Source organism: Crassostrea angulata, chromosome 7 (assembly GCF_025612915.1).
Source record: "Crassostrea angulata isolate pt1a10 chromosome 7, ASM2561291v2, whole genome shotgun sequence".
NCBI classification, from domain to species: domain Eukaryota; kingdom Metazoa; phylum Mollusca; class Bivalvia; order Ostreida; family Ostreidae; genus Magallana; species Magallana angulata.
Genome location: NC_069117.1, coordinates 40,636,230 through 40,909,520, shown reverse-complemented (window position 1 = coordinate 40,909,520; position 273,291 = coordinate 40,636,230). Strand labels below are relative to the sequence as shown.

The 273,291-nt window shown below is 32.7% G+C and overlaps 15 protein-coding genes and 2 long non-coding RNA genes across 23 annotated transcripts; 7 read left to right on the top strand and 10 right to left on the bottom strand.

The window, feature by feature from the left end:
• The first annotated feature begins 5,192 nt into the window (after positions 1-5,192).
• LOC128191336 (uncharacterized) lies at positions 5,193-5,682 on the top strand. The gene is made up of 2 exons (XM_052863410.1): positions 5,193-5,367; positions 5,488-5,682. The coding sequence occupies exons 1-2, from the start codon at positions 5,257-5,259 to the stop codon at positions 5,680-5,682; spliced, it is 306 nt and encodes a 101-aa protein (XP_052719370.1). The 5' UTR covers positions 5,193-5,256.
• A 2,293-nt stretch (positions 5,683-7,975) lies between these two features.
• On the top strand, positions 7,976-8,795 carry LOC128191935 (uncharacterized). Its single transcript, XM_052864308.1, has 2 exons — positions 7,976-8,098; positions 8,522-8,795. The coding sequence occupies exons 1-2, from the start codon at positions 7,982-7,984 to the stop codon at positions 8,759-8,761; spliced, it is 357 nt and encodes a 118-aa protein (XP_052720268.1). The 5' UTR covers positions 7,976-7,981; the 3' UTR covers positions 8,762-8,795.
• Positions 8,796-16,781: 7,986 nt separating this feature from the next.
• Positions 16,782-25,342, bottom strand: LOC128191933 (sushi, von Willebrand factor type A, EGF and pentraxin domain-containing protein 1-like). The gene is made up of 8 exons (XM_052864307.1): positions 25,207-25,342; positions 22,223-22,305; positions 21,587-22,138; positions 20,277-20,453; positions 19,939-20,049; positions 19,440-19,685; positions 18,283-18,489; positions 16,782-17,880 (listed from the first exon to the last, which is right to left on the bottom strand). The coding sequence occupies exons 2-8, from the start codon at positions 22,287-22,289 to the stop codon at positions 17,708-17,710; spliced, it is 1,533 nt and encodes a 510-aa protein (XP_052720267.1). The 5' UTR covers positions 22,290-22,305; positions 25,207-25,342; the 3' UTR covers positions 16,782-17,707.
• LOC128191936 (uncharacterized) lies at positions 25,337-26,758 on the top strand. Its single transcript, XR_008244482.1, has 3 exons — positions 25,337-25,452; positions 25,539-25,575; positions 26,669-26,758. It is a non-coding gene; the product is annotated as an uncharacterized LOC128191936 (long non-coding RNA).
• Positions 26,759-27,164: 406 nt separating this feature from the next.
• Positions 27,165-29,633, top strand: LOC128191335 (uncharacterized). Its single transcript, XM_052863409.1, has 3 exons — positions 27,165-27,339; positions 27,460-27,639; positions 29,523-29,633. Exons 1-3 carry the CDS (start codon positions 27,229-27,231, stop codon positions 29,631-29,633), a joined length of 402 nt encoding a protein of 133 aa, XP_052719369.1. The 5' UTR covers positions 27,165-27,228.
• A 9,388-nt stretch (positions 29,634-39,021) lies between these two features.
• LOC128191932 (matrilin-2-like) lies at positions 39,022-55,667 on the bottom strand. 2 transcript variants are annotated; one of them, XM_052864305.1, is made up of 8 exons: positions 55,646-55,667; positions 53,830-53,928; positions 53,184-53,741; positions 47,509-47,682; positions 46,062-46,172; positions 43,911-44,156; positions 43,323-43,538; positions 39,022-40,018 (listed from the first exon to the last, which is right to left on the bottom strand). In XM_052864305.1, exons 1-8 carry the CDS (start codon positions 55,650-55,652, stop codon positions 39,846-39,848), a joined length of 1,584 nt encoding a protein of 527 aa, XP_052720265.1. In that variant the 5' UTR covers positions 55,653-55,667; the 3' UTR covers positions 39,022-39,845. The 2 variants fall into 2 exon arrangements, with proteins under 2 accessions (XP_052720265.1, XP_052720266.1); XM_052864306.1 differs by lacking the exon at positions 55,646-55,667 and adding an exon at positions 54,629-54,648.
• Positions 55,668-55,786: 119 nt separating this feature from the next.
• LOC128191929 (sushi, von Willebrand factor type A, EGF and pentraxin domain-containing protein 1-like) lies at positions 55,787-69,542 on the top strand. The gene is made up of 25 exons (XM_052864301.1): positions 55,787-55,919; positions 56,004-56,040; positions 56,692-56,812; positions 57,159-57,277; positions 57,443-57,622; positions 57,710-57,889; positions 59,181-59,435; positions 59,728-59,925; positions 60,508-60,711; positions 61,072-61,253; positions 61,673-61,943; positions 62,586-62,747; positions 62,964-63,125; positions 63,485-63,683; positions 63,812-63,945; positions 64,362-64,535; positions 65,297-65,527; positions 65,637-65,807; positions 66,222-66,428; positions 66,672-66,947; positions 67,125-67,307; positions 67,634-67,789; positions 67,998-68,024; positions 68,175-68,274; positions 68,450-69,542. The coding sequence occupies exons 1-25, from the start codon at positions 55,851-55,853 to the stop codon at positions 68,583-68,585; spliced, it is 4,134 nt and encodes a 1,377-aa protein (XP_052720261.1). The 5' UTR covers positions 55,787-55,850; the 3' UTR covers positions 68,586-69,542.
• A 565-nt stretch (positions 69,543-70,107) lies between these two features.
• LOC128191931 (uncharacterized) lies at positions 70,108-72,213 on the bottom strand. The gene is made up of 3 exons (XM_052864304.1): positions 71,745-72,213; positions 71,185-71,362; positions 70,108-71,072 (listed from the first exon to the last, which is right to left on the bottom strand). The coding sequence occupies exons 2-3, from the start codon at positions 71,246-71,248 to the stop codon at positions 70,126-70,128; spliced, it is 1,011 nt and encodes a 336-aa protein (XP_052720264.1). The 5' UTR covers positions 71,249-71,362; positions 71,745-72,213; the 3' UTR covers positions 70,108-70,125.
• A 316-nt stretch (positions 72,214-72,529) lies between these two features.
• On the bottom strand, positions 72,530-80,048 carry LOC128191930 (uncharacterized). Of its 2 annotated transcripts, none has more exons than XM_052864303.1 (4): positions 79,221-80,048; positions 77,908-78,282; positions 77,173-77,814; positions 72,530-72,986 (listed from the first exon to the last, which is right to left on the bottom strand). In XM_052864303.1, the coding sequence occupies exons 2-4, from the start codon at positions 78,206-78,208 to the stop codon at positions 72,892-72,894; spliced, it is 1,038 nt and encodes a 345-aa protein (XP_052720263.1). In that variant the 5' UTR covers positions 78,209-78,282; positions 79,221-80,048; the 3' UTR covers positions 72,530-72,891. The 2 variants fall into 2 exon arrangements, with proteins under 2 accessions (XP_052720263.1, XP_052720262.1); XM_052864302.1 differs by having other exon boundaries at positions 79,238-80,048.
• A 1,012-nt stretch (positions 80,049-81,060) lies between these two features.
• On the bottom strand, positions 81,061-88,423 carry LOC128155223 (L-proline trans-4-hydroxylase-like). Its single transcript, XM_052816827.1, has 9 exons — positions 88,321-88,423; positions 86,310-86,376; positions 86,145-86,226; positions 85,926-86,036; positions 85,702-85,796; positions 85,479-85,569; positions 85,242-85,371; positions 84,750-84,901; positions 81,061-81,360 (listed from the first exon to the last, which is right to left on the bottom strand). Exons 1-9 carry the CDS (start codon positions 88,421-88,423, stop codon positions 81,262-81,264), a joined length of 930 nt encoding a protein of 309 aa, XP_052672787.1. The 3' UTR covers positions 81,061-81,261.
• Positions 88,424-92,660: 4,237 nt separating this feature from the next.
• LOC128156932 (L-proline trans-4-hydroxylase-like) lies at positions 92,661-129,482 on the bottom strand. Of its 4 annotated transcripts, none has more exons than XM_052819268.1 (9): positions 129,397-129,444; positions 97,094-97,160; positions 96,929-97,010; positions 96,712-96,822; positions 96,485-96,579; positions 96,260-96,350; positions 96,028-96,157; positions 95,442-95,593; positions 92,661-92,981 (listed from the first exon to the last, which is right to left on the bottom strand). In XM_052819268.1, the coding sequence occupies exons 1-9, from the start codon at positions 129,401-129,403 to the stop codon at positions 92,883-92,885; spliced, it is 834 nt and encodes a 277-aa protein (XP_052675228.1). In that variant the 5' UTR covers positions 129,404-129,444; the 3' UTR covers positions 92,661-92,882. The 4 variants fall into 4 exon arrangements, with proteins under 4 accessions (XP_052675228.1, XP_052675231.1, XP_052675230.1 ...); XM_052819271.1 differs by lacking the exons at positions 92,661-92,981; positions 95,442-95,593; positions 96,028-96,157; ... (4 more) ...; positions 97,094-97,160; positions 129,397-129,444 and adding exons at positions 108,514-108,871; positions 111,077-111,228; positions 115,092-115,221; ... (4 more) ...; positions 117,107-117,173; positions 128,623-128,671; XM_052819270.1 differs by lacking the exons at positions 92,661-92,981; positions 95,442-95,593; positions 96,028-96,157; ... (4 more) ...; positions 97,094-97,160; positions 129,397-129,444 and adding exons at positions 108,514-108,871; positions 111,077-111,228; positions 115,092-115,221; ... (4 more) ...; positions 117,107-117,173; positions 128,623-128,670.
• A 2,423-nt stretch (positions 129,483-131,905) lies between these two features.
• Positions 131,906-133,321, top strand: LOC128193251 (uncharacterized). Its single transcript, XM_052866597.1, is given in 4 exon segments — positions 131,906-132,026; positions 132,115-132,263; positions 132,265-132,555; positions 132,652-133,321. Coding segments are annotated over 3 exon segments (1,110 nt in total). The 5' UTR covers positions 131,906-132,026.
• Positions 133,322-133,405: 84 nt separating this feature from the next.
• Positions 133,406-135,433, bottom strand: LOC128193252 (L-proline trans-4-hydroxylase-like). 2 transcript variants are annotated; one of them, XM_052866599.1, is made up of 9 exons: positions 135,331-135,433; positions 135,164-135,245; positions 134,948-135,026; positions 134,748-134,858; positions 134,568-134,659; positions 134,402-134,492; positions 133,975-134,104; positions 133,722-133,873; positions 133,406-133,629 (listed from the first exon to the last, which is right to left on the bottom strand). In XM_052866599.1, the coding sequence occupies exons 1-9, from the start codon at positions 135,341-135,343 to the stop codon at positions 133,528-133,530; spliced, it is 852 nt and encodes a 283-aa protein (XP_052722559.1). In that variant the 5' UTR covers positions 135,344-135,433; the 3' UTR covers positions 133,406-133,527. The 2 variants fall into 2 exon arrangements, with proteins under 2 accessions (XP_052722559.1, XP_052722558.1); XM_052866598.1 differs by having other exon boundaries at positions 133,406-133,873.
• Positions 135,434-136,871: 1,438 nt separating this feature from the next.
• LOC128191334 (proto-oncogene vav-like) lies at positions 136,872-177,088 on the bottom strand. The gene is made up of 9 exons (XM_052863408.1): positions 177,058-177,088; positions 176,341-176,462; positions 157,189-157,251; positions 148,899-149,014; positions 147,268-147,390; positions 142,391-142,481; positions 141,641-141,743; positions 138,875-139,029; positions 136,872-138,754 (listed from the first exon to the last, which is right to left on the bottom strand). Exons 1-9 carry the CDS (start codon positions 177,086-177,088, stop codon positions 138,707-138,709), a joined length of 852 nt encoding a protein of 283 aa, XP_052719368.1. The 3' UTR covers positions 136,872-138,706.
• A 785-nt stretch (positions 177,089-177,873) lies between these two features.
• On the top strand, positions 177,874-180,096 carry LOC128191333 (E3 SUMO-protein ligase ZBED1-like). The gene is made up of 5 exons (XM_052863406.1): positions 177,874-177,913; positions 178,225-178,463; positions 178,664-178,691; positions 178,783-179,562; positions 179,650-180,096. The coding sequence occupies exons 1-5, from the start codon at positions 177,874-177,876 to the stop codon at positions 180,060-180,062; spliced, it is 1,500 nt and encodes a 499-aa protein (XP_052719366.1). The 3' UTR covers positions 180,063-180,096.
• Positions 180,097-185,862: 5,766 nt separating this feature from the next.
• LOC128191332 (guanine nucleotide exchange factor VAV2-like) lies at positions 185,863-219,214 on the bottom strand. Its single transcript, XM_052863405.1, has 10 exons — positions 219,174-219,214; positions 219,024-219,042; positions 215,860-215,951; positions 215,597-215,642; positions 195,465-195,563; positions 192,304-192,413; positions 192,029-192,118; positions 191,665-191,696; positions 188,284-188,349; positions 185,863-185,879 (listed from the first exon to the last, which is right to left on the bottom strand). Exons 2-10 carry the CDS (start codon positions 219,024-219,026, stop codon positions 185,863-185,865), a joined length of 555 nt encoding a protein of 184 aa, XP_052719365.1. The 5' UTR covers positions 219,027-219,042; positions 219,174-219,214.
• A 21,468-nt stretch (positions 219,215-240,682) lies between these two features.
• LOC128192205 (uncharacterized) lies at positions 240,683-268,374 on the bottom strand. Its single transcript, XR_008244518.1, has 4 exons — positions 268,233-268,374; positions 246,036-246,152; positions 245,332-245,387; positions 240,683-240,731 (listed from the first exon to the last, which is right to left on the bottom strand). It is a non-coding gene; the product is annotated as an uncharacterized LOC128192205 (long non-coding RNA).
• Positions 268,375-273,291: the final 4,917 nt, after the last annotated feature.

Below are 273,291 nucleotides of genomic sequence, written 5' to 3'. Positions count from 1 at the left end.
AGTCGTCTGTAGATGTAAATTTCAGACAAAATGATCCCATATCGACCTTTGATCTGTTTATTTTATCTGTTCAGTGTTCTAGATGGATCTCAAGCGGTAAGAAATGTACATCGTACATCTCACATGTACAAATGATTTGCCTTTTATTTACATGTTGTTGACTATAGAAGCTTTCGTTTCAGAATGACCTTTTTAAAAAGGGGCCGCCTACTGGTACATGTAAGTTTATCATTTTAATAACAATTCATAAATCGCTAAATGATCATATTAAAGAGAAAATACATGTAACACTTTTTTGATTGGTGATTTGTTCGTCAAAAATAAAAGTGCCAGATTGTTATCAACGGAGACAACATTTTGAAAATAGTTTCATATTAACTATTTATAGTTGCTAGTCATTTATTAACACAATTAATTTTTCCTGTGTGTGATATTTCGTTTTGTGAATAAAGTTATGTTAATAGTAATTCAGTCATTAACAAAAATATGGCAAGGGCTTTTTCCACATGCAGAACAAATCATTGTGAGCTCTGCGTATCTTGAATGTTATTAATTTACCTGAACCGAAGGTTCAAGGGAGTCTTTCTAATTTGTTCATGTGTCTGCTTGTCCGTCCGTCTGTCTGTAAACTCTCCTCACAAGAACTACTCGGCGAAATTCACCGTAAAATTGGTACAACGAATTTATAATGGATTAATAAGACAACATTCAAACCCTTTTATAACCACAAAACGTGAAATTAGGGTTGATATCTGTAAAAATCTTCCTTAAAAACCTTGACCCCTGCACCTATACTTACGGCCCAAAGAGGGGTCTAACAAAAGAAAAAGAAACAGAAGAAGAGCTTGTTAAAAATCTTCTCCAGAATCATTGTGAAAATTATAAGTATCACCAAACATTTGCAGGACAAAGATGCTTCAAAATGCATTCACCAAAATGTGGTTTACCTCTGGTATTCGAAATCTAGAACCATTTTAACAAGACCTTATGCTTCCGGTAGGACGTCACTATTTCTTGCATCAAGTAATCAAAGTACTGAGAGTACTGAAAGACGGGGTCTTGAAAGTTTGAATTTGTAATTGTCCTGGATTTCCTCGAATATGCATCCAAAATTTATGAGTTTGAATTAGTTGTTACAATCTATGTTTATTCGGCTTTTTTGCAGTTGTCTGAAACTTTGTCTAAATTTTACTCAATCCCGGCCTTCATAATTGTAGAAAATTGACATAACGGTATATTATGTAAAATAAGACCCCAAAATTTTAATAATTACTACTAATTGGGAAAATCAAACAACTATATCAAAGTAGATAATTTTAATCATTAGATTTATTCAGTTTTGTAATCCAAGGGAAAATCCACAAGTCGGACGGTATCCGTAATAAAAGTTTTATGAAAACCCCGAAAACTCTAAAACTGCTGAATTAACAAACATAGTGAACATTTATATACCGATAACAAACACAGGCACCTGACGTTAGAAATATCAATTTTTACAATAAGATTCCAAGAACTTTGACAATAAAAAGATTTGTCACGGTCGCCATTTTGATTTTTAAGACCGACTTATCTGACACGATTTTCTTCATTTGCGAATCATGCAAAATTAAAAGGTAAAAATAAATCCGCTCGCCAATTACTACTTTTTTGTGTAAACTTGTGCATCACCTACACGAATTATGATACAACCGTTCCTTTCATTAAGGTCAGACGACACGTTCCTCAATTTTATATACCTTTTTACAGGAATTTGTTGATGGTTTACTACTATTTTGACAAGCTTTCCTTACCAGGCATTTCTGCATAATACTAGAGTATGCAATTTTCTATATAATCTTCTTAAAAATACACTTGAATTACTGATATAAAAATAAATACATATACAGCACAGTAAAATTCACTATATTGGAACTCTATCTTGGCCGGGGCTGGTTTTTGAACTCACGACCTCTAGAACCTATACGCTTCTGGCAGTGAGTGGCCACGGTTCTAACCACTCGGCCATTTAGACACATAACCACGTTGAATTAAATTTTAATCATTTTTAAAATAATTATAAAATTAATATTTTTTATTGGAACTCTTCATTACGAGAGAAACAAAAAGATTCTCGAGGAACTTGCCGTCTGACCTTAAAAATCATACTCCGAAAATCAGAGACATAAATAACAGAGATTGTCAACTCCGCCATCAGCGTGTAAATGTTACGTGACCAACCTCACTTTGAGAACTACAAGTGCAACAGCAATCTTGTATAAGTCATAAAATTTGAACCTGATAGTGAAAATGAACATAAACCTGTAAATATTTTATCATGTTTTATTTATGAAATATTTACAAAACTCTTTATTTAGTTTTTAAATAACTTTTTTAAAAACTTATTGACTTTTCACAAAGTAATGGTAATGCATTACTTTACTCATGTAATGGTAATGTAATGCATTATTTCAAGAAAATGAAGTAATGATAATGGTTATTTAATGACCTTATTCATGAAGTAATGTTAATATGTAATGCATTATTTTACATTGTAATTCACCCCAAGCCTGATTCCAACTAAGCCGGAAAACATGAACATTAACATTTAACTTGGTTCTTCAATCGATAAGCTTGTATATATTATACCGAGCGCAGCGAGAGGCGGACGAAGCCCGCCTCACGAAGCGAGGATTAATGGTAACACGTATATATAAGAAAATCAGTGAAAAATGAAAGTTGAACCAGGGGTACTAAGGCCCAAAAAAATTCTTCCAGCCCTGGGCGCCGCCATATTGGCAGCCATTTTGTTTTTAAAAAGTTAGCTCAATCATTGATTGACTGGGTCTTATCGATGTTTATTGCCCCTAAAATCGATTAAATAAGTTCCAGTGTTTCAATAAAAGGTATTCTGAATTAAAAGAAATCAAAAAGGAAACCAGATAAGTTTCAGTAAAGCTTCAATCAAGAAACACGATTAGTTCTATGTATGTCTTATCAAATTATCAGATGGAAAATAAAAACATTAACGTCACGGAACTGATCTTTTAGATACTAAATAAAGTACTCAATTTTATTACATTGGCATTCATATGAATTAAATTGATGAACAATGAAAGAAGAAATAAAAAAAAAATCGGAATCACGTAACTCTCTTCGGTTATTTCCGAAGACAAAACTTGAACGTTTTACGTCTGAAATATGACGTCATAATGTAGACTGAGCACGCGACGTTTAGTTTAACTTTGACGAATGATTTGAGTAGGCAACCATGCTGGCGAATCCTACTGTGTGCGTTTTAAATAGGTTTTATTATACAAAAATAAAACTTCACTGTGTTAAATCTGCGCTCGGTCCAACGGTCACACCGTTTATATATTATGATGTATAAGTCTTCCAAAATATATAATCTATTATAGATTTTGCTTACAATGCATTGTTTAAAATTTAAATTCAGTTTAATCAACTAAAGAGCCAACAAACGAGATGGCAAATTCAGACTTGTTTCTATTTTCTTTGTACAAAATTCCTTTAGAGACGAACAGCAGTCATACCGCAAGAAGACTGGAAGCCAATGAAACACCTATTTAATTGTTAAACATCTGTGGATAACACGTCACAATTTTTCAAAAATGGCACATTGCGTTTGGGAACTTTAATTTCGATTCCGCCATCAACCTCTTCTATTGATTAATGAGCTCGTACACCAACTAAATCGTCAACGGCGCTGTGCATTCAGTTACGTAACTCATTCCACATTTGAACTCGAACAAGAATATTTTGATCAATAAAACTATTTGTTTATTTTTTAAATAGAATTTTGTTGATACACAGAGGACTTAAAAAGATTTAATGCGTGTTTTTATAATACATATTTACTGAAATGCATGAAAACTTTCTGCATTATTTTCTTACGCGTAGACTCAATTCATGTGTTCTACGCGTGCCTTCCGGTTTGAGACTTCGGCTGACAGTAAACCAATAGACGGGGTCACGTGACCCCGTCTAAAATGATGTTTGAAGCAAAATATGCATAAATTGTGTAGTTTTAGCTCAAAAGCCAGACAATGCTGGAATAATAGAGATACATAAACTGTATGTCTAGGCGAGCGTTGTTGCCTATGAATGGTCTCTTATTTTATTGTAAAATTATTGTCCCAGTCACACCTTACAGGATGATGTGACGGATGAAAAAAACTAACGGAAAAAGGTAAACATGTTGGTTGGTTTTCTGTTCATAAAAGTCGGTTTGTAGTTTTTGCACGTTCTTGCGATCAAGTTAAAGCCTTAAAGCATATAAACAAATGCCAACTTTTTGATTACATGAAACGTTTAGCTAAATTAACGGTCAAATGACGGATATAAGTTCAAACTAATACATTGTATTATTATACATTATTATACACATTTATGAAACGGTTTTCAAGCGGTTGTCTGACAGTTGAGTCACTTCGGAGCAAGTCTGATTCACCCTTCCTCAGTACCGGTAGTTGTCTAGTTGTGGCTCGAATCCAACGGACAACATCAACTATGTCAAATGTTAAAAAAACTGCATATAAATTAATATACATCGTGCAGTTTCTATGGGATAGAACAGACGTCCATAAAAGTTAGCCTAGGCCTGTAAGGTGTGACTGAGCGTTAATCATGCCTTTGTTAAATTTAAAATTGAAAACAAAAATCAAATATGGCAATGATTATAACTTAAATTTTTTTCATTGCTGCTAGTTCTTAAAGCAAAGCTAAAAAATTGTCCGAGGAATATTGAAGTGCAAGCAGACGAAGGGAAAAAAAGTACAAAGGTTTATTGGACTCCACCTACTGAGATACATCATTACAAGTAAAATATATATGTTTAAGATGTTAAAGGTCATTAAACAATTATATATTTGTTCCCAACGTGTAGAAAAATGTTTTATCTTTTGAATTGTTTGTATAGAGTAACCGCTACCTATTACCCTGGAGATACCTTTGTTGGAAAGACAACGGTCACTTATTCCTCCACTGTTTCAGATGGAATGACCGACAGTTGTTCTTTTGACATCACTGTTTTGGGTAAAATCTATCTATCTATCTATCTACTAGTATCTATTTATCTGGGCTTTTTGTAAAATCAATTTGTTTATGGATAAGTTTGTTTAGTTGGCAATATTTATATTTTTTCTTATATCACCCAATTCATCGTCGATTTTTTTTATTGCGTTAATATAGTTACCAGATGCCAAAAAATTAATCTTAGTTCTAACCGGCTTCTGCTGTGCAACCATCTTGATCTGAGATATGGAACAACTTGTGAATTTAATTGTTATCCCGGCTACTCTCTGGATGGACCTAGACAAATCTATTGTGATAAATATGGAAAATGGAGCAGAGCACTTCCTATATGTAAAGGTATAATATTAAGATAATAATGCACTTTTTTTATTAAGTGCGTTAGTGGTGAATCGACCATATCAAAATTTTAAACATATTAATCTTTACCATGTCTGTTAATTTATGTTTGTGTTGCAGCCTCGCTGTGTCCCTCAATTCATCCGGGAAATTGGAAACACAAATGCACAAAAGGATTTCAATATGGAAGTCTGTGCTACCGTATATGTCCTGTCGGATTTGACAAGCCACCGGGAGAAAGTGGGGTCATGTTATGTCAAGCCAACGGAAAATGGAGGGGGCATTTTCCTGACTGTAAAGGTAGATATCTCATAATCAAGACAGACATATGGTTATTTTAAGTTTTAAAAAATAAATAAAAGGAAAAGCAACGCCTTAATTTGACAGTTCTTATAAAGGTGCTGTCAAAAAGATTAATGCCCGAAATTTCCAACTGAATACCGTAAACTATAAAAGTTTAATTCATTATACCCCACTTTCTAAAGAAAGTTCTGGTATATTGTTGTTACCCGGTCCATCCGTCCGTCTGTTATTTTTACTTTCTCAAACTACATCTTATAAACCTGAAAACTAAAAACTCTTGGAGTTTGGTTTGGGGTGTGGTTTTGTAAAAAGGATTCTCTCGTAGTCTTAGGTGTCAAATAATTGGTAAGAAATGACGTTTTTCCACAAAAACCTGGTTCCTAAAAATCCTATTACATTTTCAACAATAGACAATTCATCTCTTGAAATATGTTTATGGGTGTCCTATAGATGCACAAACAGTATCAGAAACAATTTTGACCTAAAGGTCATTAAGTGGGTAAATAATGACTTTTTTTTTTACATGTATTTCAAAAAGTATCGTTTCAAAACCGTGAACATTTTTGCAGTAGCCAAATGATCTACCAGAATATGATTTAGGGTGTCATTTTGATGTGTGTTCAGGTTTCAGAATTTATTATCACTAGGGTCGGTGGGCAACAAAGTATGACTTTTTTGTTTGTTTGGTTTTTTTTGGCAAAAAAAGTATGGTTCCAGAACTTATCTTACAACCTATAAGTAGCTGTACGTCATATCTTGGGTTAATATATCAGTTGTCCTGTAGATGGGAAATACGGTTTTAAAAATTAAAATTTCATCCAGGGAGTCAAAAAGTAGCAGAAGACTGACGTTTATTATTCCTATAAAAACGTAATTTCCAGAACTCATCTTATGATTTAAAGAGGCATGGTCACGATTTTGGTCAAAAATTATTTTTCCGATTGGAATAATTACAATGCTTCAGTGAGGCATTCTTAATAGGCAAACAAAATTTGAGTGTTATTTGTTGAGTTATAAGCGAGTTATATAGCTTACAATTCTTTGACATGTGAACAAAGCTTTTGTTTTCATTTTGAATGTTGAAGTGAAAATTTCAAATTTAGACCTAAAATGAATGTGATAAACGTAAAATTGGTAAATTGAACCTATGTAAACAAAAACAGGACACGAGCCTTGTTTACATGACACAGATTTGTGAGCTCTGTATCTTGCTTAAAACTTACAGACTGACTCTCAAATTTCATTTGATTATTAGAAATGCATTTCTAAAGCATTGTAAATAAAAATAGAAAAATAGAATTTGACGAAAATCGTGACCATACCCCTTTAATGAATAGCCACATAATATCTAAGGAAATGATAGGAGCTGTCGTTTAGATAGTATGCATTAAGGTTTACAAATTTTAATTTTATTCTGATATTCAAATAATAGCAGAAAATTAACGATTATTCCTTCTGGAACTGTAAATAAAATGTCGGGGTTTTTCTAAGAATAATTTTTTTTAATTTAAAATAAAACAAGCCTTATATTTACACTCTTCATAATTGTCGAATGGTCTATTAAAATCAAAAATATTATCTGGGGTCTATAAAGTTTAATAAACTGGTAAAAAAAATATTTTCTAAAAATATACATTTACACTAAATTGACTAATGATTTATTTCATTTAAAACAACAACAACAACAACAAATAGCATCCTCTTTTCATATTAGGAATTGTTTTAATATATAGTATTTCATAGACGTATCAACGACCCGGATCCACCAACAACTGGCGCCGTAGCCTCCGATACCTGGTTAGATGGGAAATTTTGTCAGGTCCAGTGTCGCAAAGACCACGACTTCAAGCCTGGCTACCCGTTCTATGAAATGCTGGTTTGTGGAGACAGTGGAAAATGGGAGCCAGAAATGGCTCTCCCTATTCCATAATGCTCAAGTAGGTTTTAACCTTAAAAAGTATAAGTATAATGCTTCCCGATTAGATACTTGAAAGTGAAATTAAATATTTATATTTTTCAAAAGGTACAACTCTTACATGAAATGCGCATTTTATCTTAAGTTTATGAGTACTTTGTTTGTGATGATTTCATTTCCACGAGTGGTCTTTTTAGTAATGGACCTTTTGCGTTGTAACTTTTGTTTTTTCCCTAAGATTATAGACACATTACAGTCATTTTCTCTTCCTCTGTTATTATCTCTCTCTCTCTCTCTTTCTCTCACTCTCTCATTTTTAAATTAATTGTAGAAACATACGGAGTCAACAATGCGGTATTCAAGATGTCATCTACATTTTATTTTAATGGAAATTGTATGGATTCAAAAGTTCCAGAACAAATTCAAATGGATTATATCGACTCCCTGTCATATTTCAATTTCAAAGATGCTTGTAAGAAATACAAAAGCCAATGTAAAATGAGAAATGTCAAGGTAATGTTATACTTGATGTAACAACTGGTATTAAAATTTGTTGATAAATCTGTACATACATTTTATATTTGATATAATACGTTTTATATATGGCGGTCTCACTACGATCTTAGAAACGCAGAAAAAGCTTATTTTTGATTTGTTAGAAACGTTGTGAAGATTTGTATTTTATTTACATTTTTATTAAAATACTTGTTACAATTGTTAATAAGACTTTTTCGACTGCGAAAAAAGGGTGTAAATTTCATTCTCTTTGTAACAATGATTATATTTTAATATGTCTTAAAATGTTATTTGGGTTTTTTCGATATTAAAAGGTCTAAATTTACTTATATCAAAGGTTATATTATTTCTACAATGTATAGCTAAATGTTTAAATAAAAAGCTATATTAACTTTTTTTTGCTTGGTACATGGTTTGTAGGTAATATGTGGCGCAGTGACTAGAAAAAGATCAGCCGAAATGAAAATTGAAGTAGAATTTGTTATAGAAGCCGGCGAGTCTGAAACAGAGCAAGGATTTGAAGACATTCAGGATGAAATGCTTGGAGTTCTAACGAACGAGACCGAAAATGGAACTCTCGCGATAGTTCTTGACGGTAACGTGACTTTGATAGCCACTGATATGACTGCAGAGAAGGTTGTTTTCCAGTGTCCAGTTTGAAGTAGAAAAGAGAACAGTGTGATGTGATATCTGACATGTATGTACTCATGCTATTTTAATTGGTAAACCGATCTCTTGTAGAAAAAACACTTCCAAAAGGTTACAACTCTTACATGAAATGCGCATTTTATCTTAAGTTTATAAGTACTTTGTGATGATTTCATTTCCACGAGTGTTCTTTTTAGTGATGGACATTTTGCGTTGTAACTTTTGTTTTCCTAACATTATAGTCACATTACTGTCATTTTTTCTTCCTCTGTTATTACCCCCTCTCTCTCTCTCTCTCTCTCTCTCTCACTCATTTGGAAATTAATTGTAGAAACAAATGGAGTCAACAATGCGGCATTCAAAATGTCATCTACATTTTATTTTGATGGAAATTGTAAGTATCCAAAAGTTCAAGAACAAATTCAAATAAATTATATCGACTCCCTGTCAAATTACAATTTCAAAGATGTTTGTAAGAAATACAAAAGCCAATGTAAAATGGGAAATGACAAGGTAATGTTATATGTTGATGTAACAACTGGTATTATAAATAAGTTGAAATATCTGTACATACATTTTATATTTGATATAATACGCTACATATATGGCGGTCTCACTACGATCTTAGAAACGCAGAAAAGGCTTATTTTTGATTTGTTAGAAACGTTGTTAAGATTTGTATTTTATTTACATTTTTATTAAAATACTTGTTACAATTGTTAATAAGACTTTTTCGACTGCGAAAAAAGGGTGTAAATTTCATTCTCTTTGTAACAACGATTATATTTTAATATATTTTAAAACGTTATTTGGGTTTTTTCTGTATTAAAAGGTCTAAATTTACTTATATCAAAGGTTAAATTATACAGTGTATAGCTAAATGTTTAAATAAAAAGCTATATTAACTTTTTTTTGCTAGGTACATGGTTTGTAGGTAATATGTGGCGCAGTGACTAGAAAAAGATCAGCCGAAATGAAAATTGAAGTAGAATTTGTTATAGAAGCCGGCGAGTCTGAAACAGAGCAAGAATTTGAAGACATTCAGGATGAAATGTTTGGAGTGCTAACGAACGAGACCGAAAATGGAACTCTCGCGATGGTTCTTGAAGGCAACGTGACTTTGATAGCCACTGATATGGCTACAGAGAAGGTTGTTTTCCAGTGTCCAGTTTGAAGTAGAAAAGAGAACCGTGTGATGTGATATCTGACATGTATGTACTCATGCCATTTTAATTGCTAAACCGATCTCTTGTAAAAAAAAAAAACAAAAAAAAAAAAACAAAGAAAAAAACAATTCCTCGTTTATAAAAGCCTAATTATATTCCATAGAGGAGAACTTTTGTACCCTATTACCGTGTATGTTAGAAATGTTCCTCTTGATAAGTTACTCTTATTAAACAACTCTTTGAGATTGACACAGTTTTCCAGACCCGATGTCCTTCGAATCAAAAGTTTTTATTATAGTTGATTTTAAAATCTCAGAAGTTACTTTGAAGTAGTTTTTAGCAAACAAAATTTTCCATTCTATCATCGTAAATGTACTAGTATACGGTTAATATAATAGTTTCAATTGTAGTTGATTGAAATTGTAACCAAAGATAGTATTAACGTCATAATATAACTGATATTGCATTGTAATATTGGATTGTTCATCATTTCGCCCTTGCAGGACTACGCCATTTCCTATTTTGTTTGAAGTTCCATGGTCCGATTTTTTTTTGTAATTACAGTATCAAATAATTTTCCATACAAACCATATATCTTTGAAAGTTATGGACTCTCTCCTATTTACACCAGCAGAATCGGTCTCCTTTCAAAGTTAAAAAATTCAAAGTAAATAAAAATAATTCCCTTTCGGGCAAACGAAAAAAAAAAACCAAAATGCATCATGGGATGTTTAGAAAAGAAAACCGTTTGGTTTCGTCCCCCGAATGATTGGGATTATGAAACTCGCATGCTATGCATCAATTTTAAACAAAGCAAACTTCTGAAATATTAGCGAAGAAAAACATACATAGGTTTATTTGCAACTTGCCTGAACATTACGACCTTTATTTAAAGCGATGTCAAAGTCGTAACACAACCGTACCCGTCTTGCATTGGCTTCAGGGTGAATTTTCATATGAGGCGAAATAACGCGAAACCTTTTTTAGCCCACCTGAGCTGAAAGCTCAAGTGAGCTATTCTGATCGTATTTTGTCCGTCGTCTGTCCGTCCGTCCGTCTGTATGTCCGTCTGTAAACTTTTTACATTTTGAACTTCTTCTCTAAACCTGCTAGGCCAATTTCAACCAAATTTAGCACAAAGCATCCTTATGGCAACGCAAACATAAATTGCAGAAATGAAAGACCGATCTTTATTCAAAGCGGAGAAAACCTTGAAACTGTAGAAAAAGGGGGGTGCATTTTTAAAAATCTTCTTCTAAAGAACTACTTAGTCAAATTCAACGCAATTTAAAATAAATAATCCCTATGGAACGGAAAATATAAAATGCAAAATTTAAGGGCCAATCTTTTTCCGAATTTGAGTTAATACGAAAAAAATATTTGGAAGGAGTGGGCTACTTCGGGTTCGGTATTCCATATCTCAAAAGCCTCTTTGAAGCGGCCATTTTGAACGTATGAGAAATGGGTTAATCTGACAAAGATGAATTTGGTTGTTGTGGAACAGTTTGCGTGCGATAGGAATCTTTGAAACATGCAAGATACATAAATGCCGATTTTGTGAAGTAAATTGAGATTAAATATTCCAATGCGTTGACACTTTCACCTTTGACGGTGGTTTTTGCTTGTTTTGATTTTCGTTTCGTTTTCATGAATTACGGTTTGTAACTTAGGGGAACTATCGCCTGTATTTTGTAATTTTTATGTATCAATCAAATATAGACATCGGTAAATAAGACAGCTGACTGTTACTTGCCGAAAATAAGATACGTTAACAGGTACGATACTTTTACAACTAAAATACAAATTCTAATGGTAATACGGTATGGTCTTTGCGTAATAGTTGATTACTGCAATGTGTTTTAGGCTAGCTGTCAGTATTTTCTGTAGTCTATTCAGTCTAAATTTTGCTAGTTTATGTTTGTACACAAAGCTGAGATCATGCTTTAGTTTGTTTGTATTTTAATTGCAGCTATGCTGAATAGGAAATACCAAGTTTAAAAATCTTAAGTTGAATGTAATAAACTTATGTGAACAAAACATGACTCAAACCAAGCTATGTATCTTGCTTATAATTCTACGATTGGCGCTGAAATTTTGGTTGATAAATAGAAATGTCTTGCTAAAAGGATGATATGCTGTAACTACTTTTGATAGTTTTTCGAACACAAGTAAATGAAAACGACGCCTTTTAAACAGTTTCCATAGTCCTGACACATTATTCTTATGAGGATAAAAGCATTATCGGTGTTCTTAAAAAAAAAATTGCAACGGAAAATCATCTTTGTTTGTACACATTTGTTGCTTTTTAATAAAGATGAAAATAATGGATGGGCCTTGGTACAGTAGAGCGACATGCCTGCCAATACATTAATTTGAATTATACGTCTATAACATATGTGACAACATTTTTCAGTTAGGTTTATTCTTCAATCAAGTGAGTAAGGATATAAAACGTCATACGAAATGAATTCATGTCTGGTAAATGACAATTGTCTATAATGGAGAAGGCCAATTAAATTTTTCAATGTTTTTAATTTGAGGAATCGAGCGCATTCATTCTGGTGCATTGAAGTACACTTTTCTTTTTTCACATATAGGATTTTTAAAAAAATACAATAACTAGTAAGTAATGGAGGGAGAAAATATACCTATATGCTCTCGTGTATTTTAATCGTTTTATAAAGTCATGGGGGGGGCTAAAATAAAGGGAACTGGAAGTTAACCGTGAGCACCAACTGAAAATTTAGTTATTTATATTGCATATGATCTTATTTTCAGTAAAAATGGTATTCCATAAAGGAAATATGTCAAAAATTAAGTATATGCAAAAATAGGTGAACATTTGGATATTCATTTTTGGTTAATCAACCGAGGGGCCACATGGCACAATATCCTTTCAACGCCAATATTCATGTAAAGCCAGTGTTGCTCTGGTGAGCGATCATTGGGCCTCTTGTTTGCCGATTCTTTTGTTAACAAATTTTGTACATACTTTTTTGCATTGAAATTTGGTTTAATTGACTGGGAAAACTATTGCAATGTGTATTATTATACATATACTTAGCAAAACCATCGTTTAGAAACGTGCACAAAATTTTATATAAAATCGGACAAAGGAGCTTTAATACAGATGAATCATTAAGTGTTCAGTACAACAGGACGTGTCACGATAATTCTATTGCCTATTTTTTAGATAAAGGACTTTAACCTATCTGGAGAAAATTATTGATTGCATATTTTTTTTTCACCTTAGTTGAATGCTCAGCGGGAACACATAACAGCACCATCCTTCAATCCTGTCCCCAGTGTCCCCAGTGTCCCAAAGGCCAGTACCAACCGTCTGAGGACAGCCCTACTGCCTAATGTGTCCCGAAGGGAAAACCACTGCACAAAGGGGAGCTAAATCCGAGAGCGAATGTTTAGGTATACATGTCAAAATTTTAATAATCTCTCTCTCTCTCTCTCTCTCTCTCTCTCTCTCTCTCTCTTAAAACCGCTAAGTAGCAATTACTGTATAGCAGTAATGTAAACAAGTTAAAAACTATCAAGTTTTAATTTAGAGGTATATCCGTCATAATATTTATTATAAATATATACACACAAAACGATATTTTTCTTTAAACTGGATTTCCCACATATTTGATTTTTGGAGGCATGTTCGAGAGGACAGTGGTCGGTGCCGCTTGCCCTATATCACAAACAACATTGACTCAGGGTAGCAGTAGCTGGAAGAGGATTAGATATGGTATAATTGTATAGTTTTGAAGTTCTTCTCACATGTATGAGTCGCTTTTACTATTTTCTATTAAGTATGACGATGTCAGATCTAGTATAGTTTGAGTTCATAGCATTAGTTTTCACAAGAAAGAAAAATATAAACAAATAACATTTTTTTTTGCTTTTATTTACTAAAACGCTCAGTCACAACCATTCCTTTTTTTTTTTTTACAGATTTCGACATTTTCTTGAACTCCTCGGAGTCTAAGGCGGTTTCTGATATTGAACTGAACCGGCAAAACACTTCTAGAATTGTCTTAAGTTCTTGGGTTCGGTTTCCCATATCTTTTAATTCCACATCACCGACTTAGTTCTTCCGTGTAAACAGCAATGTAGCAGAAACGCTTCCAATCGGACCAATGAATAATACTGAGTAAGTCACATTTTATTTATATTCGAAAACGATGTGTCTTGATTTATGAAAAACCAATTTGCATGTAATGTATATATATTTACATCTACCAGGTATTTCCTATATTTCTTCCGGAAACTTATAGTTAATTCATAGCTCTATAGAAACAGCCAGACTGAAATCTACACGCCCTGTTAATCGATGTTCGAAGCCTACAGCAACCTAAGAAAAATCACGGACTGCACGAAATAAACATGATGATGTCAGACTCAAAGTCTCGCAAGAGACGATTTGGCTGTTTCTTTTAGCTAACGTACTTATGTACACAAACAGTAATTTAGTGAATTTTACTAACTTTTCATAATCAATTCTTTGATTAGTTAAAAGAAAGATGTTAATAGAAACAATGAAATGTTTTCTTTGATGATTCATGCGGGTTATGAAGGTAACGATCATTGCAGAAAAAATTTACATAACCCGCTAACGCGGGTTATGTATATTTTCTGCAATGTCGCACCAACAATCGCCAAACATTTAACCATATTGTTGGCATTTATTTAGCGTTAATTACTGTGGAATCATTAAATTTCGTGGCAGCCAATTTTCGTGGGAGGCTTAAATTTTACAGGTTCGTAGGGACGTAATTTCGTGTATTCTTTTATATCTACAAAAGGAAATATGACTTTATTACCCTAATTTATCAATTCGTGGAGGATGTTATTTCGTGGATAAGAGGTACCCACGAAATCCATGAAAATTGAGCCACCACGAAATCTAATGATTCCACAGTAATAGTTGATGTATGACAAATGAATAATTATGCATGTACCTTTTTCTCAATAATTGGTTGTATCGTGGACACTAATGATCTCCTTTCTTACCCCCCCCCCCCCATTTTTAAACCTTTAAAATACATGTTTTTTCCACATTTTAAAGTTTTTATTAAAGTAGACCAGTAACTCAAATCACTGCTGTGTATCGGAGTTGAAGAGTTTATAGTTCGAGTTATCGGACCTCGAATTAAACGAAGTCAAAGCATGAAAACTTTTTCACGGTTAACGTTCTTAGTCTAGATGAAAAACAAGTAGCATGTTTTTCGTATTTTGACATAAGAAATTACATAGATGTATAATAAAACTGCATATATGTAAAGTATCTACAATAGAAATTAAGAATTTAGGTAGCATAATAAAATACAATCGTTATGTCTTACATTGTATTTTGAATTTGTTTAACTAAATGCTAATATATGTGCTACATAAAGACACATAAATGAAATTGTTTAGCGAGTTAAGTTTTTTTTTCTTCTACGATTCTAGCTCTATGGACCTTCATAGTCCAAATGAGGCACCAAAAAGTATTTTATTTTTTATATTTACATATACCTTTGATTCATTTTATACAGTCATGCGAAGGTTGCCATGGTAAGTTCTACCATCTACTTGGAATTCTGGGGCCAGTCCTGACAAGTCCGTGGAGGGCGTGCTCTCAATGTAGCTTTAGTTTCGATCGATCAAGAAATTATTCACGTAAATAAGCAGCAACAGTTTTAAGAAGGCATCAATGAACGATGTATTTATACATTAGCTTCTTGAATTATTGTTGATATTTTAAAGCTTAAAGCATCGATAACAGAAGAATATAATTTTACGCCGACAGCAAGGTCGTGTTTTATATCGTATATTTCTGTCTAGTCATACACGTATTATTTACCATCAATTTCCGTAAGAAATAAGGAGAAACATACCTATTTGATGTAAATACAAAAATCTTTTATTCAAAATTAAATGGTTAAATATACATGTACGACAACTGCTAAAATGTGCATTTTAGTGTCAATATTTAATTGAAGAATCATATTTAAATTTCACACTTATTCATCTGAATAGAGTAAATCTACCATGTCCCCCATAACTGAATAAAGCTACATCTAAAAGAATGTAAATTATTCCAATTTCAGCTACAGTAACATATTTCGTTCGTCACTTGTGTTGGATTCTTGAAGTTTGGAGAATTTTAGCGCACAATCTGAGTGATGTTCGTGATAGACTAACATATATGTTGCGGAAGTGTGGCGGAAGTTAAGTCTGTCAGAATTTTCTGAATCGTTTCACAAAAGATAAGATCTTCTAAGTAATCAACATTAACCTTAAGTTATAGCGCTTTGCATTGGCAAGTATATTTTTTAGATATTTGTTCTTTATCTAATAAAACACTACTCTTACAATCGTTGGAATTCCTTTTGTTACAAAACCCCCATAAATTCCCATCGTAATAAATATATATTAATTCAGTTAGAGTTTATTTTGCTTTGAGGTTCCTTCTGTTGTTTTATTTTTCGGTATTTTATCGCCCATGAACTGTTACATAAACGTCATGTTTTTTTTACAAGAACAGCATACTGTAGAATTATTTTAATTGGTTTGATTCAGTGTTGTTCAGTGATTCAGGCTAAGCTCATGTGTCACATTTTAAGAGTTAACTCTCTAGGTTCATTGTCAATTCTACTTTTATCCCATATATTTTTTTTCTTTTATTTCACCCTTCAACGCATTTATTGTAACGATGTATTCTTGTTAATTGGATTTTTCTCAACACTGTAATTTATGCAGTTAAGAGAATAAAGAAATTGTTATTGTTATTGGTAGGTACCATCGTCGGAACCCACGGGTTTTCTATCCGTTACACTGCGTTGAAAGCAGTGTAACGGATAGAAAACCCGTGGGTTCCGACGATGGGTAGATACATGTACATCGAGAAAATAATTGTGTTTCCAGGGGCCTTTATTTGTGAGTTAATGTGATTGGTATAAATGACTGATTGATGAGTTTATCATATGTTGATCATACAATAAAACACAATGTTTGTGTATTTTAGTTTATAGACATACATATATTATTATAATATAAAAGTAATAAGTTGACATTGGTTAATTCTATGACACATCTAAAGCCATATCAAAGATTGACCATAGATTTGGTCTATTCAAATGAAATAACACCAGATAATTAATATTTGTTATGTAATCACATTATGTTGATTTCATACGCAGAATATTTTATATCATATTCTTCCATTCATTGCAGTTGATTTTTCAAAAAAGTGTAGATATTGTAAATGTATAGTCCCTGCCCTTAAATTACAATGCATACACTTGTATGCGTAACAAATGCGCAATTTTCAAAATCTGTCAACATTCAAAATATTTTTAATAACTATTGAACCTTAATCTTTTTATTCTATGATTATTTCAAGATTAAAATTGAAAAGTGAAGAACACAGCGGACCCTGGAAAGATTTCAAAAATAAAAAAACAATTGATTCTATATGTCATGTTAAATAAAAGCTTAATGTTTATAACACATTTCATTGGTAAACAGAACGAAACAATGCAATTCAAACAAAAGTAAAATTGTATGAGTACACATACAATATACATGTACATGTATAGATAATATTAAATAAGTCGTATTTGATAAATCATATACATTTATATACAATACTTATAGATTAATAGATATTATTTGATAAAACCATTATGAAACATGTAGAGGGTTTTTTTCTCAAACTGATAATTATGACATGTAATCGTTTTCCTTACCCTTGTTAATATTCTTGCAAATAGTATATTTTTACAATCATTTTTAAGTACAGTTGGTAAACTCAGCACTGAACATCAACGTTTTCCTTTTTACAGAGGTCTGCATATCTATTGCAAAGTCTTCTTAAGGAAGATTTCTTGAGAACAGCTAGATATTTTCCCCTCATCTTGTCCTTTTCTTCGTCATCACAATGAGGGAAAGAATATTTACTGTCATCTAATGTAAGAACACGCCCTGAAAAAGATGATGTAAGATGATGAGCTTTAACTTCAACATAGTTCTTTTATATAGAATATTTTTTCATGTCTCATGTGTAAATCAAATCAGCATGTTCTGTTATAATGATTAAATGTAGATTTTTTTTCAATCTAAAAACTTTTTTAAGCATTTAAAAGTTACGGAAAATACAGTATTTAATGAATGACGTTTTTGATATGCTGCAAAGAAAATTGTTTTAAAAACAACCCACTTAAGTAACTCAATCTCTGAATACGAACAAAACGGAATACACATGTCGTTTTTATGCACGTAAAATTTACTTCATTGATGAAATGTATTGCACTATACGTTTCAAATTTAATCGAAGTGTTATCACAGACGAAGATATATTTGGCTAGAAAAAACACAAAATTTTACCCCTGAGCGCCCCACAATATGGAAGGGTTTTCGATGGCAGCCACTTTCCACTCCCACCACAAATGTATTTAGTTCGGAAGTCGTGACCTTTTTGTAACTTAGTTCCTCTTCTGCAGAAAACCATGCATACGCGAGTGTATTCTGTCATCCAACCGTTACAGACAAGTGCCCCGTTTATGGGAACGTTAAGATCCGGGCACGGATGTGCTGAGAAAATTGATAGAATAATAATTGATGCTTGAATATTTCATATTTTATATTTTATAATTCAATATTTGATTTTATAAATATATTACATGTAGCTGCAGCAAAAAACGCAAATGCAAAAAAAAAGTACAGAACAAAAAAAAAAGTGTTATATAGATTGCGTATGTGTATATATGCTCATGGAGAAATGTGTAATTGTCTATTGCCAAAGAATAGCCTGCCAGGTCAGAAATATAAATAAAAGGCTACTACTGACCACTGTGCGTCAGATCATTAGTATGCACTTGATTGCATTTACTTATTAGAAAGAGAATGTTTTAGCACAGTGTCCGTGGGTATAAAATGGGGGGGGGGGGAGACACAGCTCTCCAACAGTAATCTGGAAGCTGTCCTTCTGCCACCTCTTTTTATAAAGGTAAGATAATTATAACACTTGCACGCATTCTCAAAATTCAGAGGGTTTAACTAATATTTTATTTTCCGAGATATTTATAATAAATATTAATGTTGATAAATTTCCTTGTAATTGATATTAATATTTATTGTTAAAATATCGTATCAAAATGTTATATCTTAATAAATCAGTAGTCATCTTGAAGCTGTCTTTCTGCCCCCTCTTTTTATACACTGTCAGACTGGGACACGGGCTACTCCACATGTAGAGGAGGAGACTTTCCAGAGGATCTATATTAACTAAATATTATAAAGCTCCACGTGACAAATAAATGGCTTTATGATAAAGTGGTGGAGCGTTATGATACATGAAAACGAAAAGAGGAGATGCGAAAAAGATAGGATTTTCACGTCTACTTATATTGCATCACTGCATTTGCATATAAACCTGATTTGAAGAAGTATGTATTCTCTTTGGCAATATAAAACTATCAAAATGTCAATTTAGGGGGGTTTTAAGTCAGAACAATTAATAAGAAATGAATTAATTTACTTACGCCGCACGCTGATGTTAAAAGTACATACACTTCGGAGACCATTGAACGGCTTCAGAGCAGTATATACAGCAGTGTAGTCCCCCCAGAAAAAGGTGGATCCATTTTCCGGGTAATTCGTTGTCACATCAACATCATGATGAAAGGGATCAGTGAAATTAGGTCCCGTCCAGGTAATGTTTAGGAATCGTAAACTTGAAAACTCTTGTATGTCGGAGGGACAGCGATGAACAACCGGTGGCTGGATATCTACAGCAGGCACGCGAATTTGGAAATATTTCAGCCATGTATGTGAATAATGAAACTGTATGATATGTATAAACATGTATTTATCTCAAATCAGGTAAATGCTTTACTGATACAGTAAAGATTAGTTTTATTACGCATGAAGCTGCAAAAACAGGCTTAAACCCAAAATGATTGCATTTTCATTAATTAAATTAAATTAAACAATACATTATGCGAAATTAAACGATACATTATGTGACTCAAATGTCCATACCGTTTTCACAATTTACTCCACTATATCCAGTTTTACATTGGCACGAGTAGGTGGCACCATTCAAACATGTGCCGTTATGATGACATGGATTACTTCCACATGCGTTGACAACTGAAGCGTGAATTAAAAATCTTTAAGCGTACAATTTACATAACTTCTTGAACATGGGTTGGTGATTTTCTGGTCAAACTCGATATTAATATATCCTGACCCCAAGTTATTTTTTCCTAAATTTCATTTTTTCAAAAAAGTTATACATCTATCAGTATCTTTATAGGAAGAGAGCTGTCTAGTTTTTTCCATGGTACAAAGATGTATACAAAAACGTTAACACTTACATATACATTTAGGAAGACTTCCGGACCAGACAGAATTCTCCTGACATGTCCTCGTGCTCGATCCATGAAGTTGGTAGTCCTTATCACAACTGTAGGTTACCGACTTTCCTTTTGAGAAATTTTCCCCGATACGGACACCATTGGTTGGTTTCCCAGGATCACCACATGAAATCACCACTAGCGAAGAGTACAAAAAGAATCTTAATTTTTTTTTAACTTTTGATGTCTACTACACGTAAAAAAAAAAAAACGGATATAAGAACTGGAATAAATATTTTTCTACCGAAAATCTGACGCCCCCTAGGGAATGAGGGAGTCATGGATGTAACAATAATTGACTGGCTCACGTGACATATAAGTTGGAAAGTGGACAATAGTAACCGCTTTTTTAGTTTGGTCTATAAAAATTGTGTGTTTAAGGTAACACTGATGAAAAATTAGGTTAGATAGGTAGTGATTTTTTTTTTATTTTATCATTTTTTTTTCTGCATGAATCCTGAGAATGTTTGTTTGTGTCGTATTTAAAAACGGATTTTTAAATAGAAATAATATAAAATTCACAATCAGATAAAAACAGACATCTAAAAATGGTACGATCGGGGCATTTTTGTAGGTTAGGTCGGGTTACCTTAAACACACCACTTTTTAGGCCTTACTATCCCACACGTACAATTAATCCATTCATGTGAAAATAGTGGGTAAACATCCAGATTCTGTAATCTTGAAATAGTCCCTTTTATAGGAACAAAAGTGTTCCAAAAATTGGAAGGAAAGTTTACTTTACTTTTGTAAATAACGATTAAATTTTATCTAGGGTGCTTTCCATTTAACCGGCATCGCTGGATTTGCCGGTGTTGCCTTCGTCGCCGAAAGCTGGAACGCGCGTCGCCGGCGAGCAATTTTGGCAACGCGTATCATCATTGCCGATTAGGAAACAAAATGGCGTATAGGTTAGCATTTTTTACAAAACAGAATTTCTCGAACTAAGGTTTGTCATATTACATAGAAAAACATTAAAACTACAAATAGCCAAAATGTCTGGACCAAATTTTGAGATAAGTATCAGTTTTAAGCTGCAATCATCCTCGTTGGAGCATTGTGACGTTGCCAACCGTTCCATTAACGTCACCGTTTCCCGATAACGTCGCCGGCGAAGCAACGTTAATGGAAAGCGCCATAAGTGTTGTTTTGAACAAGATGGTGATTAATTATTAGAAAATTCACAAATATCTTTCACATCAGAGTTACGTATATAACAGTAGGTATGTTAAGATTAAATTGTCAGTACTATATGGAATCAAAAGACCTACCTTCACAAGCTGTTTTAGTAAGTCGTTCTCTAATAGACTCCAGAGCGTTAAACGTTGCTACATCAAACACGTAAGTAGACTTAGAAGCCATCCCTTCAAGTTCAGTTCTATCCACACCAGAACCAACACCTACGGAGAAAATTATGACGCCGCTATTGCGTAATTTTTCGGCTTCGTCCAAAGTTTTAGGTCCGTTATTTGATCGTCCATCAGTTATTACAACGGCAATTTTGGATACACCTGACCTAGCATAGCTAAAGCTTGTTTCCCGGGCATATTGAAGTGCAAGCTGCGTATTGGTTCCACCACTTTTATATGGAATGTTTAAAACTCTATTTCTTAGACTTTCTACAGAGTTGTATTCACTAAATTGAAACGTGTCGCGAACTCTAGTGCTAAATGTCACTGATGCCATTCTCACGTTATTTGGACCGATCTGAAATCCACCGACCATCGTTTTAAAGAACTCCTTTGTTTTCTCAAAATTTCCTTTTCCAACACTTCCACTTGAATCCAATATAAAAACGATATCGGCTTTGGTACCTCCGCAATCTAAAAACATTATAAGAAAATGTCTAGAATCACATGATGCCAACATTTATTTTCAAACTATGATAAATTTTCCTCTAAACTTACCTGAATGAACATCATGCAAAAAACACAATATGACTGCGATAAGGAGTAGTAAATTTGTAAACGCCATGGAACTTTTATTTTACCTGTAAGCATAAAAATTAATGCCATAGTATATAAGGTATTATATATTATATCTTTTACATACATGTATACTTAATGCTGGTCTAGGGCGTTAAACGTAGCAACATCACACATAGGTATGTATGTATATATATATATAAATATATATATATATATATATATATATATATATATATATATATATATATATATATATATATATATATATATATATATATATATATATATATATATATATATCAGACAAAACCTTGCGATCTAAACGTCTAGAGGAATTAAAAGTATTTCTGCAACGACAAAGATACCCGAAAAATTTAATCAACGCTGGAATAAAAAGAGCAACACAAATTCCATTACATGTTCTACGTAATCCTCGTGCCGGTCTTCTAATACTCGGAACAACGACGGGAAACTTGCTTTTGTTGTGACCCACAATCCAAGGAACAGAAATATTCTAACAGACGTAAAACGACTTTACCCTATTTTAGAACAGTCAGAAAATATGAAGAACTTTTTACAATCCGAGGACATAATCAGTAGCCGACGTAAAGCACCGAATCTTAAACACATATTGACCAAGACCCGATTTACAATGCGGGAGGAAGTTCCATCCGTGAACAAATGCGGCGACCCGAGATGTGGTACATGTACCTACATAGAAAAAGGAAATATAATTCTACTAAAATCTGGGATGGAAATTCGTGCCATTTCTTGGATGAATTGTAAATCGGAAAATGTTATTTATTGTGCTATTTGCCCAACATGCAAAAAATTTTATATTGGACAGACGGGGAAACTAAACGCGCGTGTTCGTGTCCACAACCAACAGATTAAAGACTCGAGTGTTCGTAATAGTCCATGTTGTGAGCATTTTGCTGAAAGCAGCCAGGGAGAATTTAAATTATTCCCATTTTATAAACTTCCAAATGAAAATGAAATACTGCGCTTAGCCAAGGAAGACCACTTTATTAAATTATTTAAACCAAAACTTATTCGCATTCAGTGACAAATTTATTATATGCATGTGATATAATTGAATCATTTGTAATATTTGCTATTATTATTTTTGGCGCCGTTTTGCTCTGTGACTTTCCGCTACTTTAACGTTAGTATGACGTCACAATGAACTTTTGCTTATTGACGTTACTACGTTACATATAAGTCATTTGTACACAACTGCCTGAAGAGCCAGGAATGGCGAAAACGTTTGCAGTAAATAGGATCATTTTGTGATTTTATTCTGGATATTTATTATTTTTAAATTATTTAAAACTGTGCCGATTTTTTTTTGTTGCATTGGGAAATTATATATTATACAAATATTGACTGGGGTTGAGGGCAACATTGATTATATTAGCCCCCGAGGGACGTAATATTGCCCGACGCGAAGCGGGGACAATATTTTCGTCCCAAGGGGGCTAATATAATCAATGTTGCCCGAAAACACAGTCAACATTTGTTTTGTTATATGAAGAAACAAACCAAAATTTAAGAAAGTAATTGAAAACAGATCGCCGTAATTTTCTCAGCTCAACAAAGAATTCACGAATTCAATTTTGTGCAAAGTTCATTTCCAAAATATCCTCAGCATCAAACGGCCACTGGTGATATTCAGCCGACCGTAAGAATTGAAATACAGATGTTCTACCTGATTTTAATTCACAGTAATTCGCAAATCCTTATATCCGTTATGATAGCAAACCGTCGCATTGCACTTCCGTTGTTTACTTGCCTTGACTGACTGGCTATTATGACGTCACCTTGTTTTGGAGTCGCGAAGAGTTATTTACGTCATCGTTTACGAATCAACAAATCAGAGGCGATTATTTGAAATAGAGGAAATGTTCTCTAGATATTATTCCTAGCCGGTCAATATCAAAAAAATATTGACCGGTCAATATTTTTTCGGACGATCTAATATTAGAGTTATTGACGATTGTCTATATAGAGTTATATAGTGAGAATATACTACTGAATATAACAAATATATATATATATCCCTTCACTGTAGATACCAACAATATACATACATACAGAATTTCGGCAAAAAGTAAACTCGATAATAAGTGAGATACTTCAGAGATACCGTACCATAGTTAATTCGAAAATGATTGTAGCTTCATCGTAGGAGTTTTATTTGTAATGTCCGGATCTACCTGATTTTAAGGTCGTGGTGATTGTATTAGCAATTTTAGGTTAAAAAAAAAAACATTTTGTCATCACAAACCAAGGCCAATATACGATCCTCCCCAAAAAGGCCACCGGGTAGTAAAGAAAGAGCAATGCTGAGTTTGGACAAGGGCTTTAGACGATAATTTTTCTAAAAAAAAAAAAGATATGTCTTTTAGAGCTTTATTTGTTTGATTTAATTTGCAAAAAATAGCCATGCTCCATAACAAATATGTTGTAAAAACGGGCAAAACATGGCTGCAAGTTGAAAACGTCATTAGAATAAAAGATAAAAGTAATTAAACAATGTATTCTCTAGATAGAATTTTTTTTAAAAAGTATCAAAGTGGATCATACAGTTTTAACAACTCTACAAGGGGGGCAACATTTTCACTTAAGTTCATATCACTTTGTAACTTTCTAATGCAAACCCCTTTTTTTGCTATGATTAAACTTCACATTATTCACCCACACAGTATTTAAAAAAATATTTTACAGTATCTATATTTACATGAATACATGTATTTAATTTCTCAAATTGAACAAACTTGTTTTTATTTTGATGTTTAGTTATTAAACGGTATACTATTCGACAAAATATAATTATCATTTATACATGTACATTATAGTTTACGAATGTTTCACAAACATTTTCCTATACAATTATTTTTTTTCTTCAAAAAATGCAATCAAACTTGCTTCATGCAAGCATGAAAGAGAAAAAAAATACTCACCGCTGAAAATAATAATGAGTAACAGAGTGAATTCACACTTGTATTAACATATTGTTTTATATATGAAAATCTAAAGAGAGCCACTTGACAAAACATAGTTTAGTCCAGTCGCTGCACTGTAGATCAGCATAAATACTCGAAATTTTCTCAAGTCGTCTGTAGTTGTAAATTTCCGACAAAATGATTCCATATAGACCATTGATCTATTTATTTTATCTGTTCGGTGTTCTAGATGGATCTCCAGCGGTAAGAAATGTACATCATACATCTCACATGTACAAATGATTTGCCTTTCATTTACATGTTGTTGACTCTAGAAGCTTTCGTTTCAGAATGACCTTTTTAAAAAGGGGCCGCCTACTGGTACATGTAAGTTTATCATTTTAATAACAATGTATAAAATTCGCTAAATGATCATATTAAAGAGAAAAATACATGTAACACTTTTTTGATGGGTGATTTGTTCGTAAAAAAATAAAAATGCCAGATTGTAATCAACGGAGACAACATTTTAAAAATAGTTTCAAATTAACTATTTATATTTGCTAGTCATTTATTAACACAATTAATTTCTCCTGTGTTTGATATTTCGTTTTGTGAATGAAGTTATGTTAATAGTAATTCAGTCATTAACAAAAAAAATGGCAAGGGCCTTTTCAACAGCACAAATCATTGTGAGCTCTGCGTATCTTAAATGTTATTAACTTACCTGAACCGAAGGTTCAGGTAAGTTAATAACAATAAGGGAGTCTTTCTCATTTGTTCATGTGTCTGCTTGTCCGTCCGTCTGTCTGTAAACTCTCCTCACAAGAACCACTCGGCGAAATTCACCGTAAAATTGGTACAACGAATTTATAATGGATTAATAAGACAAAATTTCAAACCCTTTTATAATTATTGTACCAGTCACACCTTACCGGATGATTTGACGGACGAAAAAAAACTAACGGAAAAAAATAAACATGTTGGTTGGTTTCCTGTTCATAAAAGTCGGAGTGTAGTTTTTGCACGTTCTTGCGATCAAGTTAAAGCCTTAAAGCATACACACAAATGCAAACTCTTTGTTTACATGAAACGTTTAGTTAAATTTACGGTCAAATGACGGATATAAGTTAAAACTAATACATTATATTATTATACATGAACATTTATGAAACGGTTTTCAAGCGGTTGTCTGACAGTTGAGTCACTTCGGAGCAAGTCTGATTCACCCTTCCTCAGTACCGGTAGATGTCTATTTGTGGCTCGAATCCAACGAACAACATCAACTCTGTCAAATGTTGAAAAAAAACTACATATAAATTAATATACATCGTGCAGTTTCTATGGGATAGAACAGACGTCCATAAAAGTTAGCCTGTAAGGTGTGACTGAGCGTTAATCATGCCTTTGTTAAATTTAGAATTGAAAAAAATTCAAATATGGCAATGATAATAACTTAATTCTTTTTCATTGCTGCTAGTTCCTAAAGCAAAGCTAAAAAATTGTCCGAGGAATATTGAAGAGCAAGCAGACAAAAGGGAAAAAAGTACAAAGGTATATTGGACTCTACATCATTACAAGTAAAAAATATATGTTAAAGATGTTAAAGGTCATTAAACAATTATATATTTGTTCCATACGTGTAGAAAATTATATATATCTTTTGAATTGTTTGTATAGAGTAACCGCTACCTATTACCCTGAAGATACCTTTGTTGGAAAGACAACGGTCACTTATTCCTCCACTGTTTCAGATGGAATGGCCGACAGTTGCTCTTTCGACATCACTGTTTTGGGTAAAATCTATCTATCTATCTATCTATCTATCTATCTATCTATCTACTAGTATCTATTTATCTGGACTTTTTGTAAAATCAATTTGTTTATGGATAAGTTTGTTTAGTTGGCAATATTTATATTTTTCTTATATCACCCAATTCATCGTCGATTTTTTTTATTGCGTTAATATAGTTACCACATGCCAAAAAATTAATCTTAGTCCTAACCGGCTTCTGCTGTGCAACCATCTTGATCTGAGATATGGAACAACTTGTGAATTTAATTGTTATCCCGGCTACTCTCTGGATGGACCTAGACAAATCTATTGTGATAAATATGGAAAATGGAGCAGAGCACTTCCTATATGTAAAGGTATAATATTAAGATAATAATGCACTTTTTTTATTAAGTGCGTTAGTGGTGAATCGACCATATCAAAATTTTAAACATATTAATCTTTACCATGTCTGTTAATTTATGTTTGTGTTGCAGCCTCGCTGTGTCCCTCAATTCATCCGGGAAATTGGAAACACAAATGCACAAAAGGATTTCAATATGGAAGTCTGTGCTACCGTATATGTCCTGTCGGATTTGACAAGCCACCGGGAGAAAGTGGGGTCATGTTATGTCAAGCCAACGGAAAATGGAGGGGGCATTTTCCTGACTGTAAAGGTAGATATCTCATAATCAAGACAGACATATGGTTATTTTAAGTTTTAAAAAATAAATAAAAGGAAAAGCAACGCCTTAATTTGACAGTTCTTATAAAGGTGCTGTCAAAAAGATTAATGCCCGAAATTTCCAACTGAATACCGTAAACTATAAAAGTTTAATTCATTATACCCCACTTTCTAAAGAAAGTTCTGGTATATTGTTGTTACCCGGTCCATCCGTCCGTCTGTTATTTTTACTTTCTCAAACTACATCTTATAAACCTGAAAACTAAAAACTCTTGGAGTTTGGTTTGGGGTGTGGTTTTGTAAAAAGGATTCTCTCGTAGTCTTAGGTGTCAAATAATTGGTAAGAAATGACGTTTTTCCACAAAAACCTGGTTCCTAAAAATCCTATTACATTTTCAACAATAGACAATTCATCTCTTGAAATATGTTTATGGGTGTCCTATAGATGCACAAACAGTATCAGAAACAATTTTGACCTAAAGGTCATTAAGTGGGTAAATAATGACTTTTTTTTTTACATGTATTTCAAAAAGTATCGTTTCAAAACCGTGAACATTTTTGCAGTAGCCAAATGATCTACCAGAATATGATTTAGGGTGTCATTTTGATGTGTGTTCAGGTTTCAGAATTTATTATCACTAGGGTCGGTGTGCAACAAAGTATGACGGTTTTTTTGTGGGTTTTTTTTTTGGCAAAAAAAGTATGGTTCTAGAACTTATCTTACAACCTATAAGTAGCTGTACGTCATATCTTGGGTTAATATATGAGTTGTCCTGTAGATGGGAAATACGGTTTTAAAAATTAAAATTTCATCCAGGGAGTCAAAAAGTAGCAGAAGACTAACGTTTATTATTCCTATAAAAACGTAATTTACAGAACTCATCTTATGATTTAAAGAGGCACTGGTCACGATTTTGGTCAAAAATTATTTTTCCGATTGGAATAATTACAATGCTTCAGTGTGGCATTCTTAATAGGCAAACAAAATTTGAGTGTTATTTGTTGAGTTATAAGCGAGTTATAGAGCTTACAATTCTTTGACATGTAAACAAAGCTTTTGTTTACATTTTGAATGTTGAAGTGAAAATTTCAAATTTAGACCTAAAATGAATGTGATAAACGTTAGAAACTGTTTAGCTATGCTTAAAATGAATAAGAATATAGAAAAATTAGCTTGAAAAAGGTTTTTAATTGGTAAACTGAACCTATGAAAACAAAAACAGGACACGAGCCTTGTTTACATGACACAGATTTGTGAGCTCTGTATCTTGCTTAAAACTTACAGACTGACTCTCAAATTTCATTTGATTATTAGAAATGCATTTCTAAAGCATTGTAAATAAAAATAGAAAAATAGAATTTGACGAAAATCGTGACCATACCCCTTTAATGAATAGCCACATAATATCTAAGGAAATGATAAGAGCTGTCGTTTAGATAGTATGCATTAAGGTTTACAAATTTTAATTCTATTCTGATATTCAAATAATAGCAGAAAATTAACGATTATTCCTTCTGGAACTGTAAATAAAATGTCGGGGTTTTTCTAAGAATAATTTTTTTTTATTTAAAATAAAACAAGCCTTATATTTACACTCTTCATAATTGTCGAATGGTCTATTAAAATCAAAAATATTATCTGGGGTCTATAAAGTTTAATAAACTGGTAAAAAAAATATATTCTAAAATATACATTTACACTAAATTGACTAATGATTTATTTCATTTAAAACAACAACAACAAAAAATAGCATCCTCTTTTCATATTAGGAATTGTTTTAATATATAGTAGTTCATAGACGTGTCAACGACCCGGATCCACCAACAACTGGCGCCGTAGCCTCCGATACCTGGTTAGATGGGACATTTTGTCAGGTCCAGTGTCGCAAAGACCACGACTTCAAGCCTGGCTACCCGTTCTATGAAATGCTGGTTTGTGGAGACAGTGGAAAATGGGAGCCAGAAATGGCTCTCCCTATTCCATAATGCTCAAGTAGGTTTTAACCTTAAAAAGTATAAGTATAATGCTTCCTGATTAGATACTTGAAAGTGAAATTAAATATTTATATTTTTCAAAAGGTACAACTCTTACATGAAATGCGCATTTTATCTTAAGTTTATGAGTACTTTGTTTGTGATGATTTCATTTCCACGAGTGGTCTTTTTTAGTGATGGACCTTTTGCGTTGTAACTTTTGTTTTTTTCCTAAGATTATAGACACATTACAGTCATTTTCTCTTCCTCTGTTATTATCTCTCTCTCTCTCTCTCTCTCTCTCTCTCTCTCTCTCTCTCTCTCTCTCTCATTTTGAAATTAATTGTAGAAACATACGGAGTCAACAATGCGGTATTCAAGATGTCATCTACATTTTATTTTAATGGAAATTGTATGGATTCAAAAGTTCAAGAACAAATTCAAATGGATTTTATCGACTCCCTGTCAAATTTCAATTTCAAAGATGCTTGTAAGAAATACAAAAGCCAATGTAAAATGAGAAATGTCAAGGTAATGTTATACTTGATGTAACAACTGGTATTAAAATTTGTTGATATATCTGTACTTACATTTTATTTTTGATATTATACGTTGTATATATGGCGGTCTCACTACGATCTTAGAAACGAAGAAAAAGCTTATTTTTGATTTGTTAGAAACGTTGTTAAGATTTGTATTATTTACTTTTTGATTAAAATACTTGTTACAGTTGTAAAAAGGGTGTAAATTTCATTCTCTTTGTAACAATGATTATATTGTAATATGTCTTAAAACGTTATTTGGGTTTTTTCGATATTAAAAGGTCGAAATTTACTTATATCAAAGGTTATATTATTTCTACAATGTATAGCTAAATGTTTAAATAAAAAGCTATATTAACTTTTTTTTGCTTGGTACATGGTTTGTAGGTAATATGTGGCGCAGTGACTAGAAAAAGATCAGCCGAAATGAAAATTGAAGTAGAATTTGTTATAGAAGCCGGCGAGTCTGAAACAGAGCAAGGATTTGAAGACATTCAGGATGAAATGCTTGGAGTTCTAACGAACGAAACCGAAAATGGAACTCTCGCGATAGTTCTTGACGGTAACGTGACTTTGATAGCCACTGATATGGCTGCAGAGAAGGTTGTTTTCCAGTGTCCAGTTTGAAGTAGAAAAGAGAACCGTGTGATGTGATATCTGACATGTATGTACTCATGCTATTTTAATTGGTAAACCGATCTCTTGTAGAAAAAACACTTCCAAAAGGTTACAACTCTTACATGAAATGCGCATTTTATCTTAAGTTTATAAGTACTTTGTGATGATTTCATTTCCACGAGTGTTCTTTTTAGTGATGGACATTTTGCGTTGTAACTTTTGTTTTTTTCCTAAGATTATAGACACATTACTGTCATTTTCTCTTCCTCTGTTATTACCCCTCTCTCTCTCTCTCTCTCTCACTCATTTTGAAATTAATTGTAGAAACAAACGGAGTCAACAATGCGGCATTCAAAATGTCATCTACATTTTATTTTGATGGAAATTGTAAGTATCCAAAAGTTCAAGAACAAATTCAAATAAATTATATCGACTCCCTGTCAAATTACAATTTCAAAGATGTTTGTAAGAAATACAAAAGCCAATGTAAAATGGGAAATGACAAGGTAATGTTATATGCTGATGTAACAACTGGTATTATAAATAAGTTGAAATATCTGTACATACATTTTATATTTGATATAATACGCTACATATATGGCGGTCTCACTACGATCTTAGAAACGCAGAAAAGGCTTATTTTTGATTTGTTAGAAACGTTGTTAAGATTTGTATTTTATTTACATTTTTATTAAAATACTTGTTACAATTGTTAATAAGACTTTTTCGACTGCGAAAAAAGGGTGTAAATTTCATTCTCTTTGTAACAATGATTATATTTTAATATGTCTTAAAACGTTATTTGGGTTTTTTCAATATTAAAAGGTCGAAATTTACTTATATCAAAGGTTATATTATACAGTGTATAGCTAAATGTTTAAATAAAAAGCTATATTAACTTTTTTTTTGCTTGGTACATGGTTTGTAGGTAATATGTGGCGCAGTGACGAGAAAAAGATCAGCGAAATGAAAATTGAAGTAGAATTTGTTATAGAAGCCGGCGAGTCTGAAACAGAGCAAGGATTTGAAGACATTCAGGATGAAATGCTTGGAGTGCTAACGAACGAGACCGAAAATGGAACTCTCGCGATAGTTCTTGAAGGCAACGTGACTTTGATAGCCACTGATATGGCTACAGAGAAGGTTGTTTTCCAGTGTCCAGTTTGAAGTAGAAAAGAGAACCGTGTGATGTGATATCTGACATGTATGTACTCATGCCATTTTAATTGCTAAACCGATCTCTTGTAAAAAAACAAAAAAAAAAAAACAATTCCTCGTTTATAAAAGCCTAATTATATTCCATAGAGGAGAACTTTTGTACCCTATTACCGTGTATGTTAGAAATGTTCCTCTTGATAAGTTACTCTTATTAAACAACTCTTTGAGATTGACAAAGTTTTCCAGACCCGATGTCCTTCGAATCAAAAGTTTTTATTATAGTTGATTTTAAAATCTCAGAAGTTACTTTGAAGTAGTTTTTAGCAAACAAAATTTTCCATTCTATCATCGTAAATGTACTAGTATACGGTTAATATAATAGTTTCAATTGTAGTTGATTGAAATTGTAACCAAAGATAGTATTAAAGTCATAATATAACTGATATTGCATTGTAATATTGGATTGTTCATCATTTCGTCCTTGCAGGACTACGCCATTTCCTATTTAGTTTAAAGTTCCATGGTCCGATTTTTTTCTGTAATTACAGTATCAAATAATTTTCCATACAAACCATATATCTTTGAAAGTTATGGACTCTCTCCTATTTACACCAGCAGAATCGGTCTCCTTTCAAAGTTAAAAAATTCAAAGTAAATAAAAATAATTCCCTTTCGGGCAAACGAAAAAAAAACCAAAATGCATCATGGGATGTTTAGAAAAGAAAACCGTTTGGTTTCGTCCCCCGAATGATTGGGATTATTAAACTCGCATGCTATGCATCAATTTTAAACAAAGCAAACTTCTGAAATATTAGCGAAGAAAAACATACATAGGTTTATTTGCAACTTGCCTGAACATTACGACCTTTATTTAAAGCGATGTCAAAGTCGTAACACAACCGTACCCGTCTTGCATTGGCTTCAGGGTGAATTTTCATATGAGGCGAAATAACGCGTAACCTTTTTTAGCCCACCTGAGCTGAAAGCTCAAGTGAGCTATTCTGATCGTATTTTGTCCGTCGTCTGTCCGTCCGTCCGTCTGTATGTCCGTCTGTAAACTTTTTACATTTTGATCTTCTTCTCTAAACCTGCTAGGCCAATTTCAACCAAATTTAGCACAAAGCATCCTTATGGCAAGGCAAACATAAATTGCAGAAATGAAAGACCGATCTTTATTCAAAGCGGAGAAAACCTTGAAACTGTAGAAAAAGGGGGGTGCATTTTTAAAAATCTTCTTCTAAAGAACTACTTAGTCAAATTCAACGCAATTTAAAATAAATAATCCCTATGGAAAGGAAAATATAAAATGCAAAATTTAAGGGCCAATCTTTTTCCGAATTTGAGTTATTACGAAAAAAATATTTGGAAGGAGTGGGCTACTTCGGGTTCGGTATTCCATATCTCAAAAGCCTCTTTGAAGCGGCCATTTTGAACGTATGAGAAATGGGTTAATCTGACAAAGATGAATTTGGTTGTTGTGGAACAGTTTGCGTGCGATAGGAATCTTTGAAACATGCAAGATACATAAATGCCGATTTTGTGAAGTAAATTGAGATTAAATATTCCAATGCGTTGACACCTTTGACGGTGGTTTTAGCTTGTTTTGATTTCCGTTTCGTTTTCATGAATTACGGTTTGTAACTTAGGGGAACTATCGCCTGTATTTTGTAATTTTTATGTATCAATCAAATATAGACATCGGTAAATAAGACAGCTGACTGTTACTTGCCGAAAATAAGATACGTTAACAGGTACGATACATTTACAACTAAAATACAAATTCTAATGACAGTAATACGGTATGGTCTTTGCGTAATAGTTGATTACTGCAATGTGTTTTAGGCTAGCTGTCAGTATTTTCTGTAGTCTATTCAGTCTAAACGGAGATTAATTTTGCTAGTTTATGTTTGTACACAAAGCTGATATCATGCTTTAGTTTGTTTGTATTTTAATTGCAGCTATGCTGAATAGGAAATACCAAGTTTAAAATTCTTAAGTTGAATGTAATAAACTTATGTGAACAAAACATGACTCAAACCAAGCTATGTATCTTGCTTATAATTCTACGATTGACGCTGAAATTTTGGTTGATAAATAGAAATGTCTTGCTAAAAGGATGATATGCTGTAACTACTTTCTGGTGTCCCTTCTTCAACGATGAATTGCATAAAATCTACACAAATTTTTGATAGTTTTTCGAACACAAGTAAATGAAAACGACGCCTTTTAAACAGTTTCCATAGTCCTGACACATTATTCTTATGAGGATAAAAGCATTATCGGTGTTCTTAAAAAAAAATTGCAACGGAAAATCATCTTTGTTTGTACACATTTGTTGCTTTTTAATAAAGATGAAAATAATGGATGGGCCTTGGTACAGTAGAGCGACATGCCTGCCAATACATTAATTTGAATTATACCTCTATAACATATGTGACAACATTTTTCAGTTAGGTTTATTCTTCAATCAAGTGAGTAAGGATATAAAACGTCATACGAAATGAATTCATGTCTGGTAAATGACAATTGTCTATAATGGAGAAGGCCAATTAAATTTTTCAATGTTTTTAATTTGAGGAATCGAGCGCATTCATTCTGGTGCATTGAAGTACACTTTTCTTTTTTCACATATAGGATTTTTAAAAAAATACAATAACTAGTAAGTAATGGAGGGAGAAAATGTACCTATATGCTCTCGTGTATTTTAATCGTTTTATAAAGTCATGGGGGGGGGGGGCTAAAATGAAGGGAACTGGAAGTTAACCGTGAGCACCAACTGAAAATTTAGTTATTTATATTGCATATGATCTTATTTTCAGTAAAAATGGTATTCCATAAAGGTAATATGTCAAAAATTAAGTATATGCAAAAATAGGTGAACATTTGGATATTCATTTTTGGTTAATCAACCGAGGGGCCACATGGCACAATATCCTTTCAACGCCAATATTCATGTAAAGCCAGTGTTGCTCTGGTGAGCGATCATTGGGCCTCTTGTTTGCCGATTCTTTTGTTAACAAATTTTGTACATACTTTTTTGCATTGAAATTTGGTTTAATTGACTGGGAAAACTATTGCAATGTGTATTATTATACATATACTTAGCAAAACCATCGTTTAGAAACGTGCACAAAATTTTATATAAAATCGGACAAAGGAGCTTTAATACAGATGAATCATTAAGTGTTCAGTACAACAGGACGTGTCACGATAATTCTATTGCCTATTTTTTAGATAAAGGACTTTAACATATCTGGAGAAAATTATTGATTGCATATTTTTTTTTCACCTTAGTTGAATGCTCAGCGGGAACACAATACAGCACCATCGTTCAATCCTGTCCCCAGTGTCCCAAAGGCCAGTACCAACCGTCTGAGGGACAGCCCTACTGCCTAATGTGTCCCGAAGGGAAAACCACTGCACAAAGGGGAGCTAAATCCGAGAGCGAATGTTTAGGTATACATGTCAAAATTTTAATAATCTCTCTCTCTCTCTCTCTCTCTCTCTCTCTCTCTCTCTCTTAAAACCGCTAAATAGCAATTACTGTATAGCAGTAATGTAAACAAGTTAAAAACTATCAAGTTTTAATTTAGAGGTATATCCGTCATAATATTTATCATAAGTATATACACACAAAACGATATTTTTCTTTAAACTGGATTTCCCACATATTTGATTTTTTGGAGGCATGTTCGAGAGGACAGTGGTCGGTGACAGGTGTTACTTCCTGCTCGCCCTGTCCCTTGGGTTCATATGACGAAGACATCGGCTTAACTGTGTGTGCCGCTTGCCCTATATCACAAACAACATTGACTCAGGGTAGCAGTAGCTGGAAGAGGATTAGATATGGTATAATTGTATAGTTTTGAAGTTCTTCTCACATGTATGAGTCGTTTTTACTATTTTCTATTAAGTATGACGATGTCAGATCTAGTATAGTTTGAGTTCATAGCATTAGTTTTCACAAGAAAGAAAAATATAAACAAATAACATTTTTTTTTTTGCTTTTATTTACTAAAACGCTCAGTCACAACCATTCCTTTTTTTTTTTTTTACAGATTTCGACATTTTCTTGAACTCCTCGGAGTCTAAGGCGGTTTCTGATATTGAACTGAACCGGCAAAACACTTCTAGAATTGTCTTAAGTTCTTGGGTTCGGTTTCCCATATCTTTTAATTCCACATCACCGACTTAGTTCTTCCGTGTAAACAGCAATGTAGCAGAAACGCTTCCAATCGGACCAATGAATAATACTGAGGAAGTCACATTTTATTTATATTCGAAAACGAGGTGTCTTGATTTATGAAAAACCAATTTGCATGTAATGTATATATATTTACATCTACCAGGTATTTTCCTATATTTCTTACGGAAACTTATAGTTAATTCATAGCTCTATAGAAACAGCCAGACTGAAATCTACACGCCCTGTTTATCGATGTTCAAAGCCTACAGCAACCTAAGAAAAATCACGGACTGCACGAAATAAACATGATGATGTCAGACTCAAAGTCTCGCAAGAGACGATTTGGCTGTTTCTTTTAGCTAACGTACTTATGTACACAACCAGTAATTTAGTGAATTTTACTAAGTTTTCATAATCAATTCTTTGATTAGTTAAAAGAAAGATGTTAATAGAAACAATAAAATGTTTTCTTTGATGATTCATGCGGGTTATGAAGGTAACGATCATTGCAGAACAAATTTACATAACCCGCTAACGCAGGTTATGTATATTTTCTGCAATGTCGCACCAACAATCGCCAAACATTTAACCATATTGTTGGCATTTATTTAGCGTTAATTACTGTGGAATCATTAAATTTCGTGGCAGCCAATTTTCGTGGGAGGCTTAAATTTTACAGGTTCGTAGGGACGTAATTTCGTGTATTCTTTTATATCTACAGAAGGAAATATGACTTTATTACCCTAATTTATCAATTCGTGGAGGATGTTATTTCGTGGATAAGGGGTACCCACGAAATCCAGGAAAATTGAGCCACCACGAAATCTAATGATTCCACAGTAATAGTTGATGTATGACAAATGAATAATTATGCATGTACCTTTTTCTCAATAATTGGTTGTATCGTGGACACTAATGATCTCCTTTCTTACCCCCCCCCCCCCCCGATTTTTAAACCTTTAAAATACATGTTTTTTCCACATTTCTAAGTTTTTATTAAAGTAGACCAGTAACTCAAACTGCTGTGTATCGGAGTTGAAGAGTTTATAGTTCGAGTTATCGGACCTCGAATTAAACGAAGTCAAAGCATGAAAACTTTTTCACGGTTAACGTTCTTAGTCTAGATGAAAAACAAGTAGCATGTTTTTCGTATTTTGACATAAAAAAATTACAAAGATGTATAATAAAACTGCATATATGTAAAGCATCTACAATAGAAATTAAGAATTTAGGTAGCATAATAAAATACAATCGTTATGTCTTACATTGTATTTTGAATTTGTTTAACTAAATGCTAATATATGTGCTACATAAAGACACATAAATGAAATTGTTTAGCGAGTTAAGTTTTTTTTCTTCTACGATTCTAGCTCTAAGGACCTTCATAGTCCAAATGAGGCACCAAAAAAGCATTTTATTTTTTATATTTACATATACCTTTGATTCATTTTATACAGTCATGCGAAGGTTGCCATGGTAAGTTCTACCGTCTACTTGGAATTCTGGGGCCAGTCCTGACAAGTCCGTGAAGGGCGTGCTCTCAATGTAGCTTTAGTTTCGATCGATCAAGAAATTATTCACGTAAATAAGCAGCAACAGTTTAAAGAAGGCATCAATGAACGATGTATTTATACATAAGCTTCTTGAATTATTGTTGATATTTTAAAGCTTAAAGCATCGATAACAGAAGAATATAATTTTACGCCGACAGCAAGGTCGTGTTTTATATCGTATATTTCTGTCTAGTCATACACGTATTATTTACCATCAATTTCCGTAAGAAATAAGGAGAATCATACCTATTTGATGTAAATACAAAAATCTTTTATTCAAAATTAAATGGTTAAATATACATGTACGACAACTGCTAAAATGTGCATTTTAGTGTCAATATTTAATTGAAGAATCATATTTAAATTTCACACTTATTCATCTGAATAGAGTAAATCTACCATGTCCCCCCATAACTGAATAAAGCTACATCTAAAAGAATGTAAATTATTCCAATTTCAGCTACAGTAACATATTTCGTTCGTCACTTGTGCTGGATTCTTGAAGTGTGGAGAATTTTAGCGCACAATCTGAGTGATGTTCGTGATAGACTAACATATATGTTGCGGAAGTGTGGCGGAAGTTAAGTCTGTCAGAATTTTCTGAATCGTTTCACAAAAGATAAGATCTTCTAAGTGATCAACATTAACCTTAAGTTATAGCGCTTTGCATTGGCAAGTATATTCTTTAGATATTTGTTCTTTATCTAATAAAACACTACTCTTACAATCGTTGGAATTCCTTTTGTTACAAAACCCCCATAAATTCCCATCGTAATAAATATATATTAATTCAGTTAGAGTTTATTTTGCTTTGAGGTTCCTTCTGTTGTTTTATTTTTCGGTATTTTATCGCCCATAAACTGTTACATAAACGTAATGTTTTTTTACAAGAACAGCATACTGTAGAATTATTTTAATTGGTTTGATTCAGTGTTGTTCAGTGATTCAGGCTAAGCTCATGTGTAACATTTTAAGAGTTAACTCTCTAGGTTCATTGTCAATTCTACTTTTATCCCATATATTTTTTTCTTTTATTTCACCCTTCAACGCATTTATTGTAACGATGTATCCTTGTTAATTGGATTTTTCTCAACACTGTAAATTATGCAGTTAAGAGAATAAAGAAATTGTTATTGTTATTGGTAGATACCATCGTCGGAACCCACGGGTTTTCTATCCGTTACACTGCGTTGAAAGCAGTGTAACGGATAGAAAACCCGTAGGTTCTGACGATGGGTAGATACATGAACATCGAGAAAATAATTGTGTTTCCAGGTGCCTTAATTTGTGAGTTAATGTGATTGGTATAAATTACTGATTGATGAGTTTATCATATGTTGATCATACAATAAAACACAATGTTTGTGTATTTTAGTTTATAGAAATACATATATTATTATAATATAAAAGTAATAAGTTGACATTAGTTAATTCTATGACACATCTAAAGCCATATTAAAGATTGACCATGGATTTGGTCTATTCAAATGAAATAACACCAGATAATTAATATTTGTTATGTAATCACATTATGTTGATTTCATACGCAGAATATTTTATATCATATTCTTCCTTTCATTGCAGTTGATTTTTCAAAAAAAGTGTAGATATTGTAAATGTATAGTCCCTGCCCTTAAATTACAATGCATACACTTGTATGCTTAACAAATGCGCAATTTTCAAAATCTGTCAACATTCAAAATATTTTTAATAACTATTGAACCTTAATCTTTTTATTCTATGATTGTTTCAAGATAATAATTGAAAAGTGAAGAACACAGCGGACAATGATAAAGACCCTGGAAAGGTTTTATAAATAAAAGAACAATTGATTCTATATGTCATGTTAAATAAAAGCTTAATGTTTATAACACATTTCATTGTTAAACAGAACGAAACAATGCAATTCAAACAAAAGTAAAACTGTATGAGTGTACATACAATGTACATGAATAGATAATATTAAATAAGTCTTATTTGATAAAGCATATACATTTATATACAATACTTATAGATTGATAGATATTATTTGATAAAATCATTATGAAACATGAAAAGGGTTTTTTCTCAAACTGATAAATATTACATGTAATCGTTTTCCTTACCCTTGTTAATATTCTTGCAAATAATATATTTTTACAATCATTTTTAAGTACAGTGGGTAAACTCAGCACTGAACATCAACGTTTTCCTTTTTACAGAGGTCTGCATATCTATTGCAGAGTCTTCTTAAGGAAGATTTCTTGAGAACATCTAGATATTTTCCCCTCATCTTGTCCTTTTCTTCGTCGTCACAGCGACGGAAAGTGTAAATTTTGTCATCCGGGGTACGAACATGCTCTGAAAAGATGATGTAAGATGATAAGCTTTCATTTTAACATAGTTCACTTATATAGATTATTTTTTCATGTCTCATGTGTAAATCAAATCAGCATGTTCTTCTATAATGATAAAATGTAGATTTTTTTAAAATCTAAAAATTTACTATAGAACATTTTAAAAAATAGACAAGAGGCCCATGGGCCACATCGCTCACCTGAGGAACAAGAGGTATGATAAAATCAGCTCAATGGAGTCATAATACAAACTATCTGGACAATGTACAATAATTCATGTAAATCCTGTATAAATAAAATCCATTTTCCCCTGGATATTCTTATGTTTATAATCATTAGTCCCTTTTCTAACAGGATGATTTTATAGTCATATCATATGTTGAGTATTGCAGATCTAAAAAAGATCCCTAACAATAGTTTATATATGGGATATAAACGTACATCAAACTCTGAACCTTCGCGTGAGGCCAAAGAATTGTCCTGGGGCCAAAGTCTTAACAATTATAAAGAATCATCTGGCTGATTAGTTTCTGAGAAGATTTTTAAAGATTTACCCTATATATTCCTTTGTTAAACAATGACCCCCCCCCCATTGTGGCCCCACCCTACCCCTGGGGATCATTATTTTCACAACTTTGAATCTACACTACCTGAGGATGCTTTCACACAAGTTTCAGCTTTCCTGGCTGATTAGTTTCTGAGAAGAAGATTTTTAAAGAATAACTCTGTTTATTTCTATGTAAAACATCGACCTCCCATTGTGGCCCAAACCTACCCCCAGGGGTCATGATTTTCACAAATTTGAATCTACACTACCTGAGTATGCTCCCACACAAGTTTTAGCTTTCCTGGCTAATTAGTTTCTGAGAAGATGATTTACTGTATATAATCATATGTTAAACTTTGATCCCCCATTGTGGCCCCAACCTACCCCATGGGGTCATTATTTTCAAAACTTTGAATCTACACTACCTGAGGATGCTTCCACACAAGTTCCAGCTTTGCCGGCGAATTAGTTTCTGAGAAGAAGATTCTTAAAGATTTACTGTATATATTCCCATGTTAAACTTCGATCCCCCATTGTGGCTCCACCCTACCCCCGGGGGTCATGATTTTCACAACTTTAAAATTTACACTACCTTAGGATGCATCCACACAAGTGTCAGCTTTCCTGTCTGATTATTTTCTGAGAAAAAGATTTTTAAAGATTTACTTTTTATATTCATATGTTAAACGTCGATCCCCTATTGTGGCCCCTCCCTACCCTCGGGGGTCATGATTTTCACAAATTTGAATCTTCACTACCTAAGGATGCATCCACACAAGTGTCAGCTTTCCTGGCCGATTAGTTTCTGAGAAGAAGATTTTTAAAGATTTACTTTTTATATTCATATGTTAAACTTCGACCCTCCATTGTGGCCCCACCCTACCCCCAGGGGTCATGATTTTCACATCTTTGAATCTACACTACCTGAAGATGCTTCCACACAAGTTTCAGCTTTCCTGGCCGATTAGTTTCTGAGAAGAAGATTTCTTAAGAGTTACTCTATATATTCATGTTAAACTTCGACCCCCCCATTGTGGTCCCATCCTCAGGTGAGCCTAAAAGGTTAAGTTTACAATTCAATAAGTGGGTTTCTGGAAGAACAGATTTTGAAAATTTTCGTAATAAATATTGACAATTTTTTATACTTTTTTAATCTTTAGCTTTTAAGATCTGTGTACAAACATAGAATTGTGAGCAAATCTCTGTATCTTGCTTATAATTCGAAGCTTAACACTCAAATATGGTTAGTAAATAGAAATTGTAAACAACATGCACTACATGTATAACAAATAAAGAAAACAATTTATTTTTTCGAAATGAATCATATATATATATACATGGATATACCTACATATTTCCGTAAGCGATATCAAACTCTATTTAAACTGAATAAACTAGAGAAAATGCCGAGCATCTCAACAAAACCTATTGCATTAATCTACCATTACGCAAAAGATAATGCCGAATTACCGATAGAATGAATTGTATTATATCAGACTTTGCTTAATATGCGCAGGTAAACAGTTAACGTAACTGTTTGATTTACCGAAGTCTCTGATTGATTTGATACGAAAAATCACGAAATACAGACGATAGTTTCCAGGTTACAAAGCATAAATAATGAAAACGAAACGAAAATCAGAACAAGCTAACACCAACGTCATGTGTGAAAACTGTCAACGCATTGAAATATTTAGCCTCAATTTACTTCACAAAATCGGCACCAATATATTTTTCATGTTTCAAAACTTCCCTTCATACGCGAACTGTTGCACAACAAGCAAATTCATCATAGTCAGATCGACCCTTTTTTGTATAATATCATGGCTGCTTTAAACAAAGAACCTCGTTTTAGAAGTATGGAATACTAGTCTTGGTAAAATGGGTATGCAAACCCGGGCCATGGCAAAATAAATGCCAGGGCAGATCGGCAATCGTCAATTCCAAATACGCATTATTTTGCAGCAATATCTACAGCGAATACAAATATACTAGTCCATCAAATATCCTGAAATTTTAAAGAGATTGGCAGATTAATAACTGCCAATCTTTTGTTTTGCCCAGGCCAAGTCTTGCCTTCCCATTTTACCAGATGCCGAGCCCGATTGAAATACGCCTTTCCTTTATTATTATTTTCGTAATAACTTCGATTTGAAACAAAATTACCCCTTAATTTTTGCAATTTATATTTTCCTTCCCATAAAGATAATTTATGCTAAACTACGTTGAATTTGCCTCGGTAGTTCTTGAGAAGAAGATTTTAAAAAATGCACCCCCCCCTTTTTCTACAGTTTCAAGGTTTTCTCCGCTTTGAATACAGATCGGACTTTAATTTTTGCAATTTATATTTGCCCTCCCATAAGGATGCTTTGTGCCAAATTTGGTTGAAATTGGATAAGCAGTTTTAGAGAAGAAGTTCAAAATGTAAAAAGTTTACAGACGGACAGACGGACAGACGGACGGACGGACAGACGGACAGACGGACGACGGACAAAATGTGATCAGAATAGCTCACTTGAGCTTTCAGCTCAGATGAGCTAAAAATATAGTATTTAATGAATGGCTTTTTTATATGCTGCAAAGGAAATTGGTATAAAAACAACCCACTAAAATAACTCAATTTCTGAATGTACATGTCGTTCTTTAAGCACTAGAAATTTACGTCATTGATAAAAATTGGACTATTCGCAGTATTATCACAGACAGAGACTCTGGCAAATGTAAATATATTAAGCTAGAAAAAAAGCACACAAAAATTTACCCTTTGGCCGCGCACAATATGGAAGGGTTTTCGATGGCAGCCACTTTCCACTCCCACCACAAATGTATTTTGTTCGGAAGTCGTGACCTTTTTGTAACTTAGTTCCTCTTCTGCAGAAAACCATGCATACGCGAGTGTATTCTGTCATCCAACCGTTGCAGACAAGTGCACCTTTTCTGGTAACGTTAGTAATGTTAAGATCCGGGCAAGGATTTGCTGAGAAATTTGATGAAATAGTAATGATGCATGAATACTCTCAATGTTGAATTTTTGAAATATATTAACTGAAGCAAAAAAAAAAGGAATACGCAGTAACAAATGAACTTTGGAAGACAAAAGCTAAAACGTTAGTTTGCTCAACCATATCTTTAATTTGTCAAAGTTTCGATTGCAAAGACAAGACGAGGAGATGAGATGCATAAAAGATAGAATGATCTTCACGTCTACTAATATTGCATCAGTTCATTTGCATATAAACCTGATTTGAAGAAGTTAAGGATTCTCTCTGGCAACATAAAACTACAGAAGTGTCAGTTTAGGGGGATTTTATGTCAGATCAATTAATAAGAAATGAATTAATTTACTTACGCCGCACGCTGATGTTAAAAGTACATACACTTCGGAGACCATTGTACGGCTTCAGAGCAGTATATATAGCAGTGTAGTCCCCCCAGAAAAAGGTGGATCCATTTTTCGGGTAATTCGTTGTTACATCAACATAATGTTCATGGGGATCGTAGAAATAAGGTCCCGTCCAGGAAATGTTTAGGAATCGTGAAACTGAAAACTCTCGTATGTCCGAGGGACAGTTTTTAACAACCGGTGGCTGGATATCTTTAAAAAAGATAGATACATATCAGACAGACAGACAGACAGACAGACAGACAGACAGACAGACAGACAGACAGACAGACAGACAGACAGACAGACAGATAGATAGATAGATAGATAGACTTGCATGATTTCAGTAACTAGAATTTTTGAATGTTCATCACTATTTGATATACAAACTAGATCGTTCTCGTTGCGAGCAACGAGTGGGTCTTCCGTCCGATTTTTGAGTAAATGAGATGAAATCCTTCACTTTTAAGACTAAATTGTTAAACAACGCCAAAAAATTAGGAAAAAAATTTTTTGGCACCCAGGGCTTGAACCCAGGTCGCCTGGGCACATGTCCACCACTGCAACGACTGAGCTAATCGGACTCTCGCTTCAGGAATTTGATGCTTAATATCTCGGGAACGCATCAATCGATTTTAAAAAAAAATTACATATTCTTAATCAGTAAAAGAGTCTCTATCAAGAGGTTAGAAAAATATATATAAAGCAAAAAGTTGAAAAAACCGATTTTTTATCTTTCCTTCCGGTGACGACCGGAAGTGACGGCGGACGATTTTATGACCATGTTGCAACAGGTTAAGTGGATGTCTATCCTCACTGAAAATTTCAGCCTTATATCTTTATTCGTTTTTTAGATCTCTAGCAGACAAAATGGACTTTTAAAAATCGTAAACGGACGATAACTTCCGACCGGAAGTGATTATCAAAAAATTGAAACGGCGGTACAAACTCCAGATACCGACACATCAACCCTCAAAATTTGAAGAAAATCGAATGAGCCATCTTCGAGAAATCGCCTGCACAAAATTTGTAAGACAAAAAAAGAATAAAAAGAATAACTAGATCGTTCTCGTTGCGAGCAACGAGTGGGTCTTCCGTCCGATTTTTGAATAAATGAGATAAAATCCTTCACTTTTAAGACTAAATTGTTAATCAACGCAAAAAAAATTAGGAAAAAAATGGCACCCAAAGCTTGAACCCGGGTCGCTTGGGCACATGTCCACGACTCTATCGACTGAGCTACTCAGACTCTCGCTTCAGGACTTTGATGCTTAATATCTCGGAAACACATCAATCGATTTCAAAACAAATTACATATTCTGAATCGGTAAAAGAGTCTCTATCAACTTATAAGAAAAATATATTCAAAGCAAAAAGTTGAAAAAATCGATTTTTTATCTTTCCTTCCGGTGACGACCGGAAGTGACGGCGGAAGTTTTTATGACCATGTTGCAACAGGTAAAACTGATGTCTATCTTCACTGAAAATTTCAGCCTTATATCTTTATTCGTTTTTTAGATCTCTAGCCGACAAAATGGACTTTTAAAAATCGTAAACGGACGATAACTTCCGACCGGAAGTGATTATCAAAAAATTGAAACAGCGGTACAAACTTCAGATGCCGACACATCAACCCTTAAAATTTGAAGAAAATCGAATGAACCATCTTTGAGAAATCGCCTGCACAAAATTTGTAAGACAAAAAAAGAATAAAAGTAACTAGATTCGATCTCGTTGCGAGCAACGAGTGGGTCTTCCGTCCGATTTTTGAATAGATTAGATTAAACTTATCATTTCAAAGATAAAATCGTAGATCTAAGCGAAAAAAAGAGAAAAATAATTTGTGTCACTCGGGACTCGAACCCGGGTCGCCCGGGCCATGTCCACGACTCTATCGACTGAGTTACTCGGACTCTCGCTTCAGGACTTTGACGCTTAATTTCTCGAGAATGCCTTAATCGATTTTAAAACAAATTACATATTCTGAATCAGTAAGACGGAAGACCCTAAAATGATAAGATATAAAATACTTTTTTATCGACGGTTTTACTTATGACATTTTAACCTTATATGATATATCATAATGCTATTTAGAATGTGTGACTTGACTATTCTTACCTTTTTCACAGTTAAATCCACTATACCCCTGTGCACAGCTACATGTGTATGTTTGGCCATTATTACACGTGGCTTTATTGTGGCATGGATTACTTTTACATGCGTTGTTAACTGAAATGTATAAAAATTGTTTAGGATGTTATTACTTACACAATTTCTTAGATTAGTAATTTAGTACCCGGTGAATTTTAAAAAGTGGCATACGCTTGACTACACGACTGGATCTACTAAGGGTGTGCACTGGACATATGGTTAAAAACAATTTATTTAGTATACATATCACTGGCGTCGGAAGCAAATTGAAAAGGGGGGGGGGGGGCTAGACTGCTTCTCAGAAATATTGAGAGAGAAAAAAAAATAATTCCCAAAATCATGAAAATCCTAATCTGGGGGGGGGGGGGGGGGGGACTATACTTCCAGTCATAACAATTTTTTCCCCAAATCATGAAAATCCTAATCCGTGAGTCTCAATCTCAATCTTTCAAACGTATATTACGGAACAATTATGTTTCCTGCGAAAAAAAAGGGGGGGGGGCTGAATCCTCTATTCTGCTATATGCCTAATGGTAAGGTCTTTTTTAGGCATCCCCCCCTAGCCCCCCCCCCCCCCCCCCCCCCCCCGGTTCCGACGCCTATGCGTATTTTGTTACCCATTCATGGAACAGTCCGCAGTGTGTATTTGTCAAACCACATCCGTCCAAAGTATTAAAGGACAAATAATAAACCTATTTCTAAAAAGTAGCCTTTGATTTTTTTTAATTCATATTTCTTGTGATTTTGTCCTATTTTATTGTATTTTTAAAATCCATATTTTTATTGTTGTAAAATACTGTTAAATAATTGGCTGATATTTCATTTTTTTTTTCATTTTTTTAAAGTTACACATCCTATGTCCATTTTATGTAAAGCGCATAAGAGTGATAATTGTATTACATAGGTCCCTATAAAAAACTTATTTCATATTATATCATAAATCATATTTTGATATACTATTCTTTATTTACTTGTTTTGAATTTGTATGATTACTTAACTATAATTACTAGAAAATCAATCAGCCAGAAAAGCTGTCAATTGTGTGTAAGCATCCTTAGGTAAGGTAGATTCAATTTGTACAAATCTTGATTCTCAGTTACTTAGAATGTGGCCCCTGGATAATTTTTGGGTCCCATCAGGAGTTCAAAGTTTTATATAGGTTTATAATCAATGCTCAATATGTGATGTGACTATGAAATCATCCTGTTACAACAGAGGCTTGATATTCAACATGAAAATATCGGGGGAGGGGGGGGGCTGAAAATCTTTATATACAGATCTATTCTACTACATTATCCAGATATTCCGTATACGATTCCGAATCTTATTTCATTTCGTGAAAAGAAATACTGTTTTTTCTAAAACAAAATAGGAGAAAAATTAAAAGATGTTAACAAGAAGGTTCATACTTACATACGCATCTAGGAAGGGAGCCGGACCAGACAGATGTGCTCTGACACGTCCTTGTGCTTGATCCGACTAGCTTGTAGTCTGAATGACAAGTGTAGCTTACGGACTTCCCTTTAGAAAAATCGCTTCCAGAACGGGCACCGTTGAGTGGGGTTCCAGGGTCACCACACGAAATCACTATCAAAGCAAAAAAAAAAATGAAAACAAGTTGAAGGGAAAAAAACACCTTTTATTTCTTATTACGGTTTTAGTCACACTATTATGATACTTTTTTTCTTGATATATAGAGTTAAAGCTAGGTTCTGGTGGTTTAAATGAACTTTAAGATTTTACAGGTCTCAAAACTTTTCAGTAAAAAAATCCAACTTCTTTTATTCGAATAAACATGTAGGTCGAATCATTACTGTTGCTCAATTTGATGCGTTTTAAAACAATACATGTATATATATATTTCATGTAAGGACTAAGTGTTATTTAGTTGCGAATATTAAGGGACCTGAATCTGCGACTATATTTCTTCGAAAGGAATTTTGTTTCTAAATTATCTATACTACTATATTAAAATAATAGATTCGAATTTTTTGTCTTTAATACCGAGGATTCGTAAGAATACTGTCATTTGTTTTATATATTTTAAACATCATTGGTACTTGAAGATTGCCAATCAGTTTTTATTTTTTCTCAGTTAAGCTTCGCTAATTATTAATCAACGAAAATTCCTTTAAAAAAATCCCGGAAATCATTTGGATTTCTTGGGTTTTACAATCTTGCGCTTGCGCAATACATTCCCGCTAACGGGATCTTTTGTGTATGTTTCCACAATATAACATCTGCATGAATAAACTCAGAAATGATAATACAAATACGGGTAAATTTTCATTGGACTTTTGCTATATATTCTGTTCATATAATATATTATATTTTAAATGATTTCTTATGAGAGAAAGTATAAAATAACAAATACATTTTGTTTACATTTCAACAAAGTACTTACTTTTGTCCTCGTGATGACAAAAAATATTTGATTATATGCAAAAAAGTTACATTATATTTGTTAGGAGAGTGAAGATAGAATATGTTTTATCGTAAAAATGAATAATTTCCTATGGACCCAATTTTACAAAGAAAATATGTTTACATTGGTGAAAATGTGATGAATTCTTCCGTTCTATGGATTAAAATTTTTAGTTGAAAGGTATTTGCAGTCTCAAAAAGGTTTGTTGTGATGAATTTGACTGTTATTTTCAAGGCAACTTCATTAACTTTCTCGAAAAAATCGTTCCGGAGCGATTCTGCAATTTACTGCTACATTACGGGAATAAGGGAGGCATTCTAACTGTGGTGAGGGCCTTTCCCGAGACACAGTTAGATTATTCAAACTAAGGAAAGTTTAGTGACATTATTAGATTTATTGTAGGTTATAGCTTTGTTATGTAAATGTCAATAATAAGGTGTGTCGATCAGGGATGGGGTCAATTACATTTGAAAGTAATTAATTAAATTACAATTACTTAATTACATAAAATCTTCAATCAAATTACCATTACCATTACATGGATTTTCAAATGTAATTAATTGAATTACAATTACTTTGTAAATGTAATTAATTAAATTACAAATTACATTTTAGAAAAATACATTTATTGAATTGACATGACTTTGTACAAATTTTGTCATGGAAAACTATATGATTTAGCTAATGATTTTGCAATGTTAACCCGTGCACGCACGGGTCAAAGTCTAGTTATGATAGAAAACAAGAGGCCCATGGGCCACATCGCTCACCTGAGGAACAATAGGTATGATAAAATCAGCTTAATGGAGTCATAATACAAACTATCTGGACAATGTACAATAATACATGTAGATCCTGTATAAATAAAATCTATTTTTCCCCTGGATATTCTTATTTTTATAATTATTAGTCCCTTTTCTAACAGGATGATTTTATAGTCATATCATATGTTGAGTATTCAGTTCTCAAAAAGATCCTTAACAATAGTTTATATATGGGATATAAACGTACATCAAACTCTGAACCTTCGCGTGAGGCCAAAGAATTGTCCTGGGGCCAAAGTCTTAACAATTATAAAGAATCATCTGGCTGATTAATTTCTGAAAAGAAGATTTTTAAAGATTTACTCTATATATTCCTATGTTAAACTTTGACCCCCCATTGTGGCCCCACCCTACCCCTGGGGATCATGATTTTCACAACTTTGAATCTACACTACCTGAGGATGCTTTCACACAAGTTTCAGCTTTCCTGGCTGATTAGTTTCTGAGAAGAAGATTTTTAAAGATTTACTCTATATATTCCTATGTAAAACTTCGATTCCCCATTGTGGCCACACCCTACCCCCGGGGTCAAGATTTTCACAACTTTAAATCTACACTACATTAGAATGCTTCTACACAAGTTTCAGCTTTCCTGGCTGATTAGTTTCTGAGAAGAAGATTTTTAAAGATTTACTCTATATATTCCTATGTAAAATTTCGACCCCCCTATTGTAGCCCCACCCTACCCCCAGGGGTTAAGATTTTCACAACTTTAAATTGACACTACCTGAGGATGCTTCCACACAAGTTTCAGCTTTCCTGACTGATTAGTTTCTGAGAAGAAGATTTTTAAAGATTTACTCTAAATATTCCTTTGTTAAACTTTGACCCCCCATTGTAGCCCCACCCTACCCCTGGGGATCATGATTTTCACAACTTTGAATCTACACTACCTTAGGATGCTTTCACACAAGTTTCAGCTTTCCTGGCTGATTAGTTTCTGAGAAGAAGATTTTTAAAGATTAACTCTATATATTCCTATGTAAAATTTCGACCCCCCTACTGTAGCCCCACCCTACCCCCAGGGGTTAAGATTTTCACAACTTTAAATTGACACTACCTGAGGATGCTTCCACACAAGTTTCAGCTTTCCTGACTGATTAGTTTCTGAGAAGAAGATTTTTAAAGATTTACTCTAAATATTCCTTTGTTAAACTTTGACCCCCCATTGTAGCCCCACCCTACCCCCAGGGGTCATGATTTTCACAACTTTAAATTGACACTACCTGAGGATGCTTTCACACAAGTTTCAGCTTTCCTGGCAGATTAGTTTCTGAGAAGAAGATTTTTAAAGATTAACTCTATATATTCCTATGTAAAATTTCGACCCCCCTACTGTAGCCCCACCCTACCCCCAGGGGTTAAGATTTTCACAACTTTAAATTGACACTACCTGAGGATGCTTCCACACAAGTTTCAGCTTTCCTGACTGATTAGTTTCTGAGAAGAAGATTTTTAAAGATTTACTCTAAATATTCCTTTGTTAAACTTTGACTCCCCATTGTAGCCCCACCCTACCCCTGGGGATCATGATTTTCACAACTTTGAATCTACACTACCTTAGGATGCTTTCACACAAGTTTCAGCTTTCCTGGCTGATTAGTTTCTGAGAAGAAGATTTTTAAAGATTTACTCTATATATTCCTATGTTAAACTTCGACCCCCCATTGTGGCCCCACCCTACCCCAAGGGGCCATGATTTTCACAGCTTTGAATTTACACTACCTGGGGGTGCTTCCACACAAGTTTCAGCTTTCCTGACTGATTAGTTTCTGAGAAGGAGATTTTTAAAGATTTACTCTATATATTCCTATGTAAAACTTCGATTCCCCATTGTGGCCACACCCTACCCCCGGGGTCAAGATTTTCACAACTTTGAATCTACACTACATTAGAATGCTTCTACACAAGTTTCAGCTTTCCTGGCTGATTAGTTTCTGAGAAGAAGATTTTTAAAGATTTACTCTATATATTCCTATGTAAAATTTCGACCCCCCTTATGAAGCCCCACCCTACCCCCAGGGGTCAAGATTTTCACAACTTTAAATTGACACTACCTGAGGATGCTTCCACACAAGTTTCAGCTTTCCTGGCTGATTAGTTTCTGAGAAGAAGATTTTTAAAGATTTACTCTATATATTCCTATGTAAAACTTCTTCGACCCCCATTGTGGCCCCAACCTACCCCTGGGGGTCATGATTTTCACAACTTTGAATCTACACTACCTGAGAATGCTTCCACACAAGTTTCAGCTTTCCTGGTCGATTAGTTTCTGAGGAAAAGATTTTTAAAGATTTACTCTATAAATTCCTATGGTAAACTTCGACCACCATTGTGGCCCCACCCTACCCCCGGGGGTTATGATTTTCACAACTTTGAATCTACACTACCTGAAAATGCTTTCACACAAGTTTCAGCTTTCCTGGCTGATTAGTTTCTGAGAAGAAGATTTTTAAAGATTTACTCTATATATTCCTATGTTAAACTTTGGCCCCCCATTGTGGCCCCACCCTTCCCCCAGGGGCTATGATTTTCACAACTTTGAATTGACACTACCTAAGGATGATCCACACAAGTTTCAGCTTTCCTGGCTGATTAGTTTCTGAGAAAAAGATTTTTAAAGATTTACTCTATATATTCCTATGTAAAACTTCGATCCCCCATTGTGGCCACACCCTACCCCCGGGGTCAAGATTTTCACAACTTTGAATCTACACTACATTAGAATGCTTCTACACAAGATTCAGCTTTCCTGGCTGATTAGTTTCCGAGAAGAAGATTTTTAAAGATTTACTCTATATATTCCTATGTAAAACTTCGACCCCCCTATTGTAGCCCCACCCTACCCCCAGGGGTCATGATTTTCACAACTTTAAATTGACACTACCTGAGAATGCTTCCACACAAGTTTCAGCTTTCCTGGCTGATTAGTTTCTGAGAAGAAGATTTTTAAAGATTTACTCTATATATTCCTATGTAAAACTTCGATTCCCCATTGTGGCTCCACCCTACCCCCGGGGGTCATGATTTTCACAACTTTGTATCTACACTACCTGAGGATGCTTCCACACAAGTTTCAGCTTTCCTGGCTGATTAGTTTCTGAGAAGAAGATTTTTAAAGATTTACTCTATATATTCATATGTTAAACTTCGACCCCCCATTGTGGCCCCACCCTACCCCCGGGGGTCATGATTTTCACAATTTTGTATCTACACTACCTGAGGATGCTTTCACACAAGTTTCAGCTTTCCTGATCTTATGGTTCATGAGAAGAAGATTTTTGAAAATTTCTCGAAAATTTTCATAAATTCCTAATTATCTCCCTTTGCAAAAGGGCGTGGTCCTTAATTTTCACAACTTTGAATCCCCTTAGGCTAAGAATGCTTTGTGCCAAGTTTGGTTGAAATTGGCCTAGTGGTTCTTGAGAAGATGTTGAAAATGTGAAAAGTTTACAGACGGACAGACAGACAGACGGACGGACGAACAGACAGACGGACTACAGACAAAATGTGATCAGAATAGCTCACTTGAGCTTTCAGCTCATGTGAGCTAAAGATGAGGCCTGAAATAAATTTTTAGCATTAACTTGTCTTATAAAAGTATTTTATGGGTCGATTAGAGAAGATATGTGAATGACTCTGTAATTTCATTTAATAAGCGTAGATGTACCAATTAAGAATTTATATATATGCATTTATAGTTAACTAGAATTTTTTTTTCAATTTCTAAAGAGGTGATTGAAATAAATATGGATATCTTAATCTCATCTTTTTTGGAATCAAACGAAGACTAACCCGGTGATATTAACTTTAGTTATAATATCCAATTAAAGACCAACCTTCACATGCTGTTTTTGTAAGCCTATCTCTGATAGAGTCCAAAGCGCTGAACGTTGCCACATCAAACACATAGCTAGATCTAGACGCCATTCCTCTAAGTTCTGATCGGTCCACGCCATCTCCAACACCTACAGAGAAAATAATGACCCCACTGTTTCGTAGTTTCACAGCCTCTTGAATGGTTTCGGATTTGCTATTTGACTTTCCATCAGTGATGACAACAGCAATTTTGGCAACACCTGACCTGGAATACCAATATGAAAAGCTTGTTTCCCGCGCATATTTAAGTGCAAGGTGTGTATTGGTTCCTCCGTCGTCGTAGGGAATATTTGAAATTCTTTGCTTTAGACTGTATGCAGAGTTGTATTCAGTTAATTGGAATGTATCGTGAATGGAAGTGCTGAATGTTACTGATGCCATTCTCACTTTATTTGAACCGATATGAAATCCACCGACCATTGTTTTAAAAAATTCCTTCGTTTTCTGAAAATCCCCATATCCAACGCTTCCACTTGAATCCAAAATGAAAACAATATCGGCTTTGGAATCTCCACAGTCTAAAATGATTACAATAAAACCAAGATTAGCGAGTTCTTTTTTACAATATTGTATTATCATTATAGTGATTTCTGTTACAGTACTAACCAGATAAAACCCTGTGAAAAGAGCATAAGACGGCCACAATGAAGAGTTGAAAATTGGTCGACGCCATTGACCACACTTTTCTTCTGTCTGTTGGTCTGTCTATATATATATATATATATATATTTATAACTTAGATGAATAAAAACACAAAGTCCGAGGAAAACATGAGCGCTTTCATTTTCATCTTCAGATGTTTTACAACCTCTCTCTCTCTCTCTCTCTCTCTCTCTCTCTCTCTCTCTCTCTCTCTCTCTCTCTATATATATATATATCACATGTTTATTTCAATATACGGTGGATATCACTCATAGGATAAAAAAGAAAGGGCAGTTATTAAGCCTCAATTTTAGGCATAAATTTAAAAACTGTGTAATTTTATTTAATTGTAATTTATATAAAATATATATTATTCCGCCATGTGACGGCATAGTTAAACAATACGTAGGTTGAGGCGGTTGATTGACGTAGAACGAAAAAGTACAAAAATTATTAATTTTAGTTTGAAACGTGTGGAGCTGTACGTATACGTTAAACGGTCACTTTATTTTTTTCATGAAATGATATGTTCGAAAATTAAATTTTGACGTTTCTTTGTCAAATGTTCAAGAAACTTTTTTAGATTCGTAAAGTTGTTGACGTCTTGCAGTAAATGTGTTTTGCGGCTCACGATTATAACTTTTACAGTAAAGCACTTTATTTCATGAATTGAAATAGTTTTAATATAGAGTTCGAATAAATGCAAACGGTAGTTCTATTTAAGAAACTTTTCTCTATGACCGCCTAATATATCATAGCTTACCTTATTTATTTTTTTAGTTCGAGCTATTAGGGAGATACACAGCTATGTAAAACAAAAGCCAGCTTTTGTTTACATTTTAAAAGTTGAAATGATAATTCCAGGTTTTGACCGTAAATGAACGTGACAAACGCCAGGAACCGTTCATTCATTTTAAACCGGTATTAGCAGATAGAAAACTCAGCCTGAAAAAGAACTTTTACCGATGTATTGCAAATTATGGCACAGAGAATTGTCAGCTTTGTACTTCCTTATATCGCAATCTCTGACACTTACATTAGAAATGCTTTACTAAACCATTAAACATTAAAAGTAGAAAAATACAATTTGACCAAAATCGGGACCATGCTCTTTTAAAATTTTAATCAATTATCAAAATTGTTCAATTCGCTTTATATTTTTAAAAAAAATAGTGATCAAAGTATTACAATAGTGGCTTGCTTATTCCCAAATAAAAAAAACCCCAAAAAGTACCCAACGTCAGGTTTAGAATTTTTTCCATGATTATACTGAGTTTTGATCAAATATGTGATAAGATGAATGAAAAAATTCGACTGACTTTCGAATTCTTATTGGTAAAGATTTAAATTAAATCACCTATCATGCGTCTAGGCACTAATTTAATGGTATTTTTAAATCAAATGGCACCAATCTACACTCCTACATTCCTTAAACAGAATATGCAAGTACATGTACATGCAATTACATTTGTTAAGTTTTTATTCTTTGTGAAGAATTGTGTCAAAGTTGGAATTTTTCGCATCGGCAAATAAATGCATTCCCTTTTAATTCTTCGTTTTCATATTCTAATATTTAATATAATCATATGAAGATAACAAACTATTGTGACATATTACTACCAAAGATTTCGCATTTAATTATAATTTCAATTTTGATAATGATTCATAAAAAAGAAAAATTCTACGGAACCTTACAAATAAGATTTTCAACATAACTACATTGCACAAAGCATTACTTATTTAATCTAAAACATTTACCGATAAAAAAAAACACACTCACCATTCATAAGATGAAATGGAAACTGAATCCGAAAATAACAAACCCTTTGCTTTATATATGTAATCCTAGCCAAAAACACTCGACAATACTATATAAGTGGGCCCCTGTCACAGAATATGAAAAGCTCTCTGCTATGTATATAATAAAACGATCTCAACTTTCCACTTAGGCCTTCTGTAGCTGCAACCTTTGAGGTTTATACAAAATGATGCCGTATAGACCCCTTGTGTGTCTTCTCTATCTATGTGGATACGAAGTTGCTTATGGTTTTTATGTAAGAAAAATTAAAAACAATGATTTTGTGAAATTTATCAAAATAGATCTCGTTTAATTACATTAATTTCACTTTATTTTGCAGGTGGATTTGTTTCCAATTCTTTTGTGGTCACAATTAGGTAAGTTTATCTATTTTACACTTTTGCTATTTAAATGTTTTAGTTATGCATTAACTGGTTAGTGCCAATTATATTTGTTAAATAGCAAAGTTAGTCCTGTAACACAAGCTGTAGAATTTATGCGATTAATAAAAAATTAATGTGAAAAAATAATTTAACTTTCACAGAGAGTATTTCTATATTAAATTATGAAATCTTATAAAACCTATGATGATAAAAGTACTTGATGTTATTATATTAGTGTAACAATCTACAGACTTTCAGATAGAGTATCATGTCATACCGAATGACTAACAAAATAAAAGATGTCCTTGTTTTTGTATCACAAAACAGTTCAGTGTATGTTGAAAAAAATGATGTAGTAAAATAATTCAAGCTATTAGTTCTCTTTCCATTCAACAAACTGATCTCACATAAGACACAATGTTCACATGTAAGTTACAACAATGAAGTACCACCAACACGTACAGTATAGTATTTCCCCTTAGATCCACAGTTCATGGGAGGAGATATTGCCATATATATGTATCACATTTTATTTATCATCTTTAGGTTTTATAAAAAAAAAAATGTTCCTGCAATATGCTTACTTTACCTGCTTAGCTGTCTTATTTTATAATCATTAGGAATTTAATTTTTAATACCCATTAGACATGAATTCGCCCCCACCGGTACTCAAAAATTGTCCGAGCAATATTGCAGTTACTGCGGACAAAGGAAAAAGAAGTACGCAGGTGTATTGGACTAAACCGACTGAGATTCATCATTACAGGTAAACCTGCACATCAATCAATGGAAAGTATTTAAAGAATCAAATGCCTTCTTTGCTGATATATATTCCTCGCCACCTTCATATCTCGTATGAATCACCAAAGAAACCATAATATTGTTTAAACACATATATTCTGAATCACACAGCATTTAAAACCTACATGGCCGTGAAGACCTTGTCCTCAACAAGCATTATTTTTTTCGATTGAAAAAATTAATCTGACTTTGGCATAATACAATTTTTTTTCAATTACTAAAGAAAAATAAAACCAACTTTCTTGCTTCCAAAGATATGACAAAGAATAATTTTTTTTCATTTACTCATTGCTTATTTGGTTTGATCACAGAGTCGAACACACCCATCAACCCGGGGAGATATTTTATATTGGTAAGACATGGGTCACACACGTTGCCCGGATTTCGAACGGAGATTATGCCGAATGTTCTTTTTCAATCACTGTTTCAGGTATTTCAATTTTATCTATCTATCTATCTATCTATCTATCTATCTATCTATCTATCTATCTATCTATCTATCTATCTATCTATCTATCTATCTATCTATCTATCAGTACTTTAGTTGCAAACTTTTACTTCTCTTTAAATCACTATCGAGTCTGCTTCCGTTTAGTGACCAGATGTCCAAAAATGTTCTTAAGTCCTAATGTGTTGATGTTATGCAACCATTATGACCAAAGATATGGGACAACTTGTGAATTTGAGTGTCCACCGGGGTATTCCATTCAAGGATACAGCAGGATTTATTGTACTTCTACGGGAAACTGGGTCAAACCACCCCCAGTGTGTAAAGGTATTTGTAATGCTGTCATTTTTTTAATTACTAAGGTCTAACTCCTATGATGTTGACATATGAGTAAGTAAAGTACCCGTATTTCAGTCACCTTCTGTCCCCCACTTGGCTCGGATACATGGGAGTACAGATGCACTAAAGGGTCGGAGTTTGGAAGTCAGTGTTACCGGATCTGTCCTGTTGGATATGATATTCCACCTGGAAAAAGTCGGGTTATTTTATGTCAAGGAAACGGAAGATGGAGAGGAACATTTCCTGACTGTATAGGTAACATTTATGATTAATTATAGAGTACCCAGTGTATACGTTCTTCTTTTTTCTTTTTCTTTTTTTCTTTTTGGACCTGTATTCTTAAGGATTAGATGTGGTTTTACTATTACATACAGTATATACATGTACTGTATATGCTTTGTAATTCATAAACACACGCGCTCGTTCTTTCTGGCTACATGCACGTTAAACACGTGATATACATGGTTATTTCAATAATTTACCATTAAATACTGAATTTAAACCATTGTATTAAATAAAATGACAAGTTTATTTTCCCCCAAGAATACCATATATCTGCTTAAATTCGCGACTATCTATTTTTCGCATTTTTTTCTTTGTTGCTGTTTTTTATAGTTTTTTTTTTTGGGGGGGGGGGGGGGGGGTTGGATGATTTTTAGGAATTTTTTTGTTTGCTATATGATAATTCTTTAGATTGCAAGAAGTCTCTGTTGCAAGTTCAAAGCTTTTAATTAAAACACATCAGACTCTATAAATCATTTCAAAATGTAACCAGTTACATGTATCTATGCTGTGATCCTGATGAGTAAAAAAAAATGTATGTTTCGATTTATGAAGGATAGGATGGGCTGTATGTTTGCTGTGATCTTTAGTACAGTCGCTCCCCAAAACAACAAATCAGTCGCTCCCCAAAACAACATTTGTGCTAATTGTGTAATAGACTGAATAAGCTTGCATATTGAAAGTACCTTTGTCATGTTTCATGCGACCTTGCAATTATTTTTTATTTGCTTGTACATATAATACTTGTATCACCCGCAGCGTGATTGACAGTCTGTACAGTTGTTGCCTGCTGATTTGGAAACAAAAACTGTGATGCTAGATTTCCCTTACCTATCATTAACGTATGGACAAGAACAAGTTATTTAATTGTGCTGTTGTTGAATGTACAATTCCGATGTATATAAACCCATTAATGACTGCTTAGATTTAAGATAAAACTAATTTATATCCTTAAAAAGCATGAAACTTTCACTTGTGTAATAACACTGTTTATATTTTTCAAGGACTAGATACTAGTATGCTTACACATATTACACATATAAAGAGAAATATATTTGTAAATGATATATGAGCAATTCAATATGAAGGGGTGTGAGATTTGAAGTAAAATTTTAAAAAAAAAATTGTATAGAGTTTATGTAAAAATTGCATTTACATTTTTTTAAATTGAAAACTGTTTTGCGAATCAATGTGGCTCAGAGGCCTTTAATTTTATTTTATCTTTATTGTGTATTTACCAAAACTATATTTTTTAAAACATCAGATGTAACAAACCCAATGATGATAAAATGCAAACCGTTCGCAAATGCTGTGGCAGATTCGAATTCTAAGTGGGGAACAATAACGTGGACAGAACCTACAGTAATAGATAACGCAGACAAAGATATAAAATGGACAAGAATTGGAAGTATTGCTCCATGGGATCGCATCGAAGTTGGCACATACCAAGTCACCTATACTGCCCAAGATAAAGCTGGAAACAAGGCTAGACCATGCAAAGTAGAACTATCAATGAAAGGTGTGTCTAAATTCAACATGAATATTTATCAGATTACCTTATCGCTTCGGATACTTACGGAAAACAATTTAATTGTTTCTCTTGTCATAATTATTTTACAATTTATTAAACTAAATAGAACATCCATTTTAGACATCATGGTCGTTTATAATAAGGTACATGTATTATAATAACACAGCTTCATGTAGCTTCCTTATTCCCTGTTTTTGTCAATAAACTTACAATTTTACAATGAATTAACTTTGCAAAAACCGAAATCATAAAAACGATCTAAACATCGTATTTTTTTCAGTTTTAACCTGTCCTAGTCTGTATAACAATAACTTCCTATCGGTGACATGCCCGGACGGATTCCAGAATGGCGGAAAATGTTCCTTCTCGTGCAAGATTGGATCGGAATTAATTGGGCAAAATATAACAACCTGCGGAAAGAGCAAAGATGGAGATTTCGCAATCTGGGACTTTAAAGACAAGTACCCATACTGCGAAGGTACAAACTATAGTAGACTTGCGCAATTCGCTATGTTGTTTTGATATTTTTAATTTCTTACAAAACTTATTTTGATTTTTATTAATATATTCTACTTTGAATAATTTATCAACTAAAAAGTATGTTTCTCATTGAATAGGCTGGTGTTCATTTGTATTGCTAACCATTTTATACTACACTGTCTATGCCAGTCATAACCATAGATACTTTTTTTTTATTTATTTTTTTATTTCACATCTTAAAATCGTGCTAGTTAAGTTGTACTATTTTGTAAACATAAGAAAAAACTAGCTAGAACATGTGAATAATACAAAATATATAAAACAAAAACTTTTTTTTAAATCCAAGAAGAAGGTTTAATTTTCTTTATTTTTACATGAAATATTGAATACATTAATACATGAATACATTAATATTTATTTTGGTATAACGATATTTGGCGTTTATTAAATTATTTTTGTTATATGAAATCAAATTTAGAAATTTCGATTTAAAAAATATCTTCATTTCATTTTAAAACAACAACAACAACAAAAACTAGAATCCTCTTTTCATATTTGGAATTGTTCTAATATATAATAGTTCATAGACGTTGTGTCAATGACCTGGATCCACCAAAAAATGGCGCCGTAGCCTGCGATACCTGGTTAGATGGGAAATTTTGTCAGGTCCAGTGTCACAAAGATTACGACTTCAAGCCTGGCTACCCATTCTATGAAATGCTGGTTTGTGGAGACAGTGGAAAATGGGAGCCGGAAACGGCTATCCCTATTCCAGACTGCTCAAGTAGGTTTTAAGCGCACGGAAGGCCAGTAACTGACAAGTGCATTATTTTATTTAACACTTGCATGTCAGGAAGCCAACATCAAGTTTTAACCTTAAAAAGTATATTGCTTCCCGATTAGATACTTAAAAGTGAAATTAAATATTTATATTTTTCAAAAGGTTACAACTCTTACATGAAATGCGCATTTTATCTTTATAAGTACTTTGTTTGTGATGATTTCATTTCCACGAGTGTTCTTTTTTTAATGGACCTTTTGCATTGTAACTTTTGTTTTTTAGACACATTACAGTCATATTCTCTTCCTCAGTTATCTCTCTCTCTCTCTCTCTCTCTCTCTCATATTTTTAAAATAATTGCAGAAACATACCAAGTCAACACTGCAACATTCAAGATGTCATCTTCATTTTATTTTGATGGGAATTGTATGGATCCAAAGGTTCAAGAACAAATTCAAAAGAATTATATCGATTCTCTGTCAAATTCCAGTTTCAAAGCAGCTTGTGAGAAATACAAAAGCCAATGTAAAATGGGAAATGTCAAGGTAATGTTATACTTGATATAACAAACGGTATTATAAATTAGTTGATATATCTTTACTTACATTTTATATTTGATATAATGCTCTATATATATGGCGGTCTCACTTCGATCTTAGAAACGTAAAAAGTCTTATTTTTGATTTGTTAGAAAGCCTGTAAGATTTGTATTATTTACATTTTGATTAAAATACTTGTTACAATTGTTAATAAGACTATTTTGCCTGCGACAAAAGAATGTAAATTTCCATCTCTTTGTCACAACGATTATATTTTGATAATTTTTTAAAACGTTATTTAGGCTCTTTTCTATATTAAAAGGTCCAAATTTACTTATATCAAAGCTTATATTATTTATACTATGTTTAACTAATTGTTTTTTAAAAAGCTTTATTAACCTTTTTGCTTGGTACATGGTTTGTAGGTAATATGTGGCGCAGTGACGAGGAAAAGATCAGCCGAAATGAAAATTGAAGTAGAATTTGTTATAGAAGCCGACGGGTCTCAAACAGAGCAAGGATTTGAAGACATTCAGGATGAAATGCTTGGAGTTCTAACGAACGAGACAGAAAATGGAACTCTCGCGATAGTTCTTGACGGCAACGTGACTTTGATAGCCACTGATATGGCTGCAGAGAAGGTTGTTTTCCAGTGTCCTAACAACACTTTTGCATCTTACAAAACTTCCTCTTGCGGTAAGAGTCTAATTGAAGTTTGAAGTAGAAATGAGAACCGTGTGATGTGATATCTGACATGCATGTACTCATGCTATTTTAATTGGTAAACCGATCTCTTGTAGAAAAAACACTTCCTCGTTCATAAAAGCCTAATTATATTCCAAAGAGGAGAACTTTTGTACCCTATTACTGTGTGTGTTAGAGATGTTCCTCTTGATAAGTTACTCTCATTAAACAACTCTTTCAGATTGACACAGTTTTCAAAGCCTGATATCCTTCGAATCAGAAGTTTTTATTAAAGTTGATTTTAAAATTTCAGAAGTTACTTTGAAGTAGTTTTTAGCGAACAAAATTCTCCGATCTATCATCGTAAATGTACTAGTATACACTTAATAAAATAGTTTCAATTGTAGTTGATTGAAATTGTAACCAAAGATAGTTAACGTCATAACTGATATTGCATTGTAATATTGGATTGTTCATCATTTCGTCCTTTCAGGACTACGCCACTTCCTATCTTGTTTGATACAGATGAATTATAATATCGTTAAGTGTTCAGTACAACAGGACGTTTCACGATGATTCTATTGCCTATTTTTTAGATAAAGAACTTCAACATATCTGGAGAAAATTATTTATTGCATTTTTTTTTCACCTCAGTTGAATGCTCAGCGGGAACACATTACAGCACCACCCTTCAATCCTGTCCCCAGTGTCCCAAAGGCCAGTACCAACCGTCCGAGGGACAGCCCTACTGTCTAATGTGTCCCGAAGGGAAAACCACTGCACAGAGGGGGGCTAAATCCGAGAGTGAATGTTTAGGTATTCATGTCAAAATTTTAATAAAATCTCTCTCTCTCTCTCTCTCTCTCTCTCTCTTAAAACCCCTAAACAGCTGTATACCAGTAATGTAAACAAGTTAAAAACTATAAGTTTTAATGTAGAGGTATATCCGTCATAATATTTAATATTATAAGTATATACACACAAAACGATATTTTTCTTTCAACTGGATTTCACACGTATTTGATATTTTAGAGGCATGTCCGAGAGGACAGTGGTCGGTGACAGGTGTGACCCCCTGCTCGCCCTGTCCCCTGGGTTCATATGGTGAAGACATCGGCTCAACTGTGTGTGCCGCTTGCCCTATATCGCAAACAACATTGACTCAGGGTAGCAGTAATATCACCGATTGCTCATGTAAGAAACCAGTTCTTATTGAATTAACCAAGTAAACACTTCTCATTACTCCTTTTTATATCTTGCATTCGGATCTAAATAAATGAAAATTTAATATAGTTATTAGTGATAAATGATGTAAAGAAAAAATTCTGGAAAAGGATTAGATATGGTACAAATGTATAGTTTTGTAGTTCTCACATACATGTTGTTTTTACTGTTCTCTATTAAGTACATGTATGACGACGTCAGATCTAGTATAGTTTGAGTTCATAGCATTAGTTTTCACAAGTAAGAAAAATATAAACAAATAACGTTTTTTTGTTTGTTTTTATTTACTAAACCGCTCAGCGACAACCATTCCTTCTGTTTTTGTACAGATTTCGACATTTTCTTGAGTTCCTCGGAGTCAAAGGCGGTTTCTGATATTAAACTGAACTGGCAAAACACTTCTAAAATTGTCTTAAGTTCTTGGGTTCGGTTTCCCGTATCTTTAAATTCCACATCACCGACTTTGTTTTTCCGTGTAAACGGTAATGTAGCAGAAACACTTCCAATCGAACCAATGAATAATACTGAGTAAGTCACATTTTATTTATATTCGAAAACGAGGTATCTTAATTTATGAAAAGCCAATTTGCAGTTAATGTATACTTATCTTAAAGCGGTTTTTAAAAAGAGTCAACATAACAAAAATTTCATTGCAGTCCGGAAAATGATGAAATTGGTAGGATATTAATCGATGAAAAAGAATGGACATTCGTTGTGCGCTCTATTGATATACAGAAGTTCAAACGTTTGGGAGTAAACGAAAATAGCACTTTTGCAATCACAATACAAGGTGAAATCATTATATCTTATTCGGTATATAATCAGTGTTTTGAAGTTTACAATATTCGCTTATGATAAACATTGAAAATGTTGGGGGTTTTTTTAAAGTAAATGAAATATGCAACATCATGTACATTTGTAAACTTACAGATTATTTTCTTAAAGCATCTGAACTTAATACGACACCTGTGAGAAAATGGAAATCAAGACTTAATTTTTATATAATTATATTCTACAAATAAAGACGACTCATTAAACATAATGGTTATCATTTGCTATCTAAAGAAACAACTGTGTCATATCAAGTTACAAATTATTTACATTCTTTTTTTTTAAAGATAATATATATATATATATATATATATATATATATATATATATATATATATATATATATATATATATATATATCTGTATTGATTGTAGGTCCCCTGGTAGTATCTCAGTTTAACATTTGGTCTGCAAGTTATGACGAAGAGAAATTACGTAATGAGTCTAACCGCTGCGTCATCAACGAGACAGGGGACGTCTTCCCATGGAAACAGTGGGAAAATGCTCATCTGGATGGGAGTTGGATACAGATACCCAGCATGTGTGACGGTAACAATGTTAACCATTTGTCTGAAAATTAATACAATTATTCATATTTGAGTAAATACAAAAAAAGCGTCAGACTTAAAGATTTAAACATTGATCTGTATAACCGGTCTGGAATTCCCCGGGTTTTTTCTTCAAGTTTGGCGGAATATTTTGATTAAGCAATGTAATAAGATAATTTTTTTTAGATATTTGTTAATAAATCGGCATGGTTATTGATTGAATGCAATCATAATGAATAAACAAATCTTTATTCATAACTTTATAAAATAACGTTTAATTCCTCTCTACCCACATCTTTGCTTACATGCGAAAAAAAGGAGGCTGCAGAATGCATACACTAAATACTTCACTATCACTTTAAATTACAAAAATTGAATTTTTGTGAAAAAATTACCCCCCCCCCCTTTTAAAAGATAAATAAAAGGTATTTCTTGGTACTTTTAATGAAATCATATGAATAGTTATTTGCTCTTATTTCGATTTATGTAAGAATTCTAGCAACGCTAGCGCTCATAAAGAAAACAAGAGTGTATATTGGACTTGTAGCTGTTGCCATGGTTATTTCAACAATTGTAACTATAATATGTTCCTCCATTTTTGTTTTACACCGGTTTACTTCATTTGCCCCATATTGCCGTTATACGCCGGTCATCTGAACTGCGCATATCGGCGTATACGCCAATATGGGACAAATGAAGTCCGCTATATAATCAAGAGGAATCAGTACATGCAATGTCATAGGATCATTTTCATTTATGCAGATATAAATGAGTGTGATGAGCATCCATGCGGAAATAACACGTGTAATAACGAACTTGGTGGCGTCACATGCGAATGCAATCTGGGATACCGAGGGACCTATTGTGAGGAGAATATAGACGACTGCTTGACCAGCATATGTCAGAACAATAGCACGTGCGTGGATGGCATCAACGAATATTCGTGTATTTGCCCTCCAAACTACAAAGGGGATTTATGTGAAACGCTTTTCTGTGAGCACATTAACAAACATATCACACATGTATATAACTTGTAAAAAAAACACAACAGCATGGTTTCTATAATTAGTACAAGATTTTTGCTTTGCTTTTTGGGTTGCAGTACATGGTAATTGGAGTAAATGGGACGAGTGGTCGCAATGCTCTGAAACATGCGGCAACGGGACAAAATCTAGAAAGAGATATTGCACCAATCCTGCCCCATATAACGGCGGGAAATTTTGCACTGGCAACAACACGGAAGTAACCCACTGCAATGTCAAAGAATGCCCAGGTTGGTTTGAATTCCAAGGTTGGAACTACAAATGTACATTTAGTATTAACATTGGAGCGCAATGTTTCGTGAAGAAAATTTCTCGATATTTTTCTATCGTATAAATCATACAAGCTATCAATGCAGAAGTAGTGTGTTCGTTATTTGAAATCCATTTAGAGCTAGTTCAATCCTTTACACTTATCTGCATGACAAAAATTAAACAAATAATGATAAATAAATCGAAATAACAAAACCTGCTTTATTAAGTAGATTGACTCTTCAGTACTTTGTTGAATTATTAAAAATACCTTGCGTAGTAATTAACAGATTGTTCATTTTTAAATTTCTGTAAGAATATTTATTGCGTAAGAATTCATTCAAAATGCAATATCCAATATCTAAAATCTAATTTATTTAACTTCAATTTTTCAGTATGTAGCGTTCCTGAGGCTCCCGATAATGGTACTTTGAATTGTACTGGTAGCCCACACACCGGATTCAACTGTACAATCGCATGTAATAGCGGTTTTAGTTTCGATAGGGGCGTTAAACCTTACTACGAATGTGGACCAACTACGCTCTTCCTGTGGGACTTCAATTCTGATGACAATCCGAACGGCGACCTACCGACGTGTAACCGTATGTTGATTTCAAAGAAAGTTAACTCTTGAATTGAATTGATATTTCATTAAAAAAGGGCAGATTTCAATAGCCCAGAATTTAAAAAAAAAATTCATGAAAATTCTACCCCCCAAAAAATGAAAATAAAGAAATAAAAATTTCAAAAAGGTTGTGGGTAGTAATAATTCATTACATTTTAATAGATTTTTTAAAAAGAATTGTTAAAACATGTACAATTATGTATTTTTTTTAAAATCTCAGCTGTACAGGAAAGCAAAGAGCTTTCGGCCAACTTCAGAGCTCTGTATGAGGATCTCTACTGTGACGAAGAAAATAATGACATTATCAATGCTAAGATAAATGTGAACGTCGAATTGTTCCTCGAGGAATTGCCTTGTAGACAGAAAATGACGTGCAATACTACCGACTTCGTCATTCTTAATTGCGGCAAAGAACCAACTAGAAAGAAAAGATCTCCTGACCCATCCAAGATGACTGCTGGATTTCAGGTCAAATTCTCGTGCTCAGCGATGACACGTACGTTACCGAACATTGATATTTCTTATAGATTTTATTCATAGAATTTCTCAAAAGACAAAACCCACCACACCAACAATCGCCAAACATTTAACCATATTTTCGGCCTTTATTTAGCGTTAATAAACAGTTGATGTTTGACAAATTAATAATTATGCATTTCAATATGTTTCTTAGTGGGCTCCGAAGTTTGTGCAGAAGAACTAATATGGGCCATAACAAGTTTTGAAGAACCGGCTTCCAGATCCAAACTTGCCGTCAACGTTAGCAACACTATGTATGAAATCGACTCCAAGCAGACGAGTGCCAGTGGGGAGGTGCAGTGTGATCGTGGATACGTCAGCTCAGGGATCAGCTGTGGTAGGTAACTCACCACCCAAACCCCTTTTAAAGGTTTTCAGAGGGATACTCTAAGATTTTGTAGATTTATTTCAGATGTTTAGATAGAAATACTTTCAAATATAAAACATCTAAGTACACCTCTAAGGCACCAACAGATCTAAATCGAACGCATATTCTTATTACATGTGCACGTGCATGCTTAAAATGAATTTATGCTTATCGTGAAGTTAGTTTTAGTACTGTATACTGGTATTGTAAAATGTACACTCTGAGTACAATTATTCGTTTTGTAAAAAAACACTGAAAGTGTAAAATCAAAATATCACGCAGCAGAATAATTTTAGTTCCGTGTGGAGTGGGGAACTTTTTCTTGGATGGACTGTGTAGAAAATGCGAGTACGGATTTTACCAAGACGAGATGGGACAGACAGGGTGTAAACAGTGTCCCTCCGGAACGACAACGCCCGGCCGAGCGTCCAGGGTGGCAGAAAGTTGCTCGGGTAAGGATTTTTTACATATACATTTTTAAGAAAATTCTGAAAAAGAGAGAGAGAGGGAGAGAGAGAGAGAGAGAGAGAGAGAGAGAGAGAGAGAGAGAGAGAGAGAGAGAGATCTCTGTATGTATTCTATGAATAATTTGTTTGAATATTTTTGTTGAAAATTTTTTTATACGTATTTCTTACAGATACATGTACATTTATCTTTCAGTGAAAATGATACTGGAAGAAGATAACAGTAAGTCAAATTCTTTATATGCATTTATTGTAAATTATTTGTCACAATATTTGTTCAGCAACTATATTGATAAGAACTAAAATATTATAATTTCAAATATCGACTTCTGTAAAGGTTTTGAATAATTCCCACTATTTTGATCTTTTGAAGGTGAGTTATACACTGGAATAGGAACGAGTATAGCGACCCTTGTAGTGGTTGTAGCCATAATGACAGCTATCATCTTCAAAGTCAGAAAACTGGAGCTGAAGTAAGTTTAAACCTGACGCTGATTAAGTCGTACATTTTCGTTTCGACCTAAGTTTAATATAAAGTCTTAAATTCATCGTAAATTTATTTTAACATGATGTGTAAAAAAAAATAATCATCTTAATTCATTGATTAATAACTAATAAAAAAAAATTTAAAACGCCATATTTTACTAGGCTCGGAGAAGGTGCTGTGAAACTCCAGAAGAAGGACTGCCAGCCGGATGCCTTTAACTTCCAAGAAGAAGATGCCAACGTTGTCAGTCTGTGTACCATCAGACGCCTGGACGATAATGGCGTCCCTCTCACCTAAACGGTCCCCGGCTCCGACGCCAACAGCATTTTGAAGATTCAGCTCTTAAAACGTCAGTGTATAAAATCAGATCCGATGCTGACACGTTGGCCGGATCTTGTCTTGTGACGTCATTGTTTGCATGCTCAGTTTTTCGTTTGTTTTTTTTTAAATAATTTTAATTTCTGCAAGATTATCCATCATGTGAAATGGAACTTTGGAAAGTTGTTTTTGTGCCCACGCGTTATATATAATGTACATTGAGCATTTAATGATTACATAACTTGTTGTATAATTATGTTTTTACACGTTTGTGATAATGGTTTGTTTGTGGTAATTCTTTATTAATTTTAAGCTGTATAAAAACTCAGCTTATATCCAGTGCATGCGATACAGTATAGACCATTTCCTGATTTTATTGATTATATGGTTATTTTTAAATGGCTCATTCTAGTGTATTGAATATGTATTATTTGACTTTGGAATTGGTGAATAATACATGAAGTACTTCCAAGGTTATTTTCAAAAGATAAAAAAACTTTTCACTAGTATCCTCAACTGTTGTTACAACAGATGGGAAAAGAAAAGAACCGAGAGAACTTTATCTTAAGTCATCAGCTATGTCGCAAATCATAACAATTATCTCCATTTAAAAGGGTGTGCTCCATGTTGAAACCAAAACCTGGTTAATTGGTTTCGTCTTAAATTCTTTTTTGTTTGAAATCTTATCCAAATCCATTCACTAAAATAATACAGTGTTTCTTTTTTAAGGAGAGGTAAACGAGCTAACACCCATAGAACCGCCTTGTTTAAAGTTTTTAAAGGTTTGTTTATCGACTGATTTCTAATCCGCGACTGGTTTTTATCAAATGTCTGTTTTACATTTTAGTTGGATATTTTTTCCGCATTTAAGAAGGAAACTTTTCACGGATGTATTGTTTGTTTGTCATACTACACTAATAAATATTTAAAAAGTAATATTTACTTTCAGGTTTTTTTAAATACCTCGCAATGTATATAACGAGGATATGATTTATTATTAACAACGAAATGGTAGCTCGTTTAACGACTGAAAGACCCATTATAAAATACATTCGGTGAATTGGGAAACTACAATGCCATTTTGATTGTAAATGGAGAGTAACATTTATAAATACTTATAAATATTTCATCAGCAAAAGAATAAGAGCTCCAAAAACCGCATATGACGTAAACACACTGGTGAATTCTGGCCCGGAATACGATTATCAAAGATTATTAAAGATCTGGTTACGACCATAGTCCTTAGGGGTGTGTCGTGGTTTAACATGTACACAGCATGTATGAAGACAGTAAATATTTGATGCCCTTATTTAAATTAAAAATTCTGGGGTTTGCGCAACAACATTTTCTGAACACGATCAATAAATCTGTAATAGATCTAAATGTACTTGTCAATCGTATGAGTTTTAAATTTTGAAGAGTTCAGGCACTTAAAAAAATTGAGCAAAATTTACTGCAAAAAATAGTCAAATTTATGTAAAATAAAAAGTCAATTCCGTGGTAATGATTCAATTCATGGCTATGTGTTTTCTTTATTAGATGAGATTAAATTATCTATCTCGTTATCTCTGGGGCACTCCTCCCCACTGCACTCTAATACTGTATTTAGGGAGAGGGATTTCGAGTTCCTTAATGTAAATGACGAATACCCCATGCTTTGTTGACTCATCTTGTGAGGGGGGCGTCCCGGAATGTTGGGGGGACGAACCACCGGCACAGATCTCGGGAAAGTCGAGTGTATGTTCATATTCCTTTCATGGGCATTCGACACATTTGGCACATATTCTTCCATACGATTCTGGGGCAGAAATAAGTCAAGCTCTGCAGAAAGACATTGTTGCTGCCCCTTTGAGTCTCTGTTCTTAAGATGAACTTTGCTCCGCTTTCTACAGTTAGCTACAGAACACAGACAGACACTTGAGAGTATGACCATCACACTACACACGGCTATCACAGGAAGTATCCAATCCTCTTCTTTATCATTATTCATTTCCTCAGAATCACTTAGAGGTGTTGAAATTTCTATACAACTTAGGGAGGAATTGAGTTGTTCATCATGAAGGTTGCAATAGTTCACGTTTCCATTCACCACACAGAGCGTGTATAATGTTTCTGGGAGTAGGTTTTGAATGGTTAAGAGTTTACCCATTTTCCCGGTGAAAATACTACACGTGAGTTGACTATAGTTTTGCCAGTAATGAACTGTGATGTCCTCGGGAACATATTGCACTGGGTCTGAAATAGGCATCGAAGAACTGATTTGAACATTAAAAGAGACAGAAGTTGTCTTGGCTTTGGGTTCTGAAATGGATAATTTGCCCTCGCAGTTTTTTCCTACGTAACTTCCGATGCACAGGCATTTTGCTCTCGCAATGTAACTCCCATTACTGGAGAGCTCGTTTATGATCATGCATGGACACGAGTGTTGACATTGCAGTAAATCGCACAAGGACTCTGCAGTAGATACTGGAAAGAAAATAAATCGTCTAAACAAACAACTTGTCAACACTTGACAATACTTTCAATTTCTTTTGATAAAAAAAAAACTAGAAATTTAAACCAAAAACAGTGGACATACCTGAGGTATGCGTCTTGAACATTTGAAAGAGCGAGACAAGCATCAGGACACAGGTTGACTTCATTCCAGAGGAATTATGTCACCATGTTATGTGGTTTGTGTAGTTGTTCGCTATACAAGACGGTTCAGGCCATGTTAACAACACACATATATCGATAAATCTTTTATCTGTGGGACACTGCATAAAGATAAAATACACGTACGTGAATAATGACATGTGCATTATGTACGGTATGAAATCATCAATATCTTTGATCTCATAACCGTAAATTTTGTTTATGTAGTTCACAATATTTGTACATGTTCTTCTTAAAATTTTCTTCTTCTTTTTTTCGTCAGAAATCTTTATGAGTTAATTTAATAAGCTTCACATATGGTAAGCAAATCAACTCTCTCGTTCATCAAACATTTCATGTCTAAGTATATTTTTTGTCGTATTGATTTGCTTAATGATTCATCGGTAAATAGTTGAAGCATATTGATTTTCAATCATGCAGAAGAGGTATTAGAACCACTATCAATCTTTAAGAAGAAATAATAAATAAGGTTTTTCCTCTCACCTTGCGTGTATTTCCTTCTCACCTGCGTTTTGACAGGTATGAAGATGTGCTACTATCAGACAACGTTGATTGTTCTGTCCTTGATTAACCCCTTTACTGCTTGTTCGTTTTATGACTAATGTCAATGAGGGAAATAAATACACAAGCCCTGCGCGATCGCTTTACCTGTAGATAAAAATAACTGCATTACAGGTAGAGCACGCCGGTTTAAAATTCTCCGAATTTTCTCACTCTTACATAAGAATAATCTTTTTTCCGAAACTATGCGGAGTGGCTTCGTATTTGACTGTTCGGTTGGTATATTTACCGGTTTATTCGATTGTTAGAAAAAGAAATCAATTACTGTAGCTGTTTTGATGCAACAGGTGTGTAACAATGAAAGATTACTCCATGTCAATACTGCCGTATGTTCATCAAGAATAATTAATAATGCCTAAATGCCGATATATCGACTTTTTATTTTTAAAGTCAATCTAAATATTTCAGTTTTTAGAAACTTAAAGAAACATATGTTTTATTTATTAAATCTACTCCGTACATTACGTTTTATTAAGGTCTAGTTTAAAAACCCTATTCTTGGCCTTCTAATCTACGCAGAACATATAGCACGCCTTAATTTTTCTTTGGTATAGTATTTGATACTGATAGCCTTGCCTCAGTTCATAAACGTAGTTATTTCTCTTTCTCCGTTGTTTTTTTTTAACGCCTTGGCGTTTATATTTACAATTGATAAACACATACATTGTAATATGGGCGGCAAAATAAACTGTGCATTGATCGACAAGTCGATAAAACATGCATTATTAATTTTATTTTTTTTAATTTCAAAATATAGCGGTGTGTTTATTAAACTTTTATGGAAGATAGTGTTTACTTTTAATCAATAATACACTTTTTAAAAAAACAATATGAATCAATATGTAACCATACATGTATACAAAGGGTAGACATGGCAACATGATAAATACATGTACATACGATGTAAAACAGTATGATAAATATGATATATTTTTTTCATACGATAAAAGCTTATACTTGTTTTGCATAAGTCAATAAGAATGACATCAATTATATCACATATGCAGGCATCACATACATTTATATACATCTATAAGATTACGGACGGATAGTTGTCCTTATGGCGGCATCAGATAGGCGTCTGTGGTACATCGCACGTTGACAACCAAAACAGTCTCTCCTGATGGGGCCGCTCAGGCAAACTCCTCCATCGGTCGCCTAGGTCTGTGAAAAAAAATAATGGCTGTTAAAAAAAACACTTAGATTTACAAATACCTAAGATCTATCTAGAATCTAAAGAAAAATGACACGTTTCTGTAATCATCTGTTCATTATCTTTTTTTGTAAGTATAGCGAAAAACCGTGCAGGAATGGCTCCATGTCTAATGTAACAATCATGTAAGGATATTGACACGATAAAGAGGAACTAATGAAGATCAAAAGATAAAAGAATATGTACTGGATGTTTCATTTAGAAAGACAAACAAGATGAACTTCAAAACTCAATCAAATAACACATTTACTGATGGATTTACGAGTGCGAGGTTTAAAAATTGAAAAAAAAGCACTCAACTGAAGTTATAGATAAAACATGAAAGCGAGTTTCAAACTGATTTATTTATTCAAATTATATGATTTTTGTGAGAAAGCGAACGCAACAAATTTCACAGTTGACTACCTTGTAAATTATTTTGTGACCATCATTTATAACATAATTGAACAATTCTTGGGGCTTTTCTCTTGTAAACGATATCAATCTATGAACCCCTTTTCCGCCCAATTTGCTGTTTTGAGATAGCTACCTTAGTAACATGGAGACAATCAATATTATTTTTTCTCTAATTAAACGTTAAATCGATATCTATGCACCGCCTTGATTTACAATTAACACGTCACTTGAAGCTTTGTATGGATTCTTTCATGATCAGTTATCATTGTCAACTGATATGTGCATTTATCTTATTTATAAAAGTTGGCAGTATGATTAATTCATTGAACATTTTTCACAGTCTTCTTTACTACTAACTTCCAAAATGAATAAGTAATCGTAAAAAATTCATTCTCGCGACCAAAAAGTTCCTTCTCGTTTATTCCCCTATGACTGAACAGTCATCAAGATCGATCGTTAGTTACATTTTGATATAACAGTACACAGTATTTTTTCCAACAAAAAAATAAATAATTAATGTAGCTATTCTTTATTATTATTCAACGGAATTTATGCCCACAGAACGAGCTTCAAATGCCATGTACATGTATAAATAGGAACACGTGAAATTAGATGATTCCGTTTCTCAAACTTTTGATAGCAATATTTTCCTCCCATTTTGCAATATGTATATTTCATTCAAATTTTGAACACGTTTGCCTTTAAGATTAAGAATCCATAAACCGCGTAAAGAATGTAAGGGGTTAGCATAATTTAAGAATAAAAGAAACCTTTTCTGCATATCTGTACGAAAGCCGAGAAGGATCATTCGAGATTCGAGATTCAAAATACGAGATTCGAAATACGAGATTCAAGATTCGAATTTCGAATCTCGTATTTTGAATCTCGAATCTCGAAAGATCCTTCTCGGCTTTCGTATATCTGGCCCCGCCGTCACCAAGTTTCCTCAAGTCAATTCTCGGCCTCAAGTCTGAGTATTGACCTCAAGTTTATGCACTTTCCTATAAAGGAATTGAGTTGAGGAATGAGTTGAGGGATTTTAAATTGTTGGTGACGGTGGAGCCTGTGCTATTTACTAATGCTGACAAATTTTTAAAAAGTTGAGTAACCAAATTTGACATTCATCTGATGAATACTCAAGTAATGATATCTCTTGCTGATACAGACAAACCAAATAAAAAGGACATAAGTAAAATTACACTTAACTTCTTTTATTTAAATTGTATTAAAATGTTCTTCAAAACACTGCAGCTAATCTAAATTGAATTCTTCCTATAGTTGACATTCTCTAAACATTTAATTAAATATTCTCTGAAAACTGATTTCTATATATACTTGTACAAACAATTGGCATTTTTTTGCAAAAATTAGATTTGATGCTAAACGCATATTCATATCGACCATATGACATCACATGTATAAGTGTATTTCAGCTATGTTTGAATTCCTAAAATATGGTCTTGCTAATAAAAAAAAATACACATCTTTAAGAGTAAAAAAAATTAGTTCAGTAATAAATACATGTGAGTAATACTTCTAATTAAATAAGTATTTTATTCAAGTATATAAGAATACATTGACTCGGATCGAACAGCAGGCATAATGCCTATATATGTTCTCTCGTGATACTGTTATTGGAATAAACGAACTTATGTAAATATCATCGAATTCATCGCATGTTTATGTACATGTATATATAGGTATTTAAATGTTTTGAAAATTAATGTTTTCGATAGAAAATTTGATATTTGCTTTAGTTCTGAGTGCATGAAAGTTGATCAAACAAACTAGTAACGCAAACTCCTTTCAAACCATTCTATACCCTCGTATCTAGACTATTATACTAGCCCCAATCAATATTTTCTCTAATGTGAAAGAATTGAACAGGCCTTTGGCAAATGAAAAAAAACCCAACTCCTATTCACTCTTTTATCAGATACATTATAAATTCAGATTTTCTGTTAGTTTTAAATTTTTACCTTAATTTGACTGAAATTGAAATATATATTGATTCATTTTTAATTTACATAAAATCGATGGTAATATATTAATCGAGAAATACAACTTGATTGTCCGCGGGGTACAACGAATATAATCCAATGATAATTTTATTTTAAAGACATTGAACTGTACGTGTCAATAAAATACTAAGGATAGAAAAGTATCACGTGTTTCGTTCCTTGCTTTGTGTGAAACTTAATAATTGTAACGGTGCCTTAAAATCTGACTTAGTTCATAGGAAATATTCCTGTATCGTTAATAACAAGAAATCATATTGACGCAAGCGTTAAATGGGCCGCAAAAAATATAATTGTTGTATGAATCATTGGTTCTTTACATAAAAACACACCACAAAGAAGAAAATAAGAGTTGGTTGTACTAATTTTTATGGTAAATTTTAATATACTTTCAGTAACTTGTTTTGAAGTTTAACATTTTACTATTATCATAAAGAATCGATTTCGTTACTGTAAGCATTTCTAACGGAATTTGTATGATCATTGCCACAGTATGAAGTAATGGAGAACACATTGATTTGTACATTACTCTAATACAAAGTTTAACTCATCATTTTTCTCTTGGAGATTATGTATTTCAAACCATTTTGGTTTTTTGGTTGTTGCATTGTATTGAATGAAAACTTAATGCATTAGTTTAATATATGATTTCAAGGGACCTCATAATAAAATAAAAATGGATTAGTTCAAATTTTCCAGTAAATTCAAATTTTCATTTCTGTCATATTCTTGCGTAAATAATCAATATAATGTCATTTGATGATATTTTCTACCACATTTTACATGGAAATATTATAAAACACACGCAAAGTCATTTTATTTGACACGGCACATAGAAATTCAAATATATCATTTATATATGATTTAATGACATTCAGGTCTTTAGTATTTTAGGTCTTTAGTATGTCCCGCATTCCGTTTTGAAAAGAATGAAGAACTCCGAAATTTTCCGAATAGATTAAAGTCTCGATAAAAACGCGCCAAATACGACAATCTACTAAGTATGACCTACTTTTCATTTACAAGTAAAACAAAAAATATGTGATATTTTCTAAAAGGCATAACACATATTTCTACATGCAAATTTACTTTTAACTCATAAAAATATGCATAGTATTAATTCTATTAAAAAGAACTATCCCGCAGAAACGCAGTAACAATATTTAAATGTGTATCAAATAACGGACCGCCTTCCGGCGGCCCGTAATAATATTTCTACTTGGAACCCACGTGCACTTTATTTTCTGACCTAGGAATACTATTCAAAGATTTTAAAAATTTTCAATATTCGGGGTGGATTTTTTTTCACGTATCACAAAACTTTGCGAAAATGTGGTTAATATGTATGATCTTTAATTATAAAGAGATTTTGAAAAAAACGAAAATAAGAACTTTCAATGTGTTTGATTTAAACAATGGTATTAGGCACAAGTTACAAAACTTATATTGCCTTCTTCAGAAGAATTTAAAAAAAAACAAGTTTTTGCATGCATAATGGTTATATATAAATAGATGCAATATATTTATGTTGACTTAATATATAACAGTGAAATATATTACAGCACCTAATAATACAAATGACAGGTGAATCAAATAATTAATCTTTTAAGGTTTTTTCCCATCAAAGTGAACCAGGGAAAACAAGCGCTCATATACAGTGCCATTAAGTGAAATACTGGTTGTTTTAATATAAGTCATGATCAAAATACAATGTCAAACGTACCTGATTTGGCTTTAACCGGCTGTGTTTCGTTTTCATCATAAAGCGGCTTCCTAGCACAACTGTAATACTGATTTGCTGACGGTAAATTTTGATTGTCGATTTTACCGGCCGAATGGCTTGGGTTGATTCCGTGGGTAATAAGTGTTCCTTCGTCTGGTTTACTATCCGACAGACAGTCAATATCTACAGTAAACGCCGGATTTCCTGTTCCTTGGTTCGTATTAAAATGAACTGGACTCAAAGATAATGGCGATCTAATGGCTGAATTTGCAATCTTTAACTCCTTCAAACCAGCATCATTCTCTTTGTCTCTCCGTGTATCAAAACTGAGTATCTTCTTTTTCTTGTGCTTTTTGTGTCTCTTCTCACTTGTTCTCGGTTTTTCGTTAGCAACAGAAAAGCTTTGATCGTAGTAGGGATTTCCCTGTGTTGGGTTATTTTCTTTTGCAATTTCTTCACTAGAAGAGATTTCGTTATGCCCCATATAATGTTGAGATTTATCTTTTTGCAAGTTTTTGGACAATTGGTCATAATATCTATCGTTGTCCAAATGCGCTGGCGGAATGTCATATTTGGCTGGAGAGTAAAATACATCGTTTTCATATCCTGCTGAATTTCTATCGCTTTCCTCTTCAACGGTTTCTAAAATGTAAAACTCTTTTAATATATCAAAGTCTACAGAAAATTTATTCAAGAAAACGAGTTTTCTTTTTGAGGAAATTGCATATGTCTTACCAAAATGCTGTTGATGATCAGCATGATACTCTCTCATTATGTTTCTTATCTGATTGACTGAAAAGCTCTGCATTAACTCTGTCCAATGGTGACCATGAGTGTGGCAGCTAAGGGCGCCAATGCGCGGGCGCTTTGTGGCGAAAGCTAGCTCCAAATAATCCCTCTGGCACTGTCTACCTCGTTCTTTCTTCAAACGGTATCTCAAAAAGGAAAGAATCAGAAAAATTGTCATAATCAGAAATATGGCGAGAGTCGGTATCCAGTAGAGGAAGGCTTTTCCTGGTTGCAGATCGTGCATCATTTATTGATAGGTTTAAAACTCAGCAGATTCCCAAGCTCAGATACGTTTACCCCTCCATTCTGTTTGCCATAAGTCTGTAGAAAAAAAGACATTGCAAGGCGTAAAAATCGATGGAAGTAGAGAAAAAGACATCGATTTTGATAATCGGCTTCTATTGTGATGACCTGCTTAACTATGAAAAGAAAATTGTTTCTTTTGTATGTGTTTAGTAGATTTAGGGGTCTACAAATCAAGCGATGTGAATCAATTGAATTAAAAAGTCACAAACCCGAAAATCACTTGAGCATATTGTAGGCTGATAAATGCCCGTTTACTGCAATGGCGTAGCTAGATAAGCTTCAGATTTTCAATATTGAGTATATGAATTTACAAACGCAATTAATAATGCAAGTGTAAACATGGCGCAGTACTTATGTAGTATACATTGTAGGCTGATCAATGTCCGTTAACTACAGTTACTTGAGTCGTATTGTCGAGATACAGTTTCTAATTGAATTTCATTGGCATATAAGTTAACAAACGCAATTAATAATGCAAGGGTAAACACAAAACTTCGGTTAAGTGGTTAAGTATGTATACGTTGGCATGGTTTTACCATTATAACAACTGGCATTTAGAAATACTAGTTCTAGAAAAGTATAAGAAAAGTCAGCGCTTACCTCTTTCATTTTTAAATATGATAGAGGTTTACTTCTTTCTTTCAGAACAGATGACAAAAATGTAACTTTAACTTTACAAGATGTAATAATGGTAAGCGTTTATATACTTTTCCTTTTTTATGATGCACCGCAAATATCAGATTCACTGCTCAAAAATATTTTTTGTTTTCAAAAAGAATGATTTTTAAGCAAAAAAGTTCACCACATTATATTATAGAAACTGTCATGAGAATCAACATTTACTTTTGACTGGTGAAGCAAAAAATTTAAATTCTATGTTCGGTACATTAACTTACCGCAGTAAAATTGAACAAAAAATGATTTTTAGCCGAAAGTTGACGAAATCTACTAACGTTTTGCTTGTACTCACTTCTTTCACTTCGACAGTTCTTGTTCTGTGAAAATCCAAGTCACCTGCTCCATGTCTAGAATGAAATGTATCGATGGTGACACTGTGAAGTAGAAATCTTTGTTTATAGTAAACCTATTGATTAAATGTTCAGTTTGCGGTCGATTCTTTTTTTTCACAAAGCAGGGGATTATCAAGTTTTAATGACATTCTATGATGCAAGGTAAAAAAAAAACACCAACGGCTTCGTCTTTAATGAAAAAATGTCATCATAGTTTTGTTCTTAATGTTACTTCATTGCGTATCTGTCCTGATAAGGCAGTTTTTTGGTTCTAATTTCTCTTTAATGTACATGGAAAATCGAAACGAAAAGCCTCTGGTAATGAGTTTGTTGTCAAGGAGGCAGTGATCTTTGAGAGAGGGGTTATGTAAGACCACATGCATGTATGGAAGTACTAATTCAAAGATCGCATGTGTTTTACTGAATTCTGACATTTATGTTTAAAAGATATCGTGGATGTTGTCATTATCATAAATGTTCATCTCTAGTCTTCTGCATAAGAAATTCGGCCGTGATAATATATATATTCTTATCATGATATTATTGAACGACAAATTGTTTAACTATTGGGAATAAAATTACTTACTAGTGAATAATTGATTTCCTTATGATATTTTTTCGACCATTTTATGAATTATTTGGCATAAAGTTACTTATTAGTATATAATTGATTTTCAATTGAACACTTTAAAAACGCATGCATGCAATGTGCGTAAATTGATACAAAGTGTAGTGCGCAATACTGCATAACAACAAGACTTGTTTACAAACAAAATTCTCTCTCTCTCTCTCTCTCTCTCTCTCTCTCTCTCTCTCTCTCTCTCTGTTGATAGAGAACTAGCTACATATACAGGTCTGCTGTTATAGACCACCAAAAGGTACTCTTGATCGAAAAACGTAAGAGACACGTTGTTTATAGTTAGATAAACTAGTATTCTTATTAGTGCTAGTTTTATTTCTTAAATCTAATCTTATACACTTATTAGATTTTCTCATTAATTATATTTTACCCTAAAAATAAAAAGGACTTGCCTCTTTTGACAATTGATTTTTATATACAGGACTGTTCACTGATAAATATTTCAAATGGAAAAGTAGCTATTTTAAAATCTAAATTGATGTTTATTCAATGTTTATAAATATCGACGTTTCAAAGTATTCGAGAATCATTTATTATTTTTCCAATAAACAACTTTGAATTACATCATATGACAAAGATATTTTCCATGAATCATATCTTTGAATATTGCAGCATCAATTATTTTTGGTACACATAAAATACTTTGGTCCTTGCAATCCTCTCAATTTTAGATAACATAGTTTAATTTGGTAAACAGTAAAACATACTTCAAACAGATTCTCTTTTCATTTTCAATAATACTATTGGATTTGATAATCGTTGATTCATAACAACATATGAATAAAAAAAAAAAGCCAATTGTAAAGAGCTATAATTATATTACTGAGATACACGGTATCGAGATATGATACAATATCCGATGAGGGTGTGACGTAACTCAGGTCAGCACATATATATATTACAGCGCGAATTGACTCAGATTAATAGGTTTTTTTCCCGAAATCGATAGTTTTCAGCACTTGTTGAAGTTTAAGAGCATATAAGCTATCCGACATCTATCAAAACCCAAAATATAAATGTAAACTTTTAATGAGAAGGAATTGTATACTGTTTGATTTTGGTCGTATGCGGTCCAGAAGGGTGAACTTTAAAATCTTAAAACAAGCTTTTATAATTTTTAAACACAAGTTGCGATGATATGCATTTCGGGAAACAGTTTATCCAATTTTTTAAAGTAAGTTTTCTTAGTTTTACGATACATGTACAAGTAAATTCATTGGCATATATAAAGCATACAGGTAGCGTATGACACGATTAACTTAAATACAGAATATCCACGTCCTTCACGTTTCCTTGATCACATTCTTTTCTAAAAACAACGTCTTTTGTGCATGTTCTTTTTATTTATTTCGCTTTTGAAGTAGAACTTTCTTTCGGATCCATAAATTGCTTTCCCGTAAAGTCAGTGTAGTTCTCACACTCTTTGATGGCGGTATTAGGAACCTGTTAAAATAAATAATGATCAAACTTTTTTTTAAATCGTTAATATATATCATTTTATTGAATTAAGACTAGTATTTAAACAAAATTTAATTATGCTGTTTTAAGGTGGAAGGCTACATTGTCACAATATGTCTGACATCCGTTTGAAACGCCATTTTGTTCCGAATTGATAGCATTATGTCGTGGTACAAAATAGCTATACACTGTTCAATTGAACTCTTCTAACGAGGGAGATGGGATAAGAATGAAATCACCAAAACGCTTAGAAAATATGTCAATTTTCTTCGTGATTCAAGCTTTCAACTAACATTGATTATCAGCTGTTATGTAGGGAAAACGTGAAATCGAAATAATATACTGTTTCCCTGCTAATGGCAATACATATTTGTCATGTCATCCGCAACAGACGATCATAAATATGTGACGGATTATCGATAAAGGTGAGCAGATGATTTTCACTTGAACCCTATATGCATGATTAATAGTACCATCTCTTGTATTAATCGATTCCAACTTCCCAAATTTAAAACATTTGCAGTATAAGACTTGCATTGAAAGTTTGAAACTTAACTAATGTATTTTGATTTAAATAGATATATCTAGGTAGGCTAGCAATAGCAGTGGAAGCCGGATTTGTAAGCCAAATGAGGGAACGACAGAATCTTGAAAAAGAGCATGTTTATAATTACCACACATACATCTGTATCACTATGGACATCTAATGTATGTATAAATATGCTTATGGTTGTTTATAATTTGTATTGTATATAAAAAAGTAAAAGGCAATGTAACTACTAACATTTTGTTTTAAAGAGTAAATATAAATATAATGCATTCATCAAAAATATAATTTTTTCAGATTCAAACATTATCATAAGCACTACTAACCTTATTCCTACATTTTAGCATATACTTTTTAAAGTTTTTCTTTGTGATTTTTTTAAATTAGAAAATTGGTACCAAGATATTTGAGACCAAGTAAAATCAAGAAAGACAACTTTTAAACAGGATCTTTCAAACCAAGATTTTTGAAATAATTCAGTATTTCTTTTAATTTTTCAATTTCATTCAATTTCTTTTTTTCATCTCATTAACCAACGCATATTGTTTCTATTTTCAGATTTTTGCGGGATTTCATCCAGCAGTTTGCCTTTAAAGAATTTTTAAATATTTTAGTTTCATATTTATGTGGATTCCAATAAAAATCATACAAACTTCATTCATGATTATTTTGATTTTCATTTTCAAACTTTATAACATTTCACTTTCATTAGAGTTTTAAAACAGAAATGTTTAAAAATTTGACATATAAGGGGTTATCTGGAAGCAGAATGATATTTTAAAAATTCTCTTAAAAATAGAGTATTATACTTTGAGGTCTGTTATTGTTGAATACTTTGCCTATTATTAGTAACAAATGCATGCAACAAAAATCTCCTACACTTATTTGGTGTAGACATCCCCCTTAAGTGCTATAAGTTTTATCACATATTAAGTAATCATCTTTTAGAGGGAGCATTTTCCAAGACTTGAATTGACTTTAAAATATATTGCTAATTTACGTCTTTAAATTTAAAGAAGAGGCCAGAAGGTAATTTTATCTTCTGTGTAAAAATAGCAAGCTAATATCTGAAATATTTTTTTTTATATTTTTAGCCGACTTTATTTTTCATTGCGCATTTATGTGAGTATTCTAGCAAAATACAGTGTACTTATACCTTTTATTAATTTTTTTCTGTATCATTTATTAAATCAGAAACAATAAACAAAATACAGATAAAAAATATCGAGAGTTTTAAAGGAACATTGTTATGGTTTAAATATCATCCCTTTGAAATTTTACACGCTCTCCTAAGGGTTATTTTTTTTAATTAACCTATTATTCCAATTTACATTTGTAAAACTCTAAATACATAGATATATTTTGTGCATTTTGATATTTTGAGATACTCTCACTAAAAATCAGACTGTAGAATTAAGTATTTTTTTTTACATATAAAGTAGAAAATGATATTACAAATCATATGTTAGATTGCCAGTACTTTAACCAATTTCTATAGAATTTCCGTTATGATAGAAATCGCAGTTGCAGTATTTTGTAATCCGCTTAAGTACGAAAATTGACAATTTCCTATTATATTTCTAAACTTTGTGTACCTGTATTTTGAGATGGTCCGAAAAAGGCTTGATGGTAGATTTTCTTAAACTTTGTAAATAAATTAGAGTTCATGTAAATTACGTATGGATAAAAATGATAATTTTAGCTGTTGTAGTTTAAACGCAAAAATACCAAAATCGGCCTCCTTAACCAAACTCTGTAACTATTATATCCAGTGCCTTGAAAATTATTTTCCAGTTGCATTTTTTATGTTAGATATCAATATATCTGTGCTTAAATGCACTATTGATAAGAAAATACATGATTTAATCGTAAATTTTTAACGTAAGCTGTTTGATATGTATAAATAACCATACCGAAAACTGCATCGCTCTACATTTTTAATCATGCATTATATCGTCTCAATCCCAAGCATGTTATAATAAACTAGTCATAATGTGGCCCCGGGGCCTTAAAAATTAGACGAGCTCACTTTTGATCTCAGTCTCACTTTTCCACTATATGTTTCTTTTGTAAAAGTGAGACTTAGATCGAAAGTAAGCTCGTCTAAGTGTTATGGCCCCGGGGTCTGCTTTCAATTGAATTCAGAAAGAAAGTATAAAAATGAATCTGCTTTCTGACCTTGTTCTGTTTTTGAAAATTGTAATAAAAAGAAAGGGTTTTTAATAATAATTATTTCTTGCCAGTGCTTCGTGTTTATATTATGTATTGAATAGAACTGTGTATAAATTACCGGTATACACAAGAAATGATGAAATAAATGTGACATAACTTCCAACTGTACTGCATATCTACACTTTGATTGTATAGTTCAAAGTTCGCATCAGGATTTTCACTGTTTCAGTAGTATTCTACCATTCATTGAAGTTAAAAAAGGACATGATAACTCTAATATAAGTTATAGAATCAATATCGAAGGTTCCTTCCCATAAATCATTATTTCCTATTTAGCTACAAAGAAATTCTGTTTTGCGATTTAAGAGTAGTTGCATTTTGCATTTAATATATATAAAAGTACTCTCGTAATGCACTAAACACTGATAGATGAAAAGTTTGAAAACAGATTCAAAAAGGTATAGGAATTCATATGTGAGATATCAATACTCGGACTTATTGTGTCTAATTAGTAAGATATACATTACATAGGTTTTGTCAGTACCAAATAAAGTTGGTTTTTTTTATATGAATTATATCCGTGTATACACTGAATTAAACAAAATATCACACACACACTTTAGATAGTCGAACTTTATGGAGAGGTTGACTATACCTTATTTAGCGGGGTATAACACGGGTGGTGATGCACTTTGACCGGGTTATTGTGACGCGTGTTGTAACACATGAGGTACGCCCAGCGCCGCCTGTCGGAGTCGTTTGGTCCACTGCAGTGAAGCAGATTGCAGCTAAAAATGAGGGCATCTCCTGAATAGATCAAAACTCAGTTTGATTAATTTGAACAAGCTACAAGCTGCAATAAACTGACGAAATAAATTTATTTATTCTAGAGCTTATTCATAAAAAATGTATCCGTTTCTAAAAAGTCAAACTTTTTTTCAGAAGATTATTAAGTAAGTAAATTAATTTTGCTTTTATTATAGTATATATGTTATTAAGTACATGTAAGTTTCAATCGATACGTTGTATTGGCAAATAAAAAAGTAATCAAGTTTAAATGTTTTGAAATCTTAAACTGTTGATACGATTTTGAGAATTTCAATAGAGTCAAGAGTAGTATATCTACAATATAATTTTAAAAGAATACCTGGCTCCAGCTCCACATATACCAGCTCGAGTTTCTTTTTAAGCTCTTTCACTCTGTTTATGTCAGCTGCTGTTTGTCCAGCCACCATGCTATGCTCGATGCGACCACATTTGTGGGAGCCTTTCAAAACCTTTTGTAAATTAATATTTTGATAATGTTTTAGATCTCTGATACTTCTGTTTATAAAATATGAAAATTTTTATTTTTTTTTTCATTACCTGTATTTCTTAATCGTACCTTTAAGCACCCGTTGCTTTTATCACATTTGTCTAAAGCAATAAAATACGTAAGCATTTCTGGAAAGAGGCAGCCATTTTTGTACCAATATCTAAAAGTTGCGTTAAACTGCATTTAAATTAAGGTAACAGAAAATTGTTGAACAATGAAGTAGATTCCCTAACTTGAGTTACTGGTATAAAAATGTATAGCAATGCATTTATAGGGATCTTGAAATTGTTACCCGTAGTCTTGGTGCCAAAGGAAAGTTCCACCAGACTTTGCATTCTTCTGAATCAACTTTCCATGGTAGTGATACACCTCTTTTCCTCCAAGCAGCTTATGGTGTTTAATATTTACAATCAAACTGATGTTTATCAACCTAGGGGTTTATTTCAATTTTTACATCTGCTCAAAAGATAATGGATTCGCTTTCTTTATAATTTCTTATTTTTTAATGAATCATACCTTTTCTGCAGCATTGACAATTTTCTCGGATCTAGCTGCCATTCCTGTGACGTCATTTCCTGGGTGACTCCAAACTGTCAAATTTACCTCTCTTCCCAAACTGTCATCCACCTATTTCCAAATTAAAGATTTGTATAAACAAAGTCAATATTCAAATATAAAGTTCAATTAAATAAAGTTTAACTCTGGTTTGAATTGGCCATATACTTAAACACATACTCTCATTTTGTTCTGCACAACTTCTTCAGTATCCTCAAAACACTTCTTTAATTTACGAACTTCCTCTTCATCAAAGAGCTTTCTAAAACGACAATGAGCTGAAATTTACTAAATTATTCCGTTAGGTTTTAACAATCATTCACTTTTGCATTTAGTAAAACTTACTTAACAATGATAAATCCATTGTCTGTATACTCTTTGAGTCTTTCCTCTGTTATCTCAAAATTGTTGCCTAAAATAAAACAATAGAAAATAGCACATGGATGAAGATGTTTATTTTTTTTAGAAATTCAATTTAATGCACAAAAAAATCACCCACATAAATTGACATTTGAATTTTGAAATAGAATTGTCTACGAATAAAAGATATTCTAGGTTCTGGAGTTGGCGGGACTTCTCTTACTTATAAAGACAATATAGTTTGAAATTTAAAGTCTTATTTCCTACTGCCGGACATTGGGCATGCAAAATAACAGTAACTTACCATTTTTCATACTTTGATCTCATTTTAGCCTACCTGGACAAAGTTGAGGAAAGCATATTTCTACACCCTCGGCGTCACTTATTGATTTAAAGTGGTTTATTAATACAGGTCCCATATCTAAGACTCTAATGGTGCTATCTTCACAAAACATTTTTGGATGTGAATTGGGTGGGACTTAGGCACTTTAAAATCTTGAAAACTACATGTTAGCCATAATCATGAAAGACGTTTAAGTCTTTGGAGCATGTAAAAGGTTTTGAAGTGTCCTGCAGTAATAAAGATATTACTGGTTCAATCTTCACAAGACCTGTTAATGAGTGGTTGATGTAGTCTTGACATGCTGATATGCTGAATCTGAACCGTAGATTTAGAATGCTTGAAAATTTAAATGATTTTTAAGCATCATTAATTTATGTTTTTAGAAAAGACCACAGGTCATACAGTAACTACTAGTCCTAATTTGTTGGTTATAAAAGTTTTGTGAATAAAAACTTCATGATCAAAGATTTTCAAACTACATATTGTTTGTTCGCAAATTGAACCTTAATTCATGAGCGACTTTTCGGTATGACTGAGGTTTTGGAGAATGGAGTATGAGTTTGAATACGAAGAACAAGTGCAAAAGTTTAGAATTGCATGATTGATATAAGTGCATATATCTATGTGAAGAACAAGCCTTGCTTTTGATACCGAGGTAAATGGCGATAGACTGAATGAAAGGACAGGTTTAACTTTTTTAAGTAGAACAAACCGAGGCAAAAAACTGCCTGTACTAAATTGCATCATTAGCAATACCTATATTGTAAGTTTATAATATAATGTTATATATATTTGCGATCAAAATTCTTGGATACTGTATTGAACATATTTACAACAAATAAAGATACGTTGCTTCAAAAGTAGCAAACTATTCAATTTTGTAGATTTTTTCACTGTTTTTCCTCACCTATTACTTCATTTCCTCAACCGTTTAGAATTAAAGATATAAATTAATAGATAGACAAAATTCGTTTTGACTCTTATCTATCACATATACTTAGATGTTGACGGAAAACTTTTCCTTACTCGAACTAGCTTAATACGGATAATGCATGTTTTGAATACCTAACCTGTCTTAGCCGATAATAACTAGTTCAGTACCTATATATAAGGATCATTATTTAGAACGTATGAAATGTGATAATGAATAATACTGCTGTGAAAAGATTATCTGCAAGATAGAATGAAAGTGACGGGCACGATCAACAAGCAAAAATAAGTTCACAATTGATCTTTTTTAAATCTGTCAAGCTAAATACTGGAGAATATCATATTGTTTTGCTTTTTTTCTAAATTATTGTAGACGAAGACCAGTTCTTCTAAAAATGCTATAACATAATAGGTAAGATTAAATATTTTACGTGACGATCTTAAATGTTTATCAGCCAATGACTTGGAATGAATTATATTTGTTTTAATCCGTATGGTCACAGGATGAACAGTGTAATGTATGTACATTGTACTGTGTACAACCGTGAATCATATAAATATCAAATTCATCAGAGTCAACACTGAATTGACTATTATAAAAATTTGAAGCTTCTGCTTGTTGAGCAAGGTAGGAAACTGAAATAAAATTTTGCAAAAATTACGGAACGATCCATGATGAAAATAACAACACCAGAAATTTAAAACAAAAATTATACTTCTTACCTGACATGTTGCTGCTGTGGTAAAACGTGTGATTTTGGGCTTCGATAAGGACACACACAGTTATAACCTTAGTATGTACGCTCTGATAAATATTTATCTTCATGTTTACACAAACCAGATAGGTTAATAGCACTTTTCGGGTAAAATATGTATGCTGAATTTTTTATACAGATCGAAATATTTGGTATGAGGTGGGAGTAGTACACGTCCCGCAACTTCCTGATATGCTGTAAAAATTTAAAACGTTTTTCTGAAGTCTTGAAAAAAATGTTGATGAAAATATGTATATTTTTCTTGGGCTCCGGATTTCTATAGATTATAGTATAATAATATTAATCTTTTTATTTATCAAAATAACACCTGTGCAATCAGTTGCTGCTTATTTATTATATTGTATACAGGGAAATATTCGTCCCCATTTTATTTTCGCCCCTTTCGCCCATGTTGTCAAAGGGCGAATTTAAAACTGGGTGAATTCTGTATTACAAATGCATATTAGGCAGCAATCTGGGCGCACAAGGAGAGGGAACAATTCATCAATTATTCTAACACATTTTGATTTATAATGGTTAATTGGTTTTTTTTTAAAACTTGGAATTAGAAGAAAAATATTTAAAATCTAGATGGTTTTATCATAATATGGGTCTCACCGTCTGAATATAGCAACACGACGCAATTGATGCAAACTCTTACTCATTTCTTGGGTTTTTTAAAAGGATTTTATTGTCTCTGGGTCTTATCTCCACGTAGATCAAACGTATATAAAATGTATAAAATATGCGGCTATTTAAAAAAAGATGAACAGACAACCCGTAAACGAATAATTAGGTATTTTTTCAAAATATTTTTGAAAGGAACATTAACAAGTTCAAAGATATTACATCAGTGTTTTAAATACTATTTTATAAAGTTTTGTTTGACTCGCTGGTTTGACTGAGTCGAAAATTTAATTTGCTTTTTAGTTCCTAGACCTTTTTACGAGAAAAAATAATATTATTAGACTGCTTTATTAAACTTTTTTTTAAAAAAAACAAACACAAGAGACCAAGGGGCCACATCGCTCACCTGAGTATCAAAAGCCTTAACTCTGATCAAATCAGAATGGCAGTCTCAGAATCAAAATATCTTGAAAACTAAGTACAGTAGATCTTGAACACAAAAAAATTAAAAACCTTCCGATTTTTACCCACATATTTTAATGGTAAATAGCAAGCCCCTTTTGTTATTTTAGTATTTGAATTTTAATATTTAAACGAAGATTTTTCTCTATTTCTATATACCCCCTATGATCTATGACCTATGATTATGGGTTGGTCAAACGTTAATCTGCACAACCTGTGCTTTTACACAAGTTACTTCTTTTTTGACTGAACTTTTTTCCAGATGAATTGTAAATAATTTATCTTTATATCTTTCTATGTAAAAATCTGACCCCTACCCCCAATGTGGCACCATCATACCCCAGGGTCATGATTTGAACAAACTTGAATCTACACTATCTGAAAATGCTTCTGAACAAATATAAGTTTTTCTGGCCAAATGGTTTTTTAAAGAAGATTTTTAAAGATTTTCTATATATATTCGCATGTAAAAATTCGACCCCCTTATTGTGGCCCCGCCATACCCCCGGGGACCACGATTTTACCAAGCTTCAATCTATGCTATCTGAGAATGCGTCCTCTCAAACATTTTTGGCTTAATAGTGTTTGAGAAGATTTTCAAGGATTTTCTCTATATATTCCTTTGTAAAAATTCATTCACCATTGTGGCCCCTATCTACCACAGGGGACTATTATCTAAACAAAATTGAATCTACAATACCTGAGAATGCTTCCACAAAAGTTTAAGCTTTCTTGGCCAAATAGTTTTTGAGAAGATTTTTTACATATTTTCTCTATATATTCCCATGTAAAACTTCATCCTCCAATTGTGGTCCCATCCTATCCTTGGGGACCGTGATTTGAACAAACTTGAATCTACACTACCGGAAAATGCTTCCATACAAGTTAGCTTTCCTGACAAAATAGTTTTTGAAAAGATTTTTTAAAAATACCAAAAAAAATTGTAATAATTCTAAATTATTTCGCCTTCAAAGAGAGCGTGGCCATTCAAGTGAACAATCTTTAATCCCCATCACCAAGTGATGCTTTGTGCCAAGTTTGGTTGAAATCAGCCCAGTGCTTCTTAAGACGATGAAAATGTGAAAAGTTTACAACAACGACAACGCCATTGACGACAGACAACGGACAAATTTTGATCAGAAAAGCTCACTTTAATAAATTGCAAGTTACAATCAAAATTATTTCAATATCTTTTTTCATCACCATCCATTACTTTTATATGTTACATCACGTAATATGTAGTAAGATCAAGTATGGATGATCAATTAGCAGTTATTATATTGGCAGTTGTCTTGTTTATATCCGATATTATTTTTGTAAAACCGACATCTTTATATTTTCTCTCCAATCATTGCGCACTAGTACTGAATAAGTTGACGATCAGGGTAATCAAAGTTTGCATTTTTACAGGCCATGTCAGCTTTTGACCATTACTTATTTTGCCACGACGTTCATATTTCTTACACAAGAACTGTGTTGCTATTACGTTAAATTTAAGAATTAATGAAAAAGCTCCCAACCCTGATTAAATATATTATAATTCCATATAAGCTAACTTGTTCTTTAAATTGAAATATCGAATGCCCTAAAATATATATCCAAAGGTACGCCGAAAACGATTGTTTGCTTAAAAGAAATTATTGAATTTGTAACCTTTGAACGTTATTTAATGAACACACAGAACACACATTAAACAGAGTATAATGATTCATCAGAGAAGATGCATTATTATATAGAAACCAAATCGTCAAATTTCTTGGTATCATAGTTTACATTATCAAACTATAAGACGACAAACACTGGAAAATAATTTAACAAATAAATGCATCAAGCACTAGCCATCGACATATTAGTTCTCCTTTCTGTCTGTTCATCTGATATATTAAGTATGTTGATTTTTTAAAAGTTTTTTATTTACAATACTTAACAACTATGAATACTCTTGAAGGAAGACCTAAGTGAATTTTGATTTGCATGTGAGACTGAATACAAATACTCAGATTTGACATCCAAAAACCGCCAACATGAATATTCCCTCTTCCAAAAATGATTCAAAATGCGGTATGCTCTCTCTCTCTCTCTCTCTCTCTCTCTCTCTCTCTCTCTCTCTCTCTCTCTCTCTCTGTTGATAGACAACTAGATATATATATACAGGTCCGCTGTTATAGACCACCAGAAGGTAATCTTGATCGACAAACATAAGAGACACATTGTTCGTAGTAAGATAAACTAGTATTCATATTAGTGCTAGTTTAATTTCCCATTTCTAATCCTATATAGATTTTCTCATTGATTTATTTTACCCTGTGGATAAAAAGGCCTCTTTTGACAATTGATTTTAATATACAGGACTGTTCATTGATAAATAATTCAAATTGAAAAGTAGCTATTTTGAAATCTAAATTGATGTTTGTTCACTGTTTATATCGACGTTTCAAAGTATTCGAGAATCATTTATTATTTGTACAATAAACAACTTTGAATTACATCATATGGCAAAGATATTTTCCATGAATCATATCCTTTGAATATTGCAGCATCATTTATTTTTGGTACTCATAAATTACTTTGGTCCTCGCAATCCTCGCAATATTAGATAACATAGTTTAATTTGGTAAACAGTAAAGCATATTTTATAAAGACTCTTATTTCGTTTTCAATAATACTATTAGATTTAATAATCTTTTAATCATAGCAACACATTAATAAAAAAATATATAGGCAATTGTAAAGAGCTATAATTATATTACTGAGAAACACGATATCGAGATATGATACAATATCCGATGACAACAGGAAGTGACGTAACTCAAGAAAGCACATACATGTATATATAACAGCGCAAAGACGTAAATAAATACTTTAGATTTGTAAATGCCCCTAGATATAATAGGTCTAGCTTGGTAGGTAAAATTGACTAAAAATTAGGTTCTTTCACAAGATCGATAGTTTTCAGCACTTGTTGAAGTTTAAGAGAATATAAGCTATCGGAGATCTATGATAATCCACTATACAAATGCAAAATGAAAACGAATTGTATAATGTTCAATTTTGGTCGTATACAATTCAGAAGGGTGAACTTAAAGAAAAAAGAAAAAAAAAAAAAAAAAAAAAAGCTTTCATAATTATCAAACACGAGATGCGAGGACATTTCTGGAAATAGATTATCCAAATTTTGTTATAGTAAGTGCTCTTTAAACAAACTCGCAATATCGCAAGATTGATTTTCACTTTATTTAATATATTTTCTTAATTTTAGAATACAAGTACACTCAGTGACAGCTAAGAAGCTATATAGGCATGCTAATGGCATATTTAATTTAACATACAGAATATCCACGTCCGTAATATTTCCTTGGTAACTTTTCTATTAAAAACACGATGTAATAAAAGCGTTAGAATTGCTGTCTTCTGAGCATTGTCCTCCAAAGAATTTCTGGTTTATTTGGCTATTGTAGTAGAATTTTCTTTAGGATCCATGAATTGCTTTCCCGTGAAGTCCGTGTAGTTCTCGCACTCTTTGATGGCGGTATTGAGAACCTGTTAAATTAAATTAAATGATGATCAAACTTGTTTTTTTAAGTCGTTAATAACATACATCATTTTACTTAATTTAGACTAGGATTTCACAAACTTTAAATCATGCTGCTCAGACTTTTATCACATAATTATAACTCTGTTTAGTAAATAGTCACATGCTTTGAAACAAATCTCTTTCAATGTTTTTTAGCAATTACCAAGACCTGAATTTACTTTAATTTAATTTACGTCCTTTAAAAAATGAAAAAAAGCCTGGCGGTTGTCTCATCTTCTGAGTAACAATAGCAAGCTATGTTCTTAAATATTTAATCATATTTTTAACACATTAAAATTTCACTGTGTCGACTTTAGTTTTCATTGTGTATATTTTTGCGCATTCTAGTAAAAACAGCGTGTTGATGCCTTTTATAATAAAAAAAATTCTATATCATTCATTAAATGAATAACAATAAACAATATACAGATAAAAATATTTAGATTTTAATTAAAGGAACATTATGAAGACCATTTTTCCGTTGTTTGGTATATGACATTGTGCTTCTATGACGTTATGACAGAGTGGAGCTTTGTAGGAGTATGTTTTAAGAAATAACATTGAAGTAAAAGTAAAAATTGTTTTCTTTTAAAATTTTACACACATAATAATAGGGTAATTTTTTCTTAACCTTTTAATGACCCCATTATACCAATCTACATTTGTAATACCTCAAATACAATAGCAATATTATAGCCGTTTTGAGATTTTGAGATTACTCCCTCTGAAATCCAGACGGTAAAATTTAGTTAAAACAATTTTTAGCAAAGAGAGTAGAAAATGATATTATTAATCATATATTAATGGTTGAAGAAAATTGCTATTGCAGTATTTTGTAATCTGCTTCGAAGTGCGACATTCAACATTTTCTATTATATTCCTGTACTTAATATACCTGTATTTTAAGATGGCCCCTAGAAAGGCCAGATAGAAGATTTTCTTGAAACTTCATAAATATATGAGTTGATGTAAATAACATATGGTTAAAAATTAACGAGTTTTGCTAAATTGTAATTTTAACGCCAAAAAAGATACTCAAATTGGTCTTCTTAAGTAAACTCTGTAACTATTATAATAACCAGTGCCTTTAAAATTATGTCCCAGTTGCATTTTTATATTGAATATCAGGCTATCTGAGTGTGCTAAAATGCAAGGTTTATGAGAAAACACAGTATTTAATCGGTATATTTCTACTGTGCGACAGTGTATATATAACATATTAACGTAAGTTGTTTGATAACCTACAGAAGATTTTGCATCGCTTTACATTTTTAATCCTGTGTATAAATTATACACAAGAAATAATTAAAATAAATGTGACATAACTTCAAAATTTACCGCATATCTACACATTAATTAAAGAATTTCAAAGTTCGAATCAGGATTTGCATTGCTTCAGTAGTATTCTACAAATAATCTTAAGAACTATATATGATATCAGTCAAATTTGGCCCCCATAATTCGCTATTTTTAAAATGATTCAGGTACATTAATTTGTTGTGTTATTTTATAAAAGAGTTAACTTGAAATGTGTTTTTCACCTATTCATTTGATTTATATGCACTCAGTGGCAGAATATGACGTCAGCAGTGACGCTATTTTTATAATTCAATCAAAATCAGTCAAAAATGGACATTTTTCTTACCTTTTTTTTCGATTGGGAAATATAGAGCGACTCTTTGAACAACAAACTTTTTGTCACTTAAAAGTATTGGAGAAATATATCTTTGGTGAAAATATTTTCTTTGTTCAAGCAGTCGTTCAATGTTTCCTCAAAGAAAAACTGCTTCAAAACAAGCAGTTTTAAGCTAAAACTGAGAAAATGGCGGGAAAAGGTAAACTTTATGATGTCATATTTAAACTGTGGGCAATAATATTAAAATGAAAATTATGAAAAAACTTCAAATGTATAATTGTACAAATAAAGCAAAGAATTACAGTAAAACGACAATGTTCATTTTAGGGGGCCATTTTAAGCTCAAACCATAGATAGTCCTTTATAAGAGACATAACTCTAATATAAGATATAGAATCACTATCAAAGTTACCTTCCCATAAATCATTATTTTCTCTTCTAGCTACAAAGAAATTCTGTCTTGCGGTTTCAGAGTATTTGCATTTTTCATGATACATATAAAAATACTTAAAAATAAGTTATCTCGTACTGCACTAAACACTGCTAGATGAAACGTTGGAAAAGAGATTCAAAAAGGAATAGGAATTCATATGTAAGATATTAATACTCAGAATTATTGTGTCTAACTAGTAAGATCTACATTACATAGATTTTGTAGGTACCAAATAAAAATACAGACGCTTGTCTATATACATGTAGAACATTTTCTATGGATATAAATCATATCCGTGTATACACTGAATAATAAAAAAGAATACTTTACGTAGGCGGGAATGCAACGGCTCTCTACCTTATTTAGCGGGGTATAACACGGGTGGTGATGAACTTTGACCGGGTTATTGTGACGTGTGTTGTAACACATAAGGTAAGCCCAGCGCCGCCTGTCAGAGTCGTTTGGTCCGCTGCAGTGAAGCAGATTGCAGCTAAAAATGAGGGTATCCCCTAAATAGATCAAAACTCAGTTTGATTAATTTGAGCAAGCAACAAGGTGCAATAAATTTACGACAATTTTTTTTATTCTAGAACCCACTCATTCAATGTATATGTATACTTTTCGAAAAAGTCAAACTGCTTTTTCAAATGAAGCGGCCATATAGTGAAGATTTCAAGCTTAAAGTTCTAGAAAGCATGTAATGAGTTCTCAGTGTATTTACCAATTAACTGCAGTATCCCAGTCAATTAAGGTTCAAACTTTGTTAAAATATACACGACATAAAGTACATGTAAGCGTTACAAGTGAGATAAAAGTCATAAGTTTCAATCCATACGTTGCATTGGCAAATAAAAGAACAATCAAATCTTAATGTTTTGAAATTTAAAGATTTTAAGAATTTCAATAAAGTCAAGAGTAGTATGTACAATAAAATTAAAAATACCTGGCTCCAGCTCCACATATACCAGCTCGAGATTCTTTTTAAGCTCTCTTACTCTGTCTATGTCGGCTGCTGTTTGTCCAGCCACCATGCTATGCTCGATGCGACCACATTTGTGGGAGCCTTTCAAAACCTTTTATAAATTAATATATCCATAAGGTCTCTGATACTTCCATGCATAAAATATGAGAAAATTGCCGGTTGTTTATTCATTACTTGTATTTCATATTCGTACCTTTAAGCACCCGTTGCTTTTATCACATTTGTCTAAAGCAACAAAATACGTAAGCATTTCTGGAAAGAGGCAGCCATTTTTGTACCAATATCTAAAAATTGCATTAAGCTGCATTAATTTTAAGCTTAAAGAAAAATTTTGAACAATGAAGTAAATTCTCCAACTTATGAGTTACTGGTATAAAAATGTATATCATTGCATTTATAGGGATCTTAAAATTGTTACCCATAGTCTTGGTGCCAAAGGAAAGTTCCACCAGACTTTGCATTCTTCTGAACCAACTTTCCATGGTAGTGATACACCTCTTCTCCTCCAAGCAGCTTATGTTGTAAATATTTAAAATCAAACCGATTTAAAAATAATAACTTGGAGGTTTATTTGAATTTTTAATTCTCCTCTAAAGATATTGGATTCGCTTTTATTAAAATTTCTCACTTTTTAATGAATCCTACCTTTTCTGCAGCATTGACAATTTTCTCGGACCTAGCTGCCATTCCTGTTACGTCATTTCCTGGGTGACTCCAAACTGTCAAATCTACCTCTCTTCCCAAACTGTCATCCACCTATTTCCAAGTTGTAAATTTTTTTATACAAAGTCAATATTAAAGTTTTAAGCTCAATTTGATAAAGTTTGATTCTGGTATAAATTGGTCCTTGGTTAACACATACTCTTATTTTGTTTTGTTCAACTTCTTCAGTATCCTCAAAACACTTCTTTAATTTACGAACTTCCTCTTCATCGAAGAGCTTTCTGAAAAGGCAATGAGCTGAAATTTACCAAATTGTTCCGTTAGGTTTTAACAAACATTTACTTTTGCATTTAATGGAACTTACTTAACGATGATAAATCCATTGTCTGTATACTCTTTGAGTCTTTCCTCTGTTATCTCAAAATTGTTGCCTAAAATAAAACAATTAAAAAAAGCACGTGAATGAAGATGTTTATTTTTTAGAAATTCAATTCTATGTTTAAAAAAAAATCACCCATAGATTGACATTTGAATTTTGGAATAATTGTATGAGAATAAAAGATATTCTAAGTTCTTACTAATAAAGACAATTTCGTTTGAAATTTAAAATTTGATATCCTACTTCCGGACCTTGGGCATGCAAAAATAACAGTAACTGACCATTTTTCATACTTTGACCTCATTTTAGCCTACCTGGACAAAGAGAAAGCATATTAATACACCCTTAGCATCTGTAGCTAATTGTTTTCAAGTGTTCTTAAATGCAGATCCCATATCTAAGTTTTTACTGGTCCTATCTTCACAAAACATTCTTGGTAATGATTCTGGTTGGACTTAAGCACTTTAAAATCTTGGATACTACATCTTGGCCATAAATTTATATCAGGAAAGACGTTTAAGTCTTTGGAGCATGTAAAAGGTTTTGAAGTGTCATGTAATAAAGATATTACTATTTCAATCTTCACAAAACTTGTTAATGAGGGGTTGGTGTAGTCTTGACATGCTGAAATGCCGAATCTAAGCCGTAGATTTAAAATGTTTGAAAAGGTTAATGATTTTTTAGCATTATCATAATTTACGAATAGGCCACATGTCATACAGTAACTACTGGTGCTAATTTGCTCAGGCTTATAGGTTATAAATTAAAGTTTTGAGAATAAAAACTTCATGATCAAGGATTTTCAAAGTACATAGTGTTTTTTCGCAATTTCAACCTTTATTTATGTGCAACATTTAGTATGACTGAAGTTTAGGAGAATGTAGTAGAAGTTTAGTGCAGAAGTTTAAAATTGCATGATTGATATATAAGAACTGTATTTATTTGAAGAGTATGCCTTGCTTCTGATACGGGGCTTAATTGCGATGGACTAAATAAAAGAGCAGGTTAACTTTTTTAGTAGTACAAACCGATGCAAAGATCTGCCTGTATCAAATTGCATCATAAGCAATACGTATATTATAAGTTCGTTATATAATGTTATATATAATTGCATTAATCAAATTTCTCGGGTACTGTACTGAACACATTTACAACAGATAAAGATACGTTTCAACAGCTTCAAAAGTACCAAACTAATCAATTTTGTAGATTTTTTCTCTCTGTTTATCCTCTGTTAATATTTCATTTCCTTGACGTTGAAAATTAAAGATGTAAATTAAGAGGTAGACAAAATTCGTTTTGACTCTTATCTACCACATACATGTATACTTATATGTTGATGGAAAACTTTTCCTTATTCGAACTAGTAAAATACGGAAAAGGCATGTTTTAAATGTCTAACCTGCTTTAGCCGATAATAACTAGGTCAGTAATATATATAGGGATCATTATTTAGAACGTATGGAATTTGATAAGGAATAAAAATAGTGTGAAAAGTTCATCTGTAAGATAGAATGGAAATACGGGAACGATCAACAAACAAAAATAAGTTCACAATGGATCTTTTTTTAAATCTGTCAAGCTAAATACTGGAGAATTTCATACAGAAATGACATATTGTTTTGTTCTAAATTATTGTAGACGAAGGCCAGTTTTTCTAAAGTGATATAACATAACAGCTAAGATTTATTATTTTACATGACGACCTTAAATATTTGTAAGTAAATGACCTTCACTGAATTATTTCTGTTCAAATCCCTGGTCAAATGATGAACAGTGTAATGTATGTACAATGTACATCAGTGAAACATATAAATATCAAATTCATCAGAGTCAACACTGAATTGACAATTATAAGTATTTGAAACCTCTGCTCGTCGAGCAAAATAGGAAACTATAAAATAAAATTTTGCAAAAATTATGGATTGACACATGATGATAGCTCAAAGCGCAAAATAAAATATATACAAAAATTTAAAACAATGTTTTAAATTATACTTCTTACCAGACATGTTGTTGCTGTGGTCAGCCGTGTGATTTTGGGCTTTAGTAAGGGCCAGCACAGTGATTACTTTAGTATGTACTTTCTGATAAATATTTATCTAAATGTTTACACAAACCAGAAAATAAATAAAATTGTGTTGGCTAAAATTTTAAGAGCAAGTCTACGAGAAAACCATGCAAATATGGAAAAAGCTGTGGTAGCAAGTCTCAAGAATGAACAGAATTTTTTCATAGATTTAATGGATACCCATCTAGAGTCAGATATATGATGTTTGTTTTTGCACTGGTTGTTTTTATTTATAGTAGAGGCTAGTATTGCATTTTGGTTAATTAGCCTCTAAAATCCAAAAAAGTGAAGAAAAAAAATGTCAGATTCAGTAATTAATTACAAAATGTATAAACAATGTTTGAAACAAACAAGACTATATTCTTAAAGAGGAAGTTCAAACCTTAAATTGTTGCATATTTATTTCATATTTCTATATACAATGAAGTCCCAAGGGTTTAAATGTTGGCAGGATGCCAAGAAATGGTAATTATACATTTTCGTCACTTTTTGAGAAAGAATTTCTAAAAAGGTTGCGGATTGTTTTTTGAAATTTTGTGTTAATAAGGAACTGTCTTATGTTTTTTTTTTACAAATATATAAAATTCATCTTTGGACTCTCAAGGACTAAAAATAATAAATTAACAAAAACATTCCATTTTCAAATAAAATGAAAATTTGTTGGTTCAATATTTGTAATTAAGGTATACATTTACTCAGAATGAAGAAAATTCCACTGATGATAATGAAAAACTATCTATTGTGTGTTAAAGACTAATCATGGTAGTGCTATTTTTCAGTTTGAAAAAGTAGGTCAATGACCTACTTTTTGAGATAATGGCCATTGAATATTTTTTGAAAATTTGGGAAGTCCCAAAAAAATTTTACACTATGACTGAAATTTTCTTAATTGTGAAAATAATACAAATTGCTAAACTCTTTCAAAAATGAAATATAGTTTATGAATGGCAGTGACACTAAACAGACACAAAGAACAACTTTTATAAATATTCAAGTCCGAATTTCCTCTATTATTTTTCAAATTCCTACCCTTTTTTGATTCAATTATACAAAAAACTGAATGACGATTATACTAGAACATTTATAGCATTAAACTAGATATATTGACCTTACTCTGCAGGCATAAAGTTATGAGGTCAATTGTCAACATTTTGAGATATGGTGTCTTTCATCGTTATTAAGCTTTTTTCAATATTTTTGTAGTGGGTGCCATTCGAATATCTAAACGAAAAAGTGAGATTAAAAACAACATAAAATATGCAAAATTATGTTTAGTAACAAATAAAATCTTAACTTTGAATATTACAGTACTACCAAAAATATTTAAGTGAAAAACAAAATCTGAAAATTTTAGTTCAAATTTCCTCTGTTTGGCCAACTTTGTTTGAGCCTAATTCCATAATATAGTTAAAATATCGAATGGTTTTCAATAATAATTTATTTCATAAATAATTTTAGTGTTTAGAACAAATCTTACTTATAACATTGAACTTTATAACAATCCGATTTTGAGAACTCAAACCCTGAGTAAACAACGTCCTTAAAAGTGAAAAAAAAAACCTTATTTTGCTTTTTATTACAACTCTTATTCATTACATTTGCATTTCATTACTACTGTTAGAACTGTTGCGCTCTTTTGCAGAGTAGGAAAACTAGTCAGAATGTTGACGAAGCTATACAAGTTCAAGTTCATGCAAAATATTGAGAAATGTTGTGCTGCTGTTAATATATATTATGATATTAAATGACTGCACAAAAATTGCCCCATCTTGTTAGTGTTATTCAGTATATAACATATCTGAGTTTGAAGGAGACTTGCATCTAGTCTAAACTGCTATTTTCTGTCCCAAGATATTTAAGCACCACATTTTGACGATTTTTAATCAAAATAAACAAACCTATGATAGAAGTGCAATCAAAATAGATTAATGGGAAATTTTTTCATCATAATTTTATCATATTTTACTATAAAAAAAAATCCACAGAAACAAGAACTGATTTCTAACGAAGATTTACAATGGGGAATGTTGACATCATTTCTTCATTCGAAATTCAATAGGAATGCCTCGTGCAATTTTTCATCGTTCTCATTGGAGTCTGTTGCAATAGACATCACATTTCTGTACGTGTATATTGCACCTACCATCTACAAACCACCCTGCAGGAGTTAAGGTTAGACTCCTATAAGCATTAATTTTTACTCTTTGAATTTATTACGTAAACAAATATTTGTAAGTGACTTTACTCTTCTTGCACAAATTTTCAATATGATTCGCATTTAAATTTTAAAATCATAGATCACTTTTATCAATTAAAGCTATACCTGTATGCAGTATCATTGCTAGGAAGAATTTAATGTTAGCTATTATTTAATCGATCCTTCTTTTTACATATTTTTTTTTCGGATCAGACTTTTTTCTAAGTTATAATATTCGTGGAATCTTGAAATGACGGGGAGGGGGCCAGAGTTTTGGGTTTTTGAGAATGTAACACAGTAAGTACATTTGAAATAAATGTAGAGCTCTACTCCTTACCTCTCTATTAGCAGTTTATCTCCTCTTGGAAAAAATTAAAGTTTGTACCTTTTTTTTTGAAATAAAAATTTAGTTGTAAATGAAAAAAATAGGTGTTAGGTTACCCTTTCCCCCGGGGATTTCAGCCTGCAAAAACCGCATATAGATAAACATGAACTATAAAAAAGCTATTCCAAATATAAATATAGACATCATAACTTGTGTATGTGGGATTGTTATTTGGGATGATATTTAATCTAAACCCACCATAAGAAGACCTGGTCCCCAAATTATGAAGCAATCTAATAAAAAAAGTTCAAAATTTCACTTATTGTCTTCTGTTAATTAAAATTGAAAAAATGAAATGCTAAAAAATTGTGTCTGTATATTACGCTGATATTTACAAATTTTAAGCGTAATTTATTATGAACTATATTTTTATTAACGATTTTCAGGCTTGATATCGGGTGCCTCCACCCCTCAAACAATAAAAGTTCAATACTGTCAAAAATAAGTATCAAATCTACATTATTCTATGATTATTAAATGTGATAGACATTTATTGGCAATGGGTTCCACACCACTTCCGTATTTTAAAAAAACATTGTCTGTTAAATTCAACGAATATATAAACATATGTTTGATCATTTTTTCCACGGAGGTGATCTTTTTGGTTTTTGTTTCTTTGCCTTTTGGGTGGAGGGGGCTATGAAATTGGGTCCTACTTCCTGAATCAAAAGATCGCTAGTTTAAGTATCAATAAATATGAAAAGATCAATACATGTATCACTATGTTTATCGAATTAGCACACTCACACACACACACACACGCACAGAGAGAGAGAGAGAGAGAGAGAGAGAGATCGTCAGTCTTTACTAAATAATATGTATAATTACAGACCAAAAGAGCCGCCCGGCTTTAATATATTACTTCAGTACTTTGAATTTTGTAGTTTTGCCCCTGTTATTATTCATTCGTGTATCTAATGGGTACTCTGCCTGCCTTTACGTGTAGCATTGGCAAATAATGGGGTGTGTGGGGTATGTAAGCCTGCTTACTTTTTCTTTCATTAATAGTGAGATATATAAGATTTTTAACAAATAGTTATGTCCACTTCAGCTTATATTCAAATCCCATTTTTCCATGATTAATCGTGTTTTAATGGCATTGATTTAAATAAAAACCTAAAAGGTGATGAAGCAACCCTTCAGTTCATTAAAATATTGTTTGGCTTGCGAATATGTCGGGGTTTTTTTCCTCATAAGATACACCACGTGACAATGTAAAGCTTACGTTAAACTACAGATTCTGGAGAGTTTTAAAAGTAGAAAAATGTCCAACTTTATAGAAATATATATATATATATTTTTTTTTTCAAATTTTTAAAGTATATAGACAGACAGACAGAACACCCCTTTCTCACAGACTCTCACACACAGCAAGTTGGTACAGTGTATTTGTATACACCTATATATATTTAAAGATACATACAGTACAAATTATCTAAAGAAAAAGAAGAAAATTAATATCTACATCATCATTGATGTGTTAATTAAATATTTATACTGGAAAGAGACAACTCCATGGTGACCATCTCTTAATAAAGTCTGAAGTAGTAAATAGTTTCCTTTCAGTATTGTAATAGGTTTGTAAATAGGACATTAACATTTCAAATCATATCTTTATATCTTTTCTCGACCTTTGAAAAAAAAAATTTACCAATATAATTATCAAATTAACTACATGATCCATATCTGGATTACCTAATAGTACACTCTGGATATCAAATGTTATTCTCTTGCCAGATCTATCAAAAATATAGTCTGACAATTCTGTCCAGAGATTCAAGATTAGTGGGCATTGGTAGAATAAGTGCTTAAAAGTTTCAGGTTCCAACATACATATTGCACATAAGTTATTGTTTTTTATCTTAGAAAGATACAAAAATTTGTTTATACCTAAAATTCTATGAACTATTCTGTAATTAAACCATACCAGTTATGTATCTTTTGTGATTCACTTAGAGTTGCGATATATGTGGTTCCAATTAAAGTCTGGTTCAAGATTTAAGTCAATTTCCCACTTAGATTCATATATTGGCCTATGCTGTAGTTTTGAAATAAAAAAGTCATATAATGTTCTTGAGCCTTTTTTATCTTTACACAGAATTTTTATAGATTCTAACTGGTACGGTTTCACTACTAATTCATGTGAAAATTGCCTGATACTGGGCCAGAAGCTTAATATAGCCTTTTTTAAGCCTTCATATTTAGTAAATGGTAGCTTAACTAGGTAATCATTGGTTATTTGTTCATAACTAATAAAATTCCCCTGCTTATCCAGCAGATCATATAAAATATAAAAACCCTTTCCATATAAAGACTTATATAGTTATTTTGCACACTGATCTTCTCATTAAACCACAAAGGTTCTAATAATATATCATGTTCACATTTTGGCTCTATAGAATCCAAAAAATCAACAAAGTAAGAAAGAGTTTCTTTCCAAAATAGATTTGTTGTTGAATAAGCTTTTTGTTTAGAATACTGTGATCCAAATTGTAGGAGATGAGCAGTGTTACAATTAATTACTTCATTGAAAAACATGGACCATTCCGAATTAGAGTGAAGAAGCCTGTATGTATCAATATGAACCATTCTACATCCCCCTTTATCATAGTCCAACTGTAAAGTTTTCCTAGATACTTTATCAATTTTATTACCCCAGATATATCTATAGAAAACTTGCTCTAATTTTTTAATCCACTGAGAGTTTGGTTTAGGTAACCCTGTAAATAAATGGGTAAACTTGGATAAGAATAAGCTTTTCACAACTGTAATTTTGCCAATAGGAGAGATGTTTCTTTTTGACCATTGTGTTATTTCTTTTTGTACCAGATTAAATTTCTCATTAAAATTCAGATGTTCCATGTTTTCCAGATTAGCTGTATAAGTTACACCTAAAACTGTAAAAGGTTCATATGTCCACTGGAGCCCAGTATTTTGATCCATCTAAAAACAAAACTGTGTCATCACCATACTGTTGTAAACAATTTTTTTCTTTTCCTATTTTAATACCTTTAATATTTATATTCTGTCGTATCACGTGTCCCATGATTTCGACACACAGGTTAAAAAGATATGGAGAGACAGGGTCACCCTGTCGACAACCCCTTCCAATTTCAAAAAATTCTGAGAAGATCCCATTCTGAATAACGCATAATTTTGCCTTATTATATAATACTGATATCCATTTGATGAGTTCATGACCAAAATTTAAAAATCTTAAAGTATCATACATAAATCTCCAAGATATGGAGTCAAAAGCTTTTTCGAAGTCAATAAGTAAAATCATTCCTGGAATTTGTTCTTCTTTAGTTATGTGAAGAGCATCATATATAAGCTTAGTATTTTCTCCAATAAACCTATCTTTGAGGAAGCCCTTCTACAAATATAGAAAAGCCCTCTACAAATATATTTGCAATATTATTGAGAGTCCAAAGACAGATTTTTGATAAATTGTAAAGATGAATGTTCTTTTATAACTTAAAACAGATTTAGTGAATTCAAAGTGCCATTTTCTGACTGTTAAGCATTCAAAAAAATGTATATTTTTACAATTTTACAAAAAGTTGGAAACATGCCAGATCCGTGACTTAACAAAAAGAATATTTGGGAATTCTCACAAAATGATTTACTCTACTGTATCTTGTTAGTACTAACTCTAAACGACTTTTTTGAATTTATTTTTAATCTTAACTCAGAACTCTTATCATGAATTTGGTGAATTACGCACAATTTTATTCTTAAAAGGGGTAAAATACTATTTTTAGTAACAGGGCTGCAGAGCCTAGTTTAGACTGACCACATCAAAAAACAACTTGTGGCAAATTATTTCATATAGATGCACACTGTTACACATAAAATATGAAGTTGATCAGAGAACCTTGCTCCAACCACCTTTTGCATGGTTTTCTCGTAGACATGGTCTTAATATTATTTTATACTTAGTAGGCAGATCAGGAAATGCTACAAGAGTAACAGATCGAAAAAGTTCGATAAAAAAAATTAAAGTAGTGCAAGTCCCGCATTTTCCTGATATGCTGTGAGAATTCAACACTTTATTTTAAGTCTTGAAAAAAGGTTGATAAAGAATATGTATATTCCTCTTGGGGTCCGGATTTCTATAGATTATAGTATAGTAATATTTATCTTTTTATTCACCACAATAACACCCTGCTAATGTTACTGTCGGAACGACAAAAACTCGTAAATTCGCAACATGAAATAGTTCGTTAACGGAAAAGGTATGACGATGACGTTTCATTGAAAGCATAATTATCATATCAAAGAATGTTGACGCTTAATGTGTAGATTAGGCAGGAATCTGGGCGCAGGAGGAGAGTGACAATTCATAGATTATTTTAACACTTAAATTATAATGATTATTTGGTTTCTTTAAAACTTGGATTTGGGAGAAAAATGTTTAAAATCCAGAAGAATTTATAATAATAAGGGTCTGAATATAATAACACGACGCGATTGATGCAAAATCCTACTCATTTCATGTTGTTTTTAAAGGATTTTATTGTCTCTGGGTCTTATCTCCACGAAAATCAAACGTGTACAGATGACATGTTTTGACATAAAATATGCGGCGTTTTAAAAAAGGATGAAGAGATAGTCCGGAGATGACGAATTTTTTCAAAATGTTTTGAAAGGAACATAAACAAGTCCAAAGATATAACATTACTGTTTTAAATACTAATTTATAAAGTTTTTCGTGACCTGCTGTTTTGACTGACCGAAAGTTTAGTTCATAGACCTTTTTACGAGAAAAGTAATTTTAAACTGCTTTATTAAAAGTAAAAAACAAAACAAAAGCAAAGAGCACAAGGTGCACAAATAAGATGGAGGTTAAAATAAAAATTACTGCAATAACTTTTTTAATCATTTTCCATTTCTTTGATATATTACAGTGTACATCACGTATTATGTAGTTAGATAGAGTATGGATGATCACAATTAGCAGTTATCATATTGGCAGTTGTCTTGTTTACAACCGATACATATTTTTATACAACCGAAATCTTTGTATTTTTTCTCCAATGATTGCGCACTTAATAAGTTGACGTTCAGGGTAATCAAAGTTTTGTATTTTTTCAGATTTTTAAATTTTCAAAATAAGTCTGTACCTGCACAGTTCGACAGCTGTTCTATGTGATTAAAAAGGCATTGTCCTGTTCTTGTATGCACAATGTGCATACACAACAGTATGTAGACTCTCATATTTATTGCTTTTATGTCTTTTGGCAATATTTTGGGCAGAAACAAGCCAGAACAAAAAAAAATTATATTCTTATCCTCAAATGTACAAGATGGCCGCATTCATTATGATTCCTATAATGTATATATAAAATTTACTGTAGCTGAATTCTCCATTCCTAATTAAACCTGGTTATAATGTGTTTGTTAATTGTATTTTAATCGAGTGTAAAGTATATCATCAAGAGGTAATTTTATAGATGTATATTGTAAACATCGTGTAATAAATAGGAAATTTCTTTTCATTTGCTTGAAACTAAATTATTCTATAAAAAGAATTTTGCTGTTTGTAAGAAAAACTAGTATATACTTCCATTGTAGCAGACCCCAAGTCACCCACCCCGACAACAACCATCCAAATTCTGTATACACATACTGTATACGTAATGCTACGCAGTTCCTCTTATCTACTTACAACGGTTGATAAACAAGTTCTACAACTTATACTAATTTTCTCTCATTGGCACAGATGTTAGCGCGAGGGGGTTATTAATGTGGGAGGAAGCCGAAGTACCCGGAGAAAACCCATGTGTCCAAGCGAGCGACCACCATACCCTGTATATCCAAAGATACGCGGAAAATGATTATTTGCTTAAAAAATATTATTGAATATGTCACCTTTGAACGTTTTTTAATGAACACAAATACGTTGGGACAGAATATAATGATTCATTAGAGAAGACGCATCATTATGTAGAAACCAAATCTTCAAATTTCTTGGTATCATAGTTAACATTATCAAAAAATAAGACGACAAATACATGAAAACAATTTAACAATATAAATGCATCAAGCACGAGCCATCGACAGACACACATCACAGGTTTCGGTTTGATGGGGTGTACTGACAGAAAGTGTTCAGCAGTCATTGGATTGGTATTTGATACACCCAATCAAACCGAAACCTGATTTCTCTTGTAGAAAGACCTAAGTGAATTTTGCTTTGCATACGAGGATGAGTGAAAATACTCAGAGTTGACAACTAAAAACCGCCAATATGAATATTCCTTCTTTCAAAAATTAATTCAAAATGTGGTATGCTCTCTCTCTCTCTCTCTCTCTCTCTCTCTCTCTCTCTCTCTCTCTCTCTCTGTGTTGATAGGGAGCCAGCTATATATAAAAGTCCGCTGTTTTAGACCACCAGAGGTACACTTGTTCAACGAACATGACGGACAAGTTTTTCATAGTTAAGTATCTTGTTCTCATGTGAGTGCTTGTTTTATTTCCAAATCATTTCATTATTTTGTAATTTAAATTGCTGCATGTTTATATTTATATTTGTATTCGAGAATCATGTATCATTTGTGCCATGAAAATCGGATTAATACATCACATAAACAAAAATATTTTCCATAGTAGGAGGTATAATTAGCTATAATAAGGTCATTTTCTGAAAAACGAGACTTAAGCATTGATTAAAACTGAAGAGCATATAAGCAGCAGGACATCCATCAAAGTCAGGTGGTTAGCAACTCTATACAAATGAAACACGAAAAGAAATTGTGAATTGTTTAATTTTGGTCGTATGCCGTCCATAAGAATGAACATTTCGGGAAATAGTATATTTACATTTTGATATAGAAAGTGTTCTTTTAACAAACCCGCCAGATTTCACTTGATTTGTTTCCTATTTTGCAAATTAAAGTAAATTTAGAGATATATATCCATGTCCCTTAACGTTTTCTGGGTCAGAATCCTGGTACAAACAAGGTGTTATAAGAGCGTTAAAATTGAGTCTTCTGTGCATTGTCTTCAATATAATTCCTAATAACTTGGCATTTCTTTTGGATTCATGAATTTCTTTCCCCCGAAGTCGGTGTAGTTCTCACACTCTTTGATGGCGGTATTGGAAACCTGATGAATAATTAATACAAACTTGTTTTTTAACAATAGCTAATCACAGAGGCTACATCATTTAATTACATAAAAACTAGGATTTAACAAAATGTAAAGATGCTTTTCAGAGTTTTATCACAATTATCAATCTGTTAGGTAAAAAGATATAATTATGCCTTTGAAGAATTCTCTATCGGTTGTTTTTGGAGGAAGCAATTTCCAAAACCTGAATTTATTTAAAATTACATTGTTTATTTACGTACATTAAATTATGAAAGAAGAGGCCTGAGGGTAAAATCATCTTCTGAGTAACAGTAGCAAGATATGATCTGAAATATTTTAACCTGTTTTTACCCCTACAAATTTCCTTATTAACCAAATTCTTTAACTAGTATGTCCAGTGTCTTGAGAATTATATCCCAGTTACGTTTTTTATGTTAGATAGTATGTAGTTAGCTACTCCATTTGTGTATTAACTGAAAAAAAAACAGAAACTTTTGCATATTTGTACATTTTGCAATTTGTTTCATGCATTATAGGTGTCCCGAGAGCGATCCTAATCAATTTGAATAATTTAATTCTGGTTGTAACGCTCTTTCTGATTGGCTAAAATTATTTTATATCGAATAAAGAATGTTACCTACGTCATAGTAAGACTAACGTCAAAAATGTATCAATATGCCTGACGTTACATTTGAATTTTGTACAATTTAACGTCATTTTAAGGGTCAAATGACCATTTTATCTACAATGAAGAATAAAAAAAATTAAATTATAAGCAATGAATTAAATATTTATTTGTTTTTACGATATAAACCGCTTCGTGGTTTATAATGCGTAAACTGACCCAAACCATTTTATATCGTATAAAACAAATAAATATTGAATTCATTCCTTAATCAACTTTCCGGACTGTCCTCGTTTGAAATTAGGATGAATTATAATATAATGATATAATAATGAATCTTACTTCACTGACCTTGTTTCTTTTTTTTTTAAATTGTAAGGAAAGTTGGCAAGCTTACATTATATACCACACGCTCGCATTTTTCTATACAACGCTATTTGTTATTGAGATGAATAATAGTGTATTAACTGTATACAAAAAATGATTAAATATAATAAATTTTTCAAACATCCAAAGTTTGTCGCACATCAGCACTTTAAAGAGTGTCATGAAGTTCTAAAAAAAAATTGCACCTACAAACTGTTTAAGTAGTAGTATTGTACTATTCTTTAAAGTTCAAAAGAGACATACCTCTAATTTTAGTCATAAATCAATAACGAAGTTTCCATCAAATTATTATTTAAGTACATCCATTGATCGTAAAGAATACCAATAAAGACTATTCAATAAATAATCTCCTTTTTTAGTTCCATCTATGAGCTGCAGCTTGTTAATTTTTCTCCTTAAAAACGAATAAATAGTCATTGACGAAATATTGTCATTTGTAAATGACGAATCAAAACCAAATAAATAAACTACATTACGAACAGGAAGATCACAGACAAAAACAATACTTAAACTTATTAAACTGACTTATTGAACAGGCACTGTGGAATCTTCCTCATTGGTTAAAATCACATGACCACCAGGTAAAATATGTACAAAAATAGTAAACAGCAATGGAAGGGTGATCTCCCCAATCTAAACATGTAAAAATTAATGTGGTACATACAAAGTTCTATATATTCTTTTCAACTACAAATAAATTGTATGTACTTAAATAAACGTTCCTCGTAATGCACTAAATATAAACGTGTAAATATTAATGTGGAACATACAAAATTCTATATCCTTTTCAACTACAAAGAAATTCTATGTCCTTAAATAAAATGCCCTCGTAATGCACTAAACACATGAAACGTTTGAAGCAGTTACAAAGAGTTCTACAAGAACATAATGTGAAATGTTTAAAATATACTCGGACACATTGTGTTTTATAAAAAATGAAAAGATGGTAAGAACAATGTGTCAACCATCTCAAAAATAAGTAAGATCTACATTTTATAGGTTTTGTCAGTATCAATTTAAAAAAAAATTTAAAAAAAACAAAAACAAAAAAGACAGACGCTTTTGTAAAACCTTTTTTTAGTGGATGTAAATTATGATTAAGCGTGTATATACAAGGATTGAATTAAAAAAAATCACTTTACGTAAACGAAAATGCGATGGGTCTTAAAATTTTGAAATTGCTTTTTATATAGAGAGGATGACTATACCTTATTTAGCGGGGTATAACACGGGTGGTGATGAACTTTGACCGGGTTATTGTGACGTGTGTTGTAACACATGAGGTACGCCCAGCGCCGTCTGTCGGAGTCGTTTGGTCCGCTACAGTGAAGCAGATTGCAGCTATTGATGAGGACATCCCCTGAATAGAAAAAAAACTCATTTCAATTAACGGCAACATTTCATGTGCTCCAAGACACTAACTATTTATTAGTTTTAGAGATATCACAATACTAATTAATTAATCCACACTTTACAAAAGTTATGTCCATTGGCCGCCATCTTTTGGGGAAAACCCGATAGATTTCTCACAGTAGCCTTTGTAGTTTAGAGGTTTATGACTTTGTCATTTGACATTAGAAATCCGTTTCCGTTGTGTATTTTTGATTGCCCAAAGGTGAGCCAACACACATATTGAAGGAAAAAATTAAATTCCAAAAGATTTCATAACAGGACCCCCAAATACTTTGTTGCATAAAGAGAGAAAAAGTTGGTTTTTTCCCTTTTGACCTTTGGGCTGACCCCGCAAAGGGAAACAACTGTTGCAGATGTGGATCGGGCTATTATCTAAGGACGACGGACCCAATTCCATTTGAGCAGATATATCGCAGCTAAAAGGAGTAATTGTTACAAACATGAAATCTCAATATTACGTCACAATCACTAAAAGTCGATGAAAAATCGCTTATGACACATTGTATATCTGTACAACGTCATCAATACACACTTCATGTAGCGCAAGTACGTAGTGGCTGACCTTGCTATAATTTATCATGCTATATTTACATTTTACATATTATTTACTTGTAAAGTGTGTTGAAAGCTATGGCAGTTATAACACTGTCATGCACACTGGGTACTCAAAGGTTAAAATGACGAGTTTTATTATGACGTCATAACATTGAACGCTGTAAACTGCAACGTCACAAGCTAAAATCAAAGTTCACGCTTGCAGCTGATGCTTTGGCTCTTCCATTAATATGAACTTATCCTGAGGATAAGATAGGAATTTTAAGGTATAAATCACATTCGCAGACAAGGCATGAAGTTGAAAAAATGTAAATATAAGCATTAAATCATGATTTTTTTAAAGTATACATTCTCTTAACCACAGCGATGTGTGCATACAAATTTTATTTTAATAATTTTTTTAAATTTAATTAATTTGTATGCACACACCGCTGCAGTTGTGAGATTGTATACTTCAAAAAATCATGATTCAATGCTATAAAAATAAGTTTTTCAACATTATTTAACACGCACAAATATCTTTAAGGAATGTAAAGTACTGTACTGAGTTTGATATTAGTTCAAGTTAATTGTAACCATCTACATAGATTAGTTAACAGAATTTGAGCAAGTGAACAAATCATTTACATTTCGATCCGCTTCACTACTTGCATTGAAAATAGAGTAAAACCGCTACTGTGCTTCAATTTTATCATACACAAATGCAAGCAAACTCTGATAGTTGTTTTGTTTCATACATCAATCCTTAAATAATGTACATAAATTTTTTTAGAGTTTGCGCTGTACTTTTCGTGAAAAATTGGAGAAAAAATTACGACAAACCGTACTTTGGCATGTGGCCCCGTCAAAACGAAGTCAAAATTATCAAATAAGTGTCATATTTTAATTTGGATAGAAAATCTATTGCAGAATTTCTTAAAACTTATTTTTTCTCTCACAAGATCGCTTTTCCCCATTACAGTGTGTGCAATTGAAAAAGAGAAGTAACACGGACATTTTTTGAAATGGTCCCCACTAAAAAACTAATTCTATTTTTACGTTATTTTTTTATTGATTTTTATTAGGGATGTCAAATCGGTTAATTTTTAGTACTCGGTTACTCGGACGTTTTTCCGATCGAGTACCCGGGTACTCGATAAAAGTGTAAATTAATATGAACAAGTACATTGATAACTGTAAAACCTTGTGATTTAACATGTTTGTCGTTACCCCCGTATAGAATAAGTTTACTTCGCACAGCTGACATTTTACGTATTTTAAATCTTCAGTTCTTTTAAAATATTTGCAGACCTTTGAAGTCGGTGGCGGCATTTTAGGTCTGCTCAATTTCTCTACTGTGTGCTATTCAATTTATATAACAGACTATAATTATAAACGATGTTCAGTGAAAAAAAATCATTTAAGTAAGCCAAAAATAGGGTAGAAGACAGCCAAAGGTGAGAAAAGCTAGGTAACAGGTGCTTTGTCACGATAATTACTATATAAACACTGCCACAGGCGATAACGGTCATTTAGCATATTTAGAGGCGTAGGAAATCCTAATTACTGTATGTACAAGTGCAATTGACATTTTAAGTTTTAAAACCGATGTTTTAATGCATTATTAAATAAACTTAGAAATATAAAAAAATATATACAACCGAGTAACCGAGTACTGATTTTAGTATTCGATACTCGGACGTTCGATCGAGTACCCGGTTAACCGGGTACTCGTTGACATCCCTAATTTTTATATATCCTCAGTAACTCTAACTCATATTAAATTTTTATGAAAATCACAAGTGAATTGAGTCCGTCGTCCATAAGAAATAAACAGCAAATTTAAAAAGTTCACCGGGATATGAAGTTAGTTTGTCACGTGATCAAATCCTCTGAATTCCGAGGGGCTTCTCAGTAGATAATCCAAGCGGCAAGCGATAAGCGCGTACTATGATCATTATGACGTCATGAAAAGGTTTTGGTTATTCTATAGGTTCATATAAGGAAACATATTTGCAAATGTAAATATAACACAATTACATCATTAATAAAACGTTAAGAATACTCAGAGGTTACAGTAAGCTATTCAATATAGGTTTAAAAGTTCTTGTAAAATGGGTTTTTTTATCACGCTTTTCAACAGTATTAGAATTGTACATTTTGTAGAACGAAAAAACAATAAATGATTTCTTTCTGCACAGGGCAAAGTGTTTACTGACTTTTAGTTTGCAGTGTTCCGGTTGGTTAATGTGCCGTTTGTGAACCGTAAGGTACTTGCCGTTTCCCCAATAGATAGTTCTCCGCAACCTGAGCACGAGATAACATACAAAAGATTTCTTGTTTGACATGACATGTTGTTGTTAACGGAAAACTGTTTCCCACCAAAACTAAAATGATGTCCTTGTCTATTATAGGGGCAGGTGCCACATCGTCAATCTTGGCATTTGGTAACTTAGAATTCCAATCTTTCTTCAGAACTCGATTTGGATACATTTGGATTTGGATACAATCTTCGGTTGTGTTTTGCTGTTCATATATTTTTGTTTTTCAGATATCTTAGCCATTGTTTCAACAGTCTTCAAGGCGTCGATAATAACGCTGTGAACAATCAGGGCGATGTTACATGTAGTATTTCTGGGATTATGGGTGCCAGTGTCAATATATTCCATTTTTTATTGTTGTTTTGCACGGGATTGAGGAGCTCCCCGGGGGGGGGGGGGTTCGATAGCATCATCAATAATTTAATTCCGATAACTTTGTTTCTTTATATACTTTTTTTTTAATTCTTGTAAATTTCTGTATTCTGTAACTAAGATACATTTTGTCAAACTCTTGATGATTGATATTAAAACTAGTTGAGTTTATTTTGGTGTTGTGATTTTTTTCCTCACATTCATATATATATATATATATATATATATATATATATATATATATATATATATATATATATATATATATATATATATATATATATATATATATATATATAAAGTTAAACTTTTTCAAACGATGTGTTCAAATAGCGAATATCAGGTTTATTACATGAAGATTTCTCTGAAGCCTCAATGGAACCTCAAAAAATGTACCGAACAACCATCCATTCAAGTGAAAAGGAGATGACCCACGGTCAGACACCATGATGTGAAAGATTAAGTAGTGAGTATCGAACGATACATAACAATGGTAAACAAAAGAAACAGTAATACTGAAATTGTTGGTACAATTTTAACAATTTTGACCGGGCCGAATATTGTTTATTAGAAGCAAAAATACCTGGCTCCAGCTCCACATATATCAACTCGAGTTTCTTTTTAAGCTCTCTCACTCTGTCTATGTCGGCTGCTGTTTGTCCAGCCACAATGCTATGCTCGATGCGACCACATTTGTGGGAGCCTTTCAAAACCTTTTATGAATAAATACATCTTTCAGATCTCATAAACATTTGCAGATTTTTTATAAAAAATGAGAAATTTGCCCGGGATTTATTTCATTTAATTATACTATATTTCATTACCTTTAAGCACCCGTTGCCTTTATCACATTTGTCTAAGGCAATAAAAAACGTAAGCATTTCTGGAAAGAGGCAGCCATTTTTGTACCAATATCTAAAAATTGCGTTAAGAGGCATTTAAGCTTGGAGAAAAATTGTGAAAAATTTAGCTGGGTCTCTAAATTATGAGCTATTTGTATAAAAATTCATATTACCCCAAAAAGGGATCTTGAAATCATTACCCATAGTCTTGGTGCCAAAGAAAAGTTCCACCAGACTTAGCATTCTTCTGACTCAATTTTCCATGGTAATGATACACCTCTTTTCCTCCAAGCAGCTACAAGAAATATTGACAATTTTTACGATAGGAGAATAGGAAAAAAATATATGTATGTCGGAATTACGGGAAAATATCTCGTAATTCCGAGGAAAGATCTCGTAATTACGAGAAAAGATCTCGTTATTATGAAATGATTATGTTGTTATTACGGATTAATTATCTCCTTATAACGAGATAAGATCTCGTTTTAACGGGGGGAAAAAAACCTTGTTATTACTTGTTGATTTTCTTATTACGAGAAAAGATCTCGTTATAAAGAGAAAATATATCGTTATAACGAGAAATATCTCTTTATAAGTTAATGATAAAAAGATCTTGTTATTGCAAGAAAGATTCTATACAGAATGGGAATTGCCTCTTTTTTGTTTAAATTTCATCTTTAAAAATGATGGGTCCTGGGTTTTTTTTCGTTTTAATTTTGTAAAAGAAAATAGAATGATAGGGTTTTCACAGGATACGTATATTAAGTTCTCTACATGTACTTATTTATAATGAAATAAAGTTAAAATGTTATATAAATTGTTACAGCTTAAATAATAAAACGCTTATGCATTGCTCTTAAATATAATTTTTTTAAATAAAGCAAATTAAAGTGTAATATGTAAACTTTAGAACTTAGTATTCTAAGTTTAATAAAGAAATCAACTTCCTCTTCACATATTTTTGTTACAAAACTTTCCAAGATAACGGCATATATGTATAAAAAGTTCAAGAATTCGCTTTATTCATAATCTCCACCTTTATAGTAGATTAATACTTAAGAAATCTTTTTAATGAATCGTACCTTTTCCGCAGCATTGACAATTTTCTCGGACCTAGCTGCCATTCCTGTTACGTCATTTCCTGGGTGACTCCACAGTGTCAAATCTACCTCTCTTCCCAAACTGTCATCCATCTATTTCAAAATTATAAACTTTAATCAGCAAAGACAATATTTAAGTTTTAAGGTTAATTTGATAAAGTTTATGAATTGACTTAATATATTATTACACACTTTTATTTTGTTCTGTACAACTTCCTCAGTATCCTCAAAACACTTCTTTAATTTACGAACTTCCTCTTCGTCAAAGAGCTTTCTGAAAAGACAATGAGCTGAAACTCATTATATTATTTTGGTCAGGTTTTAAAGGGGCATGGTCACGATTTTGGTTAAAAAAAATTTCCAAATCTAAGGATTACAATGCTTCAGTAAGGCATTTTTAATAGACAACTAAAATTTGAGTGTCATTCGTTGAATTTTAAGCGAGTTACAGAGCTTACAATTCTTTGCTATGTAAACAAAGCTTTTGTTGTGAGCTCTGTCTCTTACTTATAACTTATCTACTGACTCTCAAATTTCATTTGATCATTAAAAATGCATTCCTAAAGCATTGTGAATCATAAAAACAGAAAAATAGAATTTGACCAAAACCGTTTTCCTTTCACAATTCTCTTCTTTCACACTTAGTAAGAACTTACCTAACAATGATATATCCATTGTCTGCATATTCGTTGAGTTTTTCCTCTGTTATCTCAAAATTGATGCCTAAAAAAAACATATGAATAAATAATTATGTATATGTTTTAAAAGGTTGATTATATGTAAGTTTTTTGTTCGCCACAAATTGACATTTGAATCTTGGAATAATTGTCCACAAATAAAGATATTCTAGGTTCTGGTGTTGTGCGGGGCCTCTTTTACTAATCAAGCCGTATTGTTTTAAAATTAAAAATATCAGTTCCTACTACCGGACATTGAACGTGCAAAAATAACTTACCATTGTTCATATTTTGATCTCATTTTAGCCTACCTGGACAAAGTTGGGGAAAGCATATTGCTATACCCTCGGCCTCTGTATCTGGTTGTTTTTAAGGGGCATGGCCACGATTTTGGTTAAAAATTATTTTTCTGATTTTAATGTATACAATTCTTCAGTAAGGCATTTCGAATAGCCAGCCATTTGAGTATCATTCGTTGAGTTACAAGCGAGTTACAGAGCTTAAAATTCTTTGCTATGTAAACAAAGCGTTTGTTTATATTTTGAATGCTGAAGTGAAATTGCAGTTTTAGACCAAAAATGAATGTGTTAAACATTAGGAACTGTTTATCTATGATTAAAATGAATAAAAAGATAGACAAATCAGCTTAAAAAATATTTTAACTGGTATATTGAACTTATGTAAACAAAAACAGGGCACGAGCCTTGTTTACATGACAAAGAATTGTGAGATCTGTATCTTTCTTATAACTCCATGAATGACTCTCAAATCTTCTATGGTGGCAGGGGGCAGTTTTTTTTTATACAATTCATTGTAGCCAAGGGATGCATGTCTTCGGAACTCCGTGACTAGAATTTCCTCAGTTCCCATTCAGCACAAATACCTTTAATTCACTCTTTATAAGGCCAATCACCAATTTCTGAAGAAAATTACTAATCAAAACCTGTTAAATTCTCTACATACTGGTTTTTATGAGATTTTGACCCTTTCATCTTTTGCTAATTTTTCATGATTTTTCTGATTTTTAGACCTCCCCCAGCTAATTCCCTGCAGAGGGTTGACCTTCCGTACCGCGTGCATGTTGCACTATCACATGTCACAAACTTACCGGTGTTTAGTTTTCAATGTCCCATCCACCTACTTTTCGTCTTATTGCAGAAGGATAAAACGTACGCTCAACTAGGACCTTGGGTCCCCGAAAATAGTTCTCCAAAATGAGTGTATTAATGAGCACTTATGGAACTCTTTTACAAGTGAAGATAAGAATGTAAATCTACTTTCTTTTTTTCTATATCCATAGGGAGACCACAGGTCACCTTACGTCCTAAAACAATGTCGTAATCATTTTGTTAATCAATACGGTTACAAAAGTTACCTAACATCTGCCTAGTGTCAGTTTTACAATATTGAGATTCATCAGAAGTGATCCACTGTAGGGAGACCAGGGGTCACCTTATGTGTAATATCAATGGGGAGATATCATCCGGTTATCTTATGACAATTTACAAGATTAATATTTACTGGAAGTCAGTCATTTTAGAGAGACAGGGGATTAAATTTAGTGGAATGTTCGTTCGAGACCAGAGGTTACCTTAGGTCCTATATATGAAGAGAGAAAAATAATTTTGGTAATCAATAGAGCAGGTGTCATGTTAAGTGAAATATTCATAATATGCCTGGAGGTCATATTATATTAGGACCTATGAATTCTATTAATCTATAGGGAAATTAGAGGCCCAAGCACGTAGCATCGGGAGGGGGGGGGGGGGCTTCCCCCCAGTCCCTCACGGATTAGGATTTTGAAGACTGGGGGATTTTTTTTTTGCTTGTCACGATTTTTGAAGATTTTTTGGATGAGTCTGCCCCCCCCCCCCCCACTTTAAAAAACGATGCTACGTGCCTAAGGTCACCTTTATAGATTTTTAAGGATACAGATTCACCAGAAGCCATTTACTGTAGAGAAACAAGGGATCATTATAAATACAATATCAATAGAGATCACCTTAGGTCCTGAATCAAGTGTTGTTATAATTTTGGTAATATATTGGAAGACCAAGTTCACCAAATGCCATTTTTAAAGATGGATAATCACTAAAAGTTCGCCACTGTAGGAGACTACCTTAACCATAAGTGGAACTTCAGTAAGGAAAGCCAACGTCACCTAAGGTCCTAAATCAATGAAATGAAACTGTTTATTTATGCTTAAAATATAAATTAAAAGATAGACAAATCAGGTTTACAATTTTTTTTACTCGTATATTGAACCTATGTAAACAAAAACTGGGCACGGGCGTTGTTTACATTACAAAGAATTCTCAGCTCTGTATCTTGCTTTCAACTCCACGAATGACTCTCAAATTTATTTCATCATTGGTAATGCATGTCTAAAGCATTCTAAAAAATAAATATAGAAAAATAGAATTTGACGAAAATCGTGACCATCCCCCTTTAATTGAAATATGCCTAGGGGGACCAGAGGTAACCTAGGTTATTTTATTCTCTGTTGTATTAATTCTTTATCTCAAAACGGAGATCTCAGGTCATCTTATGTCATATTACAGGATGGCGAGTCACCAGTTATCCACTACAGGGTGCCCACAGGTCACCTTATATCATTTTACACAATGGAGAGTCACTCACTGGTCCTCCGCTGTAGGGTGACCAGGGGTCCCCGTATGTCGTTTTACACAATGGAGAGTCACTGATCATCCTCAAGAGGATGACCGATGACACTCCATGGCGTAAAATGATATAAGGTGACAACTGGTCACCCTACAGAGGATGACCGGTGACTCTCTATCGTGTACAATGACATAAGGTGACCCCTGTTCACCCTACAGTGGATGACCAGTGTTTCTCCATCGTGTAAAATGACATAAGGTGACACCTGGTCTCCCTGCAGTGGATGACCGGTGACTCTCAATTGTGTGAAATTACATAAGGGGGCACGTGGGCACCCTTCAGTGGATGACTGGTGACTCTCCATCATGCAAAATGACATACGGGGACCCCTGGTCACCCTACAAAGGACGACCGGTGACTCTGCATCGTGTTAAATGACATACGGAGACCCCTGGTCACCCTGCAGTGGACGACCGTTGACTGTTCATTGTGTAAAATGACATAAGGTGACCACTGGTCACCCTGCAATGGACTACCGGTGACTCTCCAAATTGTAAAATGACATGAAGTGACTCCTGGCCACCCTGTATAGGATAACCGATGACTCTCCATCGTGTAAAATAATATAAGGTGACCCCTGGTCATCCTACAGTGAATGGTCGGTGACTCTCCATCATGTAAAATGACATACGGGGACCCCTGGTCACCTTACCAAGGATGAACGGTGACTCTTCATCGTGTAAACTGATATAAGGTTACTCCTGGTCACACTACAGAGGGTGACCGGTGACACTTCATTGTGTAAAATGATATAAGATGACCCCTGGTCACCCTACAGTGAATTACCGGTGACTCTCAAACGTGTAAAATGACATACGGGGACCCCTGGTAACTCTGCAGTGGATGACCGGTGACTCTCCAACGTGTTAAAGGATATAAGGTGACCCCTGGTCACCCTACAGTGGATGACCGGTGACACTCCATTGTGTAAAATGACATACGGGGACCCCTGGTCACCTACAGTAGTTGGGCGGTGACTCTCCATCGTGTAAAATGATAAGGTGACCCCTGCTCATTCTACAGTGGATGACCGGTGACTCTCCAAAATGATATAAGGTGACCTGTGGGCACCCTGCAGTGGATTACTGGTGACTTTACATCCTGTTATATGACATAAGGTGACCCGAGGTCTCCGTATTGATATAAAGAATTAATACAACAGTGATAAAAAAAAACGTAGGTTACCTCTGGTCCCCCTAGGCATATTTCAATTATTCATCGTGTAAAATGACATACGGGGACCCCAGGTCACCCTACAGTGGTTGACCGGTGACTCTCCATTGTGTAAAATGATATAAGGTGACCTGTGGGCACCCTGCAGTGGATAACTGGTGACTCTCCATCCTGTAATATGACATAAGATGACCCGAGATCTCCGTATTCATATAAAGAATTAATACAACAGTGAATAAAACAACCTAGGTTACCTCTGGTCCCCCTAGGCATATTTCAATTATTCATTGTGTAAAATGACATACGGGGACCCCAGGTCACCCTACAGTGGTTGACCGGTGACTCTCCATTGTGTAAAATGATATAAGGTGACCTGTGGGCACCCTGCAGTGGATTACTGGTGACTCTCAATCCAGTAATTTGGCATAAGGTGACCCGAGATCTCCGTATTGATATAAAGAATAATACGACAGTGAAAAAAAACAACTTAGGTTACCTCTGGTCCCCCTAGCCATATTTCATTTATTCATTGTGTAAAATGACATACGGGGACCCCTGGTCACCCTACAGTGGTTGACCGGTGAGTGACTCTCCATTGTGTAAAATGATATAAGGTGACATGTGGGCACCCTGCAGTTGATTACTGATGACTCTCAATCATGCAGTAATATGGCATAAGATGACCCGAGATCTCCGTATTGATATAAAGAATTATACGACAGTGAAAAAAACAACTTAGGTTACCTCTGGTCCCCCTAGCCATATTTCAATTATTCATTGTGTAAAATGACATACGGGGACCCCTAGTCACCCTACAGTGGTTGACCGGTGACTCTCCATTGTGTAAAATGATATAAGGTGACCTGTGGGCACCCTGCAGTGGATAACTGGTGACTCTCCATCCTGTAATATGACATAAGATGACCTGAAATCTCAGTATTCATAAAAAGAATAAATACAACAGTGAATAAAACAACATAGGTTACCTCTGGTCCCCCTAGGCATATTTCAATTATTCATTGTGTAAAATGACATACGGGGACCCCAGGTCACCCTACAGTGGTTGACCGGTGACTCTCCATTGTGTAAAATGATATAAGGTGACCTGTGGGCACCCTGCAGTGGATTACTGACGACTCTCCATCCTGTTATATGACATAAGGTGAGCCGAGATCTCCGTAATGATATAAAGAATTAATACAACAGTGATAAAATAACTTAGGTTACCTCTGGTCCCCCTAGGCATATTTCAATTATTCATTGTGTAAAATGACATACGGGGACCCCTGGTCACCCTACAGTGGTTGACCAGTGAGTGACTCTCCATTGTGTAAAATGATATATGGTAACTCTCCATTGTGCAAAATAACATAAGGTGACCCGTGGGTACCCTTCAATGGATGACTGGTGACTCCCAATTCTGTAAAATGACATAAGGTTACCTCTGGTCACCCTACAGTAAATGACCGGTGACTCTCTTTATTTTGAAATGACATACGGGGACCCCTAGTCACTCTACAATGGATGACCGGTCACTCTCCATCGTGTAAAATAACATAAGGTTCACATAATCATAACGACATTTGTGTGGGAAATACAGGTAAGGAGGCGAATTCTCTTTCTCTCATGATATTTATGTTAAGGTGACCCCCTGGTCACCCTACTGTGGAAGACCGCTAACTCCCCATAGTGTAAAATGACTTAAGGTGATCCCTGGTCACCCTACTGTGGAAACCGGTAACTTTCCATTGTGCAAAATGACATAAGGTGACCCGTGGACACCCTTCAGTGGATGACTAATTAATGACTCGCTATCCTGTAAAGTGACATAAGGTGACCCATGGTCACCCTAGAGTAGATGACCGGTGACTCTCACCTTATGTCATATAACATGATGGTGAGTCACCAGTAATCCACAGTAGGGTGCTCATAGGTCACCTTATATCATTTTGGAGTGTCACCGGTCATCCTCTGTAGGGTGACGACCAGGGGTCCCCGTATATCATTTTACACGATGGACAGTCACCGGTCATTCACTGTAGGATGACCAGGGGTCACCTTTTATTATTTTACACAATGGAGAGGCATCGGTTATCCTCTGCAGGGTGGCCAGGAGTCACTTTATGTCATTTTACAATTTGGAGATTCACCGGCCGTCCACTGCAGGGTGACCAGTGGTCACCTTATGTCATTTTACACAATGGAGAGTCAACGGTCATCCACTGCAGGGTGACAAGGGGTCTCCGTATGTCATTTAACACGATGCAGAGTCACCGGTCATCCTTTGTATGGTGACCAGGGGTCCCCGTATGTCATTTTACAATATAGAGAGTCACCGGTCATTTACTGTAGGATGACCAGGGGTCATCTTATGTCGTTTTACAGGATAGAGAGTCACCAGTCATCCACTGAAGGGTGCCCAGGGGTCACCTTATGTCATTTTACACGATGGAGAGTGAACGGTCATCCACTGTAGGGTGACTAGGGATCCCCTAATGTCATTTTACAATATAGAGAGTCACCAGTCATCCACTGAAAGGTGACCACGGGTCACCTTATGTCAATTTACACTATTAAGAGTCATTGGTCATCCATTGTAGGGTGACCAAGGGTCCCCTTATGTCATTTTACAGGATTGAGAGCTACCGGTCATCCACTGTAGTAATTGAAATATCATGAGAGAAAGAGAAGTCATATCCTTACATGTATTTCCTACTCAAATGTCGTAGTGATTTTGTAAATCAATACGGAAACTGGAGGTCGGCAGATGCATCTTGCAGATGGAGATTAATCAGTCTTTATCCATTCTTTGACTAACTGGTGTTACCTCAGATGATTTTACAAGATGGAGATTCACTAAGGTTATTCACGGTAGGGTGACCAGGGGTCACCTTAAGTAAAAAATCGATATGGGGACCAGAGGTCACCAATAGTTTTAGATTGACGTTGCAATTCTTTGATTCAATATGGAGACCTGAGTTTTAACAAAATATCAATATACAAGGTAAAGATTTACCAAAACCATCTACAGTGGGAAGACCAGGGATCACCCTAAGTGAATATCTTAAAGGTTACCAGACGTCAACCTAGGTCTAAAGACAATGTAGTTTTAATTTTCTTAAAATGACATGAAGTCCAGATGTCAACGTATGTCATTTACAGAAACACCCATAAGGAGACCAGAGGTCATTTCATGTCCCCTATTGATCATTTTCCTTATCTAAAGGGAGACCAGAGGTCACCTTATGTCATTTACATGATAGGTACTCGGCCATGGTAGGGAGATCAGGGGTCACCTGAAGTGAAAATATGCACAAGGAGACCAGATGTCACCTCAGGTCCTTCATCAATAAAATAATTTTAATATAGAAACGATCAGCTTATATCATAACAAGATGGATATCCCTAGAAGCCATCCACTAAAGGTCACCTTTGGAAAGCGATGTCTGTCGTTATAATTTTGTCCATTATTAACGGAAATCAGGGGTCACCTAATGTCATATTACAAGATGTAGATTCAAATAAGTCATTTACTGTAGGGAGAGCAGAGGTCACATTTAGTAAAATATCCATGAGGAGCCCTGAGGTCCCCTTATGTCCTACAACAATGTAGCAATAATTTTGTTTATCAATAGGAGACCAGAGGTCCCCAAATGTCATTAAACAAGATGTATACTCACTAGATGTCATCCATTTGTTAGATCATGGGTCAGCTTGAATGGAATTTCAAGATGATAGGTCCCGATATGTCCTAAATCAATGTAATAGTTTGATGATAAATACGAACACCAGATGTCACCTTCTTTTCCAAGATAGACATTTACCTGAAGTCATTTACTGTAGAGAAACCAAGTGGTAATTATAAGAGGACTATCTAAAAGGAATTTAGAGGTCACCTTAGCTTCAAAAAGGTTTAGATTTAATTCAAAGATTAATACGTTAACCAGAGGTCAGATAATGTCATTTTAAAAGATGGAGATTCCCAACAAGCCATCCACTGTAGGAAAACCAAAGGTCACCTTTGGTATTCGGTCTATGTCGTTATATTTTTGTTAACTAATAACGAAGACCAGAGGTCACTTAATGTCATTTTACAAGATGGAGATTCAAAAAAGTCATCTACTGTAGGGGACCCAAGGGTCACCTTAGGTGAAATATCCAAAAGGAGACCATAGGTCACCTTATGATCTAAATTGATGTAGTAATTATTAATTCTGTAAATTAATACTGTGATCAGAGATCCGTTAATGTTATTTTACAAGATGAGGAATCATAAAATATCATCTATTGTAGGTAAACCAGAGTTCGTTTTAGGTCTTGGATATGTGTCGTAATAATTTTGTTAATTGAGATCAGAGGTCACCTTATTTCATTTTATAAGGTGGAGATACAAAAGTAATCCACTATAGAGAGACCAAAGTAATCCACGGTAGAGAGACTAGGGATAAAATTTTATGAATTATCAATAAGGAGATGAGAGGTCACCATTAGACCTAAATTATTGTAGTAAATTCTTCATCAATACAAAGACCAGATGCCGCCTTCTTTTACAAGATGGAGAATTACCGTGCAGAATTCATCCACTGTAAAGACACCAATGTCTATTAGGAGACCAGAGGTCACCTTAGCTTCTAAATCAATGTAATATTTAGAAAATCAGTACGGATACCAGAGGTTGTCTTATGTCTTTTTAAAAGACGAAAATCATGCACTTTATTTATATTGTTTATTAGGAAGAACATAATTGTTAGAGGGAACAGGTGTCACATAAAGATGATAATAAATACGTAAACCAGAGTTCGCCATATATTGTACATCATTGGGGAGACCAGAGATTGCATAACTTATAAGGAGACAACAGGTTAAAAATGTGGTGTGTGAAAAATTATACTCTGATCTACTGAACAAAAAAGTTCAGACTTTTATTTTATAAATAAGCAAAAACGGTACACGTTTCGATCACATTTATTCCTTATTTTTTGTCGTCAAAGGAAGTTAGGGGGGGGGTTAAAGAGGTGACGATTTGCTCGTCTTCATTTTTTTCTCAGATGCATTTCACAGTAGGTCCGCATTAACTATGTTTATTTTTGCAATTCAAATATATTTTTTTTAATTTGATGAGTAAAAATCAATCCAGTCCAGGGAAGTGGTAGGTGGAGCGGGGAGTGGTGAACTCCAACCCTCATGCAACACCTGTAGACAGGGGAACTTTAGTTAGAACACAAATTTGATGTCATTCCTTTGTTGCAGCAGACTAATTTTAGTGAGCTTCTTAAAATAAGACCGTGACTCGTGGTTAGAGTACTGATATCCTTCAAAATCAGACTGTCTCAGGTAAATCAACAATGAAATTCAATAGCAGTGTTTTAAGTACGATGTATGCCGAAAACAGCTCTGTATGAAAAAAAAATCACACAGTTCTCATCACTAACGGGCTCGAAAATGTCAGATATTTTTTATACAAACCTGTTTTGGCATGCATCCATTACGGAAACCAGTTACATCTAATGTAATTCATTATCAAATCATTTTACCATTATATTAAAGTATCAGTAAAAAGTCTATGGGTTGGTGGCTGGGGGGAGGGGGGGGGGGGGCAAAACTACATCTTTCTACAGATGTAGTACACCTACGTATACAGAGTAAGAAAGTGAAGTACTTTGTTATTTTAATGAGGAGGATTTTGTGTTACATTTAATTTATCCTTAGGGGGACCACAGGTCACCTTATGTCTATATAACGTATATCATATATCTTTCAAATAACAGTCTATGTTGAAATTTTTATCCTCTATAGTGTATTTCCAATACTTAGAGGGTTATTCTTTAAAAAAAAAATACATTTCTGCCTGTTGTATATCATTTCTAAAGGCTAAGTAGTGGTACTAGTTCTTCTACTTTCACTTTGCGGTTGTAATGCACTACATTTTGTAGCGGAGTGCACAGATTTGGTAGTTGTGAATAAGCAGGTGACCTGGGGTCCTAGTTGAGCGTACGTTTTATCCTCCTGCGTTATTTTACCTCCCGTCTGTAACTTGCAATTTCACTGTGTAAAGTCAGCACAACAGTCATAGCCGCAGGTTTCGCATTTTACTTCTGATTCTCATGTACCTAACATAAGGGGCCTACATATTGCATATCAATTTCAACAAGAGACACCCCTCTAACCAATGATAATCATTAAAAATCATTTCATGAATTTTAGCAACACTCATAAGCCTTCAAGTACAGCAACTCTCCATTTTACAAAAATATTGACGGGTACTTTATTCGAAACTGTCCCTTGCTACCTATATCTAAGTTTCTACCGGTCCTTTCTTCGCCAACATTCTTGGTTGTGCATATGGCAAGACTTATGCACTTAAAAAACTTCGATACCAAATCTTAGCCCTAAGTTTTTAGATCAAAGAAGGCGTACATTTTGGAGCATATAAGAGGTTTTGAAGTGTCCTGTCATAAAGATGCTACTGGTCCATTCTTCACAAAACTTGTTATAATTAATGAGTAGTTGATCTAGTCTTGACATGCTGAAATGCTGAATCTGAGCCGTAGATTTAAAATGCTTGAAAAGGTAAATTTTTTTTGAGCATCATTATGTTTTTAGAATGGGCCACATATCACCACATACAGTAGCTACTTGTCCTAATTTCTTCAGGTTTTTAGGTAATAAACGTTTTGTGAATAAAAGTTTCATGATCAAAGATTTTCAAAGTACATAGTGTTTGTTCGTGAATTTAATCTTTATTTATTTGCGACTTTTAGTACGTAAGACTGGGGTTTTTGAGAATGGAGAATAAGTTTGAATACGAAGTACTAGTGCAAAAGTTTAAAATTACATGTTTGATATAAGTACATGTATTGATGTGGAGAACAGGCCTTGCTTCTGGTACAGAGCTTGATTGCGATAGACTAAACGAAGGGGGCATGTTAAACTTTTTTAAGAACTTCAAACAAGGGCAAAGATCTCCCTGCATTAAATTGCATTATAAGCAATGCGTATATTATAAGTTCATAATATAATGTTATATAGAATTGCATCGATAAGATTTCTAGGGTACTGTACTAAACACATTTACAACACATAAAGCTTCAAAAGTACCAAACTAGCAATTTGCGGTTTGGGATGAAACATGAATATGTAAATAATTCAATTCTGCAAGTAACAACAAAAGCCCCTGCGGGATTCGGATGTACGGATCACAATGTCCAACACTTTATCCACTCAGCTATGAAGTAGGTTACTAATGCCGTCATTAAAATTCTTTTTCAGAAACGAAATGCCGTTTCGATAAGAGGTCAGCCATTTTGTGCTGATGCGTTATTTCACCTTAAAGCTGAACACAGCTCGTAGATACGCACTGTCCGCTATATTTCTCTTTCACCACTGCTGCCCATACATGCATGTACATCCCCTATATATAAGGCACAGACCTCTTAACAGTTCTTAGTATTTTGCTGTAGAGGTATCACCTGTGTGGACGTACATCTTGCCTCGCCGTGTTACTCGATCGCTATGAAATTATTAAAATCTACATACTTCTTTACACCAGGAAAATGCTAGCATCAAATAAATTGGTAAATGCATTATTTACAAACAGAATATCATGAATAATAAGAAATAAATGCATAAAATCCAAAGACCACAAAAGGAACACTATACGTCGGCCACGAGTTTTAGGTATGCAGTCGAGTGTAACGAAATTGAGGGGTTTATATGCCAGGTACATTGTTCCTGTGCCTATTTACGAGCGGTGCTGTTCAGCTTTAACGGTGTGAAAAGTACATCTACAAGATGAAATGAAAGTTACAAGTTCACAATTGATCTTTTTAAGCGTGTTAAGCTAAATACCGGGGAATATCATTAGGAAATGATATATTGTTTTTTTTTAAATTATTGTAGATGAAGACCAACCCTTCTAAATCTTAAAAGTTACATTTTCCAGTGTCTTTGCCTGTGATAACACTACGTTTCGATTTTGCACTATATAACCCATTCTTTGAGTATTATGAGGTGATAATTGCGGTCGGGGTGTGATCAAATTTATCATAAAGCCCTTGGATTTGATCACGCCCGACCGAAATTTTCACCTCATAATACTCAAAGAATGATTCGTTATTCCTTAAATATTTTAAGTGAATGGCCTTGACTAAATTTTTTTTTTAAATCCGTGTGTTCACAGGATGAGCAATGTAGTGTAAATGTATGTACAATACAAGAGTGAAACATATAAATGTTAAATTCATCAGAGTCAACACTGATAAGACAATAATAAATATTTGAAGCCTCTGCTTGTTGAGCAAAATTGGAAAATATGAATTTTGTAAAAATTACGAGAGACACATGATGATAATTCAAAGCGCAAAATAAAATATATACAAGAAATTTAAAACAATGTTTTTAATTATACTTCTTACCTGACATGTTGCTGCTGTGGTCAACCGTGTGATTTTGGGCTTTAGTAAAGGCCAACACAGTGATAACTTTATTATCAATTTGATTTATATTCTCGAACTCATGACCTCTAGAACCCACTCTCCTTGCAATGAGCGGCCATCGCGCTTACCTCTCGGCCATCTAGATAAGAAGAAAATCTAGCGCGCTGGTCGCTCACTGCACGGTCTTTTAAGGTACAGGTGGAGTACAGTTAAAAATGCATATAATAAGCACAAACATTGCATTAACTTTCAAATGATATCAATAAATGACAAAAATTCAAAGATTTCATCTCCACTTTTCCATATACTGTAAAGTTTAACTTATATTTGGCGTGTACGATATTTGGCGGAAATTAGTTTTTGAACAAATTGGCGTAGATTTGAATTAGTTTATTCCTGAATGTGACTATTTTTATATTTTTATATATATTACTAGTGCCATGCATATAGTAATGCACTTGATTTAGCGAAAGCCGAATTCTGCCAAAAGCGTTAAATAGAATACACAGCCAAATGTAGTACGTTTACAGTATACCCGGGGAAATTAACACGAACGAAACTTATTCCTTACGAGATTTGTAATGGGGAAGAATCCATTTGAATACTAGTGTGTTCTCAATTATTCCACATTATCCGGGTACTTTACATGTCGTTTGCAATGCTTTGTTTTAGCTGTGTATTATACCCTAAAACGGTAGCGCGGGCGTTTCAGAACAAAATAACTGGATGTGTAAAGAATTAGTGGAAGAAAAGGTATGGGAAAACTTTAGAAGAGAACACATGAAAGATTATCTGGAAATCACTAGAAGTTTTGAATCAAAGAAACGAACAATCAAACCAGACAAAAGTGGAAGCATTCGAATATCAATACCATATGAACTTATAAAATTATGCTTAAAGTCCCATGGAGTGAAATGCTTCAATGAAATAATTCAGAAAAATGAAGATAATGTGACAATATCTGCTGGAAAACTTGTGTGGAAAAATGACTTTTTCAGAGGTTTCTTTAAGATATCTATTAGCGCAATTGTAAAATATATTGACGAAATACTCCAAGAGACCAAGGCAAGAGATATTGAAGTAATATAGGTGGTTGGCGAGTTTTCTGTCTGCTAGTTCAGAATGCCATAAGTGTTTTTGCTAAAAATATTATACTACTTAAAGAAGAACACGACCTTGTCGTCCTTAAAGGCGCTGTTTGTTTGGGTCATTGTCCAAATGCTTTCTCAAGAAGACACTTTCAAACGAAGCCACTTTCAAACGAAGCCAGAGTTCATTCAAAAAAGGTATCTTTTTAAGTGTTATTTTTTTAATGGTAAAATTACTTTAACAGATTATAACAATCTATCTTATACGACTTGTTTTGAACGTTTATGTAACTTTCGTGTTCGTGTAATATGCACGTTGATGATTTAATAGACCCCTGTGTGGTAAGTGTAGTGGTAGTTTATTTACCGGTATTCATATTGACGTGTATAACTTCCCCTACTCAATAATAAAACGAGATTAAAAGCAAATAAGAAAGTCAGCAAGCAGAACATGAATTTTTAGGTCAACAGTGAACACCCAATATATTGAAAAACATGTTCAACATATATATTAGTATGTATATAGCTTCAAGATCAAGTATCCTAATATGCGGATGTAAATTTAGTCTGTACACTTATTTTTTATGACTAGATAAGGATACAAGGTTGTAGCGGTGTACATACAATATATGACAGCATATCCACTTATATCTACATCAACTGTGTAGAACTGTCTTACATACATATATGTACATTGCAATTGACGGAATATATGCATAAATTTTCTCTTTATTAAAGTATGAAATAAAATAAATCATTAACCGCATATATTTTGACAAAATTAAAATTTTCTTCGTTTCATCAAGAAAAGATAATTCTTCAAAAAAGTTTTTAAGGTGCAACATGACAGGCTTTTTATATGTTGTTAGTAAGGTGAATATGATTCATTTCACTTTCATTGTCGTCTAGCAATATATATATTTACATGTAACTAGTTTAATTTAAAATGATTCAAAATTGTTCAATATCCCTTCGTTATACATTGAATACCTATTAGAAGCGCAATGAATAAACCAGAGATGAACACAGCGAAAAGGAAAAAAGAAATACTGATAATGTACAGGTATAAAATTGTCATTTATACCTGTACTTCTACGTATGCACTCTTGTTTTGCATTAAACAATAACTGATATGTTACTGGGTACTTGTACGTTGACAATATATATGTAACTCATTCCAATATCAGACTACTTGCAGTAAAGCACTGTGTATTTGTATACTATATATATGCTGCAGTTTTTATTTGCAAGTATTTTTTTTTATCAAATAACATATGCCTTTTCTCGATCTCATTATCTAAGAAGAGATACAACATGCCATTCAATTATCTAGCATGTTCCATGGTTTAAAAAATATCGCCTCATCGAAACTTATCGTGCCAAATAAACAAATCTGGAGATGGTTGAAGATATTTGGGTCATCTTTATAGCGACAGAACTATTTAAGTTATTGATAGGAATTTTTAAAGTCTGACAGTACATGATATTGGGAGTTTGGAAATATATTGCTGCAAATTTAAGGTGGGGATAAATATGTGGTTCGTCTGCAGTACATGTATTTTAATCACAGTTGACCTTTAACTTTACCATGTGAACGTTTTAATTTCAGATGGCAGAAAGGGTTTTGAAGATAGGATTCACTGGCGCTGGTGCTATCAATTTTGGTCGTCCGCATTTGCCCTGGGACCACGCCTCCCGCCTTGAGCAGACTGGCGGCATCGAAGTCGTAGGCATCGTAGAACTGGATGAAAAGTTAGCAGTCGTCTGCTAAGTATGGCAGTATTTACAAAAATTGTAAAATCTTCAAGAACTACAAGGATCTCATTAAACTGCAGCCAGACGCAGTATTCATCGGAATACCACCTGCCTACAGAGGGTCTTTTGGTGAGGGTAAAGATCTGGAGCTTCAATTTGCACGAGCAGGAATACACGTGTTCGTAGAGAAGCCCCTTTCGGTATTGCCACCAGAGGAGTTCATGTCCTACGCTAAAGCTGTGACGGAGACGTGTACGGAGAAGAATGTTATTGTGTCTGTGGGATACATGTTCAGGTATTGTAAATTAGTTTAAACATATTAATCGTCACGTTTTCACATTTCCAAGTGAAATATTTAAGTATGTATTCATAAATGTATCACATTTTTCAGATACCATGCTGGCATACTCAAGATGAAGGAACTGATAAAGCAACATGGGAGTAAGGTGATGGCACTGAACGCGCGATATTACTTCGCCTACACTCAAGCTGTCAACAAGTACTGGTTCAACGAAGACTTCAGCGGGGGACCAATAGTCGAGCAGGCCACTCACTTCTGCGACTTGGCGCGCTATATTGTAAGTGACGTAGAAATAGACACAATTCATACTCTTCTACTCAAAGATTCAGATCCTAGCGGCGCAGGTCATCTAGACTACGTACCCCAAGAAGCCGAGGACGACATTACACCCGCCAAAAGAATCCCAAGAGTTACAATGAGCCACTGGCGATTCAAAGATGGCGGACTTGGAACACTGATGCATTCAGTTGCCCTTCCAGGAACAAGGTACGAAGCCAATATAGACGTTCAGCTAGACGGCCTCAAACTGTCGCTCATTGAACCGTACGAGAAGGACTGCATTCTACGAGTCCGTAGTATCAATAATGAGGACGCTAACAAGGACCAAGACTTCACTTTTCCTTCTGACGATTCGTACCTGACCGAGCTAGGGACCTTTATAAAGGCCATTCGTACAAACGACCCTTCTTTGGTAAAGAGTCCCTACAGTGACGCGGCTCTTACCTATCAGATGACATGGGCCATTCGGAGGGCGTCATAGAACAAACCATACAATTTGTAGTTGATCATGAATATACCCATGCAGAAAACGATTAATAATAATCATCAATGAAATATACATTGCATTATTCTAATGTTTTTAATCATTGTGTACCACTTTCTTCTAACAAAGAGTAATACTATAGATATATAATTTGCGTAATTCAGTTTATCATATGACACTTAGTTATGATATGTGTAATTCACTCAGTTTTGACATGTCGTATCACGCTTGAGGCTGTTTGCCCAAAAGTCTTTGCCAGAAAAGTCACTGAAGTTTTCGCAACTCGCTATGGCAGAATTCTCAACCTGTAAATGAACACGAAATGAAAAATGTATGCATGCAATTCAGAAATGTTAATATTTTTGTTGGTCTCTATTAATATGTGTGAAATATGTACTGTGTGTTGAGGAGTATATCCTGGATGTTTTTCGTGTGGGCCCGGATCGTTGGAAGCCCTATTGTAAGCTATAACGAGTGCTCGTCTCTGGTTCCCGCTTGTATTGTCACTACTAGTATGAAGCACGTTACAGTGGAAGAATAAAGCATCGCCTAAAACGAGAGGATTATTGTTATCTGTTGAAAATCAATGGTTAGGTAATGGAGATTGTTGCTAGAGAAACGTCCTAATGTATATGGTCTAAGATTATAACCTGCTTTTAATTCCACGTGAATCAGATCACACACTTTCTCTATTTCCTGAACTCTTTCGACGTCAGCTCCTGTTTGTTCAGCCACAATCAAATGGTCAATCCGTCCACATTTGTGTGAGCCTTTCAGGACCTTTCATTTTCAAACATGACGCACATTTAATAGATATACAGTGTGACAGTAGACAGAATGACCATAGTAAACAGATAAAAAAAAGTTGTATAAATTAAGAGGTTGGGTGATCAACAAATTTAACATCAAATCTACTCTAAACTTTGACATATGATAATTTTGGCTATAAACTAACATTTACTAAAGACAAAATCCTAATATATGAACATTTTCCTATATTTTTATACAGAGCTCTTCTTAAGAAGGAGTTAGATAATGTCTAAAAATGGCCAAGACCATCCAGCCTTCTTAATGTACCTGCAAGCAACCGTTCTCCTTGTTGCAGTCATCTAAAGCAACAAATACAGTCATCATGTCAGGAAAGAGACAACCATATTTATACCAGTACCTATAAAATAAAAAGTTAACCTGTTGGCTTAGAAAAATAACAATGGTTGCGTCAATGGTTGTTCTGTCATCTTACCCGTAATCCTGATGCCATTCGAACGTCCCTCCTATGTATGGTTCTTTGGTGATTAACTTTGTGTGGTAATGGTAAACCTCTCCCCCTAACAACTAGAATAAATATGCACCCTAATATTTATCAGAACTAAGTGCTTCTCCGAGTCAAAGAAAAGATGTCTGACATGATTCATTTCTTCACCTGTTGACATGTCTCTGCAACTTTTCTAGAGCGCGCCACCATTCCCGTGACGTCATTTCCTGGATGCTGCCATAAAACCAACTTTGGTTCTTTGCCTTTCTTGTCGGGTCTCTACGATATTAATAATGAAGTTAAGATTGACCGACACACCAGTGCATATTATTCTCTATAAGTGCACATTTATTTCATTATTTTCCTACTCCATACTGATGTTTCACAAGTTCTGGGTTTTCTACAGTCCTGTGAACCTTCTGTAGCTCGGAGTCAGATAACAATCCTCTGAAATCAAAACACCGATTCTGAGAAAGTCAAGAATTCAGTTTTATATAACATACACAGAGCTTTAGAATCCTTTACCAAATGGACAATAGACAATGATCGCAGTCAATGGAATAATTACTAGTAGTTACGGGTACCTTACTATTATGCATCCATCCTCATCAAAATGCCTCTTGGCGTCATCGGTCACTTTAAGCGAATTATCTTTAATTTCGTACTCTAAAATTGTAATCAAAATGTAATTACGCTATTGGTACATGCATCAACTTCGTCGAGCATCTCTTAGAAATCTTATAGAAATTACCTGCAATACCCATCTTCAGGAAGTTGTCACTAGAGGTTTGCTAGACGAATATATCAAGCTTTATAGATACATGTAGATATACGTGGATCATACTACATCTTGACCCTACTATTTGCTACACATATCAGTACTTGTGCTAAAATTAACGTAATGTTCAGTGCATTTCAATACTTTTATCTCAGTGATTTTGGTCAGAATTTATTTTGCCGTTATTGATGTGTACAATGATTTGGAAATGCATTTCTAATAGTCAACCAAAAGAGTGACAATCGTCGTGATATAAGAGCGATACAGAGCTCACTATTCTTTGTTATGTAAACAAAGCTCGGGTTATGGTTTTGTTTACATTTTGAATGCTGAGAACATTCCAGATTTAGACCTAAAATAAATGAGATATACGTAGGAATATAGTTTTTTTCTTTTTTCAAAACGAATTAGCAGATATAAGAATTAGCTAAAAAGAACTTTTACTGATATTTTGAACAAACGTAAACAAAAACATGGCTCGAACCTTCATAGCTTGTTTACATAACAAAGAATTGTGAGCTCTGTGTCGTACTTATAATTCTACGACTGACACTTATATTTTGGTTGATCATTAGAAATGTATTACTGAGCATTGTAAACAATAAAAAAAAACTCTGACCATGCCGCATTAACTCTACATCAGTCATTATTCCGAGAATGAAATATTTGCACATTTTGTTGTTGTTGGATTTCTCCAGTGTAATAGTGAAATACGAGGGTCAATCAAAAAATACGAAGACAATGTGACTGTCTATCAAATATCTTTCATGTAAGTCATACTTAACAGATTCATCTGTGCACCAACACTTATGTTATTGATATGCAAAGTTTTAGTCCATTTGATGAAACGGTATTTTTGTTACCCCTTTTTAAAAAACAACATGTTTTGTCACCACGGCGCATGGTAACGTTCAAAACATGACGTCAAGATTAAACAGTTTATAGATATACCCCATCTTTATATCACGCTTATTCTCTTGTGCCGTTCTCCTTACAATTCAAAATGGCACTGAACCACTTAATATATTATTTGCACACTTTTGTTGGAGAATCATAAATCAGTTCTTTAAATTTTTCATTTTCTAACCGTGTATCTCTGAGTTTACAGTAAGGATAACCCTGAAGGTCGGTTGACGTTACTTATTTTTTGACCAAATATTTACAGATATTTACAGATATTCTACTCTCTTTCGGACTGTTTTATATTCAAAATACAATTACCATCACCCTCACAAAATTTATTACAGTTAAACACAAACTTGCAAATAATTGTTGACTTATTTTTTGAACCATTGAGCATTTTCACAGCTTGTATCCTATGATAAAACATTCATCCCAATAATAATCTGCTTCAACTGAACCTGAAACGTCGTTTTTCATTTTAATACTGTACGAAGATATGCCGTACGTGTAATCTAAACTCTTCAATCATATGCATTATCGATATTAATATTCAAGACACACATCAAAAGTTTTTATAAGTTTTATTAACTAAGTTCATGATAAATACTCTTCAACAAATCATCCCAACTTATCAAGATAACTGATCAGCTATGGTGATAACATATTTTGACTTCTTTGTATACCTGTAGTAATGGGGGGGGGGCTGTTTACAAATACACAAAACAAACTTTGATAGTTAATCAGTACATTGATTTAATACCAACTGTATGGAAGAATCGGATCACACCTTTATTCAATACTATGATTATAATGATAAACAAACCGCTTCAAAGTAAAAACGTTGTACAGTATAGAGACACAACTCCTTCATCAATTAATCATGAATTTTTAATTTAAAATAAATTAGTTTTCATAAAATGAAAACAGAGACATATTGAATTTTATTTCTATAATCAGTAGGTGGTAAATAATAATGTCGTTAACCTTATAATACAAATGAAATATACATATATCTGGTGTCACCATTAATTAATTAATTTCACAAAGGTCTTAGTAGTTACCAGTTTCAACTTTCAAGCTTGTTTCTTATGCCATTATATTAGCCTGGATACAGAAATCAAACTATCAAATACAAACAAATTCTAACAAAATGAAGAAAAAATACACAGAAAATGTATATTTATATAAGCAAATAAATGTACACAGATAAATTTGTTAACATTTTTCTGGACAGATTCCACAATACATATTATATGAGGGAAGGTAAAAGTCTAGAAATGATATAGGTTGTACATATATGAGGGTTTCTTTTAATGCTTTCTGGATGAAAAATTAAATGAAAAAAACCATGTTAACTGGTACTAAGTAATTATAAATGTGTTGTTAATAAATCAGAGCTTTACTTTAAGGTACATCAACTCTCTTTTCTCTCCAATCAACTTCTACTTCACTGGTAATGATTTTCAAAAAAAAAAAATACATGATTTAAATGCACCCTATTCTGGAACACCATGCTGGGCAAATTTTTACAGAAATTTCACTTTATCATCATAATCTCACGAAATTATTTCAGAAATTTCTGCAAATGAGAGTTATATCCATTAGCAGAGGGACAATAAACCCTTAATCAAATACTAACTTTATTGAATTTATCTGTCAGAGGTACAATAGGCTAAAAAAAATTCTTCATTTTCAGGTGGATTTCATACAGAGGCAAGATGAGTGTGCAAATATTAATGCATTAGTTTGCAAATATATATAATTAATATCATTTGTGCAATCTTACTTAGAGCAGCTAAATAACATTTAGACTAGATTTGAGTGAAGTTCAAAATTTCCTTATTCCAAGTAGACGGAAAGCTTCGTTTCTAGAACAGCATCTAAGCTAAAAGAACAGCAAGAGAAGATTGACAAAAGGATTTCCCAGGCATGGAATGGTTGGGGAATGTAATAACAATACATACATGTATATTCCACTACGTAGGGTTATTATGCTTGCTGCTCGTCAATAACAATACTGTCAGTGCGGTGATGATTCATTAACAGAGTTAACTATGTAATTGCTATAAATATCACAGAGTACAGGAGACGTCCCCCGGACGAGAGACTTCACGTTTTACACGGAGTTTCCTAAACAATGTGTCAATCTACAAATCAATGAGAATGGCACATTTTGCAACAAAAAAAAATAATAATAATAATGCAAGGTATGGTGGATACACAGGGTGTAACAAAAGAGTGTTCTCTGGTAGCTCTACTTGGGAAGCTGGTCAATGGGGTACAACAAATCACAGTAGCTGTTGTCGCCAACTTGCACTGTACTTGCTGTAATCGTGTACGGGAAAATAAATCCTTTTGGCCGATATTGCTTGGTCACATGGTTACAAAATTAGCAACACAATGGTGATTGGAGGTCTTGCATACGTCTTTTAGCTTTCATCGCTGATCAATCGTCGTCAAGTTCTCTTACATACGCTAATGGGAAATAACCATTCTGAAAAGACAACACGCAACTAAGTAATGTAATCATGAAAGATAAAAAAAACAAATTTCGATTTTTAATTTTTTTTTTTTTTTTTTAATTTCAGAAGGCACGAATATAATTTTGACAAACCTTCCCCGAAATGCAGTGTTCTCCCTTCCACCAGCCTTTATCATTTCCTGTCTTGCTCAGGATGGCCACCTTGTCCCCGCGACACAGGGATAACTGAGACGTAGCCGTCGCTGCATAGTCGTAGACCGCCTCTGCGTAGCCCAGAATGCGGGTATCTGTAAACCCAAAGTAGTCATCTTTACAAAAGGATTCTTTGTATGTCAAATGTATGGATCTAATTAGTCTACAGATTCTATCTTTTGCTTTTTAAACATCACAATTTTTTTTACTAGCCTTTATAGTAAACTTTTCAAAAAGTAATGGTTGCAAAATTGTATAATATTTTAAATAATTTGTAATGAGCAATCTGACAATTTTCTATCTAAAAAAAAATAGATTGTCTTGATAAAAAAAGAGAAAAAGATTTCATAAGCATTAATCAATTGAATTATTAGAAGAGAAACAAACAACTTATCAAATAAATAAACATTAAATGCTTCATCTAACAAGAGGCCCAGGGGCCACATCGCTCAGCTGAGCAACAATTGCCTTAATTTTGATCAAATAAGCATAACAGTATGAAAATATCTTGACAACTAAGTACAAGATCTTGCTAAAAAAATTGAAAATCTTTCAATTTTTATCCACCTCTTTTTTTGGCAAATACCAAGCCCCTTTTGTTGTTGTACCTGTAAACAGATTTTTCTCTATTCCTATACACCTCCCCCCCCCCCCATTTCGTGGCCCCGCTTTTCTCTAGGGAATCATGGTTTCATCAAACTTAAATCTGCATAACTTGTGCTTTCACCCTAAGTACTGAGTTTTGAACCGAAAACTTTCCCAGAATATTTTTAAAGATTAAAGATTCTCTGTATATTTCTATGTAAAAATTCAAACCGCCACGAGGCCCCGCCCTACCACTAGGGACTGTGATTTTGCAAACTTGAATTTACACTACCCGAGGATGCCTCTACAAAAGTTTAAGCTTTTCTGGCTAAATAGTCTTTAAAAAGAAGATTTTTAAAGATTTTCTCTATATATTCCTATATAAAATTCATCCCCCATTGTGGTCTCATCCTACCCCTGGACTATTATTTAAACAAACTTGAATCTATACGATCTGAGGATGCTTCCACTCAAAACTCAAATTTGAGCTTTCCTGGCCTAAAAGTTTTTGAATATACGATTTTAAAGGATTTTCTCTATATATTCCTATGTAAAACTTGATCCCCCAATTGTGGCCCCACCCTTACCCCGGGGACCATGATTTGAACAAACTTGAATTTACACTATCTGAGGATGCTTCCACTCAAATTTGAGCTTTCCTGGCCTAATAGTTTTTGAGAAGAAGATTTTACCAATATATCCTATGTAAAACTTGATTCCCCCATTGTGGCCCCACCCTACCCACAGGGACTATGATTTGAACAAACTTAAATCTACACTACCTGAGGATGCTTCCATTTTAATTTGAGCTTTTCAGGCCTAATAGTTTTTTAGAAGAAGATTTTTAAAGATTTTCTCTATATATTCCTATGTAAAAATCCATTCCCCCATAGTGGCCCCACCATACCACCAGGGACTATGTTTTGAACAAACTTAAATCTACAATACCTAAGGATGCTTCCACTTTAATTTGAGCTTTTCTGGCCTAATAGTTTTTGAGAAGAAGATTTTTAAAGATATTACCAATATATTCCTATGTAAAACTTGATCCCTCAATTGTGGCCCCACCCTACCCCCGGGGACCATGATTTGAACAAACTTGAATCTACACTATCTGAAAATGCTTCCATTTTAATTTGAGCTTTTTTGGCCTAATAGTTTTTGAGAAGATTTTCAAAGATTTTCTCTATATATTCCTGTGTAAAACTTGATCCCCCTCTTGTGGCCCCTCCCTACCCCCGGGGACCATGATTTGAACAAACTTGAATCTACACTACCTGAGGATGCCTCCACACAAGTTTAAGCTTTTCAGGCCGAATAGTTTTTGAGAAGAAGATTTTTGAAAAATACAAACAAATTTTCAATAATTCTCAATTATCTCCCCTTTAAAGAGAGCGTGGCCCTTCATTTGAACAAGCTTGACTCTCCTTCACTTAGTGGTGCTTTGTGTTAAATTTGGTTGAAATCTGCCCAGTGGTTCTTGAGAAGAAGATAAAAATGTGAAAAGTTTACAACAACGACAGACAACGGACAAATTGCGATCAGAAAAGCTCACTTGAGCCTTTGGCTCAGGTGAGCTAATAATTTAAGCATAAGTTACTGAATTTTTTCTCACTGCAATTTTTTTTCAGGCTTCGAGGCAATAAAAGCAAAATTCTTGATACCTTTTTAAAATGTTTAATTTTTCTGTTTATATCAACTACAGATTTAGTTACCCTTACAATTTTTCTGCTTAAACTGATATTATATTTAGTAATCAATTATAACCAATATAGCATAGTACCCAGTAAATACAGGTAAATCATTTTTTAAAATAATAATCAAAGATCATCTTATCACTACTGCATGAAAATATATGTTAATTTGTAAACTAATTTTTAAATTCATCATTACTTAAAGCAAAGCATGAGAAACAGTTAAAAAACTCAAGGTAAGCATATTTATCAACATAATTACCAGAATTGGGTCCTTTGGAACAAAAGACAGACACCAGTAAAGTCTATACACACTAACATTCATATAAAGTTAATTTCTTAATTCCATTTAATGAGTACATGTGTATCGTGCACAATTCTTGTATGCTACATTAAAATTTATTTTATTACATCTCAATTAACTTACTAGCACCTCCTCCACTTTGATTTTTGAAAGGAAATTTCAGGGTAGTGTCCAGTCCTGGAAAACTGTCTGCCAATGAGTTATCTTGATAGAACTCTACTAATTCCTGAAAATAAAATGCTACAAATTAAAATGGTTTAAATATATTTTAGACAATCAAAATTTTTTCACAATTTTTTTTTTATTATTATCATGAAAATTATGAATGTTTAAAAGGGTAGCCTGTCTACATACAAAGGAAAACGATGCTTCATTCCTGGAAGCACCCTTTCATGTGATTATTCCTCTCACCTTTACAGATTTGAAGTTCTTGTCTACACAAATTTTATAGAATCCATCTTCATCCTTGCGAACTTTAATATGTTGAACACTGTTATTTCTAAAATTCAAATTATACTGACAAATTATAACCCACTTTACCTGAGTTGATCTGGAGTCGGCATGCAGTGACAGTAGACTAGCTTGAGCTGGTTTGAACAGGTTCATGCTTCTCTGCTTAAAAGTACTTACACTTCTATAACAGCAGACGTCAATGATGAGGTAACTATAGAAGAGGAAACTGAGGAAACCCAACAGCATTATGGAACCAAAATGTCTTCTGCTTACCGGTATGTTCCTTTCACTTTATACTTAAACATTTAACTCATTTTGTGGTGGGGGTGGGGGTTTGAAGGGTGTCCTCAGTTTGATGAGCAAGTTTTTTGGGGGGTCTATATGACAGGCTACAAGTCTTGAGCCAGCGAATATACTCACAGGAAGAGAAGAAAAGAATTTAGTATCGGCTAAATAAAACAAGCCTTCCGCATTCTTCTCCACTCGGATGTGACGGACTTGGTTATCATACCTAAAATATACAGGGACATGCAGAAATTGTATCACTGAATGACATTTCATGCAAGAAATAATGCCACAGTTCAAATACAATGTATGTACTATTCGTCTGTAAGAATGACAGCAACAACATGCACAGATATAAGGATAAAAGTTCTGATGTATAGACAGATATTCACCAACATGGAAGTTTTACATATACTACAATGTAAACCGATCTTTCTTATGCATTTAACGAAGAGTATAAAAGCCTAATACTGACTACAAGTATTCTTCATTTTTATATTTGTATGTTTATATACAATATCTTATTTAAATTTAATAGCTGTCATTAGCGGACACTTTATTCATCGTCAATTTGAAAATTATAAGTAAACATAGTTCTTCAATTCATTTAGTTATCAAATAGGATTGCTGTCAATGTACATATATGTGTATAAAAAAATACAATAGTAGAAAGTAAAATATAAACAACAAATAAAAACATGTAACTTCAAAAGGAGACATCTTTCTACAAATGCTGACTACCAGTATTTTTCATTTTTATACATATATGTATGTTTATAGACAAAATCTTAGATTAAATTGAATAGCTGTCATTAGCGGACACTATTCATCATCAGTTTGAAAATTATAAAAAAAAACAAAACAATCCATTTAGTTACCAGACATGGTTGTTTTCAATGTACATGTATGTGTAAAAGAAAAACAATAGTGCAAAGTAAAAAATTGCCATTAAAGAACAAGTAACCTCAAAAAGAGATATCTTTCTCCTTTTTGTTGAAGAAAAAAGGCATAAAAAATAATTTCCCTACAATGAAATTTTTCAATTTAAGAAACAACAGCAAGTCTTTAAAAGTAAAGTCATCGAAAGTAAAATGAAATGCATGCAAGTTGATCTCTAGGACAAAAAGCCCTTGGGTAAAACTGGTATCACTCCCTTGAGAAACAGTTATACAACGTGTATATTTAGTTAACTATGACCAAAGCAGCAAAATATTTTATGCCTTTAAAGATAACTTTGGTGGGTACTTTGCCATAAATTGACATTAAGTAAAATAGCAACAAGTTTCCCATAAAGTCAATGTTTGGCGGTGAGCATAATTTACTTTATCAATTTTCATTGCAAAATGTTGTTCAACTTTCAAAAAAAATTGAACTTGTGGCAGGCAACTGGCACACAAAGACACATTAAATTTCTATTAATTTCATGTATTTAATACTCAATTCTAACAGTATTTTTTGTGTTAAACCATTGTCCCCCTTGTTTATATGTAACCAGTATAGAGATGTCAATAAAAACCAACAACTGAAAACAAATTTTGATTAGAAAAACATATTTGTTAAAACCAATATTACACCTATGAAATAAATAACCAACTTGAAGAATCATATCATGAGTTACCACCTCCTTCACTATTATCTGAACCACTTCAGTCTATTATTTTGAAAAATATTTGGTACGGCGGCGTGGAAGAGACAAATGAAAAAAAAAATCTTATTTGTTCGGACGAATTAGGATTTGTTCGGACAAAATAACTATTTGGTCGGACAAATAAGTTATTTGTTCGGACGATTTAGGATTTGTTCGGACGAAAAAGCTATTTGTTTGGACGAATAATTTACACTACTGGCTCTAAAAACTGCTGTCCTTATGAAAATTTCCTGTCATCCCCTGTACATCGCCTGTACATCCCCTGTGTGCCCCTGTTCAGAGCCCCTGTATACCCTGCCATCCGTTGTGCGCCCCTGTACACATCCCCTGTGTGCCACTGTAAGCCCCTGTCACTCCCTGTACGCCCCTTCATCCCATGTAAGCCACTGTATTTCTCTGTGCATGCCTCTGACATCCCCTGTACGGTCTTTAACTGCTCGCTTCAGTAAATAAATAGCTTTTAATTTATTCGGATTTTTAAAAATTTATATTTAGCATTCATGTTTTTAGACAGTGCTTGTTTTTCTTTGCATTTCAGAGAGGGCAATATTATTACAAATCTGAATAATTTTGACTCAACTAGACATAAATCAAGATATATACTTGTATACCGATAAACCGCATATTTCATTACATGTTACAAACAAATGACCGTGTTCTGTAAAAAAAAAAAAAAAAAAAAAGGAAGAAAAAGAAGTGGAGGAGTGCGTGAAATTTGCAATGTTCTGTGCCACGTTACCTGTCTGAGCTAAAGCGCATAATAACACAACATGATCAGCACGTGCAGATAACCACACACCGATCGAAATGATGAAATGATTGATCAACTATGATTTGACTGTTTTCCCAGTGTAATGATGCATGGAATTGAATAGTCTTTTTGAAGTTCATGTAAATCGCTTTTTTTTTTATAAATCATGAGAGAGACAGAGTGCACTGATTTTTAATTAAAAGTTACTAATAGTTTACCCTGGAATTAATTTCCTAATAAGTAAACATGCAGTCCTAATTAATATTCATAACCAATTCTCTATAATTATTTAGATTTACTTAGAGCTGTCAAATTGAGTTTTGATACATCAATGTTTCATTCCACACCAGATCAATTGATCAAAGAACTTGAAAACACATGATTAACAACTATCTGATTGAATCTACAGTTTTCAAAGGAGAGGATGTTGACATAAATGTTTAATTTTGTAATTCGTTCCACAACAATAGTACCTAAATGTTATACATGTACTAGTCACTGATGTTTCAAGGATGTTAGGACAGGGGCGACAGAGGCAGTCCCCGCCCCAATAATTTTTCCAAAAAATGAACTTAAAAACTTAAAAAGATTAAGACTGAATTGATATCTAATTACGGCGTTTAGACATTCAACAGTGCATTAATTACATAGGTTTAACAAAATACCAGCTTTGATAATCAATTACAAGTTGTTAGTTAGAAACAATTAATCTCATATATTTTATGAGCTATGAAAATATGAAAATATATCTAATATGTAAAGCACACGATTCACGAAAATCTATTTAAGGATTTTTAAACGTCTTTGAAGTTCAACAGAGATTGTTTAGTTGAATCAAATTTACGCACTTATACTGTTATACATGCATATGCGTTGATCTGTTTCGGAAGGGGGGGGGGGGGGGCTCTTAGGGATATTTATGTTTGCAGAGATGGAGATCTTAGACCTATTTCAGGTAACTTTACAATGAAAAATTAAGAAATTTGAATTTTCTTAAGGTTGTGGTTGATGCATATAAACTTCTTTGATATAAATGTGAGTTGCGTTATCTTGATACACATACTCCGTCGTCAAAGGTAAGAAATAAAGATTAAGTACAACTTTGCTTGGTTTTTTTATATAGTGCCATCAAATAAGCGACAACATTAATAATTCATCAAATTCAAGAATAACTTGACACATTGTAGAATATAAACTTAAATCTGTAAATAGACCCCCCCCCCTCCCACTCATCGATCAATTTCGCTGCCACAATATGAAATATCTTTCAATGCCTCTACATTTTTACAATATTTGGGATATTTTGCTGCCAGAATATATTAAGCTCAATTCTCAAAATCTGTCAAAATCTTGCATGTCGATAAATGGCGGGAGTAATATTATATAAATAGTGCCTGTTTGGGAGGGTAACAGTTGAAATTGAAACTCCGAGAAAACCATTGTCAACCGACGCGAAGCGGAGGTTGACAATGGTTTTCGAGGGGTGTCAATTTCAACTGTTATCCTCCCAAACAGGCACTATTTATTTTGTTATACTGAATGTCTTTTTTAAAAAATTTAAGAAAATTTTACTGCTTTTATATAGGAATAACGTGAATTCTAGAGCGAACCGTACGCGCATAATTCTCGCGCATGTAACATTTTTTAATGTTACCCGTTGCCAAGTGCGTTGCTAACGCTGAGGGTAATAGTAAATATTATTAACTGCGTCTTAACCAATCAGATTTCAGTATTTAACATGAAAGTATAACAATATTAGTTATGACATAGTGCAATTTTATTTTTTGTGTTGTTACTAAAGAAAAATCTGCGTTGTCTATAATGGGCAACTGCAGGGGATGCATCTCAAGATCTCAAGGGGAATGGGGGTGGGGAGGGAGGCAAACAAAATTTCCTTTATCCCTTCCCCTAATCGGGAAATATTCCTGGATCTGCGAATGATCTCATAAACTGATTTAGACTTTTCTTTTCTGCGTATCCATAATTATAAATTCTCTCTCTCTCTCTCTCTCTCTCTCTCTCTCTCTCTCTCTCTCTCTCTCTCTCTCTCTCTGTTATAATACTTAAACCAAATATCTTATTCGTCCGAACAAATAACTTATTTGTTCGTACAATTAACTTATTTGTCCGAACAAATCCTAATTCGTCCGAACAAATAGCTAATTTTTCCGGTCAAATAACTAATTCGTCCGAACAAATCGTAATTCATCCCCACAAATAACTTATTTGTCTGAACAAATAAGATTTATTTATTTTTTTCATCTGGCCCTTCCACGCCGCCATAATTTTGGAAATTTTAAAAGTCATTGAAATTCTACATGTCTATATTATTTCAGACTGTCATATCTAGTCCTTCACTTCTTTTCTAGATAAAATGTAATAGAGATTTTCAGAATTCAAGTATATCCTTTATGAAGTATAATCAGCTTAAATATGGAATTTTCAACCCCCCTTACCCTCTCCCATTTTACGAAAGTTTTAGCTACATCAAACTTTTATTAGCTTTAGGTTCCTTTTTCAAGCCACCTTCGGATTGTGTTGAATAGAAATTATGGAAATGATAAAACACGACATCACAGCAATGACAAAACATAACAAAAATATTTAATTTACCGAAAACCCAAGGAGAGCTCGCCTTTCCTTCCTGGATCTTCTGACACTCGTATTAAGAACGTCCCGTCTGGCATGTGTTCCATTCTGTGGTTCGCAGTGTCTCTACTCATTGAACCGCCGAACCTATAATCCAGATTATTATAAAATGCTTTTCAGAATTTGTCGTTTTTGTAAATTACCAAAGAAAGACATTTATTTAATCTTAAGATCAATTCTATGTAAGAATCAAAATTCGGTGGCCACGCATAGTCACGGATTTTCTTCATACTTGACAATTTGATAGACGTTGGTGAATAAAAAAGCCTAACACCATTTGTTTGTTGCTATGTGGTTCCCGTTGCCATGGTAACCGAGGGTAAAGATGAAAAATGGCATTTTAATGCTTATTTGAGAACATATTGTAAGTAATGTGCAGAACTTGGGGTTTCAAAGGTAGAATATATTAATAAAAATAGTTGTCATTTTTAAAAGGAAAGAAAAAAATTCATGGAGAATCGCATGTTTTTAGAGCGTTTCCATGGTTACTAAACATAAATTTTTAAATCTGTTTTCTTCATCTAATTTGAATAAAACGTGCAAATCTTGGATTTTTTGGTAAATATGATTGTGCAATTAGGAATTTAAATATGAAAATTGAGAACCGTTGCTATGGTAACAAGCTTAAAAATAAGGAAAATTATAATATTTTTAGGCATTTTTAAATAGATATTATTCACTTATAATGAATAAATATAAAAATCAAATGGTGAGAAAAACTAAATTATGTCCTTAATTTTAATGAGACTTGAAAAAAATCTGAAATTTTCTAAAAATACCTGCCGTTGCTATGGACTTTTAAAAAAGTAAGAATTTCTTTGTGATTTTTACAACAAAGGTTTTTGTGGTTTATAATGAAGATTTAGAATATTTTTACAAGTTCCAACTAAAACAATTGCAAATAAATTCTAAAATCAGGAATGAAAGCATATCAAAATAATCTTCAATTTCTCAGTTTTTCTTAATTTTTGGCCTTATTGCCATAGCAGCGGATGTCAATTTTCATGATAAAATATATATTGCATGGACATTGATATGGATGTAAGAATTTAACAGTTTCCCATTTGGGCTTATTAAAAAACCGCAGAAAACTGATTTCAAAAATTTGTAACGGGTTCCATGGTAACATTTTAAAATTAGTGGTTTCTCCATCAATTTTCTTATATAATTAAATAATTGAAAATAGGACAAAGGCTGTTTAATGTCTTTGATAGTTAACATTAGTGGGCAAAACCTTTATATATGGCTTTAAAGTAGGTAAGTTTTGCTATTTTCCCATCTTTAGTCTCGGTTACCATGGCAACGGTTACCCCCAGCAACCAACTTTTAGTGTCTTTTTGCGTTTTACACCTAGGTGTGTCCATGTATGAAATATAAAGAAAATTGGTGACTATGCGTGGCCAGACCCTTTTATAAATCATTGATTCTTACATAAAATTGATCTTAAACCTTTTTGTACCATTACACTGAAAATCTCTTAAGTTTGCAAAAATTCGTCATTTTATGAGCAAAAATTTCAGGTTCAAGCCAATTCAAAATAAGGTAAGGTGTATTATATCACTTGTTCAGTACACAACTGTGTCAGCACAACATACCAATTATACACACTGAGCTGATCGGATGAGCGGTCATCGTCCACCACATTACTTGGGGTTCCATTATCAGTTCTAGACCTTATTTTAACATCCAAATAGGAGGGTTTTCTCCGAATCTGGTGACAATAAAAAGCCATGAAGTGTTGATATATTACACATAATAATTTGTAAGCCCATCAAAAGATGATTGTCCTTGGTTTCAAAAGCAGTTACAGACGTCCACATATATCATTCATTAGAGTTTACAAACTTGCGTATTTCTGCACAGAATTTTAGAATAAAAGAGGAATGCAAAACTCTCCATAACAGTTTCAACAACAAACAAACAAAAATTCTGCTATTACAGGATTTCCATATATGTAATCTAACTTGTCTCTCTTAATTTATCCCCATTCAACACCCAAATAAATGAGAAAAAAAATTAGGGTCTGAAGAACATAAAAACAATACTATCGCATATTGGAGCTTGTCTCAGATATGCGCATTTATCTCAGTAACTATTAGCCGGAAATTTTGAGTACGATCGGGTTGGGTTTTATCGGGTATTTTTATATTAGCTACTTCCCATCTAGAATAATCCCCTTTCTAAAACAAAGACGTAGTAAATTTGCTACAATAATTTTTAACATAATCTTGCTTTTTTATCCCACCCACCCACTACCCATACTTGTTAGAATGCACATGGTCTTTGTTCTTACTTGGCATGATTTACTTAGTTACATATTACATGTATTTTATGTTCATGTGAATCTTTTAGAGCGTATACTGCTGTGGTTTTCCTTTTATTATATTGCAGCTGTACACTGGTTCATCAAAACGGCTACACTCGATAACGTCGCGGTGAAAAAATCCATATGGCGTATTTCGACCGCACCTCAACACAAATGGAAGAGTCGACACATATTCTACGCTCATGACGTCATATTGGACAGTTGATCCTAATTCAAATCCATAATGATGGATATGCACATGTGAAAATTCTTGTCCATTTACTTGTCATTCAAGGTTGCTTATATTATGTATATGGCTTAAGTATGGTTAAAATATTTATTAGAACGTTAATGCACTTGCGTTTACCCAGTGCATGCTTACGTCATATTTGCTTATTGATAATTGATAACGTCATATTTGCTTGTTGATGACGTCATAATTACGTCATAGTTGCCTATTGATAACATCATGTTTGCTTAATGCTTGTTGCTTTGCTTTTTGCTTGCTTGCTTTTGTTGGGGGCGGCCCTGCGGTAGCCCCCATAATTTCAACGCGGCAAGAAGCGCCAAAGAAACTATTCTCAGATAACTTGGTTTTCATGTCATCCATAAGGTATCTGGGATAAATGCATAGGGTGAAATTCTTCTAGCAATTTACTTAATTATCACTGCAATTTGGAAGGTTACATTACTTAAATTCATTGGAATTCTTTGGTGTATATATATATAAATATATATATATATATATATATATATATATATATATATATATATATATATATATATATATATATATATATATATATATATATATATATATATATATATATATATATATAATAAAAAATAACAGAAAGCCGATTCAAAACTCTACCGGTTTCATTATAATAATATTATTTATTATTTTTTATTATTTAATACTTGTGTGGATTAACTTTACTCATTTTGGATTTTATATATATATATATATATATATATATATATATATATATATATATATATATATATATATATATATATATATATATATATATACATAACTGCCTGAAGAGCCAGGAATGGCGAAAACGTTTGCGGTTAATAGGATCAATTTGTGATTTTATTCTGGATATTTATCATTTTTAAATTATATATATATATATATATATATATATATATATATATATATATATATATATATATATATATATATATATATATATATATATATATATATATATTTTGACTGAGGTTGAGGGCAACAATTATTATACTAGCCCCCGAGGGACGAAATATTGCCCGACGCGAACCGGAGGGCAATATTTTCGTCCCAAGGGGGCTAATAAATCAATGTTGCCCCCAAACACAGTTAACATTTTTTTGTCATATGAAGAAACAAACCAAAATATACGAAAGCAATTGAAAACAGATCGCCGTAATTTTTTCAGCTCAACATACAATTCACGAATTCAATTTTGCGCAAAGTGCATTTTCGAAATATCCTCGGCATCAATCGATCAGTGGTGATATTCCACCGCCCGTAAGAATTAAGTTACAAATGTTCTATCTGATTTTACTTCAAAGTAACTCGCAAATCTTCATCTCCTTATGATAGCAAACCGTCGCATTGCGCGTCCGTTGTTTGCTTGCCATGACCGATAACCTATTATGACGTCACCTTGTTTTAGAGTCACGAAGAGTTATTAACGTCACCGTTTACGAATCAACAAATCAGAAGCGATAAATTGAAATAGAGGGAATATTCTCTAGATATTATTCCTAGCCGGTCAATATTAAAAAAATATTGACCGGTCAATATTTATCGGACGAGCTTATATTACAATTATTGACTATTCCTCTATATATAGAGTTGTATATAAGAATATACTACTGAATATAATATAATATAATATAATATAATAATATAATATAATATAATATTTATTACTTATTAGGTTAGTTACTGACTCACTACGGAAATATATTGGGTTGATCAATCTTATAGATGGCGAGGCGAAGCCGAGCCGTCTATGAGCTTGATCAACCCAATATATTTCCGTAGTGAGTCAGTAACTAACCTAATATATAACATTTTTGAGTAAGTTTTCCCGTTATGTCACAAATGAGATAATTTAATTACTATGCCCTGAAAATTGCTGAATTACACCGGAAATAGTTATAGTGCCCTCCCGGAAAAAGTTATATTTCACAGGAAACGGTGATATTGCCCTCCCGAAACTCTTATATCACCCTCGCGTGCAATCATTCTGCATATTTATTACGTCGGGTTCGAAATTTAGCTTGGCAAACGTAAACAGTTCCTCGAAAATAAAAATGTCTTAACAGTGTCTGCTATTCAAAGAAACTTACTTTAGTTGTTTAATTCCAATAATAATCTTCTTTTTGACATTTAAGAAGAAAATTGATTTGTAAGATATGAAGATGCATTAATAATTAAAATACACATGTTAATGAGATAAATATATTCTTAAACATATTTTTATTTTTAAAAATGTTATATAACATATATTACATGTCTTCTCGGGCGACAATACCAGGATATTTGTCCCTCGGTGACAGGAAAGCCCTGGAGTGTTATGTCGCCCTCTGCCTTCGGCATCGGGCAACATAACACTCCAGGGCTTTCCTGTCACCTCGGGGCAAATAACTGGTATGTCGCCCAAAAGCCATGTAATATATGTATAAAGTGGGTTTTTTTTCCGAGGACTATCAAGCTACATATTTATTCACAATAGCGATGATCTAACAAAGCCATGTACAAGATCCATTACTTCTCGCCCAATTTAACTCATTTAAACTTTTCAAAATTTTCAATCTCACCTTTCAAATACTCTTTAAAAATCTATGCTTCATCCATGTTTACTTACAATGTTTTGTTGCTATTCAATTTTAAATGATTTCTACCTTTCCTCTGCAGAGAATTGAGCAAATTTCGACGCTGCCATTTTGTTCTGCTTCAGATAAAACAATGTGACGTCAATATTCTAAGGGAAACTACTCTAATTTTAAAGAATTTCAAAGGGCAACTACTCCAATTACTTTAAGAACTTACGGCATGCAGTTTATGTATTAAATACTATGAAATGTCGAAATGAGTAAGCGAAGCGTCGGCCAATGACGGCAATATTGCCTAATATTATTTATCATATACCTAGTAGTGTATCAGCCCTGATACACGTGTTTTGGACAAGGTGAGACAGCAACTGGAAGCTAGGGCTGTATCGCCCTCGGGGCTGATATTTCTCTGTCTCAGCCCGTCGTCAAGGGGGTGTATTGCCCTCAAATTTAAAATCGCTTATTTCCAAATATCTTTGCTTTAAATTAAGACTAGTTTGTAAAATGACGATAGAATAACAAATAAATAATACAAAGCATCACCTTACACGTCTGAATATTTTTATTTATTGCTGAAAATTGAAAATAATAATTCAAAAATAGCGCCAAAGAGTGATATGTATCTAAGCAAGGGGAGGTAACCTACATAACGGTTGTGTATTCAGAACAATAGCACGCTATATTTAAGATCTCAACATTTAAATTATGGAGGATATAGAGAAGGATGGAACGAGACTTAATCTTAGAAAACCAGAGATTAGACTGTAAAAATTAAGTGATTAAAGTAATGGACGCGCTTATGAACGTTCTCAAACAATTTGCTAGGCCCTATAGGTCTAAAAGTATGGATTTTTATGAATGGAATCTGACAGGAAACTTACGAAATCCCAATGAAGGAATTTGAATCATTACGACGTTACGAAGGATGGAAGTTTCTCTCTCGCGAATAGATAGTGCTTCATTTCAGACGATAGACTCTCTTCTACTATATATTTTAAACGACATATAGTTTATCATCAAAGTCCAACAACTCATACAGTTCTTAACACATATAAAAAAGAATAAATCGAACGAGTTTCGTAAATCCGAGAAAAAAATCTATAGCTTCTTCATGATAAATTATGTTCCTTATTTGGAATTTGAATTTGAAAAAAGGTCTTTGATTTTAGATATATGATATAAACAACATCACACTGTTGTTTTGATCTCGGCCCTGGTATCAGCCCGAGCGGTTGGTATCGGCTCAAGCCCAAAATAACAGTGTGATATTCTATATTTCTCACCAAACAAATATAGAGATATATGAGGCAACCACGTGCTATGTTTAAACCAATGAAAGTGTGACATTTCAGTCCAAGGGAAAACATATATATATATATATATATATATATATATATATATATATATATATATATATATATATATATTCTTTATATAAAACCGGACACTGCGATATTTTTTGGATTTAAATATATATAAATATATATATATATATATATATATATATATATATATATATATATATATATATATATATATATATATATATATATATATATATATATATAGTTTTAAAAAATTTAAAAATAATAAATATCAAGAAAAAAATCACAAAATGATCGTATTTACTGCAAACGTTTTCGCCATTCCTAACTTTTCAGGCAGTTATGTACAAATCTTTGCATATCCATTGTTCTTTCCCACTGTAAGCCTATACAGAGGAACTGCAATTATTTTTTTATAATCGCAATTGCTCTGTCTGTATACTATGACGTCATAAAAGATACATTAAAGTCTGATTGCAATACCTAAATGTCTAGGTCTAGGCTAATACAGGGTATTTGCGAGTGGTAAAATGCAAATATAAGTATTAAACAACGATTATTTAGCGAACATGGCAATATGAATAGCAATTGCTCTGCTGGCATATTTTCCATGATGCGCTGTCGCGGATCATGAAATATGCCAACAGAGCAATTGCTATTCATAACGCCATGTTCGCTAAATAACGTTGTTTATTTCTTAAATGACTTATATGTAACGTAGTAACGTCAATAAGCAAAAGTTCATTGTGACGTCATAATAACGTTAAAGTAGCGGAAAGTTAGAGTCACAGAGCAAAAAGGCGCCAAAATAATAATAATAGCAAATATTACAAATGATTCAATGATATCACATGCATATAGTATATTTTTCATTTATATCACATGCATATAATTAATTTTTATTTTGTAAAAATATTATTACATATTACAGCATAATGTAATCGATACAATTTACTTGTCTTCTCTGTTGTTCTAACTTAAGAAAGGACTCTTCTCGTTATTAAAAATACTACGAGGGTTGATCCAAAAGTAATGTCACAGATAAAATCGTGAAAAATCCGCGTAAAAAGACAAAATTTGTGCTTTGAGATATCTGATTATTTCAATTCAGATCTGAAAATTTTAATGCATCATAATAAATATTTCTAAAGATAATATATATTTTGTAAAGCGTGAAGCAAGGATAGTCGCCGCACGCTAGTGACGTCATTTTTAGATCTTTGGAATTTTGGTAGAATTTCATAATTTATTACAGTATAGAAATTTGCCACGATGTTTTTTTTTTATTTACTTTTTTTCATTTTAATTCAGAAAGTAACTAATTACTATTTTTGTAATCGGTGGGTATATATTGGATATTATTCAATGTGCGATCAGTTTGTCGAGGTCTCTTGAAGAAGTCATGAGCGTAGCTTTTTTATATATCTCATGACGTAAGAACCTAGTTTTAACTTTCCTTCAGTGCGTGTATCTTCTGTTTATTTAATTTATTTATTAACATGACATATGCTTTTATTAAATATTAGAACCATGTTAAGGGTACCCTGTTCACTCGCTCTCAATTTTAGGTTGATATATCAATTCCAGTACATTTTTCTATCCTGGTATCATTATTCGCATGTCCAGTCTTTTTATTCTTTGATTTAGAGACAAAAGGCATTGCATAAATATCCGAAATGGACGGTTGCGTTCCATAATTTTTTTAAATAGTTAAAAATGTCTATTATTTATCTGTATCAAAATATTGTGTTGTTTGAGTCTTTTTCAAATTTTGAAATTATGTTATTAATACATAAATACAAACCTTAAAAAAGACGTAAATTCATGACACGGCGATATCACGTATATATCGTGCTATAAATATCAATATCTTGTTACGTATTCAACAAAATTTACTGAGAATTTTTCTTCAAATTAGAATTCTGATAAGGAAAATTTTGATGTATCATTTTATACAACACAACGCCAATGTGAAACGCAGTGCATAGTGTGACATTATTTTTAGATCAACCCTTGTACTTATAATAAGAAGTTCAAGAAATTTTGACACAGTCAAACAGATGATATTACCAACTGATTCTATCAGTTTAATCAAATTTGACGTTTTTGTTTTCGCATAAATGTCAGGTCAAGATCACTACATTTTTCCTCAACTTAAAGGATGATGAAAATAAATGTAGCTCTTTGCAGTTATGTAGACATTGATTTAAGATTTGAAGATTCTATTCTTCAATGAAATGATAAAAAATATCAGAATGTCTATCAGTTTATACTTCTAAAATGGAATAAATATTTATATTAAAATTGATATTGCGTAGCCCGCATTTTCTCTAATTTTCTTAAATTTTGAAGAAATTTTGCTTATTTTTTTATTGCTTCCAATATTAAAATATTTCTGATTTTTGTGTATTATGAAGACTTTATATAAAGATATAAATTGACAGAAAAGCTAATATATTGACCATTTAATAAGAGAGAGAAAATGATTTAAGTGATTTTTTCACACAAATCAGTGTATAGAATGGGCGTTCAAAAAGCTTATAAAAATGTAATTTGATAAGCAAATCATATTTTAAAAACATTCTGAAATCCAGGTATCATATAATTAGTTCACATTTGTAAAAAAAATCTAACATTAATGTTATTTTTTTTAAATGCTAAAACAGACTCATTAATCTGCAGCAATTCTGATTTGCCAAACATGTGATATTTTCCTAGGTCAATATTCCGCCAAAAATATAGCCCTTGTTCGATTCTAGACATTGATTACTTTTTCTATGCCAAGTTGTATGATAGTAAAAAAAAAATATTTTAATTTCTTTCATCTTGATTTAATGAACATTAATCAAATTTACATTTGACAAGTCGAATACCAGAAAATACTCCTTCCTTAAGTGGTAACCTTAAACTTTTTATATTCTTTTAAGTATTTTAAAAAAATGTTCTAAGAACAGTATAAGTGTTTTAATCTCATATTGATCTTATTTAATAACAAAAAAGAGTCCACAGAAACATTCTAGGCTTGGTAAGCTTTATCTTAAGCTGAAAATAATCTTTGTAATACGATTGTTCATTTTGTTGTTTTTTCTACTTTCCTTATTTCCTTAACGATATGTCGTAGCTAAAGATTGAATATTCGCTGATGGATAAACCATACATACAAAAAATCAGTTTTGCAGAGTATGGGCAATTCTGGGTCACGGGTTATTGAAACATAGTTTTACATGCTGCCTGAGGCAAGTATACTTTAGCTTCATACTACAAATAAAATTTTCACAAACCAAAATAACTTATGCCTCTTTTTTAAACAAAAGTCTTTTAGTTTATAGTCAAGACGGAAGCTCAGAAATCAATCCAGTTCAACTTCCTTGTACATTCAATTTCAAAAGGAGAAGCAACGTGTTTAATACATACATGTACCTTGTTTTCTATTTCTTGAACTAGCTGTGAAGGGAACCAGCCTTCGTCTCCATTCAGTAGTCCCTGTAATGTGCAATTATGATTTAGGTCATTGATACGTTCGTTTTTCTATTTTATAAACTCTGTAGTTTGGGAGGGGTGATTGGTTCTGTAAGATAAATTTTGCATTTTATATCCCGGAATTACATGTAGTAAACATATTCATGTTCATTTAATTTTTGGCATTTTCCTCCCTTTTTTGATTAATGATATATACATATATATTTCTTTTGCCATTGATTTTATTTTTGTTTTAAAGGAAACAACAACATTTAGCACCTTAGATAACAAACCAGTTATTTTTTACTTAATATTTCAATATGATATTCGCATATTTTTTCAAATGTCCTACATAACAAAAGGCCCATAAAGCGATATAAAACGATCAAAATATATGAGAGCATATAGGAACATTTTCTCTCTCAACTACTTACTAGGTATTGTATTTTATTTTTAAAAATCAGTAGTACTGTAAACTTTTCTTTTCGCGTGCGACAAATTTATGAGAAGGTTGCGAGCGTCATTGTTGCGAATTTTTCTCGCTGCGGACCAGTATTTGTTGGTAAGTTGAAATAAAAAAAACGGCTCTGGATATGTGAAAGAAAAAAAATGAACCTCATTGCGCTCAATTCCTTAAATTAACAAGAGGCCCATTGGGCCACATCGCTCACCTGAGCAACAAAGACTTTATATCGGCGTTCAAGGGATACTGTACCATATGGCCCCTCGTCAGAATAACAAAAAATTTTATGTAAATAAGTCGAATTTTACACTTATTTTTGCATTCACTTAATGTTTGATATTATACCTTTATGGAATACAACTTTTACCGAAAATAAGAAAATCCAATGCAAGATATAAAACTATTTTATCACATTCATCTTAAGATTTTTTACATGGTATTTCATATTCAGCATTTAAAATGTAAAGAAAAAAAGAATGGCCTCAGTTATGTGTACATTCATAGAATTGTGAGCAAAGCTTTGTATCTTGCTTATAATTCGAAGCTTAACACTCAAATATGGTTAGTAAATAGAAATTGTAAACAATATAACAGAAGAAACATGCACTAAACAAAGAGCACAATTTATTTTTTAAAAAGAATCATATATTTTCCTACATATTTCCGTCAGTGGTATTAAACTCGGTTTAAACTATAAATAAACTCAAACAAATGATGAACATCTCAACATAACACATTGCGTTAGCCAACCATTACGCAAAAAATCATACCGAATTCCCAATGGAATGCATTGTATTTTAGTACTTTGTTAAAACATCAGATTTTGCGTATTTTGCATAGGTAAACAGTCAACTGTCTGTTTTACCGAAGTCTATGTTTGATTTGATACGTAACAATTACAAAAATACAGGCGATAGTTCCCTATGTAACAAAGCATAAATAATGCAAATGAAACGGAAATCAAAACAAGCTAACATATCACCACCGTCAAATGTGAAAACTGTCAACGCATTGAAATAATTAACCTCATTTTACTACCCAAAATCGGCACCAATATATCTTGCATGTTTCAAAGATTTCCTTCGCACGCGAACTGTTGCACAACATTTGTTAGATTGGCCCAATTATCATACGTCCAACATAGCTGCTTTAAACAAAGAACCTCGTTTTAGAAGTATGAAATACTGAACCCAAAGTTATAAATTGGTTAAAACAAACTTTTCTTTCATTATGTTTTTTCGTAAAAACTAAGATTTGAAAAAGAATTAGCCGTAATTTTTGCAACTTATATTTTCCTTTCCATAAGGATTATTTATATTAAATTACTTGAATTTGACCCGGTACTTCTTGAAAAGAATATTTCAAAAAACGAACTCCCTTTTTCTACAGTTTCGATTTTTTTCCGTTTTGAATAAAGATCAGTCTTTCATTTCTGCAATTTATATTTGCCTTCCTATAAGGTTGCTTTGTGCCTAATTTAGCTGAAATTGTCCAATCGGTTTTAGCGAAAAAGTTCAAAATGTAAAAACTTTACAGACGGACGGACAGACGGACGATGGAGAAAATGCGATCAAAATAGCTCACTTGAGCTTTCAGCTCAGGTGAGGTAAAACATTTAATAATTTAGTTGGTCTTAGCCATTGTAAACTGTTGTTGTTTATCTGGTGTGAATTCGTGCGATGCTTTATAACCTTATTTAATTGAACAATGAATATTGATAGGCATCTCACTCTACTGTACTAATGCCCACACATTTTTTTTTATCTTTATTAAAAAATAACAAATGCCTTCAATTAGAGAAAATCTTTTGCTGCAATATTTTCTTAAGAACAGCGACAATACATTTATCCTCATAATAATAATACGTCAGATTTATGAAAACTGTTAAAAAGACGTCATTTTTATTTAATTTTGTTTGAAAAACTATCAAAATATGTTAAGATTTTTTTATAATTCGCTATATAAGATGGGGCCCAAAAAAAAAATTAAGGATATGTGAACTTGACCAAAAAAAGTTCACTGTGCAACGCGAACTGTCGTCTGGCGATAAATGTCGTATTTCCAAAGCGAGACGGTTTAATTGCTTAATTTAAGGTATAAAACAGTGATACAATGTGTGTAAGTTTATGAACTTGCATAAAAATTTCCTTTTTATCAAATGGTTTTACTTTTTTAATCATTTACAAACTTAAGGTTAACGACATATATACTTGCACCGATTTCCGGTAATTTTCAAATCTCGATGTAAACAAGGAGTCGGGATAACGAAAACTGATGGATATTATTAGTGTATTATGCATATTGCAAACAAAATCCGATGTCGGGTGTCATTGAAATGGGAGTGAAAAAAATGACGAGACCATATACCAGTTCTTTGTGATCTAAACCTGCCATTGGCAGTAAGCATGGTAAGTGTGTTATCATGAAATGTGCTATAGTGTTATGTTAACGTTACAGCTTATTATACTCGTAAAGTATCCACGTGAAAAACAATATCGCCCAGCCTATATGCAGAATAGCTAAACAATGATCCTAATTTGTTCAAACATAAAAATAATTCATTGTTAATTTAGTCAGTGTATGTGTAATTAAAATTATCTCAATTTCAATTCGAATTTTCTCAAAGGACGTTAACATGATAAATGGTAGGGTTAACCAGGCGCTTATATGCCCAACATTTAGCATAGAGAGCCCTGAGTTAACTCCACCATATGACATGCTTATTTACCAACATTTATTCACAAAATGATTTTAAGTGTAACACTTTCATGCACATTAGCTTGAACATTATATTTGTAAGAAAATAGGCTATATATTTGTATTGATGATTTTTTTAGCACATATAGTTCGTAACATGAAAAATTTATCTTTTATTCACTATGAATAACTGATTATGTTGATTTTCAGTACTGTGAAACCATTTGAACAGCTGATTGATATTCACCTATTTTGAACTGTAAAAATCAAAGTACTATTGAAAATATATATATATATATATCTTAATTTATCGGTTGATTAAATTGCACACATTATATTTAGATTTCGTGTGATGTGTTCATTATCTATACTGCTATATCAAAATAATAGACTCTAATTTTGGGGCTTTAATACCGAGAAATCGGAAGAGTACTGTCATTTGTTTTATATATTTTTAACATTACTGGTATTTGAAGATTACCAATCTATTATTATTATTTCAAAATCAAGCTTCGTTATTTGATAATCAACGAAAAGTCCTTTAAAAAATCCCGAGATCATCTTGATTTTTTAGATTTTACAATCTTGCGCATTACATTCACGCTCGATCACGGGAGGCTCTTTGTGTGTGAATTTGAAGCGAGTAACAACGTTGGTGAAAAAGGGTTGAATTCTTCAATAATATAGATTTAATTCTTAGATGAAAGGTATTAACAGCCTCAAAATGGTTTGTTATGAATAATTTGACTGTTCAAATACAGCGTCATTAATTTTCTCTTAAAACGTTTCGGAGCGATTCTGCAATTTTTTGCTACATTATTGGTATATGGGAGGCATTTTAACTATGGTGAAGGCCTGTTCCGAGACACAGTTAGATTATTCTAACTAAGCAGAGTGTAGTAAAATTAATAGCATTAGCTTGGTTAAGTAAATGTCAACAATACGGTGTGTCGATGTATCTATTTCGTAGATGTCTGATATCATATACAATTATCAACCCGTGCACACACGGGTCAAAGACTAGTTGTTACAGATTTTTTTTTCATTATCTTAAAATCATGAAAACATATGATTTGTAAATAGACACAGTCATATAAAATTTGAAATTGTCAAGCTAAGTAACATTAATAAAAATGTTCACAAGGTTCACCTGATAACTAATTTTTATATAGAATATTCCATTTATATTAGCCTCTGTCTATGTTTAATACACTTTCATAATATGCCCATATGGATTTTATTTTTTTTACATGGAGCTTCGTAAAATCATGCTTTCATATGAGTCCTTCTTATATGCTTCTTAAAATCATGCTTTCATATGAGTCCTTCTTATATGTTATAAGTAAAATTTCCAGTAATATTATTTTGGGGTTTTTTAATACAGATTTTTTAAACCTCCAAGAGATTTTTTTACATGGAGCTTCTTAAAATCATGCTTCCATATGAGTCCTACTTATATGTTATAAGTATAAGTTCCAGTAATATCATTTAAGGGTTTTTTAATAAAGATTTTTCAAACATCCAAGAGATGAGAACACCACTGGTATGTGTTAACGAGGTCATTCCTAATGCAAGACACAATGCGGAAATATATGACTAACGTAAAGAACAGAAACCATGAGTGATGAAAAGAAAGGTGATTAATGATTCTCTTATATTCATCCTGAGAAAGCCTTTCCCGATTGATGACTTGGATCATTTATTTGGTAATTAAAGGATGAAAATATTTATTTGAACATGTATGATATAATATTAAGACAATTAATAGGCAGCACAACATATTCTTAAATATGAAGCTGGACCAAATCAGTGATAATCTACCATTTATTACATGCACTTGGACTTGAAAACCATTTCTAAAACTCCAATAGTCATGAATATTTGGACATATAATGCATGAAATAAAGAATTATTATTGTAAAAGAATATATATTATGATACATGCATATGCTATAAGAATTCAATTGATAGTTATCAACAGTTGTGTATACTGAACAAGTGCAGTAATGAAGTTTGTTATGGCTATATACTGTTTACTGTTCATGTGGAGTAACTGATTTTTGGGAGTTGATTTTTAATCAACTCATTTATGCAGTCACGCGGACAAACCGAAAGTGAAACAGTGTTTGGACCCAATCACTTAATCAACACCGCTAAAAAGAAATAGTACTTTAAAATAATCAATAATCGATAAATTCGACGAAATATATTCGATTGTCTTATTTCCCTTTAGAATATGTATCTCAAAAGCTTGAAAATATTCGGAATTTGAAATGATACGATGAAATTCGAAAGTTTTAGTAGATGTATATATTCCTACGAAATCAGGTCAATCCAGAGGAAGTCTCGTTCAACCAGACGCTCGGCTGTCTCCGTAAATTTCCGACGAGCAGGGTTTACGGAGACAGCCGAGCGTCTGGTTGAACAAAACTAATATAGAGGCAGCACTAACGATACACTGAACCGAGCGCTTTCCGGGTAATGGAATTCGGCAAATTTCGGCTGATTCCGTAACGTTAACCTACATAAAAATAGGCCGAGATCCGAAAGATAAAATATTCGTTTTTATTAAAATGGTTAATAATTGAAACAAAATGAGTAATTTCGGCAAAAAAAAAATACTGTGTATAGCGTTGATTTTTAGAATGACAAAAGTTTTGGAACTATTTTCATTCGCCCCTATTTGTACGCCCCACGATTTATTTTCCCGCCAAGCTTCGAAGACAAGACGACATTTTCAGAATTGCCAACGTATCGTTCGAGATTTCTCAACGGAAAGGTTTGTGTTTTATGTTTGTTTTAAATACATATGAAACTGATTGTCTTAAAGTTTATTTCGTTACTTTTCTTACATGAAAAGTGAAGTTTGTAACAGTCAACAAGTCTTTCTATATAAAGACATGGTCGCCATTGTTATTGTCATATACCATTTAGCTACAGGCCTAAGAACTGACACAAGAAATATGCACTTACCATGCTCAAGATAAATCTCAATTGAAGGCAAAGTAGTTTTGAATTAATATCTTGTGCAAGAAAAGTAACAAAGTGTGGTTATTAACATGTTTTAGGAACTGAGGTGTTGAAAGTGACCATATATTAATCTTATGGATGTATAGAGACGTGATAATTAATGTCGGGATATTCTCTATTGAGATCTGATTTTCTTAACTTGCACTGACTGATGGTTGATTCCTGTAGATCAATAAAGTGCAGCATATTTATGAGTTCAGCAGGCCATTAATTTATTTCAAAATTATCTTTGTTTGATCAAGATTATTTATTCAAGTTAAAGTTATACTCTTGCGAAAAGAACTGAGGGTTTCACATTGTACTGATATTTCCCCTTAACATTGCACTGATATTTCCCCTTAAGATATATAACAGTTGGGGTTTGTATAAAACGAAAATTCAGATAACTGCTGTTAACTTGGACATAAAGAATATGCATGGAAAGGCAATATTAATATTTTCCTTGTCGTGTGACTTTGCGACTGCTGTGGAATAGTTGGTGGACCTCTGGTTGTTAAACCAATTCAAAGTCGAAAAAAAGCTTAGCTAAAGAAAAAAAAATTCATGTTGTGTTAACAAATAGTTGACAGAAATTGGAATTTAAATAAGTGTTAATGAGAAATAATTAGAAATGAAAAAAGTTGTAACTTGTATCAAAAAAGTCAAACTTAGAAGCTGTTCAATATTCTGAATTAGGATTAACAGATGTTCAAGAACATGGTGTAGAAAGATATGAAGTTGTTGAGTCATCAAATACTTCGCTTGCTCATAATGTCATTTTTGAAAGAAGTGTTTTGGGCAGTTTTCACCAGGGTTCTGATAATTTTTCAGAGACAAGTAGGGGCCGGCAATGTGTTGCAAATGCATTGATAAGCATTCTGTACAGAGTTGCAAGTAAAAACACAGTTTTCTTTTGGGATAAAGAAGTAATTGGTTACCTTTTAGTCGAAGGAGATTCTCTTTATAGGCAAGTGAGGAAATACTGTTCACATTCATATTTGAATCCCGAGGACATTCCTCGAAAAGTGTGTTTTTATTCATGCCTAACAAATTGCTCCATTTCAACAACATTTGCGGGAGATATCGTAAACACATTTTCAAATGAATTTCCCTTTGTTTCATTGGGAACAGCATTAACTCTCTGTTTGAATGAAGCACCTCATGCTTGTATATTTCTTTGTAAGGGCGTTGCTTTAGCAATTCATTATTCTGATACTTTTTTCCACGTTTTTGACTCCCATGCTAGAAACATGCAAGGACAAACTGATAGTGATGAAAATGCTGCCATTTTTACTGTCAAATCGTTACAGGAGTTGCAAAATCTTCTGAGATTTTGGTTTTGGAATAAGAATTCAACACAGTTTGAAGTTAACAAATTCAAGGTGCATATATTGAAGGACAAAAAAGCATACAAGAGAAAAGACCCGATAGTATGTTTGTCTCATAAAAAACACACACCTTGTTTGTAACACTTGTGGTACAACAGAAATTCTGTCACAAGTCAATGATCATTGTGTATCCACAGAAAGTTTGTCAGAAGTTAATGATTGCAGTAGTTCGGCAGAAATTTTGTTCCAAGTTAATGATTATAATGCATCCATTGGTATCTCATCTCAACTTAATGGTTGTGGTAGTTCAACAGAAATGTCATCAGAAATTAGTGATCCTGGTCAACCAGTTGAACAATCAATAATTGTTGATTTCCATAAATCTGTACAAGAAGGACCTACATGTATTCATGTTTGCCAATGCTGTAAACAAACTTGGTTCAAAGAAAGTGTTTCGAAGGCTGCGAACATACCTGATGGCATCCTTCAGCAGTGCCAAGTAAGGTAAGCTGATATAGTTTGTGGTACATGTAAATTGTATTTGAAAACTAATAAAATACCCCCATGTTCAGTTGCTAATGGTATTGCTTTTCTATCAAAACCGAGGGAACTTGAACTGACTGAACTTGAAGAACGACTTGTTTCTCCAAGAATTCCATTTATGCAGCTCAGAGAAAAACCTAGAGGAGGACAGTTAAGCATTCATGGAAATGTTGTTAATGTCAAAGCAGATGTCACTTCAACAGTTAAAAATTGCCCAGGATGATGTCAGAAAATGAAACTATTGCATTAAATTTGAAGCGCAGCTTAAGCTTCAAGCATTCTGTGGCCAGTGAAAGAATAAGGCCAAACAAAGTCTTTGTTGCAGCAAAGTGGCTAGTTGAAAATAGTGCTTTGTATAAAAGTGAAGGAATTGAGGTAAATCAGAGTTGGGTTCATTCATTGAATACTGAGGAAAGCAATATTACAGAAACAAGCTCTCTAGGAAATATTGATTTAAGCACAAGTGTTAATAATTCGGCAGGAGAGTCAAGTCTTCGAAAAAGTCAAAATGAGATAGATTCATGGACTGAAGACCCTGATCTTGATGACAGGCCAAGTGGAAATACTGATACCGTTTTGCAGAGTGTTGATTTTCGTGAGTTTAATGAAGTGTTGAATGTTGCACCTGGTGAACACAACAATCCTTTAACTATGTTTCAGGATATTTTCTCTGAGTTTCTGGCATTTCCTAATATATATTGTGGAGAAGCTAGGCCAGACAACAAGTCTCGTAAAGTACCTTTGCATAACAGTACCATCTGCAAATGTGAATTGAGGAATGTTGACAGAAGATGTGCAAAGTGCATTCCAAATATCTTTTACAAAGCAAAGAAATTACAAATAAAACAAATCCAAAACAAAGTCTCGCTAGCAATTAGAAAATGTAAACTGCAAGGGAAGAAATTCACAGCAGAGGTGTTGGATTCCATTACGGTAGACAAAATGGTTCATTTAAATGAAGGATATCATGTGCTGCGCAACCTTCGAGGTTCCCCACCTTATTGGGAAAAAGCAAAAAAAGATGTTTTTGCTATAATGAGACAGTTTGGCATTCCCACTTGGTTCTGCTCTTTTTCGGCTGCAAAAACGAAATGGATTCCTCTCTTAAAAACACTGGGCAAACTCATTGACAATGTGACATATACAGAAGATGACATAAATAACCTTTCTTGGGATGAAAAATGTAGGCTTATAAAGTCAGACCCATTAACTTGTTCAAGGTACTTTGATTACAGGTTCCAGAGATTTCTTCATGGAGTTTTGTTGCACAAAACACATCCTGTTGGGGAAGTTGTTGACTATTTTTTTCGTGTGGAATTCCAACAACGTGGCTCTCCTCATGTTCATATGCTCTTGTGGGTGAAGAATGCACCAAATGTATCTTCTGATTCTTACGAAAAAATTTCGCAGTTTGTTGATAGATATGTCTCTTGTTCAAAAAGTGGTGCAGATCAAGTTTTGGTTAATTACCAGACTCACAGGCATGCCAAGACGTGTATGAAAAAAACAAACCTATTTGTCGCTTCAATTTCCCAATTCCTCCTATGCCTAAAACCGTTACTTTGTCCCTGATTGTTACTGATATGGACTTCAAAGAATTTTTATCAAAATTAGAAATGGACTTTGAGACATATACATTGGCCATTAGATCATCACTGACACAAAGTAAACTTTTTTTAAAGAGACAGCCATACAAAATTAGAATCAATTCTTATAATTATACCTTGTTGAAAAGTTGGCTTGCAAATATGGATATACAGTTTATCCAATACCCATATGCATGTGCAACATATATTGTTTACTACATCTCTAAGGGTCAGCGAGGGATGTCAAACTTGTTGAATAAAGCATGTGAGGAAGCTCGAAGAGAGGATTCAGACATAAGGCAGCAAGTAAGGCACATAGGGAATCAGTTTTTGTCCCATGTGGAAATTGGAGCTCAAGAGGCAGCTTATCTTGTGTTACAAATGCCTTTTCGCAGAACTTCCAGGTCGTTTGTATTCATCAACACAAGTCCTCCAGATGAACGAGTCATAATGTTAAAGCCTAAACATGTGCTGAAAGACATGAAGGAAGACAGCACTGACATTAAATCAAGCAACATTGTGAAACTCTATCAACAGCGACCAAAAAGTATTGAAAAGTTGTGTCTAGCAGACTTTGTATCTAAATTTTCTGTAAGATACAAAAAAGGGAATCAAATCCTAATTTGATAAGTACAGATGATCTGCCAGAAACAGAATATATAGAAGATACATCAGATGATGTTGAGGATGATTCTGTGGACTTTGAATAACAAAAACGTTAGATGTTTAGAAATGGAACAGAAATAGTTCAAAGGAAAAAACAATGTATTTTAAGATGGGTGCACTTTGATGTAGAAACAGAACCTGAAAAATTTAACAGAGAACTACTGATGTTGTTCACACACTGGAGGAATGAAGTTCAGGACTTGAAAGGAATGTTGATTTTATACTCTGTCTTTTGAAACTATGTATTTAAGCAAAAAAGATAAAATAGATAGCAAAAGGGGAGAATATGAACCAAGTCGTGTTGTTTTTAACAGTATAGAGGAGGCAATCCTGATGGGCAGTTCATTGGAAAATGAGTGTCTTGATTTTGTTGCACCTGAAAATGAGCATAATGAGCATATTGACAGAGATAACGGTGATAGGCTTTGTCAAAAGTATGGGTGCTTCAACCCTGATCAAAATATGCCAAATTACGATATAGGGATAGACCTTGGCATAGCAAGAAAGCAGTTTGAAAATGAACAAATCACCCAGTGGGGAGAAATAAATGATGATGATTACAGACAATTATTGAGAAATTTGAACAAGCAACAAAAAGAGTTTTTATACCATATTTTGCATTGGGTGAAAACAAAACCAGATCCACTCTATGTTCTTTTTACAGGAGGTGCAGGTGTGGGTAAAAGTGTTGTGAAAAGGGCTCTCTACCAATGTTTACTGAATTATTTTTCTCATCAATTACAAAACTCACCAGATAACTTGCATGTCTTACTTTGTGCACCAACAGGAAAGGCTGCTCACAACATAAATGTTGCAACCATACACTCATCATTTTGCTTACCAGTTTGGCAAGGTTTCAAATATAAGCCCTTAGACATGCAGCAGTTGAACATTCTTAGGTCTAAATACACGCACCTTAAAGTTATCTTCATTGATGAAATATCAATGGTTGGACATGGCATGTTTAATTTTATTAATTTAAGATTGCAAGAGATAAAAGGTTGCAAAAAGCTCTTTGGTGGAGTAAGCATTAGAGCAGTCGGTGACCTTTTCTAGCTTAAGCCAGTAATGGATGGTTGGATTTTCTCACAACCATGTCAAAACTATGGACCTTTAGCAACAAACTTATGGAGAGACAATTTTCAGATGTACGAGTTAACAGAAATAATGCGACAAAAAGATTATAAAGAATTCGCTGAGATTTTGAACAGATTGAGAGAAGGAAAGCATACCACAGATTATCTTGCAAAATTAAAAGGTGCTTTGACTACTAATGACAGCAAACTTTCCAACATTCCTCATCTTTTTGCAACAAGGAAGGAAGTCTTTGGTCTTAATGAAAAAATCTTTTCACAGTCCTCATCCTCATCTTCTCTATGAAGTTTCTTTTTATACATTTGTATGTTAATACATTTTGATCAGGTGATCTGTTAATAAATGCTCTTTAATTTTCAAAGGCTTCATTTTGTATTGGGACACAAACAACAAAAACCTAAAGCTTTGTTTAGTATGTAAATGTATTAAAATCAAAGGATCACTAAGCCATATGTTAAAGGTCCTCAACATGTACCAATATACACTACTGGCACTGTACCAGTTATCGGCTAAAATTAAACATTCCTTATTTCTTGATATTTTTGGATAAAACTTGACATACTTTAAAAACTGAATTCCTTATTTATCAATCTGTTTGTTTATATCATTATTTAGAACCCAAAATATCTTGTTTTGTGCTTTTAAGCACGCCCCGAATTTGCCGAGTTTTTACGATTTACTGTACCAGTTATCGGCTTCGTGATAATATCATAGTAAAAATCTGTGTTCATGTTGATTTTATACTCTGCTAAATGTAGTTTGAATTATGCCCCTTGTGAGGTCAGACTAAAGTATTCGGGGTCATGATACATTATAAACAAAACTCATAAAATAATTCGTTTATTATCATACGGTAATACACCAAATCGTATACTATTCAATACATAATTGTGCAATCAGGCGTTCAATTGCGCTACGAATCTCTCGGAAATTCGTGAATTCCTTTTGTTTATACATGTTAAATGTATTGATTTTATATGTCAAATCAAAGAAAGGATATAATAACGTATCACAAAGAGGTAATATTCTATTTTTAACTTATTACGTCACTTCCCCAACTGCTGAAAGTGCAAAGATGTAAAATCAGCGGTAAACAATGATCGTTTAAGCTCATGTATAAAACATATTCACGAAAGTTTTCAAACTTACTTTTCTTTATTGAAAAAGACGACTGAATTAAAAAATCTTGGATTGTCGCGTGCTATAAACCCGAACTCACAGTTTAACCGATAACTGGTCTTAGCCGACAACTGGTACAGTACCAGTATTGTTGTTGCCTTGTTTTTATTTTTGACTCAGAATATGTTATAGTTCAGTGTTTGAATACTTGAGCTGTTGTCTTTTTTGTTTTTTTAAGTGTATTTTTCTTGCACTATTTTTTCAGCATTCCTGAAATTTCTGTTATGATTCTCGATTTCCCAATCATGTTGCTTTAACTGGACATACTTAAACAGATTACTGGTATTTTGCCATGTAATACATGCATTTAAACAAGTTAATAAGTTTTAATTGCAAAAAGTTCTCATTTATGATTATTTGGCTTCTTTATGTAAAAAAAAATATTATTTTGTTTTACATCTGCAGTATATACTAATGTTTTTATACATTGATTTTTTTTTATCCAAATACCATACTAGTCATATCAAAATCTGTCCTTTTGGGTGATTTTTAGTTTTATAATTTATTCTGTTTAATACAGATTGATCATAATTCAAATAGTTTCCACTGAATGCCAACTACAGTTTTATCATGATCTTTTAATTTAAGATACATGTAATATTGCTGACTAATTTGTTTATATTACAGCCAATTGTTTCTGTTTTTGTTCTGATATTATATAATTACCAATGTTCAATTATATTCCTGTTCATTTTTGAAAGCTACACAGAATGTTTTTCAGATGGTCTTTGGTCTTCCATACCTTATACCATCTCTGAATAAATTTGGTTTAACTGTTGATGATTGTTGTCCTACATATTTACTGAAATCATATTTAGCATTTCTCTCAAAATACACACTTTTCTCCTCCAAAAAGTAAAAATCATAAAACCTTTTAATTAGCTTCTCCATTAACTTCCATTAGTACTTTCAGTACTTTGATAAAAACATAGAGTCTTATGTTTATGATTATGTTTAATTTTATGATTGTATAGTAATCAAATCAATGTCTATCTATCACTGTCTATATGTCCATACATTTATCAATCTGAAGTCTGTTTTATTTTATAACCCTGATGAGGTTACTGATGTAGATCAAGTTCAGATCATCATTGTGACACTTATATACAATAATCCTCACAAAAAATACTGTGAAATCATTTAAATTCATGGGGGCCAATTTTCGTTGATTATAACTTTTTTGCTCATTTGTTGGGATGTAATTTCATGGATGCGTAGCCTACTGTTTCAGTAACAAAGATAACTCTTTTTAAAATTGTTTTCGTTGAGGATTTAATTTCGTGGGAGAGGGCTACCCACGAATTCTACGAAAATTGAGCCACAACGAATTTTAATGATTCCACAGTATTAGTCCTCTTAAATGATGGAGTTATTGAATGAGTTATAAATGAATGGCTCAGTAAAAAAATTTATTTTAAATACTTTTTTACATGATTTTTTCAATAAGAATTTTTGTTGTAATAAAGATACCTTATCTATATTTTTTATTATTCTTACATGAAGGAAAATATACATATCCTACTTAGGCCACACCAATATAATTTCTTGCTCGACGGACTTTCAGTGGAAAAGGGTAAGAGCGGGCGAGCGATTAAATAATAAGATTATTTTTTTTGTAGTCTTATTTTTAAGGCGGTACATAATAATATTTATCTATCTAAAATTTTAGGCGGTACATAATAATATTATTTGTCTGTCTTTTTATAGGTCCGTGTTGTTTTGCTTTGAATTTGTATTTCGTTTTATGGATTTTTGAGATGGTTGACAGTTTGTTATTGTCGTTTTTTCATTGTAAATTTTTATTTAAATACGAGCGCGCGGGATCCGATGATAAAGAAATTTTATTGATGTGGCCTTACAAATTTTTTAGTTTAAATTGAGGCTGAACCACTGTAATTTGTTTTCCCTTGAACTGAAATATCACATTTTCATTGTTTTGTCTGGAGCAGAACAAAATGGCGGCGTCGAAATTTGCTCAAATCTCTGCAGAGGAAAGGGGGAAAACATTTAAAATTGAATAGCAACAAAACATTGTAAGTAAACATGGGTGAAGCAAGAATTATTAAGGAGTATTTGAAAGGTGAGATTGAAAATTTTGAAGAGTTTAAATGAGTTAAACTGGACAAGATGTTAGGCATCGTGTACATGGCTTTACGTAGATCATCGCTATTTGTGAATAAATATGTCGCTTGATAGTCCTTGGGAAAACAAAACACTTATTAGGTTAGTTACTGACTCACTACGGAGTAGTGAGTCAGTAACTAACCTAATAAGTAATAATATTATCCTGCATATTCATTCTGATAAAGTCTAAATCATACATTATAAATAGCATCAAGACCGATATGGGGACCAAGGAAGGGTTCAAAGTTCAAAGTTCAGCATATAGAGGAATTATATGAATCGATAAATGTATATAAGAAAAATTATAAATCATCTCAGAATCTGCAATGTTGTCTAGTCAAATCAGATGATATGATTTAAAGAATTGTCTTGATTAAGTATTAAATTTTATTTCATACCTGTAATCATTTTAAAGATTCTTTTATTTTCCAACACACAATACAATACCTTGAAAATCAAACAGAACTTTTAAAGATTGATAAAGGAAATTCAAATTAATTATAGTCAGTATATGATTTTTATGAAACCTCTGTTATTTGTTTAGTTTGATTGTATTTTAGAATCTTTTAACAAAAGCCTATGCACAACTATGACACTCAAGTTGTTAAATTGCCATTAAAAATAAACTCTTTGATATACATAGGAAGTAAAATAATTGTCAAATTTAAGAACCATCTTCTCTTTATATGTTTGGTTTATAGAAATACAATCACTTATGGCAGTATTGACTTTCATGAAGCGGGCAGAGTGATTTTGTAAAAGTCAAACCAGAGGAAATTCGGATTTTCAGCCTTTTTTTATCCAATTTCTAGTAGTATTTGCAACACAACTCGATTAATCTTTTTCTACAAATATTCATGCAGGTTTACAGTATAACTTGTTGAAAGAAATTTCCATTTAGCATTATACATCTTTTCTAACAGATGAGTAGGGTTTATAGCATTTATTTTAATTGAGGTCCGAGGAAATTCAGACATTATCATTTTTTTTCTAATTCACTAACATACCAATTATTTATTAATATGTTTTACGGTGCGACCGTTGGGGCGAGCACAGCATGTGATCAAACAATGAATTATAATAAATTAATAAAATAAAATTAACAACTTGAAATTTGAATGCCCAAAAATAAAACATACCTATTTTTCAGTAAATTTTCATTATTCATAGTTTATAAGATTTGTTATAATTTATTTATTTATATGTTGAACAATAGTTTAATCTCAGATACAATGTTGTTAAATAAAAAAGATTTTAATATATAAATATTCATTGCACTGCATCTCCTCTTTTAAAGTGATTGTGATTATGATTGATTGATTGATTTCCCCCCCCCCTTTTTTTGCAATAGACATTTTTTCTTAAACTTACATATAAAACTTGACTCATCATAGAGCTCCCCCCATGCTGAATTTTTTTTTCATTTTTGTCAATTTATACATAGAAAATCGACTTACCATGGAATAATTAATGTTTAATTTTATTTTTAATTTACGCTTAAAAATATTTGCTTATCATGTTAAAAGAACATGGTGTTGTCCCCCCCCCCCCCCCCCCCCCGCATGTAATAAATGGAAGTGAAAATAAAGAAACCATTGAACTTCTAAAGAGCTGAAGGATTAGAATTTTCATGATTTATTTTTCTTTTTGCTTGCAAAGATTTTTTGGATGAGGCTGCCATCCACCCACCCACCCCCTTTAAAAAAAGGCGCTGCTACGTATAACGTTACGTTTCAGGAAATTACCGTAATTATAGTGAATAAAATATTTGTGAGCATTCATCCAAATTAGTGCAATTTAGAACTGTTTCCTGTATCTGAAGAAATGTCCTTATTCGTCAGCTGTTCTTTATCTTAGCCTTTGCAAGATTTTAAGAGGATTTTGGTCATTTCAGCAGATTTACAATAACTTCAATTAGAGTAATTTCCCCTTATCAGTGCTTATTGTGACGTCAAAGCTGACGTTGGTTAAGTGTCGTCTTACTCTTTAAAACTCCCCTGAGAAATAAAAGTATGCGAAGTATACTGTTTTATTTACTTAAAAAGCATGATGTTCTTAAAATTACACATCTTATAAGCTTTTCAAAGGTTTTACTTTGATTCTCGGGAGAACGTGATGTTGGAACGTGAGGTTGGAAACCATTGGTACTATGAATTGTGGGTCAAAATTTACTGACTCCGAAAAAATATATCGGATCAATGTGTAAACGTTTGTGACGTCACACGATTATTTTTGATTGAAAGTGTACTGAGGTGAACTTTAGAGGTAACATTGACTGTATGTCGCTTACATCGTTATTGTTTTTACTGTCTAAATTTGTCTTGCTGATTCTCGTGAGAGTGTGAAGTGATAAAAATTGCCATGATTACAGGGAACTACTGGGACGATTAAAACGATGCATTACTGGTCCGATTTACTGACGCCAAAAAAATCCGTTGAATGAATGTGCAACTAGTCCGAATTTTCTATTCACACACGCCTTGCCGGTAGAGCTCGCTTCGCGCCGGCGCTGCGCGCCGGCGAGCTGCGCTCGCTATTAATATGTTGCTTTATATCATTTCTTCAAAATATAACATTTGAAAAAAAATGAGAGGAAATAGTGTTTTTTGCAATTTTTCTAGCTCGGGTCACGTCAAAAAATGTCACTTTTTAGTGGTCAGATGAAATCTAAACTAAAATAGCGGATTAAATAAAAGGAATTCCATTAATCCATTTTCAGATAAATAAAGTATTTTATTAACCTTTTTAATATTTTGGTAAAAAAAGTTTTCTAGATAATTGTTAATGTGTCTTTTATGACATTTCTAATTTGCATTTAAGTTTTTTCCCATTCTAATTTTTGAACATGGGTAAGTTTGAAGGTCGTTGCTATCGAAACTTCCTCATTTATATATGCTTAAAATGTCTTTTTTGACAAAGGCGAATCTATTACAGTCTGTTTAAACAATTTTTTCAATTATTCAATTAGTATCATGTCAGGTTCACATATCTTTAAAGCATAACATCCTTTTAATTTTTGGTAAAATTATTTCATGTTAAGGAGGACATTTTTAATGATCAACCAAAATTTTAGCGTCAATTGTAGAATAGTATAGAAATAGAATAGAAAAAAGTATAGAAAAAATAGAAAAGCAAGATACAGGGCAAGGTTTAGTCATGTTTTTACGCACATGAGTTAATTAAATTCAACTTAAGATTCTTTAACTTGGCATTTTCTATTCAGCATCTAAAATGACAACAAACCAAAACTTGACCTCAGCTCTGTGAACACACGTAGAACTGAAAGCAAAGGTCTGCATCTTGCTTATAACTCGAAGCTTGTCAATCAAATACGGTAATTAGTTATTAGAAAATTGTAAACAATTAAACAGAATGAAAATGCACTTAAACAAAGAAAGAGCGTAATTTAATTTTGAAAATGAATTAAAATATATACCTACACTTTTCTATCAGCCAATAAATTCTATTTAGACTGAAAATGCTGTGCATCTAAACAAAACACGTTTCATTTGTGACAAGTGAAAATATCAACTCATTGAAATATTTAACCCCAATTTACTTCACAAAATCGGCAACAATATATTCTGCATGTTTCAAAGATTCCCATCACACATAAACTGTTGCACAACAAAAAAAATCATCTTCGTCAGATTGACTCGTTTACCATGCATTCAATATGACTGCTTCAAACAAAGAACCACATCTTAAAGATATGAAATACCGAACCCGAAATTATAAGCTACTCCCCCCAACTCTTTATCATTCTTTTCGAAAATAACTCGGAAAATAATTTGAAACAGAATTAGCCCTTGATTTCTGTAATTTATATTTTCTTTCAAAAAGGAATATTTATGCTTAATCACGTTGAATTTGACTCAGTGGTTATTGAGAAGATTTTTTAAAATGCGCCCGCTTTTTTTTTTTTTTACAGTTTTGGGATTTTCCCCGCTTTGAATAGATATTGGCCTTTCGTTTCTGACATTTATATTTACGTATCCATGGGGATGCTTTCTGCCAAATCTGTTTAAACTTGACTAAGTGGTTTTAGAGAAGAACATCATAAATTAATGTAAAAGTTCACAGACGGATGTACGGACGGACGGACAGACAGACTGACGACAGACAAAATGTGATCAGAAAAGCTCACTTGAGCTTTTATCTCAGGTTAGCTAAAATATAAAATGTAAATGAAAGACAATACATGTGTATAGACAAAATTTTATCCCATTTCACTGTAATTTATGTGCCCTTATATATTAAAGGAAAATCAAAATTAAGGTTAATAAATTACATTTAACCACAACTGTATTGGTGTGAATTTAAACTGTATGCAAGTGAAGTATAATGAAAATATTTATCAATATAATATGTTAATAATTTGAATATTAACTTGAGTAATTATAAACATTTTGTATTTTCTTACCTTCCACCACTGAGCATCATTGTTTAAGATTTTTATCACATCGTCTTTCTGAAAGCGCAGGGCAGGGCGACCGCCCCCAGGGTTGGGTTTGCCCGTGTAGTTACAGAGAGCCCGCACCTCTACTGTTAAGAAATAAAAGAATTCAATAAAAAAATGAAATAAAATGAATTTGAATATATTACTCGACTTGTTTTTTTTAGTTAATTTTATCATTATTATTTTCCATTCATATTCTATTAAACTTCGTGACTGAAATTTGACTCATTAAATAATAGTGATAGATTATACAAAAAGCTTTGATAATATATAGAAACAAAGGAAATACATATCTAAGGTTATACAATTTATATCACCTGAGCCGAAAGCTCAAGTAAGTTTTTCTAATAAAAATGTGTCTTCTTTTTGTCGTAGTCATCGTCGTTATTGTCGTCGTTGTAAACTGTTCGAATTTACGTCTTTTCCTACAGAATCACTAGGACAATTTCAACCAACTTGGCACAAATCATCTTTAGGCCAAGGAAATTCAAATGTGTACGAAAGAATGATTACACCCTATTTCAAGGGAGATAAATAGGAAATAATGAAACTTATATGCATTTTTGTATTAACATTAAGTCATATCACGACCCTAGGGGTAGGTTGAGGAAACAGATGTGGGGGAGGTAGTCAAACTGTTACATAGTAGAATATCGTGAAAATCTTTGAAAATCTTTTTACCAAGAACCGGTTGAAACTTATGTGTGAACATCTCTAAGTAGTTTTGATTCTAGTTTGTTTAAATCTTGACCACCAAGGGGTAGGATGGGGCAACAATAGGGGATCACTATTTTACATATTTGTAAAGTGTTGCTCAGGTGAGCGATGTGCCCCTTGGGCCTCTAATTTCGGTTTCTTGTGGTGTTTAAAATATGGTGAAAGCTGTCGAAAAAAGTTTGGTTTCTACTATAAAATGTCTTTGAAAACTCAATTTTAGTCAGTAAGTCCATGAAGCACTGGCAAGAACACGAAAATACACTGCCAAATAAAAGCGTTATGTATATCATTCTATTTCAGCACAAAACATGTGTTTTACTTCAAACACCCACCATGGGGATATTTCAAAAATCAATATTTGCCATATTCGTCTACAAATAAGGATGTTTTAAACAAAGTTTAATTGAATTTAATTGAATTTGAATTATTTACTAGGGGTGTGCAATATTATCGATATATCGGTATATTGCAAAATTAAAACCCAACGATAATATATCGCAATAAATTTTTCCAATACCGGTATTTACAATATTCTAACCGGAAGTTCCTAATAGACGCTAAATTTTGGTGTTGAAGCTGAATTCCGAACCCGTAAATATTTAATTTTCTTGTTTGAATTAGTTACAGTGCATAAAAAATCGAGATTGAATAAAAAAGGATTATTATATAACGTAGTATTCACTGCATTCTTAAGTTACGGTCACATACTAAGTTACTATATAACACTTTTCCAGAATACATGTCGAAACATTTTGCGGTGTAGAATAGGTGTTTATCAAAATGGCGGATGAACGCGAACACAACGCAGACCAAAGACAAAGTACTGATATTCCTGAATCCGAGTATACTTATATAAAGAATAATAAAGCAAAAGCCGAAATCTGGTAAGACTTCCTCCTGATTCAAAAGAATGGAACACTTGAACAAAATGTTGCTGCCTGCAAGTTGTGTAAAGTCGAAGTTAAATATTCCGGAGGAACTACAAATTTGTACGCACATAAAAAAGTAAACATCCATCAACGACCACCCCATCAGCTTGTACGAAGATACAACTTGACTCGAATAATTATTCAGTGTCAAATGCAACAGCTGGGGTGAGCACACAGCAAACAATCCCTTATATTTTGGCAGCAAAATATCATGCAAAATCTCAAAAGGCTATTCAAATAACAAACTCTATAGCTACTTTTATTGCAAAAGATCTCAGGCCATATGGTATCGTTGGGTCACAGGAGTTCAGGGCATTGATAAAAACATTGGATCCACGGTATACAGTTCCAAGCAGGAAGCATTTTTCTGATCAGATAATACCTACCATGTACAACAGAGTGACGAATCATGTAAAGAGGTCCCTTATGCAAGCAGAGCAGGTAAAGTTGTCTTTAACTTATGACTCAATGAATTGTAAAGATATAAATAAATATTATAGTTCCTAAGACTAAAGATGATTTATGTGTTTTAGATTGCTATTACTACAGATGGTTGGACCAGTCGAGCAACCGAATCATACATTACTGTCACTTCTACACATATCAATTAAAATTGGGAGCTTGAAAACTATGTTTTACAGACAAGGACTATGCCCGAGAACCATACAGGTATGTATTTCTATTTCAACAACCTACTGGGAAAAGTCATTCAATTTTGTTTACAATATAAAATCAATAAAAATTATTTTCACTTTTTCAGGTGAAAACATTGCACAAGGATTGAAAGCAACAATGGAAGAATTGACTTTTAATCCGAAATCACCAGTATACATAGTTAGTGACAACGCAGCAAACATGCTCAAAGCAGGAGAATTGCTCGGTTGTGATCTTCATTTAGGGTGCTATGCACATACATTGAATATTGCTGCGCAGAAAGCTTTAAAAGTCAAAACTGTCAGTAATATGCTAGCTAAAGTACGTCGGATTGTGGCATTTTTTCACAGGTCAGCTGTTGCAGCAAATGCATTTAAATTACAAGCTGATCTCTTAGGAATTCCAAATAAAAAATTAAAAATAGATGTAGTTACAAGGTGGAATAGTGCCTATGAAATGATAGAAAGATATTTGAAGGTTCAAGTTGCTGTAGTTGGAGCTTTACTTTCAAAGGATGTGAAGAATAAAGACAAAGATCTCAAGTTTTTGCAAGATGAGGAGCTTCAAGTTGCAGAGGATTATGTGAAATGCCTGAAACCTTTGAAGTCAATAACCACAACTCTCTGTACCGAGAAAAATGCATCGATATCTATTATTCTTCCTCTTCACAGAAGATTGTGTGATCAGTTGTTAGAGTCATCAGAAGAAAATTCACATGATGTAAGGGAACTTAAGGCCACAATATTACATGATTTAAAACACAAATATCAAAAGTCTTACAACTTTCTACTGCAGTGCACCTTTATGGATCCACGATTCAAAACTCTTCCATTCTTGGATGAGGTAGAAAAATCCAATGTTCATCATGCCATCATCACAGATCTGTGCAAGTTAGCTGATGGGCCAGTAAAGGTTAAAGTGGAGCCTGGATTTGATGATTCAGCACCTTGACTTCCTACTTTAGAACTTCTAGATGATCCTGAATCTGAGGCTACCCTTGAGCCCCCAGTAAAGAAGGTGAAGAAAGAAAAGTTAGAAAATCCTGAGAAGAATGATAATCTTGATGACTTGTTAGGAGATGTCTTTGTCACCAAAGTTGAAAAACCAAGACCAATACTCCAGAGAATTGAAGATGAAGTCCATAGGTATACAGATCTGGAACCAATTCCATTGATGTTGGATCCACTTCTTTGGTGGAAGTCTCACGAATCAATCCTACCATTATTTTCCAGGAAAGCTCGTCAGCTTTTATGCATTCCTGCAACTAGCGTTCCCTCAAAGAGAGTATTCAGCACAACTGGAGACATTTTATCTGCCCAACGATCTACCTTAAAGTCTAAGCATGTTGACTATCTCATTTTTTTGAAAAAGAACATGAAAGTGTAAATGATATTTTTACATGAAACTTTGTAAAACTTGTTTGAGTCGTGTTTTCCCCCACACCTCTAGTCAAAAAGAGAGTAGTCATGCACTTATGATAAACTACATATATGTTGTTTTACATTGCACTAATACATGTACAATATATATGTGTATTATGTTTCCACTTATTTGTATGGGTCATGTTTTTTTCTCACATCTAGTCAAAAAACTAGTCATGTACTTATGTCAGTTATGTGTTCTTTTACAGTGCACTTATACAAAATATAGATGTATTTTGTTTCCACTTGTTTAATGTTATGTTACTTATGTAATGAGATTAAAAAGTTGTTATTTAACTTTGATTTTAATGATGAAAATACATGGAAACTAGTCTTTAACAACATTTACAAGAAAAAAGAAAAAAAAAATATATTGCAATATTTATCGCAATATGCCACTAAATATCGCAATATATCGCAATACGATTTTTCTGGCAATATCCACCCCTATTATTTACCTCCTATAGTATAAGTTTTGCAGTTATTTACTTTTGGAAAGAAATTGATATTAAATGTAAACAGTTTATATACTCCTATCCATAATGATGAGTTGTACCAAATTTAAGGATATGCAGGACACTGATCACGTGAATATCATTGTTTTGCTGCTTTGATTTGCTAACTCTGTTATAATTACATAACTGATTTGATTTTATGATGCTTTGATGTATTTTATCTATGACATCAATAATGATTTGTTAGATTCCCTCGTACTTTACGGCACTTAAGTAGTCATTGTCACAAATACTGTTTTACAAAGACTGCAGGAATCTGGATTTATTTTATTTGCTCGTAACAGAAAATTGTTTTACAAATTCTAAAAAGAGGATAGGTGCACTGCTTATCACAGTATCCCCTATTAAATGGTAAGAAAGAGGTCGTGAAGTTTAAAGTGCACATCATCGCAGTAAAAAATAGATTTTTTTGATGTTGCATCTTTATGAATTTAAGAGTCTAAAAAGGTAATTTTGAAGTATGTGTTTTAATGAGTTTTTTTCGGCTCATCATAAATCAAAGCCAATGTTCTAACTGATTTTAAGTATATTGCTATTTATTGAAAATTTTTAACATATGACTTCAAAGTCAGTTTATTAAGTTTTTAAATACGAAAAAACTTATAATTTAGTAAAACAAAGTATAAAAGCAATACAATGAGCATATGAATCATGTAATACGATATTGTAGAATATGAAATTTTATAATATCATACGATACAATATTGTATCATATGATACAATATTGTATACTTATATAAAATATGATATAGTAATGTAATATGGGATGCAATATTGTATAATATATATAATATAAATTCCAAAATCTTATTTTTGTATCATATAATATGATATTGTATCATAGTAATTATATGATATTGTATCATAATTTAATATTGTTATGTGTAATATGTTATATTATGGTGTTGTTTCGTATGATATAAAATTGTATTGAATAATATTTTTCATGTATAATAAAAACTTCGTTCTGTATGTATAATTTTCCTGCCATCCATCTATCTTTCTTAGATTTTTTTTTAAATGGCCTGAGTTTCACATTTTGGTTTGTTATTATATCATTAAAAGTGCAATTGCAACGCTTAATAATAAAAATGTTTGTATCATTAGGGGTTGACCTCGTAGCTTTTTGCTTGTTTCATTAAGCGTAAGGTCTGCTTTGCATTCACAACGCTTAATGATAAAATTGTATCATTGCATTTTGGCAAATCATTGCATATAAAGTACCCCATTTCTTTGGATAGGTAGTATTTATCACTGAATTCAGAATTGACAAATGGATTATGGATACTGTTCACACAAAAGAATGCTTGGTTTGCTGACACGTGCACATTGACAGCTTTTCTCTTGTTATTTTTGTTACTTTTTATGAATTACTTAGAATAAACGACCTTCAAAGATTTGGTAATTTTTCGCTGAAAAATGTATGTAACTATACATTATGTATTTATACTTTTTTTAAAAATCAAAATGATTTTGTTGTGCAAGTGAAAGATAAATTATAAAACAATCTAAAACTGTTATAAATGAAAAGAAGTTTTATAATTAAATTTTAAAAAATACCAATTTTCACGTATATGATAGGCTTTTCCCCTATATATTGCCGATATGAACGAAAAATGAAACATTCCTAATTTATGCACATTTAATTTCACGACAGTTAAATTTATCTTTGGAATTTTAATTTATTAATTTTTAAAGGGGGTGTCGCTTCTTATGTCTCATATTTATCAAAATCTCAAAACCAATGTCTTGAAATAGTTTGTTTTTCTTATTAATAACTTTGCAACTTAGTTATTTAATTGACCAGCTGGCCGACTCCGTGTAATTTTCGCGGGGGAGAGTGGGTTGGGGGGGTTGGGGGGGGTCTTGTCCCAACTTTGTTCAAGCGATAAGGAGGCTTTTGGAGTTTTTTTTTTATTCCGCCGAGCTCTATACTTTAACAATTTGTACTCTAATAAAAATTTGTGAATATCTATCAATCTAATCAAAATTAGATCCTTCATGCTCTCGTATTTGATATGTAGCTGTGAGGTGACATATCAAATACGAGAGCGTGAAGGATCTAATTTTAATTAGATTGGTATATCTATATACATGTATATATGATACAAGGTCATTACATGTAATTTATTTCAGTTCTAAGAAGCTATCTAAAGCCGATCGATCGAATTCTTCACTCGCATCTTTTATGTATTCTCTTGATAAAATGTACACCAATCTCATAACCTATTTTTCCGAAAAATAATACTTTCTAAGAAACGTTGTTATCCAGAGATAATATGATTATATCTATTCCGTCCCTATTCCGGCAAATACAGCATGCCTTTACCTGCAGCTAAACGTTTCCTATGGATGACGTCACTGTTACCATATATAGTCATGTCAAAATTCGACAAACTTGTAGACTTTACATTTGTTGATTAGTAACATGTCAGCCGTGATATGTCAGAAAACGGAAATACAAATGCAGAGACTACAGATGGAAAGTGTGTATTAGAGTGGCAGGTTACATATAAATAACAAGCAGCATATTACAGCTGTAGGAAAATAGAAGGCCTGCGGGGTCAATTCTAAAGTTTCATCACTGAGTTTTATAGGTTATACTTTCAAAACTACACTCATTCATACTCGGGCTCACACACCAACACGATTGCATACTCGGATTTACAAGTTTACATGTCTGGATTTTTGAACACGATTACCCTCCATATGCATCATATACAAAACTTAACACAATAGTAAACATGGACAAGTGTACAATAATTATAAAATTCCACAGAGTTGACAACTGACGACCCAAATCATGTATCAATATCTTGCAAATGCTTGGAGGTACAAGTAACGCAAAGAAAATGACTTACGGCTTTGAAAAATAATATCAGTTCTGCCACACTCAAAGCGTGATGTAGCACCACTAACTCAGTGATCTGTGGTGTTCATAATTGATTTCCATTTATGTAGAAGTATAAGAAGTTTCTGTGTCAACCAAATTAAATGATGTCATACAAAAAATCGAATGCTACAGAATGCAGTTTTTATACCTAAACATGTGATAATAAAAATATGTATTGTATGTTATAAGCAATAATTGACTTTCAGGAAATATAATTTAGTATTGACAATTAATTTTGTGTTTGATAAAGACAATTTTCTTCAAATTGACCCCTGGCAAAAAAATGCGTTTAATGCTTATTCATTCAATAAGAGATTAAAACGTGTGTATTTCTGCACTGAAAGTAATCTCAAATCTGATCAACACATGAATATTAAAAATTCCATTCCTATCCTTGGTATAAGACTTTTTAACTAATGCACCAAGAGATAAACGAAATGAAAAAAAAAGTTAACTCAGCTGAAAAGCATGCAAGCATGTACTGATAAAGGTTGGACCATAAAAGCATGAACCTCAATGCAAAGCTTACCGATCACTCCAACTGGAATAGGAAGAGCTGAAAGAATATTGGTAAATTTAAAAAAATAATGAACTCCACAATTGATAGCTTTAAAATTCTCTATATTCCATTTTTTTTCCTTTGTATGTGCATGTACTACTGAGATTTGGTTCAGGAAATATAAGAAAAAAGTGCTGTTTTGTAGTGCAACAATGTTTATTAACCACTTGTATGACTTGGCTTAATTTCCACGTTATAGCGAACGCAGCGAGGCGGCGCTAAGCGTCGCTCGCTTAGCGAGCTCCATAGACAACGTGTACGAACGGAGAAAATTCGAGTTGAAATCTGCACATTGTTCAAAGAAATTTTTATGAGGCCACGTGAAAAAGTTCTACATATCCCAATAATCCTTTGCGGTGCATAACAACATGGTGGAACAGGAAGCATTTCTAATGAAAATTCTTACCTCTTATTCGTATACATTTATTTCATTTATAACAACAAAAATCCTTTAAAAACACTTAAGTAAACAAGACATATGCTTACGTAAAAAAAACTGTACCTATCTTTTGCTGACATATGACGTCATTTCCTTTCCCGAATTTTCCCGACAATTTACGAGAACTGTCGAGCGCAAAAGAAAGTTAAGTATGACGTCACAATAAATTTAGAGGTGGATCAAGTATATGTACTGGGTGTAACGTGTAGAAAGAACTCAGTATCAAAATTAATGGTAACTCTTTGGCTGATTAGTTTTGTTTTCGTCATTATTTTTTGCTAAGTAAATACACATGCAAGTTCTATACTTAATTTACGGTCATATTGATGATCCAATTGTAATATGCATGCGTGAGGTACGTGACAAAAAATCATTTTAAAAATGTCTACAACGCATATATAGCATACAAAAATTAACAAAATTATAAACGAATTGATAATACAGAGGAAAATAACAACAAGGAACAAAATGGGAAATTACACACTCAGACACGCAGTTTATTGTTTATTGATTTTGATGATCATTATATTAGAAAGTAAAGGAATGATAAAACATGACTGTCTTTTTATTAAAAAAAAATCAAACGGCTTTGATTCAACATATTTTAATAAGTCTGTTTTACATTTATGCTCAGTGGTGGTTTGTTTAAGTGTATTAGCCTAAAATGGACCATTGGAATGAATGTTTGATAACTTCGGGTTCCTTGCAGTGATAAAAGTTTTCGAGACAAAGCCAAAGTTTTTAGACTGGGGCAAGTCCACGGATTAACGTTGCATTTGACAATGATGAGAAATGTTTGGTTCCTTCTGCGCTCTCCCCAACGGTCACACCGTAAAACATATTACACCTTTTAATTGATTCTTACCAATAAATTTTTAAAGAAGAAGAAGAAGAAAAATCCAAATTTGATTTTTCAAAACATTTCAATGTTTATAGCTTGAATAATTGTATTTCTGTGAAAACCATGGACAGATATGATTAATAGCGAGCGCAGCGAGCTCTAAGAACCAGTGTGCGGGGAAAAGAACGAGCTAAACCTACAGTTCATCAAACAATTTTTTTTGTCTACGTCCCATAATGCTCTTTAATGTTTTCACCCGTGGTGCTATGCCAAAAATGGTCGACTTTTAACTCGTAATTTACGAAGACTTTAAGTTTAAAGACACGTTTTGAGTGCTGTATCACCGTGCAAAATTTACTGTTTAATTATAACTTTGTTTTCGACTTTACTTTTAAAATTCAACATCTGTTTCGGAACATTTTCTCACAGTTTATTTCTGACAAAGTTACTTATTTATTTAGTGATTGACACTTTTCGGACTCTATATGTGATTTTTTAAAGAGACAGAGTGCCATGTCTCAGGAACTGCTAATCTCTTAAAACAACATTGTGCAATTATCAGTTTTTCATGTCTTGGACATCAAATACTCATTGAGTTTATTTAATTATCTTATATATGTGAACCTTTCACTCAGCTTACTTATGTCATCACCTGTCAATTTATACTCATTGTTCAGTTTCTTATAAATAATTATGTACAATTGTCAATCGGCAGTCTGGAATACGGCGGCAAGCCTCGGCCACGTCCGACTCACCCAGAGTCTTGAGTCCGGAGGCCACTACTGGCCATATCCGACTTGTTTGTAACATGTCTGTCTGTTAAATTGTTATAATGTTGCCATCGTTGAGTCTCGTCCAATAAATACGGAATCCTTCATCACTTGGTTTATTTCTCTGGAACTGTATACTGGTGGACCTTCGGGAATACGGCAAACCTACACTTCGTTTTTACCTTACGGCCCACAGCGCGCCTCAACCTTATACCTTATACCCTTTACGCCAACATTCCCTCACCCGGTTCGTACTGCACACGACCGATGCAGATCCAGAAAAATTCTCTAGCACCGTAAAAACCACGCGGTCACAATTGGTGGATGAATCCTAAGGGTAACAACAACGCCCGGGGCTGCTGCATATATTTTGCAGTAGTCAGATCCTGGACCTCTTCAGCCAGCGCGTTTCCCCCATTGAACATCAAGTCAGTCTCAACGTAACAACGATGGACAACAAAGTTTCATGAATCGAACTACGCAGACAGTTTTCTCTGTTCATCACCAGGAAACAAAGGTCAACTGTAGAAACTTCAGCTGTCCTCAAACGTCCGTCACCGGTGTAAGAAAATCAAAGAACAGAGAAAGAAATGTGATATTTCATTCAAAACACGAGGACGTGTTTTCCCCGGAGCGGTGGGAAACTATCACCGTGCAAAATTTACTGTTTAATTATAACTTTGTTTTCGACTTTACTTTTTAAATTCAACATCTGTTTCGGAACATTTTCTCACAGTTTATTTCTGACAAAGTTACTTATTTATTTAGTGATTGACACTTTTCGGACTCTATATGTGATTTTTTAAAGAGACAGAGTGCCATGTCTCAGGAACTGCTAATCTCTTAAACAACATTGTGCAATTATCAGTTTTTCATGTCTTGGACATCAAATACTCATTGAGTTTATTTAATTATCTTATATATGTGAACCTTTCACTCAGCTTACTTATGTCATCACCTGTCAATTTATACTCATTGTTCAGTTTCTTATAAATAATTATGTACAATTGTCAATCGGCAGTCTGGAATACGGCGGCCAGCCTCGGCCACGTCCGACTCACCCAGAGTCTTGAGTCCGGAGGCCACTACTGGCCATATCCGACTTGTTTGTAACATGTCTGTCTGTTAAATTGTTATAATGTTGCCATCGTTGAGTCTCGTCCAATAAATACGGAATCCTTCATCACTTGGTTTATTTCTCTGGAACTGTATACTGGTGGACCTTCGGGAATACGGCAAACCTACCCTTCGTTTTTACCTTACGGCCCACAGCGCGCCTCAACCTTATACCTTATACCCTTTACGCCAACATTCCCTCACCCGGTTCGTACTGCACACGACCGATGCAGATCCAGAAAAATTCTCTGGCACCGTAAAAACCACGCGGTCACAGCTGCATATGCTTTTGCTAGACTTAAAAGATTTGTTACATGCTTCCATACCTCCGTATTGAGTCGAGAAACGTAAACAAAGATGAACAAAATCATGGATGACGTCACAGTGCACTCGCGCTATATTTCCCGCGATAAATTTAGAGGTGGATCAAATATCTGTAATGAGTGTACTAGCTATTTCAGTAAAGACTGCGATAACTGCCTCATTGACATATGATTTGTTTTTAATTTTTTTTAATATAGAGATTATATAAATAAATACTAGCAAGAGCCATACTTTACTGTCATATCGATCCATTTTTAAGCTAATTGTACATGCATGTACAGTAGGCAGGTATACAAGTATATGAGTAGGGAGGAAATAAACAATAGGGCATTTTGAACTAAATAAAAAGGAAAAAAAGGGGGAAAAAATGAACAGTTAAAAATTACACACCTACAAACAGGGACCAGGCGCTCTCTCTCTCTCTCTCTCTCTCTCTCTCTCTCTCTCTCTCTCTCTCTCTCTCTCTCTCTCTCTCTGGGTAGGGGGTTGCGCTGTTTGTATCATAACCATTAAAATTAATACCTTAACTACACTTATTGTAGAGTAATACTCTCTCAAAAATTCTTAAACGTTCGTTGATACCTAAAAAAACACTAGGTTGACAATGATGCAAGGTATTTGTAATTCTTGCTGCGCTCGCCAGAACGGTAGCACCGTAAAACATATTAAAAATTTGAGTCAAAATGAACATTACTTTTGAGGCTTTGGACTGATTGCAAGAAAACTTACCTCTACTGCTGTTAATTGGCTGCTTGCCAATACACTCCTTATGTACTGCTATATCACTTCCTGGGCCTGGAAACACAAAGCAAATCAAATCTTTTTTTTTTCTTTTTTTTTCTTTTTATTTGAGTAGGTGCAGATAAAAAAGTTAGCAAAAGTTTACAGAGCTTTCTAGTATTCTTTTACCTGGATCTACGGATATCTAGAAACCAATATTCCTCATAAAATGGGGTTACCTTACCTCACATTTCAACAAAACTGAACCTTTTCTACGAAAGCCGAGAAGGATCATTCGAGATTCGAGATTCGAAATACGAGATTCGAAATACGAGATTCGAGATTCGAAATTCGAGATTCAATATCTAAATTAACCAATCAAATCAAGGATATGAAAATATGTATCCCAGCGACATCAAACTGTTCTAAATAAAAATCATACGTACATGCTTTTATATACAAATAAATGCTATGTTCACTTCTCCCTACCTAACTAAATAAGTATTTGTATTTACTTTTACACAGAATATCTAAATAGACTAGTAATAATGCAGTGTGCTTCGCGGATCTAAGTGATTTTGTTTGCCCTGGTGCATTTCCACCTGATGCGTTTGAACCCTAAGGTATTTCACCACCAGTAATAGTTTAAAACCCGGGTTTATTCACCCCTTTTGTGTAAAAATGCGGTTATGGTAGAGAACTTCATAAGCGTAGCTAATTTTTTCTGTAGGGGGTCCTAGGCCAATTTTAAAAAATTTTACTATGTAAATTACATAAGCTCCAATTTTCCCGAGGAGGGGGTCCAGATCCCCTGACCCCCTCCTTTCTCGATCCCCGCATGAAGATTAGTACATGTATCTAAATAATCTAAATATAAATAATCTGTCCTGTTTCACTAATAAATATAAGCATTACTTATCGTTTTTATGTATGCATACAGTGATACACTAGTACTATGATTATAAACAAATCATTGAGATATTATCACATCATACGGAATTATTAATAAATACATTTTTTTTCCTTTTCCTCAGTAAACAACTTATTATGAGTCTTACTTTTGGAATTGTTTTCAATATAGAAGGATACCTACTCTCTACAATTAAAGGTAGGGATGATAGGGTGCCAATTTGTTCACACTGCCGATTTCTTGTGCAGAGAACAGTAAAACCCTTTATTTGATTGTGCATGAATATTTCAAAATTAATTGTTGTACATATATTTTGTTATAATTCATTCATTGATATATCAACAAGAAAGAATAAAAGCATATGTTTCACAGCCAAGTTAAGTTTCTCTGTAGTTTCCTACACCCCCCCCCCCGCACCAAAATTGACAATAATTACACATTAGTCATACAAATGTTTACTTTTTTTGTAAGTAAATCTCTAAAGATGTAAATAAGCACTGCAAACAAAGATGTGTGCATTTAATATACTACTACATTACACTTAGCCAGATAAAATGTAATCAGGATGAAGCTACAAGGGGTGCGTGGTGCAAATTTACCAATTTGTCGCCATACACACAGAACACCAAATAAAGAAACTGTGAGTGGTGTGTGGAATGCATAAAGATGGCGGCAAATTATCTCAAATAATCAGTGCAAAAACCCACAAATAGGCTGTTATTTGTTACATATCCTGCAAAAACATTGATAAAAAATGTTATCGCCGATTAAGTTAATGTGTACATATGGTCAACGTACATGTAATTCTAATATACAAGAAGGCGGACGTATCAGGCGGGGATCCAGAAAATTAAATTTCAAAAATGATCGGTTGAATTACATTAAATGCTTTGAAAATTGTTTTAAACTATCGCACGGGTCAAAATGCGTGATAGAAGCTATGTACAGTGTAACTGGAAACTTTAATTTTATATCAATATGTAGTATTACCTATTATAACAAATAAGAGTATAGCACAACTGCCACAAGCAATACATGTCCTTTACCGGCACCACCTCCCTCCCCATAAAAAAATGAAACAATTGTCGTTTTAATTGCTAAAATGTGTGTGGTTCAAGATTTTTCTAAAGGACATACCCGATTAGAATTGAAAAAAAGAGTCGTACGTTTAAAACTAATTTTGTCAAAACTTTTAGATTCATTTGGTTATATTTTGGTCCATTTGGGTAAATATATGCACCAGCGCAGCTCTAATTTATATATAATCAGGCCAGAATAACTGACAAATTAATTAGGACTATATAGCCGCCCCCCCCCCCCCCCCCTCTCTTGAAATGTATATACTGAAAACAGATTATTGGCGTACAACATCCGCACACAATTTAAAGAAAATTTCATTTTTTTTTTATCATTTTCGCTAGCTAATGTAAGACATCACAAATACCCCAAGCCCCCTCACGGAAAAGGAAATGCTAGGAGATGAGAGAGAGAGAGAGAGAGAGAGAGAGAGAGAGAGAGAGAGAGAGAGAGAGAGAGAGAAAGAGAGAGAGAGAGAGAGTCGATGTAAATCACAGGTGCGCTAACACCGTTAAAATTAAAGCTTGCTAGTTGGTCTGCCCTACCCTAGCTACATCTTCTCTTTTCTCGTTTTAGAGGCTTAATTATTGTCTATATATGCTTGTAACAAATCAAATCAATTTCAAATTCTAAATCAAACTGAATTTGACACTACAAAACTCTCTCTGTGTCTGTTTGTCTGTCTGTCTGTCTGTCTGTCTGTCTGTCTGTCTGTCTGTCTGTCTCTCTCTCTCTCTCTCTCTCTCTCTCTCTCTCTCTCTCTCTCTCTCTCTCATATCGACATTGGCATTGCCATACCCTACAATACACTATTCTTATCTGGATTTTTGTCTTTGAGGTTGTAAATCATTATATCTTCTATGGTTTAAAACTTTATCATAACCTATATTTTGACATGTCGATTATTTTTTTTAGTTTCGTTTCATAGCTAAAACATTTAGATTAAACAGATCTTTCTTCGCGAGCCGATTTTTACACAGTTGGGGCGAATACACTTCGGGTTAAAATTGTTCGGAGGGAAATACATACAGGGCAAACAAAACCACTTAGATTCGCAAAGCCAACAGTGTTATTTCTAATTTAATTGTTTATACTGTGTGGGGTTAATTCATCAATGTTAATTTAACCATTTTATAACCACTATATAAGAGCTATTAAGACATTTATTTGTAGGAAAGAGCATGTACGAATGATCTTTATTTAGAACAGTTTGATGTTGCTAGGATACAGGTTTCAGATCCATGATTTGATTGGTTAATTTAGATATTGAATCTCGAATTTCGAATCTCGAATCTCGTATTTCGAATCTCGTATTTCGAATCTCGAATGATCCTTCTCGGCTTTCGTACCTTTTCTGTAAATCTCATTATGGAAAATCACACAAATGTCCGAAGGAAGCTTACCTGTGCACTTGTAGCCTTGGAAAAACACACCTCTGGAAAAAAGTATAATGGGGAAAAATCATAGGTTGTTCAATATGTCTCTTGCTGTTAACTATAAAGATTCTCCATGTTTACATATGGCTATAAATGTCAACACCTCTAGCACTTTTTCGGCATTTGGAGCTACTGTATCTAATAGAATGATACTTTAGATATTTAAGATATTCACATTAACGTTTAAATATATAGTGCATCCGATTCAGTACATGTATTTTCTAAATGTAAATTCTTTAGAAAATTCGATTATTTAAACATAATCGGTAATTTTGAAGATTTATCCAGATATTTTAAACATAAAATATTTTTCATATTACAGCTGTCCTACCTGAGTAGTTTTCTACAGACGCTGCATTCTGTTGGTTGATCAAATGTGTGCATCACATAATTGATCCCCTGCGGGGGCAACGCATTTTCTCTGAAATAAAAAGTTTTATTGATGTCTATTTTACAGACAACACACCAATCAGCATTAGTTTGATTAAGATATGCAAATTTTTAATCCATTACAGAAAAAGAAATACCCGGTATTGGCTTTTTAATTTGATTTTTTATAATAAAGAATCAAAATAAATATGATTTAAATAATGCTCAACTACTTACTGTGCCAGTTTTATTGCTTCGATCCATTTAGTCTTAATGGCCTCAGTTTCGGCAAAGAATGAGAATGTCTCTGAGCCATCTTTCTTTCCCATTATAAAAGAGTTGTTGAACTACAGATATAAAAATAATTCAATAACTTAATAAATAAAAATAGCATGATAAAATATAATTTTACAGTGTAAAGTTTTTTAAACTGAAATCACTGTTATTTAGTATTACATGAAATATGACATTAACAAACTATCAACCTCAAAAATCCATATATCGAAATACAAATTAAAAGCAGAGAAACACGGAACTCTAAAAAGATAGAGGTGGAATCAAGTGCCTAGGAGGAGTAGGCATCCACTGTTGACCGGTGGCACCCGCCGTGTGCTCCTTGTACATGTATTATTCTAAAATGCCCCCTCGAAAACAAAGACTCTTTGAGAATTCTATCTATAATAGAATCATACTATCCCGTTTTTTTATTCATTTAATGAATGACCAGACCTCTAAACAAGAGGCCCATGGGCCACAAATCGGTCATCTGAACAATAGTCCTTGAATCATTTTATTTCGAAAGGATTTATTATGAAGTGAACTCTGAACAGGGTTGGCAAAAATGCAGGAAATACTCATATTTCCCAGGACGGTGGGAAATACTGGTAATTCCCGGGAATTACTGGTATTTCCCGGGAAATACTGGGAAATAAAGCACAACTACATATTAGTACTTAATACTTGGACATTAGTCTTAATCAAATCTGTAGGGATGTAGACAATAGTACACCTTGTCAGCTATATGACATTTTATAATGTTCTTAATTTTAACAAGTTTTAACTGGTCAGTAATGCATTGGTTATCTTCTTATGAATACTCAAAACATGGTTCATTCATACATCATTGTAATTTGTTTTTAAGGCTTTAATCAGGTATAGGTGCATCTACACAGTTATCATAAACATGATATCAAAGGTGCCATTTTCTGGTTATTTGGTGAATATGAAAATGGGGCAAGAAAATTGTGAAAAATAAAGTGTGACTGTGTCACTACCTCAGTATGCAACACACCTAAGAAGAAGCCAATCAGCCCCACTCATAGCATATATCTGCCCAAAACAGGAGCACAAAACTGTCAAGTGTCAATTATTTATTAAAACAACGTGTGATTATTAAATTTTTACTTGTAACACCTACACTAATTATAACAGTTTATTTTGTGCTTTGAATTATAAATCTGTAAAACACAAAACTTGAAGTTAAAAAAACTGGACTAAAATTTGTACATTAGCAGCTATTATAGAAGTCTTTTGGAATAGGTGATATCTGGTGAATTTAAGATTCATAAAGTGACAGTGAAATGGGAAAGTATGATAAATTGGTTTTTGATGCTTATTGTTAATATCTTTTATCCTAAACATAAGTTTCACATTGAACAAACTAAAGAAATAAAGATTATAAATTTGTATTTTCCAGTATTTCCCAGTTTAGTGGAAAACAGTAGTATTTACCGAGACGGGAAATACCGGTATTTACCACCGGTAATTCCCAGCACTGGTATTTCCCGGCCAACCCTGACTCTGAATAAATATTGTAAAACTCATATTTTTCAAGATTTTGCCATATATTAAACAATACATAAAAAGAAGAAACAATTTTATATTTGGCATGTATTTATTCATAGTCATTTTACACATCAAATGAGACTGAATTTTAAGCTCTAAAATACCCATTTGCAGTAATAAAAAAAAATATATATATCCCATTTCACTGAAAAAAAAATTGAATTCGTTAAATAATTAGAAGATGATATTGGCATCTGTTTTGTATTTCAATCATTGAAAGCTTCTTTATCGATTCATCAATAAAAATATTGCAGGTGTGATGAGGACATTAGGCATGTTAGATTTTGCATTCTTATCGATCATGCATCTGTCTTATAGACAAAAAACATGGAAAGTCTATATACAGTTGATAAAGTCTATCAATTATTCCTACTTTTTTTCCATAACCATTTTTTATCTTTTGTTCCTTTATCTTTCCTAACTGTGTGTTTGTGAATCAAAACTTCGTAAAAACTAAGTTCCACACCTTTTTGAAGTTGTTTGAATTTATGATCTTTGATCCCGATCTTTTGGATCCCGATATGTGAGTAATTGATGTCGGGATCGAAATTCCAAAAAAAAACAAAAAAAAAAAAAAACTAGTCGATAAACATACACATGTATTTCCAGATAATTTAACTATGATAAACTTATCATGGAAATTTCTTTTTTCTTTAATACTTCTTTTAATAAAAAATGATTTAAACAATTTAAAATCTGCACTATCTTAGAATGATTGCTTAGTAATATCACAAACTGTAGCATTGTAATTCTTAAAAAGAAGAGTTTAAAAACATTTCCCAATATATAAGTCTATGTTAAACTTTGAACATATTTTGGAGCCGTACGTAGTATTAGTCCGGGGATCACGGTTTTCACAATTTAGAATATACACTATCTTATGGTACTTGTATAGTAATCGCACTAATTTTAGCACTGTAGTCCTTGAGAATACATTTTTAAAAACATTTTTCCACATATATTTCTGTGTTAAATTTGTCTTTTTTAATCAACTTTGAACCCCTCTTGGGACCCCAGTATTGACCCGGGGACCGCGATTTTTACAATTTAGAATTTTTACTATATATACAAGCTTTGGTGTAAATATTGGCATATCTGATGCAGTGGTTCTTAAGAAGAAGATTTTTTAGGACACCCACCCAATTTTCGCAGTTTCGCAAATATCTCCCTTTTAAAAAAGGGTATGCCCTTTATTTTAACAATTTAGAATCCCCTTCCCATAAGGATGCTGTGTACAAAGTTTGGTTAAATTTGGCTCAGTGGTTCTAGAGAATAAGTCAAAAATGTGAAAAGTTTACAGACGGACGGACAGACGGGCAGACGGACAACAGGTGATCAGAAAAGCTCACTTGAACCTTCGGTTCAGGTGAGCTAAAAACTTTGATCAGCATGACTAAAACTTAGGTCATTATTTTGACACTCAAACCCTCCTCATCCTTTTGCTGTCTGCTGCATTGTTATAGATTCTCTTTAATGTTGAGCCAGTTTACTTTTACCCCCCCCCCCCCGCCCCCTCTCTTTCGGTAGTGTTCCTCGGATCTAGAGTACAGTACCTTATTTCCCTTACGCTGCGTCTCCCTGTTGGCTGTTTGCTGGTCTTGTACTTTGTACAAAGCCAGGATGATGGCTTCTTTGAAGCCGTATGCTATTCCCTACAAAGAACACAACAAACGAAAATACTAAAGCAGAGGATTATTCCACTGTTTAGACGAGATAGTCATTATCAACCATTTCATTCAGACTAAGATTTTACAAGCAACCAACAAATAGCTTAATGTACAATGTACATATTGGATATAATTGAGGCCAAAGTTCTTATCTCTTCTGTTTTGTTTAGAATTTTTGAAATATGAATTGGGTGATCAAAACAATAAATAGCATAATTTGGAACTTTGACTGAGTTTATTATTAGCAAATAGCTTTTAAGTCGATTAACGACAGAAAATAAAACATAGAATGCTTTTTCAACTTTACTGATATGCGGTTTACATATATAAGTTTGACAAAAAGCGTAAATTTGGGTTTTAGTCAGTCCGACTAACGAAGTTACTCCAATATTTAGTCGGGTCTAAGTTGCGTTTCTGAAAGAGGCGTAAGTTAAGGTTTAGATGTCGAAGAACTTAGACATCTCCGCTGAGTACTAAGGTGGCAGGGGACAGTTTTTTTGATACAATTCATTGTAGCCAAGGGATGCATGTCTTCGGAACTCTGTAACTAGAATTTCCTCAGTTCCCATTCAGCACAAATACCTTTAATTTACTCTTTAAGGCCAATCACCATTTTCTGAAGAAAATTATTAGTCAAAACCTGTAAAATTCTCTACATACTGGTTTTTATGAGATTTTGACCCTTTCATATTTTGCTAATTTTTCATGATTTTTCAGCTTTTTAGACCTCCCCAGCTTATTCCCTGCAGAGGGTTGACCTTCCGTACCGCGTGCATGTTGCACTATCACATGTCAGAAACTTACCGGTGTATAGTTTACAATGTCCCATCCACCTACTTTTTGTGTTATTTTACCTACCGTCTGTAACTTGCAATTTCACTGTGTAAAGTCAGCACAACAGTCATAGCCGCAGGTTTCGCATTTTACTTCTGATTCTCATGTACTTAACATAAGGGGCCTACATATTGCATATCAATTTCAACAAGAGATACCCCTCTAACAAATGATAATCATTAAAAATCATTTCATGAATTTTAGCAACACCCATAAGCCTTCAAGTACAGCAACTCTCAATTTTTCTAAAATATTGAGGGTACTTTATTCGAAACTGTCCCTTGCTACCTAAGCATGCACATATCGTATTTTGTTTTGCTTTGAGGCTATGATTATATGTGGTGGATCAATTTTCCAATTCATGGTACATGTATACCCGAAAGTACACATGCTATACTTTACCACTGAATGTGCATAGTTCAAGTTGTTCATAATAGTATATATTAATGAGATTAGAACAAATTTTAGAGAAATACAGTTGATATGAAAGAGGCAGATATGACTATTAAATGCATTGTAGACGATATTGAGGCACAATCGTACATATTAATGGAACGAAACAATGCATAGAAATTAAAATTTATAGAATGCAGGGACAGGGTACAGTATAGATATGCCCGCATACGTCTGCAAAATGATAAGCCATGCCTTATATAGATAATTAAACTCTTTCAGATGCTGGAATAAGGCTTGTTTCTTTTTTATCACATTACTACATACATGTATATTATGTATATTATTAACTGAAAATAATATGACCATGAGTTAAACAGCAACCAACTAAAATCGAAAATATCTACTGTAAAGATAACATAAACATGAACCTTGTCTACTGTAAAGATAACATATACATGAACCTTGTCCATGTCTACAGATGGATGAAAAGTTCCATCCTCTGTTCCAATATTGAAAGAATGCAGACAATGACATGGAAACGATTCTTGACATCACAGGGATTATCAACATTCGAGGACAGGGTCTCCCCAACTACCTTTCCTGTTTTTGGTTTAATCGATTGATTGTTTTGTTTTAGTTTTTATCGGGGGGGGGGGGGGGGGGGGTTGAAAGTAATATATACTGTATACGGGGAATTATTCGCCCACGTTTCATTTTAAAGCATTTCACCCTCGTTGTCAGCGGGCGAATTTAAGATTGTCGATTTTCAATATCTAATATTGTATTGATATATTATATAGTATACAATTGTTTATATAATAAGTATGACAAATGCAAGCTATTTAATTTGTAAATAGTGCACACGGTTGTAAAACTGCTAAAACAATGTCTTTTGTATTGCAAGTCGACAACTTCGAAATAAAAAATAATAATAAAAAATCCCCTGATATTCATACATCTTAAATATGATGAAACAAAACAATCATGAATTCAAGTAATTCAAGATCAATTCAATTAAAAGAGTACAAATAAACAACGCATATGCATATGCACGAAGATCATTGATATTAAACCATACCTTTTTTTAAAAGGGTTACAAATTTACGATTGTGTTAAATATGAACGCAATTGGTCACTTAATCCTAGAATTAATGAGAATAATGAATTTGATGTTCGAAAATTAAAGGAGATGCGAATGTGAAATTTTAGAATCTTCAAGAACCTTGACAAATACTTGTTAATAGATCTAAAATTGATATACAGTCTGCACACTTCTTAAGCATATTTTAAAATCACATTAATTATTTAACAAACAAAAATTGATTGTATCTAAATGCGACTTCATAAACATTCAAAATACATGTAACATGTAGCTTTCATATGGTTTTGTAAAGATACTAGGAGTAAAAAAAATGACAATGAGAACGTATACGTGTTGTAAAATTGTAAGTATTATAGGTAAGGAACATACAACCACAGACAACGACAAATTACACTGTAAACGTTTTGAGTTGCTCCTATTTCGCCCCTGCGAATGTGTTCGGATTGTTTTCTTTATCGTTGCTAAGTATTTAATAAATCCAGAGGTGCTCGAAAGAAAGTTCACGAGACTTCCCCGAGATTTGTTCAGTTCCTGTGAAATTTGGAGCGGAAGTATAAGTGTTCGGTTAATATTCTCAAAATAAATAAGTGCTGGTCGTTTTTCATATCATATCCTATTTTAATTTATTTTAAAACATGAAAACACATTAGGATGTATGTAATATTTCATCATATAGCGGTTATTTAAACTAAACGATGATATTTAGAACAGAGTTATCGTTCGTGTTCAACCACTCTACACGTGGTTGAAAATATATACATAGCGATGTTTGATGCTTTTGGTTTGCATTACAATGCTTTTTAAATAATGAATGGATGTATGTTTTCAATTAAAACTTAGTATATAGAGCCAATTTCAAGGAACATTCTGCATAAAATAGTATAGTCTGTTTCACTATTAATGCTATTACTAGGTCAGACGCGGATCGAAAATTAATCTTTGGGGGGATCGCTGCTAAGCATGTTAATTGTGACAAGAGCAGAAAAAAACTTAAATATTTTTTATTGTCACATTTATTTCTAGAACTCATTTTATCCATCATATAATGGAGATAAAGTTTAAAATCAATTAACGTCTAGATTTTATATTTGACTACAATTACCTAGATTCTAGGAAATAGACTATAAACACGAGGCATGATTTTTACTACGAAACTTAAAGGGTCAAATAAAACCACGTGGTCTAAATTTAAAAGACAATAACATCCGCAGGGGTGTATTTAAAGGAGTATTCTCAATGTTTTGAAATCAGTTTCGTTTCATAAGTTCAAATTTCATTAGAAACATTACATTCTAGTCTATGCTTACCGAGTATTGATTTAAAAATCAATAATCTTTCGTACTTATATACATTTATCTTGTTGGGTAATAAATGTTTAATTTAGAATTATAGCATCTTTTTAATTATTGTGTTTATATCATTTATCGGGGTATACCCATCTTTAATTCTTCATACTTTAGGTAATTTTCATTAACGAGTATTTATGTATATTACATACGTTTAATCAGTTAAGCCCATTATTTACATGTATCAAATTGATTTAATCCTAATTTATTTAAAAATAGGAACAGTTATCGAACAATAGGTATTTTTTAAGCTATACGTACATGTACAAAAAGTTCAATAGATGTGAATGTTTAATCCTTGATAACACCTTAAACAAACCAAAAAATCAAAATTCTTTGTTTATTTTGCTTGAGAAACAAAAAACTCGCCATTGTTGTGCACAGACTAAGGACTTACGCCTACCCATTTGCAGGCGTAGATTTAATCCCAAATTTAGGCCCAACTAAGTTTCCGTCTTTTTGTAAAATGCAACTTAGTCTGGTTTTGAAATTCAGTCCCTGATTTAGTCTGGACTAAGCTGGTCGTCACCGGAAGCACTTCAATTTTTTTGCATTTAATTTGTTTCATAAAAAATTGAGATACAAGTAATAATTCTTACATATGTAATGTGTCCGATGTTAAATAAAATCAAAAAAAATCTACTTCCTGTTAGATATCTCAAATATCTGAGAAAGCGTTTTTATATAAATGTTTTAAAGGGTACCTGCAGCCCAGTCGATGTGAAACATATGTTAAAGAGTTTATTTACCAAAATTTAATGCAAAAAATCGCATCGAAATCGGTGCAAAAATAACGGAGTTACGCCTCTTCAAAGTGGCTATTTTTACCTGCTTTGGGAAATCTAATCAAGAGAAAACAGAATTAAGCGATAACGAGGCTTTAGCGGAAGTGACGTCACGAGGTCAACAGGAGGGAAATTTCCTTTCAAAGCTATACAAATTAAATTCGATTTTTCAGCCAAAATGATTGATATAGGTCTGATGATTTGACTTATCTTGTTATTTTAAGTATTGTAGATCTAGAAATTTGTATCCGTTATTATTTTATTACAATCAGATTTCCTTTTAAAAGGATTTTAAAATTTGTTATTCTCGTCGCCTTTTTACCGATGAATACGATACGCTTACATAGGCAAATTCATGTTCATTATTCATTTTTTGATTACATAATATCCTTACACACACGAGTGATCCGAGACAATGACACAGGTAAACAGGTAAACTAACGAAGCCACTGCTCCAGACACACGTGTATCTGGGGTATGTATACACAAGGTACACGAGTCTGGTGAACGAAGAGAGGGTTTCACACCTCTAGGCGGGTAAATTGATTTGTGTATAATTAGCTACTCAATTGTTAAAAGATAAAACAGAGAAATAAATTAGACTGTGTAAAATCAAGCATTCGTCAGCTAAAACATGTGTATAGTCCGTCCATCAGTGATCAAATAATCATGCATGATACTATTAAATAGTAAAACTAATGTTCGAAGTAAATACCTTTATTGTTACTTATCTAATCACTTCATAATGACTAAATTTATAATTCAGCAATTGAAACCTTTTTTATGTGAACAAGTTATTATTTCGGAAGTAATTACGTTGTTCTTTATAATTTCTTATTTAATAAAGTGCAACGTACGTTCTTTCGAGCGCTATTGTCAGCAATTAAACGCTTTATAACTCCGTAATACTGACAACGAATCATTATGAAATCTGAATAAACTGGGACATTTTGACAAAGGATGTAAATAAATGTAAAATTAAATTCCATTATCGTATTTTTAAAAGAATACGAGACAGACTTAATCATGCAACCATCTTGGACTTTCGCCTTGATCCGTTTATAATCCTGTGTTTGTTTGTTAAAGAATGCATACTATTTTGATTGTTATTGGTCCGATATCAATATTATTGAATAATCGGGCGACATCATTTGTAATTTTATTCCTTATACGAGGAATAGACCCCGAGTTACCTTTTACGAAATATCATTATGTATTATCAATATTATTAATCAGTTAATAATGTCACTGGGAAATCATTCGAAAGAATGACAATATTAACAAAATATGTTTCTTATAACAATAATGCTTTGATTAATTGTCATTTTGCTACATATGGTGTGCATTTATATGTAAAATGTGTTACACATTTGACGAAATTCATGAAGCAAACAATTGTCCGAATTCGGCCTTTTTGTTCGATTAAATACGGGTTAAACTCAACCAACAGTATAATTAGTCATCCAGGGTTGATAAGGAAATAAAACAACAGAAAAAAATGTTCATATATCGATAAAACAATGCAAGAAAACGAACAGTTTTCATACGATATTCCTGTTTCTCATACAGCGGCGTTGACCCCGTGACGTCACAGTTCATCTCGCGCCAAATCGGCTTGATTCAAAACTCGTTCAGGTGTGAAATCGGGTTTTCCCCAAATATCTCGAAAACTACTTATGCGATCGCTGTAAAATTTTCAGGATTATGTTTTTACATATAGATCCCCATTATATCAAAAATTGACCGGCACTGCAGGTACCCTTTAACCACTAGATCTCAGAAAATCAAGTGATCAGTACACGAAACTTATATAGATAATAGGCATTCGATAGAAAATGTGTTTAACCACTTTCCTTTTGTCAACCGTAACTTCCGGTCCTCCCCGGAAAGGTTCAAACAAATCAAGCTGTTTGAAAGTTTAACTGTTTTTCTTGACAATTTTAGTAAAATTTATAAACAAGTGTCTAATGTTCAAGAATTACTAACTTTTTATTTTCACTGTGCATTTCCGTTTGTCCGTTTCCTGTCAAGAGACAAAAAAACCCAATGAATCCACCAGATCTCGAGAACGGTGATAACTTGAACAACCAAACTTTGTGGGATGATCGTCCTAAGTATGTATCCGTGTTCACATTATTTTGTTTGAATCGTCGTTGAATCTTCCGGTCGTCATCAAAAGAACTTGAAAAATATGTTTCTCCTAATTTTTTTTACATACCGGTCTCGAGACAAATAACCTAGTTTCACCAGGATCTCAGATTTAGCATAGAGTATCAAAATTTCATCGTATCATATAAAACAAAATCATACGGAAACCCTACTCGTTACTCGTAACGAGATCTAGTTATATAAACAATTGTCTACACCACCACCCCAATAACTCAAAGCAGATAGAGAAAAAAAGTAAGACTAAAATGTATTTGTTAAAACGGTAAAGATGCAAAATATCATATCCAGAGGGGGGTAGGGGATTTTTTTAGATGCCTTTTCCATTAAACTCTTAGAAACCTTTTATTTATAAAGCTTTCGTCAAATAGGTAGGGGGTTCTTAGATAACTTCTTTCATACCTAATTTTAATCAAGATATTGTATACAGGAATATAATGAAAAGGAATCAGCCTTATTCCAGCATCTGAAAGTGTGAAAATATCTATATGAAGTATGACTTTTCATTCTGCAGATGTACTTTACCCTGCCCCTGCATTCTATAAATATTTTGAATTTTACACGAATAATGGAGTTACTATCTAAGCATTGTTTCGTTCAATTAATATGACATACATTGTATGATTGTGCCTCAATATGTATAATATAAAACACCATTCTCTGACAAATTAACAAATATATATTTATACTGTGTACTTATCTCGTTTGTTTTATTATAGTTTTTTTTAAACATTCCCATTAACATCATGATCTCATATCTGTGCTAGCGCTATTTTTATGCGACATTGTTTGTACAGAACATGAACATTACGAATTTTTTATCGTTATATAGAGCGTATTAAATATTTTTTCAATGATATTTTTTTGATTCAGAGAGAAAGTCAGCGGCAAGTAAAGCGTCAACATCAGTTATAAATAATGTCTGATGAATATTGAGATAAATGTAATAAAATTAATGTTTCTACAGACTGAGTTACAAAATCAGGTTACTAGTATTCACAGATGAGTAAAAAAAAAGGAGGCGATCGTTTGAGAACTCTCAGTCAATTATTGTTGTGATTTAGTTTTTTCAGTCCTGATACAGAATGTATATTTTGTAAGACACGCGACTAAATCCCTTTTCAATATGAATGGAATCGCCCAAACTGATCGGAAGTCACGTCACACCCCACTTCAGCGATCAGGTTCCTTCAGTAAATATTCAAGATGTATGAATATATATATATTTGTTTTAATCCAAACTGATGATTCTTTGTTAATGATCATGATAATCCAACACCAATCATTACTTACATTGTACCATAATAGACAATTAGTGACAACTTGTTGCGATGAAACCCCCTTCCACCGTTCAAATATGGTTAATCTATTTTTTAAATCAGGATTACACACATGCATGGTTAACAGCCCGTTTACTTAAAAACTCTTGCTCACAGTTTCCTACTTCATCCAATATAACAGTTTCATCAATTGTGAATGTTAATGCTGATACATTATGAATGCATCGGTTTATCTTTTTTATGAAAAACCTAGATATTGCTTGCTCCCGTTGCTTGCACTGTTTCTGAGAAGGCAACTTTCAAACCTTAGATATGCCTGACATCATGACGTCAGCCAATAACTTCATTCAATTTGATATTATTTTAAGTGGAGGTCAGGAGCTTGTTTTAAAACATTTTGAGGAAGACTGTAAGCATTCTAGATGTATCTCATTAGTCAAAAATTGACAAAATTTAAAAAATGCGTTACTTATTTCCTTCATATTCCAAAAAATACATGTGTAGAACATGATTTTTTCATTTTGTTCAGCAATTTAATATATTTAAACCCCGACGCACCATATCAAACAAAGTTATTATTATTATTAGCATCATTAAAAGCATCATTAAAAGAATTTATATCTTCAATTTCATAAACCTGTAGGCACTGCTGCAACCACTATTGAAATAAATTATTTCAATAGTTGTTTAGGAATGTATTTCATTAATCATTATATGAATCACTTTGCAACCACTATTGAAATATAACCACGATTGAAATAAATTATTTCAATGGTAGTTAAGGATGTATTTCATTTTATGAATCACTTTGCAACCACTTTTGAAATACCACCACTATTGAAGTAATTATTTGAATAGTGTTTGGGGATGTATTTCATTATAAGAATCACTTTACAGACACTTTTAAATTATAACTACTATTACAATTATTTTTCAATCGTAAGTAAGAATGAATTTCTTTATAAAAATTATTTTGTTATCACTATTGCAACACATTTGGAAAAAATGAGTTGTATATCATTTTTGCAAACATTTTTCAATTGCAAGAAACACTTTATCTTATGAACAATTTCAATTACAATTAAGGTTTTTACAGACATGCATGTAAATTATTTGTACAAGAGTGAACACCTATTAATTGTCAGAACTTTTATTCAACCCCCCCCCCCCATATATATATATATATATATATATATATATATATATATATATATATATATATATATATATATATATATATATATATAGGTTGATGATGAATTTTATTACGACCACTATTGAATTAATAACTTCAACATGTAGTTGGTTATAAAGTATATTATAAGAAATAATTTGCAATCACTATTATAATATTTTATGATGCATTTCGTTATAATTATCCATATTAAAATATGTTATTTTAATGGTGGTAATTACTGTATTATTTTATTAACATCACTATTAATTATTATTAAAAGCTACTTTCAAACAATAATTTTTTAATAATAGCTGGAAATAATTTTCTTTATTAATTTCACATTTATAATAAATTATGGATGCATTTCATTAAAAGTTTCAATTGGTACATAATTGTTCAATATTTTTTTTTATTAATAAATATTATTATAAATATTACTTAGAGATAAATTATGTAGATATTGATAAACATGTATTTTATTAGAATCACTTAGCAACTACTATTGAAATTCAACCACTATTGAAATGAATTATTTTAATAGTGGCTGGGTATGCATTTTATTACAACCACTAATGAAATACAACCATTATTTGTCATAAATGTGATATGTATAATGAAATTTATTGCTACTACTATTGAAAAATTATTGTTGAATTGAAGTAGTAGCTGCACAGTTACTCTTATAATAAAATACATACTTAACCACCATCAAAATAATATATTTCAATTAAAAAAATTATAATGATATACAATATAAAATATTTTCATGGTGTTTGTATTTCAATGGTGGTTCAAATTATTTCTTATAATAAACTTCATAATCAACCACTATTGAAGTAATTTATTTCGATAGTGGTCGTAATAAAATTCATCACCAACCATTATTGAAACTAGATCTGCCCTAATGGGACTAATACCCCCGCAAGGCTAATTTCAAACTGGACAAATAATTGAATTGAATGATAAAGGTTTGGAACACATAAAAATAAAAAAAATTATAGAATTGTAAAAAAAAAATTAGTTAACAAAAAAATGAACATCAAAATTGTCAGAAAAACCCCTCCCTTTGCAGTAAATGGAAATACCGGTAACCAAGCAATGCTTTTCTGTTGATAAAACTTTGTATATCTTTCTAATAAGAGTCTTGACAGATGCAGTTAGTTGTTTCAAATTTACCTCACTTTCTCCTATGGTACAATGGAACTCCATATCAGAAAAATTGTCCCATAGGACTATGATTTTCTTTGATGAGCTTGTTAGATTTAATAAACTCCCAAAAACATTACCATAATTAGCATACTATGAACAAATTTGTAAAAAAGAAAATTTAATATCACAAAAAATTTTAAAATTGCCAAAACACTACAATCATATCAGTTATTTTGAATTTCATTTAAAATAATGCCTATAGGGTCACTTCAATTTACAAGACCAATAAATTTAAACAAGTTCTCAAAAATAGTTAACTTCTTTATTAATAATGATATTATTTATTTCCTTATAATGATAGAAACTTGTGGTTTACATGAAACAATTTTAAAATAGCCACAAAACTACCGCCCATTTTACAGATTATCAATTTTTCCTAAACACATGCTCCATTTAAACCATGGCTCAGATAATGCCCCCCTTGGGACACATGAACTCAGCCACACTTGTCTTTGATGTTCTTATTAGCTCCAAAGAATTTATCATTAACAAACAAAAATTTTGCATTGTCAGTTGATAGAATACTTATAAAAAATAAATTGAGTAAAGACATAAAGACAAAAAAACTTCAATTGGAGGTATTTATATAAATATATTTTAGAGTGTTTTAATACTATTAATTAATTAATAAAATCTGTAAGGATTACCTCCCTTACTTTTCAACATCAGCGTACAATATATAGAATAAGGAAAATGAAAACTGTCATAAAATCTTTAAATCGTGTTTGATCTTAAAGAAAATTGCAGGTGCACATCTTCAGATGGTGATCAACATGTACAAATGTGAAACATAAGACAGTTCCATGCAGTAGTAAAAATTCTATAAGGGGGACAAAGTTGCGTCTACAGACAGACGGATAGACAGATAGACAAGGTGAAACCAATATACCCCCTAAACTTCGTTTTCGGGGGTATAATAATATATTTCAATAGTGTCGTAATGAAGTACATCCCTAACCACTATTGAAATTATTTATCTCAATAGTGATATTTATAATAATATGAATGATTTTTAATATACAGGGGCTTTGAATAGAAGTTCTGGCAATTTACAAGATGGTCACTTTTGTACAAATAATTCACAATTTTCATAGAACATGATATATCTATATTGAATCAATTCTATATGTTTATCAGCGAGAATCGGTTATTTCTACACAACAGTATGGTGGCATATCTCTGCCCCTTGTGGGCAAGTTATTTTTCTATCAAACATTAGTACATTAATTTCATAGTCTCGATTATTATTACCGTTAAAGATACCGTTAAAGACTTAAATATCTAAATTGAGTATTTGAAATAGTTTGTTAGATAAAAACAATCTTATTTGCATGTTTATCTGCAGGTATTGGTTATTTATTTATTCACAGCACTGAACATCGTAACATTATTACAATAATTTCATAATCTCGGTTATTCTCACCGTAAAATAGTAAAGTCTATATTACTTAAATTGTGTATTTGAAATTGTTGGTCAGATTACTTTCATTTCAAAGTGGTTTGCAAAAATGATAAACAACTTATTTTTTTCCCCAAATGTATTATAATAGTGATAACAAAGTAATATTTACATAGAAATTAATTCTCATCTAAGATTGAAAAAATGAATTTAAAAGTAGTCTGTTGTATTTCAATGGTGTATGTTAAGTAATTCTTATAATGCAATACATCCCCAACTTCTATTAAAAATTACTCCAATAGTACATGTAGCTGTATTTTAATAGTGGTTGCAAAGTGATTCTTCTAATAAAATACATTCCCAACCGCGATTGAAATAATTTATTTCAATAGTGGTTTTATTTCGATAGTGGTTGCAAAGGGGATTTTTTTGATGAAATACATTCCCAACCACTATTGAAATAATTCATTTCAATAGTGGTTTTATTTCATTAGTGGTTGAAAAAGGCACCTTTAATTTTCTAGATCTTGACCCTAATGGTCTTATTAAATAACTCGAAATATCGAAGTTCCTACCATTAGGTTTAAAACACACGCCATTGTGAAATGTGGCTGTGCAGTTGTTGATTGTTTTCCTTTTTCTGAATAACTAGTTCGAATTCCAAAACTGGGAACAAAATTGCACAGGGACAAATGTAACTATGCATTGCCAGTTCTCTTGGCAGGACTTCAACATGAAAAGTTTTTACAATTTACACTTTTATATATGTGAATCACATTGTATTTTCTAAAGGTCGTTTAAACGATTATATTTGCATTCACCAAGTAAGTGTTCCTCTATTTATTATGTAAATTGATTGCAATTCATAGTTTTGTAGAAACTGAGAGGACTGACATCTACAAACCCTAAATGTCAATTTGTCAAAACCTTCTTCAACCTAAAAATAATCATGGACTGCACAAGTTGTTCATGATGATGTCAAACTCAAATTACCTGGTATCATGCAAAGAGTTTCGCTATAAATGGCAGGGGACATTTCTTGGTGTGTTCCCGTTTTGCACACATTTGATAATTGGGTATAGAAAAATAGGTGTGAATTGTGTTGTGATAGCAATTATAGTCTGCTTTCAGTCAAAGATTTTACCTGGATATTTTGTTGTGTTTTAGACTAATAACTTATGACTATCACCATTTTTTTCATTTGATAAAATAAAGATAATCATTTTTTTAGTCTTAAATTTCCGCTCACTGATAAGAAAACTAAGGATTAGATGATTTGACCTTTACATTTTTGCCCATTTACTTTAAACTCGATGAATTGAGGAAAAATTGTTGGTCCCGGGCCAATTGGAAGCTGATTCAGTGGATAATTATATGACAAAGGGGAAAACTACACGGACAGTCATATAGGGTACTCCGTGTCTCCTTTTACAACTTACATTGTAGCTGCAAAATATGTAAAAACGCATGTTTATAATTGGTTGTTTGGTATCAACAGAAAGATTATTATGAAAAGAAACAGAACTTTATCACAAAATATTTTAATCTTCGAAGTAACAGCCTTGACAGTAGATCTTATGATCGACTTCACCGCTTTAGTATATTTTGGGTCACTTTTCTTGTCTACATTTGATAGGTTTTGTGAAAAAATATTTTCAGTTTTTGAAGCATATAAAATTGCCTATTTGTCATCATTCATTAATTTGTCTAATAGTATTTTCTTCGATTATTCAAGCCACAGCATAAATGAAAAATTATTTTTATAATTAGCAGTGTTTTCACTAGACACATTTCCTCCATTTATGTAAGCAAAAGCAATAAATAAATATCAATATATGATATTTTCTCTTCAAACTTGTAGCGTGTACATGTGCTTCCTAAAGACAGAAGTTAAACAAAAGCACAACATTATACAAAAATCTGTTTTGTTTAAAGAAATCAATGAAAATGTTCATGACCAAATCGATGTTTAAAATTGAATTCCAGAACATGGATGTCAATTATTATGTAAATGTGCTTTTATGCAAGTTATATTTTAACATAAAATAAATGTAAATATCAATTGCGAGTAGATATGTTTTATTTATTTCATTGTCAATTGTCCTCTCTGGAACTGTGATATAGACTATAGCAATTAAGCAATTAACTCACCTGGTAAAATTCCCGTTTCGCACACATTTTTTCGATACCTAATTTTCAAATGTGTGCAAAACGGGAACAAACCATATACAATTCACTTTAGCCAGGAGATGAGATATATATATATATATATATATATATATATATATATATATATATATATATATATATATATATATATATATATATATATATATATATATATATATATATATATATATATATATTCATCTTCAAATGCTTTGTACTAGCTATTTATTGTATTTTATTTAAAAAACTGCTACATGTGAAAGAAAATTGTACCTCAAGGAACATTCAAAAATTTGATTGGTCTTCCGCATTATAAACGATTGTTGTTTACCAGGCGTGATCTCGTGCTACATTTTATAAACTTACTCACTTGATCGATGAATACACTCGAATGAAAATTGTTATCATGTGATATGTTAAATTAAACCATGTATATTACATGTATAATCAATGCATAGGCATCGGAACTGGATGGCGGGGGTTGGGAGAGGGGCACCTCTTTTTTGGCAAAGTTAGACATAGTCGTACTCAAAATCTTTTTCTTTTTTGCTTGTCAAGATTTCTGATAAGGTCTAGCCCCCCCCCCCCCCCCTCAATGAGCCTCAGACTGCAATGTATTGACAGGCATATTGCTCTATTTTACAAAGGCCCGTCCTTTATTTTCATCTTTATTCAAAATCAACATTAAACAATGGCTACAATTCAAGGCGATTTTCCGCTGTAATTGTTTTCTTAAGAATAGCGATAATACAATTATCCCCGTAACAGTAATTTTTTAAACTGTTTTAAAGAGGTCGTTTTTATTTAATTGTGTCTGAAAAACCAACAAAGTTGGTGTAGATTTCTCGTATAAGGAGGGGGTCCCAAAAAGTTGTTACAGCATATCATCCTTTTAATTTTTCTGTACAAGTATTTAACGTTTAGTGAGACATGTCTAGTGATAGATCAAAATTTCAGCGTCAATCATAATTCATAACTCATAATTCTTCTTGGTTTGAGTCAATTATTTGTTCACAAGAGTTAATTACATTCAACTTAAGATTTTTAAACTTGGTATTTCCTATTCAGAATGAACAAAAGCATTGCCTCAGTTCTGTGAGCAAAGCTCTGTATTTGCTTATAATTCAAAACTTGACACAGCTGAATATGGTTTGAAAAGAGGAAATTGTAAACAATTAAAATAGAAGAAACATGCACTAAAACAAAAAAAGAGCACAATTTATTTTTCATAATATATATATATATATATATATATATATATATATATATATATATATATATATATATATATATATATATATATATATATTTCTAGCAGCAAAAACAATCTACATTTAGACTGAAAATGCACAGCATCTTAACAAACAAGTTGCATTATAATCAACCATTACGTAGAGATCGTACCGAATTACCAATAGAATGTATCGTATTTATACTACAATATGTTGTTAGTGCATCAGATTTTGCTCATTTTGTGCAGGTCAACAATAAACTGTCTGATTTACTGAAGTCTTTATTTGATTCGATACGTAAAAATTCCAAAAAACAGGGGATATTTCCCCCACCCAAATTAAAAGGCATAAACGAAATTCAAAACAACGTAAAACCACGGTCACGAGTGAAAATGTCAACGCATTGAAAGAATCACGAAATCGGCACAAATATGTTTAGCATGTTTCAAGTATACTCAGTATACTTGGACATGCGTAAACCACATCTTCCCAAGTCAAGGGTTTCTGATCTGCATAGTTCTCACAAACCCTTGACCGAACAGATTAAACATACGTGGTTTCACAACTGCGCCATCCATTGAATGTGAGAAGCTATGCAGATCAGAAACCCTTGACTTGGGAAGATGGTAAACCGTGGCACAACAAGTAAATTCATCTTTGTCAGTTTGACCTATTAGCCGTGCGTCAACATTCAAACATTGCTGCTTTATACAAAGAACTTTCGTTTTCGATATGGAATACCGAACCCGAAGTTATAAACTGTTTGACCGCGATTATCTCAATTTTTATTTTCGTAAATTATTAAAATTTGAAACAGAATTCACCGATAATCTTTGCAATTTATATTTTCCTTTTCATAAGGATTATTTATGCAAAATTACGTTGAATTTGACTTGGTAGTTCTTGAGAAGAAGATTTTTTAAAATGCACCCCCCCCCCTTTTTCTACAGTTTCGAGGTTTTCTCCGTTTTAGATAAAGATCGGTCTTTCATTTCTGCAATTTAAAATCACCTTTTTATAGGGATGCTTTGTGCCAAATTTGGTTGAAATTGGCCATTAGAGAAGAAGTTCAAATTGTGAAAAGTTTACAGACGGACAGACAGAAGGACAGACGGACGGACAGATTTTTTTAGAATTGAATTTTATCAATTAAAAGCAAAGAAGCACAATTTTTCGATAACAGGAAAAGGTCAATTATTAGGATGCATTCCTCTTACATACTGATACTGAAACATGAAAAGCATGTCCAAGTATACTGAGTATTAAGCCCATACATATCTGCCATGCATCTTGATTCGTTGAATATGGGCTATTATGGATCGGATACCTTAATCTTTTAAAGATCAATTGTTGTTTTATACATGTCTATGATATTATCATGATAAAAGCATTACATCACTTAGATGTACCTTTACATGTATATCCTCTCCCTATCTTTTGATTTTCATGAAAAGCAGTAGTTTGAAATCTTTAGCTAATATTACGAAACTAATGGCATTTCCTTGAGTAATTTTTCACACACATTTAAAATCAATAATCACTGATACAAAGAATTGATCTTTTTCGGTAAATTCAATGTTTTGTAGCATTTTCATTGACGAATAGATATGCCACCCTGCGTGTGCTATCTTTTTTTCATGACAAAGTAAGCTGACAATCATATTTAGTGAATATTTTATCTATTCTGGATTATGGTCAGGGGACCATGCTTAAACAATAAGACCTACAAGTTTAATACCTGCCTTTAATTAAAATTAATTTCAAATAAAGCCAGGTAGCTGGAGACAAATGAAAACGCTATGACATTTTTTTTCAAATTTAACATTTTTCTACATTATTTGATGCATATACAAAATAAAAACAAAGGCACCTGACGTTATAAATTTTTATCATAATAAAAATAAAAACCCTATAGGCCTACCTAATAATACAAAATGTACCTATCGCCGCCATCGTGGATTTAAAATTATCACATCAAATGAAATTTTTGCTTAAAACTCATCGGTGAAGTTATTTTGCGATCCTCTTTGTCTTCCGATCGGTGCTTCAACATCTTAGCTTACAACTGATTTAACCAAAACAGTGCATCGCACCGGTCTTTAATAAAAACCATCCCTCAATCAGCATCTATACTGCCTTAGATATGCGATAATTGCCGAGAGGGGACGGAAGTTGTCACTTATATGTAACTGAGATTTCCATGCACCGTGTGTTTATTTCAGTATTTTATATAGATAAATATATCCATTCATAAACATTTTGATATAAATTTTGTGGGAAAAAAAACAAGTTATAATTGACAGTTGATAGTATCCCTAGACCTTTTCTTAATTTTTTATCTGTAAGTTGATCAAATTCAGAAATTGATACTGTTTAAATATTCGAATTATTGCTATATTTTGAAGGGATTAGCTAAAATATAGCGCAATTATGTCGACTCACGTCCCCCTTTAATCTTTTGTCGCAAATCTAAGGCACATGTAGTAGATGCAGATTGAGGGGTACAATTTATTAATGACCGGTGTAATGCACCGTTTTGGTAGTTGAAGGACCGATTGGGAAACTGTGAGGATCGTAAATTAATTTTACAGATGAGTTTTAAGCAAAAATTCCACTTGGTGTGACAGTTTTGAAAAAATCCAAGATGAAAGCGATTGGTTCATTGTGTATTATAAGGTATAGGGTATTTATTTTCATTATGAGAAAAAATTATAACGTCATGTGCCTGTGATTAAAAAGGTAAAAATACAATGTTTCTTGTTCATATCAAAAGAAATTGTCATAGCAGATGTATATATTATTTCATTGTTAAAATTAAATGTACATTTATATCCTAAATGTCATGTTAAAAGAGACAATCAGAAAGGAGGTAGTGATTTTTTAGCAAATCAAATACATTTAAATATCATTTTTGGACAGGAAGGAGCAAAACTTGGAGTTTTTGACATTTTGTTTACTATGAAAACTTCATTTGTCTGCATGTAAACTTTTTTTGAAAGAAAAATATGCTTTTTTAAAAGAAATGTGTTATATAAGTGCTGAATGTTATTTCATCAAATCAGACAGCAACGTTAACATTACTGTAAATTTCTAATGATAAAATTGAAAACAAGAGGCCAATGAGCAGTATTGCTCACCTAAATAACATTTCTTTGTATCATTTTATTACAGTTTTAAAACATTTTCCCCATATATTTCTAACTTTAAATTTAAACCCCTCTTGGGACCCCAATAGCAGTCTGGGATCACAATTTAAACAATATAGAATCTACTCTTTCTTAGAAAGATTGCATAATTATCTGACAATTTGTAACATTGTAATTTTTGAGAAAATGATTATTAAACATTTTTCCTTTAAATTTTTATGTAAAATTTTGAACCCCTCTTGGGACATCAGTATTAGTTCGGAGGTCTTGAAAATTTCCCATTACATAATCAGCCACCTTGACACTTTAGATGCAAGAATTATCGCGTGGTTCGGTTCAAGTGAGCTAAAACTGTTTTAAAGTACTGTAGAATCATTAGATTTCATGGTGGCTCAATTATCGTAGATTCGAGGGTACTTCAAATAATTCACATCCTCCAAGAATTATTGAATTAGGGTTTTAAAGTCATATTTTCTTTGCTTGAATAAGAGAATGGACTAAATAACATTCCCATGAACCTGTAAAACTTAAGCAATCCACGAAAATTGGCCCCGACGAATTTTAATTGATCCACAGTATGTATTATTATCTCAGTAATAAACCAAAGCTTTTAAGAGGGAGTTACTCCTCTTGTAGTATAGCTACTAAATCAAGTAAAATGACATCTGCAACCAAAAAGTCATCCACTTTCACAAAATTAATCCTTTTGGTACAATATTTACCCCAACTTACAGAAAAATAAAACATCTGAAAATACAATATAGTCTTGAAGGTGACAGTGGTCAGGTTTTTAAATACAATTTACTGTAGCCAGGGATTTTTGGCTTTGAAACTTTGTAAATAGAATGTCCTCAGTTCCAATTCAGCACAAATACATTTCATTCCCCCTTATAAAGCCAACCATTAATTTCTGAGGTCAGAACATGTAACATTTTCTACATGCTAGTTTTTCTGTGCTTTGAACCCTTTCATATTTCGCTCATTTATTATGATTTTTCAGCTTAATAGTCCTCACCCCACAGCAAAGGGTTGACTTTCCGTACTGTGTGCATGTTGCACCATCACGTGTCAGAAACTAACAGAAGTATGTTTTATTATGGCATTATTCTTATATTTACATTTTTTAAACTTGTTGCCTTGTCTTCACATGTGATTTATACCTTTAAATTCATATCTTATCCTAAGGGTAAGTTCATATTTATGCAAGAGCCACTGTAACAGCCACAAGCGTGAACTTTGATTTTTGCTTTTGACGTCCAGTTTACAGCGTTCAACGTTTGTGACGTCATAATAAAACTCGTCATTTTAACCTTTGAGTATCCTGTGTGTATTACAGCGTTATCATGTCGTAGCTTTCAACACACTTTACAAGCAAAAAAAAATGTAGAGTAGTAAATACTAAGTCACATCCACCTACTTTTCGTGTTTTCACCTCCCGTAGGTAACTTGCAATTTCACTGTGTTCAGTCAACACAACACTTATAGCCGCAAGTTTCACATTTTACTTTACTTATGAAGCAGACATTAGGGGCCTACATGTACATATGCATACAAATTTGAAGAAAAGACATCCCTCTAACTAATAATAATCAATAAAAATCATATCATGAACTTCAGCAACACTCATAAGCCTTCAAGTACAGCAACTTTCAAATTTTCAAATATATTGATGGGTACTTTATCCGAAACTGTCCCTTGCTACCATAGTTAGATTAAGTATACTTTTGATTTCAATCACTAAAACAATATACATATGTGTTAAAGATTTTACACTTACCTTCGCCTTACACATTAGCATGGCTTTGTCAAACAAGAAAATGTATCTGTTGAAAGAAAGAACTATAAAATGAAATTAATTCATTAAAATATTTTTGCAACTACTCCAAATATTTTCTATATATATTGTTAGTTAAACTTATCAAACTGGCAATTCTTACAAATACAACTAAACTCATAACAAAACAAATTTCTCCCAACTATTACAGGCAGTGCCAGATGATTCAGAAAAAGGATATTTAGAAACACCGAAACGATACCAACCTAAATCTGATCTTGTTGTCTGTGTTGTTTTTAACTTTTAGTTCTCCATCCTTCTGTAGTCTGCCGTAATCCTTTAATGTGGTTTTAGCAGGCTGAAATAGAAATCATAGTAGAATCAGAGCTCAATGTCGATTACTTGGAAAAATTATATTCTGTTCTTCTTTTTATTATAATTAGCTCTTTATCTTTATAAGTCATACATGTAATTTTAAAGGATAACTTTATATTGAACGACATGTAATTGACTGGAATTGTCAATATTCATTTCAAATGGGTTTATATCGCATGTACAGAAAAATCACTGTTCTATAATTAACTTTATTTCGGACTTTACTTTCCAAATTCAACGTTTGTTTTGTCATATACTGTGGAATCATTAAATTTCGTGGTGGCTCAATTTTCGTGGAATTCGTGTGCACCTCTCAGCCACGAATTAACATCCTCCACGAATTAATAAATTAGAGATATAAAGTCATATTTCCTGTTGTAGTTATAAAGGAATACACGAAATTACGTCCCCACGAACCTGTAAAATTTAAGCAATCCACGAAAATTGGCTCCCACGAAATTTAATGATTCCAGAGTATTCTAATAATTTAATGTTTAAAAAGTGATCTAGCCATTGACACCTGAAAAACTCTATATTTAATTGTAATTACAAATCAGACAGATGTTTCTTCCAAGAACTGTTAATCTTTTGAATCAACATCGCATAATTATAGGCCTTATATGTCTTAGCCATCAAAGACTCATTGAGTTTATCCAATTACCTAATACATATGAATCTTTCACTAAATTCATTTGATGTCATTGATTTGTCACTTTTACTCATTGTTGAGATTCCTTATATATACTGAATTGTATTTGTCAATCTTCAGGTCAGAGGCCAGACGAATTATCGGCCACCTCCGTTTGTGTCATTTATTTCATTTTCTTTGTTATTGTTAATCTTTTAAACTCGACTGATAATAAATACGGAATCTTTCATCACTTGGTTCTATATCTCTGGAATTGCATACATGTATTGGTTGACCTTCGGGAATACGGCATTCCTATACCCTTCGTTTTACCCAACGGCCTTCAGCGCACCTCAACTTAATACCTTGTACCCTTTACACCAACATTCCCTCACCCCGTCCGATCGAACTGCATACGACGGATGCAGTTCCAGATGAATTGCCTAACACCATACAAATCTACTCGGTAACACTTATTCCATGGAACATGCAATGCCATTCATGCACCAAAATATCTGGATGTAATACTTTTTGAACAGTAAATACTAAATGCATAACAAAGTTGTAATTCTCTGCATAAACAGAGAAATGAATTGTCAATAAAATACCAGATATTGCTATTCAATCAAAGTACTGAAGTACTGACGGGAGTTGATTTTATCGATTATCATTTATTCAAATCAACGATATGGGATTTTGCATGGCAAGAAGTATCAGTAATCGAAATATTTCTGAGAAATTGTATGGATCCAGGCAAGATTGAACTCTTGTCTTGTTCAACCAAACGCTGGACTGTCTCCCTTTATCTCCGACAAGCAAGAGAGACTCTGTTTTGTCGGATATTAACGGAGACAGCCAAGCGTCTGGTTGAACGAGATTACATTGAACTCTAGTGTAGGAATACATACGACTTTAAAAATTATCTAAACTGGTTGTACAATTTTAAATCTTACTATTTTCATGACGTTAATAAATAGGTTTTCTTGAAAAACAATGCTTCAGAATACATAGCATTGAATTTATCGAGTATTTTCAAGAACTAAGTGTTGTCAGCGGTATTGATTTGTGCTTAGGTCCAAACACTGTTTCATTTTCGCTTTGCCCGAGTAAGTGCATAGGAGAGTTGATTAAAATCAACTCCCAAAAATGCTTTGTCATATAAAGGAATACAGATTGCTAAATTTTGCTGAGAAAAGTTACAACATGCATTATTCTTGACTTTCATCAGTAGGTTTGCTCTTCAAGCTATAAATACAGCATAAATCTGGCTGATCGGTTTCTGAGAAGAATATTTTTAAAGATTTTTCTCTATATATTCCTATATTAAAAAAAACATGTTACTCCACATTGTGCCCCTATCCTACCCTGGGGATCATGACTTGAACAAAATTGAATCTTCCCTACCTGAGGATGCTTCCACATGGGTACCAGCATTTCTGGTCGATCGGTTTTTGAGAAGGATATTCTTAAAGATTTTTTTCTATATATTCCTATGTAAAAATTTGACCTTCCACTGTTGCCCCACCCTACCTCTGGGGATCATGATTTGAACAAACTTGAATCTACCCGACCGGAGGATGCTTCCACACGGGTAACAGCAATTCTGGCCAATCGGTTTCAAAGAAGAAGACTTGTAAAGATTTACTTTACATATTCCTATGTAAAATTTCGACATCCCATTGTAGCCCCAACCTACCCCTTGGAATCATAATATGAACAAAATTGAATTTAGCCTACCTGAGGATGCTTCCTCACAAGTTACATCTTTTCTGGCTGACCAGTTTCAGAAAAAAAAATTAAAGATTACTTCTATATATTACTATATAAAATTTGATTTCACAATTTTGATTTTACACACTACCTGAGGATGCTTCCACATAAGTTTCAGCTTTCCTGGCCAAATGGTTATTGAGCAGAGGATTTTTGAAAATTTCTCAAAATTTTCAAACATTCCTAATCTTATCTCCTTCAAAAAGTGTGTGATCCTTAATTTTCACAACTTTGAATCCCTATGCCTATGCATGCTTTGTGCCAAGTTTGGTTGAAACTGGCCAAGTGATTCTGTAGAAGTTGTTGAAAATGTGAAAAGTTTATGGACTGACAGACGGACAGACAGACGATGGACAAAATGTGTTCAGAAAGGCTCACTTCATCTTTTAGCTCAGGTGAGCTAAAAAAAAAACAGCATCACATAATTCCCTATTTTGGGTGAATTCTGTACAAATGTAATGGTAAAAAATTGTGCATGTTTTACAACTGTACGTTTTTATTTACATTTGTATGTGTATAATTATAAGGAAAAAAAGAATATTTTAAGTTTATTTTCAGCTTACTACATATCTACAGTAAAGTATTTGATAAAGCAATTTATAATACATGTATGAAAGAGCTACTGATTGTTTGTTTCTAAAAGGTCACTTTTCTTACCATCACAATGTCTTTAATGCTAAAACAGAAATAAAGAAATAAAATGAGAAGTCATTTTTATATTTACCACATTCACTTGAAAATTGATTTCTAAATGATATTTTCAGCAATACATTTTATAAATGTATATTTAAAAAAAATTGAGTTTACCTTGATTGTATTTCTTCGATAAGTTGTAGGGTTTCACTGTCCCGTTTTACCTCATTTACATAGAGAAACAAATCCTGAAATCATCGGTCACACAAAATCATAAATACAATTCAAATCATCAGTACAGTAAATTTGAGTTACTGTCAAGTGTTAACCAAATAACTTTAAATAAATATCAAACAATATTCAAGTTCATCTTTAAATGGAATAAATAAAATGCCAACTTGTTCGCAGGAATTCATTGTGAAAGATTTGAACCGACCAATATCTAATCATGGGCTTGTTTCATAAAGGGGTCTTTAGTTCTGGAATTTGGTTGACACAGGGGGAGGGAATGGCTCTCCCAATCAATGTGCAGGAGAAAGAGAGACAGACAGAGAGAGCAGACAGAGAAATCAAAGAATATCTAAGGAATATTTTAGGTGAGATATACTTCTACTTTTAAAAATAATAATCATATATCTCATATATATATATATATATATATATATATATATATATATATATATATATATATATATATATATATATATATATATATTGGAGCTCCACCTCCGCCACGGCCGGGGCTTGAACTAACGAGTTCTGAGGCCGGTTTTACTATAAAGCGTAAGATACGACGAAACTTAAGGTGGGTCGCGGGTTTGCTTTCAAATTCTGTACGCAATTTAGACAACTTGTTTGGCCGTTTCGTGCACATTCGTTTATGACGTCATAACAGATACATCTCAAATTTCCCGCATTACACTCTAGATAAAACCAAATGCTCGGGGTGATAATGAAGTAATCATTTATATATATGCCGTTAATACTAGACAGTAGTAGTCATTCATATTTATTCTCCACGAATCAAAAAAGGAAGTGCACAATGAATGCAACACATTATAATTATGCAGATAATCAGCAACAATTGGAGCGTTCTTTTTCAGTCTATGTAAAGGTTCAAACTGTAAATAAAAACCAGCGGTGTAGTCTCAAACTTGTAACACAGGAGAGAGAGAGAGAGAGAGAGAGAGAGAGAGAGAGAGAGAGAGAGAGAGAGAGAGAGAGAGAGAGAGAGAGAGAGAGAGAGAGAGAGAGAGAGAGAGAGAGATGTAAAATATTTTGGTCCTCGGCTTTGGCAATAATTTTTTAACAATTGATTAATTATTGAATTAATATATAATTATTGAATTAATATATATATATATATATATAAACACAAAAAATAAGTCCAATGCTCAAACAACTTTTATCTATAGCGCTTTCGCCCTACCGGGCTCTTCAGTAGATTTAAAAACAAAGTAAACAAGAACATTATGACGTCAATCTCGTGACGTTAGGTAGGCAACGTTATACAAACAAACTGCTGAAGACGTGATTATGACGTCAAAACATAGTGACGTCAGAACATTGAACAAAGAAACTGTTGAAGACGTGATTATGACGTCAAAACATAGTAACGTCAAAACATTATACAGTACATAAAATATATCATATATCTATAGGGTCTATAGGGTACATTTTCACTTAATTCATTCAAATGCCAAACATTCAAATTGTCCTTTTGTGTAAAATTTGTGTAACCAAGTTTCCAATGATGGCGTTTTTCACGATGCTATATAGCTATTTCTTTGACAATGTCAAATTCTTGACAATGATCAGTTGTAATTCAGAAACAAATGAAATTAAACAAAAGTACGTGCACGTTTATTTGTAAATGTTTAACCAAAGTTGTCCAGACTAAGGTAAAGATGTATGTCTCCGATGTATGATGAACTCTATATATACTGCCCAAGTACACATTCATGTATATATAGTGTATTGAACAAGGATTCATATTGATTTTATGTTAATATAGCGGAGGTATATGTAACCCTCGAAAAAAAATTCTAATGAAACTGGAGTCAGTGTTTTGCGTATGTTGTATGATAAATACATTATCTAGTATTTAAAAAATCAAGGACTTTTGACAAGTCTGAAACACAGTTGGAGCTTTCATCATATTTAATATACAATATTTACATTTAAACAATACTGAAAGATACATTTGTGATTTACCTAGCATTAACTACCTGAGCATGACACCATTCAGTCATTTAATATGAAATAAAAAGGGAAAGCCAATAAGTTCATTTAGTGAGTTTTAAATTTCAAAAAATCCCATTTACACTTATTTTGCGTAGAAATTGGGGAAAAACTGAAATGGTTGAAATGTTACACATTTCTCATACAAATTTACCTTTCCACCGTATTTACATCGTGCATGTATATATTTTCTGGATTACTCGTAGATTTTTGACTTGACTTAAGGAGGGCCCAAAGTTACGCCTTTTAGTGAAACAGACCTTAGTTCAATATTTGACTTAAGTCCGGATTGACGCCAGGCGTAAGGCTACGCCGAGCGTACGCCTTTTAGAGAAACGGGCCCACTCTCTTATCAATGAGCGGCCATCGCGCTGACCAATCATATAGGCAAGACTAAAATCTTGTTTTCGATGACGAACGGAATCTAGCGCGCTGAGGCCCGTTTCATTAAAAGGCGTAAGATAGGACGAAACTTAACTTAGGCCTCAGGGCGTACGCCCAAATTTAGTCCGGCGTAAATTGCGTTTCACTAAGAGGCGTTTGCCTGGACTTAAATACTATCATGGGATTAAGTTAAGGCCAGACTTACGTCCTTTTTTATTTATATTAATGGATTGTTGTGATTGTGTGTGTGTGTGTGTGTGAGAGAGAGAGAGAGAGAGAGAGAGAGAGAGAGAGAGAGAGAGAGAGAGAAACGCAAAGTATGTGCTTTGATGGGTTGCAGGGGCCCGTTTCACTAAAAGGCGAAAGATACGACGAAATTTAAGTTAGGCCTTAGGGCGTACGCCAAAATTTAGTCCGGCGTAAACTGCGTTTCACTAAGAGGCGTACGCCTGGCGTTAAACACTAGTATCGGACTAAGTTAAGGCCAGACTTACGTCCTTGACAACGAGCTTATGCACATGTGCAGACAGATGATAAACAGTAGAAAGGAAGATAAATAGATAAATATATATAGAATATCACACTTTTGTTTTGATCTCGGGCTTGGGCCGATACCAACCGCTCGGGCTGATACCAGGGCCGAGATCAAAACAAAAGTGTGATGTTGTTTATATCATATATCTTAAATCAAAGACTTTAATTCAAGTTTAAATTCCAAATAAGGAATATAATGTATCATGAAAAAGCTTTAGAATTTTTTTCGGATTTACAAAACTTTTTCGTTTTTATTTCTTTTTATATGTGTTAAAACTGTAAGAGTTGTCGGATTTTTTTCACAAACCATCGTCATTTGAAATACAGTAGAAGGGAGTCTGTCGTTTGAATTGAAGCACTATCTTCTAGAATTCAAAATTATCGAGAGAGAACCTTCCCTCCTACGCAGCTTCGTTATGAGTCAAATTCTTTCACTGTGATTTCGTAAGTTTCCCGTCAGATTCCATTCTGTTATAGCAGCTAGAAAGTTGTTTAAGAATGTTCATACATGTAAGCGCGTCCATTACTTTAACCCCTTAATTTTAACAGTCTGATCTCTGGTTTTCTAAGATTAAGTCTCGTTCCACCCTTCTCTATATCCTCCATAATTTAAACGTTGATTGATATTAGATTAAGCGTACTATTGTTCTAAATACACAACCATTTTGTGGGTTATCTCCCCTTACTTGGATACACATCACTCTTTGGCGCTATTTTTGATTTATTATTTTTCAATTTTCGGTAATAAATAAAAATATTCCGACGAGTAAGGTGATAATTTGTATTATATATTCGTAATTCTATCGTTATTTCACAAACTAGTCTTAATTTAAAGCAGATATATATATGGAAATTATCGATTTCAAATTTGAGGGCAATACACCCCCTTGACGACGGGCTGAGACAGAGAAATATCAGCCCCGAGGGCGATACAGCCCTAGCTTTCGGTTGCTGTCTCACCTAGTCCAAAACACGTGTATCAGGGCTGATACACTACTAAGTATATGATATATAGATATATAGATAGATATATATTCTTTAGATAGATAAAAAGATAGAAACTTGTCAATTGTGTTTGCGTGAGAGAGAGAGAGAGAGAGAGAGAGAGAGAGAGAGAGATAACCGTAAAGTATTCAGGCATACTAATCCTGTTAATTGACAAAATCACACAGCAAAATTTGCCAAAATGTTTTATTTGAAAGATATATTAGATGAAGCATATGGGGTATGTTCATTCAAAATTATTAACTCAACAGAACTATTTTGCTATCGATATCTACGGTGATTTAAACATGTTTCGAACACCCTTGGAATTTCTCTTTTGATCATGCGTCAATTATGGCCCGAGTATAAATATTTTTTATTAAATTTTCTGGTTTCCTCTTGCTATATCATTGAAAGAAAATCAGTGAATTTGTTTAAAAATAGAAAATATAGCGAATAAATGCAGTAATGAGCTTTTTAACCATGGATTGGACAATATTAAGCAAGCAAGCATCGAAACAATTATGCATACTAAAAATAACGAAATTTTAATATTTCGTGCAAAAAAAAACGAAAAAAAAGGAAGAGGCTCGGATAAATATATTTATTACTTTCATATTAAGATTTGTGTCAAGTTAAATTTTTAGCAAAAAGGACCTAGGAAATAATTGATGAATTCCAAGTCTCTTTTTTTTTTTTACACAATTTGTTTCCGAAGTTACAAACCATAAGTGCATGCACGTTTATTTGAAATTTGTTTCACCAAAGTTATCAGATCCAAGGTACAGATGTATGTGTCAGACGTATGGTGAACTCAACATAAACTACCTAAGTACAATTACATGTGTATTTAGTATATTGAACGAGGCTTTATATAAATTTGAAGTTAAGAAAGAGTTAGGTGTATGTAAACTATCTAGCTACGAAATAAAATCTATTTAATCTGGAGTCAGTATTTTGCATCGGTGGTATGATAAATACATTATCTAATATTTAAAAAAATAGGGACTTTTGACGACTCTAAAACATAGTTGGAGCTTGCATCATATTTTGGTATTAACATTTTAACAATACTGAAAATACTTTTGTGATTAACCTTAGTTTAACTACCTAAGCTATTACCTTTTACGCACCAAAAAATGAAATAAAAAAAGAGGAAAATATAAAAGTCAATAATTCACTTAGCTTTAAATTTCAAAATTTATCCCGCTCACACATATTTTGCGTGGAAGTAAGGGAGGGGGAATGAAATGCTTGAAATGCTAGACATTTCTTATACAAATATACCTTTGTACTACATGTGCATCATGTATGTATATTTTCTGCATTATTTATTGCCCAATTTACTAAAAAATATGAAACGTAAATCAAATTATTGAATCAAAATAATCAAATGAAAACTATATAACGATTGTCTAAATATGTCATTTTAACATGTAAACGGCAAGTGCAAATAAAAAGAATGTGCATAAAACATGGTAAGAAAGTTTCTATTCGAGAATAGGAACCACCTATCAAAACTCTCTATTTTCTTAATTTGATATGAAATTAATAAAATTTACCTGACAAATTGTACAATTAACAATTTACAATTTAACAGTCAGCACCGATATTCTCAGCAACAGAATTATCAGTCAATTCCTGTTAACGCCTTAAGTTACGACTACCCTTGGCTAGGCGTAGATTTTTGTCTTAACTTAAGACGGGCGCAAAGTTACGCCTTTTAGTGAAACGGACCTTAGTTCAATATTTGACTTAAGTCCGGACTTACGACAGGCGTAAGGTTACGCCGGGCGTACGCCTTTTAGTGAAACGGGCCCCAGGCACTTTGGTTACATTTATGTTTAAAAGATAGCAGTTTAAATATCAATCCTCTTCAGTGTCACACAGAACCTGCTGGAATATTTTTGTTTCATTATAGCCTGCTGGATACGTTCAAAATCATTGATTCAACTGAACTGGGTTTTTTGTCATCGATATTAAGGGTGATTACATGCACCATGCATCGGACACCCATGGCATTTTTTTCTTGATCATGCGTCATTTATGGTTTTAGTATAAATAAAACTTATTTTAAAAATTACTGGTTTTGCCTCCTGCTTAACTTGATTAACCATTGAAAGAAAATTAGTAAAGGACAAGAGCGTACAAGGCCTGACAAATCCCCCGTACCCAGGATTTTGAAATGGCATATGAACATATAAAAAAATCTTTACATATGAAAAAGTGCATCAGTACATGTACATGTATAATATAGAACAACATTTTTTGATAAATAAATAATATACGCGCTTGTTACTTATCTCCTTTATTTTATTTCTTGACTTTCTAAACATTACATTATCATCTCATATCTGTGCAAACGCCATCTTAATCCGAGAGCTTAAGTGTACAGAAAATGAACACTACGTAATTGTTGTCATTATAAGAATGGTATTAGATATTTTTTTCATAATAATCCAAAAATAAAATGCATAAAATGTTCCACTTAAACACACGTGATTTAAAAAATAAAACACCGTCTGTAGGATTCGAATCCCTTCTCAATCGAGTAGTATGGACTACGAGTCTCCGCCTATCACTGTGAGCTACGTTGACACATTTGAGTAAATGTGAATAAATGTAACTGTTTGACAATGATTAATAAGTAAAACCTTTTTGTTGAAAATCACGAATTAGACTCATTATGGGTCTAGACTCATTTTTAATAAATCAATGATAAAAATCAATAAAAACTTATTCTTTAAATAAAAGTAATTTTAGGATTGCGTCAGGACCCATTCATACCTAAATTTTGCAATCAAGAATAGTAAATGACCAAATTTAGGCAAAAAACAATATGCAGCTTAATTTGAAAACCTATATCTGCTGTGTTTATAGAATGAAAGCACAATATTGACTTCCATCGTGAAATTTATACTAAAAACAAGGCATTCAAAAACAAATTGATATTCTAACTTAAGTTGAAATTATTTCGTCTTCAGTGCTCCGAGTGGGGGATATACAACGCCTTGTTATATTTATTAACTTGATATCTAGATCTGTGTCAATGGATGTGTGTGTATATGGAGCAGAAATAACTATAGGAATTAATTGATGAAATTTTCAACTCTAATCTTTTATTACAATTTGTTTAAAAAAAATGGTTCTAATTATATGAGTTAGAGGGTGCATTTTCACTTATGCAAATTCAAATGCCCAACATTCAAATTATGCTTTTGTGTGTAACCATGCAAGTTTTTATAATGATGGCGTATACATGGATGAATTTAATTTATAATACCCATATTGCTATTTCTTTACAATCTTATAGTCAACAATTTTTGATAATAATAATAATAATAAAGATATAAAAGTCACCAGTTCTAATGCGGGAATGTATATATGAAACGTCACAAAAGCGCTTCACATTTAGTTTTAAATGTTTGATTAGCAAAGTTGTCCGAGTACACACTATTAATTGTATATGTACATGTATATTATTAATATATTAAATAAGGCTTCATGTAAATTATAAGTTAATATAGAGTTAGTGTGTGTAGCCTATATGGTTGTATGTTAAATACATAATCTATTATCTAAAATTTCCCGTGTCTTTGTCTGTGCACGTAATAACACTACGAATCAATTTTTTAATATACAGTCCAGTAAATTCAAAAGACGTATTGTTTGGGCGCAAGCGGGGTATTAATATTCTAATATTTAATCGGACATGTTTAAATATAAGTAACAACAAATCATTCTTTGAATATTATGAGGTGATTATTTCGATCGGAGCGTTATCAAATCTATCATAAAGCTTAAATTTTAAAATATCCCTTCACACACATTTTGCGTGGAAGTTTAAATTAAAATAAAACGCTACACAATTCTTACATAAATACACCTTTGCACTACATATACATAGTACATGAATATTTTTGCATTACTCATCACTTAATCTACTTAATCTACTAAAAATATGAAAAAATAAGTATTGAATTCAAATAATCGAATGCTAAATATGTCTTTTTAACATGTATACAGAAAGTGCAAATATAAAGAATGTGCATAAAGCATGGTAAGAAAGTTTCTATGCGAGAATTGATACCACCTATCAAAACTCCCTATTTTCTTAATTCCATATGAAGTTAATCAAATTTACATGACAAGTTGTACAATTTAACTATACGGTCAGCATGCACCGATATCCTCAGCAACAGAATAACCAATCATTTTATGTTTACGCCAAAAGTTACGAGTACCCCTTCGCTAGGCGTAGATTTTTGACGTAATGTGGCTCACTACACCTTGAAATATTTTCTCAAATCAGCAGAAAATTACTTGATTGTGAAAGATATCATTATGGATAAGTAGTATTTAAGTCAAATAGGCAAAAACATTTGCAATTTTGAATGAAAAATTACATTTTCGAAAATTTAATTCAGTAAACAGGAGCAAAATCTCCAGGGGCCCGTTTCATTAAAAGGCGTACGCCCGGCGTAGCCTTACGCCTGGCGTCAATCCGGACTTAACGAGGCCGAGTACAGAACGAGTACGCACGCTTTCGCGCAGCGTTTCATTTGTATTGTGACGTCATCTTTTTGCTTTGTTGACGCCATGGCGTGATAGTTTCAACTGCAGATATTCAGCGAAATTTGTTGAAAATAACTCGTTTGATGTGTAAAATTGATATTATATTGTGGAATAAACATAAATGTCTCGAAGTATAAGCTATATTTGGGCTCGGGTCGAAAACGTGAAGAGGGTTCAGCAAGCCTAACCCTCTGTCACGTTTCCTTAACCCGCCTAAATATCGCTAAATTTATTTATTTCAAGACATTAACCATGTATTTTATATCATTTACCCTTAATATGTGATGTTATATATTTATTTATTACCGAAATATGTCTTAATGTTTTAATAATACAATAAAGGTCACCATTTCCGTCTTTGTCAAATAAAAAATAGCCATTATCTGACAAACTGGGAAATTGGGCGTACAAAAAATAACTTTGATAAGACCCCTGGAACAAACCAGGAGGTAAAAGGTTTTTTTTATTTGACAATTTGATGCCTTTTAGCAATAACTTTAATTTGTAGAACAGAAAAAGAAATCCCTAGGGCAGAAGTTTAAAAAATGTGCAAATTTGGTACATTTCAAGCAAAATCCCATAGAGTCCTATGTTAAAAATTAACAAACTTTGAGATGACCCCTTAAACAAACGGTGTGGTAAATGTCTAATTTTTTTAACTTAAAATAATAATTATATCAGTAGAAATTCTTGTTAAAAATTTCATTCAAAAATCTAGGGCAGAAAAAATTAGACCCGGCCTCGTTAAGTCAAATATTTGGACTAAGATCGGTTTCACTAAAAAGCGTATTTTGCGCCCGCCTTGAATTAAGCCAAAAATCTACGCCTAACCAAGAGTAGTCGTAACTTACGTGTTAACTTTAAACATAAAATGATTGCTAATTCTGTTGCTGGGAATTGCTGGGAATATCATTGCTGACCATAATGTTAAATTGTACAATTTTTCATGTTTTGATTAAAATTAATTCATATGAAATTACTAAAGCACAAAAGTTTTGATAAGTAGAGAGTTTTGAACTGTGGTATCAATTCCCGCATTGAAACTTTCTCACTATGATTTATACACATTATTTATATTTGCACTTGCCTAGTACACGTTAAAACGGTATCTTTAGACAAACAGTCGATAGTTTTTATTCGATTTTACATGTAATTCAATAATTTGATTTACGTTTCATATTCTTTTTAGTATATTGATTAATGAATAATGCAAAAAATATACATACACGATGTACATAAAGTGGAAGGTGTATTTATATGAGAAATGTGTAACATTTCAAGCACCTCTGGAACCCACTCTCCATATATCTTGCTTCTGATGACAAACGGAACCTAGCGCACTGGTCTTCATACACGGTCGTTTGAGATAAACGAGAATTTTAGAGCATCGGAACGATATATATATATAAGAAAAATATCATTTACTGTTTTTCCGTTCTATAAAATGTACAATTCTAATACTGTTGAAAGGCGTGATAAAGAAAAACATTTTATAAGAACTTTTAAACCTAAATTGAATAGCTTAATGTAACCTCTGAGTATTCTAAATGTTTTATTCATGTTTTAACCGTGTTATATAATCTGTTAAATTATTAGTATTGTGATATCTAAAAATACGGGAAAATATGACGTCATTCAGAGATTTCAAGACGCCGTTAAACTATTATGACGTTATAACAAACGTTACCATGTTAGTATTGTAAAACATCTGAAGAAAATGAAAGCGCTTATGTTGTACTCGATCTTTGTGTTTTCATTTATTTAAATTTTACATATACCTCACCGACCACTGAGGTTTTTCTTGGATTTATCTATCTATCTATCTATCTATCTATCTATCTATCTATCTATCTATCTATATATATCGGACGGATTTCTTCACAGACCGTTCGCTGCGTCAGACGGGATTTTTCTTTCTCGGGCTTAAAATCTTAATACAAAGATGAAGCTGCCACCTTTCGATCAGATGTTTATACATTTTTTAGTTTTTATATATTATTTAGTTTTTAGTTTAGTGCTAGTTTTGTAGATGTTTTTCTTCTTTCATATGTAGTTTTTATTTTGTTGTCCTGAAGAAGGGATGGGTCGTCCCGAAAATTTGTAGTACTTTATTGTTCGTGTCGTTGGTTATTTTTAGTGCTTTTATATATATATATATATATATATATATATATATATATATATATATATATATATATATATATATATATATAAAAAACTCCAGCATCAAGAAATTCAGAGTATTGTTTGGAGTTTAAATTTTTTTAGCAAAGGTGTCCCAAATGTAAGGGCTTTTAACAGGCGGTTTTATGATGCAACTTGATGAATAACCAAACCTCATTATCATATAAAATTAAGTAGTGGTATCAAAGAAACTATAATGATGTAATTAAAATTTTTGAAAGACTTTAATTAGGTAAGATTGATCCTTAAAAGTGAGTGGTTAAGCAGTGACAAAATCGAGTTGTACACCGACAGCAGTGGAAATCCAGAATTGGGGTGCGGTGCTTACTGTCAGGGTCATTGGTTTTACCTGTCATGGCCCCTTGGTTGGGAAAGCTAAATCTTTAAGGAAATGTCATTTCTGAAATTAGTCCCTATACTACTGGCAATGTATTGGGGGGATATTTTTCAAACAAAAAAGCATAATGTATATTGACAACAATGCTTTAATATCATAGTTAACAGGTAAACATCAAAATCAAAAAGGGTTATGGTATTATTAAGGAAATTGGTACTATTGCTTCTTAGAAATGACATCACGTTTAAAGCACAACACATATTAGGGAAGAAAAATAATAAAGCCGATTCTTTATCTCGTAAACAGTTTCTGTCAGCTAGTACCGTGGGCAGACTTGAACCCAGAGACCATTCCAGACGAATTTCTAGCAATGATGTCAGAAGTAAAGTAAACGAATTATTACAACTAGCAACAGCACAAAATACACAAGAGACATACAGACAAGGGTTGACATGTTTTGAGGAATTGCGTGATACTATTAGCCTTGAAAGGCTTTGGCCTCCTCCTTTAGAGCAAATTATACAATTTGTTGGTTACATTTCAGGAAAAGGGTTGGAAGAATCTACAGCAAAGACCTACCTGTCATGAATTTCATACTATCTCAAGTTGGATAATTTCACAGATTTGACTCAACATTTTATGGTTAAAAATTGTCAGAATGTTATAGAAGGAAGGCTTAGTCCAAAGATATATAATAACCAATAACATTAAACATTTTGTAGAGCATGTTGAAATCATTGCCAATTGTCTGCAACGATATTTATGAAGCAAAACCTTTTTGCAGCTGCTTATAGTTTAGGGGTTTTTTTGGATATTTTAGGGTAGTTGAGATAACTGAGGGGGAAGAAACAAGCAGTAGGTCATGCAGTCCAGTTTTAAAACCTGGAGTTGAATCTGGAATACTCCAAAACTGATCAAAGAGGAAAGGGGGAAATGGTTATTATTTAGAATGTTCAATCATTAACTAGCATAAAGCCAGTTTATATTATGGCAGAGTTTTTAAAAGTCAGACCTATTAGACAAAGAGACTTATTTTGCCACTTTGGAGGTCAGCCGCTTACTAGTTTTCAGTTTACATCAGTGTTGAGCAAAGTTTTGAAAACAATTGGCATTGATAGCACTAAGTACAAGTCCCATTCTTTTCTAATAGATGCGGCTACCAATGCAGCCAAATTGGGCTTGTCAGATGATGAAATTTGTAAAGCTGGTATGGGGAAATCCAGCTCTTATAAATCATATATAAGATTTTAACAATGTAGTGGTCTTAATTACAGTCAAATTTTTAAAACATTTTTTTTTTCAGAAATTGAAGATTGGTTTGTCGGTTCTTCTATGGTGAAAAAAGCATATGTTGCAGCCAGAGATAGGCCAGTTGGAGTGTCCTTGGGTCTTCAGAGGTTAGGGATAACAATGTGGTGGCAAGGAAAAGGGGGTATGATCTGGACAGATATGTATAAAAAATTTAAAACTTTGATGAAAGTTAATGACAAACCCCATTATTTGCTAATGCGTTGTGCTGCTAATGGCATAGGCAAATGAAAGTTGAAAGAGTTAATTGAGAATGTCAAAACCACTTTAGGGAAAATTCAGCTACTTTTGCCTGATACAAAAATTATATGGTCACAATTGGTACCTAGAAGGAAATGGAGATACTCTGAAGATGTCAATGCCATGAATAAATAAAGGTTAAATAGCTCCATTGCAGATGAGCTTGTTAGAAATCGGGTTGGCTACATTAATTACCCAGATATTAAACCTAATGATGAGTTGTTGATTGGCAGGGATGGTGTTCATTTGTCTGAAAAAGGAACTGAAATATTTTTTAAATACAGCTATTGAACAATTTAGCAAAGCTAGAATATTTGTTTATCCCAAACTATACTAGTTTTGTACCAAGTTTATTGTTCATGTAGGGATGTGGCAAGGTCTAGGCTTAAGGAACTACCCGCTTCCCCCCACATGGTGGCGGTGGCTTCACTGAATACATGCAGTGCATGCATCCACTACCGCCATGTGGATGAATGCGCATGTTGTTCCCGTTCTACTTGTGCTTAATTGATGTGCAGTTGAAATTATTTGATAATGACAATTTTAAGTTGAACAATTCTTGTCTCGGGTTGCCGTTTACCGGAATCTGAGTTGAGTAAGTTGGTGTTTTGCATTTATATTGATTGCAATTGTTGAAGTTGTAATATTGTTTTTGAGCCTTTTGCTACATGTAATTTTTTTATGTTGCAAATATTTTCTTTGCCGTTAACCGGAAAGAATAAATTTGCACAGTTGGTTGTTTGTTTGAAAATTGTTGAATATTTTAGACAATAATGTGTTTTTGACCATACCCATTTAGTGTTAATGCACTAATGGCATTTCCATTGTAAAATTATGATGTAAATTACAAATAGTTTATTTACACAAATTTTACTCATTGTCTTGAACTAAGACCAAACAATACCACAGAGGGGGTGGATTACAATACATGAAAACGAATAAATCTGTTGTGAATCTGATTTGGTGTTTTATTTTTATTATTTAGAGTACAATGTGGCACGTAATTAGGAAAATATGGATTGGTTTAATAAGTGCTTACCATTTTGAGTGTTAGCATGCTTCAGGTCTATAATAAACCCGTATAACGGGTAAGTTCTGCGGTTGTTTATTTTCTGCGGATTTTGCGGGAATGAAAAATTCGCAGATATTAAAATCGCAAACTATTCTTTATTCTTAAATCATTTTACTAAAATTTTCAATCACTGCAATGATCACAGTATCTACCGGTTTTAAGCGGTTTGTAAACGTGGTCAGTATATTGCTCAGTAGTCTGTAAGCAGCGGTTTCATTTAATCATCTTGTCTGGGTGGAACGGTTCCAAAAATTCCCTCTAACTATATATGTTACCAGAGACGTCTTATATATATATATATATATATATATATATATATATATATATATATATATATATAGGTAAATAAATACCTGCAAGTTGCAGGTGTAGATAATATATTTCAGACGCTTGTATGAATTTAGTTTGCTTTACCAACAATTGTTGTGTGTGTGTGTGTGTGTGTGTGTGTGTGTGTGTGTGTGTGTGTGTGTGTGTGTGTGTGTGTGAGTCATTGATACTGTATGATTATATATTAAAACTATATATACATGTATATTTACATTCAGTGTATATTTCATCTTGTGTTTGCATTGGAAATATGCGACGTTCAATTTTCTATGAATACACTTTGCAAATCAGTTTTCAAATCCCTACCCATTGTTGATTCAATATAACAAAAAGCTGAATGATGATAATGCTAAAGCATTTATAGTATTAAACTGAGTATATTTACCTTTCTCTGCTGGCATTAAATTTATATGAGGTCAATGATCAATTTTTTTTAGATATGGTGTCTTTTATCAGTTTTGAGCATTTTTCAAAATTTTTGTAGTGTGTGCCATACGATTATCGAAACGAAAAAGCAATATAAAACCAACAGAAAATATGCGAAATATTTTGACTAACAAATACAATCTTAACTTTAAATATTATAGTACTACCAAAAATATATCAGTGGAAAACAAAATCTGAAAAATATAGTCCATATTTTCTCTGTTTTGATAAAAGCCAAACTTTGTTTGGGCCTAATTCCATAATATAGTAGAACTATCGAATGTTATGTCAATAATAATTCATTTCATAAATACTTTTTGTATTTAGAACAGATTTAATCATGACGTTGGACTTTTTAACAATCCGGATTTTAAAACTCAAACCCTGAGTAAACAACATCCTTAAATGAAACTTTCAATCTTGCATAATTAATTTGATATGTACTTTTGAAAAACTATCATGAATATATATCTACTCCTTAATAAAAAGATTCTCCAGAAAGTTTCTGGCACTTTATCTTTTGTCGCGGAAGCAAACTTAATAACATTCTTGACTAAGAACGCAAATAATGGCTTAATAGCGGCGATACACAATATTTCATACAATAGACATATGTATAAAAATATAGATAAAAGCATTCAATACTTATTTTTGGATGTCACAAGTCTATGACACACCAAGCGGTGCAGACAAATTATCATATTTCAATTCAATTTGTCTGCACCGCATGGTGGGTCATAAGACCGACGACTTCCAAAAATAAGCATTCAATGCTTAAATAACGACTCTCTTTCAAAGTCCGTTCTAATGAAAACAGTAAAGTACACGTACCATCATGGCCTCAAAACCTTGTTCTAAGGTATCTATTTCATCAACTTGCTTTCCTGACTGGTTGATTAACTCCTGAAGAAAATAATTCCCACAAACAATGGATTTGCTTACCATTTATACAGTATATGAGCACAGGTATTGTAATGAACGTGATAAAGAGATGTTTAATCATTAAGATTTCTCTGACAATGCTTGTGGCTAAGTCTACAAGTGCATATCACCTAAAACGGAATGAACACTTGTCAGTGGAAGAGAGTTTGCTATGGTCAAAATATACCTCTTCCTCAATGTTTTGAAAATGCAGTTTATAAACCTTTTAATTTTTTCTATTTATTCAAAACATCAAGATACATAAATTTGTTCATTCCACTTCTTTTGATAGCCAAATATAACCCAATAGAATAATTTTCCATGAGTAAAGAAAGGTAAAAATTTGGTTTTTCCAAAATGTCGCAATGCAATAGTAATGTCATTGTGCAATTGCTGTGGGAAAAAAGTATTGTTATAAAGGCATGCGTTGCTTAATTCTGTCATCATATAGATATACTCTTAGATGCATGTACATGTAATACATATTTACTTACCTTAAATAATAAGTGATAATATACTATTCTTTGCACAGGGAAATGAAGTAAATGCACAAGTTTAAATTGTCCACCATTTGCCCGCTGTTCACAGGCCTGTCAAATGCAAATCAAAAATTCCATAAAATGCGTCATACAAATGAAAAATTGTCCAACATTTTGATTTTTTACTAAATGCCACCTATTCGCATTCCGTTTTGGCTCTCAGGACGATAGAATTGACAGGGGTTTGACATTTTGATTCCTTTTTTAGAAAACGAAGACAAAAATAGTGAAACATATAAGTGTTAATATATATATATATATATATATATATATATATATATATATATATATATATATATATATATATATATATATATTTATATTTATATATATAATCCTAGATTTTTTTGGTAAATAATAATTGTTTTTGCTTTAACTTGCCTCTATCTGAGTCCTAATGTTTTCATTCCTCCTGGTTACCTCTTCTAGCCTTTCCTGAGCTTTCGGCAAGTCTGAACAGTAATTTCCATACAAAAGTAAACTCTTCTTATATTTCACAAAAACTTCCCCTATTTTGTGGATTCCTGCTATGCAAGCAGATTGCAATTCAGCTTGGAATTTTTCGTGAATTTCCAGAAGCTTCTGTAAAAGAAACAAAAACAGCTTTAGTATTTACAAGAAAACGAAATATACATTTTGTACATAATGTGTTACAGTGTATTTACCTGTACACGCATTAGGTGAATTTACTTACCTCTATGTGTCCAAATATGATATCTCTGTCCGCATTTGAAATGATATCTTTCAAAGGTTTATTAAATTGCTAAAAAAAATCAAAATAAAATGTTTGTGTAATTTTGTGCCTTTTTTTATGAGTCATAACTGCATTCTTAAGGAGGCCGACTTTAGTTTTCATTGCGCATGTTTTTGCGCATTCCAGTATAATACAGTTGATTTATACTTCTTATGAGATTTTTTCGATATCATTTATAAAATTGAACACAATAAATAAAATACAGATAAAAATATTTATATCTTTTAAGGAAATTTTTATTTTTTAAACGATTTTTCCGTTGTTGAGTAGGGGAGCGTTGACATTGCGCTTTTATGACGTTATGATAATAAATAACATAAAGAAAAAGTAAAAATTGTACGCCGTTGAAATTTTACATACAGAATAATGCTATCCTCGATGACATTTTTCTTATTATTGAATGAATCTTTAATTGTAATGATCCAAATATATAGCAAAATTTGGTGCATTTTAATATTTTGAGATAGCCCCCACTAAAAACCAGACGGTAGAATTTAGAATTTCTTACATATAAGGTAGGAAATGATCTTGCTAATCATATATAACAATTTGAGAAAAAAAAGCTAGTGCAGTATTTTTTAATCTGCTTTGATGTGCGAAAAATGACAGTTTCCTATATATTCCTAAAGTAAATGTACCTCTACTTTGAGATTGTCCCGAAAAGAAACCAGACGGTCGATTTTTTTGAAAAATTCACGAATAAACTAAAGATGGTTTAAAATATATATGGTTAAAAAATTAAGAGTTTTGCTATTGTACATTTTCCGCAAAAAAAAAAACCAAATCGGCCTCATTAAAAAAATCAATTTTTATAAATCTCCAGTGGCTAACTGTTATTCTTTTGAATGGCGAAACAAAACATGTTTTGTAGTAACTGCTTTGGTAATTATGAGCTATGTGTTTTTTAATTTATATACCAAATGGATCATGTGCAGTACATGTACATAGTTATTCTCTGTATAGTATAAGTCACGTATGCAATGGTCTCTCTTTGTCTTTGGGGGTGGAAGCTCAAAAATCTGAAGAATAAGAGATATCAGTTACACAGTTTGATCCTACAAAAATCTTAAGAATAAAAAGACAGTGACATTATTTGCTCCTATATTAATCTGATGCATAAAAAATGCAAGAGCATTATTACCGGTAGCTCCTATGTTACTGAAACATTTCTAACATTTATTAAAATATAGTAAAAGTAACCATATCACTTAATTGTAATTATTTAACAATAAAATATTAAAGTGTTCAACTAGTATCGTTGAACATCACATCAAGAACTATTCAAGTGAAAAGCTTTGAAATCAATATTCATAATAACACTGGTACAACTTGGTGTATTACACAAAGACAATGATTCTACATTAAAAGAAAAATATATTTATTCAGAGAGACATGAATCAAATGGATTTACTAGGAGGGACAAATATATATAAAGAGGATTTTTAACAAGTTTTACTTAATCTGTCATATTTTTCTCAATTTATTATTTGTCCGTTCCCTCTGGAGTGTTCAAATTATTTATATTTTTATTTTAACAACAATACATTCTTTAACTCTTTATAACCAATTATAAAATGTCTTATGGTATAAGTGCAATGCTGTATTAAATAATGATAATAAATCAATCAATCTTACAATTGATTCTCGCCTAGTCCTTGTACATAAATCTTCAAATATTTTATCAACATCCTCTTGATAAACATGAACGTTGATTTCTTCATTATCATCTAGGTCATGATGCCTATCAAACCAAACAGATGAAAAATACTTAAGGGGAACAAAAATGAAAACAAAACATACCAGCACAAAATAAAATACATTACAAAATGACATATTACCGGTACTTCAAATTTATATATATATATATATATATATATATATATATATATATATATATATATATATATATATATTATATATATATATATATATATATATATATATATATATATATATATATATATATATATATATATATATATATCTTGTAAAAGGGCCCAAAAAAATAATGTTTTGCTTCTAAGGCACCATTCAATGTGTTAAATAGTTTTGCACTGATTTGTGATTGTAAGGAAAAACTCAATGTTTTAAATTTTAAAGCGGAATATAAAAATTGAGTTAAAATATCCCTTGCAAAGAATATAAAATATTTTATGTCTGTCATTATAAATTCTGGAATTTTTGGCCTGAGAAACTTGCTATATTTTGTTTAAGCCTTATTGAATAACTGTTATCTTTCTATCTTTTTTACTATTATACAACTTGGCATAGAAAAAGTAATCAATGTTTAGAATCTAACAAGGACTACATTTTTGGCGTAATATTGGCGTATGAAAATATCACATGGTTCGCAATTCAGAATTGCTGCAGATTAATGAGTATTTTTTAGCATTTTAAAAACAATAACATTAACGTTGCAATTTTTTTTTACTTATGTGAACTAATGATATGATATTTGTGTTTCAAAATATGTTTTTAAAAAATGATTTGCCTTTCAATTACATTTTATATGCTTTTTAAAGCGCCCATTCTATACATTGATTTTTATGGGAAAAAATCACTAAAATCAGTTTTTCTCTTTTATTAAATGGTCAATATATTAGATTTTCTGTCTATTTATATCTTTATATGAAGTCGTCATAATACATAAAAATCAGAAATACTTTATTATTGGAAGCATAAAAAAATAATCAAAATTTCTTTAAAATTTAAGAAAATTAGAGGAAATGCGGGCTAAGCAATATCAATTTTGGTTCCAATATTTATTCCAATTTAGTAGTATAGGCTGATAGACTTTCCGATATTCTATCACTTCATTAAAGAATAGAATCTTCAAATCTTAAACAAATGTCTGCAGAACTACAAAGAGTACACTTATTTTAATCATCCTTTACGTTGAGGAAAATGGTAGTGACCTTGGCCTGACCTTTATGCGAAAACAAAAAGGTCAAATTTGATTAAACTGATAGAATCATTTGGTAATATGATCCGTATGACTGTTTCAAAATTTCAAGAATATCTTATTATAAGAAGTATGTTTGATAACAAGAAGACTCCTTCCTTAAGTGACAAAATGGATACAATAGACAGAAAACGCACGAAACGTATTCTTAGCTATAAAGATTTGAATACTTAATATTAGATATACATGTAACTATCCAAAAGGCCAAAATGTTAAATTGTATTTGAAACCTAGACATGGTACATTTAATCCTTTAAAATCATTAAATTTCAAATGAAGGAAACCATTAGCCACAAATTATATATTGAAATACTGTTTGTATTATACATGTACAAAAAATAATCTGTTTGTGATAAAACATTCCAACCAATCTGTAAATTTTGACAAATACCCAAAGGCCTCATACATATAAGTCTATTTATCATGTTATAAGATTAAATAAGATTAAATCTGATCACTTTTTCAGATTTATCGAGAGTATTTTGATTTAAACGTCTCTACTACCAAAAATTTAACATTTTTACAATTTCAATTTCTTATGGATAACTCTAGAGCTTTTCTTTCTGCTTTGTATGATATAAAGCATTACATATATTTCTCATTATCAAGGTGTTGCATAAGCGAATTAAAATGAAGAAGTATATGTTTTGACGTCGATTTGTCTTAGATTTTATTATCGAGCTACATGTGCACCACTGTACAAAATTCATAATTTTACCTTTCTATTGATATATAGATATATATGTAACATATTTGAACAATTTATTTTTAAAGGAATCAGTTTTGCTTGTCCACTCATCTAAAAACGTCCCCATAACGTTACATACATGTATAAAACTGTGTTTTGCACCCTTACAAGAACGCAAAATATCACGTTTTATTTTGACCCTCTAACATTAAATACATGTTTAACATGCTTTGTGCGTGTTTTATCTCTCAATTAATGAGGTTGGGTATATGATTTTTTATTATGACGTGTTGTCTTCAATCAAAAGTTTTAACGATTAAACATAAATATATAACTATTCTTTAAAGAAAAATAAACAGCATTTATTGTGCACATATACATGTAACCTACGGCAATCAAGCATAGCTCATTTTGTTCATCCTTCCAGTTAAGGAGATTGGCACCTAAAATATTAGTAATATCAATCATCAAAAAAAAAATCTTGGATATAAGGAAAGGATATACATGTAAGTAAGGGATATAAGGAACATCCAAGTCAGAGTTTAATAAAACCTCCTATAAATGATGGCTTCAAATGCCAGTTCATAATGAATACAACAGCAAATATACAGATTGTTACAAAATTTTGGAGAAATCAAATTATAACGCAAATAAAAAAAATAACAGTAAAGCAAACTTTCCAAAACTTTGCATAAAAATAAACATACATTTAATGTCTCATATAAAAGTAAAAAAAAAGTAGGGGTCTCATCTCGAAAAATTGAGATATGAGATGAACATACCAAAGTGCCTCTCATTTCATAAATGATTTAACTTTGATGAACAAAATGGCGACCAATATGGAGGTGAATTGGAAGAACATTTTTCAGCCCTAATACCCCTTATTCAACTTCTTTTTTCTACCAATTTTCTTATAGACATATATACGTGTTACCAATAAGCTTTGCTTCGCCCTCCTCTCGCTGCGCTCGGTGTTATTCAACGAATTTTAATTCTTGCTTTGTTAATTAGAAAATCTTACTTCTGTTAAAGATCAAATCACATTCAACATCGTTTGCAGATGGAAATATTCTTAATCCTGATATATACCGTATAAGACAACTCGTTTGCCGAGACTTAGACATGTAAAGGAGGGCTACACATTACAAAGTAAAACTCACAATGCTAAGTCTGGAAGATTTCTACAGATGTCGTCATCGTCATATTGGTATTGCCACGATGGCCGATGAGATGTCCGCTCGGGAGGAAAACCACTACAAAAGCATCAAGCAGGATCAACAGCCAGCACATACACACACATCTAGAAGCATCGGTCCATTAGCAAAGCATATGCACGTCGATTTTCATTCTCATGTCATTCTCATTCTTATTTAACGGTAAACAGTAAATTATGACAGTTAAGGTGCTTTTTTATTCTTCAACACAAAACTGAATTTCTTTTTCGTTTATTTTTTTTACTTCATTTTTAAAGGGACTTGTATAGTATCTAGAATGGTCAATACAGGTATTTATAATGATTCATCAAAATTTGAAAGTCATTTATTGAGTTACAAACAAGATACCAAACTTCTTTGTTATGTAATCAAAGCCCGAGCCTTGTTAGGTCTTTCCACCTTTCAGGTGAAAGACCTTTTGATTTCTTTATGTTTTTTTATTCTTGTTTTTTCTATTTAGCTCGGGGTGATTTTTTTGTTATCAGGGTTATCCAAACAATTTATACTTTATATAATTGGTCATTAAAAATTATGGAACCAAATGACCCTGTGTCTAAAAACTCCCAGAACTTACAGAGTTATTATCCTTTGAGAAAGAAATGCTTGTTATCGCTATCCTCTTAAACCATAAGAGATAGAGACTTGGAACATTTACCAATGTCTTCTGGTATTCTTGACATAAAGGTCAAAGGTCAAGGTCATTTGGAAATCTGTTAATTACTGAGTTTTTATTTCTTTTGTTTAGGTGGTAGAGGAAATCTTTTTCATAGATGTAGTAGGACATCTTAAGACATTTTTTAAATATAGCCCCTTGGCTCCTACCTTTAAATAATTACAGAGTTATTGCCCCTATTGTACGAAATGCTTGTAATCGGTATCCCTCTGAAACCATAAGCGATAGAGACTTGGATCTTTTACCAATGTCTTCAGTACACTTAGAGGGTTCTACAATCCATCATACCAAAAGGATCTGAGACCCCCTTCTAGCAGTTATTGGCCCTGAAACTATTTACATTTCCATAAAATCAGTCCAAACTTTTTTACTATTAGTCATAGAAACTTCGGACATCTTTGAACTTTTACCAATGTCTTCTGTACACTTAGAGGGTTTTTCAATCTATTCATACCGAAAGGATCTGAGTCCTCCTTTTAGCAGTTATTGCACCTGAAAGAATTTACATTTCCAAACAATCACTTCCAAATATTTTAATATTTATCATAAAGACCTCGGACCACTTGGTATGGGAGCGACTACCTTGGCCGAACAAAATGACATAAAAGGTCAAAGGTCAAGATCATTTGGAAATCTGTTAATCAATGAGTTTTTAGATCTCTTTTGAAATACAGAATTCTAATAAGGGTTTCAATAGCTTGTTGGATTGCATAATAAGGTATTTAATTTGGTCAGACAGGTATCACACCAAGGTCCTGTGGTTATTCAAGTGGAAATTGTTTTTACAGTCAACCCATTCATATTGTACAAAGACAGTAGCCTCTAGAACACGCTCTTTTATTGTTAGGTTTTCTATTTATATGTTTGCGTAAATAATATTCACTTGGCAAGCACATCGAAAAAAAAATATTCAGTAAAGTAATTTAAAAGATATTTACGATAAACAACAGAAAATTCTTAAATCAATGACTTGAAATACACAAAAATCTCTTTAAAAGTATTTATGGCTTTGTGGTTTTCACATTTTCTAGTACAACATATATTACAGGTATAATTATATTTTGAATACCCTATTGAGCAATTTAACAAGTAATCAAAAAATATTAAGGTGGAAAGACCTCTAATTGTTCGAGAACAATTAGTCTACAAGTTATTGTTTACATATGCGTGGTACTGGTATAAGTTTCGATCAAATGTTGCTTTTTTGTTGATGATTATATCTATGAACACGTTCAAGGTTGAATCAGTTTATGTTTTGTCACCTAGTCATTATGTCAAAGAAATGGTTATTTCTGTACTGAGCATTAATTGTACACGAATATAAGACTCGAGCTTTCTTTACATAACAACGATTTCTTATCTCTGAATTTCGCTTGTAACTTGGCTTCTAACTTTCAAATTTTGGTCAGCCATTCAAAAGACACAAAAACAATTTCAAACATAACAATTTCAAGCAAAAAAATAAAAAAATAAACTTTAATCTCGAATCGTTTCTAGGTCCCTTTAAAACCATTCAGCTACGTTATGCCATTCTGATGTACATGTTGTTTAATTTTTTTTCAATTATTTTATTACAGTAAAACTCGGTTATAGCAAATTCCTAGGGACCAATGAATTTACTTCGTTATATCCGTAATTCGTTATATCCGTACAACGAATTCGTAATAATAACTATAGCGAATTCATTATATACATGTTTTCTTTCACCAGATTATAATTTTTGCTAATTGAGGCTTAAAATAAAAATACACTACTTTGATACCTTTAAAGGGGCATTGTCACGATTTTGGTCAAAAATTATTTTTCCGATTTTATTATTTTGAATAGGCAACCGAAATTTGAGTGTCATTTGAATCATAAGCGAGTTACAGAGCTAGAAATTCTTCGCTATGTAAACAAAGTGTTAATTTGTTTACATTTTAAATATTGAAGTAAAAATTCCAGTTTTAAACTTAAGACGAATGTGTTTAACGTTAGAAACTGTTTATCTATGCTTAAAATAAATACAAAAATAAGCTGGAAAACATTTTTTTCACTGGTATATTGCACCTATGTAAACAAAAACAGGTAACAAGCCTTGTTTACATGAAAAAGAATTGGGAGCCCCGTATCTTGCTTATATCTCTACGAATGACTCTCAAATTTTATTTGTTCATCTGAAATGCGTTTCTTAAGCATTGTAAATAATAAAAATGTGACCATGCCCCTTTAATATTAAGATTGTGAATTGGAAATTTTATATGAAAATAAATTCAAATTATTATGTTAAATGGTAGTGCTACTTTTTTAATTTGTAAAGAAATTCATTATAAAAGTGTTAAATTTCGTTATTTCGCTATATCCGTTAATTCGTAATATTAGAATTCGTTATAACCGTAAAATTTTGCAAAGATTTGATAAGAATATTACCGGGGACTAAAATAAGAACTTCGCTATATCCGAAAATTCGCTATATCCGTCTTCGTACTAAACGAGTTTTACTGTATTAGTTATAGTGAAAATTATCTAATGTAATACTACCTTACTCTAGCTTTTCTACAGAGTTATCAATCTACATGTAAATTTTTAATCGAACCTTGTTGAATAAAATTTGTCAATAATATTTTTCAAAACAATGTGTACACTTAACCAATGGAAACATATTTTCTTATGAAACTAAAAAAATTAATGCACTAGAGTTACCAAGACTACACAAATTTTACTGTAAAGCTTGGCAGTATATGGTGTTTACTGTATAACGTTATCCTATGAACTTCGTACTGTCTATTAAATAGTAATATTTGCATATCCATTGTTCTTTCCCACTGTAAGTCCATACGGAGGAAGTGCAATTATTTTTCTATTATCGCAATTGCTGTCTGTATACTATGACGTCATAAAGTTGTGACGCCATATACTTTTCCATGTCGTTATAGATTTAAACCACTATACGATACATCATGTGTTTTTCTCCAACTCCATATGTTATATAAAGAAATTACTGTTATAACATAATTTATAATTGATTCTGTTAACAAATGTGAATTAAAAAGATACATTACAGTTTAAATGGGTTTTTTTATGCAATAGCTAAAAGTCAAGGTCAGGGTATGTCAAATACAGGGTATTTGCCAGTGCTAAAATGTAAATATAAGTAATAAACAACGAGTATTTAGTGAACATGGCGTTATGAATTACAGCAACTGCTCTGCTGGCATATTTTCGATGATGCGCGCTAGCGCGCATCGTGGAATATGCCAACAGAGCAATTGCTATTCATAACACCATGTTCACTAAATAACGTTGTTTATTTCTTAAATATTTACTCAAAATGACAATATACCGGTAGATGTATTTGGATATGTATCATCATAATGTTTCTTGTATCTCATGTTTTGGGTCATAAAATCAGAAAATAAATAAATTTCTTTGTTTTGTACCATTCTAAATCATTTAATTCAAATATAAAATAATTAAATCAATGACGGTTTTTGTAATACTTTTATTTTAAAACTAACAAAGCCACCTACAGCAAAATGCTAAGTCTAAAGTAGCTGTGCTACACTATTGCTTGCATGCCCAAAATGTAATCATGTAAAACGTGTATTGTATACACTTTTATTGCAAGGTCTGCCAGCAGTTTGAAGTAGCTATTCAATTCGCTAAATATTCTAAAGAATTGTAATATTCGTGATCATATGATCGCGAGAATGGTACGTTAAAGCCACTAAAGCAAACATCAGTATAATGAATTTCAATTGTCATAAGAGAGTTTATTACAATCTGAGAAAACTGTGCTTGAACTGGATCGTTATGTTTGTCAGCTATCAACTGTAATAAAATACACAGATGCCAAAAGTCTGTGTGTAAATTGCAATTTTTTGGTTTTACTTCTTATGTGGTTTCCAATATGCTTTCAAAATTTAATTTTAGCTATTTTAGCTGTGAATATGTTCGGAAAACGATGAATTGATTCTTTGTAAATACCTGTGCTTCCTTCTGGCAATTGATGTGTTTGAAAGTTTGGAGAGAGTAGTCAAAACCTGAAAATGTATGCATTCTGTATTCCACAATGCTGTACAACAGAAAACTTCTTTAAAATACAGTCTATTTATGTATATTTTTATAATTCTATGCTATGCTTTTGTATGCGATCTTTATGATATGTTTTGAGATTTTTATTAAATGCAAAGATGAGAAGTGGATATAAAAGACCAAATGATATGGTATTCTTTGGTTACTATGCAATGCAATGAAATGTGAACAAACTGCCTCCACATTTACAGAGGAGTTACAAACATTTCGAAGTAAAATGATCAAAAAAAAATTTTTTCCCAACCTCAATGTAAATATACATATTTTAAGGATATAAAAAAAAAACAAGTTGAAACTATGTTGTATCTATGCTATGATATGCTATGGTATGCTATGAAGAATGAGAATCTAATGTTATGGTATGAGATTCCAATACTATGGTATGATATTTCATTGATATGATATGAGATTTAAATGCTACATGTATGATATGCTATGGTGTATGTTGTAAAATATATGCTTAAACTGATTGTATGACAACCAAAGCCGTACAAATAATTTTCATTTCTTTTTACAAGACAGTAGTTACTTCATAAACTGCAGATATTCATCAAATATGCCTCATAACATCGTAATATAGTATTTGCTTGACATACCTTTCTGAAGTCCCTGACCTCAAATAAGTCTAATGGGTCAAACAAATCTGAGGTGCTCAAACCAAAAACTGACTGGCATGACTGAAGAAATGTTCGAATATTCTTCAAGCACAAAAACTGAAAAAGAAGGAAGATTCATGTGTATAAACTTTGTAAATTTCCAAGAATCTAATAATTAATATACCTTCACTTTAACATATATTGTCCTAGCTAGACACAAATTAAGGACCGAGTTAAATATACATCCAATGTTCAATATAGATAATCAGAGAATAAACTTTAGAAACACTTAGACTAATTAAGTAAGCATTGCATAAATAATTTGCAAAACACCGTAAACCTACAAAGCATATCTACTTCATATTCACTTTTTGAAAACGAGGAGTTGATTGAGAACTAATTCACAAAAATTACAAGTTAACAGCATGAGCAAGTTTTAAATGGTTTTTCCATCCACAAATTAGGATACGATTAACACGAGGTAGTAGAGGTTGCTATCCGGTTCTATCACACCTATAATAAATAATTTCAACAAGGCATGCGCTTCTTGATCATGCATTATTTGCAAAAAGAAAATAATAATGTCGAGAAATTAGGTTATTTTCTGCTTTTTTATCTAAAAAGTCTGATAATTATAAAATTTATACAATGACTTAAGGATAATTATTGTATCTTTATTAGTCCCCTACCGGTTTCACCGGAGGGGACTATAGCTTTCCTCTGCGTCCGTCAGTCCGTCCGTCCGTCCGTCCGTCTGTCTGTCCGTCCGTCAGTCAGTCCGTCTGTCTGTGCCACTTCAGTTTTCCACACTTTTTTTCTTTATGCATTTGAGGAGTAATATGAAACTTGCTGAACAGCTTCAAAATGTCAAACTACAGATCAAGTTTACACTTTTGTAGCGTCTGATTGACATATTTTCGAGAAAATTAATTTTTTATATTCCAATTTTTTAATGTTCGGGTTCGTTATCGGGTTCGGTGTGTAACTGAATAAACGAGGTCAGTATGTAGTCATGCAGTAATATTATTGTGCATTACTTGTTCCATTCCTTTTCCTGTACCATTCCTTTTATCATTTCTAACAAACAAATAAATTCTATAAAATAGTGTCAAGCATTGTGTTGTAAATTTAATCGGCAGGGTTTTTTTGTATTATTATTACAATCGGGTTCGTTGTCGGGTTGGGCTGTTTAACTGTATGGTTTGATTCGGGGTACAGAAGACGGTAAGAAATGATAGTGTGCATAACAGTGCATTGTTTGCACAAATTTTTACCAGCGAATACAGAATAGACTTGGCGAAATTACAGGAGATGAAATAAGAAGTATTATTTTACCTATTTCCTACTTAATTTCTATATAACTATATAGTTTTAATTTCCTCTGTTCTTTTATCTAAAGCATGACATCTCGTTTACAATAGCTCTGAAATAGTTGCGTGCTTGGAAGCTTTCATAGAATAATACAAACCGGTAGGGGACGTGTATTGCTTATGCAATACTCTCAGAATGCTTGTTTAAGATGTTTTGGGGCACATGTCAATATTAATGTGGATAAAAATCTATACTTAACAGTGCGACATTTAAGTCCGGACATGACAAAGTCCGGGCTTTTAGCTACCATTTCCATTGGACATAGCTTACTTTTGTTTATATATCTTGGTGGGACATTTTCCTTTGATCCTATCATGTCAGCATGAATGTACACATTGCTCTAGTTTTCTTGTAATTGTCTCTCAAATATCAAAATCCCATGGGATTTTGGTGGGATTTTTCATCCCATCTCAAACCCCACTAAAATCCCATGGGAGAAAAAAATCTTTGTGGGATATAAACTCCCGTGGGATTTTTTCTCCCATCATTGGTGTTTATAGGATAAATAATCCTCTAAAAGGCTTTTATAGGATTTAAAATCCTATGAATCACCATGTTGGGATATTTTATCCCAGAGGATAAAAAGTCCTCTAAATATATCATCTTGATTGATTGTATGTTGGGGTTAACTAAACACTTATGATTCAATTGTCTGATCATATAGTCTAGTAAAAGCAATATTCAAACAACCAATGTATTAATTTATTTGATAATGTCATTATATCCATCTAATGAATTACACGTGCTAAATTATATGTACCATCAATAACATATTCTTCTTGAAATGACTTAATAGAGCTTATAACAATAAGATGTAACAAATTCTGAGAAAATAAATACCAAGAATTACCAATTCTATTGAATATTAATAAAAGTATTTCTGTTTATGTAAACCCACGAACTCTTATGATTCAATTGTCTGATCATATAGTCTAGTAAAAGCAATACTAGTATTCAAAAAACCAATGTATTAATTTATTAGATAATGTCATTATATCCATCTAATGAATTACATGTGCTAAATTATATGTACTATCGATAACATATTCTTCTTGAAATGACTTAATAGAGCTTATAACAATAAGATTTAACAAATTCTGAGAAAATAAATACCAAAAATTACCAATTCTATTGAATATTAATGAAAATATTTCTGTTTATGTAAACCCATAAACTCTTACTTTTCACTGCTGCAAGGAGACTCATTTTTGTATAAAATTTTGATTGATTGATATGATTTGATTTGATACTGTACATCAGGTGAACCGGTATGACCCAAGGAACAAGAAAATATATGATTAATGGGCGGGGATCTCGACTATTTTCAAGATATTTGGGCACTTCCTGTTCAAAGGGGGGGGAGGGGGGTCATGACCACCCTTGGGGCCCATGACCTATATACTATATGATGCTCCTTGACACAAGGAACAAGAATATATTTAGTTTAGGGGTGGGGATCTCAACCATTTTTGAGATATTTGGGCACTTCCTGTTCAATGGGGGTCAGGAAAACCCCCAGGGCCCATAACCTACATACCATTTGATGCCCCTTAACACAAATGACAAGAATATAAGTAGTCTGGGGTTGGGGATCTCATAGGAATTTAATGAGATATTTGAATTAGGGCACTTCCTGTGTCAGGGGTAGACGGAACCACCCCCATATGGCCATAACCTACCGGTATATACCATATGATGCCCCATTACACAAGGAACAAGAATATTTATGGTTTAAGGGTGAGGAGTCACGGTTTTTCAAATATTAAGTAATTTCCCATTAACCTGGGGGTTGGGGAATATATATAGTCCCCAGAGATCATATCTATAATGTACCATGTATTGACCATAATTAACACTCAATATATTTAGCATTTGAAAAATCCATGTCAATATCTTTAACGGTTTTCAAGTTATAACCATTTACAATATAGTGTATAATTTTTCCCTAAGGATTCAATGTTAGACCCCACCCCTATTTGACCCCCCAAAACTATGGTTGCCCAACCCCAATTTAAAAACAATAAATTCAAAATTTAAAACAGGGTATGCAGGCCTTTCATATCCTTGAGTTGTGTACAACTCTGTTCAACCATCTCTGAGAAACGCGATGGACAAGTTCAAAGGCAAGAAAGAAGAAAAAGAAGAAACCGCTTTCAAAAACAATGTCTCCAAACTTCTTTTGGGAGACTTTATTACAAAAGGTACAATGTAAACAATTATTTTTATATGCATACAGAAGGAGAGTTCATAAATACTCCCTCTTCGGTTACATGTGTAGAATGGCCACCACTTGAGTAAAATTTGGCCTACCCAGAAAGTTGGAATTTCCTATCCTGATGACAATTTATAGGCTTAAGTTAATTACTGAGATAAGCGATAAAAACAGTTTTTATCAATTTAATCATTAAATTTATAAATCTGCAGTGAAGTTGCTCTCTGGTTTTATGAAATTTTTATAACATTAAGAAACCTGACTAATTATAAATACCCATTTTTTTTTTTATAAGAATATGTCTCTTTCAAATGTAGTAATTACATGTAAACAAATGTAGTTATCATAGTATCAACCTTAAAAACCCAAGTGTATGTATCCTGTGCAAAAGTGATATTTAAGATGTTTTTACATTAGTTAAAAAATCATCTCTCTTCTTTTATTACGCATATACATGTATGATATGTAAAGGTACACTTGACCTTCAAATAACATCTAGCTACTATATTTATGGTACTTCTATTGAATCGAACAAGAATCAACATATTTTTACCCTTTTATTGTATATATGCGTCAAAAATGTAGAAATACATGTAAAAATTGAACATTTTTCATGAAATTCTTATCCATCTCCAGCTACCCTGGTGTGTTTGAATTTTATTTAAATTAAAGGTAGGCATATCATACTTGCAGGTCCTACTGTTTTAGCATGCATATGGTTTATCAAAAGGAGACTAGAAACCAGAATAGATAAGATATTCACTAAATATGGTTGTTAAACTTCCATTTTCATGAAAAAAAAAAAACACATGCAGGATGGCATGTCTAGTTGTGAATAAAAATGCTACAAATCATCCATTTACCAAAAAAAGAGCAATTTCTGAGCATCAGTGATGATTATTTCAAATATGTGTAAGAAATTACCCTAGAAAATTGCCACAAATTTCATAATATTTGGTAAAATATTTCAAACTATAAATGCTTTTTATGACAATCAAAATAGGGGGAGTGTAATACATGCAAGAGTATTTCTAAGTGATTTGATGCTTTTATCATGGTAATATTATGTAGATGTATGTAGTACTGAATAAAGTTTCTTATTCAAGGAGGTTGAACAACAATTGATGTCTAAAAGATTAAGTTAATATGTTTTACTAAAGGAGAGCCCCATAAATCTGTGTTAAATAGAGGAATGGGGAAATGGTAGGTTCACTTAAATGGCTATATTTTTCTTAGACCTCAATGGAATTGGCAATATGATGCATATTTTTTCTCAGAATTGCATAAGCTTTCTAATTTCATCTTTTCATAGAATTTTAGTGTAAGTTAAAGAGAGCAAGTCACACAGTTTTGGATAATAATGAGAGTAACTCCCTCCTAAATTATTATTTTTTTTAAAATGAAATATGTTTAAAGATATTAATTGTTCCTCTTGAGTTGAGAATTGTAACTCATTTTTAAAGAAGTGTTCATCCCACGGGTACCTAAGGAAGTTTTTGTCCCATGCTTTTCCTTTATGAAAAAGTAATTGTCCCATGCCTGTTAAATGAACTGGGTCCCATAATAGTGATAAATTTAAGGTTCTCAAAAGTTATAGCTCGATCATACAGCCTCAAAACATTAGATTTGCTCATCTGATCGACTTATATTGGAATCATTATTATATGACTGACATTTATTAGTCAAGATTGTTTTAAAATATCTACTGAATGGCGGATCAGAAGCTGGAACCCATTAATTTCTTAAATAATTTATTTATTATGCAGTTGTATTATGTTGGTCTCAGTGGTACTTTTATGGATATTGTGAGGTTATACTATAAACACTTAATGTTTATTCAATAGTTATGTTTCATATTAAATTTTTCCTAATACTCTAATTTAAGCATATTTTATTGAGTAATCAAATGGATTAGGCAACAGGCAAAGCCTATATAAACCCTCTCCAAAATAAAAAGTCAAGAAGTGGTGTTATAAAATAATCATAGAATATAGTATAATATAGTATGTAGTATAATTTACCAGTTTACCGAGTGATATGTTATTGACATATTTGTATACAAAACAAAGGATAATTGGATAATAAATAATAAGCTTGACTTTTGTCATATGATGATAAATTAACTTGTTGTTTAGCATATACATGAACACATTCATTCCTACATTTATAAACCCATCACCTCATTCATTCATACCGACAGACAGACATAGAATATTAGTCCTAATACTCTGCTCAATGAGCTTACATAAAGCTCTGAATACATAAATGTATTTTTAACCAGTGAACCCTAATGTTCAACAACTCTCTCTCTCTCCCCTAATGAATGATTTCGGTTTGTTTCAAAGTTAATTAATATGAACATGATTATATACACCGGGTTTGTTTTCTTTCTCTCGATTCTCTGAAAATTTTTGGCCATAGGTTTTAAAGGATTAATTCTGATTTTTAACTTGCAGTTACCTACATGTAGTACTTAATTATTTCTGATCGACTTCTTCTATTCATTGACAAGATGTTTTAGTAACTAAAAGCCTTGTATTTATGTTACTCATTATTTACTGAAGTTGTTGTCTTTCTGGGCAGTCATATGGTATATCATGTACATGAATATTGTTGTTTGACAATACACTTATTAAAATGTACATGTAGTAGTGTAACAAGGACTATTCATAAAACCACAATGTCTATTCTAGATGATGTAGATATACTTGCAGCCTATGGATATATGCCCCCATGTACTTCATGTATATATTAACTCATATCAGTAAACAGCAGTTAGAACATGAACTAAGATGGCAAATGGATACCCCCATTAAATACTCCTAAATTAAGAACATAAAAACTATCAAAGGAAAATTCTTGCCTAGAAAATTATACATCTCAATGAACATTCCTAAACATATTGTTAGCTAGATCAACAATAGCACAGTTTCGATGTGGGGTACTACCCCTGAAAATAGAGACTGCACCATTTCAGGGTGAACTTGTCTAGACTGAGTGCACATGAAAACTCTGTAGATGAAATACATGTAGAGGACACATTCCAATTTCTTCTGAAATGAACTTAGATTACAGTCTCAGAAGAAAACTTTTATTTTAAAAAGAAAAAGAAAAATTTTATACACATGTATAATTAATATTATTCGAAGAATATAAGTTGATATATGAGTTTACTTTGTAATAGGAGTAGTAAAATAATTTGACTATAACAATAGAAACGGTTCCTGACAAGAGTCTTCACTCCTAAGTTGATATATGAGTTTACTTTGTAATAGGAGTAGTAAAATAATTTGACTATAACAATAGAAACGGTTCCTAACAAAAGTCTTCACCCCCCCCCCCCCCCCCCCCCCCCCCATGAGAGAATACAACAGTGCACAGTCTATAATAGACATGATGCCAGACTATATAATGTTTTTTAAAATGTTGCCAATTGTACTAATGACAAAATTAAAATATGGTTCTGTACATATTACTTATAAATATTTCCTTAAAATGAAAACAATACAAGTATAGTAACAAAACTGTATTTAAACGTTATCAATTTAGATCAATGCATATAGTTTTAGGAATTTAATGCAATGATTTGTATTACATTGACTATATATGATAATATACTTTTTCAACATTTTATTACTTGCACATTCATTTCATTTATAATATCTTTTTAATAACTTTTAAATATTGTGTTGATGTCAATTACAAATAAGCTTTACATGTAGCATCAAAAGTCTTTGTTTTGTTCATTATGAATTCCTTATAGATAAGTCAACTGACCAAGGAGACACATTCTGTGTATACCTAATAACTATCCTATTGTCCTAAAGCATCTACCAATTTACATGGCAGTATCTACAGGTGTCAGTCTGTGTATATTAATTAGCACCTATTGTTCTACAAAGAATGGAGATATACACGTGTAAGACACGTGCGAGCAGAAACCAGATTGAACAGAAACACGTGACACAGGTGAACTCGCTTGGGGCTAAAATTGGGTGAAGAAAATAAATAAGAACAAACATGTACTTACTGCTCATGATAACAAAATTATTCCCCTCGTTTTTCTTCACTCCACTTCCGAGTTTTGGAAACTGTGAACCAGTTTATCAAGTTGCATGATAAAATGGAAATTTGGCACATACAAGGAGTGAATTGTGAATCTTTAGATTAATTTTGGAGTGTTTTTCATCCATTTTTAAGGTTCTTATTTTTTTTTTACTGGAAGTTCAGAAGCGAGAAAGTTTTCACCGAACACTGTCTTATCATTAAGGTCTTCCGTCTCCACGAAACAAACACAGTTTTTATTACGTGAATGTAAACATTATTAACCAATTTTGTTAACTTTAATCGTTACTAGCAATATTAATGAATTATTTAATTAATTAATCAGATAGCTTTTGGCATAAGATATTTACGTGGATCAATGCGACATATATCATTTTAAGTAAATGGTAGTTGTTTTGCCATTGAGACACCAACGTGCCTGGTTTTGCTAATCCCGTTACAATGCTATCCCGAAACGAAGATTATTATATTCACATTTTGCCAATCAATACAAGTGTGCGTAAGTTTTAAAACACTGTTATTTATCGGGCTTCTTAACCTGTATTAAACGGGATCCCACAAACTTGGGCTGATCATTCAATTAAATTATTTCGTGTAAATCCAAGTTAAATGCAATACATGCGTGATTTTGAGCATCATTTTCAAGACATGAACAAGTGCTTCGGCTATAATGAAAAAATATCATTGGTTTCTAATTAGAACGTATAAATGATCATGAATTTCAAAGCTAATGCTAAGCTGAGTATCAAATGTAAATCTAAACCGGCAGTGACAAAACGCGTATCATTGACAGGACGGACCCCCTTGAAAATTTAAATATACATAAAGAAATATCGAAAATATGCCTCTGACCCCCTGGCAAACTAAATTGTCACTCCGAACCCACCCACCCCCCCTCCCTAAGGAATAAAAGCTGGATCGGTGCATTCCGTGTCCATAGCACCGGTGATACATATATATACATAAATGTCCCTGGTAGTACATGTACTATAAAACATCGAAATGTAATTATTCAAGTTTTGAATAAAGAATCATAACAAGGGGTGAAATACTCTATATTTTTAAGAATATATTATTCCGAAGAAAAAATTCTCCTTTAAATCCATTCATTACTTTCCAAATGAAAGCTGAATACTATGATACTAGTAAATAACAACACATTGTGTGGAATTAGCAACGACACGCTGCAGCTATTTAATATTTGGCATATTAAATATACATACATAATTATGGCATAAAGTTGGATCACATGATTAATTTATTTTAATAAAACAATTCTGAAAATTTAAACTTTCCGCTGTACGTGTCGTCCTAAACTGGTATTTAACACCTGAGCAATTCTTTATATAGCCTTGCTAATAAACCGGTTCTTAAGAACCAGGTGACACAAACAGGTATTCGAATGAAAACCTTATATATCCGGATAATTAATTCATTATTATACCAAGTAGAAATTGATTTCTGTCTAATTCGTCCCTCAAACGAAAGAAATCATATTTAGCTTCGAATTTCAGTTTATTTCCTTTTTAATAAGATAGACTTACCTTATATTAAAAATAAAACCCATTGCAACAAAAGCGGGAGTGGCGCAGTGGCTGCGCGGAGGGCGGTGTAAGTAGCACTATTGTACTAGCGTGGGATCAAATCACGTTCGCGGCGCTGATTTTTCCCCAAAATTTCATCATAATTAATACTTTATAATACTAGCTAATCAAGATGAGAGAAAACAAAAATCTAGACAAAATCCACTGACTTGTGATTGACTTGTGATGTGTACACAATGACCTTCTCGATATACATGTACATACAAAACGACATGAATACAAAAAATACAAACAGCAAATATATAGGAATTGGTGAATAATATATTTACTAATTCAGCATCACAAATAAAGATCTATGAAATGGAGTATTTACGGCATGAATGCTATCAGTTTGATATTATTGAAAATTATTTGTTCTACTTACATAATATAATTATAGTTAAGGCGACATATTTAACATTATTTGATTAATTTGCTTATTCAACATGCGGAAAAGAGGTTACGAGATCAACAGGAAGGGAATTACCTTAAAAAGCTTTACAAAATAAATACCATTTTGCAGTAAAAAATTACAAAAAATTGATAGAGCTCTGATGTTTTGACGTATCTAGTCATTTTAAGTATTGTAGATTTAGAAATTTGTATCCGTAATTATTTTGGCACAATCAAGTTTCTTTTTAGGGATTTTGGATATTCTCGTCGCCTTTTTTACCGATGATTACGATATCTTAAATGCTTGCATGGACAGATTGATGTTCATTATTCAGTTGCTGATTACATAATCTCCCTTCACACACGAATGACCCGAGACGATGTCACCGGTAAACTAACGAAGCTACTGCTCCAGACACGTGTGTGTCTGGGGTATGTATACACATGGTACACGAGTCTGGAGAACAAAGAGGAGGTTTCACACCTCTAGACTGGTAAATTGATTTGTGTATAATTAGCTACTCAATTATTATCAGCTAAAACATAAATTAAATTAGACTGTGTAAAATAAGCATTCATTAGCTAATACACGGGTATAGTCCGTCAATCAGTGGTTAAAGAATCATGCATGAGACTATCAAAAAGAAACTAATGTTCAAAATATGCCTTAATTGTTACTTATCTTATCATTTAAAAAATGACAAAATTCAAATTCAATTTATTTTCACTCAAACCGTCAACATGACGGTACATGAGGTACACATATATATATATATAAATATTTACAAATGTATGTATAGAGTCAGAGGTACATGTACAGTACAAATTAGAGAGAAAAAAAAATATGAGAAAAAAGTACAAATGTTCAAGGAGGACAGACTGATTCAAAAATTTCATTTATAAATAAACAGAGTTTTTTGAGTTTTTTAAGTTTTAAAGTAGACAATAACTCACAAAATTTTAAAGTGTTTGGTCTTACACAAAATCTAGGTTCCAAGTATTTTTGTCTAATACATGAAAGAGCATTACATTCTAATATAGAGTGCATTTCATCGGCTATTTGATTTTTATTACATAATGTGCAACATCTTTCATTAAGAGGAATGCCTAACCATCTACCAGTTTCTACAGGAAGTCGGTGATTCGACGTACGGAATTTAACAAGAATTTTTCGAAGTTTTGATGGCAGAATACTCAAATATTTTTCATATCCAAAAATAAATTTGAAAGTTCTATATATATGACCTTTTGAAGAATTTGCAATATCAGCCGACCATTTCTGCACAAACTGGTCTTTAAGCCTTTGCTTGACAGCATTTGTAATCCAATTAACATTTACAGTACATTGTTCATTCCAAATGTTTGAAAAACCACACTTATTAAAAATAGAATGTATACAATCAATCCATGGGTTTTTAGAAAAGTCATTATTATATTGATTCAATAAGTATTTGTAAAGTATATGAACAATTTTATTTTCTGGCCCGGTGAACAATTTTGCCCAGTATGAAACCATTCTAGTATATATATTAACAGATAACGGAAACCTTCCGGTTTCTCCATAAACCATGTATGATGGGGTACAGCTTTTTAAATTCAGTATATGTTTCAAAAATTTCAAATGAATACGTTCTATAGTTTCTATATTTTCAAAGCCCCATACTTCACATCCGTATAATAATACCGGCATTACTACTTTATCGAAAAGGTCTAACTGACACTCGACAGGTAAATTAAATTGCCTTATTTTCCTAATGACCCCATACATAGCCTTCTGTGCCTGTTCACAGAGATGTGTTTTTGCTTTTCTGAAAGACCCTGAACGTGAAAAAACAATTCCAAGGTATTTAAACTCTTTCACATTTTCAATTATTTCATTTCTAAAGTAAAATTCCCTTTTTATCATTGGACCTTTAGAAAATACCAATATTTTTGTCTTATTTATATTAACCGTTAACTTCCATTGCTCACAGTATAAATGAAACTCGTTCAGAGCATTTTGTAAATCATCAGGCGTTTCAGCAAGAATTACAGTGTCGTCAGCATAAAAAAGAATACATAGTTTAAAATACATAAACAGTTCATCCTCTAAAGGTTTGGTAACACTCTGTAACCCAATTATATTTTTATCAATCATGAACTTTTCTAAGTCATTAATATATAACGAAAATAAAAATGGCGACAAATTTTCACCTTGGCGTACTCCAACATTACAGCTGAAAAATTCGGAAGATAAGCCATTCATACTAATTTTTGACTTAACTTCCATGTACATGTTTTTGATATAATTAAAACATTTCCCATTTATTCCATTTTTGATTAACTTACTCCAAAGACCATTTCTCCAGACAGTGTCGAATGCCTGTTTAAAATCAACAAAAGCACAAAAAAGTTTTTTCTTCATGGACATAAGAGTATGGGATAAAAACTGTAGTGTTATTATATGGTCTAGAGTTGAATAGTTTTTTCTAAAACCTGCCTGGCTTTCGCTGATAACGTCAATCTCTGATGCATATATCTCTAATCTATTGCTTAATATACAAGTAAAAAGTTTTCCTAGGCAACTTAATAATGTAATCGGTCTATAGTTCTCAGGATGTGTTGGGTCGCCTTTGTTTTTATATATGGGTTTCACAATACCTACAAGCCATTCATCAGGAATAAAACCATTGTCAAAAATAATATTAAACAACTTGTTATATAAAGGTAGAAATAAAGAAACTGTTGCCGAAATGTGTTCATTAAGCACCTCATCATACCCAGCGGCTTTATTATTTTTGAGTTTCTTTACGGCTTCTAATATTTCTTCATCTCCTATGGTACTGTTAAGAATAGCATCAGACATTTCGATTTCAGCATTCGATAAAAAATCACTATATTCTATATTGGGTTCATCGTCATTTTCACAATCATTAATACCTCTTAAGTAATCAAACATATTATTAATATCAACAGCACACTTATTCGATGATTTTGATGTATTTAAGATTTTCCAATATTCCTTGGAGTTTGTAGAGCGCAAGTTCTTAAGTTTTCTAATTAAATCCGTTTTGTAACCTTTGATGCATTTATCTATTGTGTGCTTGTATTTTTTACTCATTTCTTTAAGGTTGTCTTTGTTTTCAGATGACTGACATTTTTTATGAATACGTTTAGCCAAATGAAAGTTCTTCCTTGCTGCTCTACATTCTCCATTGAACCATGGTTTCTTGTTCATTGTATTTGTATTATCCGACGAAAAGTTTTTATTATATTTTAAGCCAAATGTTATTCTAGCTGCTCCGGAAAAAACGTCACATAATTCTCTGGTAATATTTGTAATATGGCTTCGGCTAATGTTCTCGCCAAGCATTGACAAATCGTGTAATTTGATATCAATAGATATTACAGCTGATCTATCGATATTGTTACAAAAGTCGTCCGCTTTACCTGGACACCATAATTTTACACTTGGGTGATTTTCACCTATACAACTGTGGGTTGGTTCCTTATTACAATATGAAAAAGAAAACGATATAGGATTGTGTACATCTGAATAAAAATTGCAAAAATCAGTGACATCAAAGTTCTGTAAAATTCTAAATACATTCGTAGTAGCTAGAACATAGTCCACAGTACTACTGTTTTTACAAGTTGTCCCGCCTATATTTTTATCGCTGCCAAATCGGCCGTTAACAATGTAGACTTCATTATTTTTACAAAATTCAATTAACTTATATCCATAATTATTCACAATGGTATCTTGAACAATTCTCTTAAGCGGTATATTATAGCTTTCAAAGACCAATGCCCGTTCAACAATATCGGGTTGAAAAATATCTGTACATCCATTTAGATGCGCTAGAAAATCATCAGAAATAAAGAAATCATTCAAATGACCAACTCTGGCATTAAAGTCGCCCATAAGACAAAAACATTTAGATTCATTTGTAATATTAATTAACTCTTGTTCTATTTCTATAAAACAGTCGGGTGATGCATATCTACTACCTTCAGGCGGTATGTAAACAACGCCGCATAATAAGTCGTCAGTGGAGTTCAGTAACATTTTGTCTAATTTAAACCAAAACACATATTTACAGTCTGTGTTAATCATTTTTATATACTTAACAATGTTATCCCTGACCGCCAAGATGATTCCACCAGAGCGGGTATTTGTAAGTTTACGTCTGTTTTTCATGAAGGTTACATATCCTGGTATTTGAATATTATCACAGTCGTCGGTTTTGGTTTCAGTGAAACCTACCACATCATAATTCGTGATAAAGTCTGTGAATTCTTGATAATTTAACTTATTTTTAACACCACATACGTTTGAGGAAAGAAACTTAAGATCACTCGTCGCAGTCCGTTCTCCCGCGGGTCCCTATTTACCAGAAGGAGTTGATCCTTGGCGTTGTCTTTTGTTTGGCTGTCGGTCACTTCGGGGTGTCTGTTGACTCGCATGGCTTGGTCCAGTCTGTCGCGTAGATGCAGTTTGACGGGCGGATTCCATAGGTGGAGTGTAAATCTCTCCCTCAATGTACAGGACATCGCGGACCAGCTTTGCGCGTTTTTTCTCTTTCTTGGCCTGACGCATGACAGGGTAGAGTTTTTTTCTCCTCTCTTCAATTTCCGGGGGATATTGTTCATTCACCCAGACATTTGATCCTTTCAGCTTCTGTGCCGCATGTGTTCGGATGAACTCCCTATCCTTGTAATATGTAAATTTGGCCACAATATTTCGTGGGTGTTCATTAAATTCGTTCCATCTGCCCATTCTGTGAACACGTTCAAAAGAGATTTCGTACTCGAGCTTGTATTTTTTCTGGAGGAAGTCCTGTAGCAGGGCCTCGGTGTCTTCCCCTCTTTGTTCCGGGATTCCTGAGAACACGAGGTTATCCCTCATGGACCGCGCCTTGAGATCCGTCACTGAGTTTTGTAGCTTTTCATTAGCGTCTTCCATTCTTTTCATTTTATCAGCCATAATATTTTCGGAAAGTTGTTGTTCTTGTCTGTATTGTTCTAAGCTTTTCCTGTTGTTGTTTATTACGGTTCTATTTGCTTCTGCCGTTTCCTTAACTGAATCGAACACTTCTCCTAAGGAGCTCACATTGGTTTCTAGGTTTTTGAATTCGGATTTCACACTTTTTACATCATTATCTAGCTTCTTTGCGCGGGATTCCATTGCGTCAATAGAGCCCCGAATTTCTCTTAAAGACAAAAGGACTAAGTGCGGTTTTATGCAATTTTTGCCCCCCAAAATCAAAGTTTTAGAAAGAGCTTTAAAATTAGGTGAAAGATAGTTAAAATCATATTGGAAATAAAGTTCTAAAAGGTTATCACCACAGTGACGTCATAATGTAGAAATGACGTCATGAATATTGCATTATTTTGATAAATTGATGATTTGTAGCAAAATATGGGTGTTTTCCGATGGTTATTTGACTGGGAAACATCGAGCGCAGGCTTGCTCAAGTACCATTTTTTAGTATAATATGTATAACTATCTGAAGAAAAATATATGTTAAAATCGCACTTGAGCAGACCTGCGCTCTATACTTCCGAATGCAAAATATAGAGCAAAAATGAGAATATCTTCATTTGTTTGCAAATTTGCGGGAATTAGGTCATTTAGGTGACGTCATAGATAAATAGGGAGTGAGCAATGATGACTAAAATCATTATTAAAGTTATAGGCATCCTCTTTACAATGATTTGTGAAGATTTCATTTTTATACGATACTATTTAAAAATTGGTTGAAATCGGGGGCAGATATTTGACCATACCGCACATAGTCCTTTCTCCCTCAATTGTGTTCAAACGATTTTCTAGATTATCGTTTTTTAATTCAATGCTCGTAAGTTTTGTGTTCATTTGGAGTAGGAGGGTATGAATAGATTCCAAAGTCACATCACCCTGAATATTTACTGTTGGCTGACCATATATGATTGAGTGACTTTCCTCAAGAAGTTTTGACGTTTTCATTTCAGACATTGTTCAGTTATAGTAATTCACTTTAATGCTAGTTTGTGATAAATTGCATTTGTACAATCAGACATAAGTCTACATAAGTTTCAGGACACAGGTTTCGAGACCACGGATCGCTGACCACTACACTATTCAATACGGCACAAACAAGACGTGGGGTGAGTTGATCTCACGGACACACACACAAATAGATATATGTACTTGTGTAGAAAATTTTTGATAGCATATATAGTTCTTACAACCTAAATAAATTCAATAGTTTCAACAGAGTTGGGTCCTCCTTCACAAGACATATGCATATGCAGAGTTACAGTTCTCTTATAGAGTTTTAAGACTTGTTTTTTTAAGTTTTCACCGGAGCCCAAAACAACAACGACTTACCGGCTCGATGACCTCTGACCCCTCAAAACTCACAATTCAGCAATTTAAACCTTGTTTAAAAAATGCAATCAAGTAATAATGAAGTAATAATTTCGGAAGTAATTACGTCCCTGGTCTTAATTTCTTGTCCAATAAAGAACACCTTTCTTCCGAGCGCTATAGTCAGCAATTTAACTCCAAATAGCTTAAATTAAATTGTTATACTAACACCGAATCATTATTAAAACTGAAAGAAACTTTAACATATCTTGACAAAGGATGTAAATAAGTGTAAAATAAAATTCCATTATCGTAATTTCACTTTTGTGTTATCCTAGAACCGTACATCTCGGATTTAATTACAGGTAACAAGTCTTAAACAGTCGGGGATATAATTACATGTATATATAAAACGAACCGCCGAGGGATAAGAATTTTAATCAAGGTGACAGTCTGGCAATTAACGGGTTGATGTATGCAACATTGCCACCTTTGATCTTCTGTACTATGTATGTGCATGTATTTTTAAAATACACTTATTTGATATACTGTTACTTACACGTATGCAGGTAATGTACACAAGTACAGAAACTCGCTCAAGCTGAGCTCGGTGCAACCAACCAATAGAAATAGCGTTTGTGAAATTTATTAAACTTAGCGACAGTTTGAAGTCTTGTTACCTTCTTACATGTATCAAAACAACAACAATCACATTGAAAAAAAACCCCAAACAGTCTCACTATAATGACTTAATCAAACTACAAAACTTGATACAGTTATTTAAGCATGATTTTGAACTCAATATAAAACATTTTTTTTCAAAGGTTATATTTTACTTCTTCTTTTATTAAAAAAAATCCGTACAATGGGTAACAATGCGGCGTAGACAATCGCCGTTATTGACGATGTGGTTCTTGTTCTGTGCACCTGACTCCATGAAACATGATATGAGATTGTCCTAGTATTCCGAATTCTTTTAAAAGGGGGGGGGGGGTGTATTTAACAATCGGGTTCGCAATTCAACATAATTATTACACTCCAAGATGGAAACTGGGAACATTGAGAAATGAGTACATGAGAAATATGAGAAGTTTATGAGCATTAGATATGAAAAAAAACGTCATCATTGGGTAAACATTTCGTTGTTTACAATCTGCATAAGGTATTTTTTTAGCGTTGCATTAGTACTGCACAGCAACATTTACAATGGTCATTCAAATCTTATCTGCTGAGGTAAAGAACTGCACCTGTTAGACGCTCACTATCTATACATCATTGTGCGAAATCTTCATCTCTTTTCGGATGGATTTTTAATACACTGATTTTAGGTGGGAAGCGCCTATGGTAATTACCAGAAAGAGCTAAATAATAGCGAGCGCAGCTCGCCGGCGCGCAGCGCCGGCGCGAAGCGAGCTCTACCGGCAAGGCGTGTGTGAATAGAAAATTCGGACTAGTTGCACATTCATTCAACGGATTTTTTTGGCGTCAGTAAATCGGACCAGTAATGCATCGTTTTAATCGTCCCAGTAGTTCCCTGTAATCATGGCAATTTTTATCACTTCACACTCTCACGAGAATCAGCAAGACAAATTTAGACAGTAAAAACAATAACGATGTAAGCGACATACAGTCAATGTTACCTCTAAAGTTCACCTCAGTACACTTTCAATCAAAAATAATCGTGTGACGTCACAAACGTTTACACATTGATCCGATATATTTTTTCGGAGTCAGTAAATTTTGACCCACAATTCATAGTACCAATGGTTTCCAACCTCACGTTCCAACATCACGTTCTCCCGAGAATCAAAGTAAAACCTTTGAAAAGCTTATAAGATGTGTAATTTTAAGAACATCATGCTTTTTAAGTAAATAAAACAGTATACTTCGCTAACTTTTATTTCTCAGGGGAGTTTTAAAGAGTAAGACGACACTTAACCAACGTCAGCTTTGACGTCACAATAAGCACTGATAAGGGGAAATTACTCTAATTGAAGTTATTGTAAATCTGCTGAAATGACCAAAATCCTCTTAAAATCTTGCAAAGGCTAAGATAAAGAACAGCTGACGAATAAGGACATTTCTTCAGATACAGGAAATAGTTGTAAATTGCACTAATTTGGATGAATGCTCACAAATATTTTATTCACTAGGCCTATAATTACGGTAATTTCCTTAAACGTAACGTTATACGTAGCTGCGCCTTTTTTTAAAGGGGGTGGGTGGGTGGATGGTAGCCTCATCCAAAAAATCTTTGCAAGCAAAAAGAAAAATAAATCATGAAAATTCTAATCCTTCAGCTCTTTAGCAGTTCAATGGTTTCTTTATTTTCACTTCCATTTATTACATGCGGGGGGAGGGGGGGGGGGGCGGACAACACCATGTTCTTTTAACATGATAAGCAAATATTTTTAAGCGTAAATTAAAAATAAAATTAAACATTAATTATTTTTTTTTAAGTGGAGGGGCAAATCCATGGTAAATCGATTTTCTATGTATAAATTGACAAAAATGAAAAAAATTTTAGCATGGGGGGAGCTCTATGATGAGTCAAGTTTTATATGTAAGTTTAAGAAAAAATGTCTACTGCAAAAAATGGGGAAATCAATCAATCAATCATAATCACAATCACTTTAAAAGAGGAGATGCAGTGCAATGAATATTTATATATTAAAATCTTTATTATTTAACAACATTGTATCTGAGATTAAACTATTGTTCTACATATAAATAAATAAATTATAACAAATCTTATAAACTATGAATAATGAAAATTTACTGAAAAATAGGTATGTTTTATTTTTTGGCATTCAAATTTCACGTTGTTAATTTTATTTTATTAATTTATTATAATTCATTGTTTGATCACATGCTGTGCTCGCCCCAACGGTCGCACCGTAAAACATATTATGTAATGAAATTATTAGTTCTGTCTTCCCACAAATGTTTATTTAAAAATAAAATTTGGTGTTATGACTAGTCATAACACCAAATTTTATTTTTAAATAAACATTTGTGGGAAGACAGTTCCTAAGAAATAGATAACAAGAAAGTCTAATTAGATGGATTAAAAATGAAGAACCAAATAACTATTTATTTAGGATTAGAATCTGCATTTTATAGCAAACATGCACCTACAGTATTTTGAAAAATCAACACAATACAATCTCACATGTCTTTAAAAGATTAATATCAGATGAAAATATGAAATGTCTGTACAGTTGTTGATCCAATCAATTGCCATGAGACAGAGTTTAATGTTATGTGCAAATTAAGGTGAAATAACAAAAGAAAATAATTTATTATGAGAAAGATATCTGTGATATATGGGAAAATTTATCCTATGTGAAAAATCATGGGATATATCCTATTTTCTTTATTATGTGGGATTTTTTGTCCTATATGGGAGAATTAATCCCATCTTTTATGAATGATGGGATTTTTTCTCCCACATGGGACAATTTATCCCACAATACTTTTTCTCCCATGGGATTTTGGTGGGGTTTGAGATGGGATGAAAAATCCCACCAAAATCCCATGGGATTTTGATATTTGAGAGACAATTACAAGAAAACTAGAGCAATGTGTACATTCATGCTGACATGATAGGATCAAAGTAAAATGTCCCACCAAGATATATAAACAAAAGTAAGCTATGTCCAACGGAAATGGTAGCTAAAAGCCCGGACTTTGTCATGTCCGGACTTAAATGTCGCACTGTTACTTACAAATTAAGGAATTTTGCAAATAAACTACAAAATGCCTGAACCAGCATACTTGCTTACACCTTTGGTAGTTCAACACATGTGAGATGATGTCCATAAGGTATAATTGAATTTAATTGATAAGTTATTTTTGTGAAATTAATTAAAAACCTACTTTCATTTTCGATAAACAAGCCCGAAATAGCAAAAAATGAGAGTAAGGTGGTGGACACGCTTTGCCAGATCCAGGTCAGGGATAGTCTCGATCAAAATATACACTTGCAACGAAGTAATATTGAATGATTACGTATAGAGTGAATATATTTACTGTGAGCCTATTTAGAGAATATATAAAAGTTAAAATTTGACAAATGTTGAATAAATAAAAATAAGTCAATTCGTTTCTTTAGTGGGCAATTTTAGTTTTGATACCCATTCGCTTACGAAGCACGACCTGTGGTGAGAGAATGATATATAACTTTCCAGAACGGGGTAACCAAGAACCAGAATGACTAATTAACGAAAAGTGTAGGTCGAGTTTATCATGCATCTCGGGCAGATACCTTGGATCGGACTTCGATTAATACAAAAAAAGGTTAATAAATAAAACGGACCTATTAATACGATTTCAGTATTAATGGAAAAAAAAACTTTCCAGAATGGGGTGCCTAGAAACGGATTGACTAATTGACATCATGGCGAAAAGTGTAGGGCGAGTCAACCATTTTTTTGACAAGCAACTTTGAATCTGACAACTTTGGATTATAATATGCATGCAAATGGATAATAATGCATAACCTAACGTGTTTTAATTTCATACATTTACATACCACGACAGATTGGTTAAAGACCTTAATATTAATAACCAGATAATTGTATTCTACAATGTACGTCTATATAATGTCAATCGTAACTTCTCGGGAAGTTGGATAAATGATGCATGCATAAATCGGGAAAGTGTATAATTGGGATCCCCCCCCCCACCCACACACACACAACACACACTCACACACTACAATTGACCTAAAGAACCAAATTTAGAGAGAGATACACTACACTGTAAATATCTATTCACTGGTTTGAAATAAATACATGTAGAATAAAAAAGTTTGTCTTTCAAGTGAGCTGCAACAAACCGGATGAAAGCCACGAACATGTATATGTGTATATTATTCATTTCAGTAAAGATTCTTCATCCCTGTCCGCTCTTCTTAATATCTAACAATGCAGTTTGTTTTTTATTTCAATTTTAAAGGATAAAGAAAAGAAAAAAATGGACAAAGTGTATACAAAAATGAAAAAAAAATATGGTTCAACATATTGACCATTATATTATAATATTGTGTAAAGTGTTAATTCCCACGCTTGAGTGGGTTATCATCTAGTAAATAATTTTAAAAAATTCCACCGGTTAAGAATTTTCAAATTTTACAATATTTGACAAAACAAGTTTCAAAAATTAATAGAAGGGTAAAGATTGTAAACGCGTACGGTTCATCGGAATTCAAACTTGTGACTTAAGTAGTTAACGATCTTACCCATTGCGCTACGCTGTTGGGTAACAAAATTGTGAAAAGAAAACTTTTATAAAATAATACCTGATTTCATTGTTTATATCGATAGGAAGTACGTTACAATTTGAGATGTCCCATACCACCTTAATGTATTTTCTCGACGAACATTTTTATTGCACACCTACAATTAGATTCAATTTTAAGTTTAAAGTAAAAAACAGTAAGTGATGTAGGTTTTTTAAAATTCAATTTTGCTTAAAACTAGTTGAATGGCATAATTTGAAAAAACCTTAATGTAATCCGTTGCTTTTCAAATAAAATATATGAATCGACTTTTTCTTAATTATGACTTTAAAAATCCCTAATTGTGGTTTATAGCGTGTACGTATTTGGCGGAATATGATTTTTCAACAAGTTGGCGTGGATTTGATTTAGCGCATTTCTGCACATAGCTATTTATCTACTTATATATTTTACATTTGGCGATGTACTTGATTGAGCGGACGCCTTTTACCGCTAAAAACACTAAATAGAATACACAGCCAAATGTAATATGTTTATAGTAGTTGCCTGATCTCCAAGCTTTACGATCACAACAATCTATTTTAATAAAATACCTTAATTCTTGCAACATGCTTCATCTCATTGAAAAATTTTAAACGTATTTTGATTGGCATAACAATAAATAATTGAGTGACTGTTTTGTTTGTTTAATGTTAGCATGAAAATTTATAATTTTTAAAACTTGTAAAAACTCATTAGTTTAAAATCCAAGACGTTAAATTATATTTATTGTATAGCCTTTTCATCATTCATCAAGTATTTTTAAACAATATGGTAGACTTTATACATCTTTTTAAAACATTATCTATGCATCCGAAATTCGACTGACGAAATGAGGATGTAAGATATGTTCCTGTTACATGTGTGATGAGTACTACCGTTGGTAACTAGGACGTAATCGTCTTCATTCTACTCTACATAATAGAAGAGAAAAATGAAAATAAACAGAAGCCTTTCTAACCTGTGACAGCTGAGGTCCCTGACTGAAATCTTTCGGGTCCACTGAATTAGGTGATAAGTTGTTTAGAAGGTAACATATAAGCACTCCATCTCGCAAAGTTTGGGCTAAGTCGAATGCACATGCATCGGGCTGTGTAGCTCTGTGTTCTTCGGGTAAAATGTTACATCTAACAAGCCAGTCAACGCATTGCATCCATTTCTCCTGAAAGAAAAAAGAGGCCAACAGGCCCAAACGGTAATATGAGTATCATTGCACATACACACTGTCAGACCTTTTGAGGACTTTCATATATGCATGAATTTCACAATTTTTAAAGAGGACTTCATGACCATTATTACAATGCATTTAGTTTTTTCCCACACGTGTGGAAGTAGAGAAGAAGATTTTTGAAAAACTTGGTGTTTTTTTTATAATTGGTACCACCCTGTGGCACCCATGGAAGGTAGAGCCATAAATTTCATATGGTTTTTCTTGCCATAGAAATGCTTAACACCAAAAATGGTAGCAATTCATTTTCATTTGGCTTTGTATTTTTTTAAAAGAAGTTAAAATGTAAAATTATTAACGCACGACACACGACGGACAAGCACATGACTTCATAAAAAGTTGAAATAATGTAATTTTAGCAGCGCAAAGATTGTACATTATTAGTCCCCTACCGGTTTCACCGGAGGGGACTATAGCTTTCCTCTGCATCTGTCAGTCTGTCCGTCCGTCCGTCTGTCTGTCCCACCTCAGTTTTCCACTTTTTTTCTTTATGCGTTTGAGGAATAATATTAAATTTGCTGAACAGCTTCAAAAGGTCAAACTACAGATCAAGTTTACACTTTTGTAGCGTCTGGTTGACATATTTTCGAGAAAATTAACTTTTATATTCCAATTTTTTTTATGTTCGGGTTCGTTATCGGGTTCGGTGTGTATTGAATAATTGAGGAAAGTATGTGGTGAGTACTGTTATCGTGCATTGCTTGCACCATTACTTTTATTGCTTATAACAAACAAATAAGTTCTGTAAAATAGTGTCAAGCATTGTGGGCTTATTTTATTTTTGAGGTGCCATCTTTTTGCTGGTTTTTTATATATTGTATATAATTTTGAACTGAATATTGTTTTTCTGTAATTTAAGGGGATCAGCATATTGATAAGTTGTTTAACATTTTGTGAGAACAGTTTTGGGGTCTGATCCCCTACTATGTTGTTTATAATTTTCTTTACTTTCGTCATTTTTAATAAATGACATATTTCATCATGCACAAGTGTTGAGTTCATTCTATCAGACAGCAAAAACAGAGCTGCGGTGAGGTTATGCAGCATGAGAAAACATAAATTGTGTTGTAAATTTAATCGACAGGGTTTTTTGTATTATTGCAATCGGGTTCGTTATCGGGTTGGTCCGTTTATTTGGGGTACAGTAAGAAATGGTATTCTGCATAACAGTGCATTGTTTTCACAAATTTCTACCAGCAAATACTTAATGGACTTGGTGAAATTACAGGAGATAAAATAATACAGCATTATTGTAAATAATAGCATTTTTGTAAATTGTGATATGTTATTTTTATGCCAGTACCAAAAATAATAGTCTAGTCATAATATAATTGTAATTCTAATTTTGAGTATTTAGCAGAGCTTCTGTAATTGTCTACATTAGCCAATCAGAGTGCGGCGTTTAGTCGAGCGATGTTTTGACTACGTCATTTTAACTGTCAGCTGTCAACAAGTTTGTAAATACCGCCTTCTCCCCCTTCATCACCTGTGTAGTTGGGGATTTATTTTGCACTGTATTACACATGTATGTTGCTCTTGTTGTGTGAAATGCTGTTTTGTTCAACAATATTTTTGTTGTATGTATATTTGGTACATGTTGATATTGTATACATCTCTGTTTAACATGGGGAGGTCATTTGCTCACCTTTTATAACTTACATTCAATGTCTGGTAATTGATATTATGACTGTTTGAAGACCTCCCCTTATTGCCTTATATTTCTTATTAGCAAAAATAAATGGCAATATATACACACAACCATGTTTTATGTTTTTCTATCAATACTATCCAGATCAACAATATTACATAAAGAGTATTATTTTAGCCATTTTTTATTTAATTTTTAAATCAACTATGTAGTTTGAATTTCCCTGTTCTTATATCTCTGATTAAAGCATAACTTCTCTTTAGTTTTGAAATAGATGTATGCTTCGAAGCTTTCATAGAATAATACAAACCGGTAGGGGAAGTGTATTGCTTATTTAATACTCTCAAATGCTTGTTACTATCTGCAATGGGAGCAAGATTCGCCCAATACTTGTGTTTGGGTTGGACAATGGAAAATTATCAAAGTCGAAAATGTTTGATATGTCGATAATGATGATTATCAATGTGAGACTTCTATAAATATTAATTTTCAACCAATGTTCTTCCTAAATGGTAAATCTGCCATTGGATTTTGATTTAAAAGTAAATATTTTACCTATCAGGCCAGGTTTTTTTTACTATATACTGCATATCTAAGCAACTTTTTTATTCACAAATGACATTAAGTTGAGAAAAATAAATATTGTAAACAAATTTTGGAAAAAAAATATTTGAACACGAAAAAATGCCTATGATAAAACTTTTGCCTTTAATAGAGATTTTGTGAAATATTATTGAAATTAAGTCGTTTATATATTAAATCCGCTGTTACTGAGAAATTATGATGAAAGCAATTGATTCATCTTAAAATAAATACACCATCCATGTACATCAAGTAACGAAATATGAGCTAGGTTCCTAACTAAATGATATATTGCGAATAGCAAAATAATTGACCTTTAGGGTCGGTATTGTTTCTGTCTATACAAAAAGCATATTATTTTCGTTCCACTTCTTGATTTTAGGCCATACACAGTGAATTCTTAGGTTCTAGTTCTCATAAAAGCTTTACAGTCGTTGTCCGAGCAGTATGAGTTATAGACGCTTTTTTTATATTTTATTAGTCCCCTACCGGTTTTCACCGGAGGGGACTTTAGCTTACCTCTGCGTACGCCAGTCCGTCCGTCTGTCTGTCTGTCTGTCTGTCTGTCTGTCTGTCTGTCTGTCTGTCCGTCCGTCTGTCTGTCCCACTTCAGTTTTCCACACTTTTTTCCTTTATGCGTTTGAGGAATAATTTGCTGAACAGCTTCAATATGTCAAACTACAGATCAAGTTTACACTTTTGTAGCGTCTGGTTGACATATTTTCGAGAAAATTAATTTTTTATATTCCAATTTTTTAATGTTCGGGTTCGATATTCTGCATATCACAATTTCCACAAACCAGTAGGGGGCGTGTTTTGCTTATGCAATATTCTCAGAATGCTTGTTATCTTTATTTTCATATGCAGTTTACTTTCTATATTACGAAACATGTACTAAATAAGCGTTTATTTGCAACCAGGGGCAACTATCGAACGTCTCGCATGACGCGATTTTAAAGGTCGTTTTATGCATCATTAATATCTTTTATTCTACTGAAAACATTAACAAAATATCCTATAAAAAAACGAGTGTGGAATTTTACTTCATTCCCGTATTGGATCATAATTACGATGATAAAATTTTCACATATGCGATATCCACAATGACGTTCAAATCGGGAAGGGGGGGGTTGGGGTTGTTCTTATATATCATTCAATTTCGAACATGATAATTGAAAATTATGCGAAACATAACACTTGACCCTATCTGGATAAGCACACCTTACTAAATGAAATTGCCAATTATCTGCACGTGCTGAACGTGGAATATAAGCAAACCTTAACTCTTTACGGCAAATGATGCACGTTGCCTCAGTTATTCCAACAGTGAACACTTTCATCATTGTTTCTAAATGGTACTAACAGGTTTAAAAACTCTATTGGAACATAAAAGCAACTTATTGGAACACAAAACCTTCACTTTCATCTCTAAATAAAGGACAGGTACCTAGAAAATGGCAATCAGGCATCTTACCCGAGAAGTCAATTCCCGAATACGCTGAATGGATGATGATGAAACCTAATTTCTCTGTTTATTCTTTAACCAATACCAAAAGATCTAGATTTTTTTGTTAAAAAGATTGAAATACATGCTTTACATACAAAGAAATACCAAATTTGAACATCATGACCACACCCCTATCATGAGGTGGGAATGCATGCAAATTACAAATGGATAAAAAATGCCCACAAACATAATTTTTCTTGATATATTTTCAATAAAGAAGAAATCAAACATATGTGTTTTGTTTTAAATGGGAGCGATTTTATGTACCTATGAGATTTTATCAAAAGAAATGTGAGATGAAGGCTATTTTTTGGTTTTCTGTGAAGAAAATTCAAGGAAGGGTGTGCTTTTTTGACAATCAGACATTTTAAAATTGTTTATAATGACTTTAATTGCAGATATTAACAATTTAGAATTACATGTAATTACATGCAATTTACATGTACTACATGTAAAATATATATTTAGCCATTAAATCTACTTTTTGTCTGTTTTAGCTTGAGAAAGGGTTTAAAACTTCATAAAACTGCATGGCTATCAATTAATTTCCAGAAAATTTAAAGAAAATGGTAAATATTATTCAATTAATCCAACTCAACCCTGCATCTTTCCTGTTCCCATATTGTTCAGCTTCAAGCCTAGTAAAAATTTGACATTTTCTTGAAGGTGGCAGGGGATATTTTTTTTGATCGAAGAAATGTGAGGCATATAGTGCTCATATATGTGATTTAATTTTTCAGTGGATTCTTAAATTTGTTTAAATTGGTTTGCATGCAGGGGACAAATGGTCCCGACTCTTGAGAATTTTTAAACATTTCAGAATAAAATAAGTACAACTTACATATAGCACTATATAGAATAGCCAGGGACGGTCTCAAAATTTTCTGAAAAATTGCCCTTTTTCACATTTTCACGGGTCCAGCACCACACTTCAATCCCGGGCAACTGCCATAAATTTACTACCACATGATTGGTAGCTTAATGTATACCCATGCAAATAATCACCATTTGATGGGGGGTCAATCACCTTCTTTTCGTGTGACATTTCGTGTTCT

Excerpts from the sequence above, each read along its gene's own strand:
- LOC128156932 (XM_052819268.1), bottom strand. Across the intron at positions 96,823-96,928 it reads TTGAACAAAACAAAATAAGA|GTGGATGACAGTTTGGGAAG; the intron begins GTATGTGTTAAC and ends ACTTGGAAATAG. Across the intron at positions 96,158-96,259 it reads AAAGCAACGGGTGCTTAAAG|GTTTTGAAAGGCTCCCACAA; the intron begins GTACGAATATGA and ends AATTTATAAAAG.
- LOC128191929 (XM_052864301.1), top strand. The coding sequence starts at position 55,851 with ATGATGCCGTATAGACCCCTTGTGTGTCTTCTCTATCTATGTGGATAC. Across the intron at positions 63,946-64,361 it reads TTTTGCAATCACAATACAAG|GTCCCCTGGTAGTATCTCAG; the intron begins GTGAAATCATTA and ends TATTGATTGTAG. Across the intron at positions 64,536-65,296 it reads GATACCCAGCATGTGTGACG|ATATAAATGAGTGTGATGAG; the intron begins GTAACAATGTTA and ends TCATTTATGCAG.
- LOC128191334 (XM_052863408.1), bottom strand. The coding sequence starts at position 177,088 with ATGTTCACACATAAGTTTCAACCGGTTCTTG. Across the intron at positions 157,252-176,340 it reads ATGATGCTCAGTGGTGGAAG|GGACTACTGAATGGAGACGA; the intron begins GTAAGAAAATAC and ends TGCACATTACAG. Across the intron at positions 141,744-142,390 it reads AATTCTTTTCTTCTCTTCCT|GAATTAGTAGAGTTCTATCA; the intron begins GTGAGTATATTC and ends TTTTATTTTCAG.
- LOC128155223 (XM_052816827.1), bottom strand. The coding sequence starts at position 88,423 with ATGAAGATAAATATTTATCAGAGCGTACATACTAAGGTTATAACTGTG. Across the intron at positions 86,037-86,144 it reads TTGTGCAGAACAAAATGAGA|GTGGATGACAGTTTGGGAAG; the intron begins GTATGTGTTTAA and ends ATTTGGAAATAG. Across the intron at positions 85,372-85,478 it reads AAAGCAACGGGTGCTTAAAG|GTTTTGAAAGGCTCCCACAA; the intron begins GTACGATTAAGA and ends AATTTACAAAAG.
- LOC128191335 (XM_052863409.1), top strand. The coding sequence starts at position 27,229 with ATGGAACAACTTGTGAATTTAATTGTTATCCCGGCTACTCTCTGGATG. Across the intron at positions 27,340-27,459 it reads AGCACTTCCTATATGTAAAG|CCTCGCTGTGTCCCTCAATT; the intron begins GTATAATATTAA and ends TTTGTGTTGCAG. Across the intron at positions 27,640-29,522 it reads GCATTTTCCTGACTGTAAAG|GTCCAGTGTCGCAAAGACCA; the intron begins GTAGATATCTCA and ends ACATTTTGTCAG.
- LOC128191931 (XM_052864304.1), bottom strand. The coding sequence starts at position 71,248 with ATGAAGTCAACCTGTGTCCTGATGCTTGTCTCGCTCTTTCAAATGTTC. Across the intron at positions 71,073-71,184 it reads GTTCAAGACGCATACCTCAG|TATCTACTGCAGAGTCCTTG; the intron begins GTATGTCCACTG and ends TTTTCTTTCCAG.
- LOC128191932 (XM_052864305.1), bottom strand. Across the intron at positions 43,539-43,910 it reads TTTTAACATCAGCGTGCGGC|CAAATCCTTGCCCGGATCTT; the intron begins GTAAGTAAATTA and ends CAAATTTCTCAG. Across the intron at positions 40,019-43,322 it reads ATATTGTGCGCGGCCAAAGG|AGCATGTTCGTACCCCGGAT; the intron begins GTAAATTTTTGT and ends TCATCTTTTCAG.
- LOC128193252 (XM_052866598.1), bottom strand. Across the intron at positions 135,027-135,163 it reads GATGGATGCATAATAGTAAG|AGGATTGTTATCTGACTCCG; the intron begins GTACCCGTAACT and ends TTTTGATTTCAG. Across the intron at positions 134,105-134,401 it reads AGGAGAACGGTTGCTTGCAG|GTCCTGAAAGGCTCACACAA; the intron begins GTACATTAAGAA and ends TGAAAATGAAAG.
- LOC128191333 (XM_052863406.1), top strand. The coding sequence starts at position 177,874 with ATGGCGGATGAACGCGAACACAACGCAGACCAAAGACAAA. Across the intron at positions 178,464-178,663 it reads CCCTTATGCAAGCAGAGCAG|ACAAGGACTATGCCCGAGAA; the intron begins GTAAAGTTGTCT and ends TATGTTTTACAG. Across the intron at positions 178,692-178,782 it reads TATGCCCGAGAACCATACAG|GTGAAAACATTGCACAAGGA; the intron begins GTATGTATTTCT and ends TCACTTTTTCAG.
- LOC128191935 (XM_052864308.1), top strand. The coding sequence starts at position 7,982 with ATGGATTCAAAAGTTCCAGAACAAATTCAAATGGATTATATCGACTCC. Across the intron at positions 8,099-8,521 it reads GTAAAATGAGAAATGTCAAG|GTAATATGTGGCGCAGTGAC; the intron begins GTAATGTTATAC and ends CATGGTTTGTAG.
- LOC128191332 (XM_052863405.1), bottom strand. Across the intron at positions 215,643-215,859 it reads GACAACAAGATCAGATTTAG|ATACATTTTCTTGTTTGACA; the intron begins GTTGGTATCGTT and ends TTCTTTCAACAG. Across the intron at positions 195,564-215,596 it reads TGCTAATGTGTAAGGCGAAG|GGAATAGCATACGGCTTCAA; the intron begins GTAAGTGTAAAA and ends TGTTCTTTGTAG.
- LOC128191336 (XM_052863410.1), top strand. The coding sequence starts at position 5,257 with ATGGAACAACTTGTGAATTTAATTGTTATCCCGGCTACTCTCTGGATG. Across the intron at positions 5,368-5,487 it reads AGCACTTCCTATATGTAAAG|CCTCGCTGTGTCCCTCAATT; the intron begins GTATAATATTAA and ends TTTGTGTTGCAG.
- LOC128191933 (XM_052864307.1), bottom strand. The coding sequence starts at position 22,289 with ATGGCGTTTACAAATTTACTACTCCTTATCGCAGTCATATTGTGTTTT. Across the intron at positions 20,454-21,586 it reads TACTAAAACAGCTTGTGAAG|TGGTGATTTCATGTGGTGAT; the intron begins GTAGGTCTTTTG and ends ACTCTTCGCTAG. Across the intron at positions 19,686-19,938 it reads TGGAGTAAATTGTGAAAACG|ATATCCAGCCACCGGTTGTT; the intron begins GTATGGACATTT and ends TGCCTGCTGTAG.
- LOC128191930 (XM_052864303.1), bottom strand. The coding sequence starts at position 78,208 with ATGATGCACGATCTGCAACCAGGAAAAGCCTTCCTCTACTGGATACCG. Across the intron at positions 77,815-77,907 it reads TGATCATCAACAGCATTTTG|AAACCGTTGAAGAGGAAAGC; the intron begins GTAAGACATATG and ends TTTACATTTTAG. Across the intron at positions 72,987-77,172 it reads GCCGGTTAAAGCCAAATCAG|ACCTAGGCGACCGATGGAGG; the intron begins GTACGTTTGACA and ends TTTTTTTCACAG.